Source organism: Pseudorasbora parva, chromosome 15, assembly GCF_024679245.1.
Source record: "Pseudorasbora parva isolate DD20220531a chromosome 15, ASM2467924v1, whole genome shotgun sequence".
NCBI lineage: Eukaryota > Metazoa > Chordata > Actinopteri > Cypriniformes > Gobionidae > Pseudorasbora > Pseudorasbora parva.
Window position 1 is genome coordinate 37,690,562 of NC_090186.1, and position 252,172 is coordinate 37,942,733.

The 252,172-nt window shown below is 37.6% G+C and overlaps 2 protein-coding genes across 4 annotated transcripts; both read left to right on the top strand.

Annotated features, from left to right (window-relative positions):
- The first annotated feature begins 59,265 nt into the window (after positions 1-59,265).
- On the top strand, positions 59,266-218,281 carry fam184ab (family with sequence similarity 184 member Ab). 2 transcript variants are annotated; one of them, XM_067417968.1, is made up of 19 exons: positions 59,266-59,919; positions 110,649-111,080; positions 113,324-113,746; positions 117,666-117,801; positions 122,777-122,958; positions 126,535-126,720; positions 136,529-136,651; positions 140,038-140,199; positions 140,659-140,780; positions 146,107-146,257; positions 158,580-158,792; positions 175,101-175,254; positions 176,267-176,394; positions 188,567-188,751; positions 195,431-195,577; positions 204,294-204,411; positions 207,760-207,864; positions 209,877-210,085; positions 217,638-218,281. In XM_067417968.1, exons 1-19 carry the CDS (start codon positions 59,740-59,742, stop codon positions 217,717-217,719), a joined length of 3,438 nt encoding a protein of 1,145 aa, XP_067274069.1. In that variant the 5' UTR covers positions 59,266-59,739; the 3' UTR covers positions 217,720-218,281. The 2 variants fall into 2 exon arrangements, with proteins under 2 accessions (XP_067274069.1, XP_067274070.1); XM_067417969.1 differs by lacking the exon at positions 209,877-210,085 and having other exon boundaries at positions 59,267-59,919.
- Positions 218,282-219,063: 782 nt separating this feature from the next.
- Positions 219,064-238,681, top strand: mcm9 (minichromosome maintenance 9 homologous recombination repair factor). 2 transcript variants are annotated; one of them, XM_067418685.1, is made up of 13 exons: positions 219,064-219,191; positions 220,376-220,731; positions 226,910-227,226; positions 227,601-227,682; positions 228,356-228,556; positions 229,488-229,613; positions 229,778-229,897; positions 233,584-233,758; positions 233,905-234,107; positions 235,075-235,278; positions 235,366-235,448; positions 235,549-235,694; positions 237,329-238,681. In XM_067418685.1, exons 2-13 carry the CDS (start codon positions 220,413-220,415, stop codon positions 238,626-238,628), a joined length of 3,276 nt encoding a protein of 1,091 aa, XP_067274786.1. In that variant the 5' UTR covers positions 219,064-219,191; positions 220,376-220,412; the 3' UTR covers positions 238,629-238,681. The 2 variants fall into 2 exon arrangements, 1 of the variants encoding a protein (XP_067274786.1); XR_010898202.1 differs by lacking the exons at positions 233,905-234,107; positions 235,075-235,278; positions 235,366-235,448; positions 235,549-235,694; positions 237,329-238,681 and having other exon boundaries at positions 229,488-229,606; positions 233,584-233,721.
- Positions 238,682-252,172: the final 13,491 nt, after the last annotated feature.

The window sequence follows — 252,172 nt, forward strand, 5'->3', positions numbered from 1 at the left end:
AAAAGCTATTCAATCAAGAGCAGTGGGTCCTTATCTTATATGTCCTTATCTTTTGTTTGACATTAAACAGACAACAGTAAAGGCTACTGCCCCTTTAAGACCTAATGCAAGGATAGTCGTTGTCTTTCTCCAATGTATAAAGTTCACTTAAGGCATATAAGGACTATGTCTGCTTGGATACTCGTCAAGATGGACATCTTTTTGTGTGAGTTTGTCCGTTTTAGCGCAAGACTTGAAAAATAACTCAATATTTGCGCGTTGAGACGAGTGCGTGCTTTCGGATGATGCACAGAAACAGATCTTCTCACAGCGTGCGCGAGTCCTCATTCTCGTCTTCTGGTGAATATACCCTGGTGATGATGATGGCGAAAATGACTGGTCATACGGCAGCACTCGCATGCATTGAACAGTTTACAAAGAGAAACCGTTATGCCCACGTTTTACTTTTATTATCGCTGTTGGAGTGTATCACTGAGGAGCCAGCACGTGTATCCATCGACAGAAACAATACATAAAGCATTATTTTCAAGTTACAACCCATATTAAAGATGCGCCATCACATGAGAGATGAACCGCGGTGCAAGTGCGTGCCGGCACCTTTTACATGGCACCTTTGCTCTCGTCAGATGGCACCCCGGTTGGGAAACGCTGTTTTAAAAAGTCTATGCCACGACCTTTACTTACTTCACATATTGAAAATCCAGCATTTAGTTGACCCTCATAGTTGAAGCGCTCATTGTAACAGTGGTAAACACACCGGCATTTTTCTTCCATGAGGGGGTCATCACAGCTTCTTTGTTTCCAGGTGGACCGATAAATAACGTAACACACACGTCTGCCGGAAATCCAGTAGAATTCAAGTAATCAGATGATGAGTCAGATAAGTCCATACATACCATTTCTCATCTCCATGCGTGCCATAACTCTGTCTGACGCACCTACTGCTAGCCTAGCTTAGCACAAGGACTGGAAGTAAATGGCTCCAGCTAGCCTACTGCTCGATATGTGACAAAACAACGGCAACCTATTTCCTAAAAAAAAAAAAAAAAAATCAGTTAATATGTCATCCCTGCAGCACTCTTTAAACATGTTTATGGGCGGGGCCTGTCTAATGGTTCACATGCAGAGAGAGATTTGTCTTATGCCACTAGCTCATTGGTTCCATATCAGAACATACACCCTAGTCAAGAGAAGATCAGAGGGGCTGACACATTAATGTAAAATAGTCCAGGAGAGCAGCTTCTGTAGCTCAGTGTGTAAAAGCAGCACTTCATGTATAAGAACACGCCTCCAAACACGCTTCAAGCACCTCTTCTGAATGCTACTGATGTGTCTTTGATCAAAGAGTGCTCCCCTCCACTTTGGCATCGGCAATTTTTTATTTATTTTTTTACTTTGTAGTAGTTTTTTATTAAAAGTATGACAAGGATTCATTAAAAAAAAATGTAAAAATAGCATTGAGTGAAAATCACATTCATTTGGAATGCTATTTCAAAAAGCTCAGACTTTTGAAGAATTTATGGCGCTAATCAAAGCGTGCTCTATCAGGGCTTTTCAAACGTATTGATGCCCGGAACCCCCAAATGTACCCCTTTATAAAAATATAAAGGCTGCTTTACATTACTGTTCAAAAGCTTGGTGTCACGAATCAAGTCTAATGATGATGAGGAGAACATTAAGTGGTTCAAAATAATAAGGTTTATTTAACAAGCGCAAACTATACAAAAAGTGCATGGCACAAACAATACAGGACAAGAAAAAAAAGAAAATTATGAACTCATTAATAATTGTCCATGACAACTTAAGCCAAAAGTATACTTTGTTTTATTATACTTCGGATTTTTGCATTCATGTGTACTTTGTACGCCCAGGTCGCACATGCGTATACATTTTCTTGCAGTATTTACATGAGTTGTTAACTCACGGTGAGACATAGCTCAAAACTGCGCTGAACGCCTGTGTACGTGCACTAGTCAAAAGATGTATACTTTGCAAGGAGTGTGAGTTTGATTGGCTGATACACTCACATAGGCTACACATAAAAAAGTTTACTCTGAAACTAAAACAAAGGAAACAGGTAACTGAAGAAACTAAAAGTCCATCAAAGTGAAGATAAACGAGCCCGATCTCACGAAAATGCGTATAAATAGTACGAATGTGCAATCTCGTGGAATGTATACGGCAAAATGAGTTTTGGCGTGCATATGGTACGCGTTTTTTCACGTGCATATGATACGCACTTTATGGCGTATTTAAACGGACGAACCCCCCACCCCACCACCCTAATCCTACCCAAGAGTGCGTCATATGAGACGGATCTCACGAAAATGCGTATAAATAGTACGAGTTTGCAATCTCGTGGAATGTATACGCCAAAATGAGTTTTGGCGTGCGTATGGTACGCGTTTTTTTGCGTGCATATGATACGCACTTTATGGCGTATTATACATACGAACCCCCACCCCACCACCCTAAACCTACCCAAGAGCGTGTCATATGCACGCCATAAAGTGCGTATCATAAAACTCATTTTGGCGTATACATTCCACAAGATTGCAAACTCGTACTATTTATACGCATGACCATGAGATCGTGTTGGTCATATACACACCATAAAGTGTGTATCATATGCACGCAAAAAACTGCGTAGCGTTTGCACACCAAAACTAATTTTGGCGTATCCATTCCACAAGATTTCACACTCATACTATTAATACGCATGACCATGAGATCGTGTTGGATAAACAGAACTTAATATAGACAAGATGTTGGGTCTGGACACACCTTTGGACACAATAGGATAGCGCTACAACAAACCAGAGCAATGAAGAAAGTGAAGCGGAGCTCGTTGACAGATTCAACTTTTACCATATCCGGTCGGCAAAACTGTGAGCGCATCTTCCCTTCTTAAGAATGACTTCAGTGCCGTTATTTTTTCTTTTCTCAAAGATAAAAATATGAACAAAAAAAATATTATAATTGAAAACTTTCTAGTTGATCACATCTAAATTTTTCAGTTGGCCAAATTGAAATTCTGTGAATTGATGCAATTTAATTAACAGAAATTCAATTAGTCCAACTGAAGAATTTAGATGTGACAACTAGCAGTCATTCGAGTAGAGAGTCTACTTAATATCTGCTAACTTTTTATTGTGATGGTCCTTCAACAGCGATTCTACTGACTATAAGTAACTTTGCAACTTCTAACCCTAACAGTCTACTAATACTCTACTAACACCCTAATGCGATATAGGTGCGATCAACATTACTTATTGTCAACAGAATGTGTTAAATAGACCATCGAAATACATTTTCGATGGTTGGAATTTTCTTAATTTTCAACAGTACTGTGCTTTTATGTGTACTGTGTATGTGAAATAAGCGTTTTTATAAACACAACATTATTAAAGACCAGATCACTTTGAATGAACGTTCTATTAATGTTGCAAAAATAATTTTTGTTCATAATCTTAGCCAAGGTTCTGAGAACGTTTCCTGTTAGCTGGGTGTGTGTTCAGTACATTTCAACTCACTGTTAATTATATGCACATTATAGCCTAACGAAATGGTAATCTTCTAGACAAAGGCCTGTGTGGAGCATTAGCATTTCCCTCACATACTTGATGGATTTCTGTTAACCGAGCTGTGTTTACCATTTTCTCAGTGCTCTAAATAAGAAAGTGGTGAAAAACAATTTCCCTGTTTAATTTTTTACCATGGCAATCAATCAGATTAAGGCTCTATACACACCGACATTGATTACTTCAAATATACATGAAATGCATTAGAAATATCTATGATTATAAATGCAAATATAGCTGCAAGCAGCCATTATCGGGGCCAAGCGCAAAGAAGAAGACAAGACATGCCAGCATGGCTGGAAGTCTCAAGCCAACTGCAACAATGAGCCATTAAGGACCTATTAAGTTGATTTTAGGCAAAATAGCAGTCAAATTTTAAATACAGTCAATAATAATGGTTTAATGGTTTATCACTTTCGACCAATAGGTGTCACTGTTACGAAACTGATGTGGTTTAGTCAGATTGAGATGACAATGACACATGCAAAGTTTGGTGTCAATATGTCAAAGCATTGCAGAGATACAGCCTCAAGAGTAATTTTTGCATCATGGCTCAACTCTGTTGCAGTGGTATATGAAAACTGTTTTGTCTATCAATCCGAAATCCATAAGTATTTGTCAGCATGGTCTGAAGACGATACGGATCAATTTTGGTGAAAATCGGACAAACGGTCTAGGATGAGTTTGAAAAAGTAGATTTTTAACAAATAACAAGATGGAGCACAGATATGTTTGCAAAATATGGCAAAATTGGTATCTATCTTCTCGACATGAGCCAATGAATGTATTATGACCAGTCTCATTACAATAGGCTAATTTAATCAAAAGTTATTAGCATTTTTGTACATTTTATTACAACTTTTGACCACAAGGTGGCGCTGCCCCGAAACTTTTTGAATATCTTCGGGACATAGAGCGGAAGACACATACCGAGTTTTGTAATGATACACTAGTGCATTCTTAAATTATAGCATTAGCATTTTAAACCGTAATACTGCATTGAAGTCAATGGGAATTTCATGTTTTGTTTTATTATAGCGCCACCAAGAGGCACAATCCCACCAATTTTTTTATGTGTCCTCGTAGTGAGCCCATACATATGTGTGTCAAGTTTGGTGAAAATATTTCATTTTGTTTTGGAGTTATAGACATTTATATGAAAAAACACGTAAAAAATGACTGACACCTGACTTTGATTGGATTTTACTACCCCTTACTATCAATATTTTGAGATTTGGGCATTAGCGTATAGCTATCGACCTATGTTTCCGAACTTCTGAGGCTGGTTTCGTCTCGATCGGACTAGCGGTTTCGAAGATATCAGCAAATGTTTTTTAAGCACTAAATTACAACTCTGCGCAAACCATATGCCGAAACCTGGCAAGTCTGGTATCGTTGGAGTCGGCAAGGATTCAGGAGACCAAAAAACACACTCCCATCAAAATATGTCAACCACACCCAAAGTTATAAGCGTTTGAAAAAAAAAATTCTCCACTAGGTGGCGCTGTTTCGAAACTTCTCAGGCTACTTCAGGGCATCGTGGTGATGACCCATACCAAGTTTCATAACAATCTGTTCATGCGTTCATAAAATACAGCATTTTTGCACATAATTCAAAATGGCCGACATCCAAAATGGCCGACATGGTAAAATTGGATATCAGTCGACTCGGCATGACGCCCTGAATCTAATGAGACCAATTTTATGATTTTTGGATAAACGGTTCAGAAGTTATAAGCCAAAATAGGCATTTTTCGTATCTCCGGACAGGTAGGTGGCGCTGCGCCGAAACGCTGCATGTTGCTTCAAGTCATGCTTGTGATGACATGTACCAAGGTTGGTTTGAATACGATAAAGCGTTGCGGAGATATAGCCTTTAGTGTGTTTTTGCAACCTCCACGTAAAATTTGTTTGTGCGTTTATTGAAAACGATTGGACGAATCAACTTGAATTCCATAACTTTTTGTCAACATGCTCTGAAGATGATCTGTTTCAATTTTCGTGAAAATCGGAGCAACGGCCTAGGAGGAGTTCGAAAAAGTAGGTTTTTCAGAAAATTCAAAATGGCGGGAAAATTTGCATACCGGAAAATGACATCATAGGGTGAAATCGAATCGGCTTGAGCCTAGGAATCCGATGAAAAAAGAATTTTGTTTCTAGCCCTTAGGGGTCAAAAGTTATAAGCATAAATATGAGTGAAACTTTGGACAGGTGGTGGCGCTAGAGGGATTGAGTTAGAGGCACCAAATTTGCTATAGTGACAGCTCAGACTGGCCTCTATGAGTGTGCCAAATTTCACAACTTTTTACCATACGGTTCTATGGGCTGCCAGAGACTCCTATGGCGGAAGAAGAAGAAGAAGAAGCAGAATAATAAAAAAATATAGCTGCAAGCAGCCATTATCGGGGCCAAGCGCAAAGAAGAAGACAAGACATGCCAGCATGGCTGGAAGTCTCAAGCCAACTGCAACAATGAGCCATTAAGGACCTATTAAGTTGATTTTAGGCAAAATAGCAGTCAAATTTTAAATCCAGTCAATAATAATGGTTTAATGGTTTATCACTTTCGACCAATAGGTGTCACTGTTACGAAACTGATGTGGTTTAGTCAGATTGAGATGACAATGACACATGCAAAGTTTGGTGTCAATATGTCAAAGCATTGCAGAGATACAGCCTCAAGAGTCATTTTTGCATCATGGCTCAACTCTGTTGCAGTGGTATATGAAAACTGTTTTGTCTATCAATCCGAAATCCATAACTATTTGTCAGCATGGTCTGAAGACGATACGGATCAATTTTGGTGAAAATCGGACAAACGGTCTAGGATGAGTTTGAAAAAGTAGATTTTTAACAAATAACAAGATGGAGCACAGATATGTTTGCAAAATATGGCAAAATTGGTATCTATCTTCTCGGCATGAGCCAATGAATGTATTATGACCAGTCTCATTACAATAGGCTAATTTAATCAAAAGTTATTAGCATTTTTGTACATTTTATTACAACTTTTGACCACAAGGTGGCGCTGCCCCGAAACTTTTTGAATATCTTCGGGACATAGAGCGGAAGACACATACCGAGTTTTGTAATGATACACTAGTGCATTCTTAAATTATAGCATTAGCATTTTAAACCGTAATACTGCATTGAAGTCAATGGGAATTTCATGTTTTGTTTTATTATAGCGCCACCAAGAGGCACAATCCCACCAATTTTTTTATGTGTCCTCGTAGTGAGCCCATACATATGTGTGTCAAGTTTGGTGAAAATATTTCATTTTGTTTTGGAGTTATAGACATTTATATGAAAAAACACGTAAAAAATGACTGACACCTGACTTTGATTGGATTTTACTACCCCTTACTATCAATATTTTGAGATTTGGGCATTAGCGTATAGCTATCGACCTATGTTTCCGAACTTCTGAGGCTGGTTTCGTCTCGATCGGACTAGCGGTTTCGAAGATATCAGCAAATGTTTTTTAAGCACTAAATTACAACTCTGCGCAAACCATATGCCGAAACCTGGCAAGTCTGTTATCGTTGGAGTCGGCAAGGATTCAGGAGACCAAAAAACACACTCCCATCAAAATATGTCAACCACACCCAAAGTTATAAGCGTTTGAAAAAAAAAATTCTCCACTAGGTGGCGCTGTTTCGAAACTTCTCAGGCTACTTCAGGGCATCGTGGTGATGACCCATACCAAGTTTCATAACAATCTGTTCATGCGTTCATAAAATACAGCATTTTTGCACATAATTCAAAATGGCCGACATCCAAAATGGCCGACATGGTAAAATTGGATATCAGTCGACTCGGCATGACGCCCTGAATCTAATGAGACCAATTTTATGATTTTTGGATAAACGGTTCAGAAGTTATAAGCCAAAATAGGCATTTTTCGTATCTCCGGACAGGTAGGTGGCGCTGCGCCGAAACGCTGCATGTTGCTTCAAGTCATGCTTGTGATGACATGTACCAAGGTTGGTTTGAATACGATAAAGCGTTGCGGAGATATAGCCTTTAGTGTGTTTTTGCAACCTCCACGTAAAATTTGTTTGTGCGTTTATTGAAAACGATTGGACGAATCAACTTGAATTCCATAACTTTTTGTCAACATGCTCTGAAGATGATCTGTTTCAATTTTCGTGAAAATCGGAGCAACGGCCTAGGAGGAGTTCGAAAAAGTAGGTTTTTCAGAAAATTCAAAATGGCGGGAAAATTTGCATACCGGAAAATGACATCATAGGGTGAAATCGAATCGGCTTGAGCCAAGGAATCCGATGAAAAAAGAATTTTGTTTCTAGCCCTTAGGGGTCAAAAGTTATAAGCATAAATATGAGTGAAACTTTGGACAGGTGGTGGCGCTAGAGGGATTGAGTTAGAGGCACCAAATTTGCTATAGTGACAGCTCAGACTGGCCTCTATGAGTGTGCCAAATTTCACAACTTTTTACCATACGGTTCTATGGGCTGCCAGAGACTCCTATGGCGGAAGAAGAAGAAGAAGAAGAAGCAGAATAATAATAGGAACACTAACGATTTCAATAGGTGCCTCCGCACCTTCGGTGCTTGGCCCCTAATGACTGACACCTGACTTTGATTGGATTTTACTACCCCTTACTATCAATATTTTGAGATTTGGGCATTAGCGTATAGCTATCGACCTATGTTTCCGAACTTCTGAGGCTGGTTTCGTCTCGATCGGACTAGCGGTTTCGAAGATATCAGCAAATGTTTTTTAAGCACTAAATTACAACTCTGCGCAAACCATATGCCGAAACCTGGCAAGTCTGGTATCGTTGGAGTCGGCAAGGATTCAGGAGACCAAAAAACACACTCCCATCAAAATATGTCAACCACACCCAAAGTTATAAGCGTTTGAAAAAAAAAATTCTCCACTAGGTGGCGCTGTTTCGAAACTTCTCAGGCTACTTCAGGGCATCGTGGTGATGACCCATACCAAGTTTCATAACAATCTGTTCATGCGTTCATAAAATACAGCATTTTTGCACATAATTCAAAATGGCCGACATCCAAAATGGCCGACATGGTAAAATTGGATATCAGTCGACTCGGCATGACGCCCTGAATCTAATGAGACCAATTTTATGATTTTTGGATAAACGGTTCAGAAGTTATAAGCCAAAATAGGCATTTTTCGTATCTCCGGACAGGTAGGTGGCGCTGCGCCGAAACGCTGCATGTTGCTTCAAGTCATGCTTGTGATGACATGTACCAAGGTTGGTTTGAATACGATAAAGCGTTGCGGAGATATAGCCTTTAGTGTGTTTTTGCAACCTCCACGTAAAATTTGTTTGTGCGTTTATTGAAAACGATTGGACGAATCAACTTGAATTCCATAACTTTTTGTCAACATGCTCTGAAGATGATCTGTTTCAATTTTCGTGAAAATCGGAGCAACGGCCTAGGAGGAGTTCGAAAAAGTAGGTTTTTCAGAAAATTCAAAATGGCGGGAAAATTTGCATACCGGAAAATGACATCATAGGGTGAAATCGAATCGGCTTGAGCCAAGGAATCCGATGAAAAAAGAATTTTGTTTCTAGCCCTTAGGGGTCAAAAGTTATAAGCATAAATATGAGTGAAACTTTGGACAGGTGGTGGCGCTAGAGGGATTGAGTTAGAGGCACCAAATTTGCTATAGTGACAGCTCAGACTGGCCTCTATGAGTGTGCCAAATTTCACAACTTTTTACCATACGGTTCTATGGGCTGCCAGAGACTCCTATGGCGGAAAAAGAAGAAGAAGCAGAATAATAATAGGAACACTAACGATTTCAATAGGTGCCTCCGCACCTTCGGTGCTTGGCCCCTAATAATAGGAACACTAACGATTTCAATAGGTGCCTCCGCACCTTCGGTGCTTGGCCCCTAACAAGCAGCCATTATCGGGGCCAAGCGCAAAGAAGAAGACAAGACATGCCAGCATGGCTGGAAGTCTCAAGCCAACTGCAACAATGAGCCATTAAGGACCTATTAAGTTGATTTTAGGCAAAATAGCAGTCAAATTTTAAATACAGTCAATAATAATGGTTTAATGGTTTATCACTTTCGACCAATAGGTGTCACTGTTACGAAACTGATGTGGTTTAGTCAGATTGAGATGACAATGACACATGCAAAGTTTGGTGTCAATATGTCAAAGCATTGCAGAGATACAGCCTCAAGAGTCATTTTTGCATCATGGCTCAACTCTGTTGCAGTGGTATATGAAAACTGTTTTGTCTATCAATCCGAAATCCATAACTATTTGTCAGCATGGTCTGAAGACGATACGGATCAATTTTGGTGAAAATCGGACAAACGGTCTAGGATGAGTTTGAAAAAGTAGGTTTTTAACAAATAACAAGACGGAGGACAGATAGGTTTGCAAAATATGGCACAATTGGTATCCATGTTCTCGGCATGAGCCATTGACTGTATTATGACCAGTTTCATTACAATGGGTTAATTTAATCAAAAGTTATTCGCATTTCTGTACATTTTATTACAACTTTTGACCACAAGGTGGCGCTACCCCGAAACTTTTTGAGTATCTTCAGGACATGGAGCGGAAGACACATACCGAGTTTTGTAACGATACGCTAATGCATTCTTAAATTATAGCATTAGCATTTTAAACCATAATACTGCATTGAAGTCAATGGGAATTTCATGTTTTGTTTTATTATAGCGCCACCAAGAGGCACAATCCCACCAATTTTTTTATGTGTCCTCATAGTGAGCCCATACATATGTGTGTCAAGTTTGGTGAAAATATCTCATTTTGTTTTGGAGTTATAGACATTTATATGAAAAAACACGTAAAAAAGGACTGACACCTGACTTTGATTGGATTTTACTACCCCTTACTATCAATATTTTGAGATTTGGGCATTAGCGTATAGCTATCGACCTATGTTTCCGAACTTCTGAGGCTGGTTTCGTCTCGATCGGACTAGCGGTTTCGAAGATATCAGCAAATGTTTTTTAAGCACTAAATTACAACTCTGCGCAAACCATATGCCGAAACCTGGCAAGTCTGGTATCGTTGGAGTCGGCAAGGATTCAGGAGACCAAAAAACACACTCCCATCAAAATATGTCAACCACACCCAAAGTTATAAGCGTTTGAAAAAAAAAATTCTCCACTAGGTGGCGCTGTTTCGAAACTTCTCAGGCTACTTCAGGGCATCGTGGTGATGACCCATACCAAGTTTCGTAACAATCCGTTCATGCGTTCATAAAATACAGCATTTTTGCACATAATTCAAAATGGCCGACATCCAAAATGGCCGACATGGTAAAATTGGATATCAGTCGACTCGGCATGACGCCCTGAATCTAATGAGACCAATTTTATGATTTTTGGATAAACGGTTCAGAAGTTATAAGCCAAAATAGGCATTTTTCGTATCTCCGGACCAGTAGGTGGCGCTGCGCCGAAACGCTGCATGTTGCTTCAGGTCATGCTTGTGATGACATGTACCAAGTTTGGTTTGAATACGATAAAGCGTTGTGGAGATATAGCCTTTAGTGTGTTTTTGCAACCTCCACGTAAAATTTGTTTGTGCGTTTATTGAAAACGATTGGACGAATCAACTTGAATTCCATAACTTTTTGTCAACATGCTCTGAAGATGATCTGTTTCAATTTTCGTGAAAATCGGAGCAACGGCCTAGGAGGAGTTCGAAAAAGTAGGTTTTTCAGAAAATTCAAAATGGCGGGAAAATTTGCATACCGGAAAATGACATCATAGGGTGAAATCGAATCGGCTTGAGCCAAGGAATCCGATGAAAAAAGAATTTTGTTTCTAGCCCTTAGGGGTCAAAAGTTATAAGCATAAATATGAGTGAAACTTTGGACAGGTGGTGGCGCTAGAGGGATTGAGTTAGAGGCACCAAATTTGCTATAGTGACAGCTCAGACTGGCCTCTATGAGTGTGCCAAATTTCACAACTTTTTACCATACGGTTCTATGGGCTGCCAGAGACTCCTATGGCGGAAGAAAAAGAAGAAGAAGAAGAAGAAGCAGAATAATAAAAATATAGCTGCAAGCAGCAATTGTCGGGGCCAAGCGAAAAGAAGACCCTAAGACATGCCAGCATAGCTAGCTGGGAGTGTAAGACCAACTGCAACAATGAGCCATTAAAGACTTAAGTTGATTTTAGGCAAAAAAGCAGTACAATTTTAAATAAAGTCAATAATAATGATTTAATGGTTTATCATTTTCGACCAATAGGTGGCACTGTTACGAAACTGATGTGGCGTAGTCAAACTGAGGTGGAAATGACACATGCAAAGTTTGGTGTCAATATGTCAAAGCATTGCAGAGATACAGCCTCAAGAGTCATTTTTGCATCATAGCTCAACTCTGTTGCAGTGGTATATGACAACTCTTTTGTTTATCAACACGAAATCCATAATTATTTGTTCACATGGTCTGAAGACGATACGATTCAATTTTGGTGAAAATTGAACAAACGGTCTAGGACGAGTTTGAAAAAGTATGTTTTTAACCAATAACAAGATAGAGGGCAGAAAGGTTTGCCAAATATGGACAAAATTGGTATCCATGTTCTCGGCAGGAGCCAATGAATGTGACCAGTCTCATTACAATAGGCTAATTTAATCAAAAGTTATTAGCATTTTGTACACCTTATTACAACTTTTGACCACAAGGTGGCGCTGCCCGAAAACTTTTTGAGTACCTTCAGGGCATGGAGCAGAAGACACATACTGAGTTTTGTAATGATAAGCTAATGCATTCGTTAAGTGTAACATTAGCATTTTATTCCCTAATACTGCATTGAAGTCAATGGGTATTTCATGTTTTGTTCTATTATAGCGCCACCAAGAGGCACAATCCCACCATTTTTTTAATTTTTCCTCAGTATGAGCCCATACATATACGTGTCGAGTTTGGTGAAAATATCTCATTTTGTTTTGGAGTTATAAACATTTACATGAAAAAACACGTAAAAAATGACTGACACCTGACTTTGATTGGATTTTACTACCCCTTACTATGAATATTTTGACATTTGGTCATTAATGTATAGCTATCGACCTATGTTTCCGAACTTCTGAGGCTGGTTTCGTCTCGATCGGACTAGCGGTTTTGAAGATATCACCTAATGTTTTTTAAGCACTAAATTACAATGCTGCGCAAACCATACGCCGAAACCTGGCAAGTCTGGTATCGTTGGACTCGGCAAGGATTCAGGAGACAAAAAAAGTTACTCCCATCCAAATATGTCAACCACACCCAAAGATATAAGCTTTTGGGGAAAAAAATTCTCCACTAGGTGGCGCTGTTTCGAAACTTCTCAGGCTACTTCAGGGCATGGTGTTGATGACCCATACCAAGTTTCGTAACAATCCGTTCATGCGTTCATAAAATACAGCATTTTAGCACATAATTCAAAATGGCCGACAGCCAAAAAGGCAGACCTAGTAAACTTGGATATCAGTTGACTCGACATGACTCCCCGTATCTAAGGAGATACATTTCATGATTTTTGGATAAATGGTTTAGAAGTTATAAGCCAAAATAGCCCTTTTTTGAATCTCCGGACCAGTAGGGTGCACTGTGCTGAAACACTGCATGTTGCCTCAGGTCATGCTTGTGATGACATGTGCCAAGTTTGGTTTGAATACGATAAAGCGTTGCAGAGATATGGCCTTTAGTTGTTTTTGCAACCTCTACGTAAAATTTGTTCGCACATTTATCGTAAACGATTTGAAGAATCAACATGAATTCCATAACTTTTTGTCACCATGGTCTGAAGATGATCTGGTTCAATGTTCGTGCAAATCAGATGAACCGTCTAGGACGAGTTCGAAAAAGTAGTTTTTTTGGAAAATTAAAAATGGCGGGTAATTTTTATGACGCAAAACGACGTCATAGGGTGCAATCGAATCGGCTTGAGCCAAGGAGTCAGAGAAAATTGGATTTTGTTTCTAGCCCTTTTAGTTCAGGAGTTATTAGCATAAACATGAGTGCAACTTTGGACTGTTGGTGGCGCTAGAGGGATTGAGTTAGAGACTCAAAATTTGCTATATTGACAGTTGTGACTATCCTTTATATGTGTGCCAGATTTCATCATGTTCCCGCAAGCGGTTCTATGGGCTGCCATAGACTTGTGAGCGGAAGAAGAATAATAATAATAATAGGAACGCTAACGGTTTCAATAGGTGCCTCCGCACCTTCGGTGCTTGGCCCCTAACAAGCAGCCATTATCGGGGCCAAGCGCAAAGAAGAAGACAAGACATGCCAGCATGGCTGGAAGTCTCAAGCCAACTGCAACAATGAGCCATTAAGGACCTATTAAGTTGATTTTAGGCAAAATAGCAGTCAAATTTTAAATACAGTCAATAATAATGGTTTAATGGTTTATCACTTTCGACCAATAGGTGTCACTGTTACGAAACTGATGTGGTTTAGTCAGATTGAGATGACAATGACACATGCAAAGTTTGGTGTCAATATGTCAAAGCATTGCAGAGATACAGCCTCAAGAGTAATTTTTGCATCATGGCTCAACTCTGTTGCAGTGGTATATGAAAACTGTTTTGTCTATCAATCCGAAATCCATAACTATTTGTCAGCATGGTCTGAAGACGATACGGATCAATTTTGGTGAAAATCGGACAAACGGTCTAGGATGAGTTTGAAAAAGTAGGTTTTTAACAAATAACAAGACGGAGGACAGATAGGTTTGCAAAATATGGCAAAATTGGTATCCATGTTCTCGGCATGAGCCATTGACTGTATTATGACCAGTTTCATTACAATGGGTTAATTTAATCAAAAGTTATTCGCATTTCTGTACATTTTATTACAACTTTTGACCACAAGGTGGCGCTACCCCGAAACTTTTTGAGTATCTTCAGGACATGGAGCGGAAGACACATACCGAGTTTTGTAACGATACGCTAATGCATTCTTAAATTATAGCATTAGCATTTTAAACCGTAATACTGCATTGAAGTCAATGGGAATTTCATGTTTTGTTTTATTATAGCGCCACCAAGAGGCACAATCCCACCAATTTTTTTATGTGTCCTCGTAGTGAGCCCATACATATGTGTGTGAAGTTTGGTGAAAATATTTCATTTTGTTTTGGAGTTATAGACATTTATATGAAAAAACACGTAAAAAATGACTGACACCTGACTTTGATTGGATTTTACTACCCCTTACTATCAATATTTTGAGATTTGGGCATTAGTGTATAGCTATCGACCTATGTTTCCGAACTTCTGAGGCTGGTTTCGTCTCGATCGGACTAGCGGTTTCGAAGATATCAGCAAATGTTTTTTAAGCACTAAATTACAACTCTGCGCAAACCATATGCCGAAACCTGGCAAGTCTGGTATCGTTGGAGTCGGCAAGGATTCAGGAGACCAAAAAACACACTCCCATCAAAATATGTCAACCACACCCAAAGTTATAAGCGTTTGAAAAAAAAAATTCTCCACTAGGTGGCGCTGTTTCGAAACTTCTCAGGCTACTTCAGGGCATCGTGGTGATGACCCATACCAAGTTTCATAACAATCTGTTCATGCGTTCATAAAATACAGCATTTTTGCACATAATTCAAAATGGCCGACATCCAAAATGGCCGACATGGTAAAATTGGATATCAGTCGACTCGGCATGACGCCCTGAATCTAATGAGACCAATTTTATGATTTTTGGATAAACGGTTCAGAAGTTATAAGCCAAAATAGGCATTTTTCGTATCTCCGGACAGGTAGATGGCGCTGCGCCGAAACGCTGCATGTTGCTTCAAGTCATGCTTGTGATGACATGTACCAAGGTTGGTTTGAATACGATAAAGCGTTGCGGAGATATAGCCTTTAGTGTGTTTTTGCAACCTCCACGTAAAATTTGTTTGTGCGTTTATTGAAAACGATTGGACGAATCAACTTGAATTCCATAACTTTTTGTCAACATGCTCTGAAGATGATCTGTTTCAATTTTCGTGAAAATCGGAGCAACGGCCTAGGAGGAGTTCGAAAAAGTAGGTTTTTCAGAAAATTCAAATTGGCGGGAAAATTTGCATACCGGAAAATGACATCATAAAGTGAAATCGAATCGGCTTGAGCCAAGGAATCCGATGAAAAAAGAATTTTGTTTCTAGCCCTTAGGGGTCAAAAGTTATAAGCATAAATATGAGTGAAACTTTGGACAGGTGGTGGCGCTAGAGGGATTGAGTTAGAGGCACCAAATTTGCTATAGTGACAGCTCAGACTGGCCTCTATGAGTGTGCCAAATTTCACAACTTTTTACCATACGGTTCTATGGGCTGCCAGAGACTCCTATGGCGGAAGAAGAAGAAGAAGCAGAATAATAATAGGAACACTAACGATTTCAATAGGTGCCTCCGCACCTTCGGTGCTTGGCCCCTAAAAATGAATTATATACCATGGCAGAATTTTAACACAATAGAAGCAAAGACACCTGCCGAATATCTCATAAATATGTGTATACCGAACACTTCACGGTTTCCTCTCCGTTATTAGTCCTCAGGCTGCGTGTGAATGGAAGGGATGAGATGGAGGCATGAAGATGCAGATCAGAGCAGCTCACAATGTATTAGTATGCAGACAAGCTGTACGGTTTCAGCGTGTGCTGAACCATGCATGAGAGAAGAGGCTAGAGACACATAACGAAAGGTCAGGCTGACCTCTGAACTGCCTCTGATTCTCTGTAGATTGCTCTGTTTACATGACTGGCAGGTTTTTAAGTTAAGAACTTTTGCATCAACCTTGGTGAAAAGTTCAGAGTAATTCCTTTATGTTTTAAAATATTGTGTGTGATCTTATTCTGGAAGTTGAACTGGCTTAGTCTGAATGCTGAAAAAGGTTTGTTTTTTGAAATCCATTTTTTGAAGGCAGCAAAAAAAGAAGAAGAAGACAATTCTACTTAAAGGTGGGGTAAGTGCTATCTGGTAACCGTTGTTGGTATTTCAAATCACCAAAACAAACAAACACGCCCCTACCCCCAAAAGGGTGTCGCCCCTATTTCGATAGCTCCGCCCCACACATATATAAACCCAGAGGCATCAACGGCTATGGCAGAATCTCTGTGTATCTAATCCAGGTCCAATATTCAATGAAAAGTCATCCCTTCTATCACAAACAAACTGTTCTTGTGAACAACTCGATAGTACACGAGCAAGACAGTCCAACTAACGAACATATTACAATTATGACAAGATTAAAGTTACAGCAATCACAAAAACACACACAAACCGTTCTCATGAACAACTCGATAGTACACAAGCACACAGTCCAGCTAACGACATATTACAATTACGACAAGATTAGTCATAGCGATCACAAGATCACAAACTGTTCTCATGAACAACTCTATAGCATGAGCCAACAGTCCAAATAACGACATATTACAATTATGACAAGATTAGAGATAGCGATCACAAAATCACACACTGTTCTCATGAACAACTCTATAGTACACGAGCCGACAGTCCAGCTAACGACATATTACAATTATGACTGGATAAGGGTTATATAGATCATGAAAAGAGTAAGCAAACATATGTTAGGAGTATAGTATCTTACTTGTTGGAGACATTGTGTGAGCTGATGCTTGAAGCACACAGTGAGGAGATTTAGATGCTCCATACGGTGTGGAAATGAACGGGTCTTTATCATCGCTGAAGTGAGCCACAATACGATCGCAAATGGACTAACAAGCGAACATGACACACGAGAATAGTCAAGCAGCATATATTAGGCTAGTTCTCGGCTAATGTCCGTCATGTGTGACTCGTGTGTTTTGAATAATGACGTGCACAGAGCGAGAGCGAGCGCTCTTCTCACCATCAATAGTAGACACGCCCCTTACCTGCTGATTGGCTACAAGTTTGTTATTCCACTCGGCCAGTGTCCTTTTTCTAAAACGGTTTTGAAATAACACTTACCCCACCTTTAACTGAAATGTGCTGATGTAATACATATGTAAACTTTTAAACTTGATTAAATGTTGTGCAATTCAGTCCACTTTGCAAAATCTGTAAAACAATTTTACTACTGTAACTGCATTGGGAGCTCTTTAATGGAAGCCTGTCAGGGGATTTCTGACTTCCAGCATGCTTTGCACGGGATTTGATGGGAAGGGTAATTGTTAAATGTAGTTTTATGTTACACCAGTAAAAGGTTTGAAATCATTAAGATTTCTTTTATGTTTTTGAAGGAAGTTTTTAACCAAAATACAGTAAAACAGTAATATTGTGAAATATTAATACAATATAAAATAACAGTTTTCTATTTGAATATATTGTAAAAATGTAATTGACTCCTGTAATGTCAAAGCTGAATTTTCAGCATAATTACTCCAGTCTTCAGTGTCACATGATCCTTCACAAATCATTCTAATATGCTGATTTGCTGTTCAAGAAACATTTATTCTTATCAATGTTAAGTTTTTGCTGCTATATATATATATATATATATATATATATATATATATATATATATATATATATATATATATATATATATATATATATATATATATATATATATGATTATCAGTGTATATTTACACCGATCAGGCATAACATGTCATATGAGCACTGACAGGTGAAGTGAATAACAATAATTATATCATCATTACAGCACCTGTTTATCGGGATATTTTAGGCAGCAAGTGAACATTTTGTCCTCAAAACTGATGTGTTAAAAGCTGGAAACATTTTAGTGTGCCTGACAAGGGCCAAATTGTAAAGGCAAAATGCTAGGTCAGCGCATCCCCAAAACTGTTGCTTTTGTGGAGTGTTTCCAGTCCCAGTTTGCAGTGGTCAGTATCTATTAAAAGTGCTCCAAGGAAGGAACAGTGGTGAACCGGTGGCTGGCAGGGTCATGGGCGGCCAAGGCTCATTGATACATGTGGGAAGCGAAGGCTGGGCCATGTGATTCGATCAAACAGATGAGTTACTATAGCTCAAATTTCTCAAAAAGTTAATGTTAGTTATAATAGAAAGCTGTCAGAATACACAGTTCATCACAGTTTGTTGAGTATGGGGCTGCATAGTCGCAGCCCAGTCAGGGTGCCCATGCTGACCCCAGTCTACCAGAGAAAGCACCAACATTGGGCACGTGAGCATCAGAACTGGATCACGGAGCAATGGAAGAAGGTGGCCTGGTCTGAATTACGTTTTCCTTTACATCCCATGGATGGCCGGGTTTGTGTGCGTCGCTGACCTGGGGAACAAATGGCACCAGGATGCACTATGGGCAGAAGGCAAGCCGGCAGAGACAGTGTGATGCTTTGGGCAATGTTCTGCTGGGAAACCTTGGGTCCTGCCATCCATGTGGATGTTACTTTGACACGTACCACCAACCTAAGCATTGTTGCAGACCATGTACATCCTTTCATTGAAATGGTATTCCTTGGTAGCTGTGGCCTCTTTCAGCAGGATAATGCTCCTGACACAAAGCAAAAATGGTTCAGGAATGGTTTGAGGAGCACAACAATGGGTTTGAGGTGTTGACTTGGCCTCCAAAGTCCGATCCATGGAGGCCCCGCCTCGTAACTTACAGGACTTAAAGGACCTGCTGCTAACATCTTGGTGCCAGATACCACAGCACACCTTCAGGGGTCTAGTGGAGTTCATGCCTCGATGGGTCAGCCCTGTTTTGGCAGCGAAAGGGGAACCAACACAATATTAGGAAGTTGGTCATAATGATATACCCGATATATATCAGGGGTATATCAGTTGCTGATAGTGTGGTAAAATGTGTGAAATTAAACATGTGTAAATGCATTAAGAACAGCAAAAACATTTTTACTAATTGTGTCTATCAGTTAACTTTTATGAAAATTCTACTCAGCAGTTCTGAATTTAAATGACCAGAGATGAGTTCAATCCATGCATTTAACAATGGTTCATGGGTTCAATTGAAATGCAAGTTAACCAAATAGATTGTTTGCCTTGTGATTAACTAAGCAGCCAAAGAGGTTACTACTTCTGCACAGTCATAAATATATATTTAACTGATATTTGTGGCTATTTAAGAATTATGTGAGGTGAGGATATCCTGTAGTCTATTAACAATTATTAGCAATATACTTTTCGCAATCTTAAAGATGACCTCTGGCCACAGTTAGTGTCGACCACAAGCACACTAGAGTGCATCTCCTGATTAAACTCTAACAGGCAGAAGAAAGCAATTAATGGGTTCACCATGGCTTCATCCATTCTCCTCAAGTGCCAAAGAAAGGCAGCTGATTACAGCCATGCACACTCTCTGAAAATGAACTCTTATCTTCAACACATACTGACAAATGCCTTAATTCTCTCTATAGAAAAGACTTCTGTTTGTTTGGGAAGAAACTAAGACTTTTCATTGTCTGTATCAGTGACTCTTGTCTGTGTTTGTGTGTTACAGACGGACTGTAACTCAGTGTATTAGTGGTGTAGATTTTTCAGCGACACTATTACAAGTGGTGACAAGCAACCGTCTTCATATGAGTTAGATACTGAATCCTTCAATTGTTCAGAGACACTGATTTATTTATGATAGAAACAAGTGTCATTAGTCATTATAGATTATTATATATATTAGTCATTATAACTCAATCAAAAATGCTGATTCATTCAGCATGTCGAGAGACATTTTGCAGTGACACATTTGGCAGATATGCTTTATCCAAAGTGACTAATTCAGGTATAGCCTACTTTTTATTAGTTCATGCATTTCTTGGGAATTGAACCCATGATCAAAAGAATGATATTGTTATTCTGCAGAATTCTGCCACATGTTGATTTAAAAAAAATGTATGTGGGTCAAAGTTTTGACATATTGCAGACATTTTATTTGAACTATGGTTCTATTGAAGCAATTTACCCAATTTAAATCCTATCAATGGTAAAATTGCGTTTGGGTTAGCTCAGTTGGCCTCTGGGCTAGTTCTGTTTTGAAGATCTGGCAACCCTGGTTAGCACCATGCTCTATTGTTTGAGCCCATTTCTGCTGTTGCTTTTTTTGCTGACTGAGCAAGAACAGACAAAGTAGGCACACTATTGATATTGTGTCTAAAATGTTAGTTACTCAATGTTAAAGACTTGTTTATTGAACTGTTTTTAGATATAAAAGCAACATCACACTTGACGTTGTGCTGTGTTGTTTGCCGCTTTTAATGATCGCATTATTACTTGTGTACTTGTTTTTAACATATTCATCTTTTTTAATGTCCTCTGCATTATTAGACCTGAGCTGTAAATGCCATGATTACTATAAAATTATCGTATGACTTTGCAGATGTCAGACATCTCATGGCATGTCTAAGCAAGCAACTTTCTTAGGTGTCATCCGCCTTTTATTCACCCTGATTATTTTTAATCACTTGCAGGTGTTATTACTTCAATACTTGCATTCATCCCAAATGTTGTTGCTCATGGCAATGGTAACAGGTGCGCAGGTGCAACATTTAAATTCAACGCTGTTCAACATCTTGACAATACTCCATAAAAAAACATTTTTTTTTAAAAAAGAAAAGAAAATAGAGAATGTACCTCTTCCGAAGTTCTCCAATATTACTTTGGTCCTTTAAAAATGTTTTATACCATGTAGGAAAGGTTTTAGTTTCATCACACTAAAGAAAAAAATCAATTTCCTTTACTTTTAATCCATTTTTAAGATTCAATCAAGCTTATCTAAGAAACTAATTGCTATCTTTCTCCCCAGTAAAACCTATTCAATGTCAAAAGCCTTCTTACATGCCTTTTAAACTCTCCCACAACTCAAACTGTCCTTGTCCAAATTCATTTGATACCATATCATTTGACTTTAGATGTGATGGTGCTGTATAAATTACAAGTGCATGTTCAGTGGAGAAAATTAACTGCATAAGAGACGAGTTAAAAGCAATGTCAAACGGGGATAAGGAATGAGGAATGAACCATTATAGAAGGAACACAGCTTCAAAACAAAATCAGTCCGAGAGTCAGTTCTCTTCTGTTGCTCAGAATTCCACAAACCTCTTCTGAGATCTCCTCATCCCTTCTCCCCTCTCTCTCTCCATCGGTTGTGTCGCTTCAGATCCATTCACAAACCCGATCTCTCGTGGCCTCATGGGATGGGAAAAAGTTCGTCGTATGCACACTTCACAATCTTGCCGGAAGTAGTAGTTCATCCAGACACTTTTCGCCTACTCTTTTATGAGTACTGTGAGTTCAGACATATTTCTTTTGTCACGTACTGTTTTTCACCTACTATTTAGTATGCAATTTCGGATGCAGCTATTTACTTGAGAATGACAAGCGGAGAGAATTGCTTAGACTTCCAAATACCTGCTGTAATCCATCTCTGTCATTTTTTTTTATAAATCTAAACATTGTTGTGGATTTTTGATTTCAGCATACACTCTAAGATCAAATCAGTGTGTACTCACGTTTTATAAATAATGCCCATTGATTAATGTGTCAGGCCAAATAAAAAGCACATATACTTGTGCCAAAATGTGTATTAAGTAACACTGTGAATACTGTCATGTTTTTAATCTGCCCATCTGTTTTGTTTTTTGTTTTTTGTAGTTTTTTTACATAATGTTTTATTAACAAAGTTTGGGAAGAGCATAATTGACACAAGTGGAGAGCACTCAGCCAAGCAGCAATAAGAGGCAAATCAAGCCACACTCCCAAGGCGTAAAAGTCTTAAAGGTCCACTGAAATCAAAGTGAAGTTAATAAACGTAATTTCGGGAGGAGTACGCCCATCTAATCTTTCCATTAATACCAAGGTATAAAACCAGCAGCTTACCTCTTCCCCTTTTTAGTTCCTGAAGCATCCCTCCTCCTCCCCTGCTCCTCCTTTTGTACAATTTTGTACACCACACTGGTGGTGGTTGAGGAGAGATCCCTGACACGAGTGTAAAGCGCTTTGGGTGTACAGTAGTACATATGAAAGTGCTATATAAATGACTCATTCATTCATTCTTTTATTTATTTAATTTGCCTGTTATAGGGGGGCAATCGGAGCTCGGGTAGAATAACCTCTCCGAGCCCCTCTATAGCAGACAGCAAGCCAAATCTGTTTACCACTTTCACTAAGATTATATGGGCACACAAACTCGTGAAATGTACGTTTTTTAGCTTTTAGTATAACTGTGTTAGCCTTAAAGTTACGAATAAGTTGGTATGTTCCAAAACTATGACAAAATTTGCATTTAGGAGATATAAGCATTCAAAATGTACAGTCTCCCACTTCCTTTAAAACGAATCTCAGATTTTGGTGACATCATCGCAGACTTAACTTTCTCGTCAAATCTTCTGTCCAATCAAAATGCTCTCTAGAATCTAAAGCCCGCCCCCTTACACTGCTGAAGCTGTGGCTGAAATCGGTCAGGAGTTGTTAACACACATTTACTAATTTCTACATGGTGAAAGGCACATATCACACTATATATGATAGGAAACGATTCAGTGTAAATATGCTTTCATTTGAGGCGAATAAAGTCTGTTTTCACGTTAGTTTCACGCACAGCCTCAGCGCACACACACCAACGGCTCTGGTCTAAATTTAGACTACAGACACGAGAGTGCAGCGCGGATCATATGCATGAGTCCGCGCTGAAAACAAACATATCGACCCATTTGACTTCTGCACAGAATGCTGCATTTCAAAAGTGATATGGAGGAGATTATGATGGTCAACAGTGTTAGAGGAAACTGGCTTTACCACACAGAGAAAGGTCCGATCTTGCGATTTAGTCAAACTGTATATTAACGAAATTAGCTATTGGCTGTTTCAAAAAAGGGGAGGAGCTGCTAGCAGCTGGAGCCGTTTCAGGGGAAATTACGTTAACACATTGAATAATGCGGCGCGTTTCAAGGCACTTCAGTGGACCTTTAAGCATGCTCAAGTGCCTTCTGCGTCACAATGAAGACCCTAACTCAATTGCTTTCAGTTGTTTGCCCAATGTGTCAGATCAATACATATTTAATTCTTTGCATTTGTGGAATATGTATAGGATACTATAGTATATTATATTTTGGAGTGGCTAACTCAACTCCTACCCTAAACATACCCACTTCTAAACAATATAAAACATGTAACAGACAAATCAAATTACAGTCACAGGTATTTATTGCAAAAAGAGTATAAAAGTATTAAGTCATGTTGCATTCCAAGTCTTCTGAAATCATACGATATCGTCATGTAAAGAAAAGATATAATCTTAATGTTTTAATCGCTGAAATGATGATCCCGCCGCTCAGTGAACGCACTCATTCATTTCTCATTCAAATAATACACACGACTCTGGGGCATGATGCTACATGATGAGACATACGAGATCCAATGTAGCCTACCATGAAATTTGAGGATTACTTTTTAATTGGGCGGCAATTTTTAAAATTTCAATATGTGCATGATCTTCGGTGGATGAAGGCGCTGATGTGCATGAAGTCGTATCTGCTTATTGTTATATCTTGTGTTTTATATTATATAGGGCCTAATACACAAATGGGTAGGTTTCGGGATGGGGTGGTGTTAGGTTGCGTTCAAACGTGTCTAAATAGCGTAAATAAAATAAATGTAAATAAAATAATGCTGGCTGATTAAATTGTGAATCACACTCCAACATGCATAACAGCAAAATTATTACCTAATATATAATTTCACCATGACGATAACATTACCATGTCCAACACGTTTGTGTATGACAGCAAAGGTTTCTCATTGAAATCAGTGGAGTACCCAGCACTTCAAAAAATTGCACCTAGGGGCACCTTTAACTTCTTCATTGTGACGCAGAAATATACCAGTATATATATTCAGCAGTCTTACCTCTGTCTGTTGAAAGTTTATAACCATCCCTCCACCACCCCACTTACATACACACTCACGTACTCTGGGTTCGGGCCAAATTCCAAGGTTGGAGCCCTCCCCCTCGACAACACGCCAAACACACATTTAAACTTTACTCCCTCTAAATTGTATGTAAGTGTGAACTCGTGAAAAGAAAGTTCAGAATCTCTTTTAAAAAGCATCTCAGATACCATGGTGCACCCGATCGGTACACTTTGAAAAATAATCTTCACATGTCCTCCTCCAGCAGTGATTTGCTCCTGTGAAGTGAGTCCCAGCAGTGCTGATGAATAAATGAACAGAACTCTGAAATCTATGGAGAGGCTTTGAAAACTGTAGCTTTTGCAATGTCACATCTGCATGGCAGCATAAAACGAGCAAAGATGATAGAAAATCTTTGTGGAGAGGATGATGATTTCTGATGCATTATGGGACTGACTTTCATATACTTGTACAAATGAAATGATTTGAGCAGGGTTATTCAATCTTCAGGGGGACCCCCTATTTTATAAATATATATATAAAAAAAAAAACACTTCATAATGTTAATTAAAACACAAACTGCATTAAATAATGCCTATTGGTTCATAATGTTCATTCAAATTGATACAAATTTCATAAAAGTTTAAGAAAATTCTGTTTTATATACCTCCACAGACCCCTGGTTGAAAACCTTGCATGTGGGCCATTACGTTTTATGAGAATTTGATGTTAATTCATGCCTCATTCATAAAGCACAAGCAGAATGGATTTCAGTCTAAATCTTTCACAAAGCCATTTTTATACTAATTTAATGTGATGTTTCATGAATGAGGAATGTTCAATCTTACACTCTTCCCTTGAGCAACTATATCTGTCTGTTGAGGTAAATGGTAACTTCTGAAGGTTGTACTTTTATAGTTTTGACAGACTTTAAGCATTTTTACGGCTTCAAATATGGTTAATTTTACACCTGAAAGAAATTCACCCCCCCAAAAAAAATTAATAAGTACCATTCAAATACAGTCCCAGATAGCAAAATTGCTCTGGCCCAGATCCGGCCCACACTTTACACTTTCATCTGGCCCACTACCCGCGTGGAATGATGGCACTTGGGCGGTCCGCTCCCGTTTGCCAGATTTAGGCCGCAATCAAGCCATAGCAACGCCGCATGTCAGCCATGAACAAAACGCATGAAGCAGAACTGGCCCACATCTGGCCCAGATAGCAAAATTGCTCTGGCCCAGATCCGGCCCACACTTGACACTTTCATCTGGCCCACTACCCGCGTGGAATGATGGCACTTGGGCGGTCCACTCCCGTTTGTCAGATTTAGGCCACAATCAAGCCATAGCAACGCCGCATGTCAGCCATGAACAAAACGCATGAAGCAGAACTGGCCCACATCTGGCCCAGATAGCAAAATTGCTCTGGCCCAGATCTGGCCCACACTTGACACTTTCATCTGGCCCACTACCCGCGTGGAATGATGGCACTTGGGCGGTCCACTCCCGTTTGTCAGATTTAGGCCACAATCAAGCCATAGCAACGCTGCATGTCAGCCATGAACAAAACACATGAAGCAGAACTGGCCCACACGTACCATTCAAATTTGGGGCCAGTAATGTTTTTGTTTAATGTTTTTGAAGAAAAATCTCTTATGTTCATTACTCCAGTCTTCTATAAAGCTCATAAAAGGACATGGTAATGGAAAAATATATGAGATGCGAGGAAAAAAAGTCAATGCTTTTGTGCTCTCTCTCAAATGTTTTGCATTCCCCGAACTCAGTTTCTTGGGTGAACGCAAATGACTTTGCAAAAGAATGCAAAGTTTTGCATTGCATTTGCAAAATTTCTTCTTATTATCATTGTTTAAAACAGGCATGCTCCTTTTTTTTCCACGTTTCTGTGATAAGTAGAGAGTTTAAAAGGGCTAAAATATGTCATTCATTTTTGGGTAAACTATTTCTTTGAAAATCAATAATCAGCAACCATGTCTGAGATATTCGAAAGTCCAAACCAATTTTTACTGAAACAAATACTTACAAATAATCACACTTACAAATAATCAGCTTATAAAAAGAATATACGTGTTTGGCGTGCTCTCCCAGGGAAGGACTCCGAGCTCGGAATTTGATCCAAACCCAAAGTATTCCCCCTGTATTCCTGGTCAGTGACTGAAGATTTGATGGATGAACTCGCGGCTCGATTGAACTCTTGATAAGAGTAAAACAATAAGGGCTTGACTCCAGTTGCAAGTTCATACAGACAGAATTCGAGACACTACATTAAACTGCTGTGTAAACAGGTCATTTCGAGACTCACACCTTTAAGTAAACGCAGTTGTCAATCCCAAAAACTGATAGTGTGAATGTAGCTTAGGCCTTGTTTACATCTAATATTATGTGTTTTGGTCGATCAGATCACAAGTGAAAGAGGCTATATACATGTGTAAAGAGGGTCTAAAACGTTTTGGGCTTTTTAATTTTGACCACTTTCAGAGGTAGTTGAAAACACATTTGACTGGATTGTTTTCGCAGTGTAGACGTTCATGTGATCAAATGTTTTGGAACAGCCCCAAAAGACTGGCAAACATATATTTACCTGCCAATAGACCCTCCCCTTGAAGAAATCAGGACAGAAGTGGTTGAAGTGGACAAAAGAGACGGACTAAAACTACTTTTGGTTCGATCAACCAAAACGCATCTTAATACCAGGTGTTAACACGGCCTTAGAGACAAGATAATACTGCAGAATTTTAAATATTTCTTATAATTTTTTCCATGTACTTTACTTAAATCGTGTCTCATATTTAAAGTTTAAAATTACATTTTGCATTCCAGATTTTCAATGTAGTCTCAGATATTTGGACCCTGTACCTGTATTTCTTTCATCAGATTCATTCAAAATCTATCTTTTATTCTTGCAGTCCAAGTCTAGCTTGTTTTCACAGAGGACCAGAGCTACTACAAGGGATATGCATGGAAAAAGAATATGAAGAGCTTCAGTGGCTTAGCACCAGGGAAATTAGCATTGAAGCTGTGAGAGTAATAAATCATGAAATCCTGCAGTGGTCTGATGATATGAGGATATTCTGTGTGAGTGGAGAATAGTATAGTGATACATATCAGTTCTGGAGAAGCCAGAGGGACTGAACTGCTGGAATGGTGAGGTGACACAGATTTTCCTCTCTAATAGTTTCTAATGATGTGATTTAAAGCAGCTGAGTGAAAGATGGGAGAAAGACACTCCACTGCAGAGCTGTAATCTCAAAGGTGACTGTCTAAATGGTACAGACACAAGTTATCCCCGTAATTTTAGAGTATGTGATGTATTCAGTGAAGTACTTTTAGGTGTGCCGGTAAGGAAAATAAATACATTTCCAGTTGGTTGTGTTGTAGAGAACAATGCATAGAAATACAGACACTTAGACTTTAATTTCCTATCGTGACCAGTGTTGGAAGGTTACTTTGGAAATGTAATGGGTTATAGATTACAAGTTACCCATATTTAAAATGTAATCATTGGTATAACTACAAACTCGATTCCAAAAAAAGTTGGGACACTGTACAAATTGTAAATAGAAAACAGAATGCAATGATGCGGAAGTTTCATTTTATTCAGAATACAATATAGATGACATATCAAATGTTTAAACTGGGAAAATGTATAATTTTAAGGGGAAAATAAAGTGATTGTAAATTTCATGGCATCAATACATCTCAAAAAAAGTTGGGACAATGACATCCCCTCTTCTTTTTATAACAGCCTGCAAATGTCTGGGGACTGAGGAGACAAATTGCTCAAGTTTAGGAATAGGAATGTTGTCCCATTCTTGTGTAATACAGGCTTTCTAGTTGCTCAACTGTCTTAGGTCTTCTTTGTCGCATCTTCCTCTTTATGTTGTGCCAAATGTTTTCTATGAAATATCTGGACTGCAGGCTGGCCATTTCAGTACCAGGATCCTTCTTCTTCCGTGACTGTTGATGATCTGCCCTTTTAGCATAGATACAACCCCTAAATGAGAAGTACAGTGTCCGCCATTTCTGTTTACTCGCTGTATCCACTAGCTAAATCTCTGTGCCAAAAAAAACAAAAAACATTACAAATGTTATGTTGTTGGATGTACCAAAAAAACATAAAACAAGTCTTCATAGCCTCCTGGCATCCAAGCCACTGAGTACACTGTAGATTCATTTCCTTTTTGAAAGAAATGCCTGTATGAAGAATGTCTGTGAAATGTTATATATTTGTGCAAATAATTTTTACGCACGATTGCTTCACCAACGAGGGTCAGTACAATGCTGGATTTGCGAAAAGGTTTCTGAAGGATGGGTCAAAACCTGTGCTTTAACTTCAGAACAAGGATGGCACTTCATATTTTGTGTATGTTTGCAAGTTTCCTTTCTGAATGTTGTACTGCTTATATTGCTAAAGTAACCATAGACTGTATTTAAAGAAAACTTTGACCATCTGCGTAATTCATAAATGCACATTTATTATGCATTGTATAGTCGGCTCACATACTTTTTTACATTCCCACACAAGCACCTAATACAATGTATAGATTAATATGATGGCAGATGCTAGCCGATGAGTTGAATCAACATAATTTCACAACAACTAATGTTTGGCTTTATGTAAGGCTGCACTCCACAACTGGTTATTTCTGGCATTTTGGCTGAGTGAGTTTCTTTTTTTGTTTACATTGTATTCGAAGCTCATGTAAAAGAGCCGCTGGAAGAGGGGCAGGGAGCAACAGCTCATTTGCATTTAAAGGGACACACACAAAAATGGCTCGTTTTTACTCAAACCCAAAAGGGGGAAAATTTGACAAGCTATAATAAATTAGGGTATTTTGAGCTGAAACTTCCAAGTCACATTCTGTGTCATAATATGTCTCCTTTAAAGGGGTACTTCAGCGCTGGGAAGATGAATCTGTATTTAAACTGGGTCATCAATGTAGTAGAAATGTGAAATATTTTTGAATTTGGTGCTTTCTAGACTGAGAAAAGACAGAAAATGTATTTTTGTCTCATGGGGATGAAAGACTACAATTCCCAGAATACTTCGCTGCTCTGTTAGGCCATTCCCAAAGCCACCAACTTGATTACTGTGACTGAGTTGAAGACACTACAATTAAAAAATGAACGTGTCTGTTAAATATAATGAGTGAGTCACCGTGCGAGTATCACAGCACTGAGCACTAACTGCAGGAGTCAGATAAATGAGCTGATGAGCTCGTGATGAGAGCTGAGGTAATCAAGACTGCACTCGTGGCATACATTCACAACGCGAGTTCCGTCTGGCGCGTTTCAGTTCATGCCTTTGCAAGCTTAACTTTCAAAGAAATGAATTTGAGAAGTTAAAACACTTACATTGCTCACCATAGCTCCGTTTAAATGAGTGCCTGTAGCTGCGAGCTGAGCTCTGAGTGTGATCTCCCATCCCCCATGCGCGAGTTCAAAACATGCGGAAATGGCTCCCTCTGCTGGCTGTAGTCTTAAGCCTAATTCCAAACATTCCTTCTATGATGCAAAAATCGTCAATTTCCATCATAGGAGGAATTTTTCCAGAAATAAAATGCATAAATCTCTTGTCTCAGGGGGATATGAGGGGGGAAAGCACAATCATTTGATTATACTCCAGGGTTTTTGATTATACTCCAGATTTGATTACTTTTAATTTCCAGCACTGGCACGTATTTTTATCGCTTACCATGGTAGCAAATCTTAGACAGTAGGGATGCGCGATATACCGGTACTGGAAAAATACCGGTATATATTTTATTTTAAACGGTACGATATCATGATTTAGCACATTTCGGTATATGCTGCTGTTCCGAAGTTCACCGCTAGATGGCAGCGCGCTACACAAACTGACCCGAAACAACCGGCAAATGTGACGACAACATAGACGAACAAAATGGACAAAGCAGTCGAATCTCACTCAAGATGCCCAAAACAAATTAATAAAGAGAGGAGTAGAAGTGACATTTGTAATGACTTTGCTTATAAAACTGATGAAGAGCCATCAAACCTAGCCAAGCATCTGTCACTATCCTGACTTAAGGACTTCTGAAGAGATCGACAGGTCATTCAAACCATCTCATTTAGACATTTATTTTCTTTTAACACTGATCAACGCACACACACAGCCTAACATAAGATCGAATATCACAATCTCCAGCGTTCGTTTCAACCAATGACACTTAGATCTCATTATATTTGCACACGTACTATTACAGTATTTACATCCGCGTTAGACACACCCGCCTGTGTTTATGTGAATACTCACTAAAGACGGACATTTGTACATAATTCTGTGTATTTGACTGTTTAAGGAAACTTAATGTGTAATGTGCGAGCGTGACTAAGTGACAGGCGTGTGTGTGTGTGTGTGTGTGTGTGTGTGTGTGTGTGTGTGTGTGTGTGTGTGTGTGTGTGTGTGTGTGTGTGTGTGTGTGTGTGTGTGTGTGTCGTATGAGCTCATATCTCCTGTAACTGTTATTGCGAAATGCTATAAAATGTCTTGCGTGTTCAAATGATTTGCGTTCTCCATCCCGAGACGAGCGTGAAATGTTGAATCGGATTATGCAGATCGCTTTAGTGTAGTGCGATGTCTTTTGAAACCAGAAGCAATTTGCTAATTTTGAGAGATTTTTGCTGAACTTATTTCTCACAAGAAAGTTTTCAAATGACTGATTTGATGTGATAAGCTTTGCTGATTAATTTACTAATAAACATTTGTGGTTATTTCCCACTTTATAAACTCAAAACTTGCATAATTGTTCTCATTCGCGTGCAATATACCCGCGCTAATATCAGACCGTATCGTATCGGTACTTCGGTATTAGATTGTGGTACCATACCGAAGCCAAAATTGTGGTATCGACCCATCCCTATTAGACAGGTTGTAGCCTAAAGCTTGTTCAGCGGGCAATATGGATTGATGTAATTGATGTAATTGCCGATGTGGTGTGCCACAAATTTAAACAAGATAACCAATCAAAAGCATCAGAATAGCATCACTTTAAACAGCCTTTAAATAGCAGGAGGCATCGTGCATATCAAAAACAGGCAACCCAACATTAAAATTGTTCAACAAGCTTTTACAGAAATATTCAAACATAACTCCCTTTGTAACTGTTAAAGCTACACTGTGTAACTTTTTTAGTTTATTCTTAGCTAAAAAGTAACACTTAGTTCTTTCAAAAATATATGTGCTCATTAATGTATAATTACTTCTTTCAAGAAGTAAAGTATTTTCGTAAGTTTATAATATGCCATTGAAAATACATACGGGTGAGGGGTTCGAATGCCGGTCGTCATGTTGCCCCTCCATCTTGAAAGTACATTAGCCAAAGAGAGACATACCCGTAAATTCAAGCTTCGCTTTTCACGTTTTAACACTTGATGGCAGTCATGAACGAGGTTGAACCGGAAGCCATGTTAATCTTGGAATAAATTGGCCACCGTAGGAGTTAAAACGAAATTGGAATTGAGAGGAACAGAAACTAATATTCACTGGATGGTCATATAACTTTAGATGGGGGAAAATATCACACAGTGTAGCTTTAACATTTTCATAAGTAACTGTAATTTAATTACATTTTTTTTTCTCAGTATAACTGATTAGTTACACTTATTTTGTAATTAAATTATGTAACTCTGTTATTCCCCAACACTGATCGAGACAGTATATCTATATATTCAAGTGGCTGTATATCCACAACCATCTTGTTTTACTTGTTTTGACTGTTGAATGGTTGTGGTTCGCTATTGCTGCGATGTCATGTGAGTGAAAAGTAATGCCCATTTTGATTTCATGGGGACTTTAATGTCACCATTGTAATATACAGTACACAATATGTTTTATGTAATTCAAAGAAAACGTGTATGCACATGTCAAAAAACATGCCTTGATCTACTATAATACATATCTGAAGATGATAAAACACTACTGGGTAACTAATTCAAAAAATATTATACTTTATCTTCCAGAGCTGAACATTTAGCACTAGTCTATAAAATAATTTTATATACAGTACTGGAGTCTCTTAAAAAAAAAGGCCTGAAGCCTTTTCATTCGTTTAAAAAAAAGTGTCATAAAACACTACGGCTCTTACACATTTCATTTTCCACCCCCAACATTACTTGAACCAGCATGTGAGAAAATTATTTGTTGCAGTTTTAATCTGCCATGACTCTATTTAGGAGTCATTGCATATATTGAGTAACTGAATATAGAGCTTCCATCTAAAGAAAATGACCAATTTTATTGGCAGTTATGAGATTTGAACATATCTAGAAGTATAATCAGGTGTGTGTATGTGTGCGCGTGCGTGCGTGTGGTAAACCCTACATTATAGAGACAAAATGTTCCCAGAAAGATGGCAATATCATAAATCTTTGTCCTTGTGAGGAATGTTTTGCTCTTCAAACTTACTTAAATTATGTTTTTGAAAATGTAAAAATGCAAAAGTTTTCTGTCATGGGTAGGTTTATGGGCATGGGTAAGGCGGGGTGTGTGTGTGTGTGTGTGTGTGTGTGTGTGTGTGTGTGTGTGTGTGTGTGTGTGTGTGTGTGTGTGTGTGTGTGTGTGTGTGTGTATGCGTGTGTAACTTACTAGTGACCTTTAATTTGGAGCAAGAGGGGAGTGACTTCAGAGATTTCTCACTTTGCTCACAGCTGTTTGGTCCAGTTTGGGTTTGAGATCTCTTATCTTCCAAGGTTATCCATAGATCATATGGTACGGGGGGGGTGAACATCGCTAAAAACTGAGCCACTGTCATGGTACCTAAAACTAAACTGAAAGATAGACCTACCTAGACATCCATCTGAATCATGGTATAGGCCCTAGGAGAGAAAAAAAAGATTCAGTTTGCCTATAGGTGACAAAACAGCACATTATATCACCAAAAGCAGCCAACACATTATGTGAAGTGACCTTCACACTACTGGTGAGCTATATCCCCTCAGCGAGGAGTAATGGGGCTTGAGTGCATCCAATCACAACATTGCATTATTAATACTGAACCTCTCCACTGGCAAAATAGCCTTGGATTCACATCCTCCCACTAACCATGCCAACACACGCACTCTCCACTTGTCCAATATGTATCCTTTTCACTTTTTTTGGACTTACTCACTCACTCACTCACTCACTCACATATATTTATGTTTAATAATTTAAAGATATACATTCAGAAGTTTGGGTCCATTCCAGTGATGATTTGATGCTCAAGAAACATTTCTTATTATTATTAATGTTAAAAACTGATTTTCTGCCTAATAATTATGTGGAAAATGTGATCATTTTTTGTCAGTATTCTGTGATGAATAGAAATTTTAAAGGAACAGCATCACTTTCTTTTAAAATGTATACAAACAATACAACATTTTGTTAAATACTATGTCCATGTTGATTGGATGTACACCACTAAAGAAACAGACATTGCGCCTATTAGATTCCAACCTATTGCTTGTCATGTCATATAAAATTACAGTATTCGAAAATGGTTTGAAACTACTTTTTGGTATTTTTATTATTATGCATGCTGTTTCAGTACCACGTCCTCAAAATGTTTTGGTGAATAAAGTGAATAAAGTTTAAGAAGAAGTTTTGCAGAAGCTAAAGTTTTGAAATCTCTATGAACGTAATCCTATCAGTATTCCAGGGAGTTGGGTGGGCAAGCGTGCTTGATCATGGCTTATATGCAGGGTGGGGGTGATCCATCAGATTCCCTGTGAGGCAGAACCAGCGTCCTGCATCTGAGATTTACTGCTACTGAGGGCCGGTGGTTATAACTGAACTAAGACGGACAGGGAAATGGTTAGGAGCCTGAGCATAAGCAGTCTTCTGGATGTTGCATGATTTTCATGAAGTGGCTTTAGATATAATTGTCTTTGACAATGTAGACTGTATCAACGTGTGTTAACTAACATTAGCTAATATAATTAATCTTTTATCAGGGGTCAGCATGGGCACCCTGACTGGTCTATGCAGCCCCATATGCAACAAACTGCGATGCACTGTGTATCTGACACCTTTCTATCAGAACTCAGAACCTAGGCCAGCAGCCATATCACCCTGTAGCCCAAGACTGGTTTCCCACTGACGCTAAGCAGGGTTGAGCCTGGTCAGTACCTGGATGGGAGACCTCCTGAGAAAAACTAGGTTGCTGCTGGTAGAGGTGTTAGTGAGGCCAGCAAAGGGTGCTCACCCTGTTTGAGTCCTACCACCTCAGTGATGGGGACACTATACTGTCAATAAGCACCGTCCTTCGTTTAAAACGTTAAACTGACGTCCTGACTCTCTGTGGTCATTAAAAATCACAGGATGTCCTCTTCGTAGGGATGAAACAAAATTTGCCCATCATGGCCACCTAATTATCCCCATATACTGATTGGTTTAATCACTCCGTCTCCTCTCCACAATAAGCTGGTGTGTGGTGGGCATTCTGGCGCAATATGGCTGCCGTCGCATCATCCAGGTGGATGCTGCACATTGGTGGTGGTTTGAGGAGATTCCTCCTTCTATTTGTAAAGCGCTTTGAGTGCCTAGAAAAACGCTATATAAATGTAACAAATTAGTATTATTATAGAACCAGCATTAACTTGAGCAATTTGAGTTACAGTAGCTTGTCTGTTTGATCGGACCACACGGGCCATTCTTCGCTACTCACGTGCATCAGTGAGCCTTGGCCGCCCATGACCCTTTCACCGGTTCACCTCTTTTCCTTCCTTGGAGCACTTTTGATAGATACTCAACACTGCAGACCAGGAACACCCCACAGGAGCTGCAGTTTTGGAGATGCTCTGACCCAGTCGTCTGGCCATTACAATTGCCCTTGTCAAACTTGCTCAAATCCTTACGCTACGCTTGCCCATTTCTCCTTCTTCTAACGCATTAACTTTGAGGACAAAATGTTCACTTGCAGCCTAATTTACCCACTAACAGGTGTAATTACCTAGCTAACTTTAATAAAGGTTAATAGACGCTTTAAAAATAAATTGCGCACTAGTTAATGTTTACAAATGAGAACGTATTGTAAAGTGTTAGCGATATAAAACATAATTGGATAATAGTGGTGTATATTGAAGGTTTTGGTCTCGGTCTGCAGTAAACTGAATGCAATCTACTATCTGATAATTTATGCAAAGTAAAAGTTCTTACAATACCCGTAAGAAGCTGTAATGCTGAGATTACGGTTAAAAGCTGTCCATTTTCAATCCCCGAACTGTCTAAAGTCTTTTATATCCTGGTATTAACCTGTCTGGCTCAAATTCCAGATAATTGTAACACGAAGAGCACAAAAACCTCAATCAATCTCCCATTGATCGGTAAAGCAGCGAATAAATGGAGCAAAAGGCTAATCAGATGGTAAGCCTCTGAAAGAAGCCTCTGTCACTTCTTTGTGCTCCTCTTTTGCATTTACTGGCAGAGCAGAGAGTGATACTGACATGACAAACGTTTAGGACTTTAGGACATCTTCCTGTTGTGTAAATGTCGCTTTGCATTAAAGACGGAAGAAAATTAACTACCCAAACTTAAGACAGCTTTTCCACAGAAGCAGTTGGATTGTGGTGAGTGTGTGTCCCCTGGTGGTCAACGTCGGAACTGTACATCAAATTCACACAAAAAACAGGGCCTACATCACGGTTTTCACCCCCTCTGATAAAATATAATCTAACATAAAATTAACTTAGAATGAAATATTGCTAGCTTTAAATATTTGCACTTTCTTGACCATATCCAGCCTTTAAAATTGTAAAATGTAAACAGTTTTGACATGAATCAATAAGCCCAATTTCACCATACAACAAAAAGTAATCATTTTTCCCACATTCATTTCAAACTAGTATAAGCATATAGTTTTGTTTCATTAATAAAGTGGATACTTTGTTTCTTGATTTACCCTGAAAAAATAGAAGTAAAATGTGACAACATGCCCCATAGGTGGGGTAAATGACAGCTTACAATGTTACCTGATATAATAATACAAAATAACTTCAAAAAAAGAGTCAAAGGCAAACTAAAATATTTTGTCATTAAAATACAATTATTACCTTTTTCAAATAAAACAATGGCCGGCACCACAGCCAACTTTAATAGAGAGTAAATCATTAAAGCTACATTGTTTGACATTTTTAGAGACATTTTACGGGTATGTCCCTCTTTGGCTAATGTACTTTCAAGATGGAGGGGCAACATGGCGACCGGCATTCGAACCTCTCACCCGTATGTATTTTCAATGGCATATTATAAACTTACGAAAATACTTTACTACTGAAAGAAGTAAATATTTATTAATGCGCACATATATTTTTGAAAGAACTAAGTGTTTTTAGCTAAGAATAAACTAAAAAAGTTACACAGTGTAGCTTTAAGAATGATTTCTGTGCCTTTCTTTGTTTTTACCAGAAGCAGCAACTCGGCTTTATTATGTTAAGCCCCGCCCACAGACTCTATACACAATGTGATTGGCCTGACCAGTGTTTACAGCTCAGAAGTGTATTGAGACTACATTCGTGGCAGATTAGATTTGCTGCCGCTATGGTGCGTCTAGATTTCTAGGCTATTATCTCCCATGAATATGTGCTTAAATTTGGCGTCATCAAGCTATGCTTTTGTTTTGAATAGGCAACCTCTAGCAGTAAAAAAAAAAATATATATATATATATATATATATATATATATATATATATATATATATATATATATATATATATATATATATATATATATATATATATATATATATACATGCATATATATACATATATTGTGCCATATTTTATTTGTTTTTCCTGATCCCTTGAAAAAGTAGAATGTCACTGAAATTAACCGCAGGCATCTTTTTCACAAACATTGCATTTTAAAGCTGTGTTGATTATACTTAGGACTAATTTATGGTAAGTTAGAACATTGTTGAGGCCTTTGGGTAAGTCGGGCCACATTAATGTGATGAATAGCATTATCTGCTTATTTAAACAGTTTGTTAAACTATTGGTTTGGTATTGTATAGTAGAACTGGATTATCGCAGGTCAGCAGAAAAACCATAGCTAATAAAGTGAGATTAAATACATGAAGTAATAAAAAAAATAATGTTCACACAGCGCACACAACACCTGTGGACCTACTCGCAATTTCTCTCAACATGTGGACAGGAGAGGTGTAGGCCTATCAGTCAATAAATGGAAAAACAAAGTAACATGCTTTCCATAATTAAAAATTAATAGATATTTTGTTGTAAATAAAAAAAATGAATGCATTACTTTACTTGTTACTTGAAAAAGTAATCTGATTACATAACTCACATTACTTCTAAGGTGTTACCTCAAACATTACTCAGAGTGGCCTCTTTTGAGTTTGGCCATATAAGGAATACACAGGTTATTTCACTAGATGGCAGCAAATTCCCACAAAATTGTCATCATTTCAGTTTTGAAATCATAATGGAGCAATGTAGTAGGATAGTGACTTTACCCATTGAGTGGTTATCCTTAACTGGTTATTTTAGAGTTATTTATTGTTTGTCTTTTGAAACAGATGACATATTAGTGAGCAGATGAATATTCTTGTGTTGTAGTTCAAGGAAGTATTTGTATAAAATAGATACATCAGAGAAATTGCTTTTATTGTCTCTGCTCTAGTATATTTGAACAGTGCATCCTTGCTTAGATGATCAGTGATTAATGCAGAACTCCAATCAGAAAACACGCAAACAGCTGCTGCCACGGTTATAGATTGCTTGGGGAATTAAAGTGGATTTACAGTCATGATTTGGGATTGTGGCGGAGCCGTCATTTACACGTCATCTGGGTAATCAGCTGACTTGAGAGTAATTTGGAGTGATTTTGAGTCTGACACAAACCAGATGTGAGTCAGGCGGGGGGGGGGGGGGGGTTTGCAATTGCAAACATGTAATATACCTACTCAGGCTTAATCCAAAGCTCATCTTTGAATTAAGCAGCCGTGTGTTTCATTTGCAATCTGTACATCACATTTGCAGAACAGCTGCACCAGTTGCTATTAATGCTTGTGTTTGTTAGCTGCCCTTGCATTCCTGTTTAAATGCCTTTTGAATGGGTTTGCCTGATAATATTTTTGACAATAGCAAGTTATTCCTTGCTTTGTTCTCATGAAGGCTTTGTTCGTTGTGTTGATAATTTGAAACCTGTGAAAGCTTTTCAGATGTCTTTGTTAATATTCAGTGTTTGATTAGCTCAGCTATTTAGAGAAACATTCATTTTTTTTGTCTATTATAAAGAGAGAAATGAATGTTATTTTTGAATCATTAATGGAGTTTGCAAAGCCAGTAATTATTATTGTGGTGTTTTATTGAGTGCGTGATTTAAACAAATCCCCATCCATGAATATTACAATTCAGCGCATAACTGGGCATAATTGTTTTTCTAAGCAATCAGATATCAAAACCTTTTTATTATTTTTTTAGTCTTGAAATATCTTTAGTTTTACGTTTTTAGTTTTCATTTTATCTTTGCTATTGGCTTTTGTGATTTATTTTATTTAAAGGTGCACTGTGCAACTTTCCATCCGCTAGAGGGCGCCTATTCTAAACAAAGGCGTAGTTTGATGACACCACGTGTGAGCGCAGCATCTTGGGACATGTGGTCTTCACCTCACAGCCGGTGGAAAATTAGCCTGACGTGGTCATACTCAATTCTAGTCAGAATATGAGTCTGAAATTGCTCCATTGGGCTGTGATTATGGGGCATGTTTCAACCGAACCAGGAAAGACATCAACTGGATAGACCTACAACCAATCAGAACAACGAAGTGACGAATTGTCAAATGTCAACAGAGCTCAACTGCACTGTTGTGATATATAAGTGCGAATTTTAGTAGGCATCCTTGCCAAAATAACACACATTTTACCCCCCAAACGCCATTTTTCCCCGGAGAACCCCCCGAGAAGCTATTGTTTAGGGCTAGTAGTTGGCGGGTTTTGTTATAAAAACTTGGCAACCCTGTCTGCACGCGAGCTGAAATCAGGCTGGAATACACGATCTTTGCCGGTGTTGTAAAAAATAAATAAAAAATAGTGATACACAGAGTACTTACCCAATATGATCATCATTTCTGAGAGAAATTGTGATTGTGAGTGCATATACAAACAAGCTCTCTGTTTAGGATTTGAACAAATATAATCCAAGCCCCTTTGATGATGTGCATGATTACGTTACTGTTGATCATCTGTTCGTCATCGTCTAAAGCCCGCCCTGATGATTTCATTGGTCCGAACAGTTTCTGTTCGGGGATAATTACTCCTCTATGGATCAAGGCCAGACCGAACTGCCCGACCTAAAAAAATTGTGGGCAGGGCTAAGTTCGGCTGGCATCCAGGCTAGTGGAAAATAGGACTCGGGCAGAAATCACGTTCATGAATGCGGTTATTAACGTTACTGTAGTGTGAAGCAGAGCAGGACAGAGTGTTGTGGAGCTGAGCACGGCTGCTGGAGCGATTATTAGACAAACACGCGGCTCGCGAGTACCGGGACTTTTATTATGACGGGATGGGACACAGTCGCCGGGCGCCCGCACGTCCGCTGTTTCCGGTCATGATTATGAGGTAATGCAGATCTGTTCATTATATTAGAAACATTTAAGTGTGTTTAAAATTATGTTATGACGTTCCTCTGTGCGTTCGCTCGGCGCTGCTGTGACGTGTTCACACTGCTAAGAGAAAAGTGCTTCTGCAGAATAAAACTGAGGGTAACGCAGATATGAAGGTTGACAGGCGACTCACTCAAACTCAGACCAATTTTCTCAGAATTTACAAATAGTTGGAAACATTTGGGATATTGTAAGTACTCAACTGAACAAAATATATAACACTGGCCTAGTGGTTTTGGGATATTTTACTGCAAAAATACTACATAGTGCACCTTTAACTATTTAATTTTACTTTAAAATATCAAATATCAGTGTTGTTTTCTCTTTATTTATTCTGTTGTATATTCAAAATGAATCCATCAAAAGCTTTTAATACATTTTAATATTTTAAATATTTTTTATTTCATTTTTAATGACTTTAGTAGGCTACTTCCCCTTTATTTCAGTTATTTGCCAAAGCAACATTTCTAATTTGGGTTTAAATTTTTCTTATAATATTTACATATTTTATTTCAGCTTAATTCAATTATCAAAATAAATGATTTTAATAGTTTTATTTAACTATAACAACACAGAGACTTACATTTAAGGATGTGATTCAAGCCACAAGGAGCATTTTGGGTAAGCTTTTTGACTTGTAGAAGTCACCATACAGTACACCCTAGCAACCATGCACTTAAACCGCTCAGCACCTAATGCACTTAAATAAGTTTCTTATTTTCCAGGCATTACAAAGTGAGAGTGCCCTTAACACAATCCACAGCTTGTTAAATTTGTCCTGTGCCTCTGATAAAACATTCCTCTAACCACATTAATCACTTCCTGGTCCCAGAATCCCAATTATGATCGGTCTGTGCCTCACATTAACCTCTCTGTTATTACTCAGCGCCGTATAGCCAAAGGAGCCCTGTTAAAGAGAGTAGTTCATCCTGCAAAGCATCCTGGGTAAACAAGAACCTGCTGCAGTGTCTGCTGAAATGTTTTTCTGTGAGTTCATGACTATTTAAGGGGCTTAAAAATAAGCATAGTTCAGCCTGAGGTGTTGTTTTATGACAGTAAGGTGTTTCTGTTATCAATGTCTCCCTTAATTTTAGGGACAATGTCCATGACCATCTTGTGGGATGTTCAGTTTAAATCATTTATGAAGGTGGCATTTTAACTATTGGGCTTATAGTGCAGTTTACAAGGACCTTACACAGCACTTTATAACTGACACTGTTTACACCTTGTATAAAGATATTTCGGGTTATCTGGCCATGGGTAATGAAGTATACGGTGCTAAATTAAAGGGGAACTTTGGTCCGATATTGGATTGGTGTCTTTAAAGGTGCAGATTGAGAGCTATTTCCATCCCGTTGTTCATATTTGTCATAGCGTAAATAAAAAATAAAACAAATAAAAATATAATAGGCTATAAAATAGTCTGTCTGACTAATGTAGTCTTTTTATAGAAACACCTCTTTCTATTAATCTTTTTCCCTTACATGTCAAAGTAATATAAACGAGTCTATTGCATTGGAAATAACTCACTGGATGTTTTCTTAAGTGGTAAAATTATCCAAAGAGCTGATCTCCTTTCAGCAATAACAACGATTTTAACCCTCATCAGTCAACCGGCCGAGAATGACCATCATTGAGCACCTCTCCCTAAGGCACGAGAGAAATTGCACTATTCATTTCTGTGTCTGCTGAGATCTCACATCTGCTCTGACATTAGTCCGTTCAATTAGTCCCGTCCTGTCCTCATGGCCTCCCTCTGCCAGAAGTCTGCATCTTCAAATGTGCTGTATTAACATTAATAAATAATGTGGATGCGAACTGTTATTGAATGTATATTTTTATTTATATTCTGGGGCTGTTGAATGCTTCAATCTGTTATCAACGAGTGTGCAATGTCGTGGAATGTATACGGCAAAACTCATTTTGGCGTGCATATGATACGCTGTTTTTCGCGTGCATATGATACGCACTTTATGGCGTATATATGACACGCGCTTGGGTAGGTTTAGGGTGGTGGGGCGTATATATGACACGCTCTTGGGTAGGTTTAGGGTGGTGGGGTGGGGTGTTCGTATGTATAATACGCCATAAAATGCGTGTCATATGCACGCGAAAAACAGCGTGCCATAGACACGCCAAGATGAGTTTTGGCGTATACATTCCACGACATTGCACACTCGTACTATTTATACGCATTTTTGTGAGAATACCCTGGATAAAGTAGTTCCAGGCAGTTCTCTACCGCATTACAGTTCCATATCATCTCGCCAAATGATTTCAGTCATTGCGAAGGTCCTGCGACAGCCTACAACAACAAAACCAAAACTTCACTGACCAAGCAAATAAATAAACAAGAAGATAATAATAAACTATTTCCATATTTTTGGCCACAAAAATATGCTCTATTATGTATGGAAAGGGCATGCTCTCTTTCTCTCTGTTTATTTGTCCCAAGCGTCTTGCGTTTTAAAGTCCTCATGAAATCAAAATTGACCATATTTACTTTGCTAGCGCAAATTGCTAGTTTTGTGGTGAACAATCTATCCATTTAAGTCAATCCATCGGAACAAGTCAATCCGCATCAAAAAATTATTTGGCTTCTTATCTTTAATCAATATCTGAAAATGCCCCTCCGCTCTACATTGGTAGGCCTTTTTTGATGACGCCTGTTTGACTTGATGTCCTTTTATGCATAATAAATCTTTTTTTTTTTTACATTTTGGCGCATGCGCCACCAATCAACATCATCAAGATGAGATTCGTTATACCGATTATTTATCTTCATAGATTTTAAAGGGGGGGTGAAACACTCAGTTTCAGTCAATCTCATGTCAATCTTGAGTACCTATAGAGTAGTATTGCATCCTTCATATCTCAGAAAAGTCTTTAGTTGTATTATATTTATAAAAGAAAGATATAGGCTGTACCGAGTCTTTCCGGAAAAAAAAAGCGAGTGGCTGGAGGCGTATCGTGTGGGCGGAGCTAAAGAATGACGAGCGCGGAGCTACTGCACGAGAGCTTCTTAAAGCTGACATCCTCAAGCGTGGAAAAGAAAACGTTACCCTAATAAACCATGGCTATCAATCAGATTCAACTAATACATGATCCAGAATCAGATTCGGAGGCTGAAATAAATTGAACAGGAGAAGCAACAACAGCAGGACGTCCGTCTCTGTGGTATGGACTGTATTTAGTGGGCTGTCAACATTTGTGTGTGTTTACTCGCAGTTTATGAGGACATGATTTAGTTTATGGACTATTGTATGCGACTAAACCTTAGCAGTAGCAAGCAAAACGGTTTTGCACGTCAGACTAGTGTAACGTTATACATAGAACAACAATGGAGTCCGTTAGCGCATTTGAATGACGAAGCACGCTTTGTGAGAACGCTGGGTTTATGTTTGGGTGGTTTTACTGACACCTATAACGTTAGTGGTCAGCTAAACAAATGTATTTAAACACACACCATAGATCGCATGCTCCATTGATGAATTAACTAATGTTATACGCGATTGTGTCGTTTACTGATGTTTACTCACGCGACGATAGCCAACAGCATAGACATTTGAAGCAGTTTAACTCACCGCCTGTTTCCAAAGCACGACCGTGAACCTTTATCACTCGGACCGCTCCTTTCAAAAACACACTTCTTTGGTATGATTTGGTGAAGTCCTGTGACAGCAGTGACCGTGGAGATCCGCGATGTTGTGAAGCTTCCCGTCATTTCTGCGTTCAAATCGGTTCAAATGCAGCGCTGCCTTCCCGGAATGCTGTGCTGAAGCGTTGAAGTCGCTTGATGTCACCCATAGGAATAAAGTGGAGCGCGGCACGGACTATAAAGACAGAAGTGTTCACGGACGAGTGGATCTGCAGCTGAGCGAGTGTTTATGGCCGTGTATTTGCTCTCTCGCCTCTAGTCACGCGCGGGCGCACCCTATGGGAGAAGAGCCCGTACGGCCCATACAAGGACCTTCCGCTCTAGTAACGTCAAGCCGAGCCATACTTGGAAAAAACTCTCCGAAACTTGTGAGTAACCGGAAGGAGTATTTTTGACACAGAAATACTCCATCAAACGTCTAACATTAGTTTTTGAAACTTTGTCTATGTTTAGGATGGGAATCCAAGTCTTTAACAGTGTAAAACGCTCAGTATGCATGAAACAGCATTTCACCCCCCTTTAACGTTTTGTTGAAAGATAAATAACTTATTTAAATCAATTATGTCTCATGTAATCGCTGATGATAAACCAGCGACTCTTGATAGATGTGGCAAAACTGAGCCTTCAACATCAGACCTCTCAGTTGAATGCTTTCATAGCTTGATTCGGAAATTTGCTTCAAAAAATGTGCCATACTCCTTTGTGGGAGGTGACGTGACGGTGACGAAAGTACTTCCTGAGGAATTAAAATAATGAATCATTAGTTTATAGTATGTTATGTCAGTCTATTTTAATTTATTTTATTTCATTTCAAGTTTTAAATACAATGCAACCAGGGGACTGATGCTATAACGAGGGGGGCTGCAGCCCCCGCAGCACCCCCCTTCCCGTGCTACTTTTTGTGAGAATGCTCAACAGGTGTATATAATTTATCCACATAATTAATAACACCTAACTCAAGTCCCTCTCACCAGTTTTATCCTTTTCATATCTAATTTTAACGATGTAGGTTGCTCCTTGCTGCTCTTCACTACAATGAAAATGCCAGTCTTGAATATGCAACCAGAGTCAAGTGGCCAAAATACAAAAAAGGGGAACATTCCCTTTTCTACACAAAAACAGCACCAACATACAGTAAGTATAATGATAATATAACCATCTAATAAATATGGAAACCATGTTGATATTCTGCCTAAAAAGATATTAAATTATTCTGTACATTCCATTGTGTGTGTTGCATATAGAAAATGCTGTTTGATTGACCACAATGTTGTTTGATCCCTACTGTGGAAAACATTTTACAATGTCTATTATAAAAACTACCATGTTTATTGTATATTTCTTTTTATAGACTACGTGGAGACACTGCTAAGTCTGCGTGCGTGCGTGCGTGCGTGCGTGCGTGCGTGCGTGCGTGTGTGTGTGTGTGTGTGTGTTATTTTAGTGTAAAAAGTTGTTTAAAATATTGTAAATGAAAAATCAAGTGAAATCACATAATTTTGTCATTATTTATTACAAACAATTACATACTACTGTTTGCTGTAGCGAAGGTAGCTTAAATCCATTGTAACTTTCTGATGGAAATGTGGATCTTATTTTTACAACATGATAGAAGGACAATATGTATTTGTTTGCCCAAGTATCCCCAACACCATCTGACAAAGGTCCTGTAGGCAGTGTGACGGTATCGCCTAAAGACAAAAAAATAAATAAATAAAAATATTTGTAAAATGTAGATAATGCATTGACTGCAGGGCAGAAACCGAAATTTTGTATGTCAATATTCACTTACTCTTCAATAATAAAAACATGCTCATAATCTTGGTCGTAGTCCCCATAATACTGTACCATAGATGAATATTCTACGTGAAGAACCCATGGGTTCAAGCAGACAGCTTCAAAACCTGGGTGTTGAGTCATGCATCCAGATTGCAGGCCTGCTTCAGCACATTTGTCCACAACCTATGAGAAATATAACAATTATGTATACAATAGTTTTGGTATCTAGTAATTTATTATGTAGTATAAATGTCATCTAATAACATAGGCACTGTACAAATTATTTTGGCATGCTATATTCAGGCCTGCTCTGCGGCTGTGTCACTGGTTAATAACATTTTACCCATTCACTGCACTTTTGTCACAAACCTGCCTAACCTCCCTACAACACAGTCTTTCAGGACCAGTGTCCATGTTCTGGCAGTAGCCACAGGAGCACCTGAGTGAGAGGCATGGAACAGTACAAGACAAAGCAAAGTTGCTGATCAATCATGGTTCTCTGCGTTATCAGTAATAAATACAATAGTTTTATAACATAAAATTTGTGTTACCATTGGGACATGTGGAGATGCTCTTGAGGGTGAACTTGTTCCTGAGTCTCCACATCCAGGTGACTATCAGTTTCCTCCGCAGGTAACGGCTCAAACATATAAGGTCTGATTCCCACAGAATGATCCACCCGTCTACTCCTGTTCTTCTTCCCCATCTTCCTGCTCTTTACTAATGCCATGCGTTAACGAGACAGCTGGCAGTGTATCGCTCGGAGCGTAATCCTCAACAAATGATGGCAAACTTGCGTTCAGATCTGCCTTCATCTCTGGATGAAATGCCTACCTTTCTACATCCAATCAGGTCACGGGGAAAAAAAACAAGCCACGCCCTCTGTTCTGCTCATTTAGAATTTCGTTTCTCTCGAAAATACGTCAAATCACTGAAATAAAGTCGGTTGCAACTTCCGTTTCACTGGGACTTTAACCTCGCGTTTTTGAAGGAGCGCTCTGAGCGCATCAAGTTGAAAACAAAATCAACTCTGAGCGGAAAAGCGCACAACGTCATCGCGTTTTTTTTTAATTTTCCAAACGAATTAATGGAGAGGCGGGCCTTCTGTTGTGGTGACCGTTACCTTGATTAGACTGATTCAGGGATTTCACATAGACTGTAAAAAAATATGGACGTAGTGTCCGTGACGTCACCCATAGGATCCTGCAATTTTGATGCATATAGTAGAGACGAGCTGGCCGTTGCCATCTTGGCAATGTGTCATCTCGCGTCACTCCCAGATAACAGAAAATGGGCAAATAGGTTGGGGCGTAGGCGGAGCTGAGGTGACGCGATGACTAATAGACAGCAGACAAATGGCTATCCACCTGTCAATCAAAGTGGCCACGCCCTTAATTATGCTGAATTTTAAGGCTTAATAAAATGGAAATAGTTATAAAAAAGACCCCCCTCAATGTTTTCATGAAGGGCAAAATTAGCCATATAGACCAAAACTACAATTTGTAAGAGGCTGTTGGGCACTTTAACATGGAGCTCAATGAGATTCTGAGATTGGAGCCTGTATAGTGGTCAGCCGAGGAATTTAAGTTACTTCCGTACTGGCTTTATCAGAAATTGGGGGAGGTTGCCGCTTATAAAGTGGGGCCAAATATTCGACAAATAGTAGAAAAGAGTTATTTTACGTTCTAATAATATTTCACAAATACTGTTTTTGTTGTATTTTTTATCAAATAAATGCAGCCTGGTTAAGCATAAGACTTATTTCAAAAACATTAGAAAGATATTATTGACCAAAACTATTGACCAATAGTGTCTGTGGATAAAAATAATAATAATAACAATACTAAATAAGAGTAATAGTGGTCTTACATAATAATAGGAAAATGATTGGCCAGTCAAGGAATTTAAGTTACAGTACTGGCTTCAACGGAAATGGGTTGCCGCTTGGGATTTCCTAGCAACATAAACAAAACAAATTCTCTTGTTTTCTTTAGATGCTCCTGCACAAATGTTGTAATGCTGTGGTAGGCCTATGCCGTTTCTGTTTACAAAGCCTGAAGGGAACCAGAAGTTGAACCATCATTGGCGACTATAAACAGCGAGATAAATGGATACGTTCCTCACAAATCAACTAATTTACACTATAATCGATTACAACGACGCACCATTGTATGTATATGTAATTCCTACACACAATAGTTCAAAATCGTACTTGTATTTTGCATTTGTCTAATACATCTGTATTATAACACATACTTTGAGTAAAACTTTTTATTTAAAAATGTCCTTACAGTATCGGTTATTCCTTTTGTACAAAGGAACACAACAAATGGCTTTAATAATAACCACAAATGGGCTTTTTCTCTCTTGAAATAGCAGGGCCATTAAAGTGTATTCCCTCTGAAGGTTTAAGGCTATGACTGGCTGAGTATGACCTGAAAAGATTAGGAACAAATCAGTCACATTGGCCCTCAGGTGGTGCACTTGTTGACAGGACTGTACACAGAAGCTTTGCTTTGGTCACTCGTCCCAGACTGCTGTAGGAAATTTGCAGTAGAAGAGTGAATGATTAATCACCAGACGTAGCATAATCGAAAAGAGGTCTGAAATAATGAATATAAAATCTGACTTGGGTTCTGATCACAAGTGGTCAACCATACAATAGCTACTTATTAGACATGCAAATTCATTTCTTATGACCACATCTGAAGCGGACTTTCCCTGATTTAATTTTTCCTGAAAGAAATTAACATTTGTATTCAGCAAGGATGCTTTAAATTGATCCAATTTAAGTTTTTTATTTTAAATTAATGCTTTTTGGAATTTATATCCTGAAAGTCTAATCCTGAAAAATATTGCATTCCGGTTTACACACGCAAAAAAAGTGTATTTTAAATATAAAAAATAATAAATCAACATTTTAGAATGATTTTTGAAGGATCTTGAGACACTAAAGACTGGAGTAATGATGCTGAAAAATCAACTTTGCATTACAAAATATTCGGACTTACATTTGATACAAAGCAATTATTGTGTACATACATGTTTTTACATTGTACTTACATTTTTTTAAAAATACCTGCATGTAATTACATCTATGATTAATTTCTGTAGATACATGTATAATGACACTTTTGACCCGTACACCTAACCCTACCCTTAAACTGACCTATACCACCACATCTGTCCCTAACTTTACTCGTATCCCACCTCAATATCAGCAAAAGTGTTTTGCAATACAATGTAACCAAATTAAGTACATTGTACTTATTTTTCTTAATGTAAGTACATAGTAGTTAAGGTCACGTAATATAAAGTTGGGCCAAATATTCAAATACAAAATAGTTATTTTACATTCTAATAATATTTCACAATTACTGTTTTTATTGTATTTTTGATCAAATATATGCAGCCTGGTTAAGCATAAGACTTATTTAAAAAACATTAGAAAAATATTATTAACACAAACTATTGAGCAATAGTGTCTGTGGATAAAAATAAATAAAATAAATAACAATAATAAATAAGACTAATAGTGGTCTTAAATAATAATAGGAACATTATTAATTGACAGGTGAGGAAACTATAATATCTGAACGCTTAATTATGTTGTCCAAGATTGATTTACACAATAAATGTGATGTTGTCACATGCGTTTTTGACTACAGTTTTTGCAGTGATGCCAAAGAAGAAAAAAACTTGTATTTCTTAAAATAACCATTTTTTTTTTCTTAGGGTAAAGATATTTTAATAATGTAAAAAAACCAATTCCACTAAAAATAAACTTTCTGTAATGAAAAGGGTACATGGATGTTAAAGCTTCATGCTTCAAAGCTTCTTTTTAGACAGTTATATCTTACTTTAGGATATCAACTTAAAATTAATGTAATATTTTTGATTGTGGATGAGGTCATATTTTATCTTATATATTCAGCTTAACATTATGCATTTAATATTCATCTAGCACATATTATGGGAATAAGATTCTGTTTTGCATGGTAAGAACGTCTCTTTAATATTCCATTCATAATTAGCCAACATAAACAGATTTCTGTAACAGCACAAACCTTCCTTCAAACTTAAAATAATGGTGAGACACTTTCTTTGAACGCTTTCAAATTTGTTTCCTATTTTGTAGTTCTTAGATGCTGACTTGATGCTTTGTGTCTCTGGAGACTCATCAGAGTTTCATCGGGATGCAGAGCAAAGCTCCAACACTTGCCTTTAAGCAGAAGAGAGCCTGTCACCCCACTGTTTGATGCTGTGCCAAGAGGAATCACGTGGACAGAACGGCAAGTGCAAATGAAACATGAATATGTATGACTTAATCCAACCACTGCATGTCTGTGCATCTGTCTGAAGGAATATGAAGTTTTTCACCCTTGTAGCCAATCGCCTTTTGCTTACTGTAATATTAAATTTGCATATTATGTTGTTTACACTCACTGGCTACTTTATTAGGTACTTCTTGATAATACAAAAGGTTCACTCTCCTTTTGTCTTCATAACAGTCTTTGTGGCATAGGTTCAACAAGGTGCTGGAAATATTCCTCAAGATTTTGGTCCATATTAAAAGGACGCAGTTGCTGCAGATTTATTGGCTGCACTTCCATGATGTGAATTTTCCGTTCTAGCACATCCCAAAGCTGCTCCATTGGATTGAGATCTGGTGACTGTGGAGGTCATTTGGGTTTAGTGAACTTATTGCCATGTACAGGAAACCAGTTTGAGATGGTCTGAGCTTTGTTATCCTGGTGAAATTAGCCATCAGAAGATGGGAACACTGTGGTCATAAAGGGATGGAAATGGTCAGCAACAATACTGCTATTTTAAAGATGCTCAGTTGGTACTGAGGCGCCCAAAGTGTGACAAGAGAAGATCTCCCACACCATTAGACCACCAGAAGCCTGAACCATTACAAGGCACGATGGATCCATGTTTTCATGTTGTTTACTCTAAATTCAGACGCTACCATCTGAATTTTGCAGCAGGAATCAGGACTTGTCCAAATCTGGTAAGTCCATGCAAATTTCAGCCTCGGTTTCATGTTCTTAGCTGACAGGAGTGGCACCGGTGTGCCTTCTGCTGCTCTTGCCCGTCTGCTTCAAGGTTCAATGTTTTCAGAGATGCTCTTCTGCAGACTTTGGTTGTAACAAGTGGTTATTTGAGTTAGTGTTGCCTTTCTATTAGCTCAAACCAGTCTGGACTTTCTCCTCTGACATTATTAGATCTGCCACTTACTGGATATTTTCTCTTTTTCTGACCATTCTCTCTAAACTGTGCATGAAAATCTCACTAGAAAATCACTGAAAAATCTCAGTGCTGACAGTTTCTGAAATATTCAGACCAGCCCATCTGTCACCAACAACCATCCCATCTTAATTTAAGTCACTTAAATCCCCTTTCTTCCCCATTCAGATGCTCAGTTTGGACTTTAGCAGATCTTGACCCTGGCTGAATCTGAAATTGTCCCCTATACCCTCAAATAGGGCACTATTTGAAGTGGCAGCCATTTGTATTGGTGTCCAAAACCATAGTGGACAAGTGCACTCATACTATCCCATTGCACTGCAATATCGAGTCTACAGCCGATATATACGAACAGCTGTCCGGATTTGCTAACTTGTTTTCATTCACTTCTTCAAGTGAACTGTATTAGTGGACTAACGTAGGGAATAGTGAATGAGGGTTTAGGGGATTTCAGATTTAGCTCATGCCTACATATGCACTGAGTTGTGTTAACAAGCAGTTAAACAGTAGCCTGACAAGCCAGACCCACATCAAGATGTTTGGTCTGGAAACTCACCATAGACAGGGCTCAATCCCAGGGGCGGGATAAACGGTTGTCTTTCAAACTCCCTCTGCACACTATTGGATAGAGCTACAACCAACCAGAGCAACGTGAAGCAGAGCTAGTTGATATTTAAAATTTCACCAGCTAACTTTTCACCAGTGAAACTTTCGCCGTATCCGGTCAGCAAAACTCCAAACACATCTTCCTTTTTTAAGAATGAGTTTAGTGCCGTTCTTTGTTCTTTTCTTAGAGAAAAGCTTAACCCCAAGTCTTCCAGAGTCGCAGTCAAAGCTGATTTGAAAGACCGCCGTTCGCCAGTTTCTGTGTTTACTAGAAGCACGCAAGCGCAACTAGTGCCGTCATTATGTTAAGCCCCCCCCCCCACCACCACCACCACCACTCTATATACGATGTGATTGGCCCGACCAGAGTTTGTTTTTTACAGCTCAGAAGTGTATTGAGAGTTGCTAGACACTCGCTGCAGATTAGATTTGCTGACGCTAAGGTGCGTCTAGATTTCTAGGCAAGTTAAACAGCAGATTTACCCAAAAGTGGCCAGTGATTCTATATTAGGCCCCATTTACACTGCATGGTTCAAGTGACCCAATTCCGATTTTTTCCTCTCATGTGGCTCAGATCGGATATGACATGTGAACGTGTAAGCAGGAAAAAAAGCATGAATTCCGATATCCTCAGATCGGATTCAGGCCTCACTCATATGTGGTAATAAATCCGATATGATTCGGATGCGTGCTTTAGCGTCTGCCATGTAAGCGGTGACTATATCCGGACATTCCCCAGTAAATGCGAGTCGTACGTCATTGAAAAAAGGACGGAGGCGAATGACGTCAACTCAGGTGGACACAAACTGCCAGTGTTGCCAAGTATGCGGTTTTCATGCAGAATTGGGCTACTTTAACACAGTTTTGAGTTGCAATTGGACAGGTTTTGTTGTGAAAACCTGGCAACCCCGTCAAGGGCTCTCCTCTTTTTCTCCGCCTTAAGAGAGAAATGTTTTGCTGACCTTTAAAGATGTGTGGAACAGTGCAGACAGCAAAACATTGTACAATCATTTTGTCTGCGTCCATCGCATATAGCGCTGTTTTACTTCCTCTCACCGGTTTAGAACGTCTTGGGCTGTTTTGCCAGTGTACAGTGTAAATGCAAATATCGGATACGGGTCGCTTTTGAAAAGATGATGTAAGCGAGTCGTCAAAAAAATCAGATATAGTCACCAAATCGGAATTGTGCATCAAGACCTGCAGTGTAAATGCAGCCTAAATGGTGAATCAACAGTTATTTATCCAACATGTTCATGTATTTGTAGAATGGCAAGATTCCAGCTCAAATCGGACTTCATATTTGATTTCTTTTACCACATTCTGTCTCATTAAGCTACGCAAAACAGCACAGCTGCATTACTTAAGTATATAGAGAGAAATACTGACATCATGCATGATGTGTACTATAAATCAGCATTATAAAATATACAGCTTAAGCTCTCATGAGACTAACCCCGCTCTCTTCTCCTGCTGTTTCACTTTTATAAATCCTAAAGCCCAACAAAACATATCATGTGATTTTAAAAGTATTCAAAAGCCACTTTACAATAAACACACTAATACTTCCCTTTGCAAAAAAAAAAAAACCTTTGCATGTTTCATGGTGCAGAAATGTAATCCATGTGTTGAAAGAAATGGAAAAATAATCATTGCAAGCCATCAGGGAGTTTTTCAAGCAAGCAGAAAGTTACCAATCAAAAGCAACTTAACCCAGATATACATGAAATATTAGTAAAAAATAAAAAATAAAAATACATATTTTATACATTAGGCTTTAATCTCTCTCTCTCTCTCTCTCTCTCTCTCTCTCTCTCTCTCTCTCTCTCTCTCTCTCTCTCTCTCTCTCTCTCTCTCTCTCTCTCTCTCTCTCTCTCTCTAAATAAAACATCTGTTTTATTTTTGAAATTTGGTGCAGCTATGATATATACAGTATATTTACACTGTGTATATAAATGCTTAGTTTTATTTGCTTCATTGTGGGGAAGCAAAACATAATTCAGTGCAACAATGGTGATTGAGAAATAAACGAATGGACTGATGTTGCTGAATATTATTGAAATATTACTAACAATATAAAAATTATTCTTACTTTTACTTGATACAAAAGGTTTTACAAGAAACAGACATTCATGGCTTGCAGGTATAATTATACTAACTTGCTTTAAAAATATCAGTCAGACTACAGGAGGCGTAGATTTTAAGCAAATTTTTGTGTTGATAGCTTTAGGGTTAAATTAAACTTCTGAAAGTGACAAAAAAGCTCCATATCATCAAACCTGGAGTTTTGTTACTTTTAGTCCATGATAGAATACATTCAAACTACACTTTTCAAAACAAAGGCTTTGCATGGTTCATAGAAACTTTGATATCAATGGAACTTTCCCATTGCACATAAAGTTCTTTATAGTGGCTTTGGGGTTATTAAAATGTTATTCACATTAAGAAAAGTTCACATGGGAAAAAGTTTCTTCTATGGCATCACCGTGAAAACCCCTTTTTGAAACCATTATTCCAACCTGGCCTGCATGTGGAACCTATAGTGTGTTTTGGCTAAGTGTATTTAATAAAAGCCTAAGACCAAAAGAGTTTACATGACAATTTTTCCAGTATTGGTATATTTCAGGCATTCAACCTTGATGAGCATTGGGATGAGAATCCATCTACATCATTTAAAAGCAGAAATCCAGGTTACAGACCACCTGAGTCTGAGAAATGCATGCCACAACTGAAGGCTAACCTGCCCGGACAGGACTCAAGGAATCCTGCTTATCTGGTAGTTGTATGTATAATTTTCTTCTTGTGCAGCTTTGCAGATGACAGGGATAGAACCACTCTGCATGATCACAGGAGTGTGATAAGCCTCATGACGCTCCCCATGAGAACATGAGCAGCAGGTGGAAAATATGATGATAGAAGAGGTTAACTGCTCAAAAGCTTCTCAGCCTCTCAGACTATGAACAATAGAGCCTAATCAATTTTTTTAAAAGCAGCAGAAAATGCAGCTTTTGGTGCAAGAAATAGACAAGATTAGAAGTGGACTTAGGTAATACAATCCTTTTAAGGGTTCATTGTAACAAATCTAGGCATCAGCTAGGGAATACAGTTAACATGAAAGGGTGTGCATGGTCTGCAAAAACATTTAGGTGGTAGATGTCAAAGTAACATTGGCAGTACTCAAGATTTGCCGGCAGAACACTATGGGTAGCCTTCTAGAGTTAGCTTGATCAGACAACATGGGCCAGCCTTTGCAACCTTGTCACCGGTTCACCATTGTTCCTTTCTTGGACCACTTTTGCTAGATACTGAACACCCCACAAGAGCAGCAGTTTTGGAGATGCTCTGACCCAGTCGTCTAGCCATCACAATTTGGCCCTTGTCAAGCTCGCTCAAATCCTTACGCTTGCCTATTTTTCCTACTTCTAACACATCAACTTTGAGGACAAAATGAGAATAAAATTCAGTTACTGTCTAATATATCCCACTAACAGGGGCCATGATGAAGAGATAATCAGTGTTATTCACTTCACCTGTCAGTGGTCATAATGTTATTCCTGATCGGTGTAGTTACCATGATTACATTGACAGTAAGCATGCTGTGAAATGTACTACAGCAACCTTCTTGCTAATTGCTGCATGCCAGCAAGCATTTCAGTGTTCTTTTTACAATGTTCAGAAAGGTCAGAGGGATGACTTTTTCAGAAACCTATGACAAAAAGCACCATGAAAATTGTTGTAGGCTCTTCTTACTCATCTCTTTCTGCATACATTTCAATCTTTCATGGACAGGCTAAGAGCTTAGCAAGTCATTGCCTAGCAACTCAACTCAACTGAATGCCCTCTGTACCAAGGTCTGTGCTTTAAAAACTCATTTGTATTATAAAATAGACATTTCAGTAGAAAAATTATTATTATTTGTGAACACACTGTTCTGCTAAGAAAGAAATCCATTACAATGTACTAAGAAATCTATCTATCTATCTATCTATCTATCTATCTATCTATCTATCTATCTATCTATCTATCTATCTATCTATCTATCTATCTATCTATCTATCTATCTATCTATCTATCTATCTATCTATCTATCTATCTATCTATCTATCTATCTATCTATCTATCTATCTATCTATCTATATATATATGATTTAATATGTAATTAAATAAATAATATGAGTAGGAAAAATATAATTGTCACATAATAGAAACTACATATTTTCAAATTTAGTTTACACATATTTAAAATAAAATGTTAACAGTAAAATCACCTGAAATGCCTCATACCATTAACTTAACATAAACTGTTAAATTAAATATATATAATTTCATGAATGCAGCATGTTTTCTTCTTTTTTTTTGTCTTTTGAAATGACTGAACTGATTAAATGTGGCTGGTCTTAATGATAGCAATTCATTATTGATATTTTAAAATATTTGTAATTGTATTTTTTAAAAGGCCTGTCTAATAGTGATTTATGTGAAACCCCATCGATGATTAAATATTCATATTTGCATGCAGCACTCTACAGTCAAATAAGCTCTGTTTCATGAACTGTAACATTGTTTTCTTTGTGTACTAGTTCTAATTTGCACACTGTTACTTTTGCATTTCTCCTTTTCTTTTAGATTATGCATTTCTCAGTGTGGTTCCTTATCTCAATGCAAAAGAGCAACTAAAGTGTGGCAGGGCAACGTTTTTGCCAGCGATGTGCAGTCAGTCATATTTAATTGAGCCCTGGAGGAAGTTGGACTGTAAGAGCGCCCCCCCCCCCCCCCATATTTGCATAAAGAGTAAAAAGAAAAATAATAACAATAGGGTAATAAAAAAAAACTGTGTATAATTTTTAAGACCAATTATTTCTAGAGATTTTGCATATGATAGTTTACTATCTACAAATGCAACACTTTTGTGGTGCCTTTGAGGTTGGTTCATTTAGCATTCTAAATGATAATCGTGGCTTCCTGTGAGACTCCACTACATGCATAATCACCACCAGCAACACAGTCAAAGCAATGCGTTGGTATTACGCGTGCCGAAATGCAGCCCTCTCCATGGGCTGTGCCATGCAAGGCTATTTGGAGAATAACAATAGCAGTCCATTTATCACTTGTCTTTTGTGACAGTACCTGCTCTCCCAAGTGATTCATTCCTTGGACCATTTTTTCAGCCATCTCAACCATAACCAGGGGAGAAAGTGGCCAAGAATGATGAAATAGGTTGTGCAGCCTTCATATTTCTATAAACTTTGCAGTCCCTGTGCAATATCGGTAGTACAGCATGAAATACCTAAAAATGGCACTCATGCCACTGTTTGCATGTTAAAAAATACTTAGTGCTTACCCACAACTACAGCATACAGTCCTCATACATGTTTCTATAAAGACCCATGTGTATTTTTATTTTAATCATTGGCTCATGAATTTCAGATGCCTTAAAGGTCCCATTCTTCACGATCCCATCTTTCAAACTTTAGTTAGTGTGAAATATTGCTGTTGGAGCATAAATAACACCTGTAAAATTATAAAGCTCAAAGTTCAATGCCAAGCTAGATATTTTACTTAACAGAAGTTCCCTTTCAAAGCCTACAGCGAACGGCCGGTTTGGACTACACCTCTGCACTTCCTTCAGGAATGACGTCACTAGAACCGTTTGTTAACTAAGAGTGCTTTCACATCTCTAGTTCGGTTCATTTGGTCCGGACCAAGGGCAAACAATTATACATTTTTGCATTTTTCAGCTTTTTTGGTTCCTTTTCAGACCACACTGATTGCTTTGGTCTGAACCAGTTGAAACGAACCAAAACACAGGCACGTGACAACATCCACATCACTCATTGGCCATGGCGTATTTCCTGAACTGCTTTTCGATTGGTCAAAATTTACGTGTGGGAAAATTCCAAAGCCAGCAAACTATAACACTATGGAGAGACGACTGCGTGGGCTAGTTTTGTCCCTGGCCATAATCTACTGTGTGTATTTACCACAGTATGCAAACAATACATTTCTATAATGAAGCGCAGATGCGACGTGAAAACAATGTTCTAATGCACTGCAGACGGCGACCGCGCATCGCTCGTCACTTCAAGCGGAGGCATGCATTAATTATTCTTGACATGCTCATCTTCCCGAAAATATTTCCAATGATCTATCAGGTAATAATGGCATGCACATGTCAGCGCAGCTAACTACGGCAGCTGGTGAAGTCCAAATATGATCAGTACTTTTGCAGTTGGTTCTGTTCTAGGTCGGATCACGTTCTCACCACAAACAAATCGCTCCAGAGTTCGTTTGAAAGTGTACCGAGACCGCTTGTTTGGTGCGCACCCGAGTGCGATTGCTTCTTTTAGACCTGACCAAACGAACCGCACCAAAGAGGGAAACGAACTCTAGTACGATTCAACCGAACTAAATAAGGCAGGTGTGAAATCACCCTAACCCTCCGCCCACAAGAACACACAAAATAGGGAGCGTGGTCTTGTTGCTCTCCCACGTGGAGAAGAGCGCACATTCAGCGCTTGTATCTCCCCGTTATGGTAAGAGGTGGGACCTTTCTGGGCAAAGTGCGCTAAGCTGCTGTCCAATCACAACACGGGAAGCGCTGGCCCAATCAGAACTCGACACGTGTTTCTGAAGGAGGGACTTCATAGAACAAGGAAATCATCAGGCCGTTTTTAGGACAGAGGAAACAGCGCTGTACAGATAAGTCAATTGTGTGAAAAATACTGTGTTTTTTTGAACTCATGTTATATTACACACTGTAAACACAATCAATGCTTCAAAAACACACGAAAAATGGGATCTTTAAGGATCTGTGCAGACATTTTTAATATCCAGCACACTATATTAAGAGAGATTTTTTTAATAGGTGTAGTCCACATTGGATTGTAAAGGAATGCACAAGCAGATTTTATATTTTTACATTAACAGGTTTCAGGTTTTTCAGAAGTGGAATTTGTAAACTTCTATAGCGTTGAACAAGAGATGACAACAAATATATTTTTTGTATTTCCATTTGCTCCAATATATATAAATATATATATATATATATATATATATATATATATATATATAGAGAGAGAGAGAGAGAGAGAGAGAGAGAGAGAGAGAGAGAGAGAGAGAGAGAGAGAGAGAGAGAGAGAGAGAGAGAGAGAGAGAAATTGATGTCAAATTTGCCATATTAGAAATAAAATCGTGTAATATAGCATTATAAAACAAAAATGAAATGATGAAAAACTTTACTAGATTTGGGATGATGATAATTTTGAAAACAGATCATCACAGTCTGTTAAAAGTATCATTATTATTAGGCTACAATATAATATAGCCTGATATATTGCTGTTATTATCGTTATTATTTCAAATGATTGTTCTTACATTTTTAATATTGATGTGGTTGAACTTCATAATGTATTGTGTTGCATAATTGTTTTACACTGTTTTCATTTTGCTGAAAAGATTATGAAGTTTGACAGATTCCATATGCAATTGGGGCATGTTGTCACAAAAGGTTGATAAAAGTAAAACGTTAGTTAGCCTATGTCAAAATAAAAATTGTTACATTAACTTGATGTTAAGCTTGACAACTATGTGTTGTTTACACTAAACATCAAATAAGGGATCTTGAAAGAAAGAAAAATCTTAATTCTTATTTCTGTTATATTATAATTTCATACATTTTAATTTATCCTCAGTAAACCAAGAGTTAACATGTGCCTAAAGCAAACCTATACACGAAAACCAAGAGAAGCAAAAATAGAATAACGTTTTATTTTTAGCTCCTGTCCACCTACCCGGACGTTTTCAAAATGACTTTTTAACGACTTTTGCATTACATCACATCAAAAAAGAGAAACGAGCGAGTGGAGGAGAGACACAGGAGGCGGAGATCAAAGAAAACCGTGACCAACGGAACTGACGTCACTGGCATAATGTAAACTGTTGAGATGAGCCATGGTAACAGACTCAGTGCAGCAACCGCTCGCACTGACACACGCACGGGATCCGACAGAAATGTCTCGAACCTGGATCGCACCTGCACCGGCTCTTGCATCCTACAGACGAGCGGCGTTCGGACTCGTATCAGACGCGCCGTCGGCCTTTTAAACGCGACGCACCTGCCAGGAATCCAAAACATTTAATGTATTCCTCCTATAAATCTACTGTCAATTCACAAGAAACGAGGAAACCAGCGAAATGTGTGGTTAAACTGTTTCTCATCTCAGAGCTTTCGCTTATTTCCAACAGACTATAATAGGAGCAGATGATTTTAATCCGGAACAAATAATAATGACTCTTGTGGATTAACGCCTTCATTGTCTCTCTGTTTTTGCTTTATCGGGGTCGAAGGATCATCTGCCTTTACAGTCTTTATATTACAGCCATAGTAATATAATATCGTGAAGATGGCGACTGGAGCGGGCTGGCAGCATTACTACAACCCCGCTGGCAGCGCTTCGACGGGGAAATATAACAGCACCTCCACTTCAACATCCACCAGCACGTCCTTCCCGTCCGGTTTAACCCTCGAATACACGCAGGACCTCCACCTGAAGATGAGCAAGAAGATAGCACAGCTGACCAAGGTAATTTTGTGCGCGTTTTGGGGACGCGTAATGCCATGTGTGCTGTTTGCAGATTGAGCGATGCGCATGGGAAGTGCCGGAGACCCTCATCCAAATGACAACAGGCTGGCCTTCATTCTGAATTAACCATAAAATTAGTAAATGGGGTTAAAATGACCAGGTAGTGTGAAATATTCTATTCATTGAAAACATTTAATTTCTCCATTGATATATTTATTTCACAAAACTGTGGTCCCAACAAAAGCATCATATAGGCTCTATTTAAGCTATAGCCTAGTTATTAAACGTTCAGAAAACATATTGACAGAAATATTGACAATAGTATTTCATATCAATAATCATGTAATTCTTAATGATGACTAAAAAAAAACTGTCAAATTAATGGTTTATGTTATAAAACTACTAGTTTTTATAAAATGAACAATATTTAGTAATTTTTTTGTCCTTAATGTTTTGACATTAAAAACATGTTTTTTGCCTGTTTAATATATACAGTATAGTCTCATTCAAAAGTTTGTACACAATTTCACATAAGCCTTTCACATATGCTTTTTTTTTTATTATTAAATAAATTTAAAATAAATATATATAGTGCCAACAAGTGTGCAGCATACATACGAAATCCTTAAAAACTTAAACTTAAAAAAGCATCCCAGGGTGCATCTCAGGAGATTGGAAAGAGAAACCCATCCCAGAGTGACTTGAAAAAATATATGATGATTTGTTAGTATTTTTGTATAGTTCCCATTTCATAGGTTGGCTTTGTGCAATGGGATTGGAAGTATTGATAACTGTAATACTAATAATGATTGTGTGTGTGCGTCCACATTTCAGATTGGTATTGGTCTTGTTACCTCAAAAGGAAGCAGAGCAAAAATCTGTCAAAAAGCGGTCTTGTGAAAGATGTGCTCGTCCTTTCTGTAAGGTTCATTTCTACATAATCTGCAAAGCCTGCAAGGCACATTTGTACTTCTGAAGCACACATTATTTATTGCTGCATATAATTTTTATTGTATATGTAGGCCTACATGGAAACTGAATTTTTTAATTAAGCTGAATCCACTATGGTTCATTTTGACCCCCTTTATGCATTTTATGAAGGGTTTTGAGGACATGCACTTTTGGGTTAGAGTTTGGTATGCTTAAAGCCATCATAACAGTTGTTTTTAATTCAGTGTTTATAATTCCTCATCTAAAATAATTCTGACCTCTAAAACATTGATCATCATTCTCCATCATCAGGTTGGTCACTGTTGAAATATTGAGCAAATTGAACGATTATAGCTTAAGCATATTTTCTGTGCTGGTGTAGTGAGACTCTATACAGTACTATTAGGGTTTGGCTTTTTTTGGTAGGGTTGGTGGCAGATCATCCTGATACGTTCATTTACATTAACATTTGTATGTTATATCTGTGGTTTAATCTCTGAATATTATCAACATCTGCTGTTTTGTATGATCCTCTTAGCCCTGACTGGGATATGGGAATGGCTTGTTTCCCAAGCCTGCTTCAGCTATTAATTTTCAGGTATTAGAGCCAGGGTTCCCACAGTCATGGACAACCTGGAAATATCAAGAGAGTTGAGTTTTGCAGCCCTGAATAAAGTATTGCAATTTCTATAGCGAATATGCATTTTTCTCTAAAATATCTCAGCTTGATATTGATGATGTGTAGAGTTAAACTTGCTTGAGAGTTGTAGTGACATTCGATTTGTGAGCCTGTTTAAATCGAATCTCTTCACATACCCAAAAGGTGTTATTCAGTGGGCAGTTTATGACTTTTATCATGAGCCAGTTGGTTCGTTTGTAATGAATGGTCAAACTGATTCACAGAATAGGCAGAATTGATTTATTCACTCATTAGCAGATGTGTTGAAATATTTCTTAGTGTAAGGACTGGTTCTTTGTAAGTGTTTGCTTGCCTTGGGAGATTGAAGATTGAAGAAATATAATGTCTTCATGCATGTCGATTTTATTTTGTCTTGTAATGTACTTGTAAAAAGCAAGGGTCTGGCAGTCCTTGATCTGTGGTTGTTGCCTAACCGTTGAAGAAACTGCATCTGGAATACAAAGTGAGCAACGAAATACATATTTGATTGAACCGAAGCCATTAATGTGCGCAACCGTTCATATTCCATAATTCATAAAATGATTTAACTCAGTAACAGCCTCCAGCAGATCTGTTGGTTTATGATTGCTGTTCTTGCGCATGCACAGTGAAGTGCATTCGTCCTTAGGGAGCTTGTGCTGCGCCTTATAAATGAGATTACAATGCTTTGGCTGGGTATTGATGTACCTGTCAGACTATCATTAAACATGGACACCTGGGTCATTGCTTTTAAAGGATATGCGAAGCACTAGGAATTGATGTGTCATCAAAAAAGTTTGCAGGGGGTTTTGTATTTTATGATTCTGCATCACATTACAATTATTTGTTAATGTATCACATTTATACATGATCGTTGATTTGAAATTTAAATGTAACTACGGATTTAAAAAAAGAATTAAAAAAAGGATTGAGATTGAGAAATTGAGAAAATTATGTTATTGTTAATGCTTTTCCTTTCTTTCTGAAATGTTTTGTGATCTCCCAAGAAACGTTGCATTCTTTTGCAAATTGTTTGCATTCCCCCAAGGAATTTTGCCTTCGCTGTGTTTCCCAAGAATCTTTGCGTTTGCTCGCAAAATGTTTGCGTTTCTGTTTGCGGTCCCCCAAGAAACTTTGCATACGCTATCAAAATGTTTTCATTCCTCGAGAAACTTTGAATTCGCTATCAAAATGTTTGCGTTTCCGTTCCTTCAAGAAACTTTGCACCTGCTCGCAAAATGTATGTTTCCCTGAGAAACATTGCGTTCGCTAAAAATGTTTGCATCTCTGTTTGCGTTCCCCTGAGAAACAGTGTGTTTGCTATACAATTTTTCACATTTCTCCAAGAAAAATGTTTGAACACCCCCAAGAAACTTTGCATTCCTTTGCAAATTGTTTGCATTCCCCCAAGGAACTTTGCCTTTGCTTGCAAAAAGTTTGTGTTTCCCGAGAATCTTTGTGTCGCTCACAAAACATTTGTGTTTCTGTTTGCAGTCCCCTAAGAAACTCTGTGTTTGCTCAAAATGTTTCCATTCCCCCAAGAAACTTTGCATACGCTATCAAAATGTTTGTGTTTCTGTTTACATTCCCCCAAGAAACTTTGCGTTCGCTCGCAAAATGTTTGCATTCGCCCCGAGAAACTTTGAATTCGCAATCAAAATGTTTGCGTTTGCGTTTGCTTTTCCTTTTCTGTTTCCGTTTCCATTCCTTCAAGAAACTTTGCACTTACTCGCAAAATGTATGTTCCCCTTAGAAACATTGCATTCGCTATAAAATGTTAGCATTTCTGTTTGCGTTCCCCCGAGAAACGGTGCGTTCGCTATACAATTTTTGCGTTTCTCCAAGAAGCTTTGCTTATGTTTGCAAAGAAAAATCATTCCCCCAAAAAACTTTGCGTTCGCTCACAAAATGTTTGCATGCTCTCGAGAAACTTTGCGTTCGCTATCAAAATGTTTGTGTTACTGTTTGCGTTCCCCTAAGAAATTTGTGTTCCTCACAAAATGTTTGCATTTTCTAGAAAAACATTTTGTTTGCTATCTAAATGTTTACATGTTTGTTTGCGTTCCCCCAAGGAACTTTGCATTCGCTATCAAAATCTTGAATCTTGAAAACTTGAATCCATCAAAATCTTGTGTTTCTGTTTGCGTTCCCCCAAGAAACTTTGCGCTTGCTCGCAAAATGTTTAGATTCCCCTGAAAAATGTTGCGTTCAATATCAGAATGTTTGCTTGTCTGTTTGCAGTCCCTGAAGAAACTTTGTGTTTGCTCGAAACATTTTTGCATTCCCCCAAGATACTTTGCGTTCGCTCGCAAAATGTACTAAATTATGTTTTTTGAGTAATCTATTCCTTTACTGTTTGGTACAAAACTTTGCATAGTTTGCACTTTTACTTTAGTGGATATAGATCTTTTTTGTGTGATTTTTTTTGGAATAAAGGCAAATGTCTTCCTGAAGTTAGTTAGAGTTGGTATGCAGTTGGTTTGAGCAGAGCTGTAATGAGATCCCAAGATTCTGACTGCACAGTGTTTTAAGAGAAACTTTTTCATTTTTATGTTTTGGAAATGTTATGCCTTTCACAGTTAAAGGGGTACTTCAGCGCTGGGAAGATGAATCTGTATTTAAACTGGGTCATCAATGCAGTAGAAATGTAAAATTATTTTTGAATTTGGTGTCTTCTAGACTGAGAAAAGACAGAAAATGTATTTTTGTCCCATGGGGATGAAAGACTACAATTCCCAGAATGCTTCGCTGCCCTGTGAGGCCATTCCCAACACCACCAACTTCATTACTGTGACTGAGTTAGAGAAGACACTTCTGAACGTGTCTGTTCAATATAATGAGTGAGTCACCGCGCGAGTGTCACAGCCCTGAGCACTAACTGCACGAGTGATGAGAGCTGAGGTAATCGCGACTACATTCGCGGCATACATTCACACAGGAGTTCAGTCTGGCACGCGTTTCAGTTCATGCCTTTGCAAGCTTAACTTTCATAGAAATGAATTTGAGAAGTTAAAAGACTTACATTGCTCACCATAGCTCCGTTTAAATGATCCTGTCTGCAAGCTGAGCTCTCCCTGCCAGCTGAGTGTAATCTCCCATCCCCCATGCGCAGATTCAAAACATGCGGAAATAGCTCCCTCTGCTGGCTGTAGTCTTTAGCCTCTGGGCAAACATTCCTCCTATGATGCAAAAATCGTCATTTTGCATCATAGGAGGAATTTTTCCAGAAATAAAATGCGTAAATCTCTCGTCTCAGGGAGATATGAGGGGGGAAAGCACAGTAATTTGAATATTCTCCAGGGTTTCTACTGATACAAAGTCATATGCTAATCGCTGAAGTAACCCTTTAAGTGCATTGTTAGTGTAGTAGTGCTTTGTCAGTCACTTCATGTGGCGCTCTTCAAATTTCAATCAATTTGATACATGTCTTGCCTTTATTGCTTATGTCTCTGCTTGTGGTTTAACTTGACATCCACACACCTCAGTCTCCAGATGGGCCCAGTCTGGGTCTCACTCCTGATGGCTATCAATAAACTCCAGAAGCATCAAATTGCAATTCAGTTACCTCCCACAGGTAATTTATGCAAAAACATTTGATGCTTCTCATACAAATGCTTGTTCAGTAGCTGCCCTTCTGAGCTTTTTATATCTAATTGTCATCTTTATTGAGCAGTTGAAGCAATCTATGCCAGTCTTTACCGCCTTACTTGCTGTTCAATCTTTTTGTTCTACACTTTAGGAGATTGTAAATTACCTACTGGTCTTTTAACAAAAGTTGGAATTTCCTTCTTTAAAATGTTATTTTAACCTATTCTACGAGAGAAATTCTACAAGGAGACAAAAGTGGTTTCCAAACGTATTCACTTAACTGCATGTATGTACTGTAGTGTACTGTATGTATGAATGTATGTATGTATGTATGTCTGCAGGCCAGTTCACAACGCATAGACAAACAGCAACAAACAAGTAAGTCGTTGGATTTCGAATTTTATGAAAAATAACTCTCATGTTCACACTGCCCCACCAGACACAAACAAACACTGAACATGTTCAGTCGGGTGAAAACAAACCCTGACCAGCGGCAACAGACGCAGATAGGGGTAACACACTGATCCGACAAAACCCAAAGAACGCGTTTGTTGGCATTTGTCTGTGTGGAGTGAATTGGTCTTGAGATTTTAATGGCCCATATTTATACAGATGGGCCACTTAAAAAAACATAAGGATTAACTGCCAGCTATAGTACTTGGAAGAAATTGTACAATTCCATAGCAGCTATACTGTCAAACCAGTACCATTTTCAAATGAAACTAGTTCTAAAAAATGTTGCCCTAAGTGAGGATTTTTAATCAAGCTGCTATGCAGTGTCTTAGAAAATGTTCTGTGTTATTAGAGTATAATGCAGCCATTGCAATGCAATAAATCTAATAAGAATTGCATAAAGCAGATTTGCCGGTTGAGACAAAAGATGTACAAGCTTGGCTTTATTCTCTGCATATATCAAAACCATTACTAAGATGTAGTCTATGTTATGTAACATAATTGCATTATATTCACACTGAAGGTTATGCAAGATTGAATGCCACAATGTAGTCTAAAGTATGACTGAGTTGCCATAGGGGTGCATAAATAGGTCATTCTCTTTTAATTTAGCAAGTGTTTCTGTTTAGGTTTCCTATGGTATTTCACCTTGTGTGTTGAGAGATAATGTTCCTTTCTCTTAAGATTTAGTTACTTAACAGCATAAGCCTTTGATTGTAAGGGGTCATAGTGGCAAGTGCTTCTGTTCCATGTGTCCTGACATGTGAAGGCAGATGCAACCTCTGTTTGAAACATGGCATGAGAGGAGGATGTGTGTGTGTCATAATCCAGGGGTTAATATGATTCTTGCGCAGGCCGCCTGCCGTACGGCAGATGGTGGAAGCCCTGGGCAGTGGGCACAGGGGTTTACTGTGCAATAGCGAATGTAAGGACTATAACAATGTTTCCTTGAGGGAGCGGCTCGCTTACTCTTATAACACAGAGATATGGCGATGCATGCTTATAGTAGCTTATAAAAGCACTAAGTTAGCCATCTTGTGATTTGTAACTTTATTACCGTCAGAAGCCGTTCACACAGTACGCATTTTTCCATTACTACTGCGCTACTTTTCCATTGTTTTTCAATGTAAACATGTGCTAGATGAACGTATTTAACTGTTGCGCTGGCGTCTTGCATCTTTTGCAGCGTCTCGCACATCACGTGGCATTCTAAAAATGTGGTGCTCAAGTTAAAACTTTTTCCGTTCCACTGACCTGCATCTCAGGTTTTTAATAGCAAAAACACATTCTGTGTGAACCAGCCCTTAATTTCTTATGTAATTATAAGGTAGAAAATCAATACCGGAGACTTTCTGAATGTATATTTAATTAGTTAGTCAGCATGAAGCATGCATAATACCGCCATTGAAAAAAAACAAAAGCTTTAGATTACGGTCTGGAAACTACTGCATGACTAAAACAAATTTACAGCGTAGTTTTTGGTTATTATGAGTGTTACTATAAATTATGTATAGGTATAAGGGAACAATATTAATTACAATTAATTACGTACAGTTAATTAAGTAATTGCAATAAACATGTAATATTTGGGGAATAAAGGGGTAACTACCTGGAAAATTAATGAATTATTATACTGTAAGTATTTTTTAATTAAGGGGTAATTATCTGTGTCGTTACGCTGTAAATTTGTTTTAATTATGCAGTACTTTCCGGGCTGTAATCCAAAGCCATACTAAAAAATTATATCCACATCCACATATGTGCTCTTTAAATGATTTATTGTATTAATTGTGTTTGAGGAAGGAATTTGTACATGGAATTACCGTTTAACACACCAATTTGCTTATTCTGCCTAAAAAGAAATATCCTTTTTTTGCTCAGAAACCCATTTCCTGAAAGTGTAACCTTTGGATGTAGAATATCATTCTTCTATTAGCTTGTTATATCCAATGCGAGGAGGAAATTAAGTCAAATGAACCAACTATAATTCAGCAAATATTAACCTTCACTGCAGAACACTTTTTTTGAATTCCACAATGTCTGGTCTTATGCTTAAGATAAGCATTCACCTTATGGACACAATTAATTGAAAACTGTCATACGAGTAAAAATATGATTCCGTCATAATCAGATTGAGGGGCTTCTTGACAATATAATCATATGGACAGGATAGTTTACTTGTAATGTAATATGTCTGTCCGTCCATCCATCCATCCATCCATCCATCCATCCATCCATCCATCCATCCATCCATCCATCCATCCACTCACCCATCCATCCACTCACCCATCCATCCACTCACCCATCCATCCACCCTCCCATCCATCCACCCTCCCATCCATCCATCCATCCATCCATCCATCCATCCATCCATCCATCCATCCATCTATCCATCCATCCATCTATCCACCCACCCATCCATCCATCTATCCACCCATCCATCCATCCACCCATCCACCCATCCACCCATCCATCCATCCATCCATCCATCCATCCATCCATCCATCCATCCATCCATCCATCCATCCATCCATCCATCCATTTATGAGGACATATATAGACAAAGTTTTTTTTTAATACTGTAACTACTATAAACTGTTTATTATATCACCACAGAAAACTATCTACATTTTCTTATAAAAAAAAAATAAAAAAAAGTAAAAATGTATTAGTATGATTTATTTTCCTCATGGGGACCGAAATGTCCTCACAAGGTCAAGGATTTTTGTTTATTGCCATCTTTGTGGGGACATTTTGTCTGAATGTACATATAAAAATGTGTCTTGTGAAACTGGAATTACATTATAATTATATATTAAAGTATAAATATATATGTATTTAAAATTATTTCATTCATTTTCTAATTATATTCATTTTGCTGCCATTATATTGTAATATTTTACTATTCAATGGCACATTTGATCAGAATGAATATTTTTGTTGTGTTGTGTTTTGTTTTGTTGTGTTGTGGTTCATTCCCCCAATGCACTTAAGAAAAATATATTTAAAATGATATGGATAATCTGTTGTTATTAAGACAGGTGCTCTAGATGGATATGTTTAGTATTTAACAAGGCATCTTTCCGCATCTGTCCTCAGGATAATTAGAGATCAGAGTACACAGTCAAATACATGTACTGTTTGGAAATGTGTTTCACACTCCTTTGATGAGAACTCAGACCTATCATGTGGTCACAGCGCAGGTCAGAACACACAGAACATTAAAGTCATGTTCACTCACATGTGATAAGACAATTCTCTCTTGTGCACTTCCATTCATGTAGGTCGATATAATCGTTGGAGATAATCCACTAAAAGCATGGATCTTTTAACCTGCATCTGCATCATTCAGCAACCTCATTGCAATATTAAAACGCCTGTTTCATGCTAGTACATAATTGTTTTCATGTTGTCTTATAAATGGCAGCTGTTATGGACTTAAAAAGGCAATGAAATTAGTGATTTTGCACAGTCTGACTCCAATTAGCCATAACATTATGACCCTTCCCTGTGTTGTTCCTCTTTTTGCTGCCAAAACAGCCCTGGCCCATCGAGGTATGGACTCCACTAGACCCCTGAAGGTGTGCTGTGGTATCTGGCACCAAGATGTTAGCAGCAGCTTCTTTAACCTACCAAAATGTGCCTTTGTACCGATAACCACCACAATAATACAGGTGCACACTGATGAATCAGGGCCCATATTTATTAGAATTAGAATTAGTCACAAGAACACTGCTAAGAATTGACTAAAAAAGTAAAAAAAAAATCTTGCCTCAAAGCTGCGCTTAAAAGTTAGTTATCAAACATCCCAATCATACTTTAAGTAAAGTGTAGGACTAAATCTTAAGTGTCAGTCTTAGAGTTGATTCACGACACTTTGCTGTGCCACAAACGGGATTTTGGATGATGTCATAGGCATGAACCAATCACTGAATGGATGTCCTTTTTTAAGAATATTCTCAGATAAATTCACATTGAATGATGAAATTCCTAAGAGGAGTATACATTCAACACGCATTTGAAAAGAAAGAATTTTCAAAGAGAATACATTATAATATACACATTTGAAATGAAAGATAAACACATTTTCCACCATGTCTTAATTACACTTTTTAGACTGGTTTGCTGTTAACTGACCTGCCTAGCCTATATATGGCCTAGGTTTTTTTAAATATAATAAGCCACCATGGATTCCAAAAGAAAACCGAACTGACAGGAGGAAGAAGTGCTACTACTTGCTGAATTAAGTTGAAAAGCAATTTTGTTTTATATAAAGCCCAACATAAAGCCTAACCGGCGCTGAAAAAGATGATGCATGCTCTGTCTAAACGATAGCGTTTTATTAACTGGTCATTGTCAAACATTTCAAAAACATTCTCCCTCTCTTGAAAGATTTGCGCACGTCTCTGTCTCCTCAGTGCCATCACAAGCCCCTACTGGCCACTCCTAACCCCTTGAGAGACCTCTCGAGCTGTCTTAAATAACTGGGAGAGTAAGAGTGATTCTTAGCTTTAAGAAATTTGATAACTTGCTTTTATACTTAAGTTTGAAAGTAGGAGTAAATTTCATGAATTCTCAGCACTTAAGACTAAATTGCACTTTTAGAAGCTTGATATATACGGGCCCTGATTTCATCGCAGCTAGCCTGTTCATAAAACATGGCCAATTTTCACATTTATAGACAGTGCACATAATCATAAACACAAAGACCAAACACCATTAGTGTAACGTGTATATATATAGTGCAATAAACATGAACTAAATAACATAAAATGTAACATAAAATAGACTAATGTAATTTAATCGCAACACAACCAGGGAGAAGTGAATTGAAGAAATGTTTGTTCTTTTTTGCTTTATTTATAAAAAAAATGTGTGACCAATAGTTGAACTTATTTGTCTAGATAAAAAAAAATAGTTTGCATTCTGCATGTTTGGTTGTTTAATTCATTGTGTGTGAAATGGATACACCTAATGCTTGCACATACACACAGATACACCACTCACTATTTATTTAAACGGGTATTCAGCACTTTTAGATGTGACATTGTCCAATTTTGTACAAGTAAAAAAAAAAGCATTACTTGTACAACATAAAAAGGCATTAGTGTGGGCAGTAATGTGATAAAAAAAATCTATATTTCTGCCAGAGCAATAGACTTTCTGGGTTTTATTTCTGTGCTGGAAAAGGTCTGGGGGATAAAGACGCTGTGTATGCATTACTGTAGCAGGTCAGTGCTGACAGGAGAGGAAGGCTATATTCCCTAAAGCCCTGCTCTGTCGGGACCCTGCAGTCTTCTCTGCCCATCCCTTTCTGCCATCACCTCATCGGGATAAACAGCCACAGAAAACAGTCGAGGAGGGCGGGGAAAGCTGGAGATAAAAGTATGCTTTAATCTTTTAACTTCTGGCAGCAAATTTGTTTTGAGGAGAAAAAAAGAAGAAATGTGTTATGCAGAGTTTTGTTGAGTTCTGTGAGGATTCCCTCACCTCAGTCAGACCACAGACTGATCGGCAAGGACTTCACTTTTCATTTATCTGAGCCGTCTGGCAGATTTCCTCTTTCTTTTTTACACGTCTCTTCCCCTGTGCTAATAGCAAGTGTTGGCAGTGGTAGAAAGAAATCTCCCTGCTATAGGATGTGAGGGACCCAACATGTCTTATTCTTTCACATCAGAAGGTGCTAATAATGGTTGACTTCAAGACCTCACACTTTCAGATCATTTACCACCTCCATCTTTTTCTCTCTTGTGCTGTGTTTTTATCAATAGTCACATACACTAATGTTCAGTTTGTGTTTGAAAAAAAATCTCCCTCGGTTGAAATGCACCCCCCCCCCCAACCCCCCATCAACAGCCAGGGACCTTTCTCCCATTTAGTGACACCATGTTCCGCATTGTCCGTCATAATGTGTTATTACCCATCAAATTCTCAGCTTTCAAATTCTGTCCATTTTATCCCAAAATTCATAAATACCATTTTGGCACTCTATGGTGTGAGAGATCACTGTTCAATCCTAGTGGAGCAGAAAAAATGTGTTATATGGTAATTTGTAAATACCGAAATCTGTATCATGTCTCACATGCAATCGATCAATCAGTTTCAACCAAAGAATTTATACATAGGAAGATGGTGCACCCCAATTACTTGTGAATGGGAGAAAGTGCAACACTCAACATGGAGAATAAGCCCCGCCTTCTAAATGAAAGAGCCAATCGTTTATTAGTAAAGTCATCGTGTCGCTGCAGCTGTAGTTGTAAGCTCTGGTTGCTATAGAAACAGTCCGTGTTCTTCGACGTGCGTTTAGGATTGTGCAATGCGCATTAGCTTTTTCAAGGTTAAAAAAATTAAAATATATATATTTATTTATTTATTTTTATCGTGTTTCAAGCATCTAGAAACAACTTATAAGACCGTTGTTGTCAGATTTCATTGGGGATTTCAAATATGAAATTTAATCGTAAGCTTGGTGAATAGTTCAGGAGAATTTAATGTTTCCCCTTTCAAAGAGGTAGGAGCTGCCTGCGAGGCGTTTCAAAAATGGCCGCCGAGTGAAATGTCTTAAAGGGACTTTTGTTCCAACCGCAGAAAGACGTCAATAAAGTCGCTTGTAAACAATGTCATGTAACTTAGAATGGCCGTTTGTTGAGCATTAACTTGATAGTCAGCAATAGCACAAAATAGCACAACAGCAGTTTGTAAATGCATTACCATTTAATGCTGGGTTCAGACTGCACTATATCTTTGTTTGTTATGATGGTCTGACTGTGTCTGATTATGCAATTTTGACTCCTAAAATCTTGTTGTGTCGTGTACAAGAAACATGCCATACTAAGTGTTGCTTTTCGACCAGTCAACGGTTGCCATCTTTAATGACATGCGTGATGTCATCAAGAAGGCCCGTTATCATTTGCCCAGCATTTACTTTGTCGTAGTCCCTCAAAGAAACATCATAAAGGCTGGAGTATTGTTTGTGTAGCTCCACAAACCTTTCCTCAATTGCATAATTCTACCTAGAAGCAACAATATCATTGTCTCTTTTGTCTTTTTCGTTTTGACATGTTTTAAAGCTGTGTATGGAAGAGCTTCTGTGCTTCTATTGAAGCCTGACAAGCCAGACCCACAACAAGATGTTTGGTCTGGAAACTCACCATAGACAGGGCTCAATCCGAGGGGCGGGATAAACGGTTGTCCTTCAAACTCCCTCTGCACGCGATAGGATAGCGCTAAACCAACCGAAGCAACGACGGTGAAGGGGAGCTCGCTGACTGATTAAACATTCGCCGTATCTGGTCGGTTAAACTCCGAACACATCTTCCCTTTTTAAGAATGACTTCAGTGCCGCTTTTTGTTCTTTTCTCAGAGGAAAGCTTAACTCCAAGTCTTCCGGAGGCGCGGGCAGAGCTGATTCGAAAGACCGCCGCCGTTCGCCAGTTTCTGTGTTTACTAGAAGCACGCAAACGCAACTCGGCCGTCGTCATTATGGCCCCGCCCGCCGACTCTATAGCCTACACGATGTGATTGGGCCGTCCAGATTCTGAGGAATACAGCTCAGATAGGTATTGAGAGTGCCTAGACGACACTTGCGGGCAAATTAAATTTGCTGCCGCTAGGGTGCGTCTAGATTTCTAGGCTACTTCTATTGGTCAACATCACAGATATGACGGTGACGGAACCCATCTGGTGATCGCGTTATTTTACATATTCGTTTGATTACATATGAGATTGTATTTGCATAGAGATGGCATTTGATCAGGAAATTCAGTACTCTTTCAGAAGATGCATAATAGCACCCCCTACTGTACAACAGTGAAAACACATGGGAAGCCAGAAAATTCTGTCTATAGCCCTTTTCCCACGGGATTAGTGTTATATGGGGACCTCTGGTGATTTGTAATAATTGCGGAAATGGGAATGTCTGTGATTTTTAATCCCATGCAACTCGGCCATGTCTGTAATTTGTAAAGTAAAAATTCCCCTGCAAACAAAGAAAGTAGGCTGCATTCATAATGCGCACCGTTATAAATTCCTGTGCGGCCGCTCGGATTATAGTTTCACTTTTAGAACGAGTACCAATTTGGGAGCAAATTGCTTGAATGGTGTGTTTAATATCAATATCAATACTATTCTTAATAATAAAAAAAAACAACAGAACAGTACAATGACAAGCTCGTTTAAATGGGCGCTTTAACATTTAGCTTTGAAACTGAATCTTCCGCCATATATTGTCAGCTTCTCACTCGTGAGAAATGAAATCTGACTCCTCTACCGCTGGTCTGTGCTCAGTTCAGTTTTTATTTATAGCGCCTGTTCTCTAACTGAACAAAATTATTTTTATTACTATAAAACAAACAAAACGATATCGATACATATGACTGTTTATGATTTCAGACAGCTATATCTAAAACGAAAAAACATTTACAAGTTTTGACATCACATCCGGGAGATAAAGTCAGTAAATTCGAGTAAAATCACAGGCTTTGCTTATCCTGTACGAATGTGGCACGCAAAATCCAGATGTGGGGGAGTGATTTCTAAATCACAGAGGAATACTTATCCCGTGCGAGTAGGGCTAATGGGAAGTGTTTCCTCACATGTGACATAACCAAACATATTTTTCCATGACTGGCAGTATGCTTTTAGTGCATAGTAGAGAGTTGCAAATTGGGAGAAAGCCCACGGTTTCCTGCAGAGTTCATATCCTGAGCTCATTAATAAATTTGAGTTTCAGCCGTTTTGACCTAGGGCAACTTTTTAAGTCTACCTCTGCAGTGCTAGTTTAGAAGGCACACAGTTGCACGCATTCACGCATACCGAGGGCCAGGCGACTGCGGGTTTGACCAGACCATGACTCCCTTCACTTTCTCCTGTGGCCAGCTGAGCAAAGGTCATACCTGTGTGAACTGTACCAAATAATCTTGGCAAACTCTGCCTCTGCTCTCTGCAGATAAAGTGCACCACTCGCTATTATTTCATTTGGCCTCTGAGATGACTTCTTCCCATTCACTCAAATCAGCTTCTAGCAGGCAATCAACGCTCCAGTGCTATCGTGTTTCTGAATCGCCTAAGCCTTCAAGGTAAATGCGCAATCAATGATAAGAAGCTCATTCAGTTTTTTCAGTGAAGCCCCCTCACACATTTTTGCCTGATAGGCTCTGATGAAGTGAGGCTAGAATAGGAGCTATTTTTAGCCTGATGTCTAGTTGAAGTCTGGTTAATAGCATTGTGTTGTCATCAAGGGAATTGCAAACTATTCCAGTTCTGCTACCTGCTAAAAATTTGGTTATTTGGGCCTCATGGCTTGAGTACTGATACCTTTAGTACTTTTGTGTAGAGATGCAATAAAAATTTCACATGAAAACATCTTTTGAATAACAAAATACATATTTTTCTCATATTTTCACTTGGATTTTCATCATAACAGGGAAGAAAAGAATATTGAATCTTCATTTTTAATGTGGTCTTCAAGAACATCCTATAACTTGTAAGCTGGATATGTTTTGTTTAATAAAAGAAAGTAAAACTAAAAAAAGAACTGGCTTACATGAGTCATTTGCTTGCGTATCGGAATTGCGAGTGATTCAATTGGAGGCTGCATTCCAAGTTAAGAAGGCGTCAAGGCATGTCCGAATCCAATGTTAGCTTCATTTCCTGTCTTCTGAGATATCTCCATCTGATTGAAGCCAGTATAGATGTATTCTTCGCTGTCTTTGATGGTCTATCCCACAATCATGTGACAATTAAGCTAAAAAATAAAGATGGCATTTGAAAGGTGTAGTTAGTTGTCAGCTGGTGAATGTATGTTTTTGACCAATGTTTTCCACTTTTTGATGACATTTCTAGAAATAAATGAGTATTGAAGTTATTCAATATTCACTTAAATATTCATTAAGCCTTTATTCTGCCTCAGAAATCTGAGCTACCTTTGCGCCTGAACGGTCATAAGTCATTGCCTGATAGGGCAGCGAGGCAGATTGTGGCCAAAACTGGTACTGCAATCACTTTCAAATGACTGTAGAGTGGTGTCTCCCCTCTCCCCCTCCCCCTGACTCCAGGTTGCCAGTTAGGCTGCAGGATCCAGCAGGAACATCTGTAGCTTCACCTGTGATAACTAGAGCAGATCTGGCAACCCGGATGCCGAAACACTACTGACTTCATGATTGGTCGATAGGTGGAGGGCGGAGCTTCAGGCCAAAACACAACATGACAACATCAACATCAGATGAGGGCTGCAGCAACAACTTTTAAATGACAATATCCTGGCCGGACTACTGTTGTCAGTGATATAAGTATTTGAAATTAAAATGATTTCTTAATGTCTAGTGACATATCAGGGCCATTTTATGATTAATTGAAATACATTTCTTACATATAGTTCTTTTAACTTCATTAGGGAAAAATAATAGATTGATGGACCTTTGTCTTGACTCATTTTTCTTGCTTATATTCCAAGCTGAAAAATTGTGAAAACTCTTTAGAAGTAGCCTGCTGGAGTTACATGAGAGGCGGTTAGGAATGCTAATGAGGTGATTAGCCTCTAATATGCGATTGGAAGAGGCGTCCAGCAGTTCCAAACTACAGGAGGCTTCAATCATTTGAGAAGACAGTTGATTAGTCTGCATTTTATATTTCGATATAAAAAATGCCTTTGTTGATTCAATCCCAAGCTATTCTCTTCGGTCTAAAAATAAAACATTTTCATGCCAGGGACATTTTGGCACATACTGAACAAGGGCATTGCTATAATAATTGCTGTGTTTTGGAACTTCAGAAGATTACATCTTATGACCATTCACATTTAGCTGATGTCATTTTATAAGCAGAAGTCCATGGGGTAAAGGCCTGCCGAAGATATTGTTATCCTTTCTGCAGGACTAAATCCCTTTTTTATATAAATTGCATCTTATCAGTGGAGAGTTAAAGATTATTTCTGCTTTCCTCGGGTGTTTTGAGGCAGAGCGTAATGAGGCTGACCAGAGAGGAGCAGCAGGTGAATGTTTCAGTGCCGTGTTCGGCTCTACTTAAATGAAGATCCATTGCTTCCACAAGTGAATATGAGGTTAAAGAAATGTGCCACTGTGGGCTATTCTCAATGCCGCTGTGATCCGTCTCCACTCTCATACGGGTGTGTCTGTGCACGTCCCTCAGGGTGTCGAGTCATGATATTATCAACTCTTTATTTCTTTAATGAATTTTCACCTCTCTTCTCAGCATCCAGCTAGCCACAATAGAGAAGCATCACCCCGTGTCTGAGGTGTCCAGGATTCCATTTGCAGGTGACTCGCCGTACAGCTGTGGGCATATGGGTGTTTTTTTCCTGGGAAAGGTCTGCAAAAGATTTTGTATCCACTGACATTGCAGTGGAAAGCAAGGTAATTTGTTTTGTGTCACCTGTGTGGAGGTGATTCTCTATTTGAGAAGTGAGAAGTGGATAGGGTAGTGCAGTTATCAGGGCTGGTAATCAAAATGTTGGTGGTTCAAACTTGGTACACCACCATTCAAAATTTTGGAATAAAAATATAAAGAAATGAAAGAAGTAAAAAAAGTACGAAATTATGTCTTTCTGCTTGCAAATTCCACCAAGTAAATATCGGCCATGGTGGAATTGCAACTGACTTTTAAAGGGAATGGGAGATGAGACTGATTGGTCTGATTGGAGACTTGTTACAATCGTTTTGGACCATGCACTGGGTGCGCCAACCATTTTTTCAGTTGTTAAACTAGCAAGTGAATTTGGACCAAGCGGCAACCTCCCGCAGTTTCTCTTGAAGCCAATACTGAAGTGATTTAAACTGCAATTCCTCGACTGGCCATTAGGGACAGGCTCCAGAATAGAGCAGGATCTCATCGTGCCCCATGTTAAAATGCCCAACTTTACAGCAGAAAAAAACATGTTTACAGCCAGGTACAAATTGTGGTTTTGGTCTATATGGCTAATTTTGCCCTTCATGACAACTGTGAGGTTTTTTTTAAATAACTTATTCATTTACATTATATAAAGCCTTAAAGTTCTGCATAATTAAAGGTGTGGCCACTTTGATTGACAAGTGGATAGCCATTTGTCTACTGTCTGTTCGTCATCATGTCACCTCAGCTCCGCCCACGTCCCGCCTCTTGCCCACTTTCTGTAATCTTGGCGTGACGTGTTCCCAAGATGGCAATGACCAGCTCGTCTCTACTTTACGCTTCAAAACTGCACTTCAGAATCCTATGGGTGACGTCACGGACACTACGTCCATATTTTTTTTACACGCTATGATTTGGACACGTCCTAAGTGCACCTGCGCCATGTGCTTCAGACCACACGCTCAGATTGTTAAATAGGACCCTATATGCGCCAAATTACCACTGTTCTCTAAATGTTACTTAATGTAATTTTATTTTTATTTATTATTGATCAGTTCCTTTATTTAAAAAACATTCTTGTGTTCCAACAGCTGGACGAGTGCAAAAGCACAAAATGCGGGGGTTTTTAAGAAACTTTTTTGACTTTTTATTTAAAGGAACTATATGTAAGAAATGTATTTCAATTAATCATAAAATGGCCCTGATATGTCACTAGACATTAAGAAATCATTTTAATTTCAAATACTTATATCACTGACAACAGTAGTCCGGCCAGGATATTGTCATTTAAAAGTTGTTGTTGCAGCCCTCAACTGATGTTGATGTTGTCATGTTGTGTTTTGGCCTGAAGCTCCGCCCTCCACCTATCGACCAATCAGGAAGTCAGTAGTGTTTCGGCATCTCTGTTGCCAAATCTGCTCTAGTTCCCACAGCTGAAGCTACAAACGTTCCTGCTGGATCCTGCAGCCGATCTGGCAACCTCAAGTCAGAGGTGGAGAGGGAGAGGGGATACACCGCTCTACAGTCATTTGAAAGTGATTGCAGTACCAATTTTTGCCACAATCTTACATACAGTTCCTTTAAAGAGATTGTTCAACCAATAATGTAAATGATCCAATGATTTTCTCAGTTATATAAAGTTAAAATTGTTGCATAACATTAAAAACAAGTGAATTCAAGTCAGGATACACTTCTATTTAAGATAGAGTCTATGAAAACCAGACTTAATATCTCCATTCAGTGTAGCGTCTTTTTTTTACAAGAAAACAATTAAAAAACGCAGTCATTTTTAGCAGTGCACACTTGTAGACTAGTAATCGGCCAGATTTCAGACTGTTTTTTGTTGTAGTGCAGATAAAATTAATTGAAAAAGTGGGAGTAGCACAACTCAAAGGATCATGTACAGCTTGTACATTCTTAGATGCTTAGACTAAGAGAATTTCTTAGCCTCATGTTGGAGCTGGAAGAGTGGATACTGAAACTTGGGTGTGATTTGTGAGAAAGCATGGGTGCTGCTGTCATTGCCATCTAATGTTCCAAGACAGAACATGGTTTATAAAAGACCTGCAGTCAGCCTCTGCATTTTCCACAGGTGTCCTGCGGTGTGACCATTCCCCTGGTCATCTAGCTCCTTTTGGTCTATTCAAATAGTCAAGTGCCTGAGCTGCATGATACTTTGTTCATTTTTTTTTTTTAACCTTAGACCAGTACCAGTGTTGAGAAGAGCAGTAGTCTGCACTAAAGAAAATTCATTTTTATGTAAAATAAAATACAATATAATTACAAAGGCAGTATAGCAATGTGGTATTAAGTTTCACATAGTATAAGTTTAATGCTATTTAGCCAAGCTAGAATGCTGTGCCAGGATGAACAATGATGCTGATTTAGGAATGGTTCCTACTTAGTTAAATCATGTTAAATGGTTTTCTCAGTTTTGCTTGGTCATTGTGATTTTGCCAAGCAGGTTTGTGTGTGAATTTGAACTGAGGTAGCAAAAAAGATTTAATTTAAAAATGAAATACAAGACTTTCAAATAATACATTTTGAAAGTTAGTAAGATGGACGGACGGACGCATGGATGGATGGATGGATGGATATTAGATACGATAGATAGATACAATGACAGATTGGATGGATGGGTGGATGGATGGATTGATCAATGGATAGATTGATGGATAGAATGACAGATAGGTATGAGTAGATAATATGAATGGATGGAAAGAATGACGGATGGATGGATGGATGGATGGATGGATGGATGGATGGATGGATGGATGGATGGATGGATGGAATGGCAGATAGATTGGACGGACGGACGGACGGATGGATGGATTGGTGAAATGATAAAGATTTAATTTGAAAATGAAATACAAGACTTTCAAATAATACATTTTGAAAGTTAGTAAGATGGACGGACGGACGCATGGATGGATGGATATTTGATAAGATAGATAGAATGACAGATAGGATGGATGGATGGATCAATAGATAGATCGATGGATAGAATGACAGATCGGTATGATTAGATAATATGGATGGATGGAAAGAATGATGGATGGATGGATGGATGGATGGATGGATGGATGGATGGATGGATGGATGGATGGATGGATGGATGGATAGAAAGACAGATATGATTAGATGATAGAATGGATGGATGGATGGATGGATGGATGGATGGATGGATGGATAGAAAGACAGATATGATTAGATGATAGAATGGATGGATAGATGGATGATATATAGAATGACTAACAGGCGGGCAGGCCGATAGATAGATGGATGGATGGATGGATGGATGGATGGATGGATGGATGGATGGATGGATGGATGGATGGATGGATGGATTGGTGAAATGACGGATGGATGGACGGACAGACGGATGGATAGATGGATGATGTATAGAAAGACAGATATGATTGGATGAATGGATGGATGGACAGACGGATGGATGGATGGATGGATGGATGGATGGATGGATGGATGGATGGATGGATGGATGGATGTGAAAGCTTGTAAAGTTCAAACGTACAGCCTCTCAGTCACCAGCCCACACTACTTTCTTCTGAATTGCGTCTGGGCATTTCTCTCTGGTTGTCATTGTCTGCCTGCGGGATCCTTCTTGCTTTGTGCTGAATTAGGAACTAAAGTTAGAAGCAGGATTCACTGGGTGAAGGTTTTTTTGCATCTGATGGAGGATTCGCTTTGAGATGCTGAATAATGCTTCTGTCTGACGGAGCCCAAAGTGAGAGGGTGTAGAGGTGAGGAAATATCGAGAACACTTCGCTGTGGCCTACATAAATCTCAAGAGATGATTTGATCGTGTGTCTTCCCTCCCATTCATTCATTTTGAATGCTGTATATCACATGTTTGCCTGCACTCTGTTTGATATGTGTTTTTGTTGCCATATGATTGTTGAATTTATGTGAATCCTCATTGCGACGAAATGTCTGCCTCTATCCTTCAGTGATATTCGTACTAGATTATAGTGCTGATTAATGCTATCCGAACAGCTGCCCCTCGTGCCGGGAGCAGGATCTTGTCTTGCGCACAATTTCACAAGCTGTCGGCCAGAGACGAGTGATGAAAGGGCCCATCCATCACGTCCTCTCATTGAGACCAGAATACTGTGTGTCTGCATGATTGTGTTGCGGACGCAACCCCTGCCCTGAGCATGAGCCAGTCGTATTACACCTTGCTTTGTGATGAATGAATGACATCATAAACCTGCCAGACAGAAATGAAAGTGTCATATCACATCAGATAATGATCTTTACACCTCATATAGAGCAACAGATGGAGAGATGAGGCCATATTGCACCAGGTAATTAGAAAACTGTGTTGTGATGAATTTTAAAGGTTGTTCTGGGTTCAAAATCAGTTGAGCTATATGCAATAATTACCCGTATAAATGCTAATAATTTTGAATCATGCTCCATTTATTAAGTGACATATACAAATAGGTTCCAAAAGGGGGTTTTCACAGCAGTGCCATTTGAGTGAACCTTTGAGTGAACAGCTCTTAAAAGAACCATTTTTTCTTAATACTATTACCTAGGTGAACCAGGGAGCTGATTGAGACGCACCCAATGTGTTCGAATTTTAAAGACATGGCGCGCCGCCGAGCTCCGCGTCCAAGGTGCGACCCCCTTAAAAGGACTGAAGTATGATTCCATAAATATTCAGTTTATAGTTACATAATGTAGCTATACTGGTGCTATGCAAAAACATTTAATAGTGTGTAAGTTGTTATTTAGTTCCCTTTTATATCAAAACTTGGCTAATTTGTACCATACACACGCTGGTGTAACCGTGATTTTAAAGTCACCATGAAAACAAAACTGACAATTCTTGCATTTTTTAATGTACAGCGTTATGTATTATGAATGATTGAATTGTACCAATAGCAAAAGACAACCTATTCCGTCAGTCCTACACTCATTTTTTTCTTGATTGATAAGCTGCTTCACTTGCATATACGTCATAAAGTCTATTGCAACAAGTCTAGCATTTAATGCTGACTTAAAGCCCTGTTCTAGGTGGATCAGGTTTACTGCAGACCCGTATGCTGATCTATCACACATACAGTATTGCTGAGAGGCCAGTCTATTCTTTCCCTGCTGTAAGACTGCGAGTCATGTCGTCTCATTTCCTACACATATTCCCTCGCTCGCTGTTTCCACTGTGATGGATAGACAAATACTTACACCACATACCTTTCCCTGTCTTTCATTTTCTCTCACACTTGCAAAGTATTTAAAAATTCTGCTCAAGTTTTGAGTATGGATTGAAATGCCTGTATGCTCTCCTTATTTATTGACATCCAGAGCATGTTTTATGCTGTTTTCTGAATTTTGTGTTTTGCAAGGATTCGTGACAAGCATTTTAACTCGGTGATCCACAGTTCCACACACACACACAAAAGTGAATATATTAACTTTAAGTTTTTTAATTAACACAATGTTTTAGGCCAGCCTCTCTGAAGTACTCTACTTTAATAAATTATTAAAACTATTATGCGCCGTATTACTTTATGTAATACCATTACACATTTTAAATACTTTTTTTCCACTATTTTTGGCTTTTTACCAAACTTTAGCTATTAATATTTCTTGTGGTATGCCAGAAAACGTATAGTATAGTAATTTAGTAGAGTACCATCTTAAATAAACTACAGATGATGATAGATTATTAAAATAGTGCTGACATCAATTTCCAACCTGTCTGTTTCGGTTTGGATCTATCTGCTTATCTGGTTATGGCAAAATCTAATTATACAAATTTAAATTATTTCCATTCTATTAAATTGTGACAAAATGTTCAGGAATCGTGCTGTATAAGCTCATTTTAATTACCAAACTGAACCAGCTGCAAGCTGCTCATAGGTAGTTATAAATTAAAAAGTGGGTTTATTAAATATAGGCCCAAGTTTGTGTTGCTAATTTTTTGCTTTAGTAATATAAAGCACATATTTATAAGGACATGTAGAAGAAATTCTTAAAGGGATAGTTCACCCAGAGCTGAAAATTCTGTCATCATTTATTTACCCTCATGTTGTTCCAAACCTGTATGAGTTTCTTACTTTCTGTTGAACACAAAATATATTTTAAAGAATGCTGGTAACCAGACAGTTGACAGTAGCCATTGACTTCCATAGTATTTTTTTTTTATATATTATGGACATCATTGGCTATCGTCAGCTGTTTGATTGCCAATATTCTTTAAGTGAGTAACACTGTAGTACAAAAGGCTGTGCTGAATCGCCAATATCAGCACAAGCCTTGAGTACCTTTTATTGTTTTTATAAAAAGGTTACCATACAATACAAATATTAAAGCCATAGCCAAGCATATGTATCAATGCAACTTTCATAAAGTGAAATCATTCAAGCCTTCTGTCCGCTGGACAAAATAGTCCCTGACCATGAAGAGCAACAGAAGTTGCATTATGCCGTTAGATGATATCAAAAACTATTCATGAGTGAGTCAGTCAGTAGCGGACGTTTATGTTGAAAGGACTGAAACGCTACTGACAAATACTTTGACTGTCAGTGTCAGGGCAAAGGAAAACCCATTAACTGTTAAAAGGACAAGATCTCGCAAGAGACATTCAAACAGATTGTTTATTACGAACATAGGACAGACCTCAAGGAAAATGCTAAATCTAAATGCAGGTAATGCACTCGCTCACTTGGATCTTTCTCTCACATAATACTTTACACAATACAGTAAGCTTCAGTGAACAATATCAGTGAGAACAAACATTAGTTTACGTTGCTAAGAGTGGTTACCAAGGGTGTTGTGCAGTGATACACAGAACCGTTGGTGTAGAGGTCATAGCCGTTATTGTGAATAAAACACAGTTATTTGCCAATCAGAATAAAGGACTAAAACGAGCCGTTTTATAACATATCTTCTTTTGTGATCAACTGAAGAAAGAAACTGCACTGTAAAATAGGGGACAATGTACTGTATAAATATAAAGGAATTTTCTGTATCGTTTTTTTTTTACAGGTGTTTTACCTGTATTTTGAATTTCACATTGCATTAGTTTGTGTTTTATGGGTTAACGGAAATTTTCACGAAATTACTGGATAATGTACTGAAAGAAAATTACCAGTACATTTTCTGTTTTGATTTTTTTACAGTGTGGAACAACTTAAGGGTCAATAAATAATGACAAAATAATTAAAATTTTTGATGGAAAAATCCCTTTAAACATGTGAGAAGTTATATTTTCCACAACAATCATTGCTGTAACTAATGATAACATTTTCCATGTCTTACATTTTGCAGCATAGTGCAGGAGAGCTCTCTGGGATACATTTAATTATTACATTAAGTAACAGACGTCTGCATTATGGCTAATATGCATCCAATCAGCAGATTTTAGCAAATGTGTATTATTATCGGCTGCAAACTTATATTACCGTAATCAAAGCTCTTTTCTGTATGTGTGAGGGCAAAGGAAGCGAGGTAAATTGCAGCGTGGTAGCAAGACTAGTGGCTCTGTTTACACAACATTTTCTATCGCACAATCAGCAGTGTCCAGTTGCTACAGTAACTCTTTTTATTTTCAAGTTAGCAAAACCCATCAGAAAAGGAAAAGAGTGCATTAAAATATGCTATATGCTATAATATTAAATATGCATATGCTATAGACAAGACATTATTGATTAAGTGAATCATTTGAAGTGGTTCATTTAAAAGAATTGTTCAATAAAGTGAATCAGCTCTACACATTTATGTTTACTGTGTGGGAGTGTTTGATTATTACCCTATTTATGTCTACTGTAAATGTGACATTACTCCATTATCTGCTCAAAAATAGCTGTTACTGCAAAAGCTAGTCTTTTGAAACATTAGGTACTGAAAAATATAGTCAGTAACATCACATTTAGGTGCTTGATTATAAGTAGTGTGGTTATTATTTCTATCAGTAAATGGGAATGGGTTACAGAGTTCACAGAGCTTTTACACTCAGCTCTGTTCTCTTCCCTGACTAGTCACCTTTTTATTTATATAGTGCTTTATACAATATGGATTGCTTCGCAGCTTTACAGTCATAACAGGAAAATGATTCAGTTATACAAACATGGTTAATATAATCTGTACATCAGCTCTAAAAGAAAACAGTTTCATTGTTCAGCTGAAGTCAGTTCAGACTTGATTAAGTTCCATTGGTCATCAATTATTAAAATAGTTAATTTCATCTATAAAGCAGCTCTACAGAAAACAGTGATCGTCCTCCTCAGTTCAGTTCTAATCCAATAGTGTCAGTGCAGTCAAATCAATGCTGTTGAATATTAGGTGTCCCGAACTAAGCAAGCCAGAGACGCCAGTGGCAAGGACCCCAAACTCCTTCAGAAGAATATGGAGGGAAAAAATGTGATAAACCAGATTCAGTTGGGGTGCCAGTTCTCCTCTGGCCAATGAACAAACACAATGTCATTTTATGATTTGGGCTGCATCACAAGTCAGAATCAACTTGTGGATCATAGCATTTAAATATTGCATCCAGTTCCTTTTGCTAAAAATTTAAATTATCCCATGATTTTAACATAACCTCAAGCCATGCTAGACTTTCTACGTTCAGACTAATACAATTGGAGTCATTAAAAAAATTAATTAAAAATAAAATAATAATTATATATATAATTATTATTTATTATAATTATTAATAATATACTTATTAACTATTACTGAATTATATATATATATATATATATATATATATATATATATATATATATATATATATATATTTATAATCCATCCATTATAAAAGTAATCCACAAGACTCCAGGGGTTAATAAAGGCCTTCTGAAGCAAATCAATGGGTTTGTGTAAGAAAAATATCCATATATAAAATATTTAAAACTTTATCAAATAAAATATCTAGCATCCGGTGCACCGCTTTCCGTATTCAATTTATGCAGAAAGTGTAACGCCACTTGCAGTTCAAAACACTTATGCAGAGGTGGACAAAGGACACCACTTCATTACTTGAGTTAAAGTAAAAGTACGACTGGTCAAATTTTACGCCGTTACAAGTGAAAGTTGTAAAAATTGATTTTTACTTAAGTAAAAGTACAGAAGTATTTGTTTTCAAAAATACTTAAGTATCAAAAGTAAATATCCTTTTTTATGTCAACGCATAATTTTATTATTGTTGTATAAATGCACACTATGCCATCATGATTTAAGCCAGTCAGTGATGCTCCATCAGACACACTAGCAACTTAAACTCATTTCAATACTTGTATAAAAGTTACAACGGCCTTTACAAAGCTGCCGTCACTTTAAGGCCGAATGCACGGATCCAATACACTGATACACATCTGATATTCTCCAACGGTTTACGTTCACTTAAGACATAATCTAAGTAAAGTACAGATACGGAAAAAGTGTACTTAAGTACAGTACTCAAGTAAATGTACTTAGTTACTGTCCACCTTTGCACTTATGCTACGTCTGATGTCATCGACGCGCCAATTACACTTTTTCCGAAAGTTGAATATGGAAGCCGGTCTGCTGGAAGCTTGATATTTTACTTTGTAATGTTTTAAATATGGATCTTTTTTCTTAAAACAACTTATCGTTTCGCTTCAGAAGGCCTTTATTAATCCCTCGGAGCTGTGTGGAGCACCTTTATGTCGGATGAATACACACTTTTGGCTTCAAATTTTGGACTGCCGTTATAAAGCTTGAAAGAGCCAGGAGGATATAACCCGATTTTATTCGTCTGAAAGAAGAATGTCATATACACCTAGGATGGCTTGAGGGTGAGTAAGTCAAGGGGTAATTTTCATTTTTGGGCGAACTAAACCTTAAAGATCGGATTCATCATGCCAGTGTGGAGATGAAGAGGGTCATGGGTCTGTGCAGAGGCCTTCTTGTGGTCTTTGTCGATGCCTGTCATGTCGACGAGGCTTTCAAAGATTGTCTAGTTGCAAAATACATTAAATTGTGCACTGAGCTTTGAATCAGAAATATCTATTCCCCTTGTTTGTTTTACTAATGACACTCTGGGCTGTTATTAAGAACACCATGAAATAAACAATTTGCTTGCCTTTTTTTCTTAGCTTGTAGTTGACATCTGAATGCTTTTAGCTGACTTCACAGCTTGGCAAAACCATGATGTGATACTTGCCAAGTCGGTTATAGGTGGCACCTTCTTGTTTTAGTGAATTTTATTTCATTCTAAGAGCATTTTATTTGATAAATTTGCACATACTGCATCCCTGTGAAGAGCTTTTTATTAAACATAAAGACTCTTCTCTCCCATTAAAAAGTTTGGGGTCAGTGTTGTGAAATATTAGTACAATTAAAAGTAGCTGTTTTGTATTTAATATATGTTCTAATGTAATATATATTCCTGTGATGGCAAAGCTGATTTTTCATCATCATTATCTCATATGCTGATTTGCTGCTTAAGAAACATTTCTTATTATTATCAATATTGAAATTAGTTGTACTACCTAATATTTTTGCGGAAACTGTACATTTTTCACTATTCTCTAATGAATAAAAGTTCAAAAGAACAGCATTTATTTGAGACGATGTAAATATATATATTAGGGGTGTCAACAATAATCGATTCGGCGATGCATCGCGATGCGGGGCATGAACGTTTCAGCATCGATGCGGCAAAGTGCCATAATCGATTATGTCACTGTTTATTTTCTGCCGGACGATAAAGTTGTGAAGTTTCAAATACTTCTGGTTCCGGGAGAATAACAACAACAACAAGGAAGATGGCTGAGGCGGAGGGAGATGACCGCGATAGACGGGTTATTAATAACGCGCTAACGACCCGAGGTGTTTAGGATTGTACGTATATATTTTTTGCACAATAATAAATTAATCTATAATGACAAAATACGGCGCAATTCACCTCTATTCCACAAGGTGGCAATGTCTGATACCCAATGATGAAGTGACGTTTCACTCATGTTACCTCTGACAGAAAACGAAACAATAATTATAATCTGCAAAACTTGAAATGACTCAGTGATTTACTTCAGAGAGCAAGTACTAAACACAATCATATAGAATTTTGATGCATCACAATGCATCGTAGAATCGAATTGAAACGAATCGTTACCTGGTGAATCGGAATCGAATCGAATCGTGAAGGCAGTGCCAATGCACACCCCTAATATATATTGTTACAAAATGTAAAAGTCTTTCACTTACAAAGAGTATATTGTTCCCTTTGTAGATGAGTATATCAAATAAAAGTTTATATAGATGTATAGATATACTTTATGAGCAAGAACCAATGAGTTTCATTCTTGTGTATTACGCATCACATTTGAGCTTTCACAAGAACCAATGAGGTTCATTCTCATGCTATGTAGCATGTTTGAGCTTCTGCAAGGTTTGTTCTCGCACGTCAAGCAGGTTCAGTTGAGCTTCGGTTTGTTTTCTGATCAAGGTTTTTATGCAGATAAAAATTGAATCTGTTCATCATATTAAGCGATCGTTCATATGGATTAGTTTTACGATCTCTTTATGAACTTTTTGAAACATCAAGGTGTCAGTTGCATAAACATTATCTGACTGCACAACCGGAGGCTGCACTTTCAGGACCACGTTTCTAGGACCCTGTTTTTTTTGTGACAGCGCCACCTACCGAATCAGAGAACCGCAATCCCAGGAACGCATTTCCAGGACCCTAGTATTGGAGAACCGAAACAAGTGCCACCAAGGCAGTATTTGGACCCGTTGTTTTTAAAGGTTTATTACACCCAAATACTGCTTTCTTTATTGCAGTTAAATCTGGTTTCTTGGACTGTTGAGTAATTATTGGGTCCAAGTTGCATAATTTATAAAATAATAGATTGCAACAGTTGAATTTAAACACACAAAAACAAATTTGTTCATGATGTGAACCACATAGGAAGAACTTCATGGACAACGTCTTCACTGACTCCTAAGAGAAAGAAAGATAGAGAAGTGAATGAAATAAGGAACATTGAGTTGAACTTGTTCAACTCTCTAATTTTTTTATTTCAAATTTTAAAGATCTTCATTTCCACAGAGCACACATTATATATAATACAAAATGATATTAATCGTCATACGAAATAATGTTCATATTACTGTTGTTATTGCATACTGTTCAAAGATTTGGGTGAACAGGTTCTTGTCAGAGATGCAAGAAATCTGAATAGAAATAACATGTTATTTCTACAATAACATGACTTTTCCTGTCCTTTAAATATTTAAAGAACGGGCAGTGGAAATCCTCACAGCATGTAGTGCATCTCTTAGTTCAGGAACGGCTCTCCGTTTCTAAATTATTTGTTTCTTGAAAATTTAAAGTTTAGTTTAATTTCATATAAGTCTAGGACTTTACCAATTAATTCATTTGTCATACTTCATGCCTTCCCTGAGCTGTGTCCTTGAAAGCACTTCATATAGAGTACAGTATACAGTACATGACACAATCTAACATTTGGTATTTTAACAGTCAATTATTATGATGGCCTCTGTTATTCCTGACTATAAAAAATATAAAAACATCATATGTCTCAATCAACATTATAAAACCATATCAAAATAAAGCACGGTACTCACAACATGTATTGTGTGGGAACGTTAAACAGGCTGACTGTGAGCATGTGACAGCTAAAACATTAAGATTATTATACCTTACTTAAAATGAAGAAAATAACTAAGATGAGTAACTAACAAGCTTTCGCAATGAAGGTAATACAGCTGTCTTGTGCTGTCACTAGTCAACATAAGCTTTCATGCAAGTTTAGTTAAACGAATGTGCTAACAATTTAATTTACTGCACTATCAACTATTTAGCAAATCACGATCACTTCAGCTACGATAACTTTCCAATGAAATGCATCACGATTGTTTTTAATGTTAAAGCTACACTGTGTAACTTTTTTAGTTTATTCTTAGCTAAAAACACTTAGTTCTTTCAAAAATATATGTGCTCATTAATCTATATTTACTTCTTTCAAGTAATAAAGTATTCTCGTAAGTTTATAATATGCCATTGAAAATACATACGGGTGAGGGGTTCGAATGCCGGTCGCCATGCTGGCCCTTCATCTTGAAAGCACATTAGCCAAAGAGAGACATACCCATTAATTCAAGCTTCGCCTTTCACTTTTTAACACTCGATGGCACCGTGTCGAATGTGAAGAGGGGGATTGCCATGCTAATCTTGGACTAAATCGGCCACCGTAGGAGTTAAAACGAAATCGGAATTGAGAGGAACAGAAACTAATATTCACTGGATTGTCATATAACTTTTCACCGCTAGATGGGGGAAAATATCACACAGTGTAGCTTTAAAATAAAAACTGATTCACGTTATACTCACACTCTGATCATCATCCAGCAAGCGGCGTTTGTCAATAAAAACCCGGGTCCTAAAAATGCGGTCCTAGGAGTGCGGTCCTGAAAATGGAGCCTCCGGTTGTGCAGGCAGATGCTACTCAGCTGCGTAGCTGTCAATGGAGGGACAGAAATCTCTCAGATTTCATTAAAAGATCTTTATTTGTGTTTTCGAAGATGAACAAAAGTCTGGTGTGACAGAATGACAGAATTTTCCTCTTTTGGATTTTAATTTTAATTTTAAGCTCACAGCCCTTAGGAAACAAAAATATATTGCAATACATTTGAAAATATCATGCAATATATTCACATATATGGGATTTAATATTTATATTTTCCAATATATTGCAATATATTGAAAGCGGCAATCATTTGTATATTTTGCAATATATTGCATGAATATATAATATATTTTATAATACCATCAATATTTTATTCCATATATTAAAATATATTTCAAGAAAATATATTGGTAAATATATTTTCCTTTCGTAAGGGAGGGGTAGTTCACCCAAGACTGAAAATGTTATAATTTACACATCCTCATGCCAAACCTATATAACTTTCTTTCTTTTGTAGAAAACACACACACAAAAAATTCATCTATTGTGTTTGACAGAATAAAAAAAGTATGCAGTTTTAGAACGACGTGACGGTGAGTAAACGGTGACAGAATTAAAAATTTTCAGGTGAACTGTCCCTTTAAGTTCTCCAAGGCTGAATTTTCTTTTCACATTATATTACCTAAATGAGAAGAGATAAGAATTACATTTATTAAAAAAACATGTATTATTACAATTATTATTCTTTGTCCATCAGAGGAAGCAGGACCCACAGACGTTTTAACCCCCGATCTGAACAAAGACACTTCACTTCAAAGATAAATGCATGATATGAAGCTAGATCATTAGCTCTAGACCCCATAAATAACAGGCCCAAGCAAACCACCAGGAGACAATGTCTCTTGTGATCTCAGCCCAGTCAAAAGAGCCCCAGCAGCAACCCAGACAGTCTCGACTTTTGCTTTAGAATCGCTTTCTCAATTGCACCTTCTATAAGAAAAGCAAATCTGCCCTACTTCCAGCCCACTATAATTGTGAATCTTTTGAAAGACTATGATCATGTACTGTAGTTGCCATGGTGATGAAGGACGGTCACAGTGCTTCTACATGTGATGGTGTCATTCATTGACTCCTGAAGGGATAGATTCTTTTTGACTCATTGCATATGGTAAGGATAGGGAGAAGTTTCAGTTTTGAGTGGGCTAGTTCTCTGCACTGAGAGATAATTTGTTGGTCAGGGAACGGATGAGTTGATATGCATTTTTTAAGTTTTCAGAGGATTTAGAAGTGTATTCATAGTGCTTATATGCATGGGAGTTAAAGCTACAATATGTAATTTTTCCGTCCGCTAGAAGTCGCCTATTCAAAACAAAGATGTAGTTTGATGACGTCGAGTTTGAGTTTGAATCTTGGGAGATGTGGTCTTCACCTCACAGCCGGTGGAAAAAAATCAGGATAGGACTCATGAATGTGGTTATTAAAGGTGCACTATGCAGCTTTTGTCCACTGGAGGGCGCCTATGCAAAACAAATGTGTATTTTGATGACGCAAAGTGTGAGCGCTGCATCTTGGGAGATGTGGTCTTCTCATCACAGCCGGTGAAAAATAGGACTCGGGCAGAAATCACGTTCATGCATGCGGTTATTAACGTTACTGTAGTCTAAAGCAGAGCAGGACCGAGTGTTATGGACCTGAGCAAAGCTGCTGGAGCGATTGTTAAACAAATACCCGCCTTGCGAATACCGGGACTTTTATTATGACGGGACGGGACTCATTTGCCGGGCGCCTGCACAGATCCCCTCTTCCGGTTATGATTTTGAGGTAATGGAGCTCTGTTTATCATATTAGATACATTTAAGTGTGTTTAAAACGATGTTATGACGTTACTCCGTGCGTTCAGTTGTTCACACTGCTAAGAGTAAAGCGCTCATGCCAAATAAAAGCCGAAACCGAGGGGAACGCAGATATGACGCAATTGACAGGCGACTCTCTCAAATGCAATGCTGCAACGTCCCTGTCCTTAGTTAAAATAGCAATTTTCTCACAATTTACAAATAGTTGGAAACATCTGGGATATTGTAGGTACTCAACTGAACAAAATATATAACAGTGGCCTAGTGGTTTTTGGATATTTTACTGCAAAAATACTACATAGTTCACCTTTAATGTTACTGAAGTATGAAGCAGAGCAGGACCGAGTGTTGAAGGAGCTGATTAAGTCCGGTAGAGCGATTGTTACACAAACAGTTCGCAAGCAGCAAGACTTTTATTATGACGGGACACAGTCACCGACGCCATTTTCACTTTTCTGGTCATGAGTGTGAGGTAACGCAGCTCTGTTTATCATATTAGACACATTTAAGGGCGTTTAAAATTATGTTATGACGTTACTTTGTGTTCACTCAGCGGCTGCTGTAACACTTGTTCACACTGCTAAGAGTAAAACGCTTCTGCAGAATAAAACCGGAAACCTAGAGTAACACAGATATGATGCAATTAACAGACGACTCCCTCAGACGTCCCAGCTCCTTGGTTAAAAAAGCAATTTTATCACAATTTACAAATAGTTGGAAACATTTAGGATATAAGAACTCAACTGAACCAAATAAATAACACTGGTCTGGTGGTTTTTGGATTTTACTGCAAAAATACTACATAGCGTTAGTTCTCCATGAATGAGTGTGGATTATTTAAATGAGTAACACACAAGATCATGAAAAAATGTGTTGCAGTCCAAACAAGCTGTTCATTGTAGTTTTTTGAAAGTGAATTCTGTTAAATACAATCTCTCTCTTTGGAGTGGACTTTGAGCTTTGTAACCTTGCAGATCTTTTTTATGCGCAAACAGCAACATTACACACACAAACTATTGATGAAAAAGTTGAAAGTGAAAAGGCATAATGGTACCCCTTTAATGCATCCTTGCTGAATAAAAATATAGATTTCTTTCAAAAGAAGAAAAAATCTTACAGACCACAATATTTTGATTGTTCGAATATTTAAACTTTTTCTAGCTATATAAATATTGTTTATAAAAATTGTCTTTGATGTTTTATGAAGTTTGTTAATTTGAGGGTTGCAAACCGTAATTAGGAGGGCCAGACCACCCCAAACTTCCTGTTATTTGCAGCCTTGATTTTGGTGAGTGGATGCAATGTTTATAATGTCAAAAAGGATTTGCAATTCTATTGTTTTCCCTTTGAATTCCCAGCACATTTGATTCTTTTCAGAAACACTCAGGCCGCAGTGGCCATGCAACCGTGTCCTCTAATGTACAAGAGCTCATAAACCATGATGGATTGAATCTATTTTAAACATCAATGCTCCAATCAAATGGCCAAAGATGTTGTGAAATAACCGTATAACTTTGTGACACAGCTTCATGAAATTTATAGTCCCGTTTACTCTCTAAAAATGATTCTGTCTCTTCCATTCAGTGTGTCTGCAGGGTTTTGTAATGAGATTCAGTCATTTGCGAGTCCTGGGGGTTTAGAGAGAGACATGGCTGGCAAACAGATGCACAGGCCTGGAGATGCACCTGTTGCTGTACTTTGGGACGTGGCCTTCATACCTCCTGCATTTCAGATTGTTCTGGGCTTTGGAAGGCACCAGAGCAAATATATGTCATCTTTTTTTGCTTGGTTTGTCAGGCTGTCGCTGCCACGTACATCTTTGGATATGTTTTTCTACTCTTGAGAGCAAAAGAAGCAAGGGTTCCTGCAATGACAAGGCAAATATCCAATAATCAAATTGTGTTTGGTACATCTGTAGATAGACTGGTTTCCCAGTTAATTGATTCTGATTCATTTGGGTTGCTGTATATTTTATTAACCATTTCCATTTCTAAAGTAACTCTCGATTATATATAATTCATCCATCCAAGGAAGTAATGATACATTGATATTGATTCAGGAAATCTTCTGAATAATTCAAATGAAAACTCTGTTTGAGAAAACCGAGTTTGTGAGTCTTTTTAAATGTTTTATTGAGAGAGGACCAAATCAAAGGAATCATTGTATGTGAATTGGGCTACACTGCTTGCACTGTATGCTTTTTGGTTCACCAAAGATTTTAATTTGTCACACACATTTATATATATAAAACTTGGTCAGCTACTTAGATTGTCCATGAGATACAAATATTTATTTAATTTTTTTAAGAGGAACCGGTTCATAAGTATCATTTTTTTCATGAATCAGACTGCACTGATGGCCAGTGTAGTCCTGAGTACTGTTCTTGAACAATTTTTTCTCATGCCATTGCTTGCATCCCACAAGGACAGCTTAGTAGAGTTATTAAGTGGCCAATATTTTCCAGTAAATGTCCTTATCATCTCATCACATTCAATTCCTACTGCAAATTCATGTCAAATATATTTTGATTCTGCCATGAATGAAATGTTGGCATACAAGATCGATCATGAGGCTTTAAGAATTGATACAGACATCATTCAAATGAAGAAATGCAAAACTTTGACATTTTTACCCAGCCCTATCTGTAGATAGATTGGTAGACAGATTGCTAGTATGTGTTTGGTTAAAATTTACATCTTTGTTTTATTCTATAAACGTTCTCAAAACTTTTTTTGAAAAATATTTTAATTTAGAGCATTTGTTTGCCGAAAGCAGCAACTGATCAAAATAACAAAAAAGATGCAGTGTTGTCAGACTTCGAATAATGGAAAGAAAAAAAGTTTATAGTCATTTTTAAACAAAACAATATTAATATTTTAACTTCAGAAATCTATACTTGGTGGAATAACCCTGATTTTGAATCACAGCTTTCATGCGTCTTGGCATGCTCTCCAACAGTCTTCCACATTGATGTTGGGTGACTTTATGCCACTCCTGGTGCAAAAATTCACGCAGCTCAGATTTGGTTGATGGCTTGTGACCATCCATTTCCCTCTTGATCACATTCCAGAGGTTTTCAATGGGGTTCAGGTCTGGAGATTGGGCTGGCCATGATAGGGTCTTGATCTGGTGGTCCTCCATCCACAACTTGATTGACCTGGCTGTGTGGCATGGAGCATTTTCCTTCTGGAAAAAACAGTCCTCAGAGTTGGGGAACATTGTCTGAACTTTTACAGTGGGTGTGAGACACTGTGGCTTGTAGGCCTCTCCAGGCCTCCGTCTAACCATTAGACGAGCAGGTGATGGACAAATCTGAAAATTGAACTCATCAGTGAAGATGACCTTACTCCAGTCCTCTACAGTCCAATCCTTATGGTCTCTTGCAAACCTCAGTCTGGCTCTTCTTTGCTTCTCATTGATGAAGGGCTTTTTTCTAGCTTTGCACGACTTCAGCCCTGCCACTAGGAGCCTGTTTTGAACCGTCCTCGCCGTGCAATTCACCCCAACTGCCTTTTGCAATTCTTTTTGCAGGTCATTTGATGTCATTCTACGGTTGTTTGCTGTCTGCTGCTTGACCTTGTTCTTGTCTTTATATATATATATATATATTAGGGCCGGGACTTTAACGCGTTAATTAAGATTAATTAATTTCGTGAATTTAACGCGTTAATTAATTACGCAAAAAAATAAAAAATTTAACCGCATTTATTTTTGCACCGCGGAACGTTTGTCAATAAATCAGTTTCGACGGACCGATTATACTGGAACACCAACTAGCGCTCCGGAGTCACGACAACAACATGGGTGCGTCTCAATCAGCTCCCTAGTTCAGTAGTCAGGGCACTGATCAGGGAGTCAGCCCATTGACTTATGTCTTGATCAGTGCCCTGACTAGGGAACTAGGGAGCTGATTCAGACGCAGGGCATGAGTGAACATGAACAAAGAAGCTGATGAGACTGCTTTGCTTGGCCCCGTGGATGGGAAATTTTGTTTTAAAAAACGAAAGAATGGCAGCGTCGTCAAGAGCATGGTTGTGTGCAAGCTATACAACAAGGAATCTGCGTATCACCGCAGCACATCGAGCCTCAAATATCACAAATATGCTTTTGCTAAACTTAATGGCAAACATTACGCTGGTCTGTTGGACTGAAATAAATAAACAATATTTTGTTGATTAAGCTTATGTATTTAGTCATTATTCAATGGTGTACTACAAATACATGTGAAAAATTACTTCTCACTGTTCTCAGGTCCAATATGTATATGTGATTAAAATGCGATTAATTTCGATTAATTAATTACAAAGCCTCTAATTAATTAGATTATTTTTTTAATCGAGTCCCGGCCCTAATATATATATATATAGCATCGTCAGCCAATGTAATACAATAATTGCTAAGAAAAATATGAAAGTATTATTGGGTCATTGAATGGAAGAAAATAACCTTGTCCAATGTCATTCCTCCTCATTGCCAGTGGGACCGTGCAGGTGGACAGATGGCAGTATACAGCCTGTTGGCGCCAGGCAAGAAGAATCCCCAGTTGCGCTTCTTAGAGCACCATGCTGGAATAAACCCTGGCTAAAGGTCCTCTAAGATGCCACACTGTATATTTTGGACTTCAATTTGGCTACCATGCTGTTCCGTCTTCTGTCTCAAGTGAGTTCAAAGTGAGTGCAGTACCAAAGGTGGCCTTCCTGATTGGTTTGTTCGGGCCTTTGGAATCATCTGAACTGCTATTGTTCCCTTAGCAGATGACAGCATTGAAAAAGAAGCCATTACATTTGCACATTGCTAACAGCTTGCTGCACACAATTATAGATCTCAGCCACATCAGACAGTTAAGTCTGCTCTGGCCTTTTTTTACAGCACGGCTGTGTTGTGAACAGTTCCCTTGGGTACCTCAGGGGTGCATAACACCTTCTCCGACACATACTGTAGTATTGTAGTGTTCACCAACTGCTATATAGGCCTTCATGTTGGGGTTGAACCAAAATGTTGCAGGTGTCCACTTCCATTACCCTGAGCTTCCTCTCAAAGACAGATTGGCAGGATGGTTTCTAGTCAGTGGAGAATTTAAAAAAAAAGACATCTGATCCATTAGGCCTTATCCAGGTGGTACCATCTCAATGGAACATATAGAGCATCCTATCTGGAAGTCAAAGGAATGAAGCTGAATCCCCACAGACAGGCTGAGATTATTGGGATTTATTATTTCTAATCAAAAACTTATGGTCTAGTAAACAGAGTTAATGCATAATTTATACATAAAGAAATGGCTCCCATTCACTAGTGTGAATATGAATTGGCTCACAGGAAGTTGAATTTCATTTGAATTAGATTGACAGGAAGATTAATTTACTGAATTGAAATAAAAAAGATCAACACAGCAAGTGCATTCTGGGAAATCTGTCTGTCTATCAGTCACACTGTCTGTTGTTCTATTGTTTTATCTGTCGTTCTATCTATCTCTCTGTCTTTCTATCTGTTGTTCTATTGCTCTGTCGTTCTATCGTTCTATCTGTCGTTCTATCATTCTGTCTTATCAGTATATGGCGTTCCGTCTTTCTATCTATCGTTCTATTGCTCTATCTGTCATTCTGATATTCTATCTCTCTATCTGTTGTCACCTGTCAATCTATCTGTCGCTCTGATGTTCTATCTGTTGCTTTGTCAACTGAGTCTGATTTATTTTTTTCCATCATACCCTGATGGAGTTTTGGTTCCTTGGTCGCCTTTGGCTTGGCTTGCTCAGTTGGGGACTCTAAGGGCCCTATCTTGCACCCAGCGCAATTGACTTTGTACACCGACGCATGTGTCATTCCTATTTTGCACCCGCGTAAAGCGCGCTTTTCCCTCCACAGAAGCACGTCGCTAAACTAGTGAATGAACTTGCGCTCCCTGGGCGGTTCAGCGCAAAAAAGGAGGCGTGTTCCGGCACAAACAATCCCTGGTGCTATTTTGCTGTTCCATTAAACAATTGCGCCACTGACCAGAAAAAACCTAGTCTATAGTCAGTGGCGCGTTGCGCGTTGTTCATTATGCTATTTTAAGGGCGCATGCTTGACCATTATGTATAGCGTGCACAACGAGCATACACTTTGCTCATGTAATCTACACAGATGCAACAGTTATTTTTGCAAATCATAAATTGTTACACTAAAAAAATATTAACACATGAGATGACGGAAATCATCGTGGTGTGCCACGAAGATGTGAAAAAATAGGCATAAATCTAGCTTACAAATTATTCAGGCTAATTGTAGTAATTAAGGATCAGACCTGTTTGCCCAATAGTGGCAAGACATATATGTATATAAGGACATCTGACAAATTGGTTTGTCCGTCAAGACAAAAATTGAAAAAACTGTTTAACCGACGCCTGTTTAACCGGGCGTGCGCCTGGTAAATACGCCATAATAATAGCAATCCATAATGGAACTTGCACACCTGCTTTTAAAGGGAATGTTGGATGCTGCTCTGATTGGTTTATTCCCGTTACGCCCAAACCACACCTATGAAAAATGAAGCTACTTCAGACCAACCCATTTTAGATTTGCGCCGGGTGCAAGAGCCATTTATCCCGCCGGGAAAATAGCAACAGCGCCGAGACCCGCCCACAAAGTTACTTGCGCTTCGTGCTTTGACACTTGCGTTTCAGATCGTTAAAATAGGGCCCTAAAACTATAACACTAAAATTATAATCTAAATTATTCAACTAAATATACAAATAAATTAATTCATTGGGTCTTATTTAATTCTATAGACTATAGTACTGATCTGCCAACGTTGTCGCTGTATGGTAAGTTGAAATGGGCTGGTGGAGTCACTGTTTTCTCCAGAACGACTGTACAGCCAAATCAAATTTTGTTGTGATATTCAATACCAATTCAGGTATTAATTAAATTCTACGATGCACAACCAGCTAGGCAGCCATAAAATGAACACTGAAGACTTTTCTCATTTGTTTTTCAAGCCCATATCCAAGTTACAAGCTCAGGCTACCAAAGATATGCCTGTGATGTGATGCGAGCTGCAACGGCTCACTGGTTCTCAAAAAGGTGTTTTTGAGATGGAGATGTGGATTTTAAAGTGCTCTGAAGTCTGATTTAAAACGTCTCCTGCAGTTTTAAATTCCACTGGGTGTAAATCTCAGGCTGCAAATAGTTCTTTTCGCCTTGCTTCCCCCCCCTGTCATTACTGCCCATCAAAGCTCTGACCCCACTTGCTCAGCTGTCAGAGTTGGCTTGCTTGAACCTCTCTTATGCCCTCATTTAGTACTTAGCTTTTTCTTGGAAGGAAACTTTCGATGGCAACCTTTCCTCGCATTGTGCTTGCTTTTTGCTTGTTCACCAGGTGCTTTTTTTCCTTTTCTTTTTGGCACAGATTCTGGAACAGACTAATTAGTAGCTGTAATTTTTATTTACTCTCTAGAGGGAATGGTGTCCGTAGTATTGCATAATACCCTCTGGTATCTGTGGTTTCATTACTGGTGAAAGAGTGGAGAAGATGTGCAAGAACAATGAAAAAACTGAAGAAGATGACAGCTCATGTAGGAGGTATCTCACTCTACGGTTTTCTAGTCCCAGACTCTATAAGAAGCTTGTTTCGCTTTAAAGTAAAAAAGTCACACTGTGAGGTATAATGTTACTGTTCGAGATAAAAAAAAGTCAAATAGCAAGTAAAGCTGCATTTACTCTGAGGTGCAAATGCTTCCATAACCTGGGCTATGAGGTAGCTGATTAATGAATCTACTGTAACACCTTTCAAATACCATGTCCTTTTGATTTATTATCTTGCTCAAGAATGCTATTGATATTTACAGTAGGCTCTGCCAATATCTGTAACTTCAGTTCCTGCGTTAGCTTAACCCAAAGCTGCTTGGTGCAGCAAACTTTCCGGGCATTGAAGAAGCACTGCCACCCTATCTAAACACACTCTATATCCTTTTGTCCTCAGGAGTAGCATGAACCAAATCGGCTGTTGTGCAGAAAGACTTTGTCTCGCTATATAACAGCTTGGAAAGTAGCCTACCTATTTTCCATATATAGCCTACAACAAAATCCGTTTGTTATTCCAAAACTGCAGAATGTCCTTTTTCCTGCTCCAAAGACAAAACGAGCAGAGAAGGCAAGTGTTATCTTAAAAGTGGATTATTGGCTTTGTGTTCTGATTGTTCTTAGCACACAGTTCAGAATTAGGCACAAGCTAATGAACATCCTGCAGCATTTATCTGCTTTTGCGTTGAGGTTTGTAACTTTTTAAGTTAGTTGTGCTTTATTAAATTCAACCGGCCTGTCTGTTATGATACAAGGGGCAACTTTTTGAGCAATTTTGCTGGGCAATGTTGGTGTAAATGGAAAGCCAGGTGAGACACAGGGCTCACGGCCAATCTAAAACATCCAGAAATAAATGTGTTGCCCATTCTAAAAGGGAAAGTGCCCAAGTAACTTCTCTTGGCAACATTGCTCAAAAACGTTTCCCTGTCTATCATCACATTAAGGCCCTGTTTACACAATTACACAATTTCACTTTAAGACGCATAACTTTTGCTATGGTTATGCCTGTTAAAGCGAAAACGTACTAGTGTGTGGCTCTTAACTTTACTGCCCTAGAAAGCAGCAATGGAGGGCTGTTAAACTGAAGTGAGAATATTCATGTTGAACTGAGATGCGGGGGAAAGTGTAAGATAAAATAAACACTTGAAGTGTATAGACGTGCTTCATAAAATTGGGAACGATCCATACAGCACAACCTAAATGCTTTGTTGAAACACTTCTGTCAGGGATTTGTTAGGGAACTTTCTTGTTCAGTTTAACAAGTAAAAAGTGAAGATGATGTTACCAGTAGGCATTGTTAAGGGCTGAGAACTGTCAGGGATCCTACAATATTTAATTATTATACACTATATTATACACTACTGTTCAAAAGTTTGTGTTCAGTAAAGTTATGTTAAGAAATTGGTACTTTATGTTGGACAGTGACAGTAAAGTCATTTACAAAAGATTTTTATTTCAAATGAATGCTGTTGTTTTAGACTTTCTATTCAACAAAGAATCTTGAAATAAAAATATATTGCAGTTTCCACAAAAATATTAAGCAGCGCAACTGTTTTGATCATAATAATAAATGTTTATTGAACAGCAAATCAGCATTTTCTGCGGGATCATGTGACACTGAAGACAGGAGACCAGAAATTCAGCTTTGCTTTACATTTGAGGAGATTCAACCTTCTATGTAGAGCGCTTTGAGTGCCTAGAAACGCACCATATAAATGTAATGAATTATTATTATTATTATTATTAAAAATAAATATATATTTAAATGAAAAAATGTATTTTAAATTATAATAATATTTCACACTGTTACAGTTTTTTACTGCATTTTAGATCAAATAAATACAGTCTTTCTGTGCATAAGATATTTTTTTCAATAACATAAAAAAGCACCGACCCCAAACTTCTGAACGGTATATAACAATCAAAGCACAAAATCATAAATTATAGCTTTTTTCGTTTTTGTATAGATTCAGTAATCTGGTGAGTTTAGTAGCCAACTTTTTAGAGTGGGCATTGGTTTAAATCTTTACTGGACATTTTTTATGATTTCAAATTAATATGAAATGTGTCTTTTGGGCATCTAGCTAGAGAAGAGTTTTTCTTAGGACTTTACATTTCTTCTGAGATTCCACAAGTGTTGTAGAGATATACTCACCGCATTCTCACACCCTGTAGAATTGATTTTGAACTGGCTCTGTAAACAGGCCTGACAGCTTTCGCTATTGGTTGTAGCAGCCGAAGCAAAGGCAGCACATAGAATTTAAAGTGAGCTTATTTTTCAGTGCCTGTGGCAAAGGAAGTGTAGCTTGAGACCTAGTTGTATGACCCCTTCATTGAATTTGTGCAAAAACACTGTACATGTCAAAGATATTCAGTCTTCATGCAGAATTTCAGTTTCAGAGCATAGAATATTTTTTATTTTTATGAACTGACCTCATCCAAGCAGGCGTATTTCATCACAGCCATCCATCTCTTCTATCTCTGCATTCATACTGTAGATTGTTCATATTTTTCCATATTTAAAGACATATTCTGTATTCAATTTAAAAAAAAAATCGTCATACATTCTGAGACTCGAAAAAAACACATTTTCCCTAAGGATTGTACCCTGCCTTATCCTGCTTGTTGTGGTGGAGCAGCTCTCAATGTGACTGTAATGCACATATGCATCCTAATAATGTGTCAGAATATCTCCATGTATTCACATGCAAATGGAAGAGTGAGATTACTGAAAGATTTATATTTATATTTATATTTGTTATACTTTACTTTATACTTTATACTCAATGTGCTGCAACTGAAGAAAACATGCAAATAGAAACAAAACATCAGCAAATTAAGAGTGTGTAAAACACCTGCAAATACTCACAACACAACCAAACACAGAAAATCTGCAAATACTCACAACACAACCAAATAAAGAAAGACCTGCAAATACTCACAACACAACCAAATACAGAAACACCTGCAAATACTCACAACACAACCAAATACAGAAACACCGGCAAATACTTACAACACAACCAAATACAGAAACACCTGCAAATACTCACAACACAACCAAATACAGAAACACCTGCAAATACTCACAACACAACCAAATACAGAAACACCAGCAAATACTCACAACAGAACCAAATATAGAAACACCTGCAACTACTCACAACACAACCAAATACAGAAACACCTGCAAATACTCACAACACAACCAAATACAGAAACACCTGCAAATACTCACAACACAACCAAATACAGAAAGACCTGCAAATACTCACAACAAAACCAAATACAGAAACACCTGCAAATACTCACAAGACAACCAAATACAGAAATACCTGCAAATACTCACAACACAACCAAATAAAGAAAGACCTGCAAATACTCACAACACAACCAAATACAGAAATACCTGCAAATACTCACAACACAACCAAATAAAGAAAGACCTGCAAATACTCACAACACAACCAAATACAGAAACAACCAAATACAGAAACACCTGCAAATACTCAAAACAAAACCAAATACAAAAACACCTGCAAATACTCAAAACAAAACCAAATACAGAAACACCTGCAAATACTCACAACACAACCAAATACAGAAACACCTGCAAATACTCACAACACAACCAAATACTGAAACACCAGCAAATACTCACAACGCAACCAAATACAGAAACCAGCAAATACTCACAACACAACCAAATACAGAAACACCAGCAAATACTCACAACACAACCAAATACAGAAACACCAGCAAATACTCACAACCAAATACAGAAACACTGCAAAATACTCACAACAAAACAAACAAATACAGAAACACCAGCAAATACTCACAACACAACCAAATACAGAAACACTGCAAAATACTACCAACAAAACAAACAAATACAGAAACACCTGCAAATACTCACAACACAACCAAATACAGAAACACTGCAAAATACTACCAACAAAACAAACAAATACAGAAACACCTGCAAATACTCACAACACAACCAAATACAGAAAGACCTGCAAATACTCACAACACAACCAAATACAGAAAGACCTGCAAATACTCACAACACAACCAAATACAGAAACACCAGCAAATACTCACAACACAACCAAATACAGAAACACCTGCAAATACTCACAACACAACCAAATACAGAAACACCTGCAAATACTCACAACACAACCAAATACAGAAACACCTGCAAATACTCACAACACAACCAAATACAGAAACACCTGCAAATACTCACAACACAACCAATGTATTTTTAAAATGTAACTTTTTCCTGTGATAGTAAAGCTGAATTTTCAGCATCATTACTCCAGTCTTCAGTGTCAGTGTGTTTCTTCAACTATGAGCACTTTTGGCTCTGTAGATTTTTAGAAATTAAACTCCCTCTCACCTTTTTCATAATGAAAAGGAAGTTGACATTTAAAGAAACACTTTGCTATAAAACCAAAGGGACTAAACATAAATGTATTTTACACCTTCAGGTTCACTGCAGCCAGTGCCCATTTGTATAGCAGGAAATTAGAGCTACAGAACTGTTTATGAGGCTTTTAATCGTGATTAATGTACACAGTATTGTCTGCACCAAGTTGTTTTTGTTTCCAAGTTTTTCCTGTTAGAGCAAACTGTTCTTTTTCAACCGCTTTAATTACCTCTTCGTTGAAGGTGTGCCTTGCAGTTTAGTGAATACCATGTATATAATTACAATAATATAATAATCTCTCAACTTCATTATAACCCATTTTCTTACTTAATGAATATTCATAAGCCTGCTAATTCAAAACCAATCTTGTGTTAGAATGCAGAATCTGTCAACAAAGAGCTTGAGTGAATGGTGACATGTATTTTACATGGTCCATCATTCTTCAAAACAGAGAATATAAACTTTTAATATAATAATATTATATAATAGGCTAAAGCTTGAAGCCAAGTCAATAGCTGTGAGGAAAGCTCTCATTGCACATTATAGACCCACCGGTTTTAATCTCCAACCGAGGCGCATCTTGTGAAACAGGCTTTGATTGAAGCAGCACAATAACCCTCCGTCGCCCCAAAAGTGATCTGGACCAATTTACAGACAGCCTTTATACACTGAACAATATGGTGTTCTCTCTGCACCATTGCAAATGACTGTAATTATCATTATCATGGTCTTGGTCTTATTGACTGATGTTGGAACAATTGTAATGACTCTCAGATTCAAGTACAAAGTGATTAAGACTTCCCAGTGTTGTGGGAGTTAATGGGTTTTCTTATATTCCAGTTCTGAGTAGGCCGAAAACTCATTGACTGCCAAATTTACTGGACTAAAGATTGAGCCAACGTGGCAAATCAAAAAAGAACAATAAAGTCTTGTGTGAAACCCCTCATTACAAAGGCTGTTTTAACCCTTGAGAGCTGCCTTGATTGCTATTATCTACATCGGCGTTGAGAAAATCTTTTATATTTCACGTGAATTCAAAAACATTTCTAGTTAAGTATGCTAGCCCAACTATTTGTCAGAACTCAATTCATAACACAAATCAGGTATGTTTGCAAGGGGACCTATAATTCTCAATAGTCTGTTGTCTTTCAGAATGACTACTGCCATGACAGAGAACAGTTTAAAGAGTATCCTGCTGCAATAATTAGATATTTATATGTATTTCCAATAAAAATACACAGATCTGTATTCCTAATATTTTGTTGGTAGTTTTTGTTGGTATTCCTAATAGTTTGCTGCCAAAACAGCCCTGAACGGTCAAGGCATGGACTCCACTAGACCCCTGAATGTGTGCTGTCATTTTAAGTCCTGTAAGTTGGAGCCTTATGGATCAGACTTGTTTGTTCAGCACATCCCACAGACGCTTGATTGAATTGAGATCTGAGGAATTTGGAGGCCAAGTCAACACCTCAAACTCGTTGTTGTGCTCCTCAAACATTCCTGAACCATTGACTAAAGTATCACACTTCCTCCGCCAGGTTGCCGTCTTTCCATAGTGCATCCTGGTGCCATGTGTTCTTTAGGTAAGCGACACACACGAACACGGCCATCCATGTGATGTAAAAGAAAACGTGATTTATCAGACCAGTCCACTTTCTTCCATTGCTCCGTCCTGTTCTGATGCTCACATGACCACTGTTGGTCCTTTTGGTGGTGGACCGGGGTCAGCATGGGCACCCGGACTGGTCTGCGGCTCTGCAGCCTTAGTCGCATACAATAGTCCTTAAACCGAATCATGTCCTCATAAACTGCAAGTAAACACACACAAATGTTGACAGGGCACTAAATACAGTCCATACCACAGAGACGGACGTCCTGCTGTTGTTGTTTCTCCTGTTCAATTTATTTCAGCCTCCGGATCTGATTCTGGATCATATCTGTATTAGTTGAATCTGATCGATAGCCATGGGTTTCTCCACGCTTGAGGACGTCACCGCTTTGTTCGCACTCCAGCCTCCAGGCGCTCGTTTTTTATCCGTAAAGACTCGGTACAGCCTATATCTTTCTTTTATAAATATAATAAAACTAAAGACTTTTCGGAGATATGAAGGATGCAATGCTACTCTATAGGTATTCAAGATTGACATGAGATTGACTGAAACTGAGTGTTTTTGTAATTTGTAAATGGAGGTGAACAGCGATGCTGCTGCTGATCATAATATTGGTCATTGTAGGTCACATGACAACTTGTGGATCTGGTATGTTTATGCTTATATAATATATTTTATTAGCAGCCGCGAAGTAAGTTCTTTGTTAAATGTAGTACTCTGACAATATGTGAACAAATTTTCTGCCTAAATGTTTAGTTCACTGATGATTCATTAATGTGTAACATTAGCATATTTCTAACAACACAATTCTCTAAACACACAGTAGCATTTTTTGAATAGATGAACCTGGTCTAAAAAAAGAGACATCACGTTAGAACCATAGCCTACCTATGATGCTTTTAAATCTTGTCTAGACAGCTAGCCCGCTCGATTATACGCACAGATCTCATGGCTGTGGCTTTTATTTACACAGTGGTAGCAGTTTTAGCACTGTAATGGAATGTACCAATTGAACATTTTCAGAGAAATATGACTAGACTCAAACGTAATAGCCCAAAAATGTACTCTCTTTGTAAGTGCAATAGCTAGACTGTTCCAGGAGTATTTTTCTCACCGTCAGTCATTATACATCAGGTTGAGTGTGTAACTTTCAGGGCATTCTGAGATTTAAAATGAATGCTGACACTCTGTCTGTCTCCTGAATTTTAATGTAGTCTTATACAGGATAGCTGCCACTTTCATTTCATGAGCAACCTCTCGGGACTGTGTTTTGCTTTCACTGTTGCACAGGTAGATATCTAGTGTTATTCTTTACACATCCTCCCATGAATGTCCTATTTAACAATAAGACATTGTAGTTTCTCAGGGATACCCGAGTTGTGTCTACGTGAAAGATGGTGAATAGCAACTGTCCAATATATGTAAGTGAATGATTTTGTGAAGTTATTTTATTTTTCAGTACTATTTTTCAAGGATATTAAGAAGCATTTACTCAACCATTGTAAACTAATAACTCACACTTCATAGTTTGTTTCAAGTTCATTATTTGATGACAATTCAAGTTTTTTTTTTCATTTACACTTTTGCATTTTAAGTTGTATAAATTAATAAGAATAAAAATTATGAATAAAAAAATATGTTAAAGGTGTAATGTGCAGCTGTTTGTGCATGTATACTACTATTAGTTTGCCATTAGCCATATTAATGGGTTTATCTTCCCCAAAACTGTTAATATGAAGCCCCCTCAGCCACCATCTAAACGTTGAGATCTCTTTCCAGCTCAGCCGTGGCTTGGCTACTGTAGCAGGAGGAGCCTGAAGGTGTTTAGCTTTTATGGGAGCATGACTGACAAATTACATTGGAAAATACATTCAACTCAGAAGTGCACGCCAAAATTCACTATATTTAGACCTTAGACCTTCAAAGATTAAACAGCTTACGAACACGTCAAAGCAACCTGGGCATTGTGATGCAACGTGTTACAATGGATGCTTCAATACCATACAGTATCATTATGCACCCATTCAGAAAGACAAATATACCAGATTATAATGTTTATTGTCCAATGTAGAGAGCCTCAAACAGTTCTGTCACATCAAAATGCGCCCGGTGCAGATACATTGGATGGATTTATTAAAGGAACTGTATGTAAGAAATGTATTTCAATGAATCATAAAATGGCCCTGATATGTCGTCACTAGAGATTAAGAAATCATGGTAATTTCAAATACTTCTATCACTGACAACAGTAGTCCGGCCAGGATATTGTCATTTAAAAGTTGCTGTTGCAGCCCTCAACTGATGTTGATGTTGTCATGTTGTGTTTTGGCCTGAAGCGCCACCCTCCACCTATCAACCAATCACGAAGTCAGTAATGTTTCGACATTTAGGTTGCCAGATCTGCTCTAATTACCACAGCTGCAGCTACAAACGTTCCTGCTGATCCTGCAGCCGATCTGGCAACCTTGAGTCAGGGGGAGGGGGAGAGGGGATACACGGCAGTTTTGGCCATAATCTTACATACACTTCTTTTAAGCGAGTGTTGGCTTTCTCAGTTGAGAACTCATGACACATAGCAACACAGCTAAAAGTATTACCGTAATATGTTGGACTTTTTGAAAGTAGCCTACATTTACCTGTTAATACATCTCAAGCAGCCGTAAGAGCTGTATTTGCGATGTTTCAGTTGGAGGAGGCTAGATACGCAAAAGGGCTGTTTGCAAGGATATGGCTAGTTATATAAGGTGGAAACCAGTGCATCAAGACTGCTTAAACAGGTTGTTAAGATTTTTCCTTTCACACACTAAAGAAGCAGATAACAACAGATATGGCTACTTTTTGCATATCACTTGGGATAGGCTCCAGGCATTGACTAAGAGAGAGCAAACATTGTCAAATTAACTGAACCCCCTTTATTTCTATGTCCACTGGTGCCTTTATCAGCTCATTTTTGTCTGGATGAGAGAATGAACTGTGTGAATAGTGTGGTAAAAGAAAACTGGAGAATAATGGAATCCTCCATGGTCAATCCTGGGAGAGAGTATGCGATGTGATGAGAGTAGCACAAACGTCTTCGACTGAGAAACAGTTTCTCATAGAATGGGTTTTGTGAAGGAGATAACTCTGATGTGCCGCTTTCAGGTGGCCGAATGGCTCTCACCAAATCAGATGTCTAGACAATTATGGAAATGAAGTGGGAGCCGGACACACAAAGCATGAGAATTGCAGTCGAAGGTCACTTTGTTTCCAAATAATCAAGCAGGAATAAGAGCTGTTTATTCATGCTTTTTATACTGTATGCCGCTGTTGTTTTAACACTAAAGTTGTATTTTCTTGCTTTTGTGGACATATTTATGTGCATTTTAAAATCCCGGGACTGACAATGGTGGATATAGGAAAGGAATGCTTCTCCTAATCTCTGTGTAATACTTATCAAAACATTGAAAGAATCTTGTTAAATTATTTTATGCGTAACCTAATATTCATGAGCTAAGATTTTGTTTCTGTAATTTTATTAGACATTTTAATAAAATGTTTTATTTTGTGAAGGCAATCTCAAACCCCTTTTTGGAGACTGTCAAGTTCCCTCCCGAGTTACTGAGGGAATTAAAAATTAAAAACATGTCTGAAAACGTCTCAAAGTTTGTGCACAATTTTGACTTTGTTATTAGCATTCTTTAAGAAAATGATGCATTAGCCATTACATTCATGCTATAATAAAAACTAAATCATTAATATTTTTAATAATTATTCTTTGTGGACTAGCAGTCTGAGGCAGCCCTCAGCTGGCTGGTTGCAACCCAAAAATGGGTCACATTTCTGTTCTAATAGGGTCACAGACTAGGAAGCTGAAAATAATAAAAAATAATCATTTGCGACTAACTATATACGTAATTATATTTAGTAATTGCATAATCAGGATAGCAAAAAAGCTGGAACGTCCAATTAAAATCTACAGTATTTGGGTGTAAATTCATCTGTAAATTCCTAGAAGCAGCCAAATTTGTCAGGTCTTCAAAAACCTGGAATAAATGAAAAATAACTCGATGAACATTGGTATTTTTGCTTTGTTTTAAGCTTTCCATTCAACTATAGAATACTATGAATATTTGGCCAAGATACAACTATTTAAAAATCTGGAATCTGAGGGCGCCAAAAATGTTATTAGATTAAAGTTAAAGTTGTCCAAATAAAGTCCTTAGCAACGCATATTACTACTAATAATAGATTTTCTTTATATATTTATGATAGGAAGATTACAAAATATTTTCATTGAACATGATCTTAATATCCTAATGATTTTTGGCATAAAAGAAAAATCAATCATTTTGACCCATACAATGTATTGTTGGCTATTGCCACAAATATACCCATGCAACTTATGTCTGGTGTCTAATGTACACTTTAGAACCACTGCAGAAAAAGTTTAAAAAGGGACAGAAAAGTTTTGCTGTAAATAAGGGATTAACCTATAAATATATGATGGAAAAGCTTTTATAGTCACATTTTTTCCATATTTAAGCTGGACATAAATCTTCTGGATTTAAAGGTCAGTCAATGAAAGCTTGCTAAAGTGTGTCGGTCCTTTGTGTGGCTTTACATGTGTAATGCATTAAGCACAAATGCTCTAGATCAGCAAAACAGTGTTTACTTAACCTTTGCTATAATGCTTGTTCTGCACAGACTTCCTCAACCTTTTAATCCGTCATGGACGTCTTGCTTGAGCAAACAATTTCCATTGCCTAGAATGTTGTAGAAGATGATGCAACAACCATTTTATCTAACTTTTGACTGGATTACATCATTCGAGTCTCATTTACAGTTTGCCGTGTAGATCTCTCAGTTTTCTATCTTCTCATCTCTGTAGGTGATCTACGCCCTTAACACCAAGAACGACGAGCATGAAGCGGCCATCCAGACCCTGAAGGAGGCCCACGAGGAAGAGGTGCAGCAGATCCTCTCGGAAACACGGGAGAAGATCATGCAGTACAAGAGCAAGATCAGCGACGAGATGGACTTGAAGCGGCGCATCCAGTCCCTGGAGGAGTCCATGGAGCTGCACGAGCGAATGAAGCGGCAGGCCCTGGCGGAGTTCGAGACGTACCGTCAACGGGTGGAGGACATGCAGCTGTGCACGGAGGCGCAGCACACACAGCGTGTGGTCACCATGTCCCGCGAGGTTGAGGACATGCGGCGCTCTTTCGAGGAGAAGCTCCGCTCCTTTGGACAGTTACAGTCCCAGTTTGAGCAGGAGAAACGGCAGGCTCTAGAAGAGCTACGTGCCGCACATCGGCAGGAGGTGTGTGGAGTGTTTTTAGAATTATTTACTCGTGGTTACATTTAAAAAGCAGCCCAAACTCACAGTAAATGCAGAGTGGAGCAGCATTTACTGTGAACTGAACATTTCTGAGACGCTGTCGACACTGGCAGATAATGAGCTGCTCGTTTAAGAACACAATGAGGCACTTCACTCTGAAACACGTAGCGCATATATTTATTTAATTAAATCACAGCCATTATGCTTTGATTATCACACAAAACCATATCCTGATTTGTTTTTTAATATTTTCAATTAATCATTCAGCCTTAGGGCCAGATTTACTAACAGCTTGCCCCAGTGAAACCCCTCATTTGCCACCAAAAAACCTACTGTCAGATTTAACTAAAGACACGGAGCCTCGTAAAATATTAGCACTGAAAAGGCTTATTTTTGCAGCTGACCTTATTGCATATGCTTTTATAGGAGTTTTCCTTCCAGATGCCTGGAGGATTTTCGGGAGGAGAGGATTTTTTGGGGGAGTAATTCAGTCATACATACAAAGTCAGTGCTACAATGGTAAAGTTAAATAGCCTAAAAATATAAAGTAATGTAACTTCACTTTGCCCTCAGCCAAAACAATTTGCCAGGGGAACAAATTCAAACAAAAAGAACCAAAGATCGCCCGTTAGATCTACAGAAGACAAATTATATCTCATGTTTAACCACTATAGACATCAGAGCCAGCGGCAAGCGTCAGAAGGACTGGCCGAGAAAAGGCTGCTCTCAGTGGGGTTAATGAGCACTGAGCGCCCGGTGATCGCCTGGATCTCAAAACTCTGAAAACGCTGTTCTCTTTATAAATAAACCACAGATTTGAGCTTTAAACAAGTACAATCTCACCTGAAAAAGCTTTAACTGTAATCGTGTAAACTACATATCGTGACACATTCACTAGTATTTTTAAATTACACTGGGTTTCTCATCTGCTGTTGACGCTTGTTGGTTGGTGCGAGATGCATTTTTGAATACCTGGCTCAAGATGCCACTAGTCACCTCTCGATGCATCCTTGATAAAAGGGGCAGCTCAAAGACACATCCAGGGATTTGTACTTTTTTTGGCTAGATGTGAACTTTGAATTGGAACAGGACTTGGGCAGTGACTGATGACGTTTCACTAGACCAAGAGAACAGTACAGACAAGAACGCATATTGAGAAATGGCCCATGTCTTAAAGGGTTAGTTCCCCAAAAAATTAAAATGTTGTCAATAATTACTTACCCTAATGCCGTTTGACTCCTAATGATTTTCTCTCTCAAGACCCATAAAGGCACTAAAGACATCGTTACAAAGTCCATCTCACTATAGTGGCTCTACAATAATTGTATGAAGTGGCGAGAATAGTTTTTTTGTGTAAAAAAACAACGAAATGACGACTTATATAGTGATAGGCCGATTTCAAAAAATTTTTCAAACGTTATGAATCAGTTTATCGATTTATGATTCAGATCGGCAATGTCACGGGATTTCAGCAGTTTGGCGGTTTGACACACAATCCGAATCATGAATCAATATGCGGATTCATAACCGCTCAAAATTTTGTTTTTAAAAAATATGCCCATTATTGTAGAACCATTGTAGTGAGATGGGCTTCGTAACGACGTCTTTAGTGCCTCTTATGGGTCTTGAGAGAGGAAATGACTTTGGTGTCAATGAAGATTGATTTCAATGAAGATTGATTTCAATGATTTCAACAAAAATATCTTCATTTGTGTTCCGAAGATGAACGGAGGTCTTACGGGTGTCAAACGACATTAGGGTAAGATATTAATGACAGAATTTTCATTTTTTGGTGAACTAATCCTTTACTGTAGATTGCATTGGTCAAATGGAAAAGATCCTACTGTTCTTTTCAATTAGTTTTTTTATTTGCAGTCAGTTGCAGTAGATCACACACAGAACTTTCCACTCCCATCTGCTCTTTTTTGGAATTGTGCTCTCAAGCTAATTTGCCGTTTAGTAAATCTGGCTCTTAGTCTGTAAAACACATTCAGTGACTTTTTGTTAAAATATCTTTTTCTAAAAATTTAAATTCACGTTTGCAAAATTCATAAGCTACACTTACTGTACATTAAACATCAAATAACTTTTGATTGGCTGTAAACGTGTCAAGTTCTGTAGCATTTTTATATTCATAATAGAACAATTGCTTGTCACTGGCATTGTTAGCAAGTGTTTTGCATTCATTTCAAAAACTTTGCCTCGATTAAGTGTCGCTTTTACAGGTTCAAGAACTGCTTCGTTCACACCAAAGCCAGAATGCCAACTACAGCAAAGACCAGGAGAAACTGGGACAGCTTCATAAAGCGGAGGTAGATTCACTGACCGAAAGGGTGGAGGAACTGAAACAGGACAAAAAGCGACTGGTGGAGGAGTACGAGGCCAAGCTAAATAAAGCCCAGGCCTTCTACGAACGCGAACTGGAGGCCATGAAGCGCACGCAGCAGATGACCGCAGAGAACCTGCTGGCCTGGAAGAAGACCGAGGCGGAGCTGAGGAAGGAGTTCCAGGCGCAGGAAGCGGCGCTCCAGAAGACTCTGGGGAAGCTGCGCAGCGAACTGAAGCGGGTGCAGGAGGAGGCCAGGGAGAGCAGGGAGAAATCCCACAAACTTCAGGCCTCCCTCATGTCTGCGGAGAACAACATCAAGGTAAAGGCCACCGGATACGTCACATGCCCTTTTTTCTGAAATAGAATGATAAGGGTTAGCTACTTCAGAACACAAGCATTTCCCTTTATTTGTGTATAGCATAGCTGCTTTGTGGATCTTTCTTCTGTGGAACATAATATATTTTTAAGAAAAAATGTTTGTATGCTTCAGTTCTCCTTAACTTCAATTGTATTTTTTGTCCATACAATGGAAGTTAACAGCAAACAAAGCTGTTTGGTTACCAACATTAGTCGAAAGTCATACCTGTTGTTGACTATACCTTTAAAATAAATTAAAATATAATTTTTTTGACTTTTTAAAAATGTTTTCATTTTTGTGTAGAATTTTACTTTCACTTAAAACTTGATTTTATCTAATTAGAATCATGTAATCTTAATAGTTAAAATGACAGCTAAATGCACATTTCTTCCCCTAATTAATACATACGTACCTGGTCACATTGTGAACAACCATATTTTCGTGTTGAATGTCTTATTTAAATGCATCACATTATAATAGTAAAATGGGTTACAAAGACGTTGATTTAAACCCTTTCAGAAGTCCCTCATCGACACATGTTAGAACATATACAGTATTTCCTAAACCCTCTGCAGTGTATTTTGAATAATTAAAATGGCATACACAAAACATCTTAGCATTAAAAAGTCAAACTAGTGTTTTGGTTTCATTCTGAACACATCAGATGTTTTAGACACATTTAGCAGTGTGGCTGAAACATCAAATACAATGGCACCCGTCCTGAGCATCGAAAGAAAAACACACTCAGCTACCGCGGCCCTCCAAGGCATTTCCTGGACTTGTTTCTGAATGGAGCAACTGACTGAGTGTAATTTATGGGTGTCATCAAAAGATACATCCACACATGCTTGGCTAGAACTATAATACGGTCGTTCAAAGCAACAATAATAGATTAATATTGTGTTTGTCTTACGTAAATCCTTGCTTTTATGACACATTATAATAGCTATGTAATGACAGTGTGTTGGGCCTGTGTTTTTATCTCAACACACACACACACACACACACACACACACACACACACACACACACACACACACACACACACACACACACACAGAGCAGATCGTTAATTGAATCGATCTTTAGTCACTGTGACATTTTCAGACTGACGCTCACAATGATCCGACTCTCTGGGATATGTGCTAGTTTTTGATAATCTATGCTGATCAAATGCTGAATTTCTCAAGTGAGATATGTTTGTAGTGTCCATGTTCCATCACTTGGAGTATTTTGTATAAAGAAGAACGTCATTCAGACCTAAATATCTGAGGTCAAATAGCCTGCAGTTACAGTTGTGCAAATCAGACACGCGTCAATCAAAGAGCATTTCGATTCCCAGGTGGAGGTTTTCACCCAATTACATGGTGCTGTTTCCAGATGAGACTCAGTCACCTTATTAAAAGATTTCCACAGGTCATTTTAGAAGGGCATTTGTATTATAACACCATTTCTTCAAAAAATACAATAAAATTACAATAAAAACAGTAATATTGTGAAATATTATAAAAGTTGTGTTTTCTATTAGAATATGTTTTTAAATGTAATTTATTCCTGTGATGTCAAAGCTAAATTTTTAGCATCATTTCTCCAATCTTCAGTGTCACATGATCCTTCACAAATCCTTCTAATATGCTGATTTGCTGCTCAAAAAACATTTATTATTTTTATCAATGTTGGAAACGGTTGTGCTGTTGAAGTTTGTGGAAACTGATGCATTTTTTTTCAGGATGTCACTTTTGATAAGTTTAATATGGAAGCTTGTTTCCGCCAGAGAATAAAAAATAAAAAGGTAATTGCGAAGAAGTCGCAATTCGGATTTTTTTTTCTTCACGCTATTATCTTTACACAATAATAATCTTTTAGATTGTAATCTTATTATTTTGAATATTTGCCATGTTTATGTGCTGCTGCTTTGCGTTCGTGTATGTGTGCATTGTGCACCTGCCTATAGGTGCATATTAAAGGTGCACTATGTAGTATTTTTGCAGTAAAATATCCAAAAACCACCAGGCCAGTGTTATATATTTTGTTCAGTTGAGTTCTTACAATATCCCAAATGTTCCAACTATTTGTAAATTTTGATAAAATTGCTATTTTAACCAAGGAGCCGGGACGTCTGAGGGAGTCGCCTCAATTGTGTCATATCTGCGTTACCCTCACTTCCGGTTTTATTCTGCAGAAGTGTTTTACTCTTAGCAGTGTGAACAAGTGTCACAGCAGCCGCTGAGCGAATGCAGAGTAACATCATAACATCGTTTTAAACGCACTTAAATGTGTCTAATGTGATAAACAGAGCAGTGTTACCTCATAATCATGACCGCAAAAACGGAAATGGCGCCGGCGACCGTGTCCCGTCATAATAAAAGTCCCGCTGCTCAAGAGCCGTGTGTTGCACTTCAATCTCTCCAGCGGCCTTGCTCAGCTCCCACAACATTCGGTCCTGCTCTGTAACGTTAATAACCGCATCCATGAACATGATTTCTTCCACCGGCTGTGAGGTGAAAACCACATGTCCCAAGATTCTGAGCTCAAACTTGGCGTCATAAAACTAACCCTTAGTTTTGAATAGGTGACCTCTAGCAGATGGGAAAATTACACAGTGCAGCTTTAATAATAAAGCTTTTAATAACAAAAAAGAACAGGTTTTGGTTGGTCAATGGTGGAGTCGTTTTCAGTTGCAGTCGTTTTCAGTTGCTTCAAAATAGCAACTCATCAACAATACGCCTGAACACATCTCGTTTTCAGACCTGCACGCCCATGGGTGAACAGACGGGCGCGAGTGCATTTGCTATTTAAATAATGTGGCGTTAGATGTGAAAATGATAACTGCATTGAGCTGAAACTAACAAAACGAAAAAGAAAAAAAAAAACACTTGCTCTGCATTGCACCGTGTATAATTCAGAATTTCGTGATATAAACTCACAATTTCGTGTTTATATCTCAAATCTTCTGAGGAAAAAAATTATTTTTGCCCTCAGAATTGGACTTTATAATTCACAATTCTGACTTTTTAACTCGCAATTCTGATTATCATGCAATTCTGACTTTATAACTCGCAATAGCATGAAAAAAAAGTCATTCACTAATATGTAAACTCACTATTGTGAGATTAAAAAGATGCAATTATCTTTTGATGTAAAATTAATTATAGTAATTTATAGTAATTATGTTTTATCCTGTGGCGGGAAAAAGGTTCCATAGTTTAATGCACCCTTGCTAAATAAAAGTTTGAATTTCTCTATCCAAAAATACTGACCCAAAACTTTGAACATTAGTGGATGTATGGATGATCCATGAACCTAAATATGCATTATTAAATAAACATTGAATATCTTAATAACACTCTTACTGCACCAGTAAAACAATTCAATTAGGGTATCAAAGAGTTAATTTTCTTGCTGAACATGACCATAAGTTTCACAAGTTTCCATTCTCCAATTTTTTTTTGTTCTAATACCAGAGAAATGTGTCTTTGGTATATTAAGGATAAAATATACATTTTATGAATCCATGCAGTGGAAAAGTCGAAGAAGACGGTTTGCACATGAGCTCCACAATGGTGGAAGTGAAGGAAAAAGTTAAAAAGACAATGAGCAATAGAAGCAGAGAAGTTGACAGCGAGAGCAGAGATGAAAGGGGAAAAGAGCTAATGTGTACATGCACAATTAATGAGGATGAATTTGAGAACAGAGGAGACACTGCGAGAGGAGCAAAAATGGAAAAAGTGACATGAGAGAAAGAAAGGGAGAGACAAAGCAAGAAACCCCACCATGGTTAAATATAGAGAGGCAGCTCAGTAATGAACAGAGAGATCGAGAGGTTTGTGTGAGGTGTTTGGGTCGTTGTACTGATTGATTTGTGTGTGTGCTTCTGCAGGAGCTGCATAAACAGTTGGAGGAGGTGACTAAGGACACGGAGATTGTGGAAATCAGGCAGAGGGAGGCGGAGTGTGAGCTGGAGGCGTCCCGAGACCGAGTGCAGCAGCAGGCCACTGAGATCCTGCTCAAAGCCAGTGAGATATATGCACCTCTGCTCTCAGTCGACTGTTTAATCGCACTCCACTCAGCTTATTGATTCATCCTTCTATATTGCTTTAGGCTACTAATCCATTACCAACATGCACAGCAGGGTTGTGGTCCATTCAGAATGAAATGCAATTAAGTGCCTCCAAGTTGAAACTAAACTCCTCAGTTTGAATTGAATTCGATGCAAACAGGATACAGAATTGGAATTCAAATGAAACCGAAAAGTAATTCAAAATTAAATTAAATGAAATTCATATAGGTTAGCTGTTGTTTGTAAATACACTCTAAAAAATGCTGGGTTAAAAACAACCCAAGTTGGGTTGAAAATGCACCGACCCAACAATTGAGTTGTTTTAACCCAATGGTTGAGTTGTTTTAACCCAGTGGTTGAGTTGTTTTAACCCAGTGGTTGGGTTAAATGTTGCTTAAGACAACCCAATTGCTGGGTAAGAACAACTCAACCATTGGGTTAAAACAACCCAATTGTTGGGTCGGTGCATTTTCAACCCAACTTGGGTTGTTTTTAACCCAGCATTTTTTAGAGTGTAATGTTTTTTTTTTTTCATAATGCAAATATTTCATAATTATTACTATTGTTATTGGCAGCATTGGGTATGTTACTCTTAAAAAGTAATTCATTACTAACTACTAATTAACTACATCTTCAACAGAAGACTACTAATTTCTCTGTACTAATAAGTGTTGCATTGCATATTACTAATTACTTCTAAATTTCATATCAACCTGGACGATTTGAACAATACAAGGATAGATAGGAAACTCCTCTTTTAATACTGTTTTTCATGAACTGACCCAAGTATTTAAATGGAGAAGGTTACATTAAAACACACATATTTGCATACATTAGACGTTAAATGTTTATGTTAGTATTTAATGCAATTATATTAAATAAACTGAAATTAAATGACAGAAAAATGAAGAGTAATCCCTTATTTACTTTTTCAAGGGAAAAGTAATTAAATTATAGTAAAATAATTACTTAATTACTTTTTTTTGTATTTTAGATTAGTAAAAATAGTTACAATTATTTTAGCCCATGCATTTCAAAAATGTTTTGTAATATTAATAAAAAAATAACAATAATTACAATTATAACTTTTTATTTATTATTATTATTATTATTATTATTATTATTAGTAGTAGTAGTAGTAGTAGTAGTAGTAGTAGTATATATATATATTTTTTTTTAAGTTAAAATCTATTGTAATTTCTTAGATAAGACTTGGGGCCGGTTGCATAATAGACACAGTATTAAGATAATAGACAATAAATAGTCTGATGAAAACTAAAGTCACTGAAGAAAGATTTTTGCATAAAATAAGCACACAGCTAAGTAAGAAAAAGTTACTATATTGCATTGCTTTGTGGGAAAAATAAGATGCTGAACAACTTAAACAAAATGGCTGACAGTGGGCACTCATCACAATTTTTCTTCGCTGAAATTATTTGTATTTTGGAGGAAAACAATTATTCTAAATCCACTTTAATTAATACATTTAGCGACTACAATGCCAATAGGAAAAACACAAGGTGTGGAACACAATAACCGAAAAATTTAACAGCGTCAACCCGTCTGTCTCGCGATCCATCAAAGATGTTCAGAAACGTTTAAAAAATATGGTTCAAGAGGCAAAAAAAGGAAATATTCAAGTGAAAAAAAACCTGCAACTGGGGGAGGACCAACTCCTAAATTGAAAAGGACAATAGAAATTATAATTGAAATATATGGGGATGAATCTCCGATGTTTTGGGAATCCCCCCCGTGGGTATCCGGGCGGACGTTACCCGCAGCGGGGGAGGGTACCGCTGTCGCACCAGCACCGCTTGGACAGTCAAGACAGTCTAATAATTAAAAAAAATAATAATAATAATTTAAAACTGTACTACTGTTTTGGGTTGAGTAGCCTTTTTTTTCTAGTAGACTGTGAGGTGACTTTAACATTGATCCCTCATATTTTTCTTTTGATGGTGTGTTAGTTTCTATGGCAGCATAGATTGTAAGAGAATGTTAGCCAAGGGGAAAACAGTCTTACTTTTTTTTCTTAGACCAATCTAAAATTTTATACAACTGACTTAAAAAGTAAATACCAGTCTTAAAGATAAAAATTAGACGACTAACTTGTAAGACTAGTCTTAAATAGATTTATGCAACTAACCCCTGCCCTGATTATAATTTTATTTTTATTTATTTGGCCATCTGGTCCCACTTTTTATCAGGTGACCTTAACTATAATGTACTTATTGTGTTCATATTGTATTCCAAAATACTTGATAATAAGGTGGGAAAGGGTAAAGTTGGGGACAGATGTGGTGGTATAGGTCAGTTTAAGGGTAGGGTTAGGTGTAGGGGTCAAAAGTGTCATTAGAAATGTAACTACAGATGTAATTACATGCAGGTCTTTTTTTTAAATGTTAGCATAATGTAAAAACATGTATGTACACAATAAGTGCATTGTATCAAAATATTAATTTAAATGTTATTGCATAATAGTTAAGTGTATCTAATATAAACTGGGTCCAGTTATCTTTAAAACTTGCTATATTCCAACCTAAATAGTTGATTGGCTAAAAAGTAGCGTTTTCTTTTCTTTCTTTTTTTAAGAAAATAAAAGAAAAAAACTAAACTAATTTATCAGACTATATTATTGGTAAAAGGCTAACTGGATTTAGTCATCAACTCTGTCAAATTAGTGCCACAGCTCCGCTGACAGAAAAGTTTGGGGTTACGGATCAGCCCCTGGTATCTTGGCAACAGCAGATGTGTGTCCTAGCTGTGTTCATCACCCACATTCTGGAATGTTCCCTGAGGGAGGCAGAACCCAGCTGGGTCTGTCACACCTAAATGCCAAACAGACTTCTGATCTTCTATCTGGGAGAAACAACAAGGGTTGAAGCGCTCAACTGGCACTCTGCCTTTGTGTTTAGTGTAACTACAGTGAGAATGTGCTTTCTGCACAGCATTAATGAATTTAACATGATGCAGAAGACGTTATCTGAGATTTTTATCCAGGCGTGAACTCGGGTAGCCCATGCATTGACCACCAGGCTGTATCAAGTACATTTCTTTTAAATGTCAATAGTTAAGTAAAGTGCAGATATCATTAACTCTAATGTAATTAACCAAGATTAAACACTCTTTTAAGAAACTGCAGAACAATCAAGGGCTGTGTCTGAAATCACGTACTATGTGAGTAGGTACTACATTTGAATTTGAACGGACTCTGCGACCGTTAAAAAAAGTACATTCTATATAGAATGAATGAGCGTAGTATAAATGTAATCCGGACATACTACATCCGCCATGTTACCGTTACCATGTGACCTAACAGCGCCGGTTACGTCCCTTCACCTCCATTTATAAATCGTATCCCGTTGCCTCATGGGATATTAGTGTCCATCGTATGCACACTTCAAAATCTCGCCGGACGTAGTAGGCCATCCGGGTAATTTTCGTCAACTTTTTCTGAATACCATGCATTCGGACATACTACTCTGCTGACGTTCTGTTTTTCGCATACTATATAGTAGCGAAGTATTCGATTTCGGACGCAGCTAAGGACACTCAATAACTCAAATACTACATCCCACAATGCAATGCACCAAAACTGACCATTCATTTCCAGTGACAAATTAACTGAAAGCAATATCATTCTCAAGTTTAACTCTTTCTTGCAATGTTATTTTAATATTATTTAGGCACTTTTATAGTATTTAATCATATTCTGAATTCGCTTTTTATGTTTTTAGTTTTCATTTTCAGTTTAGTTTAAGTATTTTGTTAAATATTTATTTATTCTTTTCATTTGTTTTATTTCAGTTTTAGTAATTTTAGGACCTAAACTTTAATGAAAATTAGAATGCTGCCTTGGAAACAAACTGAAATAAAGATGTATTTATTTTTTATTTCACTTAAACATTTATTTTATCAAGATTTTATCTTTATTTTATTTTTATCTTTGTCAGCCTTATTTCAATTAACTGTTGTTTTCATTTGAATATTTATATTTACTTTTTTTCAGTCTTATTTCAATTAACGCAAACCATTTTGAATAGTTTTAGAAAATGCTTTTTAATTTCTCTGTAAGCATTACTTTCCTTATGCTTTCAAATCACGGTACATTGATGTCATACACTGATCAGGATGCACTGCGTCGCTTCAAGTCAAACACACCTTAAATCTGCAGTGGTTAGGTGGTTTAGCAGCCATGTGGTACAAGTTGGAAAATTGCAACTTTACATGTTGTAATTACAAGTTCAACAAGTACGTGAAGGCTTTTTACGGTTCCGAATCGTTACTGTAATTACGGCATGATGTGTGAATGCACCTTTAGTTCTGGGACACAGCCCTGCAGAGTTTAGTTCCGACGTAACTGACCCAACATCCAAAACTATGATTTGTGCTGGGCCAAATGCGCTCATTGTATGTGCGTAGCCTATACATATAATGATATTTTGGCTAGCTGAGAACTCGCGAAGAACTTATAAAATGTGTGAAGGAGTCAAAAAATTGGCAGGAAACCCTCCGACACACACAGACGTCACATGAGGAGTATCTGTTCTGACCCCTGTACCGAACTGTGATGGGCAAGATCATGACTTTGACGAGAAAAAACAGGTATGCTTGAGCATTCCTTTTCTAGGGTCACATCTTGTGACATCATGTCCCGTACATGTCTCTGGTCAGTGTTGCGTTCATATTTTACTGTAACCGCATCAGTTCGCTTGTTTGGTGCGGAATGCAGAGTTCACATGAATAATGAACCGCACTAACAGAGCAATCGCACCAGTTTTAATCGAACCAAACATGCCAAGTGTGAACACACCCATAATTAGGCTTGGAACTAAACTCTGCAGGGCTGTGGTCTTCCAGGAACTGAGTTTTTCACCCATTCGTTGACCCTTTGGTACAGCTCTGTCTCCAACTTTCTCTCCGCTGTTCAGGTCAGATCGGAAGCCTGCAGGCCACTCAGATGACTCACGAAGCGGTCATTCGGGATCTGGAATCGGAAAAGTCTCGTCTGAAGGACAAGGTGTTACGTCTGGAGGAAGAAAGAGGGGCATTGCAGAACAAATGTCAGACACTGGACGAGAGGCAGAGACAACAGCTCATCTCCCTGGAGAAGGTGCGGATCAATTCGATGCAGTTTACTGAATATGGATCAGTGTAGGCACGCTTAGTGTTTGGACACTTTCTGGTTGTCAGACATCACCAGCATGATACTAGTTGGATTTATACAGCAAAAAAATGGAAGTTCTAGCAGCGTTTTTTTGCGGACACCACTTGGTTGGATATTTTATACCTAATACAAGGACTTTTTAAGTGTCCAAATATGTTTTGAGGGCATGGTTTGTATTGCACCATAAGATCTTGAAGCATAGTTGGTGTGTGTAGGAGAGCTGGTGCGAGGAAAAACAGCTCAAGATCTCGCAGAATCTGTCTGTAAGTATTTCAAACATCAATCTTCTGCAGAAACATTTATTTCACATGAGTTCCTCTGAGACATCATTAGTTTAGTTTTAAGCATATACAAGCCCATCTCTCGTGTTAAACACTAGCTGCTTTATCACAGCTAAATCCAGACCTCCATGTTTTATTCAAAACACTCCATCCTCACTGCAAGACCGCAGATAATATGTCTTTTTGTGGACGGTCGGTTTGATTGAATGGGAATTCTTATTTCTCAGTGGTTTCTTTCTGCCTGGTAATCATTTTTCTTTTGCGGAGACAGCATGGCTATTTATTTGACTCGCTACAGTATGGCATTTCGTGCTGTTTTCACGCAACAATCTGCTCTAGCAGTTTGGCTTTTTGGCTGTCCTGTCGCATTTAGGCTTTGTTTCATTATTAATACGTTGAGAGCCCCAATAAACAGATTGTGGGAATGTGGACTTGTTTTTGCTCCTGAAATATGCCTCTCAGCAGTTTTTGAAGTAGACTTTGGGAAACTTTTATAAGAGCCAGGGAGCAGTCCAGTCATTCCCCTTCTCTCTTCCCATAGCTTACTGTCATTCTCAAGTATTTTGGATCTATTATTGGGACAAAAGGTACATCTTTGTACCTAAAGAGAACATATTAGTAGGGTACAACATGGTTAAGGGCACACCCTAAAATGAGCTTTTCACTACTTCAATAGTGTAGTGATTGCATAAAAAATATATTTGTTTTATTAAACATGGAGCAGCAGATTTTGTGTGAAAATAAAACATACAAGTGTTTTTTTTGTTTTAAAATCTCATAAATGTATGAGGTGGCAAGGTTGGCTTTTTACCCCACACACAAAGTATTGATTACAATTATTTATTATTAAGACATCATTTTAGATTTTTCTTGAGCTCTATTCGAACGGTAATTGTTTCTTGTGGGGCTGTAAGGTATTTTCATCATTTACAGGGGCTAGTCTGTGATTCTATTGCCATCTGAATCCAGAATGTCAGTGTTTTTCTCCCACCTCCCCGGCTGAATTACCTACTGTTTTTAGATGAATACCATGGAAATGTGTTCATTTAATTGGCATCTGAATCCACATCTCTGAGTAAAAAAAAATTATAATAATTGTTTCAAAGTTCATATCCTTTTTGACCGGAGCACTGTATCGTTGATTTTAGCCTACTCTTTTATTACCGAAATGCTGGTAATCTTTTATTACCACTTAAAAGAGAAAGAGAAGAAGAACATGTAACGTTAAACATTTGAAATGGGCCGTTATTATGGCAGTAGTTAACGTTAAATTAGCAGCATTGTGTTTACCTCAAGTAAGTAAAAGTTAACTTAAAATTTCCACATTTTTAAAATGATACCCTAGATTCCTATATTTTTAAACGGGAGATTTAATATCCTGTTATTAAATAAAATGTTTATTCTTATTATTCCAAGCTGACATTTTATTTACAGTAGACAATCATTAGACTGACCATGTGAGCGAAAATGGTTTTAGTTTCTTACCGGTTTCATTTAGCCCTATGTATAAATTAATTCATAACTTAATTGATATTGACCAGCTCACTTAGCACAGCGTTCGTGGCTCGACTCGTCGAGACTGTTTTCCAAGATGGATGCTGTCTGTATACGTGTAATGCACTATCTTTATAAAGTATCTTCTTATTAAACTGTTTGTACACTTACAAAGTTCTCAATGCTTCGGTTTGCATGTAGGGACCCTCATTATGCTACCGTGTTAGTATGAGGCTATTTTGAGCCTTGTCAGTGGTATTAACTAGCGATTTAATATAACTTACCCTTTGCCCCATAGACAAGCGTTATAAGCTAATCTGTTTTTAGAGATAAAACTCATCTCAGAGAACGATCTACTCGGTAACCATCTGTTAATTAGCCCTAGGGTCATTTTTCACCGGAGTTATATTTAAGGTTAATGTTCAAATTCTGTAATCCAAATGGATAGAAATGTTATATGCAATTCATTTATTTATTTTTTTATTTAGACTCCCGTCCCTTCTTTCTCTCCATTGTGTTCATTCTAGTTGCTTTGGAAACATGGGATTGTGTGAACAATATCCTTAAGCACGTCAGAACAGGGTCAGGTGAAACCAGCCTAATTTCAGCGCTTCCCTAAGACCAACTAGTCAAATTTGCAAAAAAATACTCCTATATAGAATATATGAAGTATCATGTTATTATTGGCTGTCTTTTTGGACTGCTGCTGTTTGCTTGAATTTCAGAATTATTCTCTTTTTAAAAGGTCTCATCAATCTTTCTCTCCGTTTCTTTCTGTCGCCCACATCACAGTTTGTTAGCAGCACAGCCTTGAGTTAGGTGTTACTATGACAACACTCGCTAAATAGAGCGGGAAAGCATTGTGGAGAGATTCACATTGCTGACACTTCTGCTGGTCTTATAATAGGAAGTTTATTTACTTGCGGGCAGTTGCTTCACAGTGTCAGGGTGGGCTTTGAAGGTGTGTTTCGGGTTTCACTGTTATACTTTTAGATTGGATTTCTGAGCAAGAGGCAGTGTCTCTTATTGATATCAGTTTGTGCCCTTTTCATAAACCATACTCAAACTTCAACAGACTCACTTTCGCTTTGTGTCCTGTTTATTCATGTGAATATTAAAAGGGCAATAGCTTCATTTTTTATCACATATAAGTGTTTATTTAATGTCAGGGATATTAAATGTAATTTCTAGAGGAATTAACATTTCCTAACTCAAAGCTTCCTTCGCAGTCCAAAAAGACCATTTATTAAAGGTATACTTCGCTGCTTTTTCATATTAAACTATGCTATTCCCTTAACTAAAACGAGTTGATAAATACCTCTCTAGTCTCAGTGCGTGCACTTAATCTCTCTGACGCGCGGTGACGATCTGATAGCATTAAGCTTAGCCCACTAAGCCCAGTTCATTCACTATGGAACCAAACAGAGATCAAGTTACAAGAGACCAAACACCTCCACATTTTCCCTATTTAAATACAGTTCCGGTACTGTATATTTGATTAAATAAATGCCTAATATACATGTCTAATATACATACATACAGTACTATAATATACAACATAATAAATATTTATATATTTGTTTATATTTATACAGCTCTGGAAAAAATGAAGAGACCACTTAACATTGAGAAATCCATGTTAATGGGTCTCTTAACTTTTTTCATATATATATGAAAACCCACTGTATTTTTATATTAGCATCAGACCATCTTTTAAAAACATTTGTGTTTTCATTTTTCTCAACAGTCACTTCGAGAGGAAAAGCAGATCTATGAGAAGGAACTCATCAACTTGCGTGCCAAATATGAAGAAGACACCGCTCACTTTAAGGATGCCCACAGTCGAGCGGTGGAGGAGCTCTCCAGGAAGCACCGGGCCGCTCTGGAGAACACTCAGAGCATCTCTGAGAAAGAGAAGAACCGCCTCCTGTCTGTGAGTGAACTCTGCCACAACACCCTTCGCTGTCAGCTTACAACTTAAAAAAAAAAAAGAGCTGTCCTGTTGAGATATCAGCATGACTGCACTTTAGACATTAGGTTCAGACTGAAGATGTAACTCGCTGTCTAGCATCAGTCAGGAGGTGTCACCTTGCGAAAGAACAGGAAGTATTTGAGCGTAAGTGGAAGATCAGGGAGAACAATTGGAGAACAGAATAATTTGACAAACCAGATTTATTTTTGACAAAAACTGATTTATTAATATTTATTTCAATGCCCACGATGATCCAGTCTGTCTGCTGAGATAATAATTAGGTACAAAGATAAATGAAAGTTGAACCAAAATACAGATATTTTAGGTAGTTTGTTCATTAGTTTTATATTTTTTAGTGTGGCTAGTTATTGTTAACTAAAACTAAAGCAAGTACTATTAAAAATAGTTTTCAGCTGAATAAAGCTATATATATATATATATATATATTAGTGGTGGGCCGTTATCAGTGTTAACGTGCTGCGTTAACATGAGACACTTATCGGGCGATTAAAAAAAATAATGCCGTTAATCTATTCTCAAAGTTGGGCTGGGAGCTGGGTCTATACCAGCGTTTCCCAACCGGGGTGCCACGGCATCCTGCGGTGCCGTCTGACGAGAGCAGGGGTGCCGTGTAAAAGGTGCCGGGACGCACTTGCACCGCGGATCCTCTGATGACCCATATTAAATATGGGTTATAACTTGAAAATAATGCTTTATGTATGTTTCTGTCGATGGATACACATGCTGGCTTCTCAGTGATACATTACAACAGCGATGATAAAAGAAAAACGTTGGCAAAACGGTCTCTCTTTGTAAACTGTTCATGCATGAGAGTGCTGCCGTATGTCCGAATATGAACAGTTATTTCTCTATAAAAATCTATGCTCACCTCATATATATATATATATATACACACACACACACACACACACACACACACACACACACACACACACACACACACACTCACACGTCGTGTTTCCATGTTTTAATGGGGACTTTCCATAGGCGTAATGGATTTCATACTGTACAAACTGTACATCCTATCCCCCTACACTGCCCCTGCCCCTAAACCTACCCATCACAGGAAACATTCTGCATTTTTACTTTCTCAAAAAAAACTCCTTCTGTGTGATTTATAAGATGTTTTCCTCATGGGGACCTAAAAATGTCCCCACAAGGACAAGGATTTCGGATATTGCCATCTTTGTGGGGACATTTTGTGAAATTAGAAATGTTAGATACAATTAGAAATGCTAGCATTGGTTTATGTTGATGTACTAAAATTTAAATAAATTGAAGCTACATAGAAATATAAAAAAAATACAAAATGAAATCAGAAAATATGACAATAATGAAAAAATGTTAATACATTCTAAAATACTATAAATAATACTGAAATAACACTGGATAAACTTTCATTATTTTTTTATTTTATTTTATTTACATATTTATTTATTATATTTTTTTCCATTTTGTAAACACATTTGCAGTGAAATGTTTATGAGTTTGATTGGGCGTAAAATAGGGAAGTGAATTTTCCTTCCTTTTAAAAGTTTTATTTTAGTATCCTATTCCTAACTATGTGGTCTTTAGTCTCCTTGTTAGAGTGTCCACCTCCCACGCCAGAAACCCCAGTTCAAATCCCATTCGAAGTGGAGTAGAGTAGGAGTATGACCGGTTACATTTGGTGTCGTAATCTGGATGGGAATGAGATTTAGGGAGGGTGAGTGTAACGTAGGTCAGTAAGAGCTGTGTGTGTAAACCTCACGTCATTTCAAGAGGTGCACTAGAGACTCCGGTGTTTAGTCTCCTTGTTGTTGTTAGCACGCTCGCATCCCACGCCTGAGACCACAGCTTGAATCCTGCTCACAGTCGGTTGGTAGGATCGGTTACACGTGTACAAAAAATTCCGAGCTGGGATTTTTTTGTGCCAGTGTGAATTCACCGTAACATATCTTACACCTAAATAAATAAGTTGTTAAAAATAAAAGATTATTTTAGGTCGTGTCTTATCTTGCCTAGGGCATTAAGTGATCCAGAACTGCCACTTCAAATAAAAAAACAGGTGCATGATGCCTCTGAAAGCACCAGATGAGTTTAAATTCTCTATAAGAACTAGAGAATAAATGTAGTTTGTGGAACAAAGTTCTCAGATAGAAACAGGCTGTTAAATACATTTAGTTTTTATTCATAACTAGTGGTCGACCCATATTGCCATTTATTTTAGTTAATAATAAATAATTTAGAAATAAATTATTTGAAAATTATTTAAAAAGTACCTCTGTAAAACAAACAGACATACATCAGATGTCAACTTCTTGATTCTGTATTCCTATTAAAGTATTTTTCCCAAATAAAGAAATGGTTAAAAAAATATGTATAAAAAGGAATACACTTGTCACAATAGTGCACTCAGTAATATGCTAAGTTTTGCGCACTAGTTTATTAGTATATACTTTTTATTAGCCTATAGTAATAATAGAAAAGCAAACGTTATAATACTTTTTTGTATACCATTTGCTTTCTTAGTTTAATGTTCGAACTAGATAGGACTTTTAAACAGAGACAGAAACTAATGAAGACATCACATCAGTCCCACTTCCAACATATTGGCCACAAACCGATAAATACACATACACTATATTGCCAAAAGTATTGGGACACCCCTCCAAATCACTGAAGTCAGGTGTTCCAATCATTCCCGTGGCCACAAGTGTATAAAATCAAACACCTAGGCATGTAGTCGCTTCTACAAACATTTATGAAAGAATGGGTTGCTCTCAGGAGCTCAGTGAATTCAAGTATGGTACCGTTTATGGTAAGTATTGGAGACGTTTTCTCTGGAGACGAGTGACCAATTACGCTTCTCTGTCTGGCATTCCGTTGGACGAGTCTGGGTTTGCCGGTTGCCAGGAGAACGGTACTTCCCTGACTACATCGTGTCAAGTGTAAAGTTTGGTTGAGGATGGATTATGGTGTGGAGTTGTTTTTAAGGGGTTGGACTTGGCCCCTTAGTTCCAGTGAAAGGAACTCTTAATGCTTCAGCATATCAAGACATTTTGGACAATTTTATGCTCCTAACTTTGTGGGAACAGTTTGGGAATGGCCCCTTCCTGTTCCAACATTAGTGTGCATCAGTGCGAGTTTAGTGCGGAGGAACTTGACTAGCCTGCACAACAACCGGTTCCTGACCGCAACCCGATAGAACCCCTTTGGGATGAATTAAAGTGGAGACTGCAAGCCAGGCCTTCTCGAATGTGCATCTATAGAATACTGGTCAAAAAGTCCCATAAACTCTCCCAAACCTTGTGGAAAGCCTTTTGGAAAGAGTTGGAGCTGTTATAGCTGCAAAGGGTGGTTCAGCTCCATATTTAAACCTTCAGATGAAGAATGTGATGTCATTAAAGTTCATGCACATGTAAAGGCAGACGTCCCAGCACTTTTGGCAATATAGTGTATATTGGCTGATACTGATATATAAAAAAAATGCCACATTTTGACCACTATATACAAGGCTTGGCGATATGTAGGTCGGCAACTTATCATAAGCTTTTTCTTTTAGTATGTGTGAGTGAAAAAAACAAATCCAGTAGAGAAACAGAAAGGGAAAGCGCAGGTGCTTCAGCTCCAGGAGGTTTGGTAGAAAGGAAGAGTGCAGTTACCCAGCTTGGCTTCCTTGCTTCATTAGGCACAACAGTCCAAATTCATTTCTCACACACTCACGTCCGTCGTGCCTCCATCTCACCCTCTCCACCCTGCTCAAAGTGTCCCAGACAGGACAAACTTGATCTTTATTGATCCAGCAAGGAAAGGAATAACTGTTATTTCACTCATCGATGGAGACAGGTTCGTAAATAGCAAATGTAATGACTAAACCGTCTGTTTTGATTTGACTAGCTGATAGCATATGAAATGAAAGCACACAAAGCTGCACGGAATTGACTCAGTCAGAGCGCAATCTGTCACCCTCCCTCAAAATAGGCAGCTGCCAGCAGGCCAGCACGTCCACATCCAAACAGTTCACAACTACTTAATCTTTGTGTAATTATAAATCATGCACACCAGATTGTTAGCTGAACATAGTAGAGCAGCAGTGAGTTATTACTCTTTCCAGTTCAGAGATCGTCCCAGGGTGTGCATTCATCTTCAGCTCTCTGAAGCCGAAGTCGAACAACGATGTTGACTAATGGTTTTAATGTTTGCTCAGTAACACTGTAGTTTAGGGTCCAATTCTTACTGTTAAGTTACTTATTCGCATGCATATTGCTAGGATATTGGCTGTTTATTAGAATTCATAAAGCACATATTAATGCCTTAATCTGAATGACCATATTCTACTTCCCTTAATCCTACTCAATACCTAAACTTAACTTAATTAATCAGTAATAATTTTTTAGGAGTTTATTGCAGCACAAGTCACAGTTAATGGCTAGTTAATAGTGTGAACTGTACCCTAAACTATTATTATTTCAAACCTAAGTGTGACTATTTGTTCTTATTGTTTTAATGAAAAACGTTTCTTATGTTAACCAAGGCTGAATTTATTTGACAGAAAATAGAGTAAAAACAGTAACATTTTGAAATAATATTGCTATTTATGTTAATATATTTTCAAATGTAATTTATTCCTGTGATGTCAAAGCATCATTACTCCAGTCTTCAGTTACATGATCCTTCAGAAATCATTCTAATAGCTCAAGAAACATTTCTTCTTATTATCAATGTTGTGCTGCTTTTTTGTGTACCGTTTTTAAGGATCATTTGATGAATAGAAATAAAACAGCATTTATTTGTAATACAAGCATTATGTAAACTTCCTTCTTGAGACTTTTGAATAAAATTATTACTTTCTTAAATTTTTTTAAAAATCTTACTGACCCCAAATCATATCCCATTTTAAATGGCTGTGTATGTGTGGATAATAAAATGCTGTACATATTATATATTTTATAATAATACAGTATATACCTGACATTTGAGAATATACAAATTGCTGGACCAACTTTTTTTAATTATCTCAACAACTTTAAAACAGATATTATATATATATATATATATATATATATATATATATATATATATATATATATATATATATATATATATATATATATATATATATTATATTTTTGCTTTTATGAAAGGTTTCAAACCTAAAATGATGCCATAGTATTTCGTTTTTAATTTTGTATTATTAAGACACCATTTTAAATAGTTTTCAGTCTGTTCATTTGTTCAGATAGTTGCACCAACTGACATTTTGGGGGTTTAATTAATAATATGGGTAACACCATATTTTAGTGTTCAGTTGGTGACTATTAACTAGTTGCTTATTCGCATGCATATAACTAGGATATTGGCTGTTTATTAGTACTTATAAAGCACATATTAATGCCTTATTCTGCATGACCTTATTCTACATCCCTTAATCCTACTCAATACCTAAACTTAAATGCTACAGTAACTACCTTACTTACGATTAATAAGCAGTAAATTAGGAGTTTATTGAGGAAAAAGTCATTGTTAATAGTGAATATGAAATTATTAAAGTTATATTAAAGTTGTCACAATTTACCAGTGTGAGTGCCCATGATCACCACCACGGAGAGCACTCCACCCCAGACTGTCACTCCATCACAAACTACATTACCCATAATCCTTTGTCTGGACTCAATAGCACTTACTGTTTACACCTGTGTCTCATTATCCTGGTTTCCTCACCATATAAACCTGGTAATCTCTTTAATTTATTGCAACGTCTTGTTTTTTTGTATACTGCATTTCTGAGCATTTCCCTGGTTTCATGTTTCTTGGTTTGTTGGATTTCTTGTCTGTTTCCTGGATTACCCTTTTGCCTCTGTCCCTGGTTTTGTTTGCTTGATTGGACTGCCTACCTGTTATGACCTCTTGCCTGTTTGTTGACTACAAGTGTGGATTTAAATAAAAGCTGCGTTTGGATCCTACCTTCTGTCTCGGAGCAGTTACGTTACAAAAGTGTTACCATAATATGTATTATTTAAATGTACTAAAACGAATTCAAACTAAATAAAGTGATGCGTCATTAATGTATCAAATTATTTTGAAAGGAAATAATGCACTTAAATATGCACGACATGCCATTGACCCATAAGAATTTGGATATGAATTAAGATATACTGTATAATTTGGACCAGTGAACAATCATGTACTTCTGAAGAGTCCAGCGCCACCTGAGCATAAGTAGAAATGCTAACTTCTACCTTTCTCCAGGTACTATTAACCTTTTCAATCTGGATGCTGACACTATCATGCAAGTGCAAGCAGTGTGGTAACCTAATAATGCATATAGTTTCTAAATGCTCAATGGTTTTTCATTTCCCATACTTTCTGAAAAGTTCCCTTCATGCTTACAGAGATTACGCCTGCCCAAAGCCGGCCTGCTCCGCCTTTATCACCTGCTGTCAAACCCTTCAGCAAACCTTTGTGCCGGTGGACATCGCCAGTGATGCCGCAGCAGCAAACGGTTAATCACATTACAGCATGGCTGCTTTGGGCTTATCACACCGACGCCTTAGCGCTCGTTACTCTCAGAAATGGAAATGTAGTTTGAAAAATTGAGGCGCAGATGAATAATCAATGAGAGTGGCCTCCTGTTAGAGTGTGCCGCTGACTCACAGCCTTGTACAGAAACAGCATGACGACCGCGCTGACGTCCTATATTAAAAGAAGCCTAGGGCCCTTCCACTCTCTCGTTCTCGTTCTCTTTCTTTATCTTTCTTTTCCAGAGCACATTCGGTTTCTAGTGTGTCCATAGTGAGTTTGGTGACTCACTACTCTAATGACAGACCTTGTGGCATTAGAAGAACCTCTTTTTTTTTTTTTTTTGGAAACCTCCACAAAATAGAGTCACATATGTGCGATTGTATTTAATATTTTCTGGTGAGGGAGATCACAACTGGATTCTACTTAATTTGACATGGATCCATTTTTACCATCGTGACACACGTCTTGTCACTGAGGCACAGCCAGGACACTCAAGAGGTTCCATTTGCATTTTTGTGTGCCTTGAATTGAGGATGGAGTGAATTATGCACACCTGCCAGCTATACTGAGCGCTCAGCCCATTTGCCCGTCTGTGCTAACCATCAATTTTTTAAACAGGCATACTTAAGATCTCTTTCTCCTCACGGCCCACAAGCCCACATATGCGCAGGATTTTCACTACCTATTCTTGTAGGTGATGTGTATATGAATATACACAGAAATGAAGTGACGTGGGTTTGATTTGTTGTAGACTTCACTTTAATCAGCATGTGCAAGGAGCTCTCCATTGCTCTTTGAGATAAGTGGGAGAGATCATCTAATCTCTGTTATCTTTAATTTGTCAACATTTATTGCTTTTCTCTTTCATGTCAATAACTTACTTCTTGTAATATATGTTTGGCTATAATTGTGAGTTTTTCAGAAAGTTAACAGAGTTGAGAGTTTTAGAGTTTAATTTGACATTAGCCTTGACATGTACACCGATCAGGCATAACATTGTGACCTAATATTGTGTTGAACCCTCTTTTGCTGCCAAAACAACCCTGACCCGTCAATGCATTTGCTCCACTAGACCCCTGAAGGTGTGCTGTGGTATCTGGCACCAAAATGTAAGCAACAGATCCTTTAAATCCTGTAAGTTGTGAGGTGGGGCCTTCATGGATCGGACTTGTTTGTTCAGCACATTCCACAGATGCTTGGCTGGATTGAGATCTGAGGAATTTGGAGGCCAAGTCAACACCTCAAACTCGTTGTTATGTTCCTCAAACCATTACTGGACCATTTTTGCTTTGTGGCAGGGTGCATTATCCTGCTAAAAGAGGCCACAGGCACCAGGGAATACCGTTTCCAATAAAGGGTGTACATGGTCTCCAACAATACTTGGGTAGGTATGTGTCAAAGTAACATCCACATGGATGGCAAGACCCAAGGTTTCCCAGCAGAACAATGCCTAAAGCATTACACTGTCTCTGCCGGCTTGCCTTCTTCCCATAGTGCATCCTGGTGCCCTGTGTTCCCTAGGTAACCATGAACACCATGACTGGCTATGCAGCCCCATTCACCTTCACCTTCTATTACCTGTTTAATCGGACCACACTGGCCAGCCTTCCCTCACCATGTGCATCAATGAGCCTTGGCCGACCACTTTTGATAGATACTAACTACTGCAGACTGGGAACACCCCACAAGAGCTGCAGTTTTGGAGATGCTTGTCTATCCATCACAATTTGGCCCATGTCAAACTCACACATACAACTTTGAGGATTAAATATTCATTATTCCATTGATTATCAGTACTGTGTCGTTCCCTGGATGATCCAGGGCTGTTTTTTCGTTTTGTGATGATTGATTGTATATGAGTCTCTTGTTTGTCCTGAGCAGTTAAACTGCCTGATGTTCTTCAGAAAAATCATCCAGGTCCTGCACATTCTTCATTTCTTCAGCATCTTTTTCATATTTGAACCCTCTCCAGCAGTGACTGTATGATTTTGAGATTCATCTTTTCACACTGAGGACAATTTAGAGACTCAAACACAACTATAAAAAAAAGGTTCACACATTCACGGGTGCTCCAGAAGGAAACACAATGCATTAAGTAAGCACAATAAAAACTTATTGAATTTGAAGATCAAGGTAAATTGTACTTAATTTGTCTTCCGGGAAATGTAATTATCTTCTGCCGCATCTGAAGGGGAGTACTTAATGGGAAAAAAAAGATATTTAAACAAAATAATTTTAAAAAATGACATCCTATTCAAAAGTTTTCATTATAGGAATTAATCACATTTTAAAATATATAAAAATATAAAACAGTTTAATAAAATAATACTAATTTTTTTTAGTAAAAGTAAAATAACAAATAAATGCAGCCTTAATGAGCATAAATATAATAAAACAAAACATCTAATGTACATTGAATTAATTTCATGCATCTTTTTGCCATCTTTTTGCCATAAAGAATGTACTACTACATTCTATCAGTCCAGGTCAATGGGAGATTCTAATTTTAATTTTAAAGGTCTAGGAAACAAAATTTAATGAAGTCTGTACATTTAAAAGGCTCAGGCTGATTTAATTACAGAATTTTAATTCTTAGAGCATAACCAAAATATGCGAGGAATATTAATTCAATACTACATTGAAAGCGTTATAATAAGATCTATTGTATCCTCTGACTGTGGTGGCAGGACACAATCAAATATTGCATTTCATTCTGTAAATGTCACAAGATGGCTATGATTAGTTTCTGCATTATTTTCCAGGAGGGATCTAGAAAGCTGAAGAATCTTATTATGAATAATATATAGTTATTCATTTCTTCTCACGCTTTGTTTTTGCATTGCAAATCTTGTCATCTTATTTTTTCATACTTCCTGAGACAGATATTAAATGGATTTCCGAAGGCACTTCCCTGACATGTGTGAAATTAAGTTTCCAGACGGTGATGTCTTCAAAATGTCACAGCCTAAAAAATAATTTTATCATGATTAAAGAAATAGTTCAACCAGTAATGAAACTTCTGACTTTATATACTCACCCTCATGTTGTGTCAAATACGAGTTTCTTTCTTCGCATGGATTTGCATCGACATGAGTAAATGACAGAATGTATAACTTCAAAAGGTGGAGTAATAGATTAACACAATGTCAACACATGGTTGTCTGATCTTCAGTAACATAAATTGTTTCACACATGTTTGTAAGCGGTTGTCATTTATAATCGGCATGTTCTGTTGGACTTATAGGAGATGGAGGATCAGTTCGAGAAGGAACGCAACTCTCTAGAGCAAGAAAAGAGCCTTTTGCGAGAGGAACTGGACAATATACGAGAGGAGCTCAGTGCCAAACTCAACATGGCCAACAATGAGGTAATGTGTAGTAATGTGTGAACATTAACGTGTGTGCTGAAACCTTCATTTACGTCTTTTATAACAAATAAAACACCATTTATTGACTATGTTTGTATATGCACCAATAACCTGATTATTTTCAATAATAAGATTGAGGACTTAATATGAGATATGTTTGTTTTTGCTTTGGACTCCCCGGATTGCCTGTTAGAGGAAACATCACCGCCACCCACCCCCCATACTCTTAAATTAGGCGCTATTTGAAGGAAAAGCCATTTGTAGTGGTATCCAAAACCGAGGGCTGACCCAAGCCTTTGTGGGGCCCTATGTAGAATTTATTTTGGGGGTCCCTCGGCGCCGCCAATACGATTAACTATTTTAAGTGCTTGATTATTCGCACACTATAAATCTAAAACGCCCGTTATCAATTTTATTAGTTGTTGCTGTTTTGCTTCTACAGTTTTTAATTGGGACAGTAGCAAACACACAAGAGTGGCCAGGTGTTTATCTGCACTATAATATTTAAAGCCTTACAGAACTAAGTGGTATACTTAATGTGGTGTGCTTAAAAGTAGCTAAATAAACCAGTAGACAATGCATTACTATAAACAAGTTACCACTTGTTTTTAATTTGTACAATTGATTTTGTGTGTTGTAGCACGATACATTGTTTCTGTTGCGTGTCCTCCATCTGGAGCGTCCAGTCTGAGTAGGAGGGAATGGGAGATCTAACTTTCTCCAGTATTTTTAATTTGGGGTACAGTACTCATTTCAGCTAGCCTGACAAGCCAGACCCACATCAAGATGTTTGGTCTGGAAACTCACCATAGACAGGGCTCAATCCGATAAACGGTTGTCTTTCAAACTCCCTCTGCACACAATTGGATAGCGCTACAACCAACCAGAGCAACGAAGGTGAAGCGGAGCTAGTTGATAATTAAACTTTTGCCGTATCTGGTCGGCAAAACTCTGAACACATCTTCCCTTCTTAAGAATGACTTAAGTGCCGTTCTTTGTTCCTTTCTCATAAAAAAGCTTAACTCCAAGTCTTCCAGAGTCGCAGTCAAAGCTGATTAAAATAACTGCCATTCTCCGGCTTCTATGTTTATAAGTTGCACACTAAAACTCTGCAACTCTGCCGTCATTATATTAAGCCCACCCACCGACTCTATACACGATGTGATTGGCCTGACCTGAGTTTGGTTTTTCCAGCTCACAAGTCTATGGAGAGTTGCTAGACAACACACGCTGCAAAAGAGATTTGCTGCCGCTAGGGTGTGTCTAGATTTCTAGGTTACATTTCAGTTGCAAGCTGTCATTATTACATACTGCACCTTTAGGTTCAGTTTTTAAGCTCATCCCTCACTAACTTTCCTCCGTCTCGTTCACTCAAATGTACCTGTGCCCACTACTTGTGGAACCCTTGCAATTAGTTTAATCACAATATTGCCTAAACCTCGTTATAAATGCATTATGAAGATGCATGTAAATCCATGTAGTCACTGTTAGGAACTCTTGCTGTTTAAACTGCAGCACACTGCTGCATTGCTTAGTGTTGTCCATTCTTTTTAAACCCCTATGCTGTCTCTGTGAAAGTGATTTAGCAGGTAGAAAGGAAGGCATGGAAGTAGAGGAAGGAGGTGATCAATTTCAGTGTCATGTGTTTATCATCTCATTAGTCTCGATGTGTTTTAATGGGCTTCTGGTACGCAAATCTGGCTGGGTCCCATATACTTAACCACAGCTGCAAATGGGCCAAGGAGACCCCTGAAAAGGAGCAGCGTCACTGATTATTACCCTATCATTCAATTTAGCGATGTTTAATTTACTTTTTGAGTCATGCGTGATAAGCACATGAAACTCTGAACTTGCAGGAAGATCCATCTTGAGATGGTATCTGTGTTTTGAAATATGGTAGCTGTGGTTTCTAGCTTATCTAAGCTGGTCTTTAGCTCCAGCCTGACCACTGTAAGCTGGTAATGACCAACTGGTAGCTGATTTGTTGCTGGTCAAAGATCCATCTACAAACCAGCTTCTTGCACCATCTAGAAACCCATTATCCACATATGCTACGTATTTAGCCTTGCTTCCCACTTGAAGGCTGTTGAACTGAGTCTTAAAAAGCAGTGTATCATTCATTATTTATGTGTTGTGTACAGTATTTGTATGTGCATTAAAGCATTGAGTTGTTGACTTAGAAACATGCTAACTTCAGAATCTTAATTTGATTGAGATAGTACTGAGAGACTTTTAAGTGTTACATTTGGGTTAGGATGCTGTTTTTAGAAGTTATCCTGCTGATTTGCTGGTCCTAGGGGGGTTTTCAGCTGTTTTAGTGGAGTGAAAAGTACCCCAAACCCCTCCAAAACCAGTCAACAGACCCACTAAGATGTTAAATAGTTGGTTTAAGCTGTTTTTAGTAGCTGGTTATGTTGCTCACAAGGGTATGAAATGTACAGTTATTTATTTTTAAAGGTCCACTGAAGTGCCTTGAAACGGGCCGCATTATTCAATGTGTTAAGGTAATTTCCCCTGAAACGGCTCCAGCTGTTAGCAGCTCCTCCCCTTTTTTGAAACAGCCAATAGCGTTTCGTTAATATACAGTTTGACTAGAGCGCAAGAGCGGACCTTTCTCTGTTTGGTAAAGCCAGTTTCCTCTAATCGTTTACCATCATAATCTCCTCCATGGGTCAATATGTTTGTTGTCTGCGCCGACTTGCGCATATGATCCGCGCTGCGCTCTCGTGTCCGTAGTCTAAATTTAGACCAGAACCGTTGGGGTGTGTGCGCTGCTGCGGTGTGTGAAACTAACGTGAAAACAGACTTTATTCGCCTCAAATGAAAGCATATTTACACTGAATTGTTTCCTATCACATATATAGTGTGCTATGTGCCTTTCACCATGTAGAAATTTGTAAATGCGTGTTAACAACTTACCGATTTCAGCCACAGCTTCAGCAGTGTAGGGGGCGGGCTTTAGATTCTAGAGAGCATTTTGATTGGACAGAAGATTTGACGAGAAAGTGAAGTCTGCGATGATGTCACCAAAATCTGAGATTCGTTTTAACGGAAGTGGGAGACTGTAAATTTTTAATGCTTATATCTCCTAAATGCAAATTTTGTCATAGTTTTGGAACATACCAGCTTATTCATAACTTTAAGGCTAACACAGTCATACTAAAAGCTAAAAAACTTAAATTTTGATTTCAGTGGACCTTTAAGCATTTTGTTTATTAGAGTTAATCATTTGTTACAATTGTGCAAAAAATGCATTTAATATTATATTATTATTGTTATTATTATTTATTTTTAATATTGTACTCAGTATATAGCATTTTGCCTCATTCTTACAGTAAGCCAACAAAGAACAAGCTCAAAAGTAAGTAACTTTTACTGTTCCTCAGGTGAGTCATCTCCAAGAGCTGGTGAAGCAGGGAGAGCATGGACTGGGTTCTGCTGAGGGACACATCTCTAATCTGAAGGACGCCCAGAAGAAGCTTCTAGAAGAGCTGGATGCCACGCGGGCCAGACTCAGAGAGACCAGCAACCTCCTAACAGCCCTTCAGGTCTATTAGCATAAGCAATTACTCTTAAAAAAAAAAAAAAAAAAACTCTGGGTACTGCTTTTGCCCTCAGTTTCCATGAATAGCTTCTAAAAACACCTGCAACAAGTTCATAATTTTGAGGTGTGTAATAAATGCCCTGTTGAAGTACAACCACCTGCATTTTTGTGACACTTCATTAGAGAGGCCTCTTCATGGTTCCTCTTCCTGTGTCCTTGACCTGAATCACAGGTTCTCAGAATGACCATGCATGCATAATGAATCAGACATGTGTGTGTGTGTGTGTGAGAAGAGAAATGAGTGAGTTGAGAAATGAAAAAGGATTTCCATCTCCAGTATGATTGATAGCTGTGAAGAAGGGCCCTCCCTCTCGTCCTGAGTGCCGCCATTAGAACTCAAAATTACAGGTCATGTGCTTAATGGCTCATCAGGGCTAATGTTCGCTCTTGATCTTTTCCTCAGGGAGAGATGGAGACTCAGAAACAACAGCATGATGCCAAACTCATCTCCACCAAAGAGGAAGAGAAGCTCAAAATGGATAAGATGGCCCTGGAGCTTGAGCTGAAGTGGACCGAGACACTCAGGTAAGAGCACATGTTTCCACTGCATGAGCGCGAGATCTTGGAAGCGTGCCTTCAGAAATATTTACTTCTCACATCGAATAAGGGTCATCGTGGATATACGTGGACAAACCTGTCCCTTAAAAGACTTACGGTCAAAAAACTCCATACAAAAGGCTTCTTTCTCTAACATAATAGTAGATTAAATCCATTCATCCATATCTGTCTGTCTGTGTGTGTTTGTTTTTTGTTTGTCTCTCTGTCTGTCTGTCTGTTTGTTTGTTTGACAAATTTCCCTTTTGGGACAATGAAGTACACCTTAACATTAGAGCAAGGTTAAAAAAAACCACACAAATAAAAACGTAATTAATAATATAAATAATGTTGTTATTTTACTATAATAATTGTCACGATTCACCAGTGAGAGTTCCCAGACTCATCATTACTCATTGTTTACACCTGTGTCTTGGCAAAGGATTATGGGTAATGTAGTCCTTGATGGCATTACACCCCGGACTGTCACTCCATCAAGGACTACATTACCCATAATTATTTTAGTTAGTTAGTTAGTTAGTTAGTTAGTTAGTTAGTTAGTTAGTTAGTTAGTTAGTTAGTTAGTTAGTTAGTTAGTTAGTTAGTTAGTTAGTTAGTTAGTTAGTTAGTTAGTTAGTTTTTTGGAAATAAAAAAGGTGTGGAAGGGTATTTCCAAGGTTAAAGTAAGAATATTTTTTTTGTTTCATTTGCTATCCGTTTTAGTGGTTTGTCATCAAGCAAGGCCCTTCTCACTCTCATTCTTTGCCAAGCAAATAGATGACTTATATTCCCTGTAAAGTTCCCAACAGCCGTAAGTGTTTTGGCATCGCCTCAGAAAACACTGCCTGCCTAAATCATTATCAGCAATGCTTACAACCAGTCTTTAATATCATGTGCCTTGAAAAAAGTCTGGGCAGTTCTAAAACAAAAAGGCCAATAAGAACATTTTGGCTACCTTGTGTGCTCATTGTTTTGCAAAGTTACTAATTCACTACTATGACATCCCCCGAAAACGATAAAAAGGAGCTAACCGAGAAGGCTGAAGTTAAATAGGCCCTAAGCAGGCATTCAACATGCTTTAATGACAAATCTACAAGACATTTATTGGATTTCATCTTCGGTAGCTCATTTTCCACAACATTTGTTCAGGATGGTACTGTGGTGCCCTGGAGCATGATATTTAGACTTAAACTTGTTATTTGGAGAGCTCATTATTGCTCAAAATAAGTGCTGGTGATGATGTTGGATCTAGGTCGAGAGCCTCGTATTCCAAGATAACCCTGTTATGAATTTCTACGAGCTTCCATGACTCCACGCATCCTAAGCTAAATCGATTTTAGAGTCTCCAGTTAGAAATGATCTTAATTATTATCATTTATGGTGCTGAGGACTTATGTAATGGATTTTTAAGAGGTCTAGTCCATGGAAAACGGTATTAATGGGTATTTACAGTAGGAATTTTACAGTAGAAATGTCATTTGACAAGGAATGATATGCTAACAGATTGGTAATGATAGAATTATGCAGTTAGACCTCCTTGGTATTTGAGTAAAATTTTAGTTAAATTAGTGCAATTATTTATATATATATTGTGTTTTCATAATACATTGAATTATCTTTTATTTTTATAATTTCTCTTTTTTTAATTACATTTTTCATTTAATTTTATGAACTTTTGTCAATTTTAAGTTCAAGGTTTTTTTTAAATATGTATATACCTTTGATTTAGTTTTATTTCACTTTTAGTCAGTTTAGTACAAACTAAATATTTCCGGTAGTTGCCAAAGCAATATTTCTAATTTTCTTTTAAGCTTTTCTAATAGTTATATTTTATTTTATTTCAGCATTATTTTAATGAATACATTATTTTATTTCAGCATTATCAGTTAATGAACTAATTACAATGTAAGTGTAATTACAATGTTTACACTGGATTAAACATTGTAATAATGGAGAAAACTGTCTGTTAATGGTTAAAAAGGTAAGAACTATGAGCTGTGAAGGGAAAGAAAATATGTAAGGATGGAATGTTTTATCAGGCAGGAGAATATGAAGTTATCCTCGATGTGTGATGTTTACAAGCATGTATTTCTCTTAACAATGCAGGAAAAGATATTCAAGTGTCAAAGGACAAATGTTTAGCAGACTTTGTGTTGCCAGAGTTGCAAGAGGGTTCGTTCCTCACCGGGCCGATCTGTCAGACAGACACACTTGCGTTTGCACAGTCTTAAACAATCACTGACTTCATCAACACTTGAATTTGCGTTGTGCGATTATGCTCACAGTTGCACCGCACAATGAAGTTCATAACACTCCAGATGGATCCTCCCCTTTGAGGGAGCGCCGTCTGGATATTGCAAGCATGATTGTGCCGAGTGCAACAAATCAAAATTGTTTATGCCATTTTTGTTTGCTGGGCTGACAGCTTTGCACTGAGATCATTTATGAAGACGAATGGACTCTTCGTAAAGGTACATCAAGTTTATAAAGCCACATACTGAGCAGAACTGCTGGTTAATTCACCACCTCCTCTTGTAATGCTCCGCATGACTGGATGGCTCAGTTGCTGTGTGTGTTTGTTTCTGACTTGGCTATACTTTTAGAAGCAGAACTGCATTTAAAATTTACCCCAGGTGTCTGAAAAACTGCTTCCTACTCTACTCTGAATTGTTTGGAATTGTTGAACATGCAGCGCATGAAACATGTCTAACCTCTTGTCCTTAACGCTAAGCTCTTTGCCTTTATTTAAGCTTGGGACACACTCTGCAAGAAACAAGAAATTTGTTCATTTTCTAAAAGTGGTAAGAACAAGAATAAAGTTTGTTCTCGACAGGACATTCCGTACTTCACGAGAAAAGCAGGTGCCAAACATCTGCGTTTCTCCGCATTAACCCCGCCTACTTTAAATGTCTGACCAATCATGCAATAGCTCTCGGACACCCGCAAGAAAAAAGTTCTGCTCAGACGATGTGTCGAGAACAAGCTGCGAGAACTCCCAAACCAGGGCTGCGAGAACAACATGACATCATTTTTGTTCTCGCAGCCCTGGGAGCGAGAACTTTTTTTTCTGTTCTTGTGGAGTATGTTGCAGCCTTTAGCCTAAATGAAATAAAGGCAAATGATGCATTATACATACATAATTTGATGTATGATGTACACTCACCTAAACGATTATTAGGAACACCTGTTCAGTTTCTAATTAATGCAATTATCTAATCAACCGTGGCAGTTGCTTCAATGCATTTATGTCACGTTCACACAAAGGAATTGGTGTGAGGACTCAAGTGCAAGAATAATAATATTTATTTACAACAAACAAAACATAAGTGCAAAACAAAACCCACGAGGGGGAAAACGTAAACTAGAAAATACATAAACTGGAACTAAACACATACCATGAAGAAGTCACAGGGGAACAGAAGACGTAGACAGTACAAGGATACGACTCAGACTGACAAACACAAGGAGCTTATAAAGGGAGAAAATCAAGAGGGAACAGGTGGGAGAAATCAACACTAATCAGATAACAAGGCGGGAGGGATCAGACAATTACATGAGCTCATGCTCAGAATGACAAAACCCACATGACAGGACAGGCAAGTGACAATATAGGGGTGTGGTCCTGGTCAAGACAATCTCCTGAACTCCAAACTGAATGGGAAAGAAAGGTGATTTAAGCAATTTTGAGCGTGGCATGGTTGTTGGTGCCAGACGGGCCAGTCTGAGTATTTCACAATCTGCTCAGTTACTGGGATTTTCACACATAACCGTTTTTTAGGGTTTATGGTGTGAAAAGGGAAAAACATCCAGTATGCGGCAGTCCTGTGGGCAACTAAATGTCTTGTTGATGCTAGAGGTCAGAGGAGAATGGGCCGACTGATTCAAACTCATAGAAGAGCAACCTTGACTGAAATAACCACTCGTTACAACTGAGGTATGCAGCAAAGCATTTGTGAAGCCACAACACAACAACCTTGAGGCGGATGGGCTACACACTGTCAGAAAAAAAGGTACATTTCTATCACTAGGGCAGTACCCTAAGTACCCTACTGATATGTACCTTTAAGGCACTACAATATACCTTTAAGGTACTAATACACACTCTTAAAGTACGGATATGTACCTTTTAAAGTACTAATATGTACCATTTAGGGGTTAGTAAGGTACAAAGATGTACCTTTTCACTTTTGTACCTTAGGGTACCGCCTCAGTGACAGCACTGTACCTTTTTTTCTGAGAGTGCAGCAGCAGAAGACCCCACCGGGTACCACTCATCATCAAACCATCATATTAAGTTATCATATCCATCTTCATCTTCGATCACCCTCACTTTCTCCCTGCCGGATTGTCCCTATGACCTCATCTGTCTCATAACATGACACCTCATCCTCACCCTCATCAACTGCCAGTTGTGTTTTATACTTTTTTTAAGTACTATAGAAAAATGTGCAGATCATGTGTGCAGTTATAGTATGTGAATTACAATTCTAATAAGTGCATTACAAGACCATGCAAAAATACAAATATATTTCTTGTGCATTTTTTAAGATATGCTTTGTCTCTTTTGCAATGTCCTTTAAGAAACGTGTCACTAACACTGTTCATGCGGACTGCATCCTGAATAAATAAAATAATAAATATAAATATTCATACAGCACTTTGCAAAAAACCCTTGATGCTTCACAGTAAATAAATGCTGCTTTGCAGTATATTATCAATTAGAAATTTTTGCCACTCGAAATGAACAGATAAATCAGCGTGTTTTGTAAAAATCCGTTCACGTCTCAGTGCTTATTGCTGTGGTCTCGGGCGGCTTCCGAGGTGCTCAGACCCCATTACAGCTTCCATTTCCTCTTAAGCAGCAATTAAGACTAATTTCACACCTTTAAAAGGTTTCCGCAGTGTCTCAGTATGTGTGAGTTTATTTGGGCATTTTAGAACAGTCTGTAGCACAGACTTAATAGTCATGGATTTAAGCCCAGCGCCACACTCTCTCATGACGTCCTGCAATTACACCACATAATGTGATGGTTAACCTCCTTCGCGACCTCCGCTGCTGCCGAGCAGAGAAATGTAGGTGCTTTGAAAAGATTTGTGGAGCGCGCAAACGGCCCATTTAGCAGTCATTAATGATCAACTGACCTCTGACCCAGCAGAGAACTTTATTTATGTGTTTTTATATTTAAATGTATGCAACATCAGAAACCAAATCTGTCCTGTTTTTATCAGATTTATGTCAGAAGGTCTCTGCAAAAAATTTGTATGAACAGTATGATCCTTAGTGTGTGTCTTTGTGTGTGTGTGTGTGTGTCCACAGGCAAGAGTGTAAAAAACTCCGTGAGGAACTGCGTGAAGAGCATGAGGAGAATAAAAGGTCAGCACTCACCCAGCTGGCTCAGAATAAAGATCAGGATATGTGCTCCGCCAGAGAGAGCTGGCAGAGGAAGGTGGAGGACCTTCTAGAACAGGTCAGAAACGAATTCATGCTTCTGCTAACACTGCATGTTGAGACCCCTACCATAAACCTATGGGGGTCCTTTTGTGCTATACTCAAGAAATTGCAAATCTAATTAGTATATGAAATATGTAATAATGAAGAGCTTAATTGTTGCATTTTCAGTCCTCATGACTAAATTATATCATTTTTCAGTGATTTTATATATTTATCCAAGTTTAGTCATTTTATTGTTGATTTTCTCAATTGATTTATCAGTATTACAAATGAATATTGAGTGGCTCAAATGGACCCCATATAATCATAATTTGCATATCACTATAAAGTATAAAACATACTGTGGTCAGTAAGATTTTTTTTAAAGAAATTAATACTTTTATTTAGCATGGATCAAAAGTGACAGTTTATTTCTGTTCGGGGGGGTATCGGTTTCCACAATATTGAGCAGCACAACTGTTTTCAACATTGATAATAATAATAAATGTTTCCTGAGCAGCAGATCAAGATATTAGAATGATTTCTGAAGGATCGTGTGACATTGAAGACTGAAGTATTGATGTCGAAAAATTCTGTTTTGATCACAGGAATAAATTACAGTATACTCAAAAGAAAAAACGGTAACACTTTAGTATGGGGAACACATATTCACTATTAACCACGACTTTTGCCTCAATAAACTCATTTAAGCATTTAAGTTTAGGTATTGAGTAGGATTAAGGGATGTAGAATAAGGTCATGCAGAATAAGGCATTAATATGTGCTTTATAAGTACTAATAATCAGCCAATATCCTAGTAATATGCATGCTAATAAGCAACTAGTTAATAATTAATAACTGAACCCTAAAATAAAGTGTTACTAAAAAAACTATATTTTTTTTTTTTATTGTAATGACATTTCACAATGTTTTACTGTTTTAAATCAAATAAATGTAGCTGTGGTAAGCATACAAGCCTCTTTTTTCAAACATTAGAAAATCCTACTGACCACAGCATTTTTAATAGAATTGTACTTTTAAGCAAAAGTATTAAACAAGTCTCTGTTTGTTTTTGCGTCCTGTCCAGACCAACACAGCAACGGCTTAGCTATTTAAATCTGCCGTGGCGCTGCATGTTTATTTGCCCACTGGCAGATGTTCAGAAAACCTCATATTGTTTTTTGCAGTTCTGTTTGTTGAAGCCGGTGGCAGAGAAATTGCACAGTTATTCATAATATTAACAAAAGACTACATGTAAACCTACTGTAAACAAACAAACAAACAAGTCAATATGGGGAATACATGTTTTAATAAACTGCAAATCCCAAAGACACTTTTTAAATGGATAAAAGCATCAGTGAAATACAACAGCAGTTATATATCCCTCATCCACACTTTAATATTAAGAGGTATTGCAGATGTATCCTTGAGTTACCCTCTGTGCGTTTTTCATATGCTGAGCACTCATTTCTGCCGGCTCAGAGTCACTACTGCATTTATACTGTACAGACAGGAACTACACAGACTTTTTATTTTGGTAATCAAATCAGGCCCCAAACAGTCCAAAATCATATGCAGCTTTTGAAGAGAGATAACTGTTCAACAATGGATGATTTGATTATTTTTATTTATTTATAAAAGTATGGCACTGAAACCAAAAATTGTGTAAGAAAGGTATTTTACTACGCTCATTTAGAACTGGTTTTTATTTCTTGAAGCTGTCTGATGATATAGGATGTACAGAGCCACTAAATAGACATGGTGATGGGAAAAATATGAGATGAGAGGACAACATTTTTGCATTCCCTCAAGACGTTCACTAACAAAATCTTCGTATTCCTCACAACCATTTCCCCCACACATTTGTGTTTGCTTGCAAATAACTCGAACACAGTTTCTCTGGGGAACGCAAAATATATATTTTTCCATCACTGTGTCCCTTTAGGTTTGGGAGATCTGTAGTTATTTACAAAGAGCCCGGATTAAAAATGATCAGTGCAATTATTGAATATTACTCTCCCCTTTTTAAAAATCCAGTGGAAATAGTATGTTAAACAGGTGCTTATGGCTATTGCCAATGGGCTTTCAATGGAATGCAATGTGCGAATTTAAATGTAACCCTAGTTAGTAATCACTAATACACTATCGATAGTCTATAGTACAGTGTCTGCTACCAAAAATTCTGTTGCTTCCTCAATTGCTACTGTATCAATGAATATTATAACATTTAATTTACACTGATCAGGGATAACATTATGACCACTAACAGGTGATGTGAATAAACACTGATTATCTTCATCACGGCACCTGTTAGTGGGTGGGATATATTAGACAGCAACTAGACATTTTGTCCTCAAAGTTGATGTGTCAAAAGCAGGACAAATGGGCAAGCGTAAGGATTTGAGCAAGTTTGACAAGGGCCAAATTGTGATGGCTAGACGACGGTGTCAGAGCATCTCCAAAACTGCAGCTCTTGTGGGGTGTTCCCGGTCTGCAGTGGTCAGTGTCTATCAAAAGTGCTCCAAGGAAGGAACAGTGATGAACCGGCGACAGGGTCATGGGCGGCCAAGGCTCATTGATGCACGCGGGGAGCGAAGGCTGGGCCGTGTAGTCTGATTAAACAACAAGCTACTGTAGTTCAAATTGCTCAAGAAGGTAACAACGAGTTTGAGCTGTTGACTTGGCCACCAAATTCTCTAGATCTCAATCCAATCTTTCGGATGGGCTGAACAAACAAGTCCGATCCATGAAGGCCCCACCTCGAAACTTATAGGGCTTAAAGGATCTACTGATAACATCTTGGTCCCAGATACCACAGCACACCTTCAGGGGTCTAGTGGAGTCCCTGCCTTGATGGGTCAGGGCAGTTTTGACAGCAAAAGGGGAACAACACAATATTAAGAATGTCATAATGTTATTCCTGATCGGTGTATCTCTTTATTTTTTATTTCAAGTTTATGGTGGTTACACAATAATCAAGGACACATTACAACACATTAGTTGATTTGCTTTTAAACTTCAGGTTATGTAAAAATAGAGTTCTCATCAATCAGATATTCTCTAGATGCCTATAATGATAACATTCAGCTTTATATCCCAAGATTATGATGGAATCCAGCAGATTTTCATTAGCTCCCTTCACTGACCTCCTGGTGTCTGCCCTGCTGTATAGCTTATTATTTTTCCATGGTCTACTTGTCCTCATGGAAAAAAGAAAACAGGCTGAAAAATGGCACATAAACTCTCAGTTTGACACCTTATGCAAGTTCCCATTCAGAATCCACTTAAAACCACAGGAACCTCAGGCAAACATCGCTATCGTTTTTAGAGCATGGAACATAAGTCTTCCCCACAACATTTAAGCTATGCATGTTATTGATGCCTCAAATATTGAGGTGTATAGAGAATAGGAGTGCTATTACATTTCTAAGCATTCAGTCTTGCGTTTTTTCCATCGGTTGAAGGAGGGACCCAGAGGATATCTAGAAATGAGAATATCAGATACTCAGTGGTGGGCTCTTTTTGAATTGAGCCAGTTACAACCACCCACTAAATCTTAGTAATATGGTAGCCAGTTTTTATATAGATTTGATTTGTTTCATCTTAGTCCATGCCTGTTATTATGACAAATAATATGCATCTGTTCACAAGTATTTATTCTATCTATTACCTTTATTTTCTTATCTTTTATTTGTTTATATTTATTTTAATTACGTTTAATCTATCACTCCTGATCACTTTTTGGGAAATTTAATTCACATTAGCACTCTTCTTTAGGGATGTCATACTTGGATTTCTAACAAGTTTTAGGGAAGCTTGTTTCTGCCACAGAATAAAATAATTTAAAAGATAATTGCTGCTGGACTCTAGAACAGTGGAGATGTGTTCTCTGGAGTGACCAATCACACTTCTCTGTCAGGCAATCTGATGGACAAGTTTGGGTTTGTTGGTTGCCAGGAGAACGGTACTTTTCTGACTGCATTGTGCTAAGTGTAAAGTTTGATGGAGGGGGGGATTATGGTGTGGGGTTGTTTTGGGGTTGGTGAAGGCGGGATGAGATGTCATGCTCGGCCAGATTCGCCTGGAACTCATGCTTCTTCGGGTTGTGGAGCCGCACGCAAAGTTACAAAATTTGACGTGCACACTGCCAAACGAAATGGGGTCTCGCACACTCTGCGTTGACGTCATTTTTTTCGCGTACACACCCTTGCGCTCGTGCGGACGTGTTTAAACAAGGCTTAGGTATAAACAAGGCTTAAAGCAACACTGAAGTTGCCAGTTTGATAAATGCAAGTTAATTCTTCAGTTCAATCTTCAAAGTTCCTGTAGAGATGGTAATACACAATCTCCTTTTTTGCCAAATAAATGAAAAAAACATGTCATCAATGTCTTCTGTATATCAAAATCTCACCTAGCTTTCCTCAGAGATGGTCAAGTCAAGTTCAGTTTGTGCATGATTACATGATATACTGTATCCTAAATTGTGGATAAAAGCTATATATAAAAATTTAAAAGTAAAAAGTAAATTTCCGGAGTATTAACGATTAAAAGAAACAACAACAACAAGAACCATACAGAACCAACAACCGGGATATGAACCGAACCGTGGGTTTTGTGAACCGTGCCACCCCTAGCATGCACCTAAAACACAATCATCCGTTGCAGTTTTCATCCATTGTTTTTATTTGTTTTTGGTTGTTTTGTTCATTTATTGTGAATATTTAAAATGTTTTCCGTTTTCAGTGTTAAATAGTGTATAAATAGACTGCATTGTCTAGATATCGCAAGATGCTAGTACAGTAACAATAGGAAACTCCAAGTACCATACAAAACTAAATAGTGTGTCTAATGACAAAGGGTAATATTATTTTGTATTACAAAATACAACCGTAGATACTTTGCTTAGATCGTTCACTCAATCCTTCTAGCAAACGTCACCTTTTCCACCATATAAGTTAAAACGATAGTCATTTGACAAGGCGATTCATTTTGTAAAAATATAAGTTATATATTTTTGAGAAGTGAAGTAGGCCTATGATGTTTTGCATGCTTGTATTAAGAGTACATCACAGTCACTTTGTAACGTTAGCCTACATTGTGACATTATATAAACATGCAATATCGTTGACGAAAAAAGACAAGTCTAAAATGTAGACTGAATGCCACTTTAAGCAGAATATCGCAAATGGAGATTGCTGAAATGCAGCTTACTTTTTTATTGGTGTTTTCAGATCATCCACACGCGAGAGAGAGAGAGAGCGAGAGCGTGCATATGGTTGCCAGATTGGACACCGGATGTGTTCTTTTCACAGAAAAACTCTGTTTGTAGGATTGAAAAGACTGAAATCTGGCAATCGCACGAATGCGAGCTCTTTCTCGCGCGCGGATGATCTGAAACAACCAATAAACAAGTGGCCTGCATTTTATCAATCTCCATTTGAGATGTTCTGTTTAAAGTGTCATTCAGTCGGTCTTTGTTCTGTCAGGGCGGTCAGGACCCACGAGCCGCTTCGCCACTGTGAGCTGCTGAAATAAGCCAATCAGAGCAGAGCTCAATATTAATATTCATGACTTTTCCAAATAAGGCAATAACAGAGCATTACATCCTAGGGACAATTTATAGGGTTGTAAATGGACCTGTTAAACTGTATATGGAAAAATGTTGCCCTTAAATAAGCCACATACCCTGTAGATATCAGAGAACAATTTAACATATTGTTTAAATCATTCTAGGGCACCTTTAAATTCAGTATTTTTTTTCCACTACAAAGTTTTACTACAGTTGGATTTAATTAATTCAGGTTTAGTACATCTCAGGTCAGCTAAAAATAAAACAGTACTTGCAACACGTTACCCTTGAGATGGCTACTTTTCTAACGGCCTTTTTTATTTCCAGCTCTATTGTATAATTAGTCTCCTTTCATTATCATGAACATCATTGTTTTATTTATTTGTAAAAGTGTGCAGAGTGTTTTGCTGGCAGCCAAGACCTCTTTCTTTCTCAGAGCTCTAAATGTGTCAGAGCAAGTCTTGCTGCAGCGGCAAGATCTGTAGAGCTTATTGGAGAAGCGATTACCGCCACTACAGAAATGTCCTCAGCCTCACCCATTAGCACTCTCTAGACTAGTGCACTAGATGCATCAAATTGAAGCACGAGACCTCCATGCACCACTCATCTGTTCACATTATTTTTAGTGGTGCTTGCTGAGAACAATCAGTCATATACAGTTATATGTTAATAAGATTTTGGCATCCCAAATTAATGCTACAGATGTGAATGATGCCTCAAATTTGGCAGCTTATTGAGGTGTGGGGTGTTAATATTTTTCTATACTACCTATATTGAGGTCATGATGAAACCAAAGTAGTAACAAATCTTTTATTCCATATTATGACTTGCATCTGAGTGAAACGGATTATCTTAAAAGAAAAAAAAGTGTAGCTTCTATTCATCAGTTGTTGGTCGGATGGAGGCAGATCTGAGTGCGAGTTTGTGGTGGATTGTAAGAAAGAGGCGGGGTTATGCAGACTGTATGATTGGAGAAGTCGTTTCAATGGAGGAACCCATTAGCCTGACAAGCCAGACCCACATCAAGATGTTTGGTCTGGAAACTCACCATAGACAGGGCTCAATCCGAGGGGCGGGATAAACAGTTGTCTTTCAAACTCCCTCTGCACGCGATAGGATAGCGCTACAACCAACCAGAGCAACGAAGGTGAAACAGAGCTCGCTGACTGATTAAACATTCGCCGTATCTGGTCGGCTAAACTCCAAACACATCTTCCCTTTTTAAGAATGACTTCAGAGCCGTTCTTTGTTCTTTTCTCAGAGAAAAGCTTAACTCCAAGTCTTCCAGAATCACAGTCAAAGCTGATTCGAAAGACCGCCGCCGTTCGCCAGTTTCTGTGTTTACTAGAAGCATGCAAACGCAACTCGGCCGTCGTCATTATGGCCCCGCCCGCCGACTCTATACACGATGTGATTGGCCCGTCCAGAGTGAGGGGAATACAGCTCAGAAGGGTATTGAGAGTTCCTAGATGACACTTGCGGGCAGATTAAATTTGCTGCCGCTAGGGTGCGTCTAGATTTCTAGGCTAGGAACCCATTTAAATAACTCAAAAACAGTTTAAACATGTTTTTTTATGTTCTCCTTTATTTTTCACGCCTGCATTTTTTTAAAAACAAAAAGCAGTTACTATACAGGGAGGCAACTTTTAATGGAAGTTATAATGGAAGCCAGTTTTTAAAGTATTTAAAAAGCTTAAATATGAAGCTTATAATTTTATAAAACGATTCCATAATTTTTTCTGTTTGAAAAGCTATAAAGCGATATAAATCATAATTTTTTCAGTTTTGTGTTTGAGCTACAAAGCGATTTAAATCATTTAAATTACTTTACTTTTACTTTTTGCTTATGGTAGTTCGTTGTCTGTAAGAATTTAGTATTATATTTATTATATTATGTATAGCTTTAATTCCAATTTTAAATTCTCTTTTATTTTTATATTTCCAGTCTTTAAAATGTGTATTTTTTTGTCATTTTGTTATGTGATTTGGTATTTTTATACAAATATTACTGTTAATGTTTAATTTATTTCCAGTTAGTAATATTAGTGATTTTAGTTATTTGCTAAGGCATTTGTGGTGTATTGTGAGAAAGGGGCGGGGTTTATACGGACCATATGATTGGAGAATTCGGACAGGTCACCATAGAGAAGTCTGTAAAAAATTTTTTTAATATTTTTAATATTTTTAATACAAAATTAAATTAATATAATTATAAAATTAAATATAAGCACATATTCATCATTCACAAGATCACTTCATAAAGATAATTTTTACTTTAACATTTTTACCTGTTGGAACAAAAACTGAGATAGAATTATTGCAATAGCGTGGATTGTAAAGAAGACAGAAGGACCATATCTTGAACTTGAACTTCTAAGAGCTCTTTTTAATTTGCCACAATGTAGAAAGGTTAAATGTTGGGTCCCCTGGGGGCCCTCAATATGTCTCCGCTCTAGAATAGCATTGCTGGGGGTGGTGGGGGACTGAGGGGCTGAGGGGGTGTCAATAAAATGTAATAAAAAAGTTTTACACTAGCAAGCACCTTTCATGATTTCCTCAAATGTAAAAAATGAGTTCTCACATTCCAAAAACATTCATCTTTTTGTCAGTGTCAGCAGCACACCGAGTGTGATATGAGCAATGATATCCCGGGCATATTGAAACCACTTCCATCCGGCATGAAAATGAAATAATTTGTTGATGCTACATGAAGCACAGCATCAGTTTATTGCTTCCACGAGTGTTGGATTGTTGGCGGGTACAACGCAGTAAAACTCTCCCTGTCATAAACGACACCTCTAATGAGGCTAGCAGGCCAACGAGTAGGCCGGAGTAACTGAAACCTCCAGCGCCAAAGTATCGATCGGTGTGTGCCGATGTCGACTTCTCACCTCGTCTCAGACTGAGACCTGGTTCAGTCCCTGTTGACATGGCTGCTAGACACAAGTTCACACCCACACACTCATCTCACAGCTCAATCCGCTGAGGAAAGATAGAGCCAATGTGTGTTTGCACACACATAAGCCTGCTAACAGTTTGTGAAAATAAAAATGGCATGACCATAAACATGAATGAAGATTTCTAATCGCTGCTATCTCTTCTATAGTCTTTACAAGGAGCATGTTTGGCAACAGTTTAGCTAATTAGTGGTTGCCTAGAAATCTAAACGCACCCTAGCGGCAGCAAATCTAATCTGCCGCGAGTATCATCTAGCAACTCTCAATACAGTTCTAAGCTGTAAAAACCAAACTCTGGTCGGCCCAATCACATCGTGTATAGAGTCGGTGGGCGGGGCTTAACATAGTGACGGCAGAGTTGCGCTTGCGTGCTTCTAGTAAACACAGAAACTGTCGAACGGCGGTCTTTCGAATCAGCTTTGACCGTGACTCTGGAAGACTTGGAGTTAAGCTTTTCTCTGAGAAAAGAACAAAGAACGGCACTGAAGTCATTCTTAAAAAGGCATGATGTGTTCTGAATTTTGCCGAATGTTTAATCTGTCAACTAGCTCCGCTTCACCTTCGTTGCTCTGGTTGGTTGTAGCTCTATCCAGTTGCGTGCAGAGGGAGCGTGAAAGACAACCGTTTATCCCGCCCCTCGGATTGAGCCCTGTCTATGGTGAGTTTCCAGACCAAACATCTTGATGTGGGTCTGGCTTGTCAGGCTAAATTAGTGGTGCTTGCTAAATAAAGCTTCACGATTACTATTGCTTATACTTAAGGGAATATCGCAGGTTCAAAATATGTTAAACTTAATCAACATAATTTTTGACAATGTTAAAGGTGCACTATGCAGCTTTCGTCCACTGGAGGGCGCCTATTCAAAACAAATCGTAGTTTGATGACACAAAGTGTGAGCGCAGCATCTTGGGAGATGTGGTCTTCTCATCACAGCCGGTGAAAAATAGGACTCGGGCAGAAATCACGTTCATGCATGCGGTTATTAACGTTACTGTAGTCTAAAGCAGAGCAGGACCGAGTGTTGTGGAGCTGAGCGAGGCTGCTGGAGCGATTGTTAAACAAATACCCGCCTCGCGAATACCGGGACTTTTATTATGACGGGACGGGACACATTCGCCTGGCGCCTGCACAGATCCGCTCTTCCGGTTATGATTTTGAGGTAATGTAGCTCTGTTTATCATATTAGATACATTTAAGTGTGTTCAAACCGATGTTATGACTTTACTCTGTGCGTTCACTTGTTCACACTGCTAAGAGTAAAGCGCAGTGGCGGCGCCAGGGGGGGGCTAGGTGGTGCTGCAGCTCCCCCTATATTAGTCATAGCACCTGCCCAGCACCCCCAAGAAATGTCTGTAATTTTTTATATTCATATTTTAAAGTCATGTTTGAATATTCTCTCATGTTTTTAAAATAGGAATTAAATAATAATTTAAAATTATATATTAGTCTTAAATACATGAGGCCCAAACAGGTGATCATCTTTGGCCAATGGGCTCGGCGCCCGCGAACCTCTGAGCTTGTTTTTGATAGCGAGTTTTAGCAAAGTAAAATAACGTTACACCAAATTGGATCGTTTTTTGCTCCCTAAACGTCCACGTTCTGAGTCATATCCTGAAACGAGAAACGAGACTGTGAAGGTGCAGACACAACACTCGTCATCACAGAGCCTCAAGAACAAGAAAATTCCTGGGATGAACTTAAAGACAGAGAATCGGCGGCGGCGGTTTTCATTGAGGATGCTAACGTTACAGTCAGTCAGTGTTGCCAACTCTCACGAGATAAATAATCAACTGCAGCTTCAAACACAAGCCCAATATTACTATATTATTATCAATATAATTTATGATCAACAATTTATCAATAAATGAGCCTGCTATTAAATTGAAACCTTTCAGAGTTTGAAAAGCAAAAACAGATGTGATATTACAAAATTATTCAAATTGCAATAAAGGCTGTGAACAGAAGAGGTTTGGAGATGGAAAAAGTGATGTGAAGGCTAATTATGGTAACCCATAGTCGGAGTTAGTGCACACATTAGCAGTGGTGAACATGCACACATTTTATTTTATTGTTTTATCATAGCCTGTAATAATAAATACATTGAGATTCTTCGGAATTAAAAAGTACATTATAAAAAAAATCTATTATCATTTTTTTTTTAAATCGGTAAATTAGGTGCCTCCTCCGTTTCCTCCGTCTCTGTACATGTCTTCGTCTATTTACATCTACGAACTATCAGTGCATTTATAATGTCCCAGTCTATGGTCACATCACATGCTGCACGTTGAACGCGATTTTTCTTCAATGAGGAGCGAGGCGGGATGTATGAGGACGAATTGCAGTATCGTTGCATTGAATGGCCATTAGCTGTGAGAAGACCGTGTCAGCAATGTACTGGACAAAACAGCAACTATTAAGAAACAAAGTTGCTTGTCATATTTTCCTAACAAGCAAACACATTTTAAAAAATAAACCCAAAAAAACGCAACCCACGACTCAAGATTTTTAACACGACTTGCCCAAAAAGAAGCCCAAAGTCACGTAACACGCGGACTTGGCAACTATGGTTACGGTTTGAGCTGCAGGTGATATTAGCAACCATCCTCAAGAGAGCCCAGAATTATATTATATTTAATATTAATTATATATATATATATATATATATATATATATATATATATATATATATATATATATATATATATATATATATATATATAATTAGCACTTTGGGATTGTTTTTAACTATGAAAAGGGCTTTACAAATAAAAAATATATATATATATATATATATATATATATATATATATATATATATATATATATATATATATATATATATATATATATATATATATATATATATATTATTTGTAAAGCCCTTTTCATAGTTAAAAACAATCCCAAAGTGCTAATTATTTATATATATATATATATATATATATATATATATATAAGGCGGGTGTGTATGTATTAATTTAAACCAGGGTGGTCCAATGCGACTCCATAATGCCATAATGATGCCGCAAAATTCAAAGCACCTTCTCTTAAGTGTTAAGCATCCCCATAGCACCTGCAACAGAAAATCTCTGGAGCCGCCACTGGTAAAGCGCTCCTGCGAAATAAAAGCCGAAACCGAGGGTAACGCAGATATGACGCAATTGACAGGCGACTCCCTCAAATGCAATGCTGAAACGTCCCTGTCCTTAGTTAAAATAGCAATTTTCTCACAATTTACAAATAGTTGGAAACTTCTGGGATATTGTAGGTTCTCAACTGAACAAAATATATAACACTGGCCTAGTGGTTTTTGGATATTTTACTGCAAAAATACTACATAGTGCACCTTTAATTACCACCAAAATAATTTAGCTTATCCTTCTTTTTAAGCTGTATGAGGAAACAGCAACTCCAAATATGTTATCTGAACCACATTAGTTATTTGTTGATTTGACAAAAAAAAGACAAAAAAAAGTGAGAAACAAATCTTGAAAATATTGTGTTGTCATGGCAAAAAAGTGGTAAAATTGGATATAACTACACAAAGATTACTAAGTGATTTTTTTTCCACAGTAAAATCATTTTAACACTCATATTATGTCTTATGTTATGTGGCTTTACTCTTGACTATACACTGTAACCAATTTTTTTCTCTTTTGAAAAGAGAAAATATATTTTTGCTACAAACAACATTATTCCACAAATGGTGTCGGTTGAGCTTAATTTGCAACCAACCCAGAACTTTCTTTACTTTTGAGACATAATTTTATTTGTTTTCAGTTACCTGCAAAATCTAGCTACCTTTTTAACCAGTGTTTCCTTCCTGTGTGCAGATTTCCTTGCTGAAACAAAGCCTGGAGATGCAGCTTTCCCAATCCCAGCATTCCCTGCAGCAGCTGCAGGCACAGTTCAGTCAGGAGCGAGAGCACCTGGGACAGCAGCTGCAGGAAATGGAGCTGGAGCATCAGCGCAGGGAGCAGCGGCTGCAGGAAGCCCACTGCTGTGCTATGCAGGACATGCAGGACGCCCGCCAGCACGACCTGAAGGTAACCGCAACAAAACATTATCTCCCACCTGTCTCCGAGAGGGAGACCCCTCTAACCTGTTTTTGAGCTCTTATCTTTTTCCTTTCAACTCTTGGCTCTGTGTTATTTGAGTTTATAGGGCTCCGTTCCCCTCGGTTCCATATCTATTCTTATCTCAGCTTCAGACAACATTCCCACGGACCATTCACAGACAGTCTGATCTGTGCTGATTTTTATACTTTTTTATCGTTTTAGTTTATATTTTGAAATGGCATATCATTTTAGTCAACAAAGATAACATTAGATTGAGAACAGGAGCCAAATGTAACTTAATATTACTTGCAATCGGATTTAAAATATCCCAAAAACCACTGGAACAGAGTTATATATTTTGTTGACTTGTGTACTTGCATTATCCCAAATGTTTCCAAGAATGTTTAAATCCAGAGAAATAAGCAGTTTTTACCAGGATACGGACTGTGTCTGTATGTTGGCTATCAATGACATGATACCCGCGTTACCCTTGATTTCCTTTATTTTGTAGAAACTATGGAAACGCCAAAGACGCTTTTTATATCTTATATGTTTTATTAGACATTAATTAGACAGAAAATTAGACAGAACATTATACATTATACATTAATTAGACAGAACATTATACATTTATCGACAGAAAACTGATCATTGTTATTTAGCTCAACATAGTTAGTCTTATTGTTTAAGTACTTTTTTTTTTTTTACCACGGTTAGTACCATGTTTTACCATGCCTAAAATTGATCAACAAGTTTCACAAATAATGTATCTAATATAATAAAACATTGCTGCTCTCGCATGACTGGAAAACGCGTGGGCGGCGTCTGCAACATAATAAAAGCTCTGCAGAATCTGACCTCTAGTGGCGGAAAATGACATATTGTGGCTTTAATATAAATATTTCTTTCTGATCAAGAAACAGTTTTTTACATTTCTTTAAAGTTGGCAAATTGTGATAGTCTTTTCTTTCCTGTTGTGACAAGGTTTAAAGCAGCACTTGGCAACTTTTGCTCTTGGGGTCCCCCTACAGTTTGGAAAAAATAATGTCCTCAACTACTGTCGTAAGAGCTGTCATCCTACAACAGGGGATGCCATCGCGCGTGCATTTGTTGACATGACAACCCTGATAGCCCTGAACTAGTAATGCGTGGGTCGTCTCATAAGCCGCGGACCCCGTATGTCTATTTAATGGTCGCGGGTGCAGGGCGGGTTGTAAAAATATATACAGTGGTGCGGTGCAGGCCAAATAACTTCATAAAAGCGTCCCGCGGGTCGGTGCAGCACTAACAGTTAACCTGAACACTGCAAGAGGAGTTCACATGCAGGTGTTCTTCTGGCGGCGTGTGTGAAATGTCTTCATCCCAGGTAACAGCGTTTCAGTCAGTGGCATATGTTTCAGCATGTCATATGAATATAATTTCATGGGTTTTATTTTTTTCAAACGCCAAATAATCACGATGCTCACATTTACAAGCCAGCGTCATTATAGTAGTCTATTGGTTACCGTTTTACAGAATCTATATGATACTTCAGTTCAATGTTTGAGTGGTAGGTAATCACCGTAAAAAGCAGGACAGCATCGGTCGGGCATGCCTCCTTCAGCTCACGCCGACAAGCAAACGCTGGTCACATGTTGATCCTCGTCCTGCCTTTAATCCCATCACTTTTTCGTTTCCTCTTATTGCTTTCCTCCAACAAAACCTTTTCTTTCTTATTTGTTTGTGCTGCTTCGGACATGACTATATTATCCGACGAACAAAGTTGGGCTCACACGTCCGAATTTAAGGAAGTTAAAGATTTTTAAAGATTGATAAAGAAGAAGTTTAAAAGTACGATTAAAAACGATACAGACCCCATCAGGCTATGGCAGATGTGTCATTCAACCTATTGTAAGTCGATTTATCATCACAAGAGTCTTAAAAATTATATTATGAAGGTTGAAAAGTTACCTAGTGCTGCTTTAAAGGGTGGGTGAAATGCTGTTTCATGCAAACTGAGCTTTTTACACTGTTAAAGACTTGGATTCCCATCCTAAACATAGACAAGTTTCAAAAACTAATGTTGGACGTTTGATGGAGTATTTCTGTGTCAAAAATACTCCTTCCAGTTTCTCACAAGTTTCGGAGAGTTTTTTTCGAGTATGAGTCGGCTTGACGTCGATATAGCGGAAGGTCCTTGTATGGGCCGTACGGGCTCTTCTCCTGGAAGGGTGCACGAGCGCGCTTGTGACTAGAGCGAGAGAGGAAATGCACGCCGCCCATAAACACTGGTCTCAAGGTGCAGATCCATTCGTCCGTGAACACTTCTGTCTTTATAGTCCGCGCCGCGCTCCACTTTATTCCTATGAGTGACATCAAGCGACTTCAATGCTTCAGCACAGCATTCCGGGAAGGCAGCGCTGCATTTGAACCGATTTGAACGCAGAAATGACGGGAAGCTTCACAACATTGCTTCAGTCGTGTCACAAAGTGGATCTCCACCGTTCACTGCTGTCACAGGACTTCACCAAAACATACCAAAGAAGTGCGTTTTTGACGGAGCGGTCCCAGCGATAAAGGTTCGGTCCTGCTTTGGAAGCAGCCGGTGAGTAAAACTGCTTCAAATGTCTATGCTGGTGGCTATCGTCGCGTGAGTAAACATCAGTAAACGACACGATCGCGTGCTTCGTCATTCAAATGCGCTAACAGTTACTCCATTGTTGTTCTCTGTATAACGTTACACTAGTCTGACGTGCAAAACCGTTTTGCTTGCTACTGCTAAGGTTTAGTCGCATACAATAGTCCATAAACCGAATCATGTCCTCATAAACTGCGAGTAAACACACACAAATGTTGACTAAATACAGTACATACCACAGAGACGGACGTCCTGCTGTTGCTTTTTCTCATGTTCAATTTATTTCAGCCTCAGATTTGATTCTGGATCATATATCTATTAGCTGAGATAGCCATGGGTTTCTCCACGCTTGAGGACGTCACCGCTTTGTGTGCGATCATCATTCTTTAGCTTAATGGTTATGCTTTGCTATTGGTCGAACTCATGTGAGGGACATGTTGTCCCGCCCTCGTGCCAGTAAACGTCATCAGAGAAGAGTGGAGCTGTCGCTGCAAGAGAGAGGGAAACTTATTTTGATTAAGGTTTACAAGGACACATGAAGGCAACGTAAGTATTGTGAGTTATATCAGATTACTTTTTTCAAGTAGCATGTAAAGTAACACCTTACTTTTAATTTACAACAAAATAACTGTTACTTTTTTAATAAGAAACGCAAGTAGGAGGCCAATGCGTTGTGTGCCGTGATGGTTGTTGTTTCAGTGTTCCTCAAAATTAATAAAAAAAAACCTGTGAAATGAAAAATCTGAATATTACACAAACCTGCAATAATTAAAAATATTAAATTACACAAAAACTACTTTATTTATTTAATCTCACTTTATTAGCCAATATCTTTGCTTCTGTAAAGTAACCAAGTAACCCAATTCGTTTTTTTTTTTTTTAGGGAGTAACACAATATTGTAACGCATTAATTTAAAAGGTAACTTCCCCAAAATTGTTTCTATTTCATTATAGTTGTACCTTTTTAATTTTCTTCATTTTGACAATAGGATTATTCATCTTTTACATATGGGGTTTTAAAATCTGTGTCTGGATGGCCGATTACTAGTTGTCTATAGTAGACAGTTTGTATGTCTTTGAATTGAATTGCTCGTGTTTCTTACATCAGCAAGTGTTAGGCTGTATTATTACATTTTGACTTAAACCATGTAGCATGTTGCAGTTCCTTTGTAAAATCACTGGCCACCAATGAGTGTCTTGTTTTATCTTCCCACCAAAGGCATTTTTATTTGTATCTGGTGCTCAGAGTATCAGTCTTTTGTGGATTGTGGATGAGATTTTATGCAGACAGTCTGACTACATGAGACCACATCGACTCCAACCTTCAGCTGAAGCTCTTTCCTTATACAGAGACAACCAAGCAATGTCTGACTGTAATCCTTTCAGCCTATTTGTCCACTGGTAAAATTGTCCGTTAGCCCCGTTTGCCCTCATGCAAGAGCCTCTTTCTGTCCCCCAATAGATTTGATGTGGTGGGTCAGATCTGCCACATATCCAGTACTGCCCACAGCACATCTCTCAGGTCCTTCCTTTCCCATATCCTGGAATAAACCACTCACTCTCGGCTCTCCTGTTTGTGGGTTAGTAATGGCTGAGCGCTTGCTGTCTTAGGCTGTAATGTCTGCTTTATCCAGTACTTGGCCCCTGACGACTCCAGGGGAGAGAATCTCTCACTTCAACTACAAATGATTACCTTGAGCTGGGCTGAAATGGCTCCACACCGCAGGCCTGAAGATGAAGGCTGCGAGTGGGGACAGCGGGGATATACCGCTTGAATAACTGGTGATAAGACGAGATTGACTCGCCAAATGCAGCGTCAGTCAGAATCACAGGCTTCACTTCACAGTTTTAAGAAGTAGTGAAAACAGGCTGGCTTGTGATATCACAAATTGGCAAAGGCTTATCTCATTAATATAAATTTTGGACACAAATTAATATGACCTGTTAATGTTTTGATTATAATTAGTACTGGGTTACTACAATTATATATAATCATTAGTTTTCTGTCTTTACAGACAAAGGGACTGCCCCGTCCAGGAACCCCAGTATAAACAAAATTCTGACACATTTTATTATACATTTTATCTACTTGAAAATGATTAATAATGAAATATACAAACCCGATTCCAAAAAAGTTGGGACACTGTACAAGTTGTGAATAAAACAGAATGCAATGATTTGGAAGTTTCAAATTTCAATATTTTATTTAGAATACAACATAGATGACATATCAAATATTCAAATGGAGAAAATAGTTTTGAGGTGAAAAAACGTTTATTTTAAATTTCATGGCATCAACACATCTCAAAAGAGTTGGGACAAGGCCATGTTTACCACTGTGTGACATCCCCTCTTCTTTTTATAACAGACTGCAAATGTCTGGGGACTGAGGAGAAGTTGCTCAAGTTTAGGAATAGGAATGTTGGCCCATTCTTAGGTTTACGTCTTCTTTGTTGCATCTTCCTCTTTATGATGCACCAAATGTTTTCTATTGGTGATCTTTGGATGATATTATGCACTGTAGATGATGATAAGTTGCTCCACTATTTTTCGCTGCAGCATTGGGGGAATTGGCGATCCTCTTTCCATCTTGACTACTGAGACACTGCCACACTGAGAGGCTCTTTTTTTACCCAATCATTTTGCCAATTGACCTGATAAGTTGTAAATTGGTCCTCCAGCTGTTCCTTATACGTACATTTAACTTTTCCGGCCTCTTATTGCTACCTGTCCAGACTTTTTTGGAATGTGTAGCTCTCATGAAATCCAAAATGATCCAATATTTGGCATGACATTTCAAAATGTCTCACTTTCAACATTTATTCACTACTGTGAATACAATCTAAGTTTATGAGATTTGTAAATTATTGCAGTCCTTTTCTATTCACAATTTGTACAATGTCCCAATTTTTTTGGAATCAGGGATGTGTGTGTGTGTGTGTGTGTGTGTGTGTGTGTGTGTGTGTGTGTGTGTGTGTGTGCGTGTGCGTGTGCGTGTGCGTGTGCGTGTGCGTGTGTGCGTGCGTGCGTGCGTGCGTGCGTGCGTGTGTGTGTATATTACAAAGTAAACAATACATTTTAAATGTGTATTTATTTTGTTGTATTCTTATAACTAGTAATGGCAATAATAATGCCATTGTTGACTGTTATCTGCTGTTGTGAATTTTACCATGTACTTCCTTAAAATTATTTGTTTGTTAACATAAGTAAATAATATTAAAATATTTTTTGCATAAAAATACTCAATTATACATTTAAAATTTGTATTTAAATATTAAATAAATATACATATACATTTAATTTAATATTAGAAATGTATTTATAATTTAAATATATATATATATATATATATATATATATATATATATATATATATATATATATATATATATATATATATATATATATATATATATATATATATATATATAATTATACAATTAACAAAATAACCAATTATTAATAAAAATAATCAGATAAATTATATTACAGAAATAAAAAAAATATTTATAAAATAGGCCTATGAAATATTATACTATAATATTACAAAATATGGAACAATCCAACACATCCACCCTATCGGCTATCGGAATGCTTGGACATTTATTTTCTTATTGAATTTGTTTGGTTGAAATTGGCTCTGAAAGTCACTAGTTGCTCGATTGCCTGTTTATTTCAGCAACATGCTGTGTAATGGATTTCATTGTCACAGCTGGTCTCTGAGCACATTTTGTGTGATAACACCAACTGACCTCTATTACTGGTGTGCCCCACTGTCCAGGACACACCTGGCATTATGAACCTCGCCCACCAGCTGTCAGAGGATTGGGAATGGAGGGAATTAGATTATTTATCAGTGATGCCATTAGGAAATATACACACAGAGGTTAACTGTTTATATTGACCCAGAATGCAACGGAGACCATCTATTTTTACTCCAATCTGATATCAAACCGTACTAACAAAAAATCCTAACCTGCCATTTCCACTATTCTATATTGGCTTTGTCTTAGCATTTTTGTCTAAATTACTCTCTATAATTAAATAATTGAATAAATGTTTAAATAAATTATTAAATAGTTAATAATAACAACATACAATTATTCAATTAATTAATTACAACAAACTAATTAATACATATCTGTTGTATCACATTATTGTATAGCATTAGATTTAATAGGTTTTATCACTATAAAAAATGTAAAAAGTAATGTTAAAATGAAATACAATTGACATGTATCAATTTGTTTGGTATTTTTTTCTTTTGTTTTTATAACTATTTAATTATTTCGCAATTTTATATTTGCAATATAAATATTTATGATTAAATATTTGCAATTCATTTAAATATTTAATTGGAATAATTTGTTTCTATGTATTTAATTGGGAGCTGCAAGCAACAAAAAACATAGCATATCAGCAGTGGTTATAGACATGATTTATTACTGATGCTTGGTGTATGGTTGTATAGTACATAGTGATATCAGACACGGCAGTAATTCATATGTTGATGAGCAGTGCAAAGTTTCCCAGCAGTCCAAATATAAAAGATTCAAGAGCAGTTGTAATTGTTGTTGAATCTGTAGAGTTTTACCCAGTTCCCCTGCAATTAAAATATGGCCTCTTGGCCTTGCTTCATGCATTTAATGAGAGGAGATCCAACAGAAGGGTTATGAAATCTCATTTAATATCTTTCTGCTCCAGAGCACCAAGTCCAAGGTAGATGTGTAGACGCCAGGAGACGATTTATTGACTTGTGTTTAATTATCATCTGCGGTTCAGTGTGGTGCGGCACCCTGTGATAATCTCACACCAGCCGCATCACTATTTCTCTTTCTCTCTCTCTCTCTCTCTCTCTCTCTCTCTCTCTCTCTCTCTCTCTCTCTCTCTCTCTCTCTCTCTCTCTCTCTCTCTCTCTCTCTCTCTCTCTCTCTCTCTCTCTCTCTCTGCTCACTAGCATCTCGATATTGAGCAGGGCTCTTTTGAAGTCAGGCGGAGGAACGCTGCTCTGCTGCTAATAGGCTCAACAGCACTGCGGAGGAGAAAGACAGCGTCAGTCTTACAACTCGCTGCTCCATCCTCAGAGACTAAAATGGAGTGTGCGGTTCCTCCATCTGATATCTCGCTCCAACATGCACCTCAGCTCTTTCCTGTAGCTTTTTGCTGACATCAAGCTCTGCTTTTTACCCAGCCGGAAAGAACAGGCGAAAATCCCGTAGCTGCCACAGTAGGTAAAAGGCTTGTGTGTGCCAATCCTCAACAGCACACCGGCCGAGAGCATATGGACCTGATGACTCACTGTGGTTAAAGGGGAAGAAATGGGAAGAGACCTGTGAAGTGCAGAGCTGCCCCTTCCGGCCAGCCTTTTTCTTTTATCAGATATTTAACAACTTCAAATATGGTTCATCCAAATATATTTATATTCTTTTACTATTTGCAAGTCTTTTTTAAAAAGAGGACCTATTATGCTAGTTTAACGACGGAAAAAAAGGTTTGACGTGCCATGCGCATGGTCTAAAAGGGTTGTACCTAATGAGTAATGGGTGTGTTTTGGGCATAACGTGCAATAAATCAGTCTCATCTCCCATTCTCTTTAAGGGCCAATTGCACTTGCACCTTGGCGGATGTGTTATTTACATGGTGGGATTTGCAAGTGGAAAAACGCTTCTCTACCGAGGAAACAAATCTGCTCATCCAATGACTCCATGCCTGCTTGCTTGTCATTACTGCAAATACAGTGGGTACAGAAAGTATTCAGACCCCCTTACATTTTTCATTGTTATATTGCAGCCATTTGCCAAAATCATTTAAGTAAAAAAATTTCTCATGAATGTACACACAGCACCCCATATTGAGAGAAAAACACAGAATTGTTGACATTTTTGCATTTATTTAAAAAGAAAACCTGAAATATCACATTGTCCTACGTATTCAGCCCCTTTGCTCAGTATTTAGTAGAAGCACCCTTGTGATCTAATACAGCCATGAGTCTTTTTGGGAATGATGCAACAAGTTTTTCACACCTGGATTTGGGGATCCTCTGCCATTCCTCCTTGCAGATCCTCTCTAGTTCTGTCAGGTTGGATGGTAAATGTTGGTGGACAGCCATTTTCAGGTTTCTCCAGAGATGCTCAATTGGGTTTAAGTCAGGGCTCTGGCTGGGCCATTCAAGAACAGTCACAGAGTTGTTGTGAAGCCACTCCATTATTGTAGCTGTGTGCTTAGGGTCATTGTCTTGTCGGAAGGTGAACCTTCATCCCAGGCTGAGTTCTGGAGCACTCTGGAGAAGGTTTTCGTCCAGGATATCCCTGTACTTGGACGCATTCATCTATCCCTCAATTGCAACCAGTCATCCTGTCCCTGCAGCTGAAAAACACCCCCACAGCATGATGCTGCCACCACCATGCTTTACTGTTGGGACTGTAATGGACAGCTGATATTTTTCTCCACACATACTGCTTAGAATTAAGGCCAAAAAATGTATTTCTTAGTCTCATCAGACCAGATAATCTTATTTCTCACCATCTTGGAGCCCTTCAGGTGTTTTTTAGCAAACTGTCATGTGTCTTGCACTGAGGAGAAGCTTCCGTCGGGCCACTCTGCCATAAAGCCCCGACTGGTGGAGGGCTGCAGTGATGGATGACTTTCTACAACTTTCTCTCATCTCCCGACTGCATCTCTGGAGCTCAGCCACAGTGATCTTTGGGTTCTTCTTTACCTCTCTCACCAAGGCACTTCTCCCCCGATAGCTCAGTTTGACCGGTCAGCCAGCTCTAGGAAGGGTTCTGGTCATCACAATCGTCTTCTATTTTAAGATTATGGAGGCCACTGTGCTCTTAGGACCCTTAAGTGCAGCAGAAATGTTTTTGTAACCGTGGCCAGATCAGTGCCTTGCCATAATTCTGTCTGAGCTCGTCAGGCAGTTCCTTTGACCTCATGATTCTCATTTGCTCTGACATGCACTGTGAGCTGTAAGGTCTTATATAGACAGGTGTGTGGCTTAGCTAATCAAGTCCAATCAGTATAATCAAACACAGCTGGACTCAGATGAAGGTGTAGAACCATCTCAAGGATGATCCGAAGAAATGGACAGCACCTGAGTTAAATATTTGAGTGTCACAGCAAAGGGTCTGAATACTTAGGACCATGTGGTATTTCAGTTTGTCTTTTTCAATAAATCTGAAAAAATGTCAACAATTCTGTGTTTTTCTGTCAATATGGGGTACTGTGTGTACATTAATGAGAAAAAAAAAAATAACTTGATGATTTTAGCAAATGGCTGCAATATAACAAAGAGTGAAACATTTAAGGGGTCTGAATACTCTCCGAACCCACTATAGGTAGGCTAATTCTGATATATGCAATGACTATCCATTTTGACATGTAGGAATTTTTATATTTATGTACACAATAACACAATAATCTTTTACATTTTAATAATTTTTAATATTTAAAAATGTTTATGTACTGCTACGCTTCCCTGTGTGTGTAATAAGCAGAGTGTTTGCCGTATATTACTAGCGCACCCTTTAAATAACACAAAAAATATTGCGCCATTGAATTTAGACCAGGTCTAAATGGCGCAGTTGTTTTCATTTGACTCAAAATCGGAACGCGCCAACTAGCAAAAAACACTTGCGTTGCATATATGATAGAGTCCACAGTCTTTAAAGTGCTATAGGTGTGTGGCCTGCTGAGTCTAAAAACGAACCTGTTTTGTTACCCCCTGAGCTTTGAGTAGTCCTGACATAAAGCCTCATAAAATATCTCAAAACTGGCAATCTGTTTTCATTTCACTGAAAGCGATTTTTATGATGGTGTAAACCACATTAAGTGTATACCAAAGCTAAATAAATCTAGTTTCAGAAGACACAGGGGAGATGTTTTTTATATCCTGCCTCCCCTGGCCATAAGGCCAGTGGTGAGGCGTTTCAGAGATCTTAGAGATCTTATATTTGGTTATAGCCAGCTTTCACTTGTATTGATCACACAGTTTCCCCCCAGTATATTCCCTTTGATATGGTCTAAGGGTTTCTCAAAAATTCTTTAGGTATTTGAGATGTCCATGACCAACCGTTTAATCTTTGAAGGTCTAAAGGCAGCAAAATGTGGCTTGCACTTCTGTAACTGAAGTTAAACATATTTTTTTCAAATATAAAACATCTTTCCTCACATCTCCCCCTCACTCTCTCATTTCTGTCAATAGGGAGATGTGAGGGAAGATGTTTCAGCCGGGACTTTTTACTGCGCCGAGCCAAAGTACTCTCAGAAGTGCTATTCCGTCATACATTATAGTTCTCCTTTTTAATCCGATTAGAAACGCGCCACGTTTTATTTTGTCACCATACTTTATCGTTCAACTATTCGTGTAACTGTATTTAAATTGGGGAAACGTGGAGGTGTTTGGTACTTCTAACTTGATCTCTGTTTGGTACCATAGTGAATGAACTGGGCTTAGTGGGCTAAGCTAAATGCTATCAGATCGTCACCGCGTGTCAGAGAGATTAAGTGCACGCACTGAGACGAGAGAGGTATGTATCAACTCGTTTAAGTTAAGGGAATAACACAGTTTAATATGAAAAGGCAGTGAAGTATACCTTTAAAGAATGCTATTATTTTCAGGGAAACGCATGGCTAAAGTTATTCCAGGCAGAGGTCCTTATAGTAAACAACAGGATATGATCGACAAATTCTTTCAAATGTTTTTTGCCACAAAATTACATTTTGTTATGTATGGGAAGCACATACTTTCTTTTTCCCGCTCTCTCTTCTTTCCCACTGAAACGCACACACATACAGTGCCGGCTCGCACAAAAACGCGTTGTCAGCGCTACTCTGAGGTTTTTTTTTTCAGTAAAATAGTTTAGCAGAGAGACGCATGGAGTGAGGTAATTCACACATTTGCTCTCTCTCTCTCTCTCTCTCTCTCTCTCTCTCTCTCTCTCTCTCTCTCTCTCTCTCTCTCTCTCGCTCTCTCTCTTTCTAAAAACGTACTGCATTAATATCTGCATTAGTCTGCTATTTTAGTGGCTCAAGCCTACATTACTAGGTCTAAAATAAAATTTTGGAATTAGCAACAGAGATTCTTTAGTTTAAAGGCTTAAAAAATTGTCCTGCTCACAAGAGCGTTTTAAGGACAAAATCTGACAAATGTCTTGAAATAAATCAGCTGAACAATGTTGTCGATTATTCCTTCCTTACTGACTGACACCCCTCTCGTAACATGAAGATTTTTGTAGATACAGACTGAATGTAAGCATGCATTGCAAAGCACATTCAGCATTCAAAAACGTGTATAAAAAACGTGCAGCGCAAACACAGAATATTCTGCTAACCTGCAATATTTAAATAGTTTTTGTGACACATTACGATGTAATAATGTATTAGTTTTAAACATTGGTTAGCACTACAAAAGGTTTGATTTAGTGAGCTGTTTTCTGTATTTGTGTTTGAGGGGGATTCTTTCATATTTCTGGGAACATTGTGAGTGTGTTGAATCCCAATATAACTCACTAATTCATGCAAGTTTTTTGTTAGGGAAAAAAGCGAAGTGTAATTTTTACCACTCCGGATTCATTTCCACATTTGGAATGTGCCATCACCCTCGTAGCACTCGAGAAGGTGAAAATGGCACTGTGACATTAGAGTAGGAAGAGATGTGTGGAAAAACATCACAACTCTGCATGTTTATGCATGACTATATGCCGTAGTCATTCAGATGAAAAGCGTCCTGCTGTGGATGTTTTTCTCTTGAGTGTGTGTGTTGTCCAGCTCAGGCTGCCATGTCCTTGACAGTTGTCTTATGACGGAAATGACCTGACCTTTTCAGTTTCACAGAGGCATCGGGATGCATCGAGTTGGCTTACACTGGAGAAGACTGACACTACAGCCGTTTGATGCCTGATGTTCCTTTAGCTAGCAAAAAATGTGTCTAACACACTTGACACAATATGGAGCTTGGCTGATTCATTAGTTAATTAGTATACACAAAAATCTCACTGACTATTTTTAGGTAATGTTATCTAAAACTTGGTAAATTAGCTTTCTGACGACATGAAGTTATAGCTGATGTTAGCACATAAACCTAAGCTAATGGTGGGATACTAGCACACAGTAACATAAAATGAAAATTGTTTTATTTTGATCTCTCAGCATTAAAACTTCTCAGTTTCCAAAATGGTCCTGCCAACTGGATTGTTGCAGTCAGTGTTTACTGAAGCAGTTGGTCTAATTTGCGTCCCCTGTCATTCCCTAACCCATTTCCTCTGCCATCCGCACCCACTCTGCTGGATATCACTGACTCCAAAGTGTCTTTCAGTGGAGGCAGGTGCCCTGCATTACCCCTCATTATGTCAGTGTATCTCCAGGACTCAAACAGCTCCATTCTCCTAATCTAATTCAGGGTGCTGTAATTTGCGTTCCTCTGGCTAGGCACAAGACGGCAGCCATCCAAGATCTTTAACAAGCTTGCAGAAATGCTTAAGTGCCTTCTAATAGAGTTATAATTCCTGCGATTGGCAGTTGTTTGTAAAATATGTTACATTTATGCCTATGTTCTGGCTGAGTGCTGCTTTCTTGTGATGCCCATTATGCATATTTTTGGTATTGCACCTGTTGCAATTCTTCATTTACCTTGTTGAGAAGACCATCTTAAAGGGATAGTTCACTCAAAAATGAAAATGTCCCCGGGATTTACTAACCCTCAAGATATCCTATGGGTTTGGACTTTCTTCTTTCAGAAAAATACAATCAGAGTTGCATAAAAAAATGTCCGGGCTCTTCTAGGCTATATAATGGCAGTGAATGTGGGTTGAGATTTTGAAGCCCAAAAAAGTGCATCCATCCATCCATCATAAAAGTAATCCCTATGGCTCCAGGGGGTTTATAAAGGCCTTCTGAAGCAAAAAGAAAAAATACCCACATTTAAAACTTAATAAACTTAAATGTCTAGCTTCCGACAGATGGCCGTACGCAACGATTTACAGCGAAAGAGTAACCCCTGACCTGACACATGATGTATTGACGAACGCAGAAGCACAGAGGATAAAACAAAACAAAACACTGGTCACGAAAGTCTTAAACGAGAACGTTTTTTGTTCCCCAGATATTTGTTTGAACTTATGCTACTCCTATATCCTACGTCGTACATCGCATCAGGGATTACTCTGAAAATTACTCTAAAATTACTGGAAATTTTAACGTCTTTCCCTTTACCCTAATGAGTTCCTGTTTTGCGGAATAGGAATTGAAGATATGAACCATATAAGGAGGCTAAACCCATCTCTCATTCTCTAGGCTCCAGACAGAGCAGCCACTTCCACTAAGATCAGTTGTCTGTTGTTATGCGAACACATACATAATATAAAGTAAATACATTCTGCATAAAGCTAAATTAATTTCCACTACATTCTTTGGGCTGGAAGTCGACTGGAAGCTCGTTATTTTAGTGTTTAAACTTTTAAATATGGATATTTTTGTTACAAAAACCCATCTCTTTGCTTCAGAAGGACTTTATTAACCCCAAGGAGTCATGGATTACTTGGATTACTTTTTTGGACTTCAAAATCAGGACCACCATTTACCTCCACACTGTAAAAATGTTTTGTAGGTTTAACTTTAAAAAGTAAGTAACCTGGTTGCCTTAAGAGTTAATTGAAATAAAAAAAATTGAGTTGATACAATGAAGGAAATTGGTTTAATAAATAGAAACTCTAACTATTGTATCTGAACCACATAAAAAATGTGAAAAATCATGAAAATAGCACAATTTGGTATTTTTCAATGCATCAAATATAACACACAATTACCCAATATGCTTTCAAAAGCTTTGAATAATATTTCACTAAAGGTTGTCGATTCTCAGAAATTGTCTTTGTATTAACTCAATTTTTTTATTTTGATGAACTCAAGATTTGAAGGCAACCAGGTAACTTTTTTTTACAGTGCATAATAAAGTTTGGAAGAGCAATAATAGTGTACTCTAATTGTGTTCGTCTGAAAGAAGAAAGTCATATACACCTAGGCTGCATTAGCTTATTACAAACAACATTGTCTATGGACTTTCTGGTGATGTTAGTTGAGCAAGTTGGTCTTACTGTGTAATCTTTTAGAGCAGATTCTTGATGGTTAAATCAGTCCGACTGTGGTTTAAGTTTGAGCAAACCTATTCTCTCTGTAGCTAAGCAACCATATTGAGACATTAGTTTTTAGTAACATTAATATGTTATAAGTATAGTTAGCTCATATATTTTAGAGTTAAACAAGCTTCCTTTTTTTCTTTCTCATCCATCATCTAACTTTTGTGTTCTTGCTAGTTTTTTTTCTTTTTTCTAAGTGATGTTTTTTCTTTGCTTTAACTGGGACTTCTGAACATCTAGTCCTCTATCCAAAGGTTTATGCTTACCAAATATATTCAAATTATTTTTATGCCAATTTTACTGCAGGCAGTAGCAAACTGTTTGTACAGAGGCACTGAAGGGAAAGGTGAAAAATGATTTTTGAAGTGTCTCCTTGCGTCTAGTTCCTACATTATATAATGTTTTCTGTTGTGTACCAGCAAAAAAAAAAAACTTTTTTCTGCATACTTAAACTATCCTGGAAGGGTAACAGATGAAAAGATCAAAAGTTTTTTTGGTGTGTGTGTGTGTGTGTGTGTGCGTGCGTGCTGTCAAATCGATTAATTGCATCTAACATAAAATTGTGTATGTATGTCTGTGCGTTTATATATATATATATATATATATATATATATATATATATATATATATATATATATATATATATATATATATACATATATATATATATACATATATACATACATACATACATACATACATACATACATACATACATACATACATACATACATACATACATACAAACACGGTGTGCATAAACTGTATATATATACACACACCGATTGGGCATGACCTCTGACAGGTGAAGTGAATAACACTGATTATCTCTTCATCATGAAACCTGTTAGCTGAACAATTTGTCCTCAAAGTTGATGTGTTAGAAGCAGGAAAAATGGGCAAGTGTAAGGATTTGAGTGAGTTAGACAAGGGCCAAATTATGATGGCTAAACGACTGGATCAGAGCATCTCCAAAACTGCAGCTCTTGTGGGGTGTTCCCAGTCTGCAGTGGTTAGTGTCTATCAAAAGTGCTTCAAGGAAGGAACAGTGGTGAACCGGTGACAGGGTCATGGGCGGCCAAGGCTCATTGATGCACGCGGGGAGCTAAGGCTGGCGTGTGTGGTCTGATCAAACAGACAAGCTATACTGTAGCTCAAATTGCTCAAGAAGTTAATGATGGCTCTGATAGAAAGGTGCCAGAATACACAGAGCATCGCAGTTTGTTGCGTATGGGGCTGCATAGCCGCAGACCAGTAGAGGTGTTATGTTGACCCCTGTCCACCGCCGAAAGTGCCAACGGTGGGAAAGTAAGCATCAAAACTCGCCCATGGAGCAATGGAAGAGGGTGGCCTGGGTCAATGAATCACATTTTTAGGGCAGTTTCGGTAGCAAAAGGGGACCAACATAATATTAGGAATAATTAGGTCATAATGTTATTTGTCCTATTCTAACTTGAAAAATGAAATGTTGCATGGAATGGAGTGATAAACTGATCTGATGAACTGGTGTGTGTGTGTGTGTGTGTGTGTGTGTGTGTGTAGGAGCTCGAGGAGCGTCTCCGGCAACAGCACCACATGGAGCTTCAGACTCTGCGGGAGGCTCACAGGCAGAACATCGAGACTCTGAAACAGCAGTCTGAGCAAGAACTGCAAACCCTCCGCTTTGAACTGGAGGATGAGGGCAAAGCCATGCTGGGTAGAGCAGCCACTAATTCACGCACACTCATTTACACACCTGCTGTAAAAAAATCTACAGAGCATGTTCTATTATTTACTCTATTTAGAATGCAATAATTAGACATTTCAGTTTAGATTTCTATAGCAGTAGGAAAATATCCTGCGTTTTGAGCTTTTTTTCATGGTGCGAGCTACTCTTTTTCTGACATGCAAGTCATTACTATGGTAACCTATCTGGATATTACAGATATTGACTACAGCATCTCTGCAAATGGATCTGATTTCATCACTTGCAAAATGAGAGTGCAGACATTTATTCCTGTTAGGACATACTGACATCAATATGTGATCAGGTTGAATTAATATGTCAACTCTTTCTCACAAAGCATTGTTCACATTTTCTCAAGAGAAATATTATTATTTTTAAAAACCTGTTTATAAATATTATATGGTTTGAGTTGGGGGGGGGGTTCACGTTATTATTTTAATTTATTTTTTCACGGTTCAGACTACAAATATGAAACTGATATGAGTCAGACAAACCAACCCAAAAGCAAAAACTAAAAATATGCCACATATATATGCCATATATCTGTCATTATTGGGTTTAAAGAAGCTAAGGAAACTAAATCTAAAATAAGAAATAATTTTAACAAATATTTTAACTGTATGTTCATAATTTAGCATTTTGTTGGTAATATTAATAATTGTTTGATTTAAAGTACATTTATATTTGCTTTGCACACTAAGCAGTGTTGGAACTAGCTATAAGAAGAGATCTACAGCTCTAATTATAGCTCAGTCTCATTGAAATATGGTATAATTGGAAGAAACTGGAAAGCAGCGTAATGAGAGAGTGCAGACAGGAAATTGCAGGTGGGGGAATGAGTGTCACTTCCATTTCCACCTGTGCTTTAGGGAAACTTGGAGATGAATGATGTTTAATTCAGCTTCAGACAGCAGTTCATCTCCCTGGAATAGTCTTGTTTTTCATTCACTGTGTCTCTCTCTTTATCTCTTTCTCCTCTCAGCATCCCTGCGTTCAGAGCTGAACCATCTCCACGCATCAGCCATTGAACACATGCGTCAGACCCATCAACAGGAAACAGCGGCTGCCAAACAGGAACTGGAGAGCGCTTTGGAGCAGAGCAGAGTACAGGTAAACTTCCCCCACAGAAGGGTTTTTATATTATCATATTTTTGCACACTGTGTATTATTATGCGGCGTCATTAATTTTAGAATTACATGCCTATAAATGTCAAATAGAAAAGCTTTAATTGTTTTGTTTTTTACATATTGATCAAATGCAAGAAATTGAATGCATCCTTGCTGAATACAATTCTTAATTTCTTAAAATCTTACTTTTTAACAGTAGTTCAGTACATTTTTATAATTATTTAGTTTCCATTCACATTATACTACACATTTTTTTAAATAAATATTTTAAAAGTATTGCTATTTTCCAGTAATTTCGCTGTAGGCTGTATCCTGGATTCCCTGCCAGTGTATTCCCATCTTTTTCCGACTGTCTCCTACGTTCCTATTGTTTCTTAATGGAGACAGTGACTAACAGTAAATTCAGCTTGTGAATGCCTTTCCAAGAAAGGATAAATCAATAGCTTTCTGCCAACATTTGGCTGCTATAAAAGAAAAAGGGCCTTAATAAATCTTCTTGTCATCTGACCTCATGTATAAGACAGTTAAACAAAAGAAACGCTGACAGGATTGTTGGCCAAGCAGCTGAAAGGTTGTAAAGTTTGAGCCTTAAGCGCAGGCCTTGGGGGAAAACATGTCCATGAAGCCCAGACACACATAGAATCAAACTGCAAAAACACTTTTGCATCTCTCCAAAACCAAATTAGGTACATTAAAATAGCTTTATGGGGCAGTTTAATTCTCACGCTCCTGGGGCTCAAATCTTTATAATGAGAACTTGCCTAATGTCTCGCAGACAACAGCAGAGGTCAAAGGGTACATTTAAAAGAGAGCCTGCAAACTCAGAGGAAACAGCATCTCTGTTTAGCTCTCTCATGAGTTCAATAAAACCTGCACTGTTGGCGTCGGGAAGAAATCTATTTTTTCTAAGCATTCACTAAGCGTTTCTAGCCACAGTGCACCATACATCATCCTGGTTTAACAAATGAGCATACACGGAAAACGCAGATGCACGTTTCTTGGGTCAAACTGTGAACATTTGTGTCTTGTGAGATTAGATTTGTTTCATGTGCATCTACAATCAAACTGTGCCTCTGTCTCTCAGGGACACAGTTGACTTTGTTGTGTTCAGTTTTCTGTAATGCCCTCACGTACTCTCAGTAACATCCCTGACATCATAAGGCTGGGGAAAAAAATGCTTAACCTTCCCCCAAGACTCCTGCCGATCCCACTAGTTATGACAGCGGAAGCAAATGTGTCATGAAAGAGCCGTGAGAAACATTGGTTTATGTTTTCTAGTTCAAATCATTTTAACGTAAGGTGTAAACATTGCTTTGTCAGTTTATTTAAAAAAAATAAAAATACTGGTTGTGATAGCATTTGAATAAACTGGTTACATTATTTAACCTAAATATTAACTTGAGTATTTTTTATTTTTTATTTTATTTTATTCATTGGATAGATGATAGACAGATATTGGATAGACAGACAGAGAATATATATTATATACCTAAATATTAACTTGAGTATTTTTTTTTTTTTTTTTTATTCATTGGATAGATGATAGACAGATATTGGATAGACAGACAGAGAGAGAGAGATATGGATAGATAAATAGATGATACTTTTGTTTTGTGCTTTTTTTCATTTTTATAGTTTTTTATATTAGATAGATAGATAGATAGATAGATAGATCGATAGATAAATAGATAGATAGATAGATAGATAAATTCCTATCTCAAAAATTAGCATATCATGAAAAGGTTCTCTAAACGAGCTATTAACCTAATCATCTGAATCAACTAATTAACTCTAAACACCTGCAAAAGATTCCTGAGGCTTTTAAAAACTCCCAGCCTGGTTCATTACTCAAAACCGCAATCATGGGTAAGACTGCCGACCTGACTGCTGTCCAGAAGGCCATCATTGACACCCTCAAATGAGAGGGTAAGACACAGAAAGAAATTTCTGAACGAATAGGCTGTTCCCAGAGTGCTGTATCAAGGCACCTCAGTGGGAAGTCTGTGGGAAGGAAAAAGTTTGGCAAAAAACGCTGCACAACGAGAAGAGGTGACCGGACCCTGAGGAGGAGAAGATTGTGGAGAAGGACTGATTCCAGACCTTGGGGGACCTGCGGAAGCAGTGGACTGAGTCTGGAGTAGAAACATCCAGAGCCACCGTGCACAGGCGTGTGCAGGAAATGGGCTACAGGTGCCGCATTCCCCAGGTCAAGCCACGTTTGAATCAGAAACAGCGGCAGAAGCGCCTGACCTGGAATACAGAGAAGCAGCACTGGACTGTTGCTCAAATTTTGCATGTCATTCAGAAATCAAGGTGTCAGAGTCTGGAGGAAGACTGGGGAGAAGGAAATGGCAAAATGCCTGAAGTCCAGTGTCAAGTACCCACAGTCAGTGATGGTCTGGGGTGCCATGTCAGCTGCTGGTGTTGGTCCACTGTGTTTTATCAAGGGCAGGGTCAATGCAGCTAGCTATCAGGAAATTTTGGAGCACTTCATGCTTCCATCTGCTGAAAAGCTTTATGGAGATGAAAATGTAGTTTTTTAGTTCTGGCACCTGCTCACAGTGCCAAAACCACTGGTAAATGGTTTACTGACCATGGTATTACTGTGCTCAATTGGCCTGCCAACTCTCCTGACCTGAACCCCATAGAGAATCTGTGGGATATTGTGAAGAGAAAGATGAGAGACGCAAGACCCAACACTCTGGATGAGCTTAAGGCCGCTATCGAAGCATCCTGGGCCTCCAGAACACATCAGCAGTGCCACAGGCTGATCGCCTCCATGCCACGCCGCATTGAAGCAGTCATTTCTGCAAAAGGATTCCCGACCAAGTATTGAGTGCATAACTGAACATAATTATTTGAAGGTTGACTTTTTTTGTATTAAAAACACTTTTCTTTTATTGGTCGGATGAAATATGCAAATTATTTGAGATAGGAATTTTGGGTTTTCATGAGCTGTATGCCAAAATCATCAGTATTAAAACAATAAAAGACCTGAAATATTTCAGTTGGTGTGCAATGAATCTAAAATATGAAATATATGAAAGTTTAATTTTTATCATTACATTATGGAAAATAATGAACTTTATCACAATATGCTACTTTTTTGATGGATGGATGGATGGATGGATGGATGGATGGATGGATGGATGGATGGATGGATGGATGGATGGATGGATGGATGGATGGATGGATGGATGGATGGATGGATGGATGGATGGATGGTCGGACACACAGACAGACAGATGATAGCAATTTTGTTTTGTGCTTTTGTAAATGTTATTGTTTTTATTTTTATATATATATATATATATATATATATATATATATATATATATATATATATATATATATATATATATATATATATTCCCTAGTTATTTCAAGTTACTTTAACTTATTTATTTTAGTTAGTTTTCATCTAATATTTTTATTTTGTTTCAGCTTTATTTCAGTCATTGAAAACATTTTATTTGATTTTTTTTTTATTATATTTATTGTAGTGTTTCCGATTTATTCAGATTTCCATACAAACAGGACAGTATTAAACATACCTAAATAAATAAATAAATAAGTGATAAAAAATGTTATGTTCAATAAGAGATAGCGTTCAGCTTACTGAAAGGTGTTAAACGTGTGTTTGAATTCTGTAGCAGAGACTCCCTAGAATTCTGTGGGGGTTTCCAAGAATCACTTTGCTCATGCTGCATAACGGAAATCTCTCTTTCCCTTCTCCTTTTTTGTCTTATCATTAATTGTTTCCCAGTGAGAGTTTATTTTCTATGTCTGGTTTAATGAGCTGTGTAAAATGAGCTGGCCAAAGCCACAATGCAAAGAATTGAGTTTTACCTCGATAGCGATCGGCACAACTGCTTCACACTTCTTTATCTACTGGCAAACTCTTGTGTGTTCGGCTACTGGCTTGAGATCATTTTTGACCCTTCGCCAATAGCATTCGGGTTTTATAAATCCATTCTGAATCTTACAGGCACTTTGGCTTCTTTAGTTTACAAGTGGTCATATTTACCAAGGTCGTACCTAGTGCATGATGTGGGAGCTCTCTTGCTTTATGAGAGCACTATAAATTGTTTCGTTCATATGCATTAAAGGTAGAATTGTACAAACCCCAATCATTTCATCCGCATGGTCGTTTGGCAGCTCTTCAAGTGGCCCAGGGGCTCCCATGGGTCTGGTTCCTTTAAACGAGGGCCTGCGTTCACAAGACACAGTATTTATTAAAGCCTGTGCTGCTCAGGGCTCCTGCACCATGAATCTGTTGGCCAATGGATAACCATTAAGGCTCTCTTACACGGGTCACCACTTTTTTCTGACAGCACTGATTTGCACTCAGTAATAAATGTGCGTGGATGAAGAATGAGAGAAAGAGGAATCAAATGCTCCCGGCAAGTCTCCCAGGCACACATCCCTGACTATTTAATGCTTTTGTCTGGCACAATAATGGAATGTATTTGAATTATTATTATTTTATTTTTCTTAGCAAAAAATAATGTTTGATTCTTGTTAATTCGTTTAATGAATCAAATTCTGAATTAATAATTTAAAAAAAACTTTTAATCAATTTCCTAGTAAAAAAGTAATTTTAAGATTTGCTCCATTAGAACTGTCATTGACTAAAAAATGCATTAAAAGTCACTTTGGATAAAAGCCTGTTTCCGTCGAGTAGACTCAAGTCGAGTCAGGAAACACTGATCACCATAATGGTGACCAAACATTTTTAATAAAACATCAACACCTAAACCTCTGTTAATTCTATAATTAAAGAGCTTCAGGGTCGGAGCCAGACTCTGCAGGACAGTGACTCACTACACTGTAAAAAATGTGTAGTGGTTTTTGTTGGTTTAACTTAAAAAAGTAAGTAGCCTGGTTGCCTAAAAATGTGTTTATTGACAAAGTTTATTTGAGTTTATTGACATTAAAAAGTTGAGTTGATACAATGAAGGAAATTAGTTTAATAAATAGAAACTCAAAATATTTTTGTATCTGAACCACAAAAAAAATGTGATAAATCATGAAAATAGCACAATTGGGCATGTTTCACTGCGTCATCAGAAATAACACACACATAATTACCCAATATGCTTACAAAATAAACTTTTAATAAAGGTTGTCGAATCTCAAAAAAAAATTGTTGTATTAACTCAAAATTTTAATTTCAATGAACTCAAAATTTTAAGGCAACCAGGTAACTTTTTTTCTAAATAATTTTTTACAGTGTAGGACCGAACCTCCCTACCCCTGCTCTAAGTAGAGGAAAACAGTGGTATAAATGTACTACCCAAAGGACCCTTTAATATACATTTTATTCCCCAAGTAACAAAATTGAACCTCTACTTCAACTTTTTTGCAGTCGTAATATCTCACCATTTGTCTTTTTTTCCCATAATAGTGGTTATTTTATTTCATTAAGTGATTTAATATCTCACAATATTTATTTATTTTTTTATCTCCAAAAAAGAAATGTAATATCTCACAGTGTGGCCTAATATCTGGTAATTGTGGTTATTAAATCTCACTATTGTAGTTTTATATATCATAATTAGGGCTGTCAAAATTAACATGTTATTAGACTCCAGGTTGAAAGAAAAGTGCGTTTTTACACCGAGCACATTCTCTGAATGGCTTAAGAGACATGAACAAGTTATTTTATAGACATATATTTTAGACACAATTTTAGTTTTAGATGGAAAAAGGTTACTGTATAAAGGTGTGTGTTACATAAAAAAGGTCTTATCTGATTGATTAGCAGAACACTGAAGCCAGGGGGATTAGGGCTTTATGGCTATTATGCCCAGTAGAGCACAGCTCCACACATCCTCCCAGACACCTACTAAGCAACTTAGTCCAACATTAATGATGCTTATATTATCCTACGCATTGAAGTACTCCTCCAGGGAGGCATTTATAGGTGCCTCTGTCTTTGATGGAAAAGGTCAGAGATGTTAACTTCAGCCCTCACAAATTATACCCTTTCAACTTCAGGGATGAGAGCTGAAAGATTTCATCAGGTCTCTTTTTGTACGGTAGAATGAGCACTAGACTTTTAAAGCTATGTCTCTTTAGGAAAAGGGTCACCTGCTGATGTCAGATGACATCCAGGTTCAGCTCTTTCATTCCAGGTTGATGCTGTTGTGACAGCATCTGCGGGTCTTTCCAGAGAGGTTTAGATGACCAGTGCTTCAAGCTTTATTTTGATGTGATGCTTGAGCTGCTATTGAACATGCACACAATGTTCAAAATCTGCAATAAATTATTCAGCTAAAGCTGGTTTCATATGCAGTATTATGTTACCTTGTCCACATGTTTCGACCTCACTCCAGGCAAAAATTGCCATTCTTGAAAAACAAATGTAACAATCTAAATTTAAGCAGTACACCATCTGATAAAGCATATATGTCATTCGCAGTTTGATTTTGTTGCTTATACTAAACCAGAAACAGTTTAAAGGCCTGTTCACACCAAGGATGATAACTATAATGAAAAAGATATACAGTGGGTACGGAAAGTATTCAGACCCCCTTAAATTTTTATTTTATATTGCCGCCATTTGCTAAAATCAACACAGCACCCCATACTAATAGAAAAACACAGAATTGTTGACATTTTTGTAGATTGAATAAAAAAGAAAAAACTGAAATACCACATGGTCCTAAGTATTCAGACCCTTTGCTGTGACACTCATATATTTAACTCAGGTGCTGTCCATTTCTTCTGATCATCCTTTGAGATGGTTCTACACCTTCATCTGAGTCCAGCTGTGTTTGATTATACAGATTGGACTTGATTAGTTAATCCACACACCTGTCTATATAAGACCTTACAGCTTACAGTGCATGTCAGAGCAAATGAGAATCATGAGGTCAAAGGAACTGCCTGAAGAGCTCAGAGACAGAATTATGGCAAGGCACAGATCTGGCCACGGTTACAAAAACATTTCTGCTGCACTTAAGGGTGCTGCACTAAAGTGGCCTCCATAATCCTTAAATGGAAGACGTTTGTGATGACCAGAACCCTTCCTAGAGCTGGCTGACCGGTCAAACTGAGCTATCGGGGGAAAAGAGCCTTGGTGAGAGAGGTAAAGAAGAACCCAAAGATCACTGTGGCTGAGCTCCAGAGATGCAGTCGGGAGATAAGAGAAAGTTGTAGAAAGTCAACCATCACTGCAGCCCTCCACCAGTCGGGGCTTTATGGCAGAGTGGCCCGACGGAAGCTTCTCCTCAGTGCAAGACACATGACAGTTTGCTAAAAAAACACCTGAAGGACTCCAAGATGGTGAGAAATAAGATCTCACGTGTGTTTTATTGTGAAACATAGTTTGCACACTGGAGAGAGTTGTTTGTGACTTTTTCTATTGTAAGTCATGCAGTGTGAAACCTCCTGTCGCCGATCCATTGTGCAGTGTGAACACAGCAGTGACTGAATGCTGCCCCAGATAGTAATACAGTGTGAAAAGGGCAGTGATCCGATAAGTTTGAAAATTATGCAGTCTGAACTCTGCATGAGACAGAGGAACAATGTGATGAATGAAAACCAAAACAAACAGAACATGACTGTGACTCAAAGCTGCTGGATAGCACCTGTAAAGATAGATCTCTCCCTGTGATTACAACCCAGTGAACCCAGAGTGTAGTATAGTTGGGGCCTGAGTACCGATGGTGTGAGGACCCTTTTGTAATTGCTCGGCCTATCATTCTTCTCCGAAATTTCAGAATTAGGTTTGACAAAATGGCTCCTACAAATTTTCAATGAAGTGCCCCTCGCACTACATTTCACGTACAGTACAGGTATGAAATTCAGTACACACGTAACAGACCAATACATTAAAAATCAGCTAAATCTGAAAACCAACAGGAAGTGAGATCTTTTGAATTTTCTTTGCAAATGTTTTACAAATTTTGCCATTTCCAGATGTTGTACTTCAACAAATTCCTCCTAGAGATTTAATCAGATCAACATCATATTTGCACAGTCTAATCTAAAAGCCTTGGCGAAGTTATATATATATATATATATATATATATATATATATATATATATATATATATATATATATATATATATATATATATATATATATATATATATATATATATATATATATATAATTTTAATCAAAACATGATCAGACATTCAGTTTTATATTTAGGTCTCAACATTAAAATATCATTAAAAAAATGTCCTAAGGGAATAATAAAAGAAGAAAATGTGAGTCACTTACATGCATTTTTCCCTTTGTTCATATACTTACTTTGAGTTAACTTATTACAATTTTAAGTTTAAAATAAGATCAGATTTATGAATATAGACCAGAGGGTTTAAGAGCTGCAGACATTTTTGGGGGGTATGTCGTTTTTAGAAAAATTTTAAAGGGTTAAGAGGTCAAATGCATAAATTATAATAATTTTTATAGTTATTGTTCTTGGTGTGAACGGGCCTTAAAGGTGATGATACACGGCACAACTTTTTGAGCAATATTGCTGGGCAATGTTGCCGTCAACAGGCACAAGGCCCATGACTGATCTAAAGCACCGAAGTAGAATTTTGTTTCCCATTCTAAGTGGAAAAAGTGCCCAGGCAACACTGCTCAAAAATGTTGCCCCATGTATCATCCCCTTAAGACTGCATTTTGATGCCCGCCCTTGCAAATTCAGTTGTCAGGGCTTTGCTAAGGTGTCTGGATGGTTTGCTAGGTGGCCTAGTTGAAAAGAGTCTACCGAGAGTTGGAGAACATGAGCATGAGGAGAACCGGACCGCTGTTTCTCCAGGCGCTGCTCCGGTGGTCTGCTGAAGGCCCAGTCTTGAGTTAGTGTAAATGAAAATGTCAAAGGCAGACCCCCTGTCAGCTCTGCTCCAGCATATTAACATCACTCATACATAGAGTTAGCAGTCAGGGAATAAAGACAACATTGTGTTTTCCCCAACACACTTGAGCCTCAGCACATGAGTGTTATAGTTCAGAGATGAGCTTGGTGAGCTAATACAATGACAGCAGGAAGAGCAGATGTTTTGTTGACAAGCTGTTGGTGTACAGCAGGGCTCAGTAACTTCTTTCTTTTAGGGGCCAGATTGTCCAGATCTTAACCAGTGTATTTATTTACAATAGATTTAGGTAATGTTTTTAATGTAAAAAAATGTGATTAAAAATGTTTATTATCTAAAAATACCAGTAATATTGTGAAAAAATATTACAATTTAAAATAAGTGGTTTATATTTAAACTTATTTCAAAATGTAATTATTCCTGTGATTTCAAAGCTGAATTTTCAACATCATTACTAGTCTCCAGTCACACATGACCAGTGTCACGATCCTTCAGAAATCCTTCTTATATGCTGATTTGCTGCCCAAGAAACATTTATGATTATTATCAATGTTGAAAACAGGTTTGTGGATAAATATTTTTGTAGAAATTGTGATACTTTTTTTCTGATTCCTCAAAATCCAGAAATTTTAAAAGAACAGCATTTATTAAAAAAATAAAAAATAAAAACCCTTTACACTTTTTATCAGTTTAAAGCTTCATATACTGATATATATATATATATGTGTGTGTATATATAGGGGTGTGGTCCTGGTCAAGACAATCTCCTGAACTCCAAACTGAATGTCAGAATGGGAAAGAAAGGTGATTTTAAGATATTTTGAGCTTGGCATGGTTGTTGGTGCCAGACGGGCCGGTCTAAGTATTTCACAATCTGCTCAGTTCCTGGGATTTTCACGCACAACCATTTCTAGAGTTTACAAAGAATGGTGTGAAAAGGGAAAAACATCTAGTATATGGCAGCCCTGTGGGCGAAAATGGCTTGTTGATGCTAGAGGTCAGAGGAGAGGTATGCAGCTGAGAATTTGTGAAGCCACAACACACACTTATACTTATACTTATATCTTATCAAAATGGACTGCTCTAACGCCTAATATCATTGCTGAGGGTGAAATGGGCAGAGCGAGAGAGCTTGGCATAGATTCAGAGTTTTACTGTTTGGACCGATTTTCTTAGATGTTTGCGTGCAGTTTTATGCTTCATTTTCAAGATGAACCATCTGTTGTGGTTTGGAGATATTAAGAAATGCTCTTTCAGGGTTTTTCATGGTCGTCCTCAATGGTTGTTTTACATTTGTAATTATGCAAGTAAATATAAGTTATAATTTTATTTTTATTTATTTTTATTTTTTGCCAGGAATACACACAGATTATTTTTAATACAAATGTTTGCTATTTACTACTTTACTTGCTGACATTGGCATCCTTTATCACATAACTCAGCCCCGGAGGAAGCCCCTCTGGGCCACAGGTTTTCTGTGCCACACATACTGATGCCATTATTAAGCTAATTGTTGTGTGAAATGATATTTACAGACATTCAACGTTGGATGAGCAGATTGTAATTTGATTAAGCAAGAGCCATTAACCACATAAAACCGGAAATTGGCTCAGTTGTATTATCTATACGGTTTCTTCTACTTCCTGTGAACGAAGCCTTTAAAAGTCAAAGTATCAGTGGAGTGGAAAATTGGCTGAGACAATCTACAGACTGAGACATCTAATTAATCTAACCCGGGTTGTACTGGAGTCTGAAGTATACGGCTGTGTATCCAGTATTACAGTGTAGAGACTGCCTTTGTTGCAATCTCTATGAAGTTTGGTGTCATGCTACCTTTTTTAAACATTAGAGGCACAAATGTGATATTTTGTAAAGTGAGAACTATTAAGTTGGATCATTTGTTATCTAACAGAACATTAGCTATTGTAAATGCAAATGTCTTTGCTTCCCTTAAAGGGACAGCTCACCCAAAAACTTAAAATGTTGTCATCATTTACTCACTCTCATGTTGTTTCAAACCTATATGAGGTTTTATTTTGAAGAATGTTGTAACCAGACAGTTGACGGTAGCCACTGACTTCCATAGTATTTTTCCCTCCTTCTATGGATTTCAATTGCTTCAAATATTTATTTAGTTAGTTAGTTAGTTTTATTTAATGTTATTTCACTTTATTTGTTATTTAATAATTCATTTTCTTCTATGTATTTATTTCATTTCATGTAGTTATTACATTTCCTTTAATCTTCATTTTAACGATTTATTTATTGAAAATAGTAACACAAATGTGTGTTTAAATTTTTTTATCTGTGGGTAATTTAAGAGTCCCAGGCTCTAATTTGTAACCTCTTAGTAGAAAGTATATAAAAAGTTAGGTTCATACATGTGAAAATATGTTGAGGGTGTCTCCGTTTACTGGTTAAGTCAAAAACAATTGCTTTTAATGGATTCCATGACATGGAAAACATCAGTGCCTATTTAGTATTCAGAAAAATCAGGTTTATTGTTAGTCATTTTGCCTGCAGAATGTTTAGCCAATCATAACATCATATGCATATAGAAGCCTTAAAAGTAAGTAACAAAACAGCCTGTTTAATTGTAAAGGTCAGCGAGAAGGGGGAAAATGCTCATGGAACCGTTTAAATAATACAATTCTACGAATTCTACAATAATGCAATTCTACAAACATGGCTTCTTTGGACAAAAAACCTCTGAGAATTGTATTATTTATTTGTTTTCTTACTGTGGAATGAGCAGTACTAAGACTAGTGGTAATTTGTGTTATATTCAGAGATTCAAAGTCATAAATCATCTCTGATGATTCATCTCATGCATCATCTCTCCTCTGCAATGTATTTCTGTAGTTTCCTCACTCATTTCCAAACAGATTTCTTAATTCTAAATTACTTCATGCTTCAAAAAGTTGACAAAAGTTGTTCCTCAGTAACTTTAGAACTCAAGGCCCATTAGCTTCTGACATCCCTCAAGAGATGAAACTGTAGCGCTAAAACATCCATGCTAAAAATAATCCTGCTCCCACCTTTTATTTATTCATAACAAAACTATTCATATATTAGATAAGGAAGGGGAAACAGAGAGAGATGTGCCATCAATATTAGATCTCAACATAGTCTCAAAGTGCGAAGTGAAAATAGCATCTGCAGGACCCGAATGTGTGTCTGGATTGAGATGTTTCTGGGAGAGCCTTTGCTACAGATGAAGCCATCACAGTCTTATATAACACATGGCATTCTCAAGTGAGGTCAGTCTGGCTTTTATCGTGGCCTCGGTTTACCTTCCATGCTCGGGTGTTTGCAGGAACGTGAGCTGCTGAGTCGCATCGCGGAACTGCAGGACGAGGTCAGTCGCAGGAAGAAGCACATCGCAGATCTGGACCACGAGATCCACACCCTGAACGAGAACATCAGCACTTTGACCAAGGAGCTGGAACTCAAGGGCAAAGAGGTTTTGAAGATCCGTAGCGAGGCCAATCAGCAGATCAGGTGAGTTTCTGTTTTCATGGGGTCCTCCTTCACTCTTAAAGGGTCATGAAACCCCAAAACACTTTTTTTGAGATGTAAACAGATATGTATAGGCTGCACATCATTGAAAACACTAAGGGTACTCATTAATGGTATCCATATGTGAAAATAGTTATTTTTGCATTTTTCAGAGCGATTTCTGTCTTCCGGTTTGAAAAGCTTAGTCGGAGCAACGTCACAAATGCTGACGTCGGCGCGGCCTTTTCGGCCCAAGTATGGGCTGCTGGGCACATGCTGACGTCGACCGCTCCTCGATATATATTCATGACATAAAGCTCATTCAGTCCAATCCCTGCGCTGTAGTATGCATACAAGATAATTTAGTTAATATGCATGAGACAGTCACTTCTGTCAGGCTCGTCTTACATCTTTATTGTAGAGATATGGTGGGGAAGTTTTGGAAGCAGCGTGTGGAAAAGTCACGGAGGAAAGCTAGGCGTTGTGCTGATACGAAATAACGTAAAGGGCGCCGAGCGAGCTGTAACCGGCGCCGTCTGTGGAAGCCTTTGCTACAAAGGCTCGGTAAAGTAAAATTCACCTGAGGAATCGATTCGCACGCCGAACCTGCAAGCGTTGACTATCTATGTCAGAAGTGCAAAATAACCAATCTGTAATCTGTAGGCTAATGAACAAAAGCCACGTCCTCTCCGTTTTATTTGTCGTCACAGCCATGCACTAAACCGCATGTCTTCGGGGTCTTAGTGAAACAGTGTGCATATTTGGACATATAGATTTAGCTGCCGAGTGATAGACAGCGCGGATCGTCACGGCAACCCAGCGCTTCAGATGCGCAGTCGAGACTTGCCTCAAACCCCTTCCCTTTTACCCCGATCTAGAATTACACATCTCTGTCACATTGCATGTTGGGTGGTTCACGTTCTCTTATCACGTCGGCGCGTTGTTCATCTTGCCAAACAGCGTGCATATTTGGACAAATATAGTTTTATCACATTTGCAAAATATTTCGTCATGCAGAATAACATTTATTTTCATTATTCACTGAATTATGCTGGTTTGAACTTTGAAGAGCTGAATGATTTGCGATCTCTGCTGCACGCCACTCATAGCTCTCTCATTCGCTGTACTCATCCCTCATTTAATCTCACTGTGGTAAACAATGCCAACGTGAACCAAGAACATGTCTCAGAACCGCTGTAACTGCTGCTGTTAGTATCGCTAATCTTAATGCACCTACTGACACTCCCCTATTTATGCAAACTTTCCCTCTTTCCACACAATACCATCCCACCTTTTCACAGTCGACCACTCCCCTTTTAACAAGCTTTTTCAAATCGAAGGTGTGAAAAAACACTGCTGCAGCAGGGGGGTTTCATGACCCTTTAAAAATAAAGGTTCTTTATTGGCATCTAAGATTCCATGAAGCATAATATAAATGGAGCCTTTCCATTTCCCAAAAGGTTCTTAATAGTGGAAAATGTTGTTTAGAATAGTGTTCTAAGTGTTCTCTGAAATGTTCTTTATGGCAACAAAAATTGTTCTTCTATGGCATTGTTGCAAAAAACACCCTCTGGAACCTTTATTTTTAGAGTGTTTTTCAGTGGAGACCATTCACAATCCTTAAAGGGTTAGTTCACCCAAAAATGAAATTGATGTCATTAATGACTCACCCTAATGTTGTTCCACACCCGTAAGACCTCCGTTCATCTTCAGGACACAGTTTAAGATATTTTATATTTAGTCGGAGAGCTTTTCTCTTCCTTCATGAAAGTGTATGCACACTATACTGTCCATGTTCCGAAAGGTAATTAAATAAAGTCATAGTTTGTGTTATTTTTTGACCAAAATGTATTTTCGATGCTTCAAGAGATTCTAATTAACTAACTGATGTCACATATGGACTACTTTGATGATTTTTTTATTACCTTTCGGGACATGGACAGTATAGTGTGCATACACTTTCATGAAGGAAGAGAAAAGCTCGCGGACCTTCTACCTGCTTAAATAGACCTTTGCCTCCATTTCCTTTTCCGTCGTTAATTAAACCTTTCCTTTCAGTTAAAAGTGAAAGTAAAAGTGAACATGGCAATCTAGTTCACTGTAATATCACACTAGTGGGCTCCAAAACTGACAAAATTCACAAAATTTGATTCACATTAGAAGATATATTCAGATCTTCTGTCCAATCAAATGATCTCTAGACTCTGAAGTGTCCCGCCCCTGCTTTATAAATAAATGCTGAACCTGCATGCATTTACTTTTTCTAAATGGTAAATGGCATAGTGCACTATAAATGGTAAAAGGAACAATTCAGACAGTTTAAATATTCTTTCTATTGGGGCGAATGAAGTTTAGCTTTAATCCACAGAGTGGATCATATGCATGTGTCGCATATGCCAGAAAACATATCAGACCCATTCGAATTCTGCTCCAAATTATATATTTTAAAGCAATATGGAGGATATTAGGAGGAGCCACAGTTAGAGATTAGGTGGAAACTGTGGCTTTTGTGAGCTTAACGGCTCTGGCAGAGCTGTAATTATAAACTAAACGCCATTGGCTATTTTAAAAAGGGGAGGAGCTTTTTGATATGTCCTGCCCTGTCTTCCCGTTTCAGTGTAAATTATGTGGGCCTTCAATGGGCCTTTAAACAACTGTTACATTTTACTTTGGCTGAATGTGACAAGACTCTTTGGTGATGATGAAAGAGATGGAAATTCAATTATTTTCAACCAGATTGGGGTGGCAAGTGAAAAATAAAGAATAAAAGGTAAAAACAACGCACGTTCTCGACTAGAAAGTCAGGATTTATCTGTCATTTTGCTCACAGTTCTTTTGTTGTTGTCAGGCTCTTTTTAATGGTGTTTGTCTTTTGTAGTAATTTAAAGGGAAGAAAACACAAAGAAGGTGGATTAAAAAAACTCATCACAGCCATTATTTTTATTCAGTCAGTGCTACTAATATTTCACTCTTTTATTAATAAGTAAAGTGCATTTAATTATACATAGCGGCGGTTTTGAGATGTGATTTTTTACTAACACACATTTTAATTCAAGACTCGTTTCACTTTCAATTATGTAACACTCTACACTGGACTAAATACATCTCTTATCAGTCGCCTTCAACTGGTACAAAACGCTGCCGCACGTCTTCTCTCTAACACATCTAAACGGTCACACATCACCCCTGTCCTCCGCTCGCTTCACTGGCTCCCAGTGCAGTTTAGGGTGGAGTATAAAATCCTATTGTTTGTGTTTAAGGCCATCCATGGTTCGGCCCCAGTATACCTCACTGAACTAGTAAAAATATATCAGCCAGCCAGGACACTCCGTTCCTCTGATCAAATTTCTCTGGTTACCACAACATACAGGTATAAAAAGTTTGGAGGCCGATCATTTAGTGTTCTAGGACCTAAGTTGTGGAATGCACTCCCTGTGCACCTTCGAAACATCACGGTGCTGAGTATTTTCAAAGCACATCTGAAAACACACTTTTTTAATCAAGCTTTTGACTTTTAGTCTTGTTCTTGTTTGTTTGTATTTGTCTTTATGTTGTTGTTTGATGTTTGTTCTGGAAAGCGCCTTGTGCACCTTTTGGCTGCTGTAAGGCGCTATATAAATAAATTATTGATTGATTGATTGACTGGCATATCCAGGTCCTGAGATAAAAGCAGCAAATGAATTGCAGTGTCATTTCCCAAAGGCGTATCATTTACCGAGAGGAGATCCTGCTTTATTGCTCCTTATGTGAAGCCATCACAGTGTGTGGCTGTATTGTAGAGAATGTGCTTTGGATACAAGTCAAGAGAAAAATGAACATGTCCTAAAATACAAATTAATACGTAGCAGGAAGTGTGTTGTCTTTTGAAAATGACATTGCTGACATCACGCAGTGCTTTGTGAATATTATTTTTCTCAGGCTGAATATTTGTGTCAGAGCACAGAAATAAACACTGCTCTGGAGGAAAGTTTAATGTAACTGAGGAATCAAAGGAAGTGATCCGTGTGCTAATAAATCAAAACCATGACACACACTTTTTCAGCATTGCTTCCATTTTTCTTCTTTTTTTTTTTTTGTCATAGAGATTTCTAGAAATTATTTAATAAGTAGCTCTAACCCATGAATCAAACCAACCAGCTCTGAAATGAGTGACAATATTGCAACCTTTGATTTAAAGAGGGAAAATATTTAAAAATCAGATAAAAGACATTAACTTTATTTTTGGAGGAAATTAATTACATTGAAAAATATATTTTCTAAAACTAGTCCTCCAAAATGTTTTAAACATCTTTATTTGGTAACACTTTAGTTAAGGGTCAAATTCTCACTATTAAAAGTTGCTTATTAATGTGTATATTAATAGTATATTGGCACACATTAATGCATTATTCTGCGTGACCATATTCTACATCCTTAATCCAACTTATGCCTAAACTTAACAACTACCTTACTAACTTTTAATAAGCAGTAATTAGGAGTTTATTGAGACAAAAGTCGTAGTTATAGTTATTAATAGTGAGAACTGGACCCTAATCTAAAGTGTGACCGTTTATTTTTCTTACCCTGTTGGCAAATAGTTTTTATACAATGTAGGGAGATTTATGTTTAGAACGAGGCAAAATATGAATGTGTGTAATAAGCAGAGTGTACACGTTGTGCTGTTGTGTTGTTAACTCGCCCTTGAAACAACACAAAAAGTACTGCGCCGGGTGTATGACAGGGCCCATGTTCTCCTAAAATAAGTCTTAAAGGGACAGTTCACCCAAAAACACCCCCTCAAGTTGTTCCAAACCTGTATGAGTTTCTTTCTTCTGCTGAACACAAAAGAAGATAATTTGAAGAATGTTGGTAGTCAAACAGTTGATGTACGCCATTGAATTTCATAGTATGGGGGGGAAAAAATGTATGGAAGTAAATGGGGTAAACGGCAACCGTTTTTTTTTTTTCAAAATATCTTCTTTTGTGTTCAGCAGAAGAAAGAAACTCATACAGGTTTGGACAACCTTGAGGGTGAGTAAATGATGACAGAATTTTCATTTTTGGGTGAACTGTCCCTTTAATATCTTTATATAAGTTTAATATACAGTACTGTTTTAATCAGGGTTGGGGGTGGGGGTGGGGGGAGTGTCCACAAGATTGGCCCCCTAAATTTGAAATCGTATCGCACCAAACTATTTTCTAAGACTGGTTGTAATGTGCAGTTTTTGCTGCAGCAGTATGTGATGAAAAGAATAATGTATTGTGTCATAACAATAACCAATGCAGAGAAGCAAAACCGCACCCAAGTAGTGATGGCCGCTTATGAATGATTTGTCCCTCTGTATGTGTTTGCAAATAGTTGCAAAATGCAGGCTGTAATGGTTGCTACGCACTTGATTATAGATGAAATAAGCTCTCTTTATACACCTTGTGTTGTGTGTAACTTCACCCATACGTATCTGTGATTCAGTTTCCTGTCTTGACGACTTTGAATTCCATTCATTGCGTTCATTTAAACACACTGGTAGTTAAAATATAATTTTTCAATAGCTAATTTCTCAGAATCTGCAATCTTTGATCATATTTCAAATTAGAAAGTCATTATAATGCAGCCGAAGATAAATTATGACCAATGCACCAAAATAACCGTTCATGAGCGACTATCACAGAGACCCCCCGCAATTCTCAAAATTTCTTGTCTCTTCAACATCACTCATATTTGGAAAGACATGGGGGTGAGTAAATGCTGATGGCTCTTTAACTACTGGTAAGACAAATGTTAATGTGTGTCCTGCCCTCTAAAATCACAAGTGGCCTCTGCCTACCCTTTTTTTTAAAAGGATGTTTAGAAGTTTTACTGGAAAACCAGATGCAAAGTTAATATTTTGTTTAGTTTATTTTTATTTTTATGTAGTCATCTTTCATAAAGCATTATGAAAAGTGTTGCCACAGTTACTTTGAAAAAGTAATCTGATTACTGATTACTCCTATGAAAAGTGACTTTAAAGTGACTTTAAAAGTAACTAAGTAAGATTACAAGTTACTTTATTAGTTACATTCAGCAGTTGCCAACAATACCGCTGCCGCCTCAACATAGAAATGACAGCAGTTTTTGCCAACACTCACTTTATTAGAAGTGCATTTTTAACAGTAATGTCAACTGTGTATCTCCTGACATTTTAAGTTGAAATTGAAAAATATTTCCTGATAAAATACTCTCCCTGAGACGCAAGATGAAAGAAGAAATTTTACTTTACATTACTTTAATCTGATTACTGGTTTGGAAATAGTAAATCTTTAGATTACTCATTACTGGAAAAAAGTAGTGTGATTAGAGTAACGCGTTACTAAGTAACTAAGTTATTGGATTCACTGATTATGAGTCTGAATTTAATATGAAACAATACAAATTCAAACTATTGATTGTCACTGATTAGAAGTCTAAAATACAATGTATTTAACAAGCCATATAATGTATGCAAATGTTGTTATCTTCAGTAGTTTCGTAGTTTAGAGAGAGTTTCATGGACTTATGGAGACATCTTAGGGTTTCTGTCTCAAATCTATTTCTCTCTGGGTGAAATGAATTGGACTTTTACTTCCAAAACCTTCCTGCTGTGCTTTATTATGCGTAAAAGATGTGTAATATGTGCAGTTGCAGCCCTGTGAGGTTAGAGTGAGTATGTGTGTGTTCTCTTCTCAGAGCTCATGAGCAGGACCTGTGTAAGAAACATGAGCGGGAGATGGCCGAGCTGAACGCTCTCCACCACAGAGATACACAGAACATGCTGTCAGACTTCAACAAGGCCCAGGAACTGCTGAAGGACAAGATCTCTGCCCTGCAGATCCTGTGAGTTGATGCACCGCGAAAGACTTTTCATATAATATGTACAGTATGTGTATTTTGGGGGATGGAAGTGGTTGTTTGATGACATGCCATGAAACCGCTTGAATGCTAACTAAAGGACACCATACTATGATGTGGACTCAAAGGGGTTGGCAGAGAGTGAAAGATGAGGACAGTGTTTCTGAAGAGATGCTGCAAGGGAGAAAAACAAGATATCTAGAAATATATCTTGCAAGAACGGAGAGCAGAACAGACGACCCTGTCGAGATAGTTCAGATAAGACAAGCAGATGCCTTTAGCTACAAAACATGTTGTTTATGTGTATTTTTTGGATGTGTTCTGAGAAGCAGGACGTTGTGCATATGAGGAAGCGGTCCACACTCTTAGAAAAATGGAATCCAACAAAGGTTCCAAAAGGAAGAGGTATTTGCATCAATGTCTTAGAATCATTCCGGGTTCCCCAAAGAAACGTTCAGTGAAAAGTTCTTAAAGGCACAGTACATAAGTTTCGCTGCTATAGATCCACTTATTCTAAACTATAACAAAGGCATAGCTTGATGGCGCCATGAATGAGTGTGAATTCATGTAAACTGTCGTCTTCACCTCCACAGCCGATGGAATAATGTTCTTATATGAAATAATGTTCATTGATGAGCTAATGTATTGAAGGTTTATTAACGTTCCTATTGGATGAAGCAGGGCATGGCCGTGAGCCCTGAACTTCACTTCACTTAAATTCACTTTATTTATGGATCAGTATAAGTAGTAATTTCGCACTTGAGGATAATTAATGCAGCACTGTTTTACTTGGTCAAAACAATCATCGTTGAAAGTTATGTTGAAATTACTCCGCATTCGCTCGGTGTCTGCTATGAAACACTTTTACAGGGTTTAGTTACAGGGTTAGTACAGTTACAGGGTTAGTTCAGCCAAAAATGAAAATTCTGCCATTAATTTCTCACCTGCATTTCGTTCCAAAACCGTTCATTCATCTTCAGAACACAAATGAAGATCTTTCTGATGAAATCCGAGAGCTCTCTGACACATCCATAGACAGCTATTTAATCACTTCCAAGGCCCAGAAAGGTAGGAAAGGCGTCGTTAAAATCGTCCATGTGATTCTAGTGGTTAAACCTTAATTTTATGAAATGACAAGAATGTTTTTTGTGCGCAAAAACATTTGTTGTTTTGTGAGCTAATCTTTTGAGCTGATTATTTTCAATCGACTGCTTCCCAAATAGCGTTAATTGGTTAATTTGTGAAACCGACTGATCCAGAACATAAGTCTAGTGAACAATAAACACTTGGTTTCTTGTCCCGCTCAATGAGCCATTTATATATATATATATATATAAATAACTTAATATATCCCTAAATATAAATATTATATAAATAAATAACCCTTTAGTGCCAATTGGGCATTGTTTAAATGCCACGGCCTACCTGAGCATTGTTTCTGACCATGTCCATCCCTTTATGACCACCATGTACACATCCTCTGATTGCTACTTACAGCAGGATAATGCACCATGTCACAAAGCTCAAATCATTTCAAATTGGTTTCTTGAACATGACAATGAGTTCACTGTACTAAAATGGCCCCCACAGTCACCAGATCTCAACCCAATAGAGCATCTTTGGGATATGGTGGAACGAGAGCTTCGTGTCCTCGATGTGTATCCCACAAATCTCCATCAACTGTAAGATGCTATCCTATCAATATTAGCCAACATTTCTAAAAAAATGCTTTCAGCATATTGAATCAATGCCACGTAGAATTAAGGCAGTTCTGAAGGCGAAAGGGGTCAAACACAGTATTAGTATGGTGTTCCTAATAATCCTTTAGGTGTGTGTATATCGGTATATATCGCTACATTTTATGTACAGAGTTTGAATGATGGAGATGTTTTATGAATTTGAATCACTAAAAGATAATATCAATTTAGGTCAACCAATTACCAAGCAATGCTGAATTTTGTTCAGTCTGTGGGATATTAATAAGCAATTAAAGAAAAAAGAAAAAAAACAGAAGCAAAACATAGTCAGGTCAAAGAGTCTGAATTTTGGACCCAAATTTTTATAAATTGTACCAGTAGTCCACTGTATGAATAACTTTTGGGTATAGTATGTCACAGTTGACTTTATTTCGCTATCCTCACTTACATAAATGAAATATAGTGTCCTGCAACCACTAGTAAAGAAAAATAGCTGGTGTCTGAATAATTTTTGGTTTGCCTGTATGAACAGTGGGTAGGTGTGCATGTGTATAAATATAGAAAGTTGGCAGGGTTGTAGAGGAACGATGTTGTTGTCAGAGGTGACCTAATTTAGGTTTACTTGAACAAGAGCACCAAAAAATCCAGCTATTGAACTATTGAACAGCTGGTGGTAAAAATAGTTCAGTGTTCTCAGCTCAGAATGATAATGAATCATTTCGATTCTGGAAGTGTGTGTCATGACATGGCCCTAAACCATACAAAATAAAAGGGAAACATATCTGAATTCAACAAAGACAACATTCCTCATGCAAAATATGAGGTTCATTTAAATCCAAGTGTTTTTAATTAATAATGTATCTGTCTGTGGAAAGGATTTTTGTTGTTGTGTTTTTTTTACAAAGGCTATTAAAAGTGGGGTAAGTGTTATTTCAAAACCGTTTTAGAAAAAGGACACTGGCCGAGTGGAATAACAAACTTGTAGCCAATCAGCAGGCAACTATTGGGCGTGTCTACTATTGATGGTGAGAAGAGCGCTCGCTCTCGCTCTGTGCACGTCATTATTCAAAACACACGAGTCACACATGACGGACATTAGCCGAGAACTAGCCTATTATATGCTGCTTGACTATGCTCTTGTGTCATGTTCGCTTGTTTGTCCGTTTGCGATCGTATTGTGGATCACTTCAGCGATGATAAAGACCCGTTCATTTCCACACCGTATGGAGCGTCTAAATCTCCTCCCTGTGTGCTTCAAGCATCAGCTCACAATGTCTCTGACAAGTAAGATACTATACTCCTAATATATGTTTGCTTACTCTTTTCATGATCTATATAACCCTTATCCAGTCATAATTGTAATATGTCATTAGCTGGACTGTCAGCTCGTGCTATAGAGTTGTTCATGAGAACAGTTTGATCGCTATCTCCAATCTTGTCATAATTGTAATATGTTGTTAGTTGGACTGTCGGCTCATGCTATAGAGTTGTTCATGAGAACAGTTTGTGATTTTGTGATTTTCAAAAATGAAAACTATCCCATGATTTACTATTATTTTAGCCTTATATTATCATTCAGATGCTGCATGCTGTTATGATATGCATATTGTGATATGCACATTTGCGATATTTTGATAATTTCGATATATTGCACAGCCCTAATTTAGAAGATGCTTTTGTCCAAAGCGCCTTACAGTTGTGGAATTCAACCAATGATTTTTCTTAAAGTGTTAGGTCACCCAAAAATGAAATTGATGTCATTAATGACTCACCCTAATGTTCCACACCCGTAAGACCTCCGTTCATCATCAGAACACAGTTTAAGATATTTATATTTAATCCAACAGCGTATTCACACTATACTGTCCATGTCCAGAAAGGGAATCAAAACATCATCCGACTCATGAATCAATCCGCTAATTCATGACCGTTCGAATCTTTATTTGAGGATTGAAACCCAAACTGGAAGAGAAGACAATGCTGAATAAAATCATAGTTTTTGATATTTTTAGACCAAAATGTATTTTCGATGCTTCAAGAGATTCTAATTAACTAACTGATGTCACATATGGACTACTCTGATGATGTTTTTATTCCCTTTCTGGACATGGACAGTATAGTGTGAATACGCTGTTGGACTAAATATAAAATATCTTAAACTGTGTTCTGATGATGAATGGAGGTCTTACGGGTGTGGTGACATTACATAGTAAAGCTTACATTAGGGTGAGTCATTAATGACATCAATTTAATTTTTAGGTGAACTAACCCTTTAAGCCATCCTAGGTGTATATGATATTCTTCTTTCAGATGAATACAATCAGAGTTATATATAAAAAAATGTCCTGGCTCTTCCAATCATGATAATGGCAGCGAATGGCATTCTAAAATTTGAAGCTCAAAAAAGTCTATCCATCCATTGTAAAATGAATCCACACACATGGGGTTAATAAAGTCCTTCTGAAGCGAATCTGTGGGTTTTTGTAAGAATAATATTCATATTTAAAACTTTATAAAGTGAAATATCTAGCTTCCGGCAGACCACCTTCCATATTCATCTAACGAAAAAAGTGTGACTGGCGTGACAATGAAGTTGGACGTAGTGTGAGTGTTTTGAACAGCGAGAGGCGTTACACTTTCTGCATAGATTGAATGCAGACGGTCCACCTGAAGCTATATATTTTACTTTATAAATTGTTAAATATGTATATTTTCTCACAATTACCTTTAGAAGGCCTTTATTAACACACCCAGACCTTTGTGGATTATTTTATAATGGATGATGCATTTTTTTGTTCTTCAAATTTTGGGCTACCATTCACTGCTATTATAAAGCTTGGAAGAGCCAGGATATTATATATTTTAATATAACTCTGATTGTATTTATCTGACAGAAGAGTGTCATTTACACCTAGGGTGTCTTGAGGGTGAGTGATTATGGGCTGATTTTCATTTTTAGGGTGAACTATAACTTTAAGCCATTATTAAATGCCAAATTGTAATTAGTTAACGAGTCTATTTGGTGCCTGATCCTGATGCACCAAGTTAGAATATGCTAAACACAAATGAGTACATTTCATCTGCAGAATTAAATTTGTTCAATTTTTAATGATTCCTATGTCTAGTGGTTTTGAATCCTCTTAGCGAATCCAGTTTAAATTTCATTAAAAAGATTCTTTTGATACTTCAAGAATAAATATTTGGGAAAACAAAATAAAATTTCACTACTAAAATTAGATTTAAATGAATTATTATTTTTAAAGTCTTTTTACTGACTTGATTGTCAAAAAAAAGAAGAAAAAAAAGATTTTGTTTGTTCAGAAGCGAACATTTTCTAAAAAAGTCAATTGTACATAGCAGGAAGTGTGTTTTGAAAATGACTCTACTGACATCAAGCAGTGCTTTATGAATATTATTTACTCAGGCTGAATATTTGTGTCAGAGCACAGAAATAAACACTGCTCTGGAGGAAAGTTTAATGTAACAGAGGAATCAAAGGAAGTGATCCGTGTGCTAATAAATCAAAACCATGACACACACTTTTTCAGCAGCCTTGCTTCTATGTTTCTTGTTCATTTTGTTCATAGAGATTTTTAGAAATTATTTAATAAAGAGCTCTAAAACCATGAATCAAACCAACCAGCTCTGAGATGAATGACATATTCCAATCTTTGATTTAAAGAGGGAAAATATTTGAAAATCGCATAAAAGACATTTTATATAGTTTCTCAGACAAGTCAAACTAGTTAAATTATTTTAAGGTGAACTATTCCTTTAAATTATACTTTAAAAATGTGCCTCGTACAAATATTTTTAGTGTGAGAAGCATGCAGTCAATGTGTGACTGAACAGAATGGGGTCTCGTGTGAAGCAGTCAGAACATGTATCCCTCAGCATTTCCTGAGTGTGCCATCTCGAGGTGTCCCTGAAGAGCAGAGATACACAGCCAGCTAATTAAACATAACACAAACCTATTGAAATGACAGTCCTGTCCTCTGTGCAATTAATTATTATGACAGCTGAGTTTCCCCAAACCGAGTTCTCCAACCAGTTTCAAATTTCAACCTATTTAAGCCTCATGAATATTTCATGTGTGCGGGGATCCTCATGTGCAGTCCATGGGCTTCACTACTCTTACTCTAACCACTCGAGTGCACTTTGCAGGCTGCATGCGCTGGGTTTTGCTGCTGTCATTTTAAATGTGAAAATGTGAGTCTTGTTGAGAACTGGAAGGCCCATTCGGTGAACTGCTATTATGTGTTTGGAAATGTATAGTTTTGTTTTCAAGATTGATGGATGGATGGATGGATGGATGGATGGATGGATGGATGGATGGATGGATGGATGGATGGATGGATGGATGGATGGATGGATGGATGGATGGATGGATGGTGAGAGAAGGAAGAATGGATGGATGGATATATAGATAGACAATTTGATGGATAGCTGGATAAATATAAAGATAGATGAATGGATGGATGGATGGAAGGATATATGGATATATAGATAGATAGATAAAAGAATAGAGCAGGGGTCTTCAACTAAAATTCCTTGGGTTCCAGTAAATGAACCCTCCTTACCGGCCAAGGTCCAGACAATTATATACCTAAAAACATGAACTGATGTTTTTTTGCCAGATGAAAGAAATTAGTGTAGATAAAACATTTTAAAAAAAGTATTTCTTTTATAATATCTTTTATAATTCTTTTATAATAACAAAATATAATATGTTCTCATAAGTATTTATTTTCATATTGTTAAAGCAGGTGAGAAGTTGCTTTGGTACAAAATATCTAAATTCAACCAGCAACCATGCCTGACAAAAATATGATGAATGAAAAAAATACCTTCATCTCTAAATCTGCACTGAATAACATTAATTTCAACATTACAACTAAAGTGTTTTTTTCTGCTGAACTGAGATAAACAGTAACAATCAATGAACACAAACCCCCCTGGTTAAAAAAACAACAAAACAAAACAGAAATCTCATAATATCATTTTATGTTCATTCACATGTATAGTCTCTACCTAACTAAATGTATCTATTCTTCAACTCTGCTCTCTCTGTGCTTCAAATTGCACTGGTAAAACATTATTAGCAATATCATCCAGAAAGACAAACAGGCAAAAATAAAGTGCCACCAGTGTTGGAAAATGAAAAAGAACAAGAAACATTTTATCTCTTTATTTCAACTGTTCCTTTTAATCCAGAAAAACGTAAGTAACCTCAAATAGCATGTCAAAAGTCTGAGCTGAGTTGATCTTAAAGACGGAGCGGAAGCATAAAAATTCCTAGTTCAAGAAAAAAGAAGAAAAATGTATACATTGTCTGAACTTCAGCGAGAGAAATTGGTTCATTTATTTTCAGTGCCCTTACCTCAGACTGCTGAGGATAAAAGTGTCTTCAAAACGTGTATGGCTGAATCTGAAATCGCCCCCTATACCCTAAATAGGGCATTATTTGAGGGGACGGACGGACGGACGGACGGACGGACGGACGGACGGACGGACGGATGGATGGATGGATGGATGGATGGATGGATGGATGGATGGATGGATGGATGGATGGATGGATGGATGGATGGATGGATGGATGGACAATTTGATGGCTGGCTGGCTAGATGGGTGGGTGGGTGGATGGATGGATGGATGGATGGCTGGATGGATGGCTGGATGGATGGATGGATGGATGGCTGGCTGGCTGGCTGGCTGGCTGGATGGCTGGCTGGATGGCTGGCTGGCTGGATGGCTGGTTGGCTGGCTGGACGGACGGACTGACAGATAGATAGATAGATAGATGGATAGTTTGTATGGATAGATAGATAGATAGATAGATAGATAGATAGATAGATAGATAGATAGATAGATAGATAGATAGATAGATAGATAGATAGATAGATAGATAGATAGATAGATAGATAGATAGATAGATAGATAGATAGATAGATAGATAGATAGATAGATAGATAGATAGATAGATAGATAGACTGATTTAAAAATTGTTCTTAGGACAGGAGAGGGCAAACCTGAGAGAGCAGTGCCGATTCCTTGTCTCAGGATAACAACCTATTTAGTCTGAATATATAAACATGCCCATAATAGTTAACTGCAGTGTTGTCCGCTATGTGCAGCAGTTTAAAACCATTCCTGAAACAGACTCGGTTTCATCATTACAAGCAGCTGCAAAGTCCTTAGGGAAGGTTTCATATGAAAACAGCCATCAATCTTAACAACACTGTATACCTCTGGGGAAGAGTCACATTGCATGCCCATTAAAGATTCAGCACACAATTTGAAACATCCTTGAAAGATACAGAAACGTGGAGGTACACCAATAATCCAAGAATTCCTGTGATGAAAAAATTATTGAGAGACGTGTGTTCAAAGGTTCGGATGATTTTAACTGTCACACCAATCCACTGAGACGTAGATGCCAATAACATCAAGAGGATCTGATCAATGGCGTTTCAGTAATTCTGTGTTCAAAGTGCAAAGCCATCAGCTTTGCTTTCTAACTGAGCTAAAAGTGTCAGAATAGTCGAATTTCACTCTCAGTAATGAGTCACAAGCTCTAACAGATGACAGACTGATTGTAAACAGAATTGGAGAGATGGTTGATAGCTCCGTTTCTGAACCATGTGAGCTGTCTTGCTGCCAAGTGACCGAGTTGAAGTGCTCTATATAGCAACTCAACACACACATTGAGCTCTGCATGCTATTTCAATAGTTTTCATTAGCATGTTGCTACGCTAATGCTGCACTACTGTAATACGCATAAAAACACAATAATTGGGTAAAATAGTCGATTCTTGAGTTGATTAAAAAGCAAGTACATCTATAATCAACATTTCTCATGCCTCATCCACCATCTTGAACTAGAGATTTAAATAAATAATATAAAAAATAAAATATGCAACAAACCAGGCATTTAGACATTGTTATCCCCTCATTTTAAGGTTGAAGAGAAACCCTCATCTTAAAGAATTGTCTTTGCTCCTCAGGTTGGAGGGGACAGAAGATAAATTCCGGAACAGAGAGAGCAGGCCTGAAGATCTGCAAACAATAGCCGAACTGAAGGACATGGTGGCCGAGAGAGAATCTTTGGTCAAGAAACTGGTGGTAAGAGCACTTTAAGAAGTGTGGCATGCTCATTCACAGTATCTCAGGTTTTATTGTGAAATTCCTCAGCCGTGAATCTTGTTACACAAGACGAGGTATCCCACTGGTGCTCCGTCCTGCTACATCCTGCTGAGATGAGCGGAGACTCGCAAGACTGGAGGGAAAGATCTATTACAGGACAGACAATCCTGCTGAAAACACCAGCTGAATCCTGCTCTACACACACCGCGTTCTCTATGAATTGTATTCCTAAAACAATGTTCCATTGCATCTATTTCTTGTATCTTTTCGATTTAGACTGCATTAAAATCCCCCTAGCTCCTGCTTTAATTACACCAGCTGTGCTGGTCTTTTCAACAGAGAATTTCTCTTATGCATTGCAATTAAAAACTTTTCAATTCAGTGATGCATCGCAGATGAAGTTGAAAGCACCTTATTTATTAGCTGAACTGAACCAAAGCTGAAATGAAAATAACATGGATATGATTTGATATTGAAGAATATATAAGTTTTGTAGTTATATTTTTCTTTTTTTAATGTCACAGAGTGGATGTGATATAAAGAAAGTCAAGAAAGAAAGAAAAAAAACATCATTGTCAAATGGGAGTTAAATGATGATGTCAATCATTATGTATAGGGCCCTATTTTAACGATCTGAGTCCACGGTCTAAAGCGCATGGTCCAGGTGCACTTAGGGCTTGTCCGAATCCACTTTTGCTAGTTTAACGACTTAAAAAATTGTCAGCGTGCCAAGCACATGGTCTAAAAGGGTTGTCCCTAGTCTCTTTAAGAGTCATGGTTGTGTTTTGGGGGGTAACATGCAATAAACTAATCTGAGTCTCATCTCCCATTCCCTTTAAAACCCTATTGCGCTTGCACCATGGCGGATTCGCTATATACATGGTGCAATTTGCAAATGAAAAGACTGAATGCTTCTCCATAGAGGCATCCTTTTATTTTTAATATTTAACCCTCTGGTCCTCTTCGTTTTAGAGTTACACTTGTCCTCCTCCCGGTCAAAACAACATCAGGAAAATCAGACCGTTCCTTACAGAGCATGCAACACAGCTTCTTGTCCAAGCCCTGGTCATTTCTAGACTTGACTATTGCAATGCGCTTCTGGCTGGACTTCCATCTTGTGCAATCAAACCGCTGCAAATGATCCAGAACGCTGCGGCACGTCTTGTATTCAATGAACCCAAAATGGCTCATGTCACACCTCTATTCATCTCTCTGCATTGGCTACCACTCGCTGCCCGGATCAAATTCAAAGCTCTGACTCTTGCTTATGGATCTTCCACAAGCTCGGCACCCGCATACTTCGGCTCACTCCTACGAGTCTACACCCCCACCAGAAGCCTTCGCTCCGCTAATGAGCAAAGGCTTGTGGTACCATCACAGAGAGGCATGAAATCCCTCTCCAGGACTTTTTCTTTCATTGTTCCTGGTTGGTGGAAAACCTCTTCCTCCTCTATTTCTCTTTTCTTCTTCCCTTTTCTGTTTTTTGCTACTCTGAGTAGTATACAAATCTTGGTATTTAGGGCACCATTTGCGTTTTCTTTGCCTCTTCTTGACGGATCGCTTCCTGTACTCCTGAGTTGTAAGTCGCTTTGGATAAAAGCGTCTGCTAAATGCATAAATGTAAATTTAAATGTAAATGTAAATGTAAAAGTGACGGAAGCCTTGAAATGTAACCCCCTTCCCCCGGAAAAAAATGAAATTTATTTTAGTTCAATAATATTTTTTTATTATTATTTAGAATTTTGAGAGTATTTTGTGGTAATATGTAATATTTATACAATTCTTATTAGCTATTTTTCCCCCATTGAAAATAATACAAAATGTATTAAAAAAAAATATTATGAATTTTCAATTAAAACAATATTCCATAATTTTGGCAGTAAAAAAATAAAAACTAATGTAATGCCCTGTTATGACCACTAGGTTCCTATATAACTATAAAAAGTGGCTTATGAATTCTGTAGTGTTTTTAGGCATAAATACTTATTTTTATTAAGTTGTGGATTTGGATGGTAAATGGACTGCATTTATATAGCGTTTTTAACAGACCCTATTGCCATCCAAAGCGCTTTACATCTTGCCTCACATTCACCCATTCACTCTCTCATTCATACACCGACGGCAGTGTCTGCCATGTAAGGCGCCATCCAGCTCGTCGGGAGCAGCTGGGGTTAGGTGTCTTGCTCAAGGACACTTCGACACTTGGTCAGGTGGAACCGGGGATCGAACCACCAACCTTCCGGTTTGTAGACAATCTACACGAGCCACTGCCGCCCCGGATTTATACTTAGACATTCTCAAAGACTACTTTTTGTCAAGGTCTAGATTTTTCTTTCTTCATTTTTTTATGTTGATTTGAACTCTTTGCATGAGTTTTACTATATTCAAACCTGGGCACAGATGAGAACATTTTGAACATATAACATCAAAATTCAATAAAAATGTAACAAAAATGAGGAGGTATATTTTATTACCGCTTAACTGATCTGATTTTAACCTCTTATTTGAGACTTTTGGCTCAATTTTACCACATTAATAACAGCCATACCAGTTCATTTGTATGTGTATATTATTGTGGTTTGTGTGTGTGTCTGAGTGTGCTTGTATTTGTTTTGAACGCTTGATGTTTTAGAGTATAACCTCTTCCTTGTTGTTGTTTTTACTGCATTGTGGCTGAATTATTGATTTTGTTTCAAACATTTTCAAAAATATGTATATTCATGTGTGTGTGTCCACCAAAAGATTCCCTGAGTTTTTGTGTTTTTGCGTATTTCACATTCAATTCCTATGTCGGTCATTTTTGACCGCGAAGGTGACAAGTGTGACTATTTTTTTACGACCCTTTATCATAACCGAAACATCTCCATGATTTTGTTGTGTGTTCACATAGCTAATGCAACAAAGGTCACCAAGTGTCATCCCATTCCGCTGAACCAAGAAAATTAAAAAATTCAAAGCATAAAATGTTTTGGTCATTTTTGACCGAAGAGGACCAGAAAATGTTTGGTGTCGCATTGTGCCAGGTGTATGATAGGGCCCATAATGAGAGTTTATAATTATTTTGAGGAATGTAGGTTTTGGGGAGAACATGCAAATGATCCTGTTTTTATTAACATTGTTTATATATACATTTATATTTCATATTATAATGTTATAATCATGGCAAGGTTTTAATGTTAATATAGACAATATAGACAAAAATCTATATATAATTTTTTTTAATTCATATATTTAAGCTTTCAAAACATCTTTGTGTATTTATTGCACTCCATTAGATGACAAATGGTACTCCATGAGAATCATGACAGCATCTACTTTTCTTTACAGGATGACAAAAAGTTCTACCAGCTGGAGCTTGTAAACAGAGAGACCAACTTCAACAAAATATTCAACACAAACCCCAATGTTGGTGTCATTAACCCTCTTGTCAAGGTAAGATTTCTTTTAGTACTCTACTGTGTCCTTGTGTGTGGAGCTTTGGTTAGTTTGAGTATGACAGTTGCTGTTCCAAAACCTAGTGATCTGATTAGGCTCCATTTTAGTGTGGAAGCTGGCTGTTTGCATGGGATACACTCTTTTGATAAAAATAAATAAATAAAAATAGCTTGCCATAACTCAAAGATATTGAAACATTCATGTTTACTGGTGCATACATGCGTTTCTAATGTATAGAGAGTAGACATTGAGGCAGTTCACTAAGTTTTGGAAATGACAGCAGTGTTGTGGGATCAATGCATTTCTCAGTGGGGCTTGATAGTTCCTCTTGAATGTCATTTCTTTCACTGTATCCTAACCTGGGATGACACAAATTATTAGTGTACATTGCTAATCTGAGTTCCAAACTTTGAACAGTGAAATCTCAAAGGTTCTGAGATGTTCTACAGCTGTATGTTAAACATCAAATATGCTTCGTAAAAAACTACTTAAGCAGAAGTGTTGTGCCTGGTTAGGATGCAGTGTTACTAAGGTGCAATTAAAGGCAACACAACTGATATGCCAGACTGGAGTTCATTGGAAACACTGTTCACTGGGAGCATGCCCAGACACACACAGGCACACACACACATTTATTAAAGGGTTTGTTCTCCCAAAAATGAACATTCTGACATCATTTACTTACCCTCATGTGGTTCCAAATGATTAATTCCATGCAACTGCAATGAATGGGGACAATAGCAATACCTTCATGTCACGATTCGATACTTATCACGATACTGAGCTCACGATACAATATTATCACTATACTCCAAGACATATGGTAATAGGTTAACAAAAAATGTACTGTTGATTTTAAAATGCTAAATTTGGTTTTATACTGGGGGTGGAAATGAATAGGCTGGGACTTGGTGCTGGTAACCCAATGCACAGGACAATGATGACTAATTTTAATGATTCTGATGCTGAAAATACAGAATTATTTTATATGAATATGCTCGCACTCTGTCACTGACTAGATATATTTAAAACAATGTGGGACACTTTTTACTGGCAACATAAGACATTTGACATTATCAGGACCCACACATATCCCCCTATTGCATTATTATACATTAATACATCTCCGCTCTGAGCTCTCTCTCCCGCTGCAGACCTCGCAGAACCACGCCCCCTTCGCCACAATTATATATTTTTTGTAAACTTTTTTTTCTCACACAGTAATAAGACATTTGGGTGAAAATACACACACACACACACACACACACACACACACACACACACACACACACACACACACACACACACACACACACATATATATGGTTACTATCCACAATACATATTGTTGCATTTTTTATTGCGAAATATTGTACAACGATATATTGTAACACATTTAGTACACATTTAAATATTATTTTATTTAAATTTTGTAGCTTGCAAATGCATAAAAGAGAGAGACCAGTACATTATTCAAGGGTTTGAAACAACATGAGGGTAAGGAAATGATTATGGAAATCTCATTTTTGCAGAGCTTAAGAGGAAATGATGTTTGTTTCATACATCACAGCAGTTCCTGACCCAGTCTAAACAATGTCATTCTGTTTCACCAGATATTTCACTGTTGCCCTCATCTGTGTTCTATAACTTCCAAGTGTCGGTGATTACATGTGCATATATGTGTGTGTGTGTGTGTTGACGTGTGAGTGTCAGTGTCTCTCGTTCCTCCGCGTTCTCTTCCTGTTTAGACATCCAGTTCTTCTTTGCTTTCCAAGCCATTCTTCTTTCAAAATTTTCAACAGCCTCTTCCTCTGACACATCTCTTTCGACTCATTGATTTGATTGGCTGAGAGCGACTGATGCTTCCTCTGCTGAGTGTTGCGAGCTTGACTTTCAGTGGGACGTTTGTTAGGAAGCAGTCATTAGGAGATCAAGAGAACTTCTTGAAAATGGAGCATCAAGCTCTCCCAACTTCCTTTTTTGTTTGCCTTTCTTGTCGTCCCATGTAGCAAAAGCGAAAGAACGACAAGTCAGCCGCCCGATTCAGCACCTCTGCCAATCTTAGGGCCAATGTGGAGGCTTCGGGGACAGGGAGCGGCCAGCCCCAGCCCAACCGCCTCGAACCCATTCCCAACTCCCCCATTCACCAGCTGGAGCCTAACACGAGCAAACCCCTGCCCCCACCAACCCCTCTCTCCGAACCCAAGAAATTGACGAGGTGAGGCGCACCTCATCACGGCAGACGCCTCGCTCTCTGCACCACAGGCTAGTGGACAAACACATCAGCACACTGAGAATTTACCGCCCACTCCTCACTCCTGACGTTTCAAGAGGCAGCTGTGGTATCCCTTTTATGTGCCGAGGAAATGCACACGGAAACTTCTGATGGTTTGCTTTGTGTTTGCGTCTCCCAGGCTCCTCTCTGCCTAACAGAGAGCGTGAAAACCAGAATTTCGGCTCCGATCTCCTTCGAAACAAGTAATTAACTTGAATAATGAGTGCGCCGCCCTGGTCTCAGACTAGGTTCGTGTTAGAAATCCCGTTTGGATTGGTGCTATTTTTGGGGGGAATACTTTGAAGAATTTAAATTGCCACGCAAAAAATACAATTAAAAAAATCATTAATTTTTTAATTGTACTTTTGAAGTCAGTACACTTGCTCGGAATGGAATACTACCGTACTACACATACTAAAAATATACATCCCATATCCTATAGTGCAATGCTTTCATTTTCAGTGATGAATGAACCTGAACATCTTCTTAATACATTCATTTCATTAGCGATCTGACTGCCAAAGGTTATGACATTTTACACAAAATCGATGTAATGCTAAAATAGTATTTATTTGTAGCTATCTTTAGTTTTCATAAGTGCTGTTAATGCAAAATATTTAACACAATTAACGCTGCATTCGGGGGGGTTTTCTATCATCCTTTTACTAGCGTTACATTATATGAGCACGCTCTTATTCAAATGCTTTTAAACCATTGAAGCGCGACAAAAGAGAACGTGCTGTCTGTGAACGTTCTGGTTGTGTCTCAATCAGCTCCCCAGCTTCCTACACTGCACTGTAAAAAAAAGTCTGTAAAAATAGGGCACAATGTACTGTATAAATATGAAGGAATTTTCTGTATTGTTTTTTTTACAGGTGTTTTACATTGCATTAGTTTGTATTTTAAGGGTCAAAAGAATTTTCCGTAAAATTACTGAATAATGTACTGGCAGAAAATTTTCTGTTTTTATTTTTTAATAAAAATAAAATTATATTTCCGTAAAATTTTCCGTAACTAATGCAATGCGTAAATCAAAATACAGGTAAAACAGAAATATTCTTTTTATCGACTTTTTTACAGTGTTGGTCATGAATCAGTATATCATGTACGAATGTGGCCGACTCCCTGATCAGTGCCCTAACTGCTGAACTAGGAGCTGATCGAGACGCACCCCTTGTCTGAAAGACGTGTGCTAGAATTAAATTGTATTTGTGCTTAAATGAACAATAACACTGAATATGCCAAAATGCCCATTTTGTCAAGTATTCTCATAAAGGCATCTTAAAATAGTTAAATAACGTCTTAAATGAACTTAAAAGAGTTGTGGAGAAAATGAGATGTGTGTGACAGCGCATTAGATCTGCGTCATGTTTGGCAGATCTTAAAGTGACAGCAGCCCCTAATGATGTCTGTCATTTAATCACAGAACAGAGGGAACAGAGAAAACAGTAGCTTTAATAAGGAGTTTCGGTTTTAACTTCAACTATTCAGTTTCTGTATTTTCCTACCTGTTAGGCATGTAGGAATTCCACATGTAAATATGACATTTATTATAATGGATTTTATGTGAAGATTGTTTTAAGTTCAGTTGAAATTGATTTAGCTTATAATTCTACTGTAATGTTGAATGTCTATCATTAATGTTTAAAAAATTCAGTAGCAGTTTTAGTATAAGTGATACTGGCCTTCATAAAAAGATGCCATTACAACAAATATTTCAGATATACACTATTTAAGTTGCTTCTACATTAATTTGTAGAGTAACTGTGAAATTATTACAATATTAATAACAGATGTTTTTAACTGCAATTAATTACAGAAAATGTCTTCTTCTTTTTAGTCTTCATAAATGTTAGTTTACGTTTTATGTGCTTTTTAAGTATTTCTATTTTGCTTAAATTAATTTTATTTCAGTTTTAGCTTTAGGAATTTTAGTACTTGATTTATTATGTGATTTATTTCAGTTGGTAGCAAAAGCAGCATTTCTAAATAATCAGGGTTTTACATTTTATTTTCACATCTTACATTTATATTTTATTTAATTTTAGCTTTAATTAAACCAAACCAATTCAAGTCTGGGTTTTTTTTTATTTTTTATTCTAGTTAACAACAACAACATTGCACTAAAGTATGTGATTATATATTTTAATATGTATATTTTTGTTTTTCTCATTTTCTCAATTCCTTTCTGAGATGCTAACTGCATGCCGCTTGTTGAATCAAGCAGTGTAATGCAGTCATGCTAACAATATCGCATACTACTTTTTGAAATGTTTAAATTGCATATCGCCGATATGCAAAAATCTAATATGCAAGAAGCTAGTATTCCATTCTGAACTCCAATGCATCCACATCAGGCAAATAAAAGGGATACTTGAGCTATTTCTGATGTACATGTATGCATAATGTTACTTTCTGAAGTCCCATAGATGAGCTTTGGAAATGGCATTGGAATGCAAATGGGAGCATGTGTCCCCACTGTCGCAGTGCATGCTGGGAGTTTGTGTCTGTCTCTGTGTTGTGTTTTCTGTTTGTGATGGAAGTTATATGACTCATCTGTTATAGTATGTAAATGTTTTTTACTGTCCTTCAAGACCACATTTCATGAACATTTCAATATTTTTACATTGTGTATTTGGGAAAGAATATACATTTTCCATAATGTACTCTTGCATCTATGTGAACATATAAATTGCACTGTTTTAGACTTTAATTATAATACTCCCGCTCTTTTTTCGACAATAAACCATTGCCTATGGCTCAGCTTTTGCAGTTGGCATGTTGTAAGCGGTGGTCGTGTCATGCATGTTTTGCTGCTCTTGACCCAGGAGGTATCATCTCATCTGAAGCACCATTGCTCTACCAGTGTTCTTCTTTGCATGCTGGTGTGAATGTAAATGAGGTGCAAGTGACGCAGCAAGGTAGACTTGTGCGGGGTTGTCCTCTTATGTCATGAGACACTCATATGGCTCTCACAGTTTATCTGGTTCAGTTCATGTCAGGGTGACATTTGGTCCACTTAGCTATTGAACTATAGTCCTTTTTTGAGATTCAAGTGGAGTCAGTCCTCATAATCAGAACTCTATTACGATTTTATGAGAATTATGATTTAGTGTCTATTCACACTGAATGCTTTAAGGGTGCACTTGAACTTTAGGATCTCAAAGCGAGTTTTTAAAAGTGCTATTTGTAATTTGTGGCTTTTATCAATCAATCAACTTTATTTATATAGCGCTTTTACAATGACGATTGTTTCAAAGCAGCTTGACAGTGTTAAACAGGACAATATCACTACAAAATTTGATTTGGCTGTACAGTCGTTCTGGAGAAAACAGGGATTCCACCAGCCCATTTCAACTTATCATATAGCGACAATGTTGGCAGATCAGTACTATAGTCTATTGAAATAAATAAGACCCAATTCATTAATTTTATTTGTATATTTAGTTGAATAACTTAGATCATAATTTTAGTGTTATAGTTTTAGTGTCCCCAACTGAGCAAGCCAAGCCAAAGGCGACCAAGGAACCAAAACTCCATCAGGCCATTGATGGAGAAAAATAAACCTTGGGAGAAACCAGACTCAGGTCTCCTCTGGCCTATTTTCAAACAGTGTATGATTTTTATTCTGGCAACCTTACAAGTCATAAATCATATTAGATCAGAATATTCAAAATTTCTGGGTATCGCGCAAGAGTTTTTTTAGGATGGCGCGTCGATTACACAAGAGTATGAATACTTTTAGTCGATATGTGTTCACTTCAAGGCCGTTTATATGTTGATGTACTTATAAAAGTTGACAAAATTCACTTTTAGTTGATAAGTATGCACATTAAGAGCCCTATTTTAGCAATCTGAGCACATGGTCTGAAGCACTCAAGGCGTGTGGAATCCACTTTTGCTAGTTTAACAATGGAAAAAACATTCAACGTGACAGGCGCATGGTCCAAAAGGGTTGTCCCTAGTCTCTTTATGAGTCATGGGTGTGTTTTGGGCGTAACGTACAATAAATCAATCAGAGTCTCATCTCCCATTCCCTTTAAAAGCCAGTTGAGCTTGCACCATGGCGGATTCGCTATTTACACGGTGCAATTTGCGAGAGGGGAAAGACTGAACACTTCGCCAAGAGGAGTCCTTTTATTTTTAATATTTAAATATGTTTGTGCTGCTGCGCATCCCTGTGTGTGTAATAAACAGAGTGTAGGTGCGCTGTGCACTCATATTACTAATGTTTAAATAACACAAGAAATACTCGTCATTTTCAGCTTCCTCAAAATAGGAACACAACAATGCACATAAACACACCTTGTGTTCAGAACAGCACGCCCGTGGCAAACTGATGGCCGTGGGTGCATTTGCTATTTAAACAACATGGCGCTGAGATTAAATGCTAACTACGTTGGTCTGAAAATAGCAAAAACCACTTGCATCGCATATCGCCGGATGTATGATAGGGCCCTTAAACTGCACATGAAAAATAGAGAAAAAATATAGATTTTTGTCCATTTGAATGCTATCTAGAATGATAATTAGGTTATTATTTAAAACATTTAAAGAAAGTCTAAGATTGTGGCCAAAACTGGTACTGCAATCACTTTCAAATGACTGTAGAGTGGTGTATCCCCTCTCCCCCTCCTCCTGACTCGAGGTTGCCAGATATTCTTCAGGATCAGCAGGAACGTTTGTAGCTGCAGCTGTGGTAACTAGAGCAGATCTGGCAACCCGGATGCCGAAACACGTGATTGGTAGATACGTGGAGGGCGGAGCTTCAAGTTCAAGTGGAAAATTAACAAGTATTTGACATTAACATGATTTCTTAATGTCGAGTGACATATCAGGGCCATTTTATGATGAATTAAAAAACATTTCTTACATACAGTTCCTTTAAAGCTACATTGTGTAACTTTTTTAGTTTATTCTTAGCTAAAAACACTTAGTTCTTTCAAAAATATATGTGTGCATTAATGTATATTTACTTCTTTCAAGTAATAAAGTATTCTCGTAAGTTTATAATATGCCATTTAAAATACATACGGGTGAGGGGTTCGAATGCCGGTCGCCATATTGCCCCTCCATCTTGAAAGTACATTAGCCAAAGAGGGACACACCGGTAAATTCAAGCTTCACTTTTCGCATTTTAACACTCGATAGCATGTCATGAACGAGGTTGAACCGGAGTTAAAACGAAATCGGAATTGAGAGGAACAGAAACTATTATTCACTGGATGGTCAAATACCTTTTCACCGCTTTTTCCGATGGGGAAAAATATCACAGTGTAGCTTTAATAAAAAAATAAAAAAAATTTTTTTCATAAATCCTATCCAAAGTCATGTTTTAATAGGAAATACATTAATGTCAATATGTCCTATCCAGACATTCTGTTCAATAGGAAATATGTCAATTTTTAAGGCATAAAAAAACGCTATGTCATAATAGTCAAGCACATCTGTGTAGCAGGTTTACATAAGCTATTAATAAAAAAATAGTGCAAGAATGCTGTGTTAACAGGCATCAAAATGCATTAAAACCTCTCTAATTTGCAATAATTTTGCACAGATGCCATTTTGCCATAGTGAAATTCCTGTTTCAGATGTGCTCCTCTGAAGGTGTTTAACTCATGATCCTGAGTCTCAGTGCAGGCAGAAGTTACATTACTGCTGAACAGGCTGATGTAAATGCTCGATTGAGCGTTAAATTGAGTTTGCTGCAGCAGGCATCAGGGACCAAAGCACATTGATTTTATTGAGGATATGAAAGAATAGAGATTAGATTTCAAGCCAACAATACCAAGAATCAGAAATTCGAATACACAAGAGTGGGATGACTGAAGCCATCAGCACTGATCAAAACACTGGATGAAAATACTGTGGAATTTTTCTTATTAAATTTTTTTCTGTCTGGAGGCTGACTCAACTTTGCAAACTACACATTAGAGTTATAAATGCTTTATTTATCCGTCCTTTATCTGTGCATAAGATGAAACACTCATGAAACGTCAGATGCACATTGCACACGTCAGTGTCTCAAAATGTCAAGCTTCAATCTGATAGGCTGACTTTTTTCTGGTAGGCAGCGGGCACAAGTTTTGATCTTTTTGTTTCTAATTCAGTTCTTGTGTTTGATTTGAGTTTGAACAGGATGCAATTAGCAATTAAAATTTGAATGTAAGAAATCAAACCAAAAAGTTTAAAGAAATCCATACTACTGTAATTTCTAATAAAAAAGTTTGAATGTTCTTGTTTTGAAAATGTAGATAGACAGACAGGCAGATGAACAGATGCATTGATGAAGAAACAGAAAGATGGATGGATGGATGGATGGATGGATGGATGGATGGATGGATGGATGGATGGATGGATGGATGGATGGATGGATGGATGGATGGATGGATGGATGGATGGATGGATGGATGGATGGATGGATGGATGGATGGATGGATGGATGGATGGATGGATAGAGCGAGTGAGCTCCAGACGTCCAGGTGTGAAACTCTGCTTATAAAGCAAAAAGGCATCAGCCAGCCGTCAGTGTGCTGCACACGTTCAGTCAGTGTTAGAAGTCCAGACGTCAGTCAGCATTTCAAGCATACAGCTGAGCTTCAACTCAGAGACTGAACTCTTCACTCTGACTAAACAATGAAATATTCTAGTTTATGCTTTTAAAGAGCAGAGTTGTTTGGGAGAAAGAAGAAAAAAGTCTCTATAAACATTGACCTGAGGGCTAAATTAATCAGGATTGAAAGCAGGTTCTGGTCCAGAAGGTGAAGTGTGGCGCAGACTTTACCTTGGGGGAAATTGATTTTTGTTTTAGCTTCCTGGGAAGATTTTACATAAAATTTGTTTATCTATTCCAAAAATAAGTATTAAAAAGAACATTTCAAATGTATTTCTATTTATTTATTAAAATGTAATTTTTTCCTAATGGCATGACAAAGCCAAATTTTCAGCATCATTACTCCAGTCTTCAGAAATTATTCTAATACACTGAAAGACCAATAACTTGTAGGATTTTTTTGATAATTTGTACAGTAAATTATATATATATATATATATAGTATTCAGGGAACATATTGTCCTGAAAATATGCTATATACATATTTAAGAAGAATAACTAGTTTTTAATAAGGTTTTAATACGTTTTTAAAAAAAAAATTTTTTTATAGTGTTACCATGGTAATTTGCTACTGAATCAATACCATATTCATAACCATGGTATTTACATGATACTTTAAATAAGTGCAGTGGCCTATTGATATCACTAAGTTGCTGAGATCTCATAAAAAAAATAAAAATAAAAATTATCAGCTAAAAATACACACATACATTAAAAACACACGGACACACAACTATCCAGTGGCTGCTATAAGCACAGCCCAGACTGCAGTTTACAGAGGTTTTGTTATTCTCTCCATGTCTCTGACTGCCTTTCTTTCTGTTTCTTTGTCTTTCTCTGTCTCTCTCTTCTCTCTCTCTCTCTGTTTGTTTTTCTCCTCAGCCCTCCTGAAGGAGAAGAATCACCTGCGACCTCTCCAGACCCGCAGAGACAAGAGTGGTTCGCCCAGTACTTCTCCTTCTGACTTTTGCAATTAAAGAGCATGTCGACCAAACCAAACAAAAAAGACAAAAAAGTATTATTTAACGACATCCTTTCATTTGTTCTCCCCCCCCCCCCTCCCCACTGTGAATGGGTTTCTTGTTTTTACAGTGACGATAGGTGCGTTTGACGTTTCATTTACTGCAGTTTCTATAGAGTGGTGCATACGCTGCTAATTACTATTTGTTAAAAGCGAAAAAAACAACAGTATTGTCTCCTCTGTATCTAATTTTAGAATGCCACCGTAATGACTTTGTTACAGCTGCATTATCAATTTTGGTAGGATTAAACTGTTTGTATGGATGTCTCAACACAGATATAATGATGTCTCACTAATTTTAAAATAAATGCATATTTTATATTTATATTACTGGTGTATGCGTAAGAATAAATAATTATTGTGACATTTAATAAAGTGTGTCTGTTATGTGAGTGACCATTCAAGGAACCAAAAGCAAAGAACATATGATTTAAAATGCCTGTATTTTCATATACATCAACACATATTGCCCTGAAAGAAGAAACAATAAACACTTTTATTGTCATTTGGCTTTTTCTTGATATAAGATTGAACATATAATTACCCCTGCAATGACAAATATATAATTGGAGATGAGAGGTAAGTTTATTTTATTTATTTATTTATTTATTTATTTATTTATTTATTTATTTATTTATTTATTTATTTATTTATTATTATTATTATTATTATTATTATTATTATTATTATTATTATTATTAATTAGGACCAGCAGAATGGGACATAAGAGAAACCAAAAGCGACAAATTCCCTAGCTGTTAATATTCAATATACAATATATATTCAAAATACATTTTTCTTGTCATTTTACAAGCATGATAGGATTTGTTTTATTTTTATGTAATGAAGTTGTTGCATTAATTTAAATGTAATTTAAATACGTAATTATACGCTTTGCAAAATATTTAAATTCCATTTAATTTATGTAAATAAATAGTGCACGCTATATATGACTTTCTATAATTATTTAGAATATTAGTAAATGCATGTCTCCTCAAGATAATAAAAAATCGATGAAAAGTGTCAGTGTCATTTCTAAAACTTAAGGGACTTTTATACTGACGGTCAGCGGGAGATACGAAAACGTCATCGACATCCGTTTTCTGTTCACTGGTTTGTACCAAGTCCAGGAACGGGGGTGTGCTGTTTATTACATGCTTTATAATTTAATAACGATTTAATAGACAAATCAAACATATAACAAATCAAACAAATTATATTAATAATGGACTGCTTTTAAAGTTTTATAACGGTTTTGGAATTAATTGTCGTGAGCTAGAATGCATAGTTTGTTTCCAGGTGCCCCCTACAATGCAGAACGATTAAGAATAAAGCGCCAAATCTGAAAACGGACAGGAAGAAGAACACGCATCACATGTGAATGTTGTTCATGTACGTAACTGCTATCCACCCAGGTATGTCAAATGCAGCACTATGTAGGTAATTAAATATTAATAGTGCTCTTTATTATTCGTGTAGGTTTCTATATGTTTGTAGAAGGTTGCTCAGGAGAGGAATAAGAGGAACAGAAATGGTTTGAATGCTTGTAATTCTGAACCAATCCTAACGTTACATGTCAGGCTGTAACAGCCATGTCCTTCATTTAAAACTTCGTTTAGCAACACAACAAGTGTATATGTAACCGTATAATTATTATTAATGCATTTTTATTACCTCAAATGAAGAGTGCATGAAACCTTCACATTTTTATAGTTTGTCTCTGTTGAAGTGAAGTGCAAAACAGCATTAAATGGGTTATAAAAAGGTGATTATTATTACTACAAAAATAATAATATTTTACTTACATTTTTAAATGTGTTATATTGATTAGATTTTAATTTAATTGTAAATACAATTTTCAATCTTAACTATTTTCGTTGTACCTGCAGAATAAAGTTTCAATCTTATCATTTTAAAAACATTACATTTATTTACATTTTTACTTATAATTATTGCCTTTATAAAAATAGTACTCAACAAAGGAAGGATATTTAAATATATATATATATATATATATATATATATATATATATATATATATATATATATATATATATATATATATATATAAATAATTTTTAAATATTAAATACATTTTATATTTAATTTATATATGTGTCACATACATGCAGTAAATAATAAAATTAAAAATATTGTGAACAAAATACTAAATACATTTATTTCATACTTTTGAATGAGTATGAAATGCAGATCAATTAAGCATTATATAATATTTGGAATTAAGTTCCTGTCATTGTGAAAAACCTTATAATGTTGGTGATAATTTGTGCCATAGAAATGTCTATACTCTTTCTAGTTATTTTCTAGAAAGTCGTTAACCGCCATAGAAAGTGCTCTTCGTGGAGCCAGTGTTTTCTTTTTAGATCAAGAATTACTTGAAAGGTTAAGGAATTTAATTGGTCAACTGTGTAAACGGATTCAAACATTTAAAATAATTAAAAATGTACATGTTCCTTAATAAACCTGCATGCGTATCAACTACCATGGATACAAGCGTAGGAGTATGTAAGGTTTGAAAAGATGAACTGTAGCAAGTATACAGGCAGAGACAGATCCATCATCCGCTGCTTTCTTCCAGAGTACTTCATGTCAAAGGGATCCGGTTCAGTCTTCAGATGAACATGATGCTCAGTCCGGATCAGGTGTCCATGATAGGACTGGTGTTTGAGACTTACATCACAGAGCACCACAAGAATGACATCCTACAGATCTTCCAGGAGGCCAGTGAAGATGCTCACTATCCTGTTGTAGTGAATGCCATGACCTTATTCGAGGACAATATGGAGGTTGGAGAGTGTTTCAATGCATACCCCAGCCAGGTTCTGCCTATATTTGACAATGCCCTGCACAGGGCGGCCCAGACCATATCTCAGTCTTCTTCCTCACCACAGGGGATTTTCAGCCTCAAACACAATCTGCATGTTCGTATATCAGGTAAGCAAGTATAAGAACATCCACTCTTTTACACTGGCACCTCTGTCACGGCTCAAAAAACGAGGATTTTATGCATTTGCTCTGCATATTTGTGCAACTTCCTGACCAGCCTGACACAACAACCAATAGCATGAGTTTTGAGGAGTGTTGGGAAAAACTTGTGGGAAAATGGCTTAATTTTTGTGTTTCTTTTTGGAAAAGCTAGTTGTGCAGAAATTGCACGCTCAACCTTTAGTCGCCCTTATTAAGAAAAGATACTAAGAAAAAAAATATAGGAAAAATATAAATAAATAATAATTGGACAATGATCACTAAAATGTTAAACTGACTATAACAAATAACGTTATTATTCTGTTTTATAAATGTATTATATTTGTTTGTTTTAATTGTAGAAGTTATTTCTAATCTCTGTTCTCATCAAAATAAATTATTATTGTCAAAACATGATTACATTTATATATAATTCATACCATATATAAAATATTATATATTTTTATGTAATATTTAATTATTAGTTATTTATAAAACGTTAGTTCTTTTTACGTAAATATTTTTCTATGTATTGCATTTCTATTCTTAACTAATTTTGTTTTACACGTACAGTAAAGATCTAATCATATCTTTCATTAAGTACTTTCAAAATATGAATACATTTGTATATAATTATAACCTTATATAAAATATTATATATAAAATATTATAATTATATAATATTATATAAAAGGTTTATATATATATATATATATATATATATAAATAACTCCTTGTGTAGCATATATTATGTTATTATTAATACACATTATTATATATTATATTTAATTATTAGTTATTAAAAAAATCTGTATATTCATTTTTAATCTTGAGCACGTTATTTATATATATATATATATTTAAATTAGTCCTTGTATAGCATATTGTGTAATTATTAATACACATTATATATTATATTTAAATATATTTAATTATTAGTTATTTATAAAATGTAATTTTTTCTTCCTCAGTCAGTATATTCATTTTTAATCCTAACTAATCTCGTTGTATCTGTACAATAAAGCTTGAATCATATTTTTCTACATTTATTTTCAAAACATGATAACATTTATACAGAATGATTTCCTTACAACAAATAGTAATAACAACAAAAAAATAATTATATGATACAATATCATATATAAATTATGTATATTCAAGTATTAATATTTAGTTTTCAAATATTAAATGAAAAATTAGTGAAATTCATATTGTATACTTAATTTTTTTTTAGAGAGAGAGAGCGAGCGTGTAAGTGAGAGAGAAAGAGAGACCAGTTAAGCATGAATGCTTAGCATTATTTTATTAATGAAAATTATTATACAGTGTTACTAACTTATCTGTCCACTTATTAAAGGAGGTACTAAAGTGTCTTTGGCCTGACAGTAGTGTATTATATGTATATACTCCATAGAATATGCTATAAGTGTTGCATCAGCTTATAGCATATAAGCAACAAATGCATCTATCAGGCCTGTTTGAGCATAACAGTAAAGAGTTCCTCTATTTCCAGTATGACACATACATCCCAGTGATCATAAGTGGCTGACTGTTCTCTTTGTGTAACTGGTAGATCTGCTGCCATAAAGCCGCAGTGTGCCTCCAACTGTCTGCTTCATTTGCTCTTGAAGGCTTGCAGCCTATTAGTTTGTCAATGCAACACAGAGGCTGTTTCCCTCTACAGGCAATTAGACCCCAGCACACCGTGGCAGACAGCTCGTTTGTCCTGCCGTGAACTGTTATCTGTTATCATGGTCGCTTCCTCTGATCTAGTGTCATATAACCTGCACGATATGCTGATGTGTTTTTCTCTGTAACAACACTCTTGTTATGTTGGCACACACCGTGAGCAGGAGCTGGACAGAGATCAGATGAAGCTTTTAGAATGTGGTCAGGTGTGAGCGCAGACACTGCATGATGTAACGACAAGATGAGCAACTGCTCTGCAGGAGAGTTATTGATCTGGATCTGAGGAGAGAGAGGATGTGTCATTAGAGGTCAGACAGACATGGGCTGTCAGAGAAAAGAACAGCTGAATGAGCCTTTAAATGAATAGTTCAGGAAAATTCTCTCAGCATTTGTGTGGTATGCTCTTCTGAATCGTATGCTATTATAATTTTGATAACACTTTACAATAAGATTGCATTAATTTATGCATTAGTGAACATGAACGAACCATGAACATCACCTCTGTTCAGGATTCATCTTTGTTAATGTTAGTTAATAAAAACTAACAGAACCAGCTGCGCATGGTTTGTTCATGTTAGTTCATAGTGCATTAACTAATGCTAACAAATGTTGAAATTAACATTAACAAATATAAATAAATGCTTTATAAGTGCATTATTAGTTTATGAACTAATGTATAAATAAACTATCTAACTTATGAACCTTATTGTAAAGTGTTACCGTAATTTCTGTGGAACGTAAAAGGAGATTTTTTGAAGAAAAGATTCTTATGCAAAACTATGTGGTGTAAGCGTGAATAATTCCTCAAATTGTGTGATTTGTTGGGAGAACATTTCGAAGTGATCAAACTAATAATAGCTAATAAGATTTATTAACTGAAATTCAAATTATTAAAGCATTTTTGTTCAGTGAAATAAAACAAATTAAATATAAATATGAAATGTATTACTTGGAAACTAACTGAAGTTGTTATAAAATCGGACTTTTTCCGGAGGAGATAGGAGCTTAGCTTCAATTTCTACATTACCATAACTGTTTATTTCACACTGTCAATGAACTGTTCGCCATCTGAGCGAGTGTGGGCGGGCTTTTTATATTGTGGCTCTACTTCCTGCTCTCTAGTGCGAAAAACTGCTCCTATTCCGTTCCCAAGGTCACTGTGCAGACTCAGTCCCAAATCTGCGCAAGATGTCAATGCCGTATTCAGACCTCCGGCGGCTTCACTTTTCTTCAGTGAAAGAGAATGAATTTGTGTAGTCCATATTTTTTTATGTTCTATGAAATAGAAATTATACCTTAATAGTAATAAAAACTAATAAAGTTGACAACAGCACATAAAAAAAAAAAACCTGAAAATATAAATGTAAAGGTGCAGTGTGTAATATGTGTGAGGATCTATTGACAGAAATGAGCCATTTCTATCTCCATACACCGCAGGTCCCCTTACATTGAAGTCACCATTTTGCTCCACCATGTTTCTACAGTAGCCCTAAACGGACAAACTGCTCTACAGAGCACTAGTTACTCTCTGCTGTCTCGGAAAACGACATCTTTGTCCTGTGTCAGCCGCCGTAGCTTCTCCATGTGCTCCGAAAGGGAGCGGTGGGCGATTGCAATTGACAACCTCACTGCTAGATGCCACTAAAATGTGCTCTTTTAAACACTACATTTAAAATAGACAAAAGAGAACTGGAGCACTGCTGGAATCCCTTGCACCCTCTGGTGCTCTTGGAAGGGTTAAATGTTGAAAAAGAATTTGGAAAAAATCCAAGTCCAGGCACTCAATAGGATGCAAAAGTAAAAAAAAGCCTTTATTGGTAGGGCTAAAACATTAAAACACCAACGCGCATCGGCCCGTTAAAACTACATTTAAAATATTAGTAAAAACTACAAAATTATATAGTACAGTATATAAAATACTAAAATAACACTGGTGGATGACAAATTTATGAAAAAATCTTGTTGCTTTGAGTAACACAAGTCATATGGAGGGTTTAGGTGGGCTATTTTGACCCATAGCCATGCACTAAAAACTAGCAACCATATAGCAACACCCTGTTCTGTCATTGGCTTTCATGTGGGTGAGAAGTCATTTAAACCCATGTAAATGTTCTTTGTCTCCAGATGGATTCAGACAAGAAGGGAATGTGTCAGCAATAATCAGCTGACTGACCTTTACTGTTCCCTGGATGTTTTATCCTGTTTTTTGGACAAAGGAGAGTTATAAATAGCCAGAGTGCAGACTCCACTCATAGATCCGGCGTGCTGTGAATATGAAAGTGGTCTGAAAATAGGACACACAGCCATAAAAAGCACACAGACCATTGGCCATATCACGATGAACAGTCACGTCATGTATCTGAATGCTTTCATGCTTTGGTGAAGGTCATCAGTGAGAAATTGTGTATCCAGGTGGTGTCTCAGCAGTCCTGGGGGATGACGGCGACATGTCTACTTTCTTCCTGAAGATGTTTGATGCACCTGTGTTATAAAGGTTGGGCCGGACAAAATCTTTAGCAAGATATTTGATTTTGGAATTCAGTAAAAAACAGTAATATTGTGAAATATTACTTAAAATAACCTTTTTTCTATTTGCATATATTTTTAAAATGTAATTTATTCCTGTGATGGCAAAGCTGAATTTTCAGCAGCATTACTCCAGTCGTCAGCGTCAAATGATCCTTGATGATCATGCTGATTTGCTTCTCAACAAACATTTCTTATTATTGTCAATGTTGAAAACAGTTAAAGGGTTAGTCCACCCAAAAATAAAAATTCTGTCATTAATTACTTACCCTAATGTTGTCCCAAACTCCCAAGGCCTTTGTTCGTCTTTGGAACACAAATGAAGATCCAAATTCAAGAGCTCTTTGACCCCTCCATAGACAGCAATTTAATTAACATTTTAATTTCCAGAAAAGTAGGAAAGACATTGTAAAATAGTCCATGTGACTTCAGTAGTTCAATTTTAATTTTCTGAAGTGAAAAAAATATTTTTTGTGTGTTAAAAACAAACAAAAATAATGACTTTATTCAACAATTTCTCCACATCTGTGTCCGTCTCCTATGCAGTTCACATTGGTCGGCTCCTGCGTCAGCATCACATGCATGTGTCGTAGTGCTCACGTGAACAGCTTCAGCCTATGGCAAGCTGGCATGCGTGCACAGCTATGACGTAACCCAGAAGTGCTGTATTGTATTTACTATGTCAACAGTGTAGGCACCAAGATGTTAGCAGTAGATCCTTTAAGTCCTGTACGTTGTGGGGTGGGGCCTCCATGGATCGAACTTGTGTGTTCAGCACATCCCACAGATGCTCGATTGGATTGAGATCTGAGGAATGTCAACACCAAGTGAACACCTTAAAATCGTTGTTGTTCTCCTCAAACTATTCCTGAACCACTTTTTTAGATTTATTTAAAAAATGTTTAACTCTGTTTGTACAGTTTTGAACTGATTCATGTATATGAATCGAACGTACACCTTTTTTTTTTTTGCTTCATAAAGTTAAATCAGTTATTATAGAGCTGTTCTCTTTATAGTCTTAGAAAAAGGGAAAGAATTAGCAGTTACTTTCTAGCTATGGAAATGGTTCTCTCAGGAATTTCTAATAGGTTTTAAGAGTTTAATGCTTTCAAAAACAGTTGCTATGATTTAACAAGTATGAATGTTTCTGTGCTTGTCTAATGACAGACTTTTTTAGTACATCTATGGTCTAAATCATTCAAATGTTCACAAAGGCTCTTATTTTAATCAAAACCATGAATATATCATGAATATTCAGTATTTCTACCAGTCCTAATCTGCTTATCTAAAAACTGCAGACTGACACAGGAAGAGTATGAAGATTGTTTTAGATGACGTGTAGGCAGAGAAGGGGAGGTTTGTGTTTGATCCCTGAGGTATGTGGGATGGTTAGTGTTGCATTGTGGCGAAGCCAAGTGCTTTTCTCTCACGTCCTGTAGGAGATGATTGCCGTCACCTGTAATTACACGCTCTTCATCTGTAGCCCTGCAGACGTGACTCATTCGAATAAACACACTTTACTGAAACCCATTTTCTCTGCAGCTACTGCAGTCTGTATCTGTGGTGGAAATGAAGTAACGTTGACATTTTTGATTCTTCTTTCTTTTATGTTTTTCTATGATGCAATTGTGCCAGCCCAGGTCATATTCAAATATTGAGTGTGCTCTGTGATTATTTATTATGCAAGAAAGTGCAAGACACTGTAACTCGTCTTTTGAACTTTTCATTAATGAATATGCAGTGCCATCTAGCAGTTGGAGAGCATAACTGCTCAAACAGGAGCCCTAGAAGGCTGTCGTGGAATAACACCGACTCCTAGTGGTTAATATTCTGCTTGCTGATTCTTTCAAGAGAAATAATCCACCCCAAAATGAAAACTATCAAGTGTATATACATATTTCTTTATCTTACAACTGATTTACTACACATGCAGGTTTACCTATGTGTCCTGAGCTGACCAGAGATCACATTCCTAAAGCCAGAGATGTGGGCCACTTCCTGTCCGTCACGGGGACGGTCATCCGCACCAGCGTGACCAAAGTGCTGGAGTTTGAAAGGGACTACATGTGCAATAAATGCAGGCACGTGTTCTCCGTGCAGGCTTCTTTTGAGCAGTTTTATACCTTCACTCCACCCTCCAGCTGCCCCAATGAGGATGGATGTAATTCTTTCAAATTCACCTGCCTGTCAGGGAGTGACGCCCCTCCAGCTGCCTGCAAGGACTACCAGGAGATCAAAATCCAAGAGCAGGTGAGGCACCAGGGATGTTGTTTATTCGGGGACAATCACCCTGGAGCAACTTGGTGCTGAAGAAACACAACAATGAAAATTCTATTGACCAGACAGTCTTTTTCATAATACCCAAGCTATAAAATAAGTCCATGTGACTTGTACCCTATATTCTATTTGAAGAAAGAAAAGGTCTTGCTATGCAGCTTGTGGGATTCAAACTTAAAAAAAACTTAATAAGTAGAATAAAATAAATTTAAATGTAATTAAAAATAATTATAAATTCAATATGTACCAATGTAGATGTAAAACATACCCATCTAAGAAAAAATAATCAGTTTATTTCTACATGTCACAGTCTGTAAGCTTCCTGACCAGCGTGTGTTCACTAACAGGTTCAGAAACTGTCGGTGGGTAGTATACCTCGATCCATGCTCATCATCCTGGAGGACGATCTTGTGGATAGCTGTAAATCAGGTAAATACAGAGTACTGGTGGAAATGGAGTCCAGTCTAGTTTATTTAATAAATATACTGGCATTTTCAACTTGCAGGAAAGAGATCTGGATCATAATTACTCTGCTCAGTCCTGGTTAACGTTAATACTGTTAAAGTCCCTATTAAATCCAAATTAAAGAAAAAATCTTGCTGTTAAGCTAGTGTGCTCCAAAACAATGACACATTTTGCAAACTTAGTCTTTCTTTTGCCTGTATGGATAAATGATTTTGATGATATTTCACATTGCACTTCAGCTTCTCATCAGATTAGCTGTCCAATCAAATGCTTTTTAGAATCTAACGCATCCACCCCCTACATTATAAATAGAGACTGAATCTGTGGCTAAAATCGGTCACTTGTTCACACATTTACTATTTTCTACATGGTGAATGGCAAATAGTGCACTATATAGGCCTACGGGATACAGTAGAGAACGATTCAGACTGTTTATATGCTTTCCATTGGGGCGAATGAAGTCTGCGAGCTACACTCACGCGCACACACACAGAGCAGATCATATGCAAGAGTAATATGTGCAGCAATGTTTGCTTGCTGTTTATTTTTACTTTACTAATATAATAATAGTAAAACTCCTCAGGGCATCATCATGTGTCTCTTTCCCTCATATGATGCTGTCATGTGTTTCTTGCAGGCGATGACATCACAGTGTATGGAGTTGTGTATCAGCGCTGGAAGCCGATGTTTCAGGATTGCCGCTGTGATGTGGAGATTGTGCTGAAAGCAAACTATATCGAGGTCAATAATGAGCAGTCCACCACAGCACTGGTGCTGGAAGACATTCAGAAGGAATTTGAAGAATTCTGGGACAGTCACAAACATGACCCCATTGCTGGTACACGGTTGTTGTCTCTTGATATATTGACCCTGGGAAACCCTGTCTAGCAGTACAAATAAGCGATATGGCATTTTCACATGTCTCCTTGGCATTTAAAAGATTCCTCTCTTTTTTATTGCTATCCAAACTCAGTTACGGTTCTTGTAGAGGAAGTTCACTTGATGAAGACCATGAAACAGTGTTGTAATCTGTTGCTGTTTGCTGAGGTATAACATCACTATTAGACGACTAAGGTTATTGAACAAATCTCTTGACTGCAAGTATTAAATTCAGGCATGTAACTCATACTCTATCGTTTGTGCTGCCGCACACATCAATGATGATTTAAACCACGTGGCTTTTTGAGGAAAACTGTTTTATTTTCTACACAGTCAAATGATTTTCAAAAGGGGGGTAATGGCCTAGCAACTGCTCAGATCGCCTTAGCAACCACATATAACACCATAACAACAATTTACCTAACGACCCTTTAGAAACCTCATGTGATCCTCATGTGTCTCTCTCTCTCTCTCTCTCTCTCTCTCTCTCTCTCTCTCTCTATCTCTCTCTCTCTCTCTCTCTGAGGTAGAAATAAGGTAGAAGAGTCCTTAGATTGTGATGTAAATAAGTTTTTTTTGTCAGAATGATAAAGGCCAGACTAAAAGTTGATTTTGATTTTTACAGTACTACAAATAATGTAGAAGGGTTCACAAACATTTGGTGTTTTAAAAATGTTTTGTATTTTGTTGTGGAGAATGAAATGTTTTATGTTAATTTTTTTGCATTTATTCTGCTTACTTATTTTTATTTTTTTATTTTTTTGGAAATAGAGGATTGTTGTGTCATAGAAAGCTCTACTTTGAATAAATAAAGAGGTATTGAAATCTCAAATATCTCTCTCTCTCTCTCTCTCTCTCTCTCTCTCTCTCTCTCTCTCTCCATTCTGAAGGCAGGAACAAGATCTTGATGAGTCTTTGCCCTCAGGTGTTCGGCATGTACGTCGTCAAGCTGGCTGTAGCTATGGTTTTGGCAGGTGGGGTTCAGAGAATAGATCCGTCTGGAACCAAGGTGAGAGGTATGCATTCGCTCTCCACATAATGGACATGTCTGACATTTGGGCTTTGGGAAATGTCTTTTGGGAAAAAAAGTTGTGCTTTTTTCAAAATGTGTGCTTGAAAAATGTATTACTCTTGTGAATAATTCTGAATAGCTCTGACTCAGAGTATGGGTTCTGTGTAGGAGAGTCTCATCTGTTGCTCGTGGGTGATCCAGGCACTGGGAAGTCACAGTTTCTGAAGTATGCTGCTAAGATTACACCACGCTCTGTGCTCACTGCAGGAATCGGATCTACTAATGCAGGTATCACACGTTCTTCTGAGCCTCTCTTCATCTCATTGATGTTCTGAACAAGCACTCACTCTAGAGAAACCTTTGAAACCGGGAACCTACTCACACCTGGCTATTCACGAAAATCTTCTCAAGAATGAAGTTAAACATTCTAAGTTCAAAAAAGAATGTTTCTCAGTGCAATTCTTGAAAATGACTTATGTTCTCTATTATATTCTTAATTTTTGTACAGTTTTTGTGTTCATGCGGTTGCCAGATTTCAGTCATTTTAAATCCCCCAAACAGTTTTTCTGTGAAAAGAACATATCCGGTGTTTTACCTAAACACGTCCAGGCAACCATATGCACGCAAGCTCTTTTTCTAGCACGGATGATCTGAAAACACCAATAAAAAAGTAGGCTGCATTTCAGCAATCTCCATTGACTATCGTTTTAACTTGTATGGTGGAAAAGGTGATGTTTGCTTGAAGGATCGAGTGAACAGTATTTACGGTTGTATTTTTTTTAATACAAAATAATATTACCCTTTGTCATTAGACACTATTTAGTTTAGTATGGTACTTGGAGTTTCCTATTGTCATTGTACTATCATCTTGCGTCATCTAGACAATGCAGTCTCTCTAAGAAACTTTCAATTTAATCAGAAATTGTTTAAACAGCTAGTCAATAAGTGGATAAATTACTTCTTGCAGGAATACAGTGTCCTCTTTCTTCAGCTTAAGATACTGAGTGAAGCTTGCTTGAAATGGGCCGAACAAACGAACGATTTGTTGTGGTATCCGATTATAATAAACCTCAACCATGTGTCATGAGAGCCGTTTTTGCTATCGTCCAGTGTCTTGTTTACCATCAGTAGATTCGTCAGTTCCGCCTGACAATGAACATGTTTGGACGGATGCAAATGTTGGAGGCGTGCATATAAATGATCCCCAACGCTTGCGTCACGGTTGGGTTTATGTTGAGAAGCACTTATTTTTCCGTGGTGTTTTTCAGGCACAAGATTTACATAAGAAGTAGGAGGTAATGGTGTTTGAGACTCACAGTATGTAATGCCCATGTACTGAACTCTTATTATTTCAATATGGCAAGGTTAAGTCAATTTTTCATTCTAGGGCACCTTTAAACCCATTATTTTAAAAGAGCCTGTCTCAATATTCACCAGTCTTTCCCAATCATTTGCACTCCATCTTCCTTACAGTCTGTCTAGAATGAATGCGTCGGGTATGTGTGTTGTGCTGCCTCGGTGTGTATATGTGTAAATAATTGATCATTGTACTCGTACACATTCATGGTACTATTAGTAATATATATTTAGCTAGCTTCTGTTATGTTGTAATGTTTAATATTTGAAACAACCCAATAAACTCATTAAACATCTTACATTTGGTTATTTAAGATAGTTTGGAGGTTATCCTAACTTTGAGAAGTTATTTACAATGATTTTAAGAATATTCTATTAGGATATATGAATACTTGTAACATGTTATCCTAAGAACAATCTTAAAATGCCCTATTAGGGATTTTTGTAAATTGCATTTTATGTAGTGTGTAACAGTTCTAAATGAATGAAGAGTATATAAAGTTATTATATCTCAAAAGTAAGAGTCGACTCTGAGTCAATTAAATGAATCGATTTTCAAACTAGTTGCAAGCCGTTTCGTTATGACATCAAGACTAAACATTAGCATATTCCCTGTCCACTTCTTGCACCCGTACGCTGCGTAGAGATCAGGGAAAACTTGAACCACCTCAAACAATGCAACGGATAAAGGATAGCATCATGTCTTTACAGTGTGTACTATCACTGAGCGAAGCCTCCAGACACCAGACGGAGCTGGAGTTCACTTATGGTAATGGCCGTTTGTTCTGAAGTATGTATATTATGAGAAGATGAAAGTGTGTATTTTTTTTTTGTTTTTTTACACCTTTGATGCATGTAAACCTGTTGGAGTCCTCCAAAACTAAATTAGGAAACTTTAAAATGGCATAATAGGGGCACTTTAAGAAAAAAAGATAACATTCTTAAAAAAAAGTTTTGGGAATAAAAAATATGACCTTTTTTCCTAAGTCAGAAAATGCGAAGAAATTGGCAGTTTAGAAGAATTTTATTCTTAAGAATGTTTTGTGAATCCAGCCCCAGGTCTCTCACCCTTTACAAAACAATATTTGATGAAATAACTGCAGAAAAAAAAGGACAATTACAATTCCTTTGTGTACAGCCTACCAAAGTTAATGAAGTTTAGAAATTATAATATATTTCAAGTTGTACCAACCAAGGTGCTAGTGTCATGACGGCAGTCAACGGCAAAACACTTTAGTTTCTGTGGTAATCTAGAACTCCTGCTCCTGCTGTGCCAAGAGAAATTCCAAAACATTTCATGGTGTACTTTATCTTTCACGGTGTAGATTAATTTAAATAGTTTACTTCTTCGTACTAAAAACCCCTACAGTTTGTGATTTAAAGGGGTGATGAATTGAGAAATCAACTTTCCCTTGAGCTTTTGATATATAAAAGGTCATGGTAATATAAGAATATTCTGTAAGTTTCAGATCTGAAAACTTCCTTGTTAGTCAAAGAAAAGCTTTTATAGACACCAGGCTCAGCAAATGGTCCTGTGCTTCATACTTACGTCACTACGCGACGAAACACCGCCTCTACAGCGCCACTAATCCAGTAGCCTCGCCCACCGACTCATCGAGGACTCGTGCTAGATGGTCAACAAAAATAAATGCAGAGGAAGATTAAGATATTGCGCTATTCCTGGTTGTGAAAGAACACCGTCGCTGCATAAGCTTCTTTCGGATCCTAATTTTAAGAATAAGTGGTTGAACTTTATTTTTAATGAAGTTCCAGCTCACGTGGGGAAGACATGTTCACTGCGGGATCGTTTGTAAACAAATCTCTGGTCGATGCTGGAATTGGATCCGACAGGAATGGTGCAACACACTTATGTGAGCAAACAGTGTTTTTATATGTAATAGTATTGCATTGTTATAGATCGTTTTGCTTGTGTGTACGTGTCTAACAGAGCATACCTTTAGCACGCTGGACTCAGACACGTATGGGCACAGACACGGTTGCCGCTTCTCCCTTAATCTCTCCTCTCCCTGAACTGACAGGGGAGTTTAAGCTCATTAAATATGCAAATCTTCTCCAATCCTAGCTGTGGGCGTTTACTTCCAAGTCTCCATTGCGTCACGCCCATCAAAACCCAGCGTTCAGGAGAGAGACTCAAAACCAGTATAGAAAATAGCCTATTACTTATACGTTGTGATGTTTTTGAATGTGAAAACCACACGAACATCATTAGTTGACCTCAGACAACACTATACATTTTTTTTAAAAGCCAGTTCATGACAGCATAAGTAATAAATAGGTGTTTAACATGATTTGCTGTTACTGTTACACAACTGACTTGTAACATTCCTGAAATGAATTAAACAAACAAAAAAATGCTAAAGCCAAACTTTGTGTAGTACTGAAGTGGTTTGCATTGTCTGTTGGGTACATTTTCTCACCTAATTCCTATGAAGTTAAATATTGCTGCACATTTCTTTGCAGTGATCTTCAGATTGCTGCATACATACTATTTTTTGTTGTTGTTGTTGAAAAAAACTAGGCACTATTCAGTTTCTACTGTGCAGTAAGAAATTAGTGCTGTTGCATCATTGTTTGCATCCTTGTGAAACGCTGGTCAGGTCTGACAGTGGCGGCTGTTAAGGACTCTGGAGAGTGGCACCTGGAGGCAGGAGCCCTCGTTCTCTCCGATGGAGGTCTGTGCTGCATCGATGAATTCAACAGCATCAAAGAGCACGACCGCACCAGCATCCATGAGGCCATGGAGCAACAAACCATCAGTGTGGCCAAAGCTGGGTGAGTGTTGGGGGAAATAATGACACGCATTGTCACATACAACTAGAGGAACTGTGAGGAATGCACATTTGCACAGATACATTTCTTTTTTTTTTTACCAAAAGCTTGCGAACATCATGTTAAATCTTCCAACTTTTCTCTTGTAGAATGGTGTGCAAACTGGACACAAGGACCACCATCCTGGCAGCTACTAACCCCAAGGGGCAGTATGACCCCAATGTGTCGGTTTCTGTGAACGTGGCCCTCGCTAGCCCCCTCCTGAGCCGCTTTGACCTTGTGCTGGTTCTGCTGGACACTAAAAACCCAGAATGGGACAAGATAATCTCCTCCTTTATCCTACAGAATAAAGGTTTGTCCCAGAGAAGAGTCTTGTTTTGTAATATCAGGGTTATTATATTATAATATAGTTATATAATTATTTCATATAGTTCATATAATTATTTCAATTAGTTCATATAGTCCAAATATAGTTAATACTATATATTAGGATATTATTATTATTTGTACATTTATTTATTTAAACCTAACTGTATATTCAGATTTACTCCTATATATTCACAATTTGTATTTTATTTATTCAAATGTTTATATTTATTTAGGCCTAAGTATATATTTAGAATTACATTATATTTTTATATTAATCGATTTTTAATAAATATATAGTATATCTTTTATTTTATAATATTTTATATATACATTATATTATTATTATTCATAATATATTTATGTAGTAAATATACAAGTACATTTGATGCAATTTAATTATTTAAAATTGTATGTTTAATTTAATTAATAATATAAATCAAATTATAAATGTAATATTTGACACATTTATAATATAAAATTTTAAGCTGTAAAAGTGGGTCTTTATATAATATATATAATATTTGCCTCTGCATTTCATTTCAAGGCCATTCCTACGAAATGTGTTGTTGTTTTTACACATTCTTAGCTTAGTACCTGGATCATATTTTTCATGTTTTTGTTGTACATGGCATACAAGGAAATGTAGTTTGTGAGGCATCATCTAATGTATTATTGGATCAAACGCACCCCTATCCAGCCTGACTGCTGGTTCGTGCCTCCCTTGTGGGATTTGTTGCTTGTTGAGTCTTCGTTATTTTCTCGAGTGATGCCACTTTGATAGGAAAGCCTGTCCCCTCGAGGGCTGGATCACCCCACATTTGGCTTAGAATCTCTTTGATACTGACTAGAAGTTAATGGTGAAGCCTTGCCATTTGTTGCTTATTTATAAAATATTAATCTCAACGTCTCTCTCTTTATCTCAACTCCCTTCCCTCGTGTTTTCCCCACAGGAGCTCCAAGCGAGTCTTCGTGTTCATGGAGTATGGAGAAGATGCGGGCCTATTTCTGCCTGATCAAGACTCTAAAGCCTTGTATAACTCAGGAAGCAAACGCCATCCTGAGCCGTTACTATCAGCTGCAGAGACAGAGTGACAGCCGAAACGCTGCTAGGACAACCATCCGCATGCTGGAGAGTCTCAGCCGCCTCGCTGAGGGTCAGAGTTGCTTACCTCATAATATCTGATCTCCTTCCTTCTGCTTTTCCTCAAAATTTAGTCTGACTGTCTCTCTGTGTGTTTCAGCTCATGCCAGGCTGATGTTCAGAGAGACGGTGACAGTAGAGGACGCTGTTGTTGTGGTGTCTGTTATGGAGTGCTCCATGCAGGTAGTTTTATTAGCAATGCTGATACTACTCTAAATACCTGAAGCTATATTACATTTCTGAGTTGTGAATAAGCATTATTATTATTATTTTTTAACCTCAGGGAGGCGCTCTACTTGGAAATGTGAATGCTCTGCACACCTCTTTTCCTGACAACCCCTGTGAACAGTATAAAACACAGTGTGAGATTGTGCTCGAGAGGCTGGGATTGACTGAGATCTTAGACAAAGAACTGCAAAGACTCTCAAGGTAAAGTGAAAATAGTGCATGTAAGTATTACTTTTTATTTGTAATATTAATTAATCATACATGCAAACAGTAACATTGAAAAGTTAGATTTTTATTTTTTAAAGAAATCAATCCTTGCTGTTTTTTTAGGATGTATTAAATTTGATCTCAAATGACCGTTTATTTTACAGAAAAATGCTGTTTATTCTAACTTTGAGCAAAGAATCCTGAAATGTATCATGGTTTTAACAAAAATATTAACTCTCAGCATTGACGATTATAAAATCTCTAAATTTCTTAAGGATCGTGTGACACTAAAGGATGGAGTAAAGGCTGCTAAAACTTCAGGAACAACTTATATATTTTAAAATATTTTAAAATGTAATAATAATTCACAATATTACTGTTTTTAATGTATTTTTTATGACATAAATGCTCAAACTTTGGTAAACATGAGACAAAATATTATTTATTTGCTAGTTTAATTTCATGTTTATATTACGTTCAAATATTACATTTATGAAATTTAATTAGCAATATGAATTATCAATTAAATTGTGAATTTAATTTAATATTACATAAATTATGTTTGTGAGTTTTATTTATATATTTAATAATACATATATTATTAAAGGAATACATTTTTTAATAAATAGTTAATTTAATTTCATTAGCATTGTTTATTTCTTCATTTTATTTAAACAATACTTTAAATAGTAATATGAAACAATTAAATAGTAAATGTATTATTTAATATTACATTAATTATTTACATGTAATTATATTTCTAAATTTAAATAGTAAATTCATAAAATTAATTTCATTAGTATGTATTTTGTGTATAAGTTTTAAATGCACAGAAAACATAATCAAATATTAATCTGATGGTGGAAAGGGGGGAATTAAAGGAATTAAAAGTAATTTAAGGCAATAATTAAATGAGAATGGTAAAAGTTAGCTTGACAAGCCAGACCCACATCAAGATGTTTGGTCTGGAAACTCACCATTGACACAGGGCTCAAGCTGAGGGGCGGGATAAACGGTTGTCTTTCAAACTCCCTTTCAACGAAGGTGAAACAGAGCTTGTTGATAAATTAAACTTTCGCCGTATCCGGTCGGCTAAACTCCGAACACATCTTCCCTTCTTAAGAATGATTTCAGTGCCGTTCTTTGTTCTTTTCTCAGAGAAAAGCTTAACTCCAAGTCTTCCAGAGTCGCGGTCAAAGCTGATTCGAAAGACCGCCGTTCGCCAGTTTCTGTGTTTACTAGAAGCACGCAAACGCAACTCGGCCGTCGTCATTATGGCCCCGCCCACCGACTCTATACATGATGTGATTGGCCCGGCAAAAGTTTGGTGATTACAGCTCAGAAGGGTATTGAGAGTTGCTAGACGACACTCACGTTCAGATTAGATTTGCTGCCGCTAGGGTGCGTCTAGATTTCTAGGCTAGGTAAAAGTAGTTCTAGGTCTAATTGTAGTTATCAAGTAATCAATATAAACTATTTACAAGGAATATGAATTACATGAATCATAAAAATCATTGGCAGTAAGATCCGCCTTCTTTGACTTGATTGGCCATCTACACTCATCCCCCTCCCCCAAACGATAAAGATTTGAGCACAATAAAGCAATAAAGGCTTTTATGTTCTTGTAGGCTACAGAACAGAAGCTCGGACTCCCCTAAAGGTGCCGTACCACGGAGTGACGTAGCTGATGAGAATCACAGTAACGCTGATCCAGACGCTGGCCTGGACTGGTTCCACTCCTTATCCAGCCCGACTGGTACCGGCTCCATCATTCACACCTCCCCCGTCATTACCTCCACACAGAACGCTACGACGACACTATGCCGTGCAGTGTTGCCTAGCAACAGCCGTTCTGTAAGCCGCAAGGGTTCTGCGTGGGTGAAGGATGATCTATCCATGGTTGAAGCAGTAGTGGAAAGGGGCTCCAAAAAGCTCAGAGGCAAACGATTGAAAGATATGAATGCGGCCCTCCTGCTGAACGAAGAAAGAGTTTTAGGAGAAACTGATGATGATTTAGAGAAGCTGTTCTCCCACACTACACCCTTGACAGGGAAGAAACCCTCAAAAAGGAAAAATTCTGCCATCAGTCTTCCTGACTTAGACCAGGAGTCGGATTTCAGAGCTGAGAATGGAGATGATTTACGCAGAACACTCACAAACTTCACATTTAAGCCCAGAGAGAGAATGACTCACGCTGGTCAGTCTGTTGCAAACACTGGTATAAGCGCTAAAGTGGCGGTGCAAGAGAGGGCGAAACCTACCGCACCTCAGATGCCAGAAAACCAGGCCAAGAGCTCACTTCCTCCAGCAGAGGGCAGCAGATCTAATAAAACGCTCCGTCTGGGAACTCGCAGTAAAACCAAGGACGTTTCCTCAGAGGTCTTGAATGATGAGAGCACAGATCAGAAAGGGCCGTTTGAGGACACTGAACATCAACAACAGCTGCTGCAGAGACTGAGCTGCCTGTCTCCAGGTGAGGATAATGGTAACGCTAATAAACACCCACCAAAGACAGACCACCCAAAGACTAAGGTAGCCAACTCGACTCTGGCTAAACTTTCCAGATTCTCTTTTACGGGCCCAGCCGAGGAAAAGACTGAAGATAAAACAATTCCAGCTCCACCGGAGGCACAAGCAGCCATAAATGGCAGTGCAAACAAAGGGCCAACGAGCACAGCTTCTGAAGGCCAGGAGAACACAAGCACACAGAACAGGAAAAATATAGCCACAGATGTGAAGACCGCCACACTGCAGACGGGCAACATGAGGACAGAACCCTCCGACAGACAGGAAGAATTCAGAGAGAACACTACAAAGAGGAGATGTTTTGAACTGAGCTCCGGAGGCCCCGCTGGACTCCTTAAAGGTTTTTCAATGTTCAGCTCTTCTGTCATAGATGATGAAGACCTAGACGCTGACTGGAACTAATGCAGGAAGAGATGTTTGTTGTGTGTGATACGAATATGTATGTGTGTCTATGTATGTGTATATATATATATATATATATATATATATATATATATATATATATATATATATATATATATATATATATATATATATATATATATATATATATATATATATATATTATAACATTATATATAAAAATATTTTTTATTTTTCATATAAATGTAAATGTTTTGTTTCAGTAAATATCTGTTGCATTTTATGTCTGGTTTTGTTTTCTCAAATTCGTGTTTATATATTTAAATGTACTTAGAATTATTTATTAGTTTGTTTTACATGGAAGTTTTCCTACCTCTTGCAAAAGCTTTCATTAAGCTATGTTTATATTTTTAAAGGTTTTTATCAATTTATCATAAAAATATAAGCAATATATATTTTCTTTTATTTCTTTTTTGCCCAAATGTAATAATTTATATTATATTGTAATTTATGTAACTAATGCATATAATATGTATGTGTGTGTGTGTGTATATATATGTATGTATGTATATATGTATATATATATATATATATATATATATATATATATATATATATATATATATATATATATATATATATATATATATATATATATATATAGGCCTAATAGGAGGCCTAAATTAGTAGTATATTTCAGAAAAACAGTTAATAATTTAATAACAAGTTAATAATTATCCCCTTAATAAGTAAATAACCAATTCTAAATGCATAGTAAAACAATTCAAGAATCAGGCCAGTGACAGTTAACAACCTGACAGTGAATGTTTAATTGACGTGCAGTGATGCTCAACAATAGCTGCATTCGGCCAGCAAAAATAAAGCCAGGCTAATGGCCTTTCAGCTCATCTAAAGTCAAATAACCATCAAAACAGAAGCTTTGATGCTTAGCGGATGCTGTACTAGATGTTTTCAGGCTTGAACAATTCACCCCATGGGAACATTGAATGACACCTTGGTGAGGAGATGCTGTCTATAGTCATGGTGAGGGATTGCATTCCATTGGGAGTTTAGGGATGAAGATACTGCAGTAGGTGATAATAGGATAATGCAGGATCTGCTGCCGTCCCCAAGGTCAAAATCATGGACAGTTCTCAATTACATTTTGCTTTTTTTATCATTCAGACCTCTTCAAGAGCAAGACATTAGGATCACCTCTTTTGCTTATTGCTGTTTTGTAGAAAACAAAATAATATATAATCTTTTTAAGATATTAAGGTTATTGCCTTATGTGAGAGTGTGTTAATGCCTATCTGGTTTTTGCAATATTTCTATATTTGACCATTGTCTTTATAAATAAGCACATTATTTTATTGATGCATGAGTTAATATGTGACAGTAATAAGCTTATGTTTTGTCTTGAAGCAGTTATGAGATCATTTCCCTTGAGTGGCTAGTGAAGTCTAACCTTCTGCTGGAGAGGGTCAAGGTCTGAACAGCTTCAGTATTCCTTTCAGAGAGCTGCGGTCCAGTGAGACTGAAGGTAAGATGAGCCGTTAATGGATCCTAAACTTCCTGCAGATGGATCACTGGCCTTATCAATAATGAAGCATTATTGATTTGTGTCTCTGAGTCTGAATGTGCCACCAAGGATAACTAAAGCCCCCAAACTCACCATTACATCATTCCTCTGGCATCGTACAGTGTCTTAGAGGATTTCATTTTGGGACTTTTGAGCAAAATGTCATTTTAGTCTGACCTGACTGATGGATAGTTTAAATAGTTACATGCAAGTATACATACCCTTACAGATTTTTCATATAGTTTATTAAAGTTTTTTTATCCATTTTAATCCACTTGTATAGTTACATGTACATTTACGTACTCCTTATAATTTTGAGGAAGACTTGAAGCTTTCAGTTCCCCATCAGGTTGATTCCCTATGGGTTGGTGTATAAAGTAAGCATCTGAGCCACTGCACATTGGAAGGAGACCCTTTCTTTAAACCATATTCTGCTCCATTGAGCAGAGATGGAGTTTTGTTTGGCAGGACCTGGCATGTTGTTTCTAGGGCTGAGCTGAACAGTCTTGAAGGGTAAGCTTTGACATTTTTGAGTGATAGTCATTTATGCTGCAAGTCATTTAGTACAGGTAATCCTATGACTCAATGTGTTGTGATTTACGTCAGTTGCATGTAATCATATGAATGGAACAGAACTAAACATGTTGCTCTGACAGTTGGGGTGTTGCTAGATTGCATATACCCAGAGGTGTAATATGAATGTTGTTTGTGCAGCTCTTCACCTGGAACGCTGCAGGGGGAAAAAACATCAATCACTGCCAATGGCAGGATTCTGGGAGTTATGGAGCAAGCTCTAGTCTGCTTTAGAAAAACATAAGCTTTTGTGATGAACATAAGTATGTTTTTGACATGACAGGCATGCACACATTAAATGTGTGTAAAGTTGGGCAACACATCCTCCTCTTTACGGTTAGCCATCGCCTGTTTGTTAGAAAGAAAATTGCTGATCAAGAAACAGTGACTCACATGTTAGAACGTTTGTGAAATTTGCAGCATCCTTCTTGGGTGTTTCAACAGCATTAAAGGAAAAATTCACAAATGAAAGTTACTCCCCTCATGTTGTTCCAAACCTCTTTGCAGTTATTTAAAAGAAATGTTATGCAGCTCAAAGTGAGCACGGGCTGTCAAGCTCCAAGAAGTATCATAAAATTAGTCCATAAAAACGTTTTAGACCTTGTCATGTGGTCACTATGGACTGCTGTTGGTCACCAAGAGCTCTCTGGGTCCCATTTTATTTTCATTATATATATGCTTCCAATTGGGTCCATAAAAAAAAAAAAACGGTATAATTTCACTGTTACTCTGAAGAAACACAAATATACACCGATCAGGCATAACATTATGATGTGAAGTGAATAACACTGATTTTCTCTTCATCACGGCACCTGTCATAGGGTGGGATATATTAGGCAGCAAGTGAACATTCTGTCCTCAAAGTTGATGTTTTGTAGACTGGGGAAACCGGTACATTCATTTCTACTGCTACTCTACAAGTAAAGTAAAGGTAAAGATACTCAAGTAAAGATACTCTATAACTAGACTGTAATGTATTATGGATTGTGTTGACATCTGATGAGAGTTTATTAAATTAAAGTGAGGAGATGAAATAAAAATGGTCAACGAGAGAAGGTAAATCTGTTGTATATGTACAACTCTTATCGTTGATTAGATTGATTAGCTTACCATGCTCCACTTGTGTTTAATTAGGTTTAATTATCTGACGTGCTCCACTTGTTTAAATAGGTTACATTATCTGACATGCTCCCCTTGTTAATTAGGTTTAATTATCTGAATGTGCTCCTCCCGAAATTAGTTAATAAAACTTCACTTATCACACCTCTTTTGCAGAAGAAAATACAGAGCAGACTCCCCAGACCAATGTTCAGTTTGAAATTGAGCTTGGTCTGGTGATAGCCAGACAAGATGTTTTGAGCAAAGTTGAAGGGAACTTGAGAAAGTTGAAGGATTTGAGCGTGTTTGATAAGGGACAAATTGTGATGGCTAGACGACTGGGTTAGAGCATCTCCAAAACTGCAGGTCTTGTGGGGTGTTCCTGGTCAACAGTGGTCAGTATCTATCAAAATTGGTCCAAGGTAGAAACACTGATGAACTTGCGACAGTGTCATTGGCGGCCAAGGCTCATTTGCAGTTTGACTGCAGACCAGGCAGGGTGCCCATGCTGACCCCTGTCCACCACCGAAAACAGCAAAAGTGGACACGTGAGCATCAGAACTGGACCACAGAGCAATGGAAGAAGGTGTACTGGTCTGATGAATCAGACGCGTGTGCTTGGCTTACCTGGGGAACACATAGCACCAGGTGCACTATGGGAAGAAGGCAAGCCAGCGAAGGCAGTGTGATGGTTTGGCAATGTTCTGCTGGGAAACCTTTACTTAAGCATTGTTGCAGACCATGTACACACTTTCATGGAAAAGTTATTCCCTGGTAGTTGTGGCCTCTTTCATCAGGATAGTGAAAAAAGGGGGACCAACATAATATTAGGTCATAATGTTATGCCTGATCGGTGTATATGCAAGTAAAGAAGGAAAGAAACTTGTTAGGACCCTCATTTTGCACTTAAATTAGTGTAAAACTTTAAGAATTTTGTGTTTGCACCCCCTAATACATTTAGTGTCCCCTAATTTTGATTTAGACCCTTTATCTAAATCCATGGAAAAAATGTAGGTGTACCTTTGACGAATCGTTAAAATTTGACTTACACACTAATGCTGTTGTTAGATCAGGTTTTTTTTTTTTTTTTTCAGTTAGGAACATTGGCCAATTGGTCAAGCCAATTTTGTTTAGAGAAAGTGATGCATGCTTTTGTCACGTTTGGACTACTGTAATTCCTTAGTCAGTTCACTTTGTCACGATTGCAAATTGTCCAGAATGCTGCGGCAATATTGTCAATGGGCTCTCAGAAATAAGACCATATTACCTCTATTTTGTCATCTTTACATTTGCTAACAGACAGCTATAGGATTAATTTTAAGATTTTGTTGTTTGTTTTTAAATCTTTAAATGGCTTTGCACAACCCTATCTTTCAGATTTGGTACAACCACACTCACTATCCAGATCACTTAAGTCCTCTGACCAGAAACTCTTTGAGTGTTCCTAGGTCTAAACATAAAGTATGTGGGTCGATCACGCTTTTTCAGTAATGGCTCAGAGGCTCTTCCATTTCTTCAGAAATTTGAATCTTGGCAATTTGACAGCCAGAAGCTGCGTGATGTTGTGGCATCATTGATTCTTACTGTGAGTGATGACAATCTGACCGTTCCAAGATGGCTGGCGCAGCAACATGTATGGATTAGTCGAGTGGATGGCATCCTCATATACATATCTATAGAACAGCCTTCACACTGGTGTCCTTAATATCTCTTTTTTCCCTGGCTTTATTGTAGAAATGTATTGATATGTTGGTATTTTGCCATTTAATGTTGTGCAGATAGATGTCTGTGTTGTATAATATTGGTGTGTAATATGTTTTGCGTTTTTGCATACGTTTAAAAAGTTTACAGCACATTATACAACCAACTGTTGATTTTAATTGTGCTTTGCCCTGCCTTGCGTAGCGATTCAAGCGTATCAAAGTCTGCTGTTCCACAAACACTTCATAAAGGTCTTTCTGACCTAGACTGGTATTGATCTTTGACTATGGTTTCTAGCCTGGCTGCTGAGACCGGACGTCTCCTGCTGTGATGTGTTTAACAAGAGTCCCACTAGAGTGGCTCTGGAGAACTACAAAGTCAGAAGTCCTGACCTTTGCAGTTCAAACAGGAGCTAATGGGCATCCAACAAAGACTCTGTTGCTAATGTTTTATTTTTGTTTTACCACAATCAATGTGTCTTCCAAATGTTCATGGCCATCAAACCCCAAGATCCAAATGTTTGTGAATAAACAAGTAAGATAAATTATCAATTTAATGACACGTGAAAGAATGTCCTTTTGTCACACCTATTCAAAAGTGACTGTGATGTGTTTCGTTTGTTCTCATTGGTGGTTCTCCATGAGGTAACGTATGCTTAGCAAACACCACTTCCTCCCGCTACTTCTGCATAATGTGCCTTTCCCATGTCGACCAACAACTGTAAGTTTTGCGTTTGTACTACCATATCTTTCTTTTTATTGGAACTGTTTGTAATTTTCTTCTTTCCAGGCCGAGTAATATGGGGCATTGCTATTTATGTCGGTACTTGAACTGATTTAAATTTGAAAATGGGCTTTGAGACTCCTAGTAATGAATGCTGTTGACCTTTCATGCTAAGATAAAAGATAAAGATAATGTTATAAGAATGAGAAAGCAAGAATCATGTTATAAAAATGTGATTGATCCTTATTTTATATTAAATTATGCCTAATTCGTGTATTTTTTTTTAAAGAAGTGAAGACTTTTGTTTTCTGCGTCCAGGTACTTTAACCAGGAGGTCAAACTAATATATTTTAAATATATGTCATATTAAATATTGGCCAGTCATACTTTGGTTTGGATGCAGGCTGGTACTGTTACTATGGACAGCATATGCATGTGCAGGTCCAATGTGTTATAATGCAGCCACTGGTTTCCTGGCAGCGAGACAGGAAGTGGGGGCTGGGTGCAGTCTGCACTAGTCCGATAACATGCACAAAAACATTGATTCTTGATGCCCTGGTTTGTACGTCGCACACGCTCCAAACCTCAGGGAATTATTCATGTGGTTCTCTCCCAAACCAGCCCCCGATGTGATGGCAAAATACAGGAGTGTAATTGTGAACATCGGTGGCATGGTGTACAGCGCTCTCAGCCCTCTGAGAGGAAATGTGCTGTTTGGGTCCGGTAGCAGCAGCATTCATTCATCTCCAAGAGGGTCAAAGACCTTTTTTTCTGTAAAAACACAATTGCTGGTTAGATAAATGAGACCGGTGTTTATGGAAAATGTAGTAGAAAGGTTATCTCACTCTGTGTCAGTGTTGATTTCAATTGGCGCCAAATGATTCTGTAATTGTTTTGTTTCACACAGCATATTTTCCACAAATGCTTCTAACATTACATACATGTAACTCAATCTACAAAGTGTACTCAGTGTATTTCAATACTATTTGGGAATAAATTGGCAAACTTTTTAGTGTCTAAAAGTATACTTTTAAGTATACTGTAATTGTAACAGTTGTACATGTTTACTTACTTACATATTTGTGTTTTTAAAGTTCACTGCTGTTTTTAGTTTGTACTGCAACTATACAAGTGAACTTAGATATACTGATAGCTTACTCTTTAAATATAAAATATATAGAATGAAAGTATACTTTGAAGTGCTCTCAGTAAACTACTAGTTTAGTAGTTTTATACTGCAAGTATAAAAGTAAATACGTATACTTTAACCTGTACTTTAACTCTTTCCATTTAAAACTGGACATTTTGTTAAAGACTATGTCCAGATTGGATTCAGAATGATGATCAAAACATAGATGATGTAGACTGAGTCCATCAACACCCCCAAAGCTTCACAGGCTCTTCATGGGTTCAACATTTCATACGGTAACGTTTTAGTTATACGGTAACGTAAACAGCTATATGCTGTTTAATATTTGATGGTCTCGTCTTTTATCATAACTTGTTTATGGGTTGATCTGGAGCTTCTGTATTCCTTTAGAAGTTGTGTATTGCTTAATAGACCTTGGTAATAGACCTTTGGTTTTGTTCTTGGCTGTGTGCATTTTTTTTGTCTTTTTTTTTAAACCCGCTCAACTGTGTTTGAATCCAAATCTCCGTCATGTCTGAGTTCTCCCAGCGTTACACTCAGCCTGTAAAAAACTATGGACATAGTGTCTGTGACGTCACCCATAGGTAGGCGGAGGCATTTGACATGGGGGAGACACAGATTTGAGTGTCTCTAGTAGCCAGCCGATGAATTGCAGTTTAAGTCACTTCCGCGTTGGCTTCAAGAGAGACCTCAGGAGGTTGCCGCTTGGTTACACTGTGTGTTTGCTAAAGGGTTCTGGGTAGTTGCCAGAGCATTGCATGTTTTGATGGCTGTGTAAAGATCTCACAATTCTAGGTTGTTGCTGACGTGGTTGCTAGGTGGTCGCTTGCTGACCTAAGTCAAAAGAGTCCACCCTCAAATCTCGATTATATTTCCGTCTCTAATGTTCAGGTTGTGCCTTTCATGAAAAAGAACAAAAAAATCAGTAGTTAGATCACTTGGTTAAATAATAGCACATCTCTTCACATAAGCTGCATGAGCTGAATTCTCATTCGTGGTTGTAACAAGTTATGTGCTGAAGTTTAATGAGCAGTTGTAAAAGTGATGCTTGCCTTAGCAGAGATATGTTTAGTGCATGTTGGCACTATAACAGACCATAGTTGTTCACAGTGGAGTGTGAGCGCTCTTTGTGTTATGAAGTGTAGCTGCTCTGTGTGTGTGTGGAGTGAGTGGGCCAGAACTGTGGCTCGGCTCAGAGCTTCTGTTGTGTTGGAGACAGGCCTCAGTGTCATTCAGTACCACAAGTCTGTATAGTCTGCAGGAATGACTGCTTGGATGTCTTTGTTCATTTCCTGAATGTGGTTTCCATATACACAGGTGTCCGTCTAACAAGACTTAACATGTAGAAGTTTTTTGTTTCGTTTTTTGCAAAGTGTGCAGTCTTTGCGTTAATAAACACTTTGTCATTACTCTTTGGTTGTTCCAAAGGAATATTACTGGTTGTTGTTTTCCATACAAATTCAATGAATGAGGGCTGAAGCTTTCAAGCTTCAAAAAGATTTGTCATGAGTTGAGTCGGCTCTTTTCAATGAATCGGTTGATTCAGTTCACAAAGTCAGTCTGAACGATTTGTTCATGAATCAGACTGTTTTGGTTATGGCTCTGAACTAGAGTGGAAGATTATCAGAATTGGACTTTTTCAATCACAGTTTTTTTATCTTATGTATACTTTTATATTTAATTGAATTTGTCACACAAAGCTAATGACCTTAGAAATCATTATAGATTGTCCCACAAGATAACGGGTCATTTACTAGAGGTTCTGACGAAATGTCAATTGCTGCAAAGTATTTACAAATGTTTAATTTGAATGAATTATTAACAAAAATCAGTTTGAAAGAATAATTCAATTATTCGCTCAGACTTCAGTTGTTTGCTGGATGAATCAGAGTTTTTGAACAAATGTCTTGAATGATTCAATGACACATCAATTTGTCGCCAACAATGCAATAAAATCGTAATTTAAAGCGACAAGTTACAATTAAAAGGTCAATTGCTCTATTTTGATCGCTACCTTAGGCATCTGTGTTTATATATGCAAACAACTTAGTTTTATCCCAGTACTTCTGTGATCATTTAAATAGCTGTAAGCCAATTGTAATGCCTCTTAAAAGCTCCAGTTCCCATTCATTGTAATTGCATGGAAAGGAGTAACCAGTACAATTCTTCAAAATTGTAATTTTGGGGTGAACTATTCCTTTAAGAAACATTACATAAATAAAGTGCAGGTCAGGATCCAGCTCTTTTTTGGGGGGCTGAAAGAACTGCTTTGTCAAATCGGCGACATGGAACTGTATGCATAATAAATCTAATGAATAGGCCCTGGGAACAGGAGATTATACAACTATTGTGCTGGTGTCTGGACAAAGCTTTCTGAGTTTGATTTGAGCTTTATGCTTTTATATATTATTAATCTATTATCACAGGCTTATTATATAAAAGCGTAAACAATGATTTGCACCTTGAAAAGATTGGTCAGTCAAGCTATCATTTGTCGGTGTTGTATTTGAAACCTGAACTGTCTTGTCAGAGTGGGGTAATTGCAGTTGAATGCATGTTGTTAATTGTGAGATCATGGGCAATTGAACCAGCATAATACAGTTATTATACAGCCTTGTTTCCTCTCGCCACAAGTTTTTTATCTGTTGATACGGACCCAATCAGGCAGGCGACTGGCTGTGATGTATCTTCCCGCAGTTGTGAATAATTTTGAATGTGTTGGACATTTACTTTCTCTCAAATCATATGTATTGTATGTCATGGAGTTGAGATACCGTCACAGAAATGTGCATTGCAGTTGTTTCTGCTGTAATCGCTGTAGTTGTATGTTATGCCATGTGTTATGCAATGTGGATGTTGTGAAAAATCAGGGTAGCCGTTCTTGCGTTTTGTTCATTTGTATGTTGTGCAAGAGACAAAAGCAACATGAACAACTCTTCAATATGAGACTCGTGTTAAATTGAAGTTCTCAGTATAATGAGACAGCAGGGCAATTAGAGGTGAAGGCTAGAAAGGAATGTTAAGAAAGGAATGCCCATGCATTTGGGCAGCTTGGACAATTACCCTAAGCCCCGTTTCCACCACAGGAACTTTACCCAGGAACTAGGAACTTTGGGTGGTACTTCGTGTGTTTAGACCGCAGGAACCAGGGTAAAATTGAAGTTCCGGGTAAATATTTCCCCCTCCAAACGGCCCTGCTCGCGAGGTAGTACTTTTTCAAAGTTCAGGAACTTTCGAGGGCGGGACTTGGGCGCTGAACATGCTGATTGGTTGAGCTCACGCAGTTCAACCGGCATTTTTAAAAGTCTTTTGCGAGGTTCGTTCTGCGTTCAGTAAATATCAGTCTTGCTCTCTGTCTGGTGGCGCGCGGTCGTCTCAGCCATCTCACGTTCAATGTCCGTAATAGCTGATAATAATATACATTGTCATTTTAAATCTAGCTTTACAAGCTTTCTGAATATGCTGCAGCTGCATGCTGCTGAATCTGCATATTAGTGCTCTTTTCTGTCGTTGTTAATTACCTCTTTAGTAAACCTATACATAACCAGCAAAAGCAGCAAAGCTTGAATCTCTTCCATACTCGTTATTCATTTTTTTTCACCATGTAAACGACCTGACCGATTACTTTTAAGTGTGTGTCCTTACATGACGTGACGGCGCGCGCCGCGCTCATGTTGACAAGAGAGGAAAGTACATTTTTCTGAGGGGTAAACTTTTTATTTCGTAAGTTATGAAGATAATGTTGGAGTAATGACACAGCGTATATTGCCCCGGGCAGTTTTTACTTTAACTGCGCCTGACAGAATTTTTTTTTTCTGAGATGATTATTACACTTTACAACAAATAGCTATAAATAATACTGTATTAGTCCTGGTGGCCGTTAAGAGTTGCTATGGCTTCAGTTAACACACTCCAGCTGCTGGAGAAAACAGCGTTGACATTTTTGGTGCGGCAGACAAACTGCATGTGACAAAATGATTGCGATTGAAAGTCATCACATGTAAACACCAGATCGGTTTAGATAACGTCTCATGTAAACAGTTCACTAAATCTTTCAATCGGTACACTTAAAAATGATTACATGTCCTTCACTGATTTGGAGGAGCAGTCGCGCGCAGTCCTACATCACCGGACTAATTTGCCTAATCTTCTCGGAACTTTATCGTGGTCGAAACGCAGACAGCTGCAGGTCTGGGGGGGAGAAAAGTTCCTGTAAAAAAGTTCCTGGTACAAATTGTTCCGGGTAATTTTGGTGGAAACGGGGCTAGTCTGTCAAACAGGTGTGGAGTGGAAACGGCCTCAAACACCCTGAAATATAAATAGTTCTGCGGTTTCCCTGTGAAAGAATGTGCCATCTAAATAAGGGTGAGTGTATTTGTTGATTTGAACCAATTAAATGAACTCATTTTATCCACTTGTAAGACCTGCGTAAAAAAAGGCCGTACAGGCAGCACTTTATGGTAAATTTACTTTATTAAAAAGGGCATAATACTTAAAAGATCCATTTTGAAATCGAAATTAACATTATATTTGCTTACATTTATATCATCTCCATTCATACTAGGGGTGAGCAGTCTGTTGTCAGTTCAACACATGCACATATAGGCCTGGTTTCACAGACAGGGCTTAGATTAAACCAGGATTAGGCCTTAGTTCAGTTAGGACATGTAAGTAGCTTTTATAAACGTGCCTTTGAAAAAAACATTGGTGTGCATCTTGAGACTAAACAATGGCACAGACAAGTTGCTTTCAGTTAAAACATTTAAAATGTGCATTTTAGTCTGGGACTAGCTTATACTTTATCGATGAATCTGGGGGCTAAAAAAAGCCTTTAAAAGCCTTTTGTAGAATTTTAAATACAATTTAAACAAAAAATGTAAACAATTCAGGAAATGGCAAAAATACATAAGATACAAAAAAGCATTCAAGTTATCAAACCATTTTGGCCAACAAAAGTATTATATAAATTAAATGATTATATAGCATTGGAGAGAGATAATAGAGACAGTTTCCACATTACATGTTACATAATGCAATAACTATAAATTATGCAACTAACCCTTACCCATAGTAAGTACATGTAGTTAATTATTATTGCTTAAATTTCCATAATATAAATTGTAATCATTTTTTTTGTATTAAAAATGGTTGTAAAAATAATGCACAGCCACAAATTTTTGCTTTTATTTAATTGGTAACACGTTAAAAATAACACTTTACTTTACAAGGTTTCATTAGTTAACTAAGAATGGACGTCATTTACTTATACATTATGGAAATCAAATGTTGTATTTGTTAACATTAGCTAATGCACAGTAATTTGTATTAACTAGCATTAACAAAGATGAATAAATACTGTAACAAATGTATTGCTCATTATTAGTTAGTTATTAATACATTAACTAATGCTAACGAATGAAACTTTATTGAATGTATTTAATTGCTTTCAGTGTAAAATGAAATAAAACGTATAGCTCATAAAAAATAAAATAAAAACATTATAGTTGAAACAAACTTATTTCAGGGACATTCTAGCCCGACGTTGTCAAACTCAATTCTAGTCAGAATATTTGATAATTGTCAATTTAAGATTGAACATTGGTCTGGGGAGTCTGCTCTGTATTTTCTACTGCACCAGAGGCGTGATCAACTGGCATTATTCAAATGACTCTGTATGCAATTGGATAGTCCTTCAACCAATCAGACCACAAGAGGCGTAATTAACAGGCAACGACCCATTGTTTCTCTATCAAGCCTGCAGCACCCCTCTCAGAAACTGAAGCCTCCGCGCCTCGATCTCCCCTGGTGGCCGGTCCAAGTATAGCCAGTCACTGTGTTTTCTAACGGACAATGAGGCAAACTAAACAATCAAATTACACTTCAAATATTTTTTTCCCCAAAGTTAGTTTATGTCACTGTAGGCAGTTATCATCACGATGATTTCATTTCAAGTGTTCGTTTTTTTAAATAAGTTTAGTTTTAGTTAGTTATTTGATGCTATAAACACGGGGGTGTGACGTCATGATTGACAGCTGAGATCGATGTCTTCTCTGAGTGAAGTTGTCACTGAGGCACTAACAGACTTTTTTCCTGATTTTTGGGAGCAGATTGGAGCTTTAGCTTTAATACATTTCCATAACTGTTTAATTCACACCAACATAATTAATTGTTCTGCATCTGTGAGAGTGTGCGCGGGCTTTTGATATCGCGACTGTGCTTCCTGCTCTCTACTGCGCTACTCCGGTCCCCAAATCACTACTGCGCAGACTCCGGTCCCAAGATGTCAGCGCCGTGCAGGCTGTCTGAAAGCTTCAACTCTGTTCAGCGGAAACGGATGATGTCGAGTCGTACATTTTTGTTGTGTTACACCATTGTGTTAAACCCACCAATAGCGTGCCAGGTGGATAAGCCAGTCTGTGATTGGTTCCCGCAAAAGTGTAACAGAAGCAGTAGAAATGAATGTACAGGTTTTCAGACTGAGTTGCCGGGCGAAATCAAATCACCGGCAGATCAGGCTGGGTTTACCCGGTCTATATACTGCTCCATTGGGCTGTAATTATGGGGTGTTTCAACCGAGCCAGGAAAGACCGAATTGGATAGACCTACAACCAATCAGAGCAATGGAGCGACGCATAACGCTAGTTGTCAAATGTCAACAGAACTTGACTGCACTGTTTTGCCAAGTTTGCGGTATTCCCGAGGGTTGTTTTCCATGTCCGCAGGTTAAAGCGACCTTTATTATGTGATATATAGACA

Coding starts and splice junctions, on each gene's coding strand:
- fam184ab (XM_067417968.1), top strand. CDS start 59,740: ATGGCGACTGGAGCGGGCTGGCAGCATTACTACAACCCCGCTGGCAGC. Junction 136,652..140,037: donor TCAACATGGCCAACAATGAG/GTAATGTGTAGT, acceptor ACTGTTCCTCAG/GTGAGTCATCTCCAAGAGCT. Junction 176,395..188,566: donor TGGAGCAGAGCAGAGTACAG/GTAAACTTCCCC, acceptor GGGTGTTTGCAG/GAACGTGAGCTGCTGAGTCG.
- mcm9 (XM_067418685.1), top strand. CDS start 220,413: ATGAACATGATGCTCAGTCCGGATCAGGTGTCCATGATAGGACTGGTG. Junction 220,732..226,909: donor TCTGCATGTTCGTATATCAG/GTAAGCAAGTAT, acceptor CTACACATGCAG/GTTTACCTATGTGTCCTGAG. Junction 229,898..233,583: donor AATCGGATCTACTAATGCAG/GTATCACACGTT, acceptor AACGCTGGTCAG/GTCTGACAGTGGCGGCTGTT.